Raw genomic sequence first — 262921 nt, 5'->3', positions numbered from 1 at the left:
GTTTAAAAGTGTGGTAGGATTAATTTTGGAGTCTGAGTTTCTCATATATATATATATAAAAAAAAAGCCAGGTACATTCAGTAGTGACTGCAATAAAGTGACACAACGGGTGTATCTGCATGATAAATGCTACGTTATAGTAGCATTGCTTATGACACTGTAACGTAGCATTTGGCATGCAGATACACCCGCTGTCTGTCCAGAATTATAGGTATGCCGCATATCATTGGAATCAGCAGAAGCTGCTTGTGCATTCTTTTGCCATTGATGTGCAAATAAAACACATTGGCCCTGATTCAGAGCCGGACGCACTGACCAGAGCGCTCGCTCTGAAGCAGGGCCCACCTCCATAAATATGGAGCGTCCTCCTGGACGCTCGTATAGCTGTGGGTCACCACCCACAGCATATACGAGCGTGCAGGATGATGGTCGCGATGGTCTTGACCATCGCGACCATCGCCACTGCGTGCAGAAGCCTGCGGTTGAGTTTCTCAACCGCAAGGCCAGGAGTGAGTTTGGCTCTATCAGAGCCAAAATCACTCCCACTGACATCACTAGTGATGTCAGTGGGGCCGGCTTCTGACAGTAGGCGTTCCCTTGGGAACGCCTCCGTCTGGCAGGCACGCCCCCGGCACGCCCACCAAAGGGGGCGTGCTGTCAATCAACATCGACAGCACGCCCCCTTTGATCAGACACTACGAGCGAAGGAAAGTCCTTCGCTCGTCGCATCTCGCGCATGCGCACGACGGAGCTCCCTCCATCGTGTGCATGCGCAGTGCAGACCATCGACCCACTTGCGAGCGGACAGCCGCTCGCGAGTGGGTCTGAATCAGGGCCCTTGTTACAATTAAAATGTATATAGTATAATAAAAAAAAACCATAAAAATTAAAAGGCCTGTTTAACATGCAAGGAGGCTATGTATGTGTACACATCTCTATCATTACCTTTCAATTAATGCTTTAAAATAAATAATACGTGTAGAACATAATTTCAACATTTTTATTATTGTAGACTTTAATGTCACAATGCTAAGGTTAATTAAGTAATGTGACATTTTTTATAATTTCAAAAATGTAAAAATAAAAAAAAAACTGTATAAGTGGGTTTTTCAAACGTTGGCTTAACTCACCAGCCTGCTCCATTGACCTTTCCCTGTGAGGTCTTTAAGGAGTTCTTGACCTCCTTGGTGCAGCAGCTGTGTTTTAATAAAATAAATAAAAAAATGAGATTAGACAAAAAGAAATCAATTTGAAAAAATGGCCTGTATTGAATTGGAAAGGACACAAGAAGGGCACCCGCCAAAACTGAAACAGGCGAAAAATCCTGTCAGATTGGTGTAAAACAGCCTGACACCCCCAAAAGATACACTGACATGGGGGATCACTATGAGGCGTATTCAATTTAATTCGCACCAGCGATACTTTTCCGCCTGCAAAACAGGCGAAGTAGGCGGAAAGTCCGGGAGGCGGAAAAGTATCGCGGGTGCGAATCAAATTGAATACGGGCCCAAATTGAAAAATGGGATCTACATTACTTTTAAGAAAAGACAGTGACCGGCCAGCCTAGGGGTTGCTGGCCGGTCAGTGTCTACAATATGTGGACCAGGAAAAACCTCAGGTGCAAAATCCGGCCTCCTGTTCATATGGAGTGAAGTGAACTCTCACTGCTCGTCCTCCTCCTGTCATGCGTCGCTGCCTATGCTCCTCAGCCATTTTCTCTTTTGTGTTCCTTTTAACATCATTATAGCGCTTTTTGATATTTTTAAGGTCACGCCGGTATTCACTCACTCCATCAGTGATGTTATGTCACGTCTTCTTTCGCCGCGCTGCAGACGTCTGGTGTGACTGTGCCCCAAGTAGGTTTGGAAAAACAGGTACTATTGCACGGACCAGGACACAATTTTCATCATAACTGAAGCGTATATTACGCCCAGTACGTGTTTTCCTAGGGGCTGGGGGTGCTTCAGCCTCCTCATCCTCAACACTACCCTCAGCCTCAGATTCCAGCTCCTGCACTTCCTGCTCCTCCACCTCCTCACTGCTCAACTCCTCACCAATATCAGGTTTCAGTTAACCTCCTCCTCCTCATCCACCATCTTGGCCACCATTCTTGCTTTCCTGGATGCCATGGTGCAGCACAATAACAATATAATTCTAGGCTTTCTTTATACTCTCTCTCACCACTCCTTCACAAAACTCCTCACTACCTTTCAAAGGACAAAATGGAGGATAGGGGTTTATATAGGATGTGTGAGGTAGGCATCAGGAGACTTTGGAGGGCCAATGAGTGACTTTGTTTAAACTCGACAGAACAGGAAATGAAACTTGCATTCTGGTTGGTCAAAAAAACCCGCATTCTTCCGGATCTGTATTCTCGCGAGAACACGCACGCGAAATCGCAAAATGGCGAAAAAAATTGCACCCCATTACATCGCATGCATTCTATGGGAAACACGATCAAACAAATGTGCGAGAATCTGCGAGTTTGAAATGACTAAAAACTCGAACTCTATTACATCCCGCCCTTAGAGTGCTACTCCCAGACCAGCTGATCGTAGCATCCAATCCCTGGGGATTCACCCCTACAAATTCCTTTTCCTGACTGGCCTCCATTGCCAGTACAACGTCGCTTCTGCTGAAGTTACAGCTCTGTGCTGAGCAGGGCCGTAGGGAGGGTGGTGCGGCCGGTGCCTCCGCACAGGCGGAATCCTCCAGCGGTACCGGTCACACACTTCTCTGCACCGGAGGTCTGCAGGAAGAGACCGCCGGCAGTGGTGCGTGCCGCACAGTGAATGTCGGCGCAGGATCCCGCCCTCCCTTCTCCCCTCGGAAGTAAGGGTAAGCGCTCAGGGGGGGAGGAGGGGGGCGGAGAGGGAGTGAGAGGGGCGGCAGTGCTGCACAGGGCGCACTGCCGTCTAGCTACAGCGCTGGTGCTGAGCTCCCAGGTACTCTGTATCTGAACGGTTCCAGTCCTTGTGATTCCAGTTCCAAGTCTGGTTGCAAGTCTCCATTCCATCTGTGCGTCAGTCTGGGTTATCCACTGAGACTTGTTCCTAACTCCAACCATCGGTCCCAGATGATATCTCCAACTATCGGTCCCATACGATATCTCCAACCATCGGTCCCAGATGATATCTTCAACCATCGGTCCCAGATGATATCTCCAACCATCGGTTCCAGATGATATCTCCAACCATCGGTCCCAGACGATATCTCCAACCATCGTTTCCAGCCGATATATCTCCAACGATCATTCCCAGCATATATATCTCTAACCATCATTCCCAGCCGATATATCTCCAAATATTGGTCCCAGCCGATATATCTCTAAGCATCGGTCCCAGCTGATATATATCTCCAACCATCGGTCCCAGTCAATATATCTCCAACCATCGGTCCATCGATAATTCTACCCATCGGTCCCAGCCAATACTTCCATCATCGGTTCCAAACCGATCCAGTACTGTAATTCATTATCATCGGCTTCCAGACCGACTCAGTACTGCAACTCATCAACATCGGCCCCAACCAATCAAGTTCCTTAATTCTTCAACATCGGTCTTAAACCAATCCGGCTCTCAATCTAGCATCATCGTTCCCAATCCGATTCTGCTCTTTCATTCAGTATTATCACCTTCAGTTCTCATCCCAACATACTGTGTAATAAAGACATTGCGGCCTATTCATCAACACTAAAATAACATTTTTAAGGACATTTTACTTAATTACCGTTATTTTAGTATTCATGAAGACACTTAACACAGGAGATATCACTGATATATATATATATCACTGATATCTCCTTGCTAAGTCCGCCTGCCTTAATTTCCACACTCCTCATACATTAGCACATTAGTATGGGGATATGGAAATTACGGTATTCATCAAATTCCGAAAATTATGTATTTTCGGAATTTGATGGAGTTACTATTCGCCACTGTGAGGTGGCGTATAGCGGGTGACACTTACCTGCGTCAGCGTGGGCAGGTCCTCCTCTGCACCCTCCAGCACTCCCTGGTCTCTCCTCTGGCTCCGTCTGCTGTGCTGACACTATGTTCTCCAGGCAGAACACAGTAAAGTTTAGAAAAAAAAAACATTTTTTTTTTCCTAAACTTTATTGTGTTCTGCCTGGAGAACACAGTGTCAGCACAGCAGACGGAGCCGGAGGCGGCTGCAGCGGACAGGTAAGTCGGGGACGGGGGGGAGGTGAGCGGAGGGGGGAGCGGGGGGCACACAGAATTACCGCAGCTGTAGGCAGTGCTGCATATGCGCTGGTTTTATGGATGTAACAGCGTATGTGCAGCACTGATTACAGCTGCGGTAAGGTAGGTATAGGCAGGGATAACTATGTATTTCCTGAAAAGCTGCCATCGCAAAAATGACAGCTTTTCGGAATAGGTAGTTATGGAGAGGAGGAATGATGAATCCTCCGGTAATTAGGTAAGACTCCATGCCAGTTCTATACCTAATTACCTCCAGAGAAGTTTTAGTTATGATGAATAGGCCTCTTTGTATTTCTGTCCTCGCCTTCAGGCCCAACATCCACTGCAATATCTCTGATCTCCACCTTCAGCCTCCCATGCCTGTCCCTGCCCACCCCAACCTTTCTAGCAGTACTGCAAGTCACACGGCCGCTATGGAGTGCTGCTCAAACCAGTGGCTGGCGCACAGACTAGAGTGTACTCTGGCCCCTACCACAACTCTCAGCTCCAGTAATTACCACCCCAGCTTAAAGAAGTTTTTGAAAAGGAAGGCTACTCCAGGCTTCTGCTGTGTCTGGGCTGTGAGCATCTGAGCACTAAGGTGAGACTGACATGCCGGGGGGATTGTCACAGCATCGGGCGTTTGCAGGCACCACCAGGATTGTGTGTGGGCAGGTGGTATGCAGGACATGGGCACCTCCAGGAGAGTGGGCGAGGGAGAAAGGGATGCAGGAGGTGGGCACCACAAGGAGAGGAGGAGGAGGGAGGGTTGACGATATTAAAATTGAACCTCTATAGACCCCTGCCTGTACCTTCTAAAATCCTTCCTATAAACCTCTAAGGATGACGCTAATCTGCATATGCAGTCATACAATAAATAGAGTCTCCAGACTCAGAACATGTGGTTCCGAAGCACAAAGTATTATTCAAGTAAAAGTACAGTCAGTTACACGCTATGATCTGTGTACAATTTAGCGCAAAGGAATTATACAGACCCAAGTACAGTATACATACGCAGCGCCTCTGGTCCAGATGTTAGGTATCAGCAAGAAACCCCTCGTCCGTCAGCATTCAGCATGAAGACTAAAGACCCAGTGTTTAAGCACACATATTTATACCCCCCCAGAATAGACAGGACAATAGAGAAGTTTGTTGCTGATATCATTGGTTCCCAGGGGAGAAGCATCTGTTACAGAGCATTTAACAGGCTGGTTCAAATAGACCCACCCAGCCTCTAACAACTGGGGGTCTCTTCCCTCCCAGCCCCATGCTGCATCCTAACAGTTGTTCATAAAATATACATTTTGTTGCTTGTAGTCTCTGCGGTCCATAAGTTGAGAATGCATGATGCGATCTCCACACCAATAGTACCAGAATTCTGTTGAAAGAGTACGCATCAGTATGAAACCAAACACGGCTCTCTTAGCATGTATAAAACCTTAGTTATCAAATATCTTTATTTCACAGCATTTAAACTAACTGAACCAACTTAAATCTTATACTTTAAAGCTTATTAAACCTTATGTGTGAATATGTAATGGGTAAGTATGCGTGGTTTGATATAAGGACGCTAGTTAACTTGGGGCAGATGCGTGCGCATGAAGCTAACAACCAGCGTTTTCACACAGGGTCTTATGCATTCGCTAATATGCGATTAGTTAACAGCGCAATTGTGCGTATTAATGTGTGTATGTGAAATGGTGAAAGATGCAATCGCATGATGCTAATAAACAGCATTCGCATGCAGGATATTGTGCATTCGCTACTGGGCGTCATGTTAGCAGCTCAATTGTGCGTAATGTGCGGTGTTTATGCATGAGATTCCATCAATGATGGACTTATCATATTTATATATATATATATATATACATGTACATACATACACACACACATATCATTCCTCACTCACAGTTTCAGACTGCAATGCAAATGTGTTACCTCCAGCTGTGAAGCTAGGGCCATTCTGTCTGGGTGTGGGGCTAAAACTTGTTTAGGATTCAGACACATTCAATTGTGTAGATCAATGCCTGGGTTATATTACAATTGCCACAACTATACTTATCTACATACAGGGATTCCCAATTTGTATGTAAAGCACTCACAGTTTCTGGTGCATTGTCTATTCTATTTACTTTTTCTCACAGGCTGTTCTTCTAGTTGCCCTTGGTAGATTATCAAAAACATTGCCATCTGTTCTTAGCTCGTGAGTTGTAACTTAAAGTGACGCTGGTCGCAAAATGGCGTCTTGCAGATTATTGTTTCTAAAATGGAGTCTAGCTGCCATTCGCAAGATGGCATCGCGCACGCTTCAATTTTAAACTGATCTTGTCTCAGCCAATTATCCAGCTTCGACAGTCCCACCCTTTGATAGCGAACAACATGCTATCACAATCTAATCTTAAAATTTAATTTAGGCTTACATTTATATATTATTTAGTATTATTATGGGATGGCACAAGGTGGTTCTTAATCCATCAATAATGTGTCTCTGAGTGGGGACATAAAACTACTATTATACGCACACTGCGGATCTTGGAAGATCATGTGAAATGTGTGGGGATGCACCAGTCTTATAAAAGCAGTCTTGAAGGGGAATTGAGACTTTACATTATCTGAGATGTTTTAAAAATAACATTTCAATAATACATTCTATGCATGTCTAAATATAATACATTAAATGATGGTATTTCCTAGCTCAGGGTTGTAATGCAGTTCTGTATTTACCTCGGTATTCATACTGGCCACCATCATAATTTAATTCTTTCATTTTACTCTATTTTTAAATTTTCCACACTTCAACACAATAGGAACACACCGGATGCATAGGCCAATTACTATGATGACAATCAGTATAAGGATTAAGAATTTGCCTATGCTGGCGATCACTTCCTGGACCCATTCCCCTAGACCTGAGAATCATTTCACTGGGTTCAGCCATGACACCCATCCTTCTATCTTCTCCCCTACTTCAGCCACTGAAGCATTATGGTTCTTGCGAAATTCCCACTTTAGCTGCATAATTTCATCCATCTTCCGGTCTATCACCTCCTTAGGGTCGCTGGTATCATTGGTGACATAGGTGCAACATTTTACTCCAAATTGGGTGGCTAACGGTACGCAATATCCTCCAGTAACTGCAGTTAAATAATTCAACACTAGCCTGTGTTGCACCAGTTCTTTCTTGTACGCTTGCAATTCTCTCCCTGTATACCTGAATGTGTCATCGTACATCTTGGTGATATTATCTATCAATTTAGCAAGTTCCTGAATATATCTAAAATTTAGTGTTCCCCGAGTGATCCTGGTGGGATCCAATGCGACTAAAACTTGGAAGCCGGTTGTCTCACTAATTAACTGAGTGGCTTTATGCACATCACCAGGTATCATGTTTCTCTTGCCTCTGTGTTCATATTGTGTGTGAAGATATGGTGATGGTGTGTTTTTATGTATACCAAGCATTTCAATATGTGTGAGGGTCATAACTTCTGGAAGTATTCTTCCCAAATAACATAACCATTTCAATACTAAAATTGGTCAGACACTCCCCTGATTGGCATTGCACTCCTCCTGACTCCACTCCATCAGCTCCGCCATCAGCTCACATCTCCTTTATAGGTCCCCCATCACAGACACTGAGTATCCCCAAACAGATCATCACGACAAAAACTCTGGAAAAAAAAAAAAAGAACTAGGATGACCACAGCAGACCACTCCATTGCTGGAAGCACTGATCTACACATTTCTTTAGCTCAGATATCTCACCGTCACCTTTTTAATCCTTCCAGCACAAGCTCGCAATCGACAGGTCCACGTTATCGGCCTTGTCTCCGCCTTGTATCTCCACTGGTTGGTTAACCTCCCTATAGTGAGTGGAATGGACCTACGTATCTTCCTCGGCCACCCTTTGAGGATGCTGTATCGTCAGATACGGACCTTTCCACCGAACAGTCAAAACCGGAGCTAAAAAATTTTTTGGATCATAACAAATTCTCCAGATTTGACATCATGACAGGTTGTATTAGACATGTTAGTTAATAACACTTTCAATTTTGGTTATTCTCATTCATCTTCGTGAGACCCTGCACAGTAACCTCATTATCATATTTTCACATGAGGCTGCCTGTTTGGACAGTATCTCAAAGGGGGGCAAATAAAGGAAAAGACAGTCTGGGATAATCTTAGTGTTGTTACCCATCACCTTACACATGTTCTTGGAATCGTCACCTGTAAAATAAGTCCCCCTATAATTTTTAATATTTCTAGGGATATAGTATCTGCATACAGGTTCCTGCAATTACATCTTGTTATTAATAGCTACTGCTCTAAATAATGTCTGGGCCACTGGGTTGGATAGTATTCCGAGTAGTCGACCTCAGCATGGCATGGCTGCCGTTTATCCTTAGCAATCTTGTGTCCTATAAGTGGGAGATAAAGCAAAACAGTTTAATATCATTTAAACATGACCTAAAATACAACAATAAATCGTCCACATTTTACATTAGAACAGATCCATTGATAGGTTGAAAAGATTGTAAACAGTCATATAAGGCCTGGGAGAAGATACTGGGGTTACCTATGAACCCATGGGAAACTCGTGTTCCTGTGTGGTGTTCTTCACTTTGCAGTACTTACTTATGTGTCCCCAGGCCCGCTGAGAGCCGCGGTGGGCTCGGGTAATAGGGGGCGTGACCTAATCTTGGGAGGCGTGGCCACGCCCCCTTCCCAGAAAAAAACCCAAAGGTTTGTAGCACTGCGAAGCGGCGCTGCGCGCTGGGGAGGGGGGCGCTCTGGGCCCCCTCAGCCCTGCTCAAAGCCAGGGGGGCTCGATCAGTGTGATTGCTCCCCCCACAGGCATAGGAGACTGCTGTGGCTGGTGCTCAACAGTCTCCACTGGGCTGCTTTGAGGGAGGGGGAGCGGCGCCGGACCCTAGCCCCCACCGGGCCCCTCAGGAAGCCTGGGCCCCGGTAATCTGTACCCGCTCCCCCACCCTCTCGGCGCCCCTGTGTGTCCCACTTGGTGACAGTTAAAACATAATTTTGAACGGGTTGGATGAAAGGATTGTTGTGGGAGTTGAGCAAGAGGAAAAGATGGGTGGGTATGGGTAAGGATGTGAAGGATAAGGGTATTGTGGGAGGTATGAAGTTTGTGGGTAGTATGAGGCCTGTGGTTGTGTATGATATGTGGGGTAAGGATGTGTTTGCTGTGGTGTAGGATTGGTGAGGACGTGTAATTGTTCAGGTGCAGGTGTGTCGGTTGGCTGTGATGTTATTGTCATTCCTTCCAGAGCTTGGATACTGACAGCCATTAGTTTTTCGCTCTGGGTCTCTCTCTTCTTTGTGATATTTTTATCATGTTCTATGGCAGACTCTATGAGGTTATCTATTGTGACTCCCTTCCAGCCAGGTTGTGAGGTCAGAACCCGAGTCTTTAAGTCGTCTTTCAGACCGTCCATGAGTACCATGACTATCATTCCCCTGTGGTGAGTGCTATCTTTAATATCTTCTATCCCAGTGTACTGGGTGATAGCCTGCAGAGCCCGGTCGCAATAATATTCTGCAGTTTCACTCTCCTTTTGCTTAATTGTGAAAATTTTGTTCCAGTTAACTACTACTGGAAAATATACACCCAATTGAGTTACAATGTTACCTTGTTTACTTGGACTGTTAAGGGAACATCACCATCCAATACACAATCCGTGATAAATTTTGTCACGCCGGTATTACGTGGCAGACAGGCCCTAACACCACACGCCACTCTTTATTAGTTGGCTCATGAGAACTACCCAAATTTCTCAAAAATCTTTGACATTTGGCTAGTTCCTTTTTGGGATCGGGGAAATCATTTATGATGGAATTTAGTTCTGCTCTTGTCCAGGGACAATGCATTACTACTTCCCTCGTGGGCACTACACCGTTCGCATCTGCATTTCCATTCGGAACAGTTATCGTCCGAATGGGATGCAGACCGGCAGCGATGCTACCTCTGACCTGGTTACCTAGCTGGAGGTTTAATCTGCTGCTGCTACGTATGGTATTAACAACTTCCTCTACGGGTGCAGAGTGTTTTAACACTTCCCTCGCTGTTACCGATGGAGATGGCGGCACCACCCGTGATTGTGGTGATGCTGCATCTATCATCTGTACAGCATGGGAAATGGCAGACATTACAATAGGCTCATCATCCACATCATAAACATTTTCTTTATGGTTACTTAAGAGGGGGTACAAGTTGCTTGTTTCAATTTTATGGGTATTTTTGGTAACTGTACTTGCAGCTCCATCCACATAAGGTGGGGGAGGTGAGCGTGAACTGCTGGCAATACTCTCCACAATGCTACCTTTCCGCATGTGCGCGCCATTTTGCGGCTCTCCCGTATTGCAATTTAGCGTCGCGGATGTATTTTCTGGCAATGCACTCGCGACGCTAGTTTGCGTTGCTTGCACATTTTTAAGCCACGCATCCCCTTCATGCTGCCACAATTTTAAACATTCACAATATTTGACCTTTTTCTCTCAGGAGCGCATCAAACTGATGTGATCCCGGACATTATCTAATACATCCTTATCAAAACTACCAATTCTGGGAAACGGTCTAACACTCTTCATCGTCATTTTAAACCATACATCACAATACCTTATTGCATAAGTACCGTACTTAGTATGCATAATACAATGGGCCAATCCAATCGGAGCTTTCATTAGCAGCACATCATTGTCTAACATCTCTACTGTTTGCATGGCTCCCATTCTGAGACAAAATCCTACGCTTTTCAATAAAGATTTAAACTGGTGAAAGTCAATCAAGATACTTTCACTTACCTGTGGACGATTTAAGTCGGCGGCGCCCACACACCTGGATAAGATTTGAAAAAGGCAACTTCCACACCCGGATAAGATTTAGTAAGGCAACTTCCACACCTATGGAAGTTTATATGTCGGCCACTTCCATGCACCTCTCTACAACAAAGACAACATGTACACCTGCTACTGTGTATAGAACGGTAAAGCTACTTACCGAGCGGCTAGACTAACCCTTGCACCTAGCCCTTAAGGATCATACGATACCCTTAACTGTCCAACACATACTCACTGTTACACATTTTTTCCCGCGCAGAAAAATACACGTTAACCCAGATATTGATAACAATTGAAAAATGTAAACCTCAACGGCTTTGTTTAAACACCGTGGCAGCACAACCGGAAGTACGTATACGCTATTGTGTGACCAGTCACATACAAAATAATGCGACTACCACACAACCGTATGAAACAACTTTTTAGCTGCGTATGCAAAAGTGTGTCTTTACTGTGCGCAAACTGCGACTCAGCCGCGTACTCAATACTGTGGCACCCTTTTAAATGTTAGGTTCTATCAACAAATCAAAACAAACTTTTTCCTCTCTTGTCCCTGGATTCTAGTCAGCTTCCTTTGCTCACATGAAAACGGATAGCGATTTTTCAGCACAAAGCGGTTACAGGAAAACCCTGTATGTGGCCACTCCACCCTTTGCTGAGATATTGATAGCCGTATGTGCCGTGTGAGTAGGTAAGTGACTTCACTCGATGAGCCCCCATCTGACAATATTAAAATTGAACCTCTATATACTCCTGCCTGTACCTTCTAAAATCCTTCCTATAAACCTCTAAGGATGACGCTAATTTGCATATGCAGTCATACAATAAATAGAGACTCCAGACTAAGAACATGTGGTTCCGAAGCACAAAGTATTATTCAAGTAAAAGTACAGTCAGTTACACGCTATCATCTGTGTACAATTTAGCGCAAAGGAATTATACAGACCCAAGTACAGTATACATACGCAGCGCCTCTGGTCCAGATGTTAGGTAACAGCAAGAAACCCCTCGTCCGTCAGCATTCAGCATGAAGACTAAAGACCCAGTGTTTGAGCACACATATTTATACCCCCCCAGAATAGACAGGACAATAGAGAAGTTTGTTGCTGATATCATTGGTTCCCAGGGGAGAAGCATCTGTTACAGAGCATTTAACAGGCTGGTTCAAATAGACCCACCCAGCCTCTAACAACTGGGGGTCTCTTCCCTCCCAGCCCCATGCTGCATCCTAACAGTTGTTCATATAATATACATTTTGTTGCTTGAAGTCTCTGCGGTCCATAAGTTGAGAATGCATGATGCGATCTCCACACCGATAGTACTTGAATTCTGTTGAAAGAGTATGCATCAGTACAAAACCAAACACGGCTCTCTTAGCATGTATAAAACCTTAGTTATCAAATATCTTTATTTCACAGCATTTAAACTAACTGAACCAACTTAAATCTTATACTTTAAAGCTTATTAAACCTTATGTGTGAATATGTAATGGGTAAGTATGAGCGGTTTGATATAAGGACGCTAGTTAACTTGGGGCAGATGCGTGCGCATGAAGCTAACAACCAACGTTTTCATACAGGGTCTTATGCATTCGCTAATATGCGATTAGTTAACAGCGCAATTGTGCGTATTAATGTGTGTATGTGAAATGGTGAAAGATGCAATCGCATGATGCTAATAAACAGCATTCGCATGCAGGATATTGTGCATTCGCTACTGGGCGTCATGTTAGCAGCTCAATTGTGCATAATGTGCGGTGTTTATGCATGAGATTCCATCTATGATGGACTTATCATATTTATATCTATATCTATATCTATATCTATATATATATATATATACATACACACACACACACACACACGTACATACACGTACATACATACACACACATATCATTCCTCACTCACAGTTTCAGACTGCAATGCAAATGTGTTACCTCCAGCTGTGAAGCTGGGGCCATTCTGTCTGGGTGTGGGGCTAAAACCTGTTTAGGATTCAGACACATTCAATTGTGTAGATCAATGCCTGGGTTATATTACAATTACCACGACTATACTTATCTACATACAGGGATCCCCAATTTGTATCAACTTATGCCCCTGCTTTTATCTATCTAATGTAGAGGAAGAAAGCAAGTATCTAGTTGCTGTGGTTTAAGGTAAATTATGCTTGAAATGATTCCTATAGATACAGTAGGTTTAGTACAATAGCAGATACAGAGACGGTGGCCGAGTCCCGAGTCCCGTTGCCAGCTCCTCTCTCCCCCCCACATGGCTAAGATGGTGGCCGCGGCACTGAAGCGGTTAACCTGTTTTGCTGTAGAGCACTGCAGCCGTGCTTATAATGTGTTCAGATGTATAACTACACAAAAAAAGTATAAGTTCACTTTCCTGGTGGTTTAGGGGGATCTTGAGCTCTCTGTGAGCTGCTGGTTCTCCCAGTCCTCTTACAAGGAACAGGAATGTCTTCTCCTGCATCAGAGTGGTATCAGGAGGTGCAGGGAGCGCTGGCCAGCACAGTCAGCTAATTCTTTTACTTGAGGGCCTGATTCAGAACCGAACGCTATTTGCGGACGGTCGTTCCGAAAAAGGGGCCGGATATTTAAATTAAGCGCTCGCTCATTGCGGTCTGTTGATGCCTCTATGCCTGAACAATCGAACAAAACTTGCGGTTGCTATTTGAAAAAAAACGCCCCCTGGCCGCTCGCATCATACGTCATACGCTATTTATTTGATTAATCAAGTACATCGAATGGCGTCTGAACTGCTCGCTATTCTTGTGGTAGCATTTTCCTACCGCAATCATGCGAGCAGTTCAGGCTAAAAGACAACCAAGTGACGTGGTCAATGACGCTGCTTTGTTAATTATGCACACCCATTAAACGCCCGTTTTGACCGTTTGGCACGCCTGCGTTCGGATCTCCACTCCCCGTTTTCAAGCACCTTCCCCTGTTACCACCCACAAACGCCTCATCCTGTCACTCAAATTAGCAGGCATTCGCTATATTGCGAGCACACGATTTCTGACCGCACTGACTGGTTCGTGCATGCGTACTAAAACCCATACGCATGTGCAGATGTGCGAACATCGCTCAGAACGAACGAGCGGCCGCTTACGAGCGGCTCTGAATCAGACCCTGAGCTCCAAAGAGCTCGCACTCAGTGGCCAGGAGACTGCGGCCAGGGCATCTTGTCTCTGGAGCCCAAATTCGTCCAGAGAAGGTGACAAGGTCGCCCAGCAAAATCCTGAAAGTAAGTCTTGCAGGGAACCATCCCTGGGTACTGACTTGACCGCATCTGGGGTGTGGTTACCTGTCCAGGTGGTCTCAGGCGCAGAGGAATGACCACTCCCCCATCTATTAGGAATAATGTTAAATGTGTGCATATACAGTCAGAGGAGTAGCGTGGAACCATGGCGCCCGGAGAAAGTGGATGTCATTGCGCCCCCTCCCTGTACTGAACTGTGCCAGTGGGGTATGGCCAGCCTGTGGGGGAATACTGAAATGAAGAGAGAAGCAGCAAATAGTGGCAGTACCGCACTGGGCATGGAGGTACCATAGGGGGAATGGAATGCTTTAGTGATGCAGGATCATTTACCCCCGGCCGCATGGTGGAAATCCCAAACGTCGAAAGGTAAGTATAAACTAACCTAATCTATCTCCTAACCCTAACCCTCCCTCTCAAGTGCCTAACCCTAATCCCCCCTATAAATGCCTAAACCTAACCCCCCCCTTCCCCGCCGCCTAAACCTGACCCCAACCTCCCCCCGTGAGTGCCTAACCCTAACCCCCCCTTCCCCTAACCTGACCCTAACCCTCCTGGGGGGGTGCCTGACCCTAAGTCCCCCCTCTAAGTGCCTAAACCTAACCTCCCCCCCTAACCCCTCCTTAGGGGTGCCTAACCCTAACCTCCCCCCCAAGTGCCTAACACTAATCCCCCCTCTAAGTACCTAAACCTAACCCCCCCCTTCCCCGCCGCCTAAACCTAAGTCCCAGAGGGGGTTGCCTGACCCTAACCTCCCCCCGTGAGTGCCTAACCCTAGCCCCCCCTTCCCCTAGCCTGATCCTAACCTGTGTCCCCCCCGGGAGCCCTAAACCTAAAAGCGGCTGTCCGCGTCCGGCATCCCTTCGATCGGGATGCTGGGCACCGGTCTCCCGGCGTAGGTAAAATGACAGGCGTCGAGATTTTGACGCCTGTTATTTAACCCTTGCTGGGATTAAGCAGTCGGGAAGCCAGCGTTCGGCATTGCGTCCACCGGCTTCCCGACTGTTTCCCATCTGACATTATGGGGTAGCTGCTTTGGTACTGTTTTATTTATGTATAGCACCTAGGATCTGACTGTTATCTCCTTTGAATCATTGTTATTACTCAATACAGGATATTGCATTATATATTTAACTTAAAGTGACAGAGTATATGTGCTAGAGTGAGATTATACAGGGTGCACAGGTTATTACTGCAATTACTGCCCCAAGCAGCTATTACTGGAGTGGGAACACCTATGGCAAGCTCCATTCTCAGCTATGCTCCTACTTCACAAATATACATTGCACCTACAGTATGTTAATGTGAGTTTTACTAACCATGTCATGTTCTGTGTACCACCATTATTATTACTTCAGGTCTCCGAATATTTTTTAAAATACCTTTCAAACAACATTTTGTGGTCATGCCTGGGAACACCTCCATTACTTTATATAGCAAAGCAGTGACTTGTTTTACTCATACCTTAAAAGTGACACATCTGATGGTAATTGATGTAAAATCCTAAACTTCAATTATAAGTCCATTGAAGCACAATGGATGAACGAGGAGAGAAGGAGAGAGGGGATAAAATAGGAGAGGGGATAGGAAAGGTGTCAGAGGCCAATAAGAAAGGAGAGGGGAGGTGACAGAGGCCAATAAGAAAGGAGAGGGGGAGGTGAGAGAGGCCAATAAGAAAAGAGAGGGGAGGTGACAGAGGCCAATAAGAAAGGAGAGGGGAGGCGAGAGAGGCCAATAAGAAAAGAGAGGGGAGGTGACAGAGGCCAATAAGAAAGGAGAGGGGAGGTATCAGAGGCCAATAAGAAAGGAGAGGGGAGGTGTCAGAGGCCAATAAGAAAGGAGAGGGCAGATGACAGAGGCCAATAAGAAAGGACAGGGGAGGTGAGAGAGGCCAATAAGAAAAGAGAGGGGAGGTGACAGAGACCAATAAGAAAGGAGAAGGAAAGGGCAAAGCCAATCAGAGAGGGCTAGTGACAGAAGCCAATAAGAAAAGGAGAGGAGAGGGGAGGTGACAATGGCCAATAAGAAAGGAGAGGGGAAGGGCAAAGTCTATCAGGGAGGGCCAGCGATAGAAGCCAATAAGACATACTTGCCAACAATCAGCTCCAGCCTTCCAGGAGGGAGCTGATTATCGGCTAACAGCGGGGGGCAGAGTCGGCCATTGATGGCACATTGGGGCCAGAGCCGGCCATTTACGACACTTTGGGGGTGGAGCTGGGACGGGGCTGCGTGATCGTGTCATCGTGGCCCCACCCCCTCTTCTCGATGCCATTATTTTTGGCATTGTGAAGCAGGGGGCGGGGCCACGATGACGCGATTCAGCGTTAATCTCATCACCGGCTCCCCCGCTGCGGGGGTTTCTAGTTTTTTCTGGGGGGAGGTCAGGAGGGTCGCAGGCTTCCGAGAGGTTTGCCTGCCTTTCCGGGGGGCCGGGAGCAGCACCCGAAAATCGGGAGGCTCCCGACCAAATCGGGAGGGTAGGCAAGCCTGCAATAAGTGAAGGAGAGGAGAGGGGTGGTGACAGAAGCCAATAAGAAAGGGTAGTGGATAGATCACCTTCTGTTTCTGTACCATGACGTCATTAGTTACTGTCCAATGTCATTCCCTACCATCCACATGGGCATAGAGGGGAAATATAATATTGTGGCGAGCGAAGCGAGCTAACGAGCCTGAAGTATGGAGAGCGAGGCGTGCCCCCAAGGGGACAACTGAGTTCTTTTGGTGGACTGTATGGGCAGGAAACCGCACTTCCGCCCTCACTGCACGACACTTCCAGGTACAGAAACAGAAGGGGATTCATACACAACCAATAAGAGGAGTGGACAGGGGCATAGAGCCGATCACAGGGTAGAGAGGGGAGGGAATTAAAGAGGTGAGAAGTGGATGTAATCACTCTGACAGGAAATGGGAGGTGACAGAAGATGATCACAGAGGAGGGGGGGCCGGAGAGGAGGTGACAGAAGATGATCACAGAGGAGGGAGGGCCTGAGAGGTGGTGACAGAAGATGATCACAGAGGAGGGGGGGCTGGAGGGGAGGTGACAGAGATGGTCACAGAGGAGGGAGAGCCGGAGGGGAGGTGACAGAAGATGATCACAGAGGAGGGAGGGCCGGAGAGGAGGTGACAGAAGATGATCACAGAGGAGGGAGGGCCGGAGGGGAGGTGACAGAAGATCACAGAGGAGGGAGGGCCGGAGGGGAGGTGACAGAGTATGATCACAGAGGAGGGAGGGCCGGAGGGGAGGTGACAGAGTATGATCACAGAGGAGGGAGGGCCGGAGGGGAGGTGACAGAAGATGATCACAGAGGAGGGAGGGCCGGAGGGGAGGTGACAGAAGATGATCACAGAGGAGGGAGGGCCGGAGGGGAGGAGACAGAAGATGATCACAGAGGAGGGGGGGCCGGAGGGGAGGTGACATAAGATGATCATAGAGGAGGGAGGGCCAGAGGGGAGGTGACAGAAGATGATCACAGAGGAAGGGGGGCCGGAGGAGAGGTGACAGAAGATGATCACAGAGGAGGGAGGGCCGGAGGGGAGGTGACAGAAGATGATCACAGTGGAGGGGGGGCCGGAGGGGAGGTGACAGAAGATGATCACAGAGGAGGGAGGGCCAGAGGGGAGGTGACAGAAGACGATCACAGAGGAGGGAGGGCCGGAGGGAGGTGACAGAAGATGATCACAGAGGAGGGAGGGCCGGAGGGGAGGTGACAGAAGATGATCACAGAGGAGGGAGGGCCGGAGGGGAGGAGACAGAAGATGATCACAGAGGAGGGGGGGCCGGAGGGGAGGTGACATAAGATGATCATAGAGGAGGGAGGGCCAGAGGGGAGGTGACAGAAGATGATCACAGAGGAAGGGGGGCCGGAGGAGAGGTGACAGAAGATGATCACAGAGGAGGGAGGGCCGGAGGGGAGGTGACAGAAGATGATCACAGTGGAGGGGGGGCCGGAGGGGAGGTGACAGAAGATGATCACAGAGGAGGGAGGGCCAGAGGGGAGGTGACAGAAGACGATCACAGAGGAGGGAGGGCCGGAGGGAGGTGACAGAAGATGATCACAGAGGAGGGAGGGCCAGAGGGGAGGTGACAGAAGATGATCACAGAGGAGGGAGGGCCGGAGGGGAGGTTACAGAAGATGATCACAGAGGAGGTAGGGCCAGAGGGGAGGTGACAGAAGATGATCACAGAGAAGGGAGGGCTGGAGGGGAGGTGACAGAAGATGATCACAGAGGATGGAGGGCCGGAGGGGAACCAATCTGGGCAGCTTGAGGGAGCATGAAATGTAGAAATGTATCTCAGATTTGTAACATATCCAGAAGTACACAGTAACAGGTGCTGTGGTAAGAGCCTGGTGGTGGCACAGCGTTACCCACCCACTATGCCGTGGGAGGAGTCAGTTACAGGCTGTTACTGATGGCGAGCGGGAATCCCTAGACGTGGGGAAGTAAGCCCCCTCAGGGATGAGTAACCACACTACATTCTAACAGAAATAAAAAACCTATGAACACCTGGCAGAGCGAGATCATCCGGTCACATGGGGCCATAATGAGTGGTGTGTAAATGGTGCTGCTGTCCAAGGTGCAAGGGGACGGCATGAGTGCTTGCAGGGTTCCTTGGGAGGTCCATATTCCTGCTCTAAGGAGCTTGTGTGACACCATTGAGACATATACAGTATGGGGCCCGGATACTTAGTGGCATGGGAAATCTTGGAGACATAATCATGCCCCCTCCAAAACCTGGGGGTGTGCCTTTCCCTTCTGCAGTGCTAGGTAGCTCCTGACAATCCCCCTCGCCCGTAAAAAAAGACCAGGCTAAACCACGTGCAGCGCACAGTGCCCAGGATATTCATTCATTATACTTTTGTCACATTAGCGATGTGAATGAGGGGCACATTCTGTATAAAACTGTGTGGTGGGACGCGTGGCTTAGTTGCAAAATCCATGGCGTGCCAAATGGGGCTGTTTGGTGCGATTTGAGGATAGGTGTATATGGATACACTTTTACCTCCCAACAGTCCCATCAATCGGGAAGAAAGTCCTGACCTTTGGGATGGTGGGAGAGACCTCTAGATTACGGTATTGGCAAAGTATACGGTGGTGTTGGGTGCAGTGCGCAAATGGAGGTTAGCCCACACAGCAGACAACTTAACCAGGTGTTGGTTTATTAACCAGGCAGAAACAGGTAGCATAGGACACAGGGTTAAAACAAGTATAGGCTGTAGATGATATGCCAGGTGCAGCCTGGAGTGTTTAGGGTTAGGGTTAGGCGTTAGAAGGGACAGTAAGGTTTAGGCATCTACCCTGACGGTTAGGGTTACGCACCAGGAAGGAGGGTTAGAGTTAGGCACTTACCGGAGGGTTAGGCACTAGAAGGGACGGTTAGGGTTAGGCACCAGGAGGGAGGGTTAGGGTTAGGCACTTACCCCGACGGTTAGGGTTAGGCACCAGGAGGGAGGGTTAGGCACCAGGAGGGAGGGTTAGGGTTAGGCACCAAGGGGAGGGTTAGGGTGAAGATTAGGGCTAAAAAACCCACAAAAACATGTGTTGACCTTTTGCATGTCGACCATATGAGTGTCAACCTAATGACCATGTCGACCTTCAGTACCTGTCGACCTTGTTACTAGTCGACCTTTAGTGTGTCGACCTTCAGTCCTTGTCGACCTATTGCCTGTCTATCTTCCATTGTCTACCCAAACATTGTCTATCTAGACAATATAGACCTAATGACTGGATACGGGTTGACCCTTTCAGACAGAAGAAATACCTGTGTTAATCAGCCAATTACCAGGAAGAAATGTTTGACCCGGTAATTTGCTCTTCTGTCTGAACTCAAATGCCGGGTAAAAGCTGGGTTTTTGAAATTAGTGACTTCAACAAACTCTCATTATAGTTAAAGTGAACCATGGCTCCTGAGTCCATGTACCAACAGTCCCTGCAGTGGTTGTCTCAGTGACTCATTCTCACGTTTATCTGATGAGGTGCCATTTGGTTCACTCACACTGAACTCTGAGACGCTATGTCCACATTTTGTGAACATCTGTACTTTGGTGTTTTAGGCATTTTGTGATTTTTGACAGAAGAACATAATTCTCAGCATTAGTCTCTACAGGTTTGCGCTCTTGAAACTGCAGTAGTTTGGCCAATACAGGGCCTGATTCAGCAAGGATAGCTATTGCGATTGTAACAGTGTTTACGCACATAGTGCCTGATAGAGACCCGTTCGCAAGCGGCAGCTCGCTCGTTCCTGGCCGATGTTATGCAATTGCGCATGCAGCAAAGACAGCCCAGTGGAATGAGTGACAGGAGAGGCCGTTTGTGGGTGGTAACAGGGGCAGGGCAGTAGTAATGGGGGAGTGTAGTTGCGAACGCAGGTGTGCCTGAGTGTTTCAATGCCGTTTCAGAGGCGTGCATAATTAACAGGCAGCGTCATAGTACATGTCACCTGGTTGAATTATACAGTGAAGTGCTCGCAGTGCTTGTGGTAGGGTACAGTCAACCGAAAGCGATGCAGTCAGATCCGATGGAACCCGATGTACCGATGGATGTATATACTTCCTGGAGATGACGTTCGCTAGTGGGCGGCTAAAGACATACTGGTGGGCGTCTGCATACACAAAGTGATCGCTCGCCAAGACATAGTGGGCGTGCTTATGCCTTGCCGTGCGATCGCCTGCCTTGACGTCACTTAACTGAATTTGCATACGCCGGGAGCGAGCAGCCGCATCTAGCGAGGCGATCTGAATCAGGCCCATAGTCTCACTGCGATGATATGCTAATGATTGCAATGCCATAGCTGCCTAACATAAGTAGGCCCACTTTACCTTAAACACATCCGTAATACTTAGCAAGTCTGCAAAACGGCCGACTGCGTGCGTAAACACAGTTGCGATTGCTGGTGAATCAGGCCCACAGTCTCTGTTGGTGACTTCGTAGCATTAAACTCTAAAGCTACTACCAAGAAACCGCAGGTCGGTCCTACATGCAGCTCAATCTGACAATCTGATCAAATCAAAAAAGCAAAGTAACTTTATATCGGGAACAAACCATGCTTGGTCTGGTTTTTGCATGCAGGGTAAATACTGGCTGCTTTTGCATGGAATGTAGTTCAGTGGCAAATGTAAAAATGGTGCTCCCCCTCTATGTGAGTGGCAAAAAATGGGTGTGGTCAAAAGGGGCATGGCCACTTAAAAATGGGGGTGTCAACCTGACACACATACCCCTTTCTCATCACTCTGAACATTCCTTTCCATTCCATATGCACCTTAACCCCAGTAGTGCCCCTTATACAGTCCCCCCAAATGCAGTGCCCCCAGTAGTAGCCCCCCCTATGCAGTGCCCCCAGTACTGGTCCCCGATGGAGTGTCCCCAGTAGTGGTCCACCGCAGTGGTGCCCCCAGTAGTAGTCCCCCCCATTAGTTCCCCCAGTAGAGGTCCCCCCCATTAGTGCCCCCAGTAGAGGTCCCCTAAATTACTGCCCCCAGTACAGGTCCCCTCCATTAGTGCCCCCAGTATAGGTCCCCTCCATTAGTGCCCCCAGTATAGGTTCCTTCCATTAGTGCCAGCAGTATAGGTCCCCTCCATTAGTGCCCCCAGTATAGGTCCCTTCCATTAGTGCTCCCAGTATAGGTCCCTTCCATTAGTGCCAGCAGAATAGGTCCCCTCCTTTAGTGCCCCCAGTATAGGTCCCTTCCATTAGTGCCAGCAGTATAGGTCCCTTCCATTAGTGCCCCCAGTATAGGTCCCCTCCATTAGTGCCCCCAGTATAGGTCCCTTCCATTAGTGCCAGCTGTATAGGTCCCCTCCATTAGTGCCCCCAGTATAGGTCCCTTCCATTAGTGCTCCCAGTATAGGTCCCTTCCATTAGTGCCAGCAGTATAGGTCCCCTCCATTAGTGCCCCCAGTATAGGTCCCCTCCATTAGTGCCCCCAGTATAGGTCCCTTCCATTAGTGCAAGCAGTATAGGTCCCCTCCATTAGTGCCCCCAGTATAGGTCCCTTCCATTAGTGCCCCCAGTATAGGTCCCTTCCATTAGTGCCCCCAGTATAGGTCCCTTCCATTAGTGCCCCCAGTATAGGTCCCTTCCCTTAGTGCTCCCAGTATAGGTCCCCTCCATTAGTGCCCCCAGTATAGGTCCCCTCCATTAGTGCCAGCAGTATAGGTCCCCTCCATTAGTGCCCCCAGTATAGGTCCCCTCCATTAGTGCCCCCAGTATAGGTCCCTTCCATTAGTGCCCCCAGTATAGGTCCCTTCCATTAGTGCCCCCAGTATAGGTCCCTTCCATTAGTGCCCCCAGTATAGGTCCCCTCCATTAGTTCCAGCAGTATAGGTCCCTTCCATTAGTGCCCCCAGTATAGGTCCCTTCCATTAGTGCTCCCAGTACAGGTCCCTTCCATTAGTGCCAGCAGTATAGGTCCCCTCCATTAGTGCCCCCAGTATAGGTCCCTTCCATTAGTGCTCCCAGTATAGGTCCCTTCTATTAGTGCCAGCAGTATAGGTCCCCTCCATTAGTGCCCCCAGTATAGGTCCCCTCCATTAGTGCCCCTAGTATAGGTCCCTTCCATTAGTGCCAGCAGTATAGGTCCCCTCCATTAGTGCCCCCTGTATAGGTCCCTTCCATTAGTGCCCCCAGTATAGGTCCCTTCCATTAGTGCCCCCAGTATAGGTCCCTTCCATTAGTGCCCCCAGTATAGGTCCCTTCCATTAGTGCCCCCGGTATAGGTCCCTTCCATTAGTGCCCCCGGTATAGGTCCCTTCCATTAGTGCTCCCAGTATAGGTCCCTTCCATTAGTGCCAGCAGTATAGGTCCCCTCCATTAGTGCCCCCAGTATAGGTCCCCTCCATTAGTGCCCCCAGTATAAGTCCCCTCCATTAATGCCCCCAGTATAAGTGCCCCAGTATAGGTCCCCTCCATTAATGCCCCCAGTATAAGTCCCCTCCATTAGTGCCCCCAGTATAAGTGCCCCCAGTATAGGTCCCCTCCATTAGTGCCCCCAGTATAAGTGCTCCCAGTATAAGTGCCCCAGTATAGGTCCCCTCCATTAGTGCCGCCAGTATAGTGCTTCCAGTATAAGTGCCCCCAGTATAGGTCCCCTCCATTAGTGCCCCCAGTATAAGTGCCCCCAGTATAGGTCCCCCCATTAGTGTCCCCAGTATAAGTGCCCCCAGTATAAGTGCCCCCAGTATAGGTCCCCTCCATTAGTGCCCCCAGTATAGGTTCCCTCCATTAATGCCCCCAGTATAAGTCCCCTCCATTAGTGCCCCCAGTATAAGTGCCCCCAGTATAGGTCCCCTCCATTAGTGCCCCCAGTATAAGTGCTCCCAGTATAAGTGCCCCAGTATAGGTTCCCTCCATTAATGCCCCCAGTATAAGTGCCCCCAGTATAGGTCCCCTCCATTAATGCCCCCAGTATAAGTCCCCTCCATTAATGCCCCCAGTATAAGTGCCCCCAGTATAGGTCCCCTCCATTAGTGCCCCCAGTATAAGTGCTTCCAGTATAAGTGCCCCAGTATAGGTCCCCTCCATTAGTGCCCTCAGTATAGGTCCCCTTCATTAGTGCCCCCAGTATAGTGCTTCCAGTATAAGCGCCCCCAGTATAGGTCCCCTCCATTAGTGCCCCCAGTATAAGTGCCCCCAGTATAGGTCCCCCCATTAGTGTCCCCAGTATAAGTGCCCCCAGTATAAGTGCCACCAGTATAGGTCCCCTCCATTAGTGCCCCCAGTATAAGTGCTCCCAGTATAGGTCCCCTCCATTAGTGTCCTCAGTATAAGTGCCCCCAGTATAGGTCCCCTCCATTAGTGCCCCCAGTATAAGTGCCCCCAGTATAGGTCCCCCCATTAGTGTCCCCAGTATAAGTGCCCCCAGTATAAGTGCCCCCAGTATAGGTCCCCTCCATTAGTGCCCCCAGTATAAGTGCCCCCAGTATAGGTCCCCTCCATTAGTGCCCCAGTATAGGTCCCCTCCATTAGTGCCCTCAGTATAAGTGCCCCCAGTATAGGTCCCCTCCATTAGTGCCCTCAGTATAAGTACCCCCAGTATAGGTCCCCTCCATTAGTGCCCCCAGTATAAGTGCTTCCAGTATAAGTGCCCCAGTATAGGTCCCCTCCATTAGTGCCCCCAGTATAGGTCCCCTCCATTAGTGCCCCCAGTATAGTGCTTCCAGTATAAGCGCCCCCAGTATAGGTCCCCTCCATTAGTGCCCCCAGTATAAGTGCCCCCAGTATAGGTCCCCCCATTAGTGTCCCCAGTATAAGTGCCCCCAGTATAAGTGCCCCCAGTATAGGTCCCCTCCATTAGTGCCCCCAGTATAAGTGCTCCCAGTATAGGTCCCCTCCATTAGTGTCCTCAGTATAAATGCCCCCAATATAGGTCCCCTCCATTAGTGCCCCAGTATAGGTCCCCTCCATTAGTGCCCTCAGTATAAGTACCCCCAGTATAGGTCCCCTCCATTAGTGTCCCAGTATAGGTCCCCTCCATAAGTGCCCCCAGTATAAGTGCACTCAGTATAGGTCCCCTCCATTAGTGCCCCCAGTATAAGTGCCCCCAGTATAAGTGCCCCCATTAGTGCCCCTGTATAAGTGCCCCCAGTCTAAGTTCCCCATTAGTGCCCCCAGTATAAGTGGCCCCAGTATAGAAACCCCCCCGACAAATACACACTGAAAATAAAACAATAAATAAAAGAAAAATACTTACCTGAATCCATGCTCCGGCTCCCGCCGCCGTCCGCACGTCAGTCCTCCAGGGCTAGTGCCCTCTGCATTATGGGAGAGACGTCATGACGTCTCTCCCATTACCCACTGCAGGAGCCGGCTCTTGCAGTGGGCGCTGCAGCAGCCAATGAGAGTCTATCTGACTCTCATTGGCTGCTGTTTAACACATACGTCGCCGCGGCGCTGGCGGCGATGTGTATGTTAGAATGCACAGCATGAGCCCACCTGCCACCCTCCTCCTGGCGCTATTGGGCAAGCGCTCGGGGAGGGAAGGGGCTCGGCTGTGCAGCACAGGACCGGCGCAGGGAAGCCTAGCGCCGGTCTTGTGTAAATGTGTAGCGCTGACCGCAGTCACTGTGGTCGGCACTACACTGGCTAACTAGGACGGGCCGGTACCGTGGCCGGCGGGCCCCCCCCACGCCGCCGGTCACACGGCACCCAGGGCTCGTGCCTCTCTCGCCCTGCCCTAGTTATGGCACTATGTAGTTAGAATCCCGACGGAATCCCGGTGTCGAAATCCCGATTTAGTACTAAAGATAGGCATCTAAATACCGACGTCTATCTTTAGCCCGACGACGGAATCCCGACAGACTGCTTCCCGAATGCTAAGCAGGGACAGGCTTAGCGTTAGCTGCATTTAGGTTTAGGCACCCCCGGGGGGACTTAGGGTTAGGCACCCCCTGGGGAGGGTTAGGCTAGGGGAAGGGGGAGTTAGGGTTAGGCACCCCCCCGGGAGGGTTAGGTTTAGGGTGTGGGAAATGGGGTTTAGGTTTAGGCACCCCCGGGGGGACTTAGGGTTAGGCACCACCCCGGGAGTTTTAGGGTTAGACACCCCTAAGGGAGGGTTAAGGTGGGAGAAGGGTAGGGTTATGACGTCTCCCCCATAATGCAGAGCGGCCCGGCCCGGGAAGGACAGACGGAGGAGCGGATGGTGACGGCGAGAGCGGGGATTCAGGTAAGTGTTTTTTTTTTTTTTACTACGTGTGTCTACTGGGGGGGAGGAGCCTGGCCCTACAAGGGGGAGACCACTACTGGGGGCACCACAAGGGGGGGACTACTACTACTGGAGGCACTGCAAGGGGGGGGGACTACTACTACTGGGGGCACTACAAGGGGGGGGACCACTACTGGACTGGGGGCACTACAAGAGGGAGGGACTACTACTGGGGGCACTACAAGAGGGAGACCTCTACTGCGGGTACTACAAGGGGGGATCGCTACTGGGGATTATAACTGGGGGCACTTCAATGGGGGGACTACTACTGGGGGCACTACAAGGGGGGGGGACTACTATTACAAGGGGGGGACTACTACTACTAGGGGCACTACAAGGGGAGGGGACAACTACTAGGGGCACTGCATAGGGGGATCACTACTGGGGGCACTACTGGAGGCCTGCATAAGGGGGTCCTCTCCTGGGGCACAGGGGGGCACTGCATATGGGCACCACGATGGGGCTGTTCCTAATCTTTATTTTTACTTTACATTAATCCCATATGGACCCGCCTCCTCCCTGGAACACTTGAGGGGGGCGCCGTAGCACGCATGTTCTTTGGGCACCCTGGCTACACGCTACCCCTCTGCCAGGGCCGCCTGCATGCATTTGCCCCCCAGGCTAAAAGTTGCCAGCCAGCCCCTGGTTCCCATACTTACCTGCCCAGTCGGGATTCTGCTGTTTCGAGCCTCCAGCGACGGCATTCACCTGTAGGCTATTCAGCCGCCGGGATTTCATACCCATCCCCTTTTGCATGTAGCTCACAAATGCTGGACAGCTTTATTCTAACGCTGCAATTTAGATTTGGATGTGGACACTCCCCCCTCCCAAATCTATCTCTCAGCGCATCTTCTCTGTGCACAGCAAAGCGTGTATTGCTGGAAAATGATTAGCAGTAATAACCAGTGTGTATGAATTGCAAAACAAAATACAATGATATTTATTTATTTAAATCAATCCCCTCCTCCCACACACTTTTGGAATGTGGGACAGATAAATCCATTCTTACTGCTAAAATATAGAGTATATTGTGCACAGGGATCTCCTAGGTTCCTCCCCTAACTCACCGTCACAGACTGGCCTCACCCCATCCTCCCAGTGTCGTCTGCTGCTACACGTGGCCTTCATACGTTATACTAATGGTTCCTCTTTGCTGCCAGGCCTGTGCTACCCTGATATTTACTGTCATGTCTATAAATGCTGACTGTTCAGGGTATATCATGAAGGCTACACACATTTATACCTGGATCAAGCTACACTCTGCACTTTAACGGTGTGATCCTATAACCAGCAACAACGCCCGATCTGCAGTTACGTGCACATATATTCAATCAAAACACGCAGGCGTTTGCACACACCGCATCTGAAGCCATCTTGGTACATTTGCACAAAACAGGGGCGCATAAACGCATATCATTGCAAAATATAATCTGCACTGCTGTGCCATGGTCTGTAGCTCTTAAATGACACTCTGGACCTCATTCAGAGTCGGTCGTTGCGGCCGCACGGTCGTAAAGGAAAAGGGTCCGGATATGCAAATGATGCGCTCGCAAGTTGCGTCGTTAAGATGGGATCGTTAGCTGGACGAGCGAGGGGAGGATGCGGCCATAAGACTAAAAACACGGCCACTTCTCGATCACAAAAGACGTCATCTCCGGGCATATAAGGATTAATCGAGACCATCGGAGCTGCTCGGAGAGCTTAAGGTTGACCATACCCTCTCTTAAGCACTACAATCAGGTCAGTGTACAAACCACCAATGTCACATGTGCCATGACACTACTTAGTTAATTATGCACTCCCATAAAACGCCATTCGGATAATTAGGCACGCCTGCGTTCGGATCTCCACTCCCCCGTTTTCAAGCACCTTCCCCTGTTACCACCCACAAACGCCTCATGCTGTCACTCAAACTAACGATCTGGCCAAGTTCAAGGAGAGAGAAATTTCCGATCGTAACAGCTAGTTTGCGCACGCGCATTGCGAAACTTACGCATGCGCAGTTTAGCGAACATCACTGGGTACGACCGAGCGGACGCATACGACTGACTTTGAATGAGGTCCACTGTGTGTTGTGTTAGACAAAATTTATTTTTAGTGTTTAATATGTTTACAGCCATACTACATGTATTTGATGCTTAAGAGGATAAACAAATTGTTATTTGACAACTGCAAGAAGAATTTACCCTACATGAAAATCCAGGTCGCCCCTAATGCTGATTTTATTAGTCTACACAAATGTCCAACTGCTGATTACAGATCACAAGTGGGGTCCTAAAATCTGTCTTCTGGGGTAACGTATGCAATACATTCCATCGGAAACCATCCCTCGTCTGGTCCTAGACCAAGGGCTCTGGGTAAAAAGTTGTGGTTCCAACACACTGACACTTTGGGGTCCAAAAAATGTAGGAACCATAGGTCTAGAAATTAATGTAAGGGTGAGGACTGAGCCGGAATAAGGTTTGTAGGGGGCCATGGGCAATTGACCTGATGGGGGGCATAACATTGTCAAAATGATATACTGGTAAAGTACTGGTGATGTTATTACCAGTATATCATTATTAAAAAGCATGTGTAAATACTCTCTGGCACCACAAACGTGTTGAACACTGTAGTGCCCCCCGTTCATATTATGCCACAGAGAAAAACCAGTTCACATTATACCACACTGCTCCCCACACTGGTGATGTAACTTTGTGTGGGCATGTCCGTAACTAGGGTAGTGCGAACTGTGCCATGGCACAGGGCACTGCAGGGCAGGGGGCACTGTTTGGACCATTCAGTTTTCCTGTTTATTATCATTCTCACTTGTAGCTTCCTCTTCTTTTATCCCCAGCATCTACTGGCCTCTCCTATCTCTTCCCTGGCCCTTCCCCATGAGGCCATGGCCCTCTCTCAGGTGCACTATATTATGTCCCTATTTATCCCCAGCATCTCCTGGCCTCTCCTATCTCTTCCCTGGCCCTTCCCCATGAGGCCATGGCCCTCTCTCAGGTGCACTATCTTATGTCCCTATTTATCCCCAGCATCTCCTTACCTCCCCTATCTCTTCCCTGGCCCTTCCCCATGAGGCCATGGCCCTCTCTCAGGTGCACTATGTTATGTCCCTATTTATCCTCAGCATCTCCTGGCCTCCCCTATTTCTTCCCTGGCCCTTCCCCATGAGGCCATGACCCTCTCTCAGGTGCACTATGTTATGTCCCTATTTATCCCCAGCATCTCCTGGCCTCCCCTATCTCTTCCCTGGTCCTTCCCATGAAGCCATGGCCCTCTCTCAGGTGCACTATATTATGTCCCTATTTATCCCCAGCATCTCCTGGCCTCCCCTATCTCTTGCCTGGCCCTTCCCCATGAGGCCATGGCCCTCTCTCAGGTGCACTATATTATGTCCCTATTTATCCCCAGCATCTCCTGGCCTCCCCTATCTCTTCCCTGGCCCTTCCCCATGAGGCCATGGCCCTCTCTCAGGTGCACTATATTATGTCCCTATTTATCCTCAGCATCTCCTGGCCTCTCCTATCTTCCCTGACCCTTCCCCATGAGGCCATGGCCCTCTCTCAGGTGCACTATATTATGTCCCTATTTATCCCCAGCATCTCCTGGCCTCCCCTATCTCTTCCCTGGCCCTTCCCCATGAGGCCATGGCCCTCTCTCAGGTGCACTATATTATGTCCCTATTTATCCCCAGCATCTCCTGGCCTCTCCTATCTCTTCCCTGGCCCTTCCCTATGAGGCCATGGCCCTCTCTCAGGTGCACTATATTATGTCCCTATTTATCCCCAGCATCTCCTGGCCCCTCCTATCTCTTCCATGGCCATTCCCCATGAGGCCATGGCCCTCTCTCAGGTGCACTATCTTATGTCCCTGTTTAACAAATGGGGGGAGGGGGGGGGAGTGCTAATGCTCTCTCTGGCACAGGGCACCAAAAAATCTAGTTATGGCTCTGTGTGTGGGGGTCACTGGGTGATACCTCTGGCCTCCATGTTGTTAATCCGGCACTGCTTGGTGAAGAGTAATATAACCGATGCATGGGTTAGAGCAGAAATAAGTGTTAGCTGTAGCCTTGGCTCTTCTCGAGGGCTGCTTGCAAGTCTAATTAGTTCTGGGCACTTTACCTGGCAGAACAGAAGTCGCGGCTGATAGAATCTGTCCCTATGGCATTTAAGATTGAAATATTTCAATAAAGAAGATCCAGTTATGTGACAGATCTGAATAACCTGAGATTTTACAGCTGAATTGGCATTTTTCTTTTATTCATAAAATCAGTAGATTATATATCGATGCCACAATATATTTATTTAAGAACATAGTATCCATATTTGATAATTCACATTTCATAAGGTTATAACACTGAATATTCATGATCTTCCCTTCAATGGTTTTTAAATCACATTAATCATAAGTATCTGTAATCATTGAAATATTCACATAATGAAATATAAATAATTAAAATCTCTATATAATACATGACCTGGTTGTGGTCAATCTAATGTCCAAGGCAGCCTCAATAGTTAATACATATGGGGTAGAGCACCCCCTACTGTATGTTATAAGGATTACAGTGTATATAGAAAGCGGCTTGTGATTTTGTATCGCAGTAAAGCTGGGTACACACTTAGTGATATTTTGGATGATTCGGCAACTTCTGACGGATCAGAACGACAAATCGTGCAGTGTGCACCGACTATGTTGGGCGGTAAGCGCTCCCGTGAGGTCGTCAGCCGCATCGTCTGGTCGGCCCTACATACAGCTCAACCTGACGGTGCGGCTGACTACCCCATGCAGTGAGATGCGCCGTTCAGGCACCGGATCGTCTAATGTGTACCGGCCGCATGCTATAACTGCCCATTGGCGGGGGGTTGCCCGTCGGATAACTGGGTAAATACAACATTTAGTGTGTACCCAGCTTTAGTGTATGTGTGTGTATGAGCCATGTATTTCTGTATAATAGAAAAGTGATGAGATCAGTAATCAGGATTCTAGCAGTATAACTTACAAAACATTATCACAGCATTACACGTCTTTCTCTGTCACATTTTAGGCATGTGCATCTGAATTGTGAATGGCAATCATACATGTACATTTTAGGGGCTGATTCTGGGATCAAACAAAAAAAAAAGTGACTTTATATCTGGAACAAACCATGCTGCAATGAAAAAGGGTGCAAATACATGTATTGTTTTTGCATGCAGGGTGAATACCGGCTGCTTTTGCATATAGCCCACAAATGCTGGACACCTTTATCCTAACACTGCAATTTAGATTTGGATGTGGACACTCGCCCTGCCAAAATCTCTCTCTCTCTGCACATCTTACATCTGCACCCCTCCCCCTTCCTCCTGCAGTGCAACATTACTTTTTTTGCTTTGCTCCCAACTCAGAATAAGCCTCTTAAGGGGCATATTCAATAAGCCGCGATAAGCCATTTTCGGCGAAAAAGTTTCGGCGATGACGTCATTTCGCCAGGCGAAAACTTATCCCTGTATTAAATTCCTAAGACTTTTTCACCTACGCCGAAAGTCAATGCATTGGTATAGGCGAAAAAGATTTGCCTATGAAACCAAGGTGAAAAAAAGTGCAGAATTGCGGAGGTGGGGAAACCACCCTGCACCCTTGGGACAGGTCCCCAAAGGTTACCTGTGTCAAAAAAATCCTAAAATTTTTTGAAGAACACCCAAAAAAATGGCTTTGAAAAAGGGGGCGAAAAAGTACAAAGTTGGGATACAAACTTAAAATCTAGCGAAATAAGCTTTGCAAGTATGGGTGAGGTGTTTTTTGATTGCAGGTGCTTGCTGAAGGTGGGTTTTTTAAAACTTAACTTTTGCGATTTTTAACCATGATTTTCATGTACCCCAAATTTGCTGGGAATAGTTACTTAAAAAAACAAAACAAAACTGCTAAATGCTATTCTTCACCACTTATGCAAAGATGCTAATTATCAGCTATTGAGAGCATTTAAGTATCCCAAATAACTTCAGTAGGGTTATTCGGGGGCATCTACATTGATCCCCAATGTTAATGCATCTTTTGGGGGGTGTCAGGCTGATTTCCCCAAATCTGACAATACTTTTCACCTGTTTGCGTTTTGCTGGGTCCTGTTTTTGCGTCCTTTGGAAATGAATAGGGCGAAAAGCGGGGCCGTGCACGAAAATGTTTCGCTTCCAGAACACGCAAGGTCAGTGAAAAGTACGGTAGGCGAAAACTCTCCGACTTTTCAAGTCTAATTGAATATGCCCCTAAATCTGTAAAATATTACAAATCACAGATCTCATAACAAATAACAGACACCACAATTAGATGTATATTTAATTTCCAACCCAGGGCCGGATTCAATTAGCCTTGTTATTTTATGGGATAGAAAGGGTTGTAGTCTCGGACTTTTACATCTGGAGCTACACCTACAAGCCCTCTTCCTCACACAGTAATCTGAGGCTAATGTGCGTAGATTCCGCCATAAGTACCTGGAGCTGAGGGGTTAACGCCCTACAAATTGCTATTCAAGACTCAGGAAGAGGTGAACAGAAATCCATGTTAAGTGCAGCCTGCAATTTAATAGCCCCGGGCACAGAATCGCAGCTAATCCCCACTTAAAGGATTTAAGATTTTTGATTTTATTGTATTGGTACTTGTTACATAGCCACATGAAAGCTAATTGTCTTTACATTCTTAGTAATATTCTTTATGAATAAATTTATGAAATGTCCTACAACAAATGCTCAGACAGTTTTGCGCTGATCAATTTTATTCATTACCCAAAATGACCTCCACTGGAATATACGAACAGCTATGCTATACTGCGATCGCTCATTTGCCAAGGAGCAACCTCACGTAGATTCCTTTTAAAGCTCAGGGTCTCCAATTAACTCGGGTTCTGATTGTCATAACTGACTCTTTGTGCTTGTGTCAACTTTCCACTTGTTGGTGACTCTACTTAGCAGCGATTTGGTGCCCTGCCGAAACTTCTGCTGCGTGAAATAGAACAAGATAGGGTCTAGGACACTGTTCATGCTGGCGAAAGGCCTGGTGCATTTATACACAATGGCAAAAGTCTGCAACTCCAGGCAGGGGACGCCGGTCTTGGAGCGTACAATCAAGTATATGGTTTTGGTGAGATGGAAAGGGAAGAAACTTATGGCAAAGACGATCACCACAATGATGATCATGCGGACGGCTTTGTCCTTCCTCCGACGCACCACCGCATCGGCGAGGTCATCCTTCTGGCAGAGAATCTTGGTCATGGCACAATAACAAGCTAAGATGGAAATGAAGGGGATCAAGAAGCCAGTTATAGTCAACGTTATGCCATATGGAAAATAGCTTGAAGAGAGCGCGGGGGGGCTCAGGTCATAGCAGACTGTCCGGTTTCTCTGAATCCCTGTAGAGGCGAACAGGAAGGTGGGTATACACTGGACGATGACGATGAACCAAACCACCCCACAGACGACCCAAGTAAACTTCTTGCCTCTCTTCTTGTGCCAGACGGAGAAGGGATGGCAGATGCCCATGTATCTTTGGAAGCTCATGCAGGTGAGGAACATGATGCTGCCATGCAGGTTTGTGTAGAACTGGAGTCGGACAAAGCGGCAGGTGAAGTCCCCGAATGGCCAGTAGTCATGCTGGACATAGTTATAAATGAGAAGAGGGAGGGAACACACGTAGAGAAAGTCTGCCATAGCCAGGTTCAGCGTGTAGATGGCAGTGCGGGTCAGGGCTTTCTTCGACAGCCATACTTGAAGGATGACGAATAAGTTCAGTGGAAGACCGAAGACTAACACCACAGAGTAGACCACGGGAAGGAGGATTTGCTTAAACTCCTCATGAAAAGTGCAATTTTTCCCCACCGACGTGACGTTGTCCATGCTTTAGAGGCAGGTGGGGGAGGTCACATGGTTACGTCAGGACCTGAAAGGAAAAATAAAACAAGTAGTGAAGGAGATGTCCACAAATTGTAGTTGCAAAATTATGTCCACCTAAAAGTATAATAAAGCAATTTGCAAATCATTAGTATTTTTTCTGTTGCCTTAGACCCCTTATACACTGCCATCAAAACACCACCTAATACTAGCGTACAGATATGCTAATGGCTACCATTGGCCCTAATGGCCACCATACTCTGTAGGATTTACACTTGCAGTCAGGAGCATTGGTACTTGGATGTGTTTTTTTTTTTCTTCAAATTGTAACACGAACAGCGATCCTGCTGTCCTCTATTGCAGTGAATAGTGGGCCTGATTCAGACCGGACGCTATTTGTGTCCGCTCGCTGGCTAAAAGGGGCCGGCTATTTAAATCATGTGCTCGCACTGCGTCGCGTAAAGCCGCCCACTAAGTAATACCGAGCAGCCGCACTATGCGCTCGCACCTGTATAAAGATACCCCTTTGCCACTCACAACACACGTCATCTCCGGCAGTTATATGATTAATCGGGAACATCAAGAGCCATCGGAGCTGCTTGCAGTGCTTGTGGTAGCCTTTTCCCACCACAACATTGCGAGCAGTTCTGGCTAAAATACAACCTAGTCACGTGTGTAATGACGCTACTTTGCTAATTATGCACACCCATTAAACGCCGTTCTGACGGTCGGGCATGGCTGCGTTCGCACATCCACACCCCCGTTTTCAAGCACATTCCCCTGTTACCACCTACAAACGCCACTATCTGTCACTCAAAATAGCGGCCGACGGCGGGCTACGGGCGAGCACTTTCCCATCACACTGGCTGGTTTGCGAGCACGCATTGTGACTCATACGCATGCGCAGATTGCAAAAAAATCGATGAATGCGAGCGAACGCAGCATAGCGTCCGGGTCTGAATCAGGCCCAGTGCACGGAGGGCTATAGAATGTAATCTTTCCAATCTCACTTGAGAAATTCGCCTTCAAAGAGGACTTAAATGACGGCTGAATTTCCAGCAGAAAATGGCTTTAAAATTAACACAAAATATTACAATAGTTGTGAACTTTCGGGTTAATTAAATTTATTGGCATGCAGATGCTTTCCTGTGCCTACCTTTAGTTTCTGGTTTCATTCTGTGCTTTTTAGCCAAAACTTTATGTCTCCTGTTGAGTCGTTAATTTCTATTGTCCTTGGATGCAACTGTACTCCATACCTCCCAACATGACCCTCTCCAGGAGGGACACAATGCTCTGGTCCTGGACTTCCCTGGTAATTTATGATTGGTGGAGGCTCCAGGGGTGGGGCTGCAGCACAGTCCAAAATTCAAATAGGGGAGTCGCACCAACTGCCAGTGAGTCCCAGCCAGTGATGTTTGGCAGTGTGTGAAATGACAGTTGGTGTGGCTCCCCTATTTGAATTTTGAACTGCGCTGCAGCCCCACCTCTTACCAGGGAAGTTCAGGACCAGAGCATTGTGTCCCTCCTGGAGAGGGTCATGTTGGGAGGTGTGGTACTCAGAGACCAGCGTTGCAGTGATTCCCCCAAAAAACTATATAGTCAGCTTTGGTGATTTATAAAGACAGGGCCGAAACGCACAGAGCAAACAGTAGTAAAATAAAGCATGGTGGAAAATCCCTTCCATATCTCGGCCTAGTGACTTAAGGCACTGAGTACACTCCTGTGCGGGTACATTTTCATTGGGTCCTGCAAGTTTAAAGGGCAAGGAGGGATTAGTACACTTACCAGTGATAGTTTCTGCTACTGTGGTCTCTACCTGTGCCTCCTCTGTTTGGTTTTGCAGACTGCTAAATTATATTACATGGGCAGCACAGATGGTGTAATGGTTAGCATTACTGCCTCACAGCACCGAGGTCGTGGGTTCACTACCCATGACGGCCCTAACTGTGTGGAGTTTGTATATTCTCCCTGTGCTTGCGTGGGTTTGATCCGGTTTCCTCCCACACTCCAAAAAATATACTGGTAGGCTAATTGGCTCCTGACAAAATTTACCCATAGTGTGTATGTGTGTGAGCATGTCGTAGGGAATATAGGGCCTGATTCAGAGCCACTCGTAAGCGGCCGCTCATTCGCTCTGAGCGATGTTGGCACAACTACGCATACGTATGGTTCGCAATGCGCATGCGCAAACCAGTCATTGTGGTCGGAAATAGTGCGCTCGTAACACAGCGAGGGCCTGCTAATTTGAGTGACAGAATGAGGAGTTTGTGGGTGGTAACGGGAAGGTGCTTGAAAACGGGGTAGTGGAGATCCGAACGCAGGCGTGTCAAACGGTCAAAGCGGCGTTTTATGGGTGTGCATAATTAACAAAGCAGCGTCATCGACCACGTCACTTAGTTGTCTTTTAGCCTGAACTGCTCGCAGTGATAGCGGCAAGTAAATCCTACCACAAGCACTGCGTGCAGTTTAGATGCCTTTCGATGTTCCCGATTAATCTAATAAATAGCGGAGATGACGTATGATGCGAACGGAAAAGGGGCGTCTTTAGAAAATAGCGAGCGCATTTTTCGGACGCTCGCTCAGACATAGAGGCGTCTACAGACCGCAAAGAGTGAGTGCTTAATTTAAATAGCCAGCCCCTTTTTCAGAATGAGCGTCCGCAAATAGCGTCCGGCTCTGAATCAGGCCCTTAGCGTGTAAGCTCCACTGGGGCAGGGACTGATGTGAATGGGCAAATACTCTCTGTAAAGCGCTGCGGAATGTGTGTGCGCTATATAAATAACTGGTAATAAATAAATAAATGACAGTTAATACGCTGTGACTGTACATTGTGCTTACTGGCACTATTGGAGAAAATCTGCAGGTTATCTTACACTACTATATCACATCGTGCATATATTTAGTATTATTGCATAATACATTTCTGATATTATAGACCTAATTAAGGTCCTGCTTACTCGCACAATAATACCAATCTGTGATAAATCCTGACTACCCTCGTTGAATCCTGGCGGCGCTTGGATTAAAGAGCTTTAACCCTGTAGCGCATGATACTTGTCCAAGAATGTTACCTTAAATCGTGGATTTGGACGGGCATCTATTTAAAGGAGGATTGGAGGCCAGCATGTGCCCCTAATTATTGTTCTGGGGCGTGATATCAGTACGCTAGAAGTAACCCTTTATATGTGCACCTGCTGCCGTGTCACACATATAGATGTAAGATGTGCGGAGACCGTGGTGCATCTATAATGGGCGCAGAATGTATGCGGTGCACACAAATCTCTGGGTCCCGGGGGCCCACACCGCACTGGCGCAGCGACCATTTTCCCGCAGATTTGAGCACAGACCCCCTCCTCTCTTGATACGCCCCTGTGCAGAGAGCCTAACTGAATATGCCCCTTAGGTGCAAGATTTTGGGTATTCGATTGGGTGCTGGGTTTTTATTTAATTTTTAAAGCTCACTTTTTTTTTTTTTGAGTGCCTTCAGAGCAGGTGTAATTTTTCCTAAAATCCATATGTTAAATAAAAATAATTGCCACTTGCTCTGGAATCCTTTGGAAGCCCCAATGACTAATTAAGCAATTGCAAATGTCCAATTATCTTAATTAGTCCCTAATTACTCAGATGCTGCAGCGCTGTCCTCCTCCTCCTTTTCCCTGACTGAAGTCTTCCGCCTCCGTCTGCTCCAGCAGAGGGAGTGGGACCCCTGCCAGTGTGTGTCCTGTGTGTGTGCTGTCGCTGTCTGTCATACCTCTTTCATTTTCGAAATTCCGGGTCTGACCCGGAGGATGGAACAGGGTTCCAATCCGGATCAGACCCGGAATTTCCCAGGCCCCAACCCAGGACATTTCAGAGTTGGCGCCGTTCACACCGGAGTTGCAGACCCGGCTTTTCCGGCTTTGAAGTGGACGCTTGGAGATGACGTCATCTCCAAGTGCCACTGAAGCCGGCCAGTCGGCAGGCAAACGGCACCATCCAGGTCACCCTGACCCGGATCACGCCATTTACACTGCAGGGTTTCGCAGGTTATTCCTGTGTAAAACCCTGCAAGTTATCTGGGTTGGATTCCCGGGTCACTCCAACCCTTTTACACCAAGGAGCTACCCGGGTTACCCTGCAATAACCCGGGTTTTAGCTCTGGTGTAAAAGGGGTATCAGTGTGTGAGGGGTGCTGCCGGGGTCTGTGAAGAGTGTCAGTGTGTTTATACAGTATGTCCTGTGTGTGTGTGTGAGACGCCCTGTCAGTAGTGTGTGTGTGTGTCCTGTGTGTGTGAGACCCCCTGTCAGTAGTGTGTGTGAGACCCCCTGTCAGTAGTGTGTGTGTGTGTCCTGTGTGTGTGAGACCCCCTGTCAGTAGTGTGTGTGTCCTGTGTGTGTGAGACGCCCTGTCAGTAGTGTGTGTGTGTGTCCTGTGTGTGTGAGACCCCCTGTCAGTAGTGTGTGTGAGATCCCCTGTCAGTAGTGTGTGTGTGAGACCCCCTGTCAGTAGTGTGTGTCCCCTGTGTGAGTGAGACCCCCTGTCAGTAGTCTGTGTGTCCCCCGTGTGAGTGAGACCCTCTGTCAGTAGTGTGTGTGTCCCCTGTGTGAGTGAGACCCTCTGTCAGTAGTGTGTGTGTCCCCTGTGTGAGTGAGACCCCCTGTCAATAATGTGTATGTCCCCTCTGTGAGTGAGACCCCCTGTCAATAATGTGTGTGTCCCCTGTGTGAGTGAGACCCCCTGTCAGTAGTGTGTGTGTGTCCTGTGTGAGTGAGACCCCCTGTCAGTAGTCTGTGTGACCCCTGTGTGAGTGAGACCCCCTGTCAGTAGTGTGTGTGAGACCCCCTGTCAGTAGTGTGTGTGTGTGTCCTGTGTGTGTGAGACCCCCTGTCAGTAGTGTGTGTGTCCTGTGTGTGTGAGACGCCCTGTCAGTAGTGTGTGTGTGTGTCCTGTGTGTGTGAGACCCCCTGTCAGTAGTGTGTGTGAGATCCCCTGTCAGTAGTGTGTGTGTGAGACCCCCTGTCAGTAGTGTGTGTCCCCTGTGTGAGTGAGACCCTCTGTCAGTAGTGTGTGTGTCCCCTGTGTGAGTGAGACCCTCTGTCAGTAGTGTGTGTGTCCCCTGTGTGAGTGAGACCCTCTGTCAGTAGTGTGTGTGTCCCCTGTGTGAGTGAGACCCTCTGTCAGTAGTGTGTGTGTCCCCTGTGTGAGTGAGACCCCCTGTCAATAATGTGTATGTCCCCTCTGTGAGTGAGACCCCCTGTCAATAATGTGTGTGTCCCCTGTGTGAGTGAGACCCCCTGTCAGTAGTGTGTGTGTGTCCTGTGTGAGTGAGACCCCCTGTCAGTAGTCTGTGTGACCCCTGTGTGAGTGAGACCCCCTGTCAGTAGTCTGTGTGAGACCCCCTGTCAGTAGTGTGTGTGAGTGTCCTGTGTGTGTGAGACCCCCTGTCAGTAGTGTGTGTGTCCTGTGTGTGTGAGACGCCCTGTCAGTAGTGTGTGTGTGTGTCCTGTGTGTGTGAGACCCCCTGTCAGTAGTGTGTGTGAGATCCCCTGTCAGTAGTGTGTGTGTGAGACCCCCTGTCAGTAGTGTGTGTCCCCTGTGTGAGTGAGACCCTCTGTCAGTAGTGTGTGTGTCCCCTGTGTGAGTGAGACCCCCTGTCAGTAGTGTGTGTGTCCCCTGTGTGAGTGAGACCCTCTGTCAGTAGTGTGTGTGTCCCCTGTGTGAGTGAGACCCTCTGTCAGTAGTGTGTGTGTCCCCTGTGTGAGTGAGACCCCCTGTCAATAATGTGTATGTCCCCTCTGTGAGTGAGACCCCCTGTCAATAATGTGTGTGTCCCCTGTGTGAGTGAGACCCCCTGTCAGTAGTGTGTGTGTGTCCTGTGTGAGTGAGACCCCCTGTCAGTAGTCTGTGTGACCCCTGTGTGAGTGAGACCCCCTGTCAGTAGTCTGTGTGACCCCTGTGTGAGTGAGACCCCCTGTCAGTAGTCTGTGTGTCCCCTGTGTGAGTGAGACCCCCTGTCAGTAGTGTGTGTGTCCCCTGTGTGAGTGAGACCCCCTGTCAGTAGTGTGTGTGTCCCCTGTGTGAGTGAGACCCCCTGTCAGTAGTCTGTGTGACCCCTGTGTGAGTGAGACCCCCTGTCAGTAGTGTGTGTGACCCCTGTGTGAGTGAGACCCCCTGTCAGTAGTGTGTGTGTCCCCTGTGTGAGTGAGACCCCCTGTCAGTAGTGTGTGTGTCCCCTGTGTGAGTGAGACCCCCTGTCAATAATGTGTGTGTCCCCTCTGTGAGTGAGACCCCCTGTCAATAATGTGTGTGTCCCGTGTGTGAGTGAGACCCCCTGTCAGTAGTGTGTGTGTGTCCTGTGTGAGTGAGACCCCCTGTGTGACCCCTGTGTGAGTGAGACCCCCTGTCAGTAGTCTGTGTGACCCCTGTGTGAGTGAGATCCCCTGTCAGTAGTGTGTGTGACCCCTGTGTGAGTGAGACCACCTGTCAATAATGTGTGTGTCCCCTCTGTGAGTGAGACCCCCTGTCAGTACTGTGTGTGTCCCCTGTGTGAGTGAGACCCCCTGTCAGTAGTGTGTCCCCTGTGTGAGTGAGACCCCCTGTCAGTTATGTGTGTGACCCCTGTGTGAGTGAGACCCCCTGTCAGTAGTGTGGAGACCCCCTGTGTGAGTGAGACCCCCTGTCAGTAGTGTGGAGACCCCCTGTGTGAGTGAGACCCCCTGTCAGTAGTATGTGTGTCACCTGTGTGAGTAAGACCCCCTGTCAGTTATGTGTGTGACCCCTGTGTGAGTGAGACCCCCTGTCAGTTATGTGTGTGACCCCCTGTGTGAGTGAGACCCCCTTTCAGTAGTGTGTATGTCTCCTGTGTGAGTGAGACCCCCTGTCAGTAGTGTGTGTCTGTCCTGTGTGAGTGAGACCCCCTGTCAGTTATGTGTGTGTCCCCTGTGTGAGTGAGACCCCCTGTCAGTAGTGTTTGTGTCCCCTGTGTGAGTGAGACCCCCTGTCAGTAGTGTGTGTCCCCTGTGTGAGTGAGACCCCCTGTCAGTTATGTGTGTGTGTCTCCTGTGTGAGTGAGACCCCCTGTCAGTTATGTGTGTGTGGGGCATACTGCACCCGGGAGAGGAGCGCTGGAACACTGGTGAGTGTGGCTGCATCTTCCCACGTGGGATTTTGCCCGTAAAAAAAATCTGAAACAAATTTTCTTAAATTGGATATCATGGTATCAGCAATGCGTATACCCGCGGTAATCCATATTTGGTCATGTGGTCCATGTAATCTTTTGCGAGCAAAATCTTGTGGTCAATTGGATATGCCCCATAGTCGCCATTTGAATTCAAGGTGTCACATGGAGAGGAAGGAGAGATATTCTGTACAGGAGCAAAGTTACCCATATTCGGCAATTGGCGCTGATGATTATAATTACTTATCGTCGCATATCGCAGCAATAAGAAATTAAGTATGGCTGGAATTTTCCAATATTCACATGCAGGGGCAGAGGGCTCTAATAGCAAGCCCTTTACCTCTTACAGGCTGCTGAGGCAATCGTTGTACTTCTGGGTTTGGACCCCTGCTATTATGCGTGCGCAGTCACCAAGGTGATCGCCTATGTAGGGGCAGTTATACAAAATAATAAGGCTTTGTGTTCATTTCTAATCATGGGTTTCGGAACCTGGGGGGCAACTGGGTGGCTTGCACCCCTCCAAAACATTTGAAAGGCGCGGTGTACGCGCATGACTGTGCTATATAACATTAGGCTGCACCACATGGAGGATGAGCTGCAATGTGCGGTGCAGAGCCTGTGCAGCCTAGCCTATTGCTATAAAGCACAGCCCCTCACCGTACGCGGCTGCCGCTCCAGTCCCTACGCACCCAATTAAGCGAGAGGGAGGAAGGAAAGGGGGGGTGTCAGAACAATTTTATGTTGCCCTCCAACATAAAATCGTTCTTATGCCCCTGTTTGGAAGTGATTTAAATGACTGTATTATTAATTTGCTGTGCTTGTGATTTATTTGCTGACCACTAGATGGCGCCAGCGTCACACTGTAAATTTCTCATTTCCAAACTCCGGTTTCTAAAAATTTCTAATTTCATGCTGATTATTTCACTGCAAACTGCCGGTGTATATTTTTACATGTGATATGCATATTTTATATATGTTTTACATAGTGCGGTATAAAACCTTTTTTTTATGCACCCATTTGCATTATTTAAAAAGCAAAATAAAGTTTTGCAATGGAATAAAAAGGCAAAATGAATTAATTATGCCCATAATATTCCTTTTTGTGGCAATTTTCTTTCTCTGAAGTGGAAAATGTTTTGTTTATATTTATACATTTCTAGTCGGCATTAACTACTTATTTTAGATTCCCTTCATATACTGTAGCTATAACATAAATATTATTTAGATCCTAGGGGGTAGATTTACTAAACATGAAAAGTGGTGGTGTTACCCATAGTAACCAATCATCTTTTAGCTATCATTTCTCTATTGCATTCTTGAAAATGATAGACTGTATCTGATTGGTTGCTATGGGTAACATCTCCACTTGTCTGTTTTTGAAGCTTTAGCACAGGGGTGGGAATCCTCAGGCCCGGGGGCAGTATAAGGCCCCCGGAATCATTTAGTCTGGCCCTCTGAGATTTTTTCTGTTAGCCTCATCTGGATATCAGGGTGCCTTGAATGGCAGCCAGAATCTATGCAGCAGTGCCACCTGGAGCGCCCTTAGGACACTTCAGACGGTCACAACGATGCCCGGGCATTGCTGTAATCACCGGCAAGTGTGGTCAAGGGGGCAAGGCCTGCACCAGGCCTGCGAATAACGTTATATATATTAAAATGGCCCTCGGCAGAACAAAGGTTCCCCACCCCTGCAGTTTAGCATATAACGCTAGGTGTTTATAGATCATTACAATTCTTACAAAAAACAATCTATATTTTATCTACAGGTATGAGAGGCAACACCTTGGTAAGACGGGCTCTTGCCCCTAGGGTTAATGATTAACCTGGTACACCTACTGCCAATGTTGGACCAAGAGTGCAGGGCCCCAGCTGTGAAATAAAACTACCCTGTGGCTGCGCCCTCACATAACTTTTTTTTCTGATTCCTGTCAAGTCACTTAAACGCATGGCGCTCTGTACTATATTTTGAGTCTCCTGTAAGCCGCCGTTCAGTGTAACTCCGTACAGCCCTCTTTAGTGGCGCCATGTTACTGTCATGTAGCTCTAAAGAACTGGATGGGACCGATTGAGACCTCCAGAGGCGCAACTGCCCTACAGTCTGCTACCCGGCTGTGGGTAACTGGAGGAGTTACTGGAGGAGAGGTGGAGGCCTATAGAGCTGGATCATCCCTTACAGAACTAAGCTCTGGCCTAGGACATGTTTGCTGACATTCTCGCTACCCTTTCCCGGAGGGAGCAGCCAGATCGGCATAGCAGGGGGGCGTGTGCAGACATCTTACCTGGCATATGCGGGTGGAGCGAGGGCGTGGCCACACAATTGCGGCATTTTGGCCCTGTCCCCGCTACACAATGCCGAGATTGCCGCATTGTGAAGCTGGGGGTGAGGCCAAAATGACGCAGTTCAGCGAGAATCACGTCATCGGCCTCCCCCCGCTGTGAGGGCTTGTCTTGTAACCATGAGAAGGGGGGGGGGAGAGGTCAGCCGTCGCCGGGAGGCTTGCCTGCCTATCCAGGGGGGGTCCGAGAGCAGCATCCGATTTTCGGGAGGCTCCCGGCCAAATCGGGAGGGTAGGCAAGTATGGCCTAGGACCTGGTGGGAACCAGATTGTTTAAACCCATTTTTAAGTGTGGTTTTTTTTGAGAAGCAAAAAGAGAAAGAGGCCCAAATCAGTACTTTGTCGAGGGCCCCATGGTATCTGTCTCTGGTAATGGTCTCATTATTTGATAGAGGGAGATCTCAGGAGGAATCCATCCGCCTGTCCGTCCAGCACTTGCCAGTGCCATGTAGTGCTAATTATGGCCGGTAAGCAACACAGAACTAAAGGCGCAAAAGCTGTGTTTTACGCAACAAGTACTTATTCGCCGGAAAGAGATTTCTCACAAGCTCTGTCCAGCACACAATTCTTAATGCATTTGTGCCATATATAAACATATTGCATTGTGAGAGTTGGAGAAATTTTAGGGGCACGACTACTTTTTATATGTGGATTTTGGTAAATGGGCACCCAAGCACTTCTAACCTAAAGGAAACCTTAGATGGCGTTAGTAGAGGCTTCGGTACCGTCCCAAAGCTGCATGTAGAACTGGCAAAGGACATAACCAAAAGTGGACGAGGTGGGAGCAGGCAAAAAGACAGTAGAAGAGAGAGCCCTGATCCAGGGAGCTTACAATCTAATACAATGCAGCTACTATAAATATGGACAGACCACACTGACATTGACACATTTTGTGTGCAGGTGAGAGGGACATTGGTCATAGAATACAGTAAAATTGGAGAAAAAAAACAAATACCTGATTTATTGTCTCTCTCCGTCGGCGCAGGGCTCAGCCTGTAGAGCGGGGTCCTTACCAGCTGCAATTCAGTTCCTTCCTCTCTGAAGAATAACTGAGAATGGGTGGTAAAATTAGGCTGTGTGACAGATAACACATCAAACTTCCCTCTTTTCAGATTTTCAAGTAGAATGTTGAAATAACGGATACCCTATTTATAGACACAAATCTGCAGAATTAATATATACTGTAAAATAAAGGGTAGTAAAACTCACAACATTTCATTTAGCCAAACGCCGCAGGTTCGTTACACAAAGACGCATTACAAGTGCACTAGTTGTTTAGAGATCTGCGGCAAATGCTTTGGGAGATCTCTGTATATAAATTGTTAAACAAATTGCTTACTACAGACAACCACAAACCCAGCGAGTCAGGAAAGACTGGAGCCCAACAGTCTCTACTGGGAGGTGTATATATATCCCTACTTTTATCACACATAAAGCCCAACAGAGGGACTAGCTGGAAGGAAATTTAGGATACAGACTCAGACTCTCCCTCTAAACATTTGGGTGGTATGGATTTTTGATAACTCCACGAGTAAATATGCAATTATGTTTTGCAGAAATGCGTTTAATTCTTCACCTCTTGTATAACAAAAGGCACAAATAGGGGCATATTCAATATTACCTGCAAAAATGTACTCGGGAATCGCCCCCAATTTTCTGTTACTGCGATTACAGTGTACGTGTGCTGCCAATACTGGCAGTATCCAATAGAAAAACATCGGTTGCAGGAAGTGTAAAAAAAATAGTGAGCAGCCTGTACCCTAAAAAATATATATATAAAAAACATTATCGGGTAACAGCAGGGCTATTTTTCTGGAAACAAAAAATTCAGTAACTGTGGGTAGAAAAACAATTTTATATATATATATATATATATATATATATATATATATACACACATTATCTATATTTTATATATATATATATATATATATAAATATATATATTAGAAAGAATGCACTCAAAGGGGACTTTAAAATGAAACTTATCTTATGGAAAATACATTTTAGCCCAGGACATACGCCATTGTTATTGAGAGGTTCTGGAACGGAGCTCCTGCTGAAGAATAGCACTGGTAACAGTAATAGTGGTTATAACTGTCCCAAAGAAAAAATATAAATATTGTTTTACATTAAATGGCTGATTTGAGCATTTTTTTTTTATAAAAAAAATTGCTAAAAAGCAAACTTTTTTCGTTTCTTTACAAACTAATAAAACGAAAATACAAAAAAAAAGTAGGAAAAAAAAGGTAGTTTTGGGGGTAATTTTAGGCCAATTTAAAAAAACCCAAACAGATAAAGCAATTATTTTTTCTTTATATAAATGCTTTAATTAAATTTGGGGTGCACAAATGAACAGAAAAAATATTATTTGGTGTCATTTGAGGCCATTATTGTTTTTAACAACTAAAAATGACATGTACTTTTTGGACCATTTAGACTGAAATTGAAAACTTCCAATTGCCTAATTAGTCATTAGAGGGGATGGCCAAGGGGTTCTGAAGGGGTCCCAACATTTTTAGCTTAAAATAGGGATGTTTTTATATTTTAGACCTGCTCTGAAGCTGCGAGAAAATAGTTGCTGTAATTCCTATAGAAATTACTGCAACTCATTTTCTACCTGGAAACTGAATAGGGAAAACCTTGTGGAGTTTTTCAAAATTTCATCTGCAATAAGTAGGGTTCTTCTAACTACTCCCAAAAACACAGCCTGCATCTACTTTTGCAGGTCATGCAGGAAAAGTATTATTACTGTATCTTAGTTTTTTAGGCGCCACAAGGTTTCCGCAGTACCGTACAAGCATTATACATAGTAACTGTGTAACTCATACAGTAAGTACAATACAATGCAAGCTGATGTATCTAGGAACAACACAAAGCAATAAATCAACAGACTAGGTAAGGTACAGGACACAGGGTGGGGGTAGGACAACTCACTGTGGGTGAGGTGCATCAAACCTTCTAAAGAGGGCAGCCTTAGAAGTAACCCATAGCAACTAATCCTCTTCTACCTATCATGTTATAGAATGTACTAGATAAATGATAGCTAGAAGCGCATTGGTTTCTGTCTTTAGATGGTTTCCCCTTGTAGAGCAAGAGGAGGTGAGTCACAGGGGAGGGAAGGCCGTTCTGAACTCTCACCTGTACACAACATGAGGACGAGCACACGGATGGCATTAGCCAAACTAGCTTGGTAAATCTGACCGCTTTGCAGCCCACACAAAAACCTATGGGGGCTGCGGCTGCTGACGGAAAAGGGGGGGGGGGGGGAACAGCGGTATATGTGGTGAAATTTGCTGCGGTCCCTCTGTCATACATTCCGGTGATACTTAATATTTGCGGGTATCCCCCGAAACACCAGCCCTGCAGCCCCGAGGAAAAATCCGCCACCAATCACTTCTATCTGTATTTAATGCACTTTTTAGGCCTTAACAGGTGGACAAAAAAAATCCACTAAATATAGGAGATATAAAAGATAACAATACAATTAACAAAGAGTTTCAGATTTGACATCACAGTATGCCCTATTCTTCATACAGTAATGTACGGCAACAATGGCAATGTATGGAAAATGCTTTAAGATGCATAAGAAACTGCATTAGAATAACATATTAGTTACATGCAATTTAATCTATTTCTCTAGTGCATCTGTGTAAATGACATTGCTGTCGGGTAGCACAATTGCCTGTTACAGACACTGAAATAACACGTAGGAGCAGCAGAGGGCACCATAGAGCACTTCCAGTCTAATTTCTCAGTAACTGGAAATCATTTATGGCACAGAGGAGAACTGGGGGCATATTCATCATAACTTATGTGATCAGTTACACATGCGGAAACACTAATATTCTCAGACTACAAAAACTGAAGATGGCATTGATTCCCGGAGCCCCACTCTTTCCCTACGCCGCCTTCACATTGAGTGCTCCGCGGTCGCACAGTCGGATGGACTGGCACTGGTAAGTATCACTGTTACTTCTGTAGCATTGTTACTGATTGCGGTGACAGCTGCTTTACAGAGCAACTTGAGGTGAGTAGGATATTGGGGGCCATTGATGATGCCTCGGCCCCCTGGTGTGTAGAGAATAACTCCTGGGCTCTGTACCCCTTAGACTGTCACCCCAGGCACATCAAGGTGCCTCGTAGCCGCACTTTTGGAGACGCCAACACAAAGCTGAATTTGCGCTTCATTTTTTCGGTAGAGTGGCAGGATCTATGCGGCGCGTGTGCCAATGTATAATCATCACATCGGAGTTCAATCTCTCTATTCCATGAATAAAACCTTACAGTTTCTCTCCCAACATGCCTCACAATTTAGCCTTATGTCTTGCATTAATCATAAGCGATGAAGAAAAGGGTTTTGGGGCCCACACAGGATAAAAACAGAGAAAGAACACCGTCCCTGATAGTCGTTGTTGCACAAATTGGGGGGTGGAATAATATTAGAAAAAAAACAACTAGGATTAAGGTAATAGTACACAAATTGTGAAAAAGGGTCAAGAGTTGGCGGTGCTCCCCTGAGTCAGAGAATTACAATGTTATAGAAGGAGAATAGAAGTCGCTTTGTTGGGGGCACTCTAGAAATAAATCTTAATGAATTATTGAAAAAATTAAAACTTAACATTTATTCTTATATATTATAATAGATGATGTACAATACACTACATATAACATACAGACATACAAAAACACTAGTCAGTGGGTGCTGACTAGGATATCACTCACTAAGAGTGAAAAAAAAAATTGTGCAAGTATTACCAAGGTAATTGTATGAATAGTAACTAATCAGTTACTATTAGTCATGGCGAATATTTATAAAATTGCAACAGCCCAAGTAATATTACTCACAAAAAGATTTCTTTATTTAAACATGAAATTAATTCCAAAAAATAATGAAATAAATTTCCTCCTAATACTGCACAAATGGCAACTGGACCCTGTTATCTGTTAAATAACAAAAACTGGAGATCCAAGTGTATAGGCAGAAATATGGGTTATATATTCAGAGAAACTGGGAAGTAGGATCACCAAAATATAACATAATATAACCAAGACACTGATCGGTACTCTTAAACATTATACCTATCTTGAATATACTCAGAGTTTACATAGTAGGTTTCTGTCAAATTGTACACAGATTAAGTATATCCAGCATGGGTCCCATAGGAAACACAAAGCCACAAGAGTAGAATAAGGTTGCGGTAACACTCTGGTAGAGATACTGAAAGGCTGACATATGTGTGTCACCAAATTGGTAAAATAGTATCAGATATGTGTGTCAATTCCCTAAACAACATTCCCACTGTGATTGCAAGAAAATATTTTATTTATTAGTCAGCGGGATGGTGCCCAGCCGGCCGAATCACATGACAAGGCTTGTTAACGTGATTCGGCCGGCCGGGCACCATCCCGCTGACTGCCTGAGAGACGCTCGGTGCAGTCCCTCGCCGCCTGCTCACCTGCCCTATACTGCAGGACGCCCTCCCTCCTTGCTGCACAGCCGCCCGAACTGTAACATTAGCCGGCCTGTCTCTGCACTTACGGCAATCAGCCGCTCCAGACACTGCCGTTGTGCTTATTCAGAAGCACCGACACTATACCTACGGCTACTTCAGATGGCCGGCACTGAGAGGAATCTCCATTGAACTGTCCTAGCACAGGTACATATCTGCACTTTCTTATCAGTCTGCCGACCGCGCTTGTCCGGCAATGTCAATGATATCAGTATAGATGCGGTCTGTGCACACTGACAGCAGAAGTGCTCTTTCCCTTTCTTCCCACCAGCTGCCAACTCCGTTCTCTCATCCCATGTCCTCTGTCAATGCCGGATGATTGGCTGAGACAGAATCTGTTAAAAATTAAATTTGCACGACGCCATTTTGCGAATGGCCGCAAGACGCCATTTTGCGACTGGCCGCCCAGCGCCATTTTAAAGCGAATCTCACAAATAAGTACATACGGCGATGCTATTATTTAGCGTTGTGCGATTCCCACGCAATAGAACAATGTTAGAAGTCCCCATTATATAAATGCAAACATTGACATAAAATATAATATGATCAACCCTGCAAAACACGTACCATGGTGTACTTCACAAACACGTAGACGCACAAGGCTAATTAGCGTCTTTTCTTAATACCCCTATACTTACACACTGCACACTTACATAAAAAGGTTCCCTAGCATTAAAGTGTAATATTCAAGGTTTATTCATTATCAGTAATGCTGTGAAATACATGTTATGTGATATTTAAGGTTTAGTGCATGATAAGCAGACCGTGTTTGGTGTCATTCTAAACCACTGTGTCTTTGCAAATTTCCGGTTTCATCGGTGAAGAAATCGCAACATGTGCCTGCAAATTATGAATAATAGAGAGTTAGGCATTAAAATTAGGGATGTGCAGGCTCGGTTCTACTCGGTTCCGTTCGTTTTTTTTACCAAATCTTATTGGCTATCCAAAACTCGTGACAGCTGAAACCCAATAAGATTCGGGAAAAAAAACCGAACGGAACCGAGTAGAACCGAGCCTGCAAATCCCTAATTAAAATGCATCCTGTAATGCAGCCAGTTTAGATTTGTTATGCAGCGGGAAAATGGACACAAAGAGCTGTTGGAGGCTGGACTGTGACCATACAAATTGACCTTTGAACTGTACTGTAACAGAAGAACCAGGAAGAAGAACCAATGGAATCATGCCAACCTGTTCTATTGTATTGCCTATCTCTGTAAGAGTATATATGCAGGCTCTCTGAAACTAGATCCCAGTCATCTTTCTTTGCTATTGACGGAGGTTTCACCTTTGATGCCGGGATCTGGATCCAGAGCGCATGCGTATGTAACGACTGTACCTTGTGACTGTATAATTTTGTTTGTGCTAATTGTATTTAGATCACAGCGTGTAACTATCTGCTTTTATGGTGAATAATAACTTTTTGTGCTTTGGAACCACAATCAAAGTCTGAAAGCAATTATTTCTTGTGCGACTCATAACGCTAAATAGCGACAATTGTAGAGTGTATAGATAGGTAGGAATCGATACCTCTGTGTCACACAAGACGTGGAGACAGCAGAAACGGGGGGGGGGAGACAATATCTGGGTCCCTTTACTACAGAATCTTTACAACTCTTAAGTTACCTCTTGACAGTACTCTGTATTGTTTTGCAATAATTTGTCTCTTGCAATTCCTATTGGGATTTTCTTTTTTTAAGAATTTATGCTATTAACCCGTTACAATGCAAAAAGATTTCCTTCCCTTTTTTTTAGGTGACATTGTGATAGATTTATTATTGCGACTTGGAGTGATCCCCAATTCATCATTTAGGGTTAATAGAACTCTATTATTGGGCTCTTTTAGTCTTTGCCTATTGCAAACAGTATTATGTGTTCAGTTATTTCCCTTTGGATTCAATAATAGCTGTAGCAGTTTATCCATATGTTTATGTTGAATAAATAACAAAATATTTTCTTGCAATCAAGGTGGGAATGTTGTTTAGGGAATTGACACACATATCTGATACTATTTTACCAATTTGGTGACACACATATGTCAGCCTTTCAGTAAAGCTGGCCACACATCTAACGATTATCTGTCGAACCAGCCAACTAGTTGATTAGTTGGAATGAAAATCTGGTAAGGAATGAAAGTAACTGATGATCAGCAATTTGCTCCTAAATGCCAGAAAACAGATGAAAATGGTCGTCAGACAAGTTTGTTAAATGTTTTATCTAAACAATTTGTTCAAACAACAGTTTTTGCCCATTTTCCGGCGTTTGGGAACAAATTGCTGATTGTCATTTGCTTTCATTCCTTACCAGATTTTCATTCCAACCAATGAACTAGTTGGCTGGTTGGATGTAAGTTGGTCTAGTGTGTGGCCAGCTTATCTCTACCAGAGTGTTACCGCAACCTTATTCTACTCTTGTGGCTTTGTGTTTCCTATGGGACCCATGCTGGATATACTTAATCTGTGTACAATTTGACAGAAACCTACTATGTAAACTCTGAGTATATTCAAGATAGGTATAATGTTTAAGAGTACCGATCAGTGTCTTGGTTATATTATGTTATATTTTGGTGATCCAACTTCCCAGTTTCTCTGAATATATAACCCATATTTCTGCCTATACACTTGGATCTCCACTTTTTGTTATTTAACAGATAACAGGGTCCAGTTGCCATTTGTGCAGTATTAGGAGGCAATTTATTTCATTTTTTTTTTAAATTAATTTCATGTTTAAATAAAAAAATCTTTTTGTGAGTAATATTACTTGGGCTGTTGCAATTTTATAAATATTCGCCATGACTAATAGTAACTGATTAGTTACTATTCATACAATTACCTTGGTGCAACTTGCACAAAAAAAAAAATATATATTTTTTCACTCTTAGTGTGTGATATCCTAGTCAGCACCCACTGACTAGTGTTTTTGTATGTCTGTATGTTATATGTAGTGTATTGTACATAATCTATTATAATATATAAGAATAAATGTTAAGTTTTAATTTCTTCAATAATTCATTAAGATTTATTTCTAGATTGCCCCCAACAAAGAGTCTTCTTTTCTCCTTCTATAACATTAATCATAAGCGTGCGGGATTGCCCTCATTACATGCGACACCTTTGTGTGCTTAAATCTGGTTTACATTTGGCACAAGAAATGCTGCTTTCTAAAGGGCACATGTAAGGTGTTTGATAGATTCCCGTTAAAAGGACAAGGGACCTGATTCAGACCCGCTCGCCAGCCGATTGTTTGCATTCTGCTCATGCGTATGCATCGCAATGCGTGTACGTGAACCACTGCGGGAGATCGGCAAGCGTTCGCCTGCTGCGCATAGACTGCCCAGCAGAGTGAGTGACAGGAGAGGCCGTTTGTGGGTGGTGACAGGGGCAGGCCACTAGTAACGGGGGAGTGGAGGTGCAAACGCAGGAATGCCTGAGCGTCTCAACGCTGTTTCAGAGGCATGCATAATTAACAGGCAACGTCATATAAACGTCACCTGGCTGGGTTTACACTGAAGTGCTCACAGTGCTTGCGGCAGGGAATGGTCAAGTGCTGCGAGTGCTTCCGATGGTAACCGATGTACCAATGGTTGCATATTCTTCCAGGAGATGACGTGCACAAGTGGGCATCTTAAGACAAGCTGGTGGGCATCTGCATACACAGAGCGATCGCACGCCAAGACATAGTGGGTGTGCTTAAGCCTTGCCATGCGATCTCCTGCCTTCCCAAATTTGCATATGCATCGTGCGCGCAAACGCATCTAGCGAGAAGGTCTGAATGAGCTCCAAGATCCCATCTTGGCAACTCACAGCTGGAGCAAGATGGAAATTCTATTGTGGGATAAAAATGGCCGTTGCCCACCGGACTGTGATGTTTACTCACCATGATGCTATTTCAATCCGTTTTATAAAACTTAATGCAATATTGGTCTAAACAGTCAATACGCTACTAAGGCAGAATAATCTGCATTATACAGCAGACAATGGTAAATGTGCAATAGGAATAGAAGCTGGGGACAGTATAATCTAGTCTGGACCATATTTGCCGACTGTCGGGCTTCTTCAGTGGGGGGGGGGTGTGTGCAGCTGCAAAAGGGGCAGGGCCCGGCAAGAGACTCATCAATGGGGGCGGAGCATGGACGTGACAGCCCCACCCCCTCTTCACAATGCCGAGATTAATGTCCTTGCCTTCGGGCCCATCATCCACTGCAGTTCCTCTACCTCCTCACATCAATACATGTCCTGGCTCAAGGCACCCAGATTCATTCACGCCTCCCAAGTCTCCTCTTCAGCCTCCCACACCTGTTCTGACCAAACTCAACCCTCAGGTGTAACAGAACCATTGAAACCATCTCCAGACATTAATATGAATATTTAAAAGTGACTAATTCTAAAGTCGCACCGTTCTACCTGTTACTGAAGATACACAATAATAAGACTGAGCCCCCCAGAAGACCCATAGTATCTGGGATTGGGGAACTGTCTGAACAGGTCAGCACCTTTTCAACACTCACCTCTTATGCCCAAGACACCTCTAATGTGTTAAGAAAAATGAACGATATTAAATTCAATGAAGGCTACTAACTTGCAGTCATCAACGTGGAAACTCTATACACCAGCATCCAACATGATCAATGCATCAGAGCCATTAAATACTTTTAAGATGGAGGGCACATCAGAATTCCCTGATTTTATCTGGACACTTCTTGAATTTATTCTATACAAAAGTGATTTAACATTCAACAATTAATTCTTCTTGCAGATAAGGGGGGCTGCCATGGGCACCTCATGTGTGCCCACTGTTGCTAATTTATTCCTTGGCTGGTGGGAGTGAGAACATGTTTTTTTGTGAGAACCTGGATGCATATACTACACCTGTCCTAGCATGGATTTGATATATCGATGATATATTGGTCATATGGAATGGCACAGTGAAGAAATTCCATGAATTCTTGAATATGTTATAAGCCGACGCACTGAACCTCAGATTTACATATGAAATATGAAATCAGTAACAAGACTATTACCTTTATAGGTATTTATTTGCATTGATACAACATGGACATTGACATCGGACCTATATTTCAAAGACAACGGCTATTCAAAAAGTTTGCTGCATCATGGCAGCTTCCACTTCCCACCTACAATAAACAATATACCTAAAGGTGAAAATTTTGAGGAAAAGAAGAAATTGCTTAAATGAGTTCACATTCCAAATTAGAAGCAAAGAACGGGCTAATAGGTTGGGTAAGAGGTTACAGCAACAGATCTATTAAAAGAGCCCAATACTCTATATCCATAATACCTAGAGACTTTCTTATCTTCTGGAACAGCCAAAACACCAAAGAACAGGAAAAGATTCACTTCATTGGCAATTTCTGTAATGATTGGCAAACTCCCCTATCTATCTTACAAAAACACTGGCCCTGCTTGATTCAGATCTTAAACAACATTTGGAGTCTAGTGTATCCATTAGTTGGCACAGACCACCACTATGAATGGATCCTTTCCATGCGGTCACTGCAAGGCATGTACTAACAAAGGCCCTGATTCAGACCCACTCGCAAGCGGCTGTCCACTCGCAAGTGGGTCGATGTTGTGCACTGCGCATGCGCACGATGGCGGGAGCTCCGTCGTGCGCATGCGCCAGACGCGACGAGCGAAGGAAAGTCCTTCGCTCGTTGTGTCTGATCAAAGGGGGCGTGCTGTCGATGTTGATTGACAGCACGCCTCCTTTGGTGGGCGTGCTGGGGGCGTGCCTCCCTGACGGGGGCATTCCCAAGGGAACGCCTCCCGTCAGAAGCCGGCCCACTAACATCACTAGTGATGTCAGTGGGAGTGATTTTGGCTCTGATAGAGCCAAAATCACTCCGGGCCTTGCGGTTGAAAACCTCAACCGCAGGCTCCGGCTCGCAGTTTCGATGGTCGCGATGGTCACGACCATCGCGGCCATCAAACTGCACGCTCGTATAGGCTGTGGGTGGTGACCCACAGCTATACGAGCGTCCAGGGGGACGCTCCATAGTTATGGAGGACGGCCCTCATTCAGAGCGTGCACTCTGCTCAGAACGTACGGCTCTGAATGAGGGCCTAAGTTAAGTGAGAGATACAATTACAGACCGTTTTGGCAATAAACATGCGATTCAACAGTTCATCAATTGCAAAAAAACAGCAGTAATTTAATGCTCAGAATGTTCCTGCACCAAGGGGTATGTGGGTTTAACTTCACGCCCTTTAAAACAATGCATACTGGAGCATATTGGGAAAATGAGACCGGCTTCCTCAGGTTTACAGAAAATGAAGCTCACATAATTTTCATCTTTTTTGTTAGTTGTGGCTTTATTTTTCCTGTGGTAATTATCTTGGTGACATCTTACACCCTTTCATCACCTTAACACTATTGATCAACTATGTTATCTACTATTTTATTTATTTTATTATATTATCATTTTTTACTTTATTGTATAATATATTGTTCCTTCTGCTTCTGGTTGACCTTAAAATTAACCTTTTTACTATTATCTTCATTATATATCTAACAATTCACACATCTCTGCGCAGTTTCATAATCACAAGATTACTTACCATATGCATACCAATTATTGTTTTAGTACATGCACTCGCTTTATTGACACATTTCACCTTTTTTATTGCTTTACGCACTAATTCTATATGTTATTATTTTTTATTTGCATTATTTACTGTTTATTTTTATATTTTTATTTATTATTTTCACATAGTAGTTGTGCATTCCTCTTCCTTTTGATATGTCAAATCTATCATGATAACTATATACAGACATTTTATTTGAATTTCTCATGTTATTTTTTTTTTAACTTTGATGAGACTTAACACCCTACAGTAACTGTATACATTTATCTGGTATCAGGTGATATGTGAGGTTATATGCTACATTATTCATAACATTGGTCATAAGCTGCAGTCTTATTAAATGATGCCTCTTTTTACATTGTCTGTTATAGATATCTATTTGCAGAACTAGGCAAGATTTATGTTTGTGTCACCTGACTATTGCAGTTTTAATTATTTACCTGCCATACTATATACCACTTACTTTTTGATTGACCGACTGAGATGCCAATCAAGCAAATTAGATGATTATGTCCCCCCTGTTTACTCCTCTAATTAAGCCCCGATGCTCAAAGCTCACATGGCTTTGTTTTGCTATGGTATTCTATATCATCCAATCAGTTTCACCCGATTGGTCATGTTGTGTGTCAATCATATGAAACAAGTTCACATTGCCACTATTATACCAGGCATCACTGTAGTAAATGTAGTAATTGTAGTAATTATAGTAGGTTGTAGCTTTGTGCTCACAGTTGATACTAGATTCAAGCCATCGCTGGTCACATGGTTGTGTCATCAGAGGTCCTTCAGCATACTTCACTTTAGACCTAACCTTATGCTCACAGAGGACCCCCAGCACCACTTACCTCTCACACTCTGGGAATTACTTCATACAGGTATCTTCCTTTGCTTCACTAATCTGTACTCTCACCAGTGGCTTCCCATTGATATTACCCTACACTGCTACATGCACCATGGTGTATTCCTAGCGAGAACCCTGACAGCAGATTCCGTACTAACTTTACTTCTACTGTGCCTGTGGTGTTAAATCTGTCATCCCCCCTTCAATGCTTGCTGGCAAACGGTGGACAGCAGATTACAACCTACCTAACAGCACAGGTTCTATTTTTCTAATACTGTACTTCTTTTACCTGTGTAGATTATACTGTATGTGATCTGCTTGCACATGTACAATGCCTTTATGTTATTATGAAATGTTCCATATGGTTTTTCATTTTATGACTACCATCACCTTGCAGTCTTTTGCACAGAGATCAAATACTTATGAGGTCTGTAAATACTGCCTTTATAACATTGTGACATGTTATATATGAAATATAGGGTTCCCCAGACTGCAACAATATATATGAGGTTAAGTGGTGCTATATAATACATCTATTTTCTTTCTTTTATGCCACTATTTTCACATATTTTGCCTCACAGTTGATCATCTTTCTCTTTTCAGGTGATTACACAAATCTCTCCACTTTACATTTACATGTGCACCTTTTATTGAATTGGTTTTGAGACTTTTTACTTCACATTATTCATCCCTCCCTCCCTCTTTATATATACTAGCTGATCTACACGATTTTACCCAGGTAGACCTTAGATATTTACTGTTTCCATTTCCATCTCATCACTCCAGTAACACATTAATCCTTCACTTCTATAGTAATGCATCCCCTCCCTCACTGCTAAAGTAAGACATCACCCTCCCTCACCTGTGTACTAACACAGTCTACTCCCCCACCTCCGTAGAAACATTTGGTACCCCCAAATTTGTGCCCAAATAAGGGTCCCCCAATATTGTTTTTTTTTTATGTACATACAGATAATAGTGCCCATACACTGTAATTGCCAGGGCTGATGAACTTTAGCTGACCCCACTGTCCCTGGCTGCTTCTGAGCATGTGCAGCCCAGGGAGAAGATCTGTCAGCCAGCCTGAAAACTTAGGGAGCCTGCTAAAAAGGCCCCCATTGATTGGTCCCCCCAGGTTGCAGGGCAGAGGGACCTGTGGGTGGACTGCTACTGGGTCCCTGGTCCAATAATTATTGCTGGACCGTGCCAGGGAGGAGGGTCAGAAAAGGCACCTAAGTGATAAATATGGCTCCCCAGAGCCCTGGAGGGGCGGAGCCTGGCAGCTGCTGTTGTGGTGGAGAATGTTTGTGGCACAGTGCGGGTTGAGGCTGGACCTGCCAACCCCCTAGGAAAGTGCCACCGGTATGGAGTGCAGCAGAGGGCTGGAGAATCTGAACACCCCGCTCAGGACACCACTGCTGGAGGGGAGATGACCTGTGTTATTCCCCCTTCAGTGCATCAGGAGCCGGGTCATATAGACCACTGTCACTTACCTGCTGGAGCTGTCGGAGAGGGTCACGTTGCCGCTGACTAAGGAGCGCTGCTGCCACTGGGGTGGATCGCTGCTGAGGAGGAGAGGACCGGAGTGTGGAGGACTGCCCTGCTGAGCCTGAAGAGGACCTGGAGAGAAGTCCAGTCAGGACCTAATGGGTTGGCTGTAGGACCCCTTATGCTGCGGGCTGCCCGGAGAAGTGCCCAAAGATCCAGAGGACCGGCGCCGAGGCGCAGACTACGGGGCCGTGGAGATGTTGCCCGCAGCGTGACTTGGACACAGCCACTACAGGCAGGGACCCTGCAGGGGACGGTGTCACCTCAGAGGACCCCGGAGAGGACCGCTGGCCAGCGGGGGCATCAAGGAGTACAGCCCCTGCTGATGGGTGACATGGAGGACCCCTCTGCAAGCCCCAGGAGAGGACACTGCTTCTGGAACCATTGAGGAGACTGCCGCCATAGGAGGAAGGAATATTGCTGTTAAGAAGATCCCAGCTAGGAGAGGCTGCCTTTCTGCTACTGCCGGACAGCAGAGGACCCCCTCCTTGCCCTGGTAACATACTCTGTACCTGGATCTCACTGCTTTGCCAGACATAGCGCAGCCTGGCGCGGTGCACAGCATCCTGGGCTTGCGGTTGGCAAACCCAGGAATCGTATTGGGCGGAAGAGCCCCTGCCTGTGGTGAGACCTGCAACTACTCCTCATCCCTGCCACATAGAAATTATCTGATGTTTGGCCTGTTCCCCTCTTACCTTACCCCTGGGTGTTGTTTATTTAGCAGAGCCCCCCCCCCATATTAGGGTTAGTGCTGCCTCCGAGCAGCTGTGGGAAGAGGTTCCCAGGTAGTCAGGCTGTCCAATCCCTTTATTAGTATAGTATTTACTGTGAGCTATCTTAGGGGCAAGTAGCAGTGACAGATTCTGTTTAAGCTGTTCATTTGTGTGTTATGTTAGGTGCGCTACTATTTAGGGGGGAAGGGATAGGACATCCCCTCCCTCTGTCTAGATGTGTTACTTGGTGTGTGAATAATTTTTCTTGTGAACTACCAGCTCATGCTGGGAGGGGACATGACTTGGTTAATTGCGTCAGTCCATGTCTGATGCAATTGTAATGACTGTAAATGCTGTTTTTCATGCCATGAAATGTATATGTATTCGCTGGTAGTGGTGTAAATGTCTTTAATGCACTGCTTGGTTGCCGGTATCTACTGCAGGGACAGTTTATGCTAATGTAATGTATATCCATTCTGGCCGGTTCCTCATTTGAATGTTGCATTTTGCAAAGCACTGGGTATTTCTACTGTTAAATACTTTAAATGTTGGATCTGTAATGCAATGTACAGTATATGAAAGTAATTCTTCTTTAACCCTGTGTAACCCTGGCAGCGTGTGGCATATGCATATGTGTTTTACTCTATTCTTCTCAGCAAGGGCCAAGTGTTAGCAAAGACTGTATTTAAGTGCTGCAAATCTGCTGATGAACTACTGCTCCAAGCATAGTTTATGGGTTCCCGCGATTCCTCGCTTCTTTAGTAACGAAAAGATTTGTGACAATTGTGTTTCTTTTGTTGATATCTACTTGCCAGCTGGGGTCACCGGTAGAGGACAGGGATGTGTTAAGTAATTACCTTGGTATTGAAATCTGTAAGATTTTATTCTATTGTTTTTTTAAAAACTCCACACTAACTGTTGTTTAACCATTTGCAATTATAATAATTGCATTGTACCTTCCTTCCTGATTGGTCACTGAGTCTGCAAAAGGGGGTGTTACTGAGGCTTGCCTCTCTGTCACGGTGTGTCCCATTTTAGCTACGGCGAGATTGGCCACAGAATCATACCGAACACACGTGAACCTAGGGCTAGTGGTGCATTACTATACTAACTTCCAGAGCATCACAAACACATTTCCCTCCCTCGTCTGTGAAGAAATACAATCCCTCCCTCACACCTGTAATAACACATTACCCTCATTCATACCTGTAGTAACTTATTCCCCTCACTTACTTCTGGAGTAACACATTATCCTCACCCCTGTAGTAACACATTCCCCTCCCTCACCCGTGTTGTAACACATTTGACATTCCCCTCCCTCCCCTGTGTAGTCCCATACCTGTGTAGTAACACATTCCCTCATTCACCTCTATAGTAACACATTCCCCTATCACTGCTGTTGTAACACATTTTCCTCTCTCACCTCTGTAGTAACACATTCCCTACCCTCTCTATTCAAATAGGGGAGCCACACCAACTGCCAGTGATGTTTGGCAGCACTTGGGGTGACAGTTGGTGTTTGAATTCTGAACTGTGCTGCAGCCATGATGAGTCAGTCAGACAGGACTTTGCATAGAGGGAGGAAACATTTTAGCCCTATTCACCTTCTTAGGAGTCGAATTTTGAAAAATCCTTTCTAAGTGGGCACCTACATCATGGAAGTAATATACTTCCCGATTTTCATGTTTCTAAGTCCAGCGGTACAGCTTGTGTTCCTGTGATTTATACCAATGCAGTGCTAGCTGTTTTTAATTAATTTCTATTAAAGGTTAATTTTTAGTTACTGGTATATGAATGAAGAGTTTTTAGAAGTTGAGATATTTCCCATAGCAACCAATCAGATTCTAGCTATTACCTTCTATAAGGTGCTAGATATATGATAAGTACAAGCTGATTGGTTGCTATGGGCAACAACTCAACTTCTAAAAACCTGCACTTTAGTAAATATACCCCGTGGCCTCTATTTATTCCTGCTGTAAGTGCCATATATTCCACCTCAGTGGTGGACAGGGATACAGTGGGCTGCTTTCTACTTGTCCAGCAGATGCCTGTGCCTGCTGACACAAATAGATATCTAGTGTACTGTAGGAATGACTCATCCTCATCTGAAACCCAGTTGGCATCACAGAAAAATTTGGAACAATTCTAGTTTTAAGGAAGATGAACCTTTCAGATTTATGAATATCCTTTTAACTGCTGTCCAATGTCACTTCCCTGGTTTAATAGAAAATTGTCTCGAGTTGCTAAACTGGCATACATTAAACTTCCAATAGCGCTTTGATAGGGTACATCTCTCATGTCCTCTACCTCGGCTTCACTTGAGGGAGACATGGCTTTGGTTAGTTTAGTGCTCATCAATGGGAGTACTCATTGGCTTTGCATCTGACATTCCATACTTCTCATATATTGCTTCAATGTTTGTATGCTGATCAATATTGATTGTTCCCATTTCTAAGCCTATCAGTTACACCATTTTGTTCTGGCGTGTATGCAATTGTTAGTTGATGATCAATTCCATACTTCTTTAAAAAGGTTGTTGTGCTCCTATTTTAGTATTCTCCACCATTGTCAGATCTCAAGACTTTTATCTTCTGACCAGTTTGAGATTCTACTGATCTCTTGCATTCTGCAATTTTATTTATTACTTCACTCTTTGCTTTGTTGAAGTAAACGTGTCATTCTTCTGAAGTCATCGATGAACATTACAAAGTATCTGTATCTATTTATTTAACCTCCATCAGGCCACACACGTCTGTATGCACTTCAGCTGTGGTTGCTGACTTTATAAAGGGACAATGGCTTACTTACCCACTATACAACTTTCGTATGTCAGTCTGTCTGTGTTACTCACGGTTATTCTTGTCACCATTTCATGGAGTTTCTGGATGTTATGATAATCCAGGTGGCCGAGCTGCTTGTGCCACAGTCTTTGACTCAAAGACCGTCACCGCACTTCTGTGTCTAGGACGTATAGATGCTGGGACTGGGTTGCTATCGCTATTACAGTCTTTCTCTTAGTTTGTACTATGCACTTGCTCCCTGCGATCTTGACCTTAAATCCTTTCTGTTCTAGGACACTTATGACAATAAGGTGTGTCCCCATATCTGATAGGAAAAAAACACATACATTTGCCCCCACACAGAACCCATTCATGTTATGTCACACAGAACCCATTCATGTTATGTCACACAGAGCCTATTCAGGCTATGTCACACAGAAGTAACCCTTATACACATTATGCCATGCAGTAGTAATGTCCCTAGTACATTATGCCACACAGTAATGCCCCTTACACTACACAGTAATGCCCCTTACACATTATACCACACGGTAATGCCCTTTACAGATTATGCCCCCCCCCCAAACAACTCACCTCCTTTTGTCCCTCCAGCTACCTCTCGCATCCCCCTTTGTTCCATCAGCAGCCAGTAGGTGTGGATTTGGTGCCTGGCCACCAGCTAATTACAGTTGGAGCATCGGCAGGCAGTGGCAGAAATGGACAGACAGCGCCGGCACAATTGGAATCTGACAACGGTCGCGAGCCAATCGGAGCTTGCGGAACGGCAGCCAATCGGGAGCTGCCACTGCTGATTGGCTGCCGATCCAAGAGCCTTGATTGCTTCATGACCAGCGTCGCTCTCTCTCCATGTCTGCCTCCCCCTTAGTGCCTAATCCCCTGCCCAGTGGTGCCTAAACCTAACCCCCCCTGTCCGTAGCCTAACCCTAACCTCCCCTGTAGCCTAACCCTAACCCCACTCTCCCCCCATGGCATCTAATCCTAACACCCCCCCCCTCCCCTGCAGCTAACACCTAACCGGCCCGCTATACTTATGATTGGCATACCGGCTGTCGGGATTCTGGCTTAGGCCACCACTGCCGGGAATTCGAGAGCCGGCATCCCGGCTGTAGGTATCCCAACTACATCCCATAAGCAGATATAACAATATCCATGACGGTGTAATGTATGTACTGCTGAGTACTGTAGTATGTACAGTTATTACTTTATCAGGACTAACAGTTCATTTTAAATACAATTCCAAGTCTCTGGAGACACATTTCTAAGGCTCGTCTGTCTCGTCTTAGTCCAAATAAATATAAAATGCTACAAAACAGAATTAAATATCATAATTTATTCCTGGATGAAGCCGCAAAACTTATGCAATGCCAGTCTCTACACCAGTGCTTCCCAAACTGTGCGCCGTGCACCCTGGGGTGCCTCGGGACACTTGCAGGGGTGCCTCAGGTTGGTGGTCCAGCACTCAATCATATCAATTTAATGTAAATATGTGGACAAACAGAAGAACAAACCTGTCCACCACCACATAACTGAACCTAAGGATGACAGGTCAGCACAATTTACGTCACTTTACTACATATTTTTTTCTGAATTTCTCAATAACAAACTCAAACTTAGGGGTGCCGTGAAAACAATGCTGATACTCTAGGGTGCCGTGATTTTAAAAAGTTTTGGAACCACTGCTCTACACAGATATGAATAGACAAAATGACTACAGATTGAGATCTACAGAGCATTGCACTGTCCCAACCACTTTTTGGCTGATCGATGCAGCAGAGCGTCTCACTTTTCCATACCTGGTATATCCTCTGGATTTATATAACTTCTTACTTACTGCAGTCAAACGTACAGTACATAAATCAGTTCTTACTTGGGAATGAACTAAGGAATTACCCAATGTATCTGGTAAAATCCATATTTCTTTCTTATGGCCCAAAATACATTTTCTCCACCACTAGGAAAATTATAAACAAAGGACGGAAGCGAAACAATATAAAATCAATATTTGCAGCACAACATAATTGTAAGAAGAATATACTGTAAATGTACTGTAGAATGTTCTCTCATAAAAATAACAGAAGTACAGTACCTGCAGGTTCCGTCACAGAAGTCAGGGCTGCACTGTCCAGACCCAAAGCTCTGCTCTGTAGGCTAATAATGAATTTGGAGAGTTGGAGAGGTGCCATAAATACAGAAATAATGTAAGTATTCTGCCTCAGATACCATCCCTGTGTCAGCTCAGTCTGCACCGGATCACTGGGAAGAGACAACCTTATTACCGCAGTGATGGGTCTAGATAAAATGAGGGGGGAGAGAATCAGAGGTTGCTAATATCAGGACTGAGCACAGAGCGAATGCAGATGGAGATAATGCATTCTATTCTATTACCATCAGGATCAATGATTAATGTGTCACAACATAGCTCTATGCTCGAATGAGGATTTATCACAGCAATTATAATAACTCATGCTAACAAAATATATTTTATCAATACAAATATTTGCAGACTACTACTACTACCAACCAACCAACAACTACCAACAAAAACTACCAACCACCAACAACTACCAACCAACCAACAACTACCAACCACAACAACTACCAACCACCAACTACCAACCACAACAACTACCACCACCACCAACTACCAACCACCAAGAACTACCAACCACAACTACCATCACCACCAACTACCAAGCACCACCAAATACCAACCAACAACTACCAACCACCACCAACTACCAAACAACAACTACCAACCAACAACTACCAACAATAACAACTACCACCACCAACTACCAACCACCACCAACCACAACAACTACCACCACCAACTACCAACCACCAACTACCAACCACAACAACTACCACCAACAACAACTACCAACCACCACCACCAACTACCAACCACCAAGAACTACCAACCACAACTACCATCACCACCAACTACCAAGCACCACCAAATACCAACCAACAACTACCAACCACCACCAACTACCAAACAACAACAACTACCAACCAACAACTACCAACAATAACAACTACCACCACCAACTACCAACCACCACCAACCACAACAACTACCACCACCAACTACCAACCACCAACAACAACTACCAACCACAACAACTACCACCAACAACAACTACCAACCGCCATGTTTCTTCTAATGCTTTGAAGTAACCATACTACAAGAGGTGATTGGCAGGTGTCGCATACAATATAATGATACGTTTGGATCTGGTCACCTATACCATATATTGTGAGGATAAAACATGCTTGCCTACTCCCTCGCAATGGCAGGGAGGCTACCGAAAATCAGGGGGCGCTCCAGGCCGCCCAGAAGAGTGGGCAAGTCTCCTGGCCGGCTGCCACCACCATGCATCCCCCTGCACCCCCAGATGGCGTCTACTTTTCCCCAACAGCTGCTCACTTATACAAGTGAGCAGTTCGAGGGGAGCCGATGACGTGATTTGCGCTGAATCGAGTCATCGTGGCCACACCCACCTGCTGCACAATGCCAGTAGTCTCAAAATTGCATAGCGGGGGCAGGGCTGTGATGACGCGAACGCACAGTCACGCCTCATTCATCATGCCTCCTGCCCTAAACTATCACTTCCGAAAAACTGCTGTTTCTACGAAGCAGTTTTTCGTAAGTGAGAAACTTTTCACTGCCTGACTTTAAGCAGCTTGAGGACAGGCTGCGGACTTCACAACCCCCCCTTCAGGCGGGTGTACAATCCACCCTCCGCGAGTGTCCGAGCCCCCCACTCGTGGGAGTATGCTCCGGCCCCCCTCCCCCCCAGCAGGTGTGCGAGTCTCCCCTGCCTCCATGAGGGTGTGCGAGCCTCCCGTCTGACTTTAAGCAGCTTGAGGACAGGCTGCGGACTTCACAACCCCCCCCCCCCACGGGTGTCTGAACCCCCTCCTTCATGCCGCCGTATCTCCTTGGCCCGGCTCATCTGTCTGAATAGATCCCTGTGCTGTGTGGTTGCCTTGTAAATCTTCACAGTCTGCCGTGTAAACATCAGCCTGTGAAGGTTATAGGGGGCTGAACGCCATCTCAGAGTGGTGTCCAATAACACAATCAAGTTCCGAAAAAAATGCTTTTTCGGAACTTGATGAATAACTTTTACACTTATTTTCTACAAAAGTATGTGAAAATGTTAATTTTCACATGCATTTGTGAAAAATAACTGATGATTAATAGGCCCCCATATGTTTTTCTTTCAGAAATCTGTAATTGTGTTTGTGAATGTGTCACCAGCACCACATGTGATCAGGAATTTCACACATTATTTACCGCCCTTACAGTAAAGATCCCCTCCCTATGCTATTTTGATGGTGAAACCTTCCCTCTTCCATTTGCAACTCATGACCCCTACTGTCCTCGGTATGAGCCTTTGCATTTATCTCCGTTTATACATCCCAGGATTGCATTCGCCTTTACAGCCACCGCCTGACACTGTGTGCTAGTCCTCAGCCTTCTGTGCAAGCAGTGCAGTTATATCCAGCCAGCGCCTAGCCTTATATTTACCTACATTAGATGTACTCTGCTATTCCACATATGCTCTCTGCTAGTCTTATGGTGTTGACCCAGTGATCCAAGTAACGTGTTTCCCCACTGGATAAGGAAAGAGCTATATTCCTAAATTATCTGACCAGTAGGGATATTTCCAACCATCGCAACAATCTTAGAGACCCACAATCTCCCTTCACCAGCCCTGTTTGCCATTTAGCCTAAATCTTTCTGCAACAAGTTACTCTGCAGTTCTGCGTGAATACCCTTGCGTAGCTCAGGCTGGGTACTGGCGTTTGCAATTTATTTTAGACATGTGAAAATATAAATAAAAACACTTATGAACTTCATTGCTTTTATGTAACTGCATTTGGAAATACAGTTTTTCTCATTTGCATAAAGATGCGCATCTGACGCTTGAAAACGGAAGTGTTATAAAGAACGCGCTGCAGGGAAACACAAGCATCAGTGTGCAAATATATAGGTTTTTTAACTTCACACCTAGTTACAGACATAAAATACAGAAGATAAATGCAAGTATGTACATAGCCTTAACGTCTTCAGCAAGTACAGACTTTCCAGGATATCTACAAGGTTATTAATCTATAACTACCGACTCCTCTGGTACATGACTAAAAACTCACTCCGCCCTGCATAAATTAAATTTATATCTACCCTTTGTCATCTAACCTTTACCCAGTTCCCTCTCCAGGTACCTGCATTTACCCCTACGCCTACTAAGCTCATCTTATGCGACTTACATCACATCCACTGCGCTACCGAGATCCGGTTACAAATTTACCTCCTTAGACAAAGCCGGCCTTTCACGAGTTCATGCTGACATTTATTATTGTCATAGTCCCTCCAAATAAATCAGACTCCCAGGCCTAGACTCTCCTGGATCTGGTATCAATCCCTTTCTGTAAGGATTGGCACCAGATCTGCTCTCTGCTGTGGTGTTGACCTGGTGATCCGACTAACATGTTTCCCCACTGGATGAAGGAGAGCGCTGTATTCCTAAATCATCTGTCCAAAGTAGGGATATTTCCAACCATCGCAACAATCTGGGAGACCCATAATCTCCCCTCACCAGCTTTTCATCTTTCCTCTTCATTTCCTGCAAGCTTCTGCTTGAATATCCGCCCGGCCATTAGCTCCTTTTGTACCATTGTATGGGCCATCATCCATCTAAGTATCCTCTCTTTACCATTTAATGCTAATTTCCAATGCAAACAAAAAAAGATAACATACTGGGAGAATGGCATTAATGGATGCAAACATTTGGATCGGACTTATGAATCCCGGAGGTGCACAATCTTTCATTCATAAACATATAATAGTGAATGTATGCAAACTCCATTTATATATTATATACAGTATAGTGCAGGTACTGAGTTCAAGTCAGCATAACAAATTTTAGTCCCTGCCCCTGTACAGCTTACAGTCTATAGTCCCTATCACAGGACACACGTACACACTAGAGGTCATTTTTGTCAGCAGACAATTAACCTACCATTATATATTTGGAGTGTGGGAGGAAATCGGAGCACCCAGGTAAAACCAATGCAAGCACAGGGGAAATATACAAACTCCACACAGATCGGCCATGACTGTGAATTGAACTCATGACCAGTGTTGTCAGGCAGTAATGCTAACCACTACGCCAGATGTGCTGCCCAGTTGTGTGTGTATATATATATTATATACTGTATATATCTACACTGTATATAAGTGACAAAGTGTGTGTCTGTCTGTTTGTCCTTTATGCACGGCCAGAGTTTTGGACCTAGCTCCACCAAATTTGGCATGGTGGTGTAGTTTGACCAGAATTAGGTATTTGCTTAGGTTTGCAGTTCACACGCTGTCACACAATCCCATAAAACCGGGACACTCTTTAATTACACAGGTTCTGGGGCTGAGGGGCTGGCTTCATACACACACTGTCAAACAATCCCATAAAACCGGGACACTCTTTAATTACACAGGTTCTGGGGCTGAGGGCCTGGCTTCATACACACACTGGGCTTGATTCAGAGATGGACGCAAGGGCGATTTTTACTCAGATCGTGCGATTGTTTGCTAATGCGCATGTGGTCACTGTACTTTGGCAAAACATACAGCCTGCAAGATATACCTAATCTCAATCTCTCCCGCTGGCAAACATGTGGCTTAAGATCCTTAGACGACCTTCTAGAGTCTAGAAGACGGTACGGTTTTGCTTCCTTTTTCCCTTCTTCGGTAGCGATAATCTCTTCCACATTCTGAATTGCTTCATTATTTTCAAAATCAACATTGGCTCAATAGTTTACCACGTCCCTGGGAACCTCCTTGTCCCCTCGCCTCTATAGTCACGGCTCGTATGCACTCAATTGGCACTAAAAGCGACATCTCCTTTTGGTACAAAATTCTTTTAGATCTACTGCCTAATACCAAATCAACTGCCCAGAAACGCTGGGAGGCTGATCTTGGCCTCTCGCTTTCTGATGGTCAATGGGGTAAGATATATTCTTCATCTTATTGTACGTCTGGATGTTTAAACCACTCTGAAATGCATGTAAAATTGTTAAATAGATTATACTGTTCTAAATACTGCTGGCGGCAATGTGGTGAGGTGGGCCATGTATTTTAAATTTCTGGTCCTGTGCCCTCCTCCAGGCTTTTTGGGTACAGGTTTTTCAATTGAATAATAATAAGGTGTTGAACCTATCTTTGACCCCATCTCCAGCTCTAGCCTAGTTACACATATTTCCTGCGGCGGTTCAATCTCATCACCGCTATGTTCTTTGTCATATCTGTTTAGCAGCGCGTGCCGCTTTACCCCAATTTTAGAAACAGCCCCTGCCCCCCTCGGTCTTAAAAGTTTTTCATAAAGTACATTTTAATTTTACTATCGTCTCCATTTGTGAATTGGGTGCCATGGCATGAATACGTGACGGAGGGTTAGGGTGCACAGTCCACTTAATGTTACTTGATGTCATTTTTATTTTATTGATCTCTAATTTACTATTGTAAGATTTGTTTTTTTTACATATGTTTAGTTTATACATTGTATGTATTATGTTCTATCCCTTTTTTTTCTCCCCCTCCTTTTTTCATTTCTGTATCCCTTCAATAAAAACTATTGATGTTAAAAAAAAAAAATATCTCTCTTGCTGTTGTCCAGGAACTTTGGGATAGTTTGCCAAGAAGGGCGTCTGCAGTAATCACTGCACGTGGTGGACCGACAAAGTAGTGACGTCAATAAAATCTCGTATGGTTTCGTATGTCTACATAGTTATGTGTCTATAGTCACACACACACTAAAGTATATATATATATATATATATACACATATATATATATATATATATATATATATTGTGGTAGAAGCACTGGAGAAGTCTGGGATGGCATATATGTGTGTCCCAGATTCCTATCATATGTGTTTTAAAAACCAAAGTCTGTTATGCCAAACAAACCAGAAGTGTCAGCTTAATAATGGGTCCTAGGGGTCTGGATGTGAGAAGAGAAGGGAGGGATCCATCCACAGGCCATTCCAGGTGTTTTGCCTTTCAGTCTGAGAGCAGGCTGATTAGTAGTTGCACCTGCAAGTGGTTCATATAGCTGTGTTAAGGTTTTGGATCAGTGGCTTACACATCCTGGGGAGAACAGACACTGAGGTTTGTTCAGAGACACTGTGATATTTGAAAGTGCTGTGTTTGTGTTTGTGGTAAGGCAGTAGGCCCTGCCACTTGTATAGAGGGAATACCCTGTCTAGTTGGTGCCCATACTGGCTAGGACTTATTTTTAAGTTTTGTTTATTTTGTTGTTTATGTTGCACAATAAAACTGGTTCCGACCAGCTTGCACGAAAAACCCTGGACTGGTGTGCTGTTTCCTGGCTGCTGTGTGTAAGGTGGTGTCCATCTACCCCAGGAGAGGGACCCCCTACCCTGACTATATCACACTATATATATATCTCAGGAAAGTTGGGGTGGGACTGAGTAGTATAATATATGGATCTTGCAGCTGTTACTCCCTGATCCGTGAAGAAGAGATGGTAATGTCTGAGACTATACAGTGGTATCTGGACATAATTTGAATTGAAATACGAAACACGTAAATGAACATATCATACAGAGACAGCAGGAGAAAATACAATTATAGTAATCAGGACCGGAATCCTATTACAGCTGCTTGGGAAGAACGTCTGCTTTCCTTCCATCTACTTCCAGAGCTGTATTGTGTCTAATGCATTAAATGGGGAAACGTCTGCTTATTTTCTAGATTTATGCAGAGTTATCGGTACAGCCTGCCCAGACGGTCCTTGATGTCTGTGTTTTAGTATCCTGATAGAACGTGGCCGGCGTTGTACAGAGAAAACAGAGAAACTGCTGTAACAAGAACCATTAGAGGTTCCACATGTTTCCTTTAGGATTTGTCTACAAGTAAAACAATTCTAGGAATCTGTTACCACTAATACCAGAAGCTACAGGAGACTGGAATCTTATCATCTCCAGGTGCAGATATCATTACGTGATGCAGGCTGTACCGTGAAGACATGGACAATGAATTCCTTTTCTGAAAGCAGGGAAGACCCTGCAAATTTCTCCTGTTTATCTGAAACTTTACATAAATCTCAATAGCTGCTTTGCAAGGAGCGCATCTCATCCCCCCAATCTCCTCCCTTAATATGGTGCAAACTTTTACACCCTGATCACGCTGATATCTTGACTCCTAAATCAAATGACTTTGCTATGCTAACAGGTGCAGTTGTGCAAACGTAGGCGCCGGACGCCACACAAGAGCGGTGACATATTGGGCCGGCATGCTTATAAAGCAGCAGAGTGGTTCACACATGATAGCCTGGACCTAGCCAGTCATGCGGTTCATCGGGGTCTGTTAGCCATCTTATAAATCCACCAACCTGTATTCTGGGCAGAGAAAATCTGTTACCTAGTAGACCAGCAAAAAGTCACCTTAACTCTGATTTACACTCAATACGATGGAAGAAACATAGAGTTGATGTGTTCTCCTAAGCAATGTCAGCGCAACTAAAGAATGAACCAGACATCACACTGGATATATTTATGGGGGATGTAGTTGTCACCCCGGCGCTCCTAATACCAGTGCCAGAATCCCGACTGCTGACATCCCAAGGGTAAGTATTGGGGTTAAGGGGAGGGTTAGGGTTTAGGCACTAGGGGAGGGCTAGGCTGCAGAGGGGGAAGGGTCAGGATTAGGCTGCGTGGGGGGGGATGGTGTTAGTGTTGGGGAACTTAACTTGGGGTATCAGGATTCCAATTGTCGGATGCCGTTGTCGGTATTGTGAGTGCCGCAATCCCGACTGCCGCCATCATTTGCCCAATCCATTTAGGGTACTCTACAGCCGGTTGTCCCTGGATTGGAGATAAGTGTCCCTTGGCAGAGAGAGAGAGAGGGAGAGGGAGAGGGAGAGAGACACACAGGATAAGAGAAGGGAAGAGAGAGAAATGAGGGAAGGGGGAAAGAGAGATGTTAGGGGGGCAAGGGATAGAAACCCCCCCAGGATACAGGCACAACCAGTACGGGTATCAATACAGATCAAGTTATTTATATGTGTTGCGTGTTTGCGATCCAGCGAAAGACGGGTACAGAATACTAGCACTGTGGGTATATTATATACAGTAGTTTTGTAATGTACAAGATTTCATAAGTATGTGGGGTCCAATGATTCGTACTTGCTCTTTAGAACAGCCACTAAACTGATCATTCTAGTTGATTCAAGTGAGGAGTATTTTATAAGAAATTACAAAATTGCGCAGGTTTTGTGAACAATTAAAAATAGAAAAAAAAGAATCTCCCATGAGGCTTTCAGGGCATGATACAGAGTTTTGCACTATTGCATTCTCAACTGCGTTAACGTTCACCATGTATATGCAAAAATACTGTAATGCCTGCTAACAGGCTCCCCGCTTGACATGGTATGCGAACGGACTGAGGAAGCGTTACTGCAACCACTTCCCCTGTCTGCGCTGTGTGCAGACCCTCCAGGGGAGAAGAACCCACCATCGGACTCCGGGTCAACTGCTGCTCTGAAAACAGCCTCTGAGACTGAGGTTCTGCTATTGGGGACACAGCCGTGAGTGCAGACACACCCCAGGGGCTCCCGTAACATGCCCATGGGCTGGTTCCGAGTTTGCAAACACTGTTAGCAACCTCGGCTCCACCCAGGAACGCCCATACCATGGATCGCAGTGGTCTGTGCAGGATCTTGATATCACTGAGACATTGCGAATGCTCTCACAAACTTTAGCTGGCATGTACGCAATGGGACTATCCTTGAGAAGACTGCGTGAACATCGGCTTAGAGTACAACTCGGAGGGCCTCATTATCAATGAGTGATATTCTTGCTATCACTCATTACTAATCTTAAATGGTGTGCCAACCAATCAGCTCCTAACTGTCATGTGTTTGAAAAATGACAGGAGCTGATTGGTTGGAGCACCATTTAAGATTAGTAATGATAACATGAATATCAATCTTTGATAAATCTAGCCCTCAGCCCATCTCAGCCTAAACTAAATAGTAAATTATATCAGTTTGTGGTTATTGATGAGGGAAATTGGGGAATAGTCTAACATTAGGTTCACTAAAGATTCATCATACAGCATTATGGGGTCTATTCGTGTAGCAATGAGAAGTCCTTTATCAGTGACTAGCTGAAGTGCCCGGCGCTGCCCGGGTTTAAATCTTCAAGATTTTAATTATTATTATGTGATGTTGTCCAAATCCATCCAGTGGAAGGCCCGTGATAGGCTCCATGGGTCAAAGTTCTGCCTGGCACACTCTGCCGTGAGGTCCGACGGAGACCTCAACCACTCCATTAGGCATCCCAGACCAATTGCCAGCCCTCTGTGAAGTTTTCATTCAAATCCATGCAGTGGAAGGTCCAAAGCAGCCCCCCCCCGGTCAAAGTTCTGCCCAGCATATATATCAATGGGAGGTCCGACCGGGATCTCAACCCCCCTTAAAAGCTGGCCAGGATCCAACTGGACCACCTTGCGTTGGTTTCAACCCAATTAGTGCAGGGGTGTCCGAATGCATAACCGTGCAGACAAACAAACATCACACTACTGTGTATACATAGTTATACCAATTAGTTTTATATATAAGATAACTTGGCTATTCACTGCATTCTCCTATTCATAGAAGGGGTCACCATGGAGAAATTTGAGATTCTCCAGCGGTGAAGTATGGGGAGAGCGATTCATAGAAGTGCAGAAAGCTCAGCTTTTCGTTTCGATTCACAAAAAATATTCTCCATCTCAGGATGGTGTAAGGAGCCTCCTGAAGGGAGATAAGCAGAGAAGACAGCTGTCTCCCTGCCATCTCCCTGTTCTGCCCACCCCCCTTCTGCTACACCCGCTAATCAGGAGGAGCCCGGGCTATTCAGCTTGCCCACAGATCTCTAAGTCAGCTCAGCTGGGGAGAGATGGGATGTTCCCCGCCCCGCATCAGAGACCAGGCCAGTGAATGACTGACCTCCCCACATTGCTGCCTCCTCCTGACGCCATCTAGCCGACATAGCACATGGTGCTGCATGGAGGCTGGGAAAGGCGTCGGTCCGCCCTCCTCCATGCTGCGAACGGGCATTGGGGACAGTTCTCCTCACTGCGTGGCCAGCAGCAGTAGATGGTTCGGAGCACGGTCTACTGCTGCTGGCCACGGAGCACGGTCTACTGCTGCTGGCCACGGAGCACCATCTACTGCTGTTGGCCACGGAGCACCATCTACTGCTGCTGGCCACGGAGCACCATCTACTACCGTTGTGCTGCTCCTGTGCAGGCTGCTGATGGACGCTGGAGTACAGGGGCACAGTCTTCAGCCACCAGCCAGAAGATCAGCAGTTTGCATCTCTTCTGTTTTCCTCCCCAGGTGTTATGATTGCCAGTGACCACCCCTAGTAAGCCAACTAGAACTTCAGGCTGCGAGGTCTTCCGCCAATAACTGCCCATTGTTTCCTTAGAGATAATAAACTCACCGGTACTTAGGCGGCCGCCTGGACTTACTGCTCGGAGTAGTAGCAGCTTACAGGAGTGTTAACTGGAATCCTGAGGTGGGAAGAAGGAGTTTATGCAGTAGGTGAGATGCGGCAAGTGTGCCGATGAAGCGGCAAACGTGAACATGGTGTAGCAATAGCCGTTAGTAGATAGGTAGTATGATATGGCTTTGAGAGCCGATGGTGCGACAAATGCACCGATGATGCGGCAAACGTGCCGATGGTGCAGCTTGTGTGTGAATGGTGTGGCAGTAGTCATTAGTAGATAGTCTGATGATATGTTTATGGTTTTGAGATCTGACAAAGCAGCAAATGTGCTGATGATGTGGCAAATGTGCCGATGGTGCGGCAATAGCCATTACTAGATAGACCGTTAGTATATTGTGGCTTTGAGAGCCGATGGTGCGGCAAATGTGCCGATGATGTGGCTTGTGTGCCAATGGTGCGGCAATAGCCGTTAGTAGATAGACAGGTAGTATGTTGTGGCTTTGAGAGCTGATGATGCGGCTTGTGTGCCAAAGGTGCGGCAAGAGCCGATGGTGGAGAAGTAAATAGTTGGTGCTGCGGCTTGGAGAGCCGATGGCAGCACAGCAGTGTAGGTGCGGCTTAGAAGCCGTAGAGGAAGCTGGAAAGCTGATAACAGCGCGGAAGCTGTTGGTGCGGCAAATATGCCGAAGTTGCGCCAAAAGCCGATGATAGCAAAGTTAGTAGTTGGTGCTGCGGCTTGGAGAGCAGATGGCAGCATGGCGGTGTACCACGAGGAGGACCAGAATGCTGATCATGCAGCCAAGCAGATGGGAGTCACAGATACGCTATAGTCAGCGCGGCGGCAAAAGTCCAATGAGTACAAATAGGAGGCAGCATCAATCACGCTGCACTGTGGACGACATGTCACTTCCTGAGACGTGCCGATCGCCTAGTGACAGGAAAAACTGGAGTAACCTTCCTGAAACTACTTGAAGGATACTAGTCGCGACCACGACTTGTGACACCAGGATCATGGAGGCCTGCATTTCGGACTGCTTTGCCGAACAGCTAAGTATTTGTGAGTACCACCTTAGAACTACTATATACTGCATCGATATGATGCAATATATAGGGGCATATTCAATTAAGCTGCAGGATTTCACCCGCGGCTAATTGTAAGGCTAAAGTCCCGCGATGCGCAGTTTAGCTATTCAATTAAATAGCTATTTCCCAGCGTCATTAGACCGGGACTCTTGCACGAGAACACACTGATTCCGCGAGAACTGCGGAATCAGTGTGCAATAACCTCTCGCGCGAGGCTGAATAGGGCGGCCTCACGCTGATTTTACCTCGCACCTAAATGAGGTGCGAGGTAAAGTCAAACAGCGGGGACTCGCGCGCGGGGTCTCAGGGACACCCGCGCGTGGAATCCCTGCTAATTGAATACCATCCAGCGTGACAATTAATTGAATATGCCCCATAGTGTTAATTACCGGTAATCCCTTCATCTTTTACATGAATATACCCCTATATTTGATCATTCCTGCAAATATAAAGGAGACTGGCACAGAGAAGAGATGAAGTTAATCCTTATTAATTCAGGTAAGTATCATTCACCTGCTCTAGAAAAATAATTTGGAGAACGTGTGGAGATGAGCCTCATCACTGGAGAAAGAGGTCTATAGATCTGCAGAAGAAAACAGGCTAAAAGTATTTTTGATAATAGAACAAGGAGCCTGCTCTTCCGCCTGTCCCCACTAAAGCCGCACATCCACAAGGAGATATTAATGGACGAACGAACGATAACGACATCGTTATCATTCAGTCGTCCATTAATCATGCATGAATCGGGCACTAAAATGTAGGAAACGACCAGCGATGCTCGCTCCTGCTGGTCGTTTCCGACATCAATCATCGTCTGAACGTGCCGGTCAGTCTGCCGATAACGACAGATTGACCATGTTCAGGGAAGAGGGAGGGTGTCTGCACTGAGCGACATATCGTTCAGTGTAGGTACTGCACAGTTTAATGAACGACTTAACGATAACGATATTGTTATCGTTCAGTCCTTCATTGGTCGCCTAGTAGATGTTCCCCTTTAGACCCTGCAGCCTAGACTACCATATAGTAACTTTTAAACCACACAGTTTAATCAGCTAACATAGAAAAATGAAAACAACAAGCATCAATATTAAAATGTGGAAAGTTAAGTGGGGCAGACGAAACAGCACAATTAATTTAGGAACAACTTACGCTTTTTGCATGGAATGCACTCTAAGAAGATGCCAAAAAACAAATGATTTAAAACATACGAATTACTACTGCGGATCAAAGCTCTTACTGTAATGTAATCAACCCCAAATCCATCTGCAGACCTATTTTTATTAGGCAACGACCAACTGCTCAGAATTCATGGTCAGCCCAACTAGGAATTATTAGATAGAACATTACTGATATTAAAACTTTTTTTTTTATTTATTCATTTTCCTAAACCCATAAATCCTGATTAAATGGTCAATTAATGCGTGTATGGCATATATTTCATTTCCTTTTAGATGTAATTCCTTAATTTAATCATTCTCATTTTAAAATAAGATTAAATCGGTGGAACATGGTTTAGCTGCTAAAAGTAACATTAATTTGCACAAAGATACTAAGGATTTGGGTTATCTGGATCCAAGTTTAACCAGGGACAGTATCTGCGTTAGGTTTCGCCCTCCAGCTGGTTTAAAGTAACAGATTGACTAAAAATGGAAGTTGAAATTCACAGATCAAGAGGAGACATTGGTGCCAATTCAACTTTTGACCGATGGCCATGATTTAATGCGCGCCCAAGACGCATTTATGGTAACCCTGAAATCTTGTATTTTAAAACACACTGTGATAGGGCTGCAAACAAAAATATGCAATTTTTAGGTGACTTAACATCGATGTGGTGTGCCCTTGTGGGTGTTCTTATGGCATTGCAATGGCACAATGTCAGCATCATCATCAATTTGCCAGTACTAAGACCTTCATTGAGTACTATAGAAGTTTAGCCAATAAGAATACCGGAAAGTCCAGTGGAAAAGCAACCTGTAGCCAATCACAGCATTCGAACATTCACCTAGGGTAACCCTACAGCCAATCAGAACCGTGGAATGTTCACAGGTCTAGACCAATCTGAAGCTAAATAGAACGTTAGAACATTCACAGACAAATCTGCAGCCAATCAGCTGCCTGTTCACAGGCATAGACCAATATATAGCCAATCAGGCCAATTAGAATATTCCCGAACAAAACTGCAGCCAATAAGAACCTTGGAATGTTTACAGGGCTAGACCAACCTTCAGCCAATCACTGCATCACAACACAAAAATTAAACTGAATTGCCATAGAAACAGTTAAGAGTTTATTTATGGCGTACATATAGGCGGGCAGCCAGGGAAATATCATTTATCTACTGTTGTGTGTTTATCTTTAAAAATATCACTGTCACAAGCTCCGGCTCCCTGTCCCAGTTCTCTGAAAATAAAAGAAGTTTACAATGAATGTCCTTGTGGGTAGAATGGAAGGGAACGGTCTAATAGATGGAAGTAATTGCAGGTGCTATTTTTGTAGAAACTAAGTTCCCCTCCATCTGTGGGTGAATATATACAAATGGGGGAGACATATGTGCAACACTTCCTTCCGTACACAGACTGCTCATCGAGCAAGATTAGAAGCTAAAAAGTACAGGAAGAAGTGATGATATCCCAAGGGTCACCGGGGTTAGGTGTCCAGTCACTTCGCTGTGTAATGTTCCGTAGTAATAAGACATTCTGCCATGGACAAGGCCCTTGCTTAGAATAACACAATTAGGTCACTTTTAGCAGAAAAGATTCAACAAATGTTAAAAGTAAAAAAACAGCACCTTCCGTCTACACGTGGTGGTGGCAACCAGCGGTGAAACGGCCGCCACTGTCTCCATTGTCGAAGCTGGATAGTTGGTTGAGACTTAAATTGTAAAATCAAAATCTGCACGACGCCATTTTGCGAATGGCTACACAGCGCTATTTTGGGTTCCCCACACAGTATCAGTAATATACGGCGCTGTTGTTATTTAGCGTCGTGCTCTTCCCACGCAATAGAACACTGTTAAAAGTCCTGACAAAAACAATACGTACATTTATTACTACACATAATATGAACAACCCCGCAAAGCACGTACCACGGTGTACTTCACAAACATGTAGACGCACAACGCATGCTAGCGTCGTTTCTTAATATCCCCACACTTACATATTGCATACTTACACAGAAAGGTTCCCTAGCATTAAGGTTAATATTAGAGGTTTTATTCATTATCAACTCTATTGTGAAATACATATATTTGGTATCTAAGGTTTAGTACATGATAAGCAGACCGTGTTTGGTGCCATTCTAAACCACTGTTTGTTTGCAGATTTCCGGTTCCATCAGCAAGGAGATCGCAACATGCATCTGCAAGTTATGGATCATAGAGAGATAGGCATTGAAATGGACTCTGTAATGTAATATTTATTAGCCAGTTTAGACTTGTTTTTCGGCGGGAAGATACACACAAAGAGCCGTTGGAGGGCTCAACTACTACAGTACAAACTGACCTATGGGCTGTCTCGTAATGGAAGATCCACGAGCAAGAACCAATGGGATTATGCCAACTTGTTCTATTGTATTGCCATTCTCTGTAAGGGTATATATGCAAGCGCTCTATATCTGGTAGTTAGTCATCATTTTCTTTCTGTTGGCAGAGGTTTCACATTTGATACTGGGAAATCTGGATCCAGAGCGCATGCGTATGTATCGACTGTACCTTGTATATGTATAATCTTTTGCGCTAATTTGTATTTAGATCAAGGCGTGTAACTGAATGCTTTTTATATAATAATAAGTTTTTGTGCTTTGGAACTACACTCAAAGTCTGGAAACCAATTATTTCTTGTGCGACTTGCAACGCTAAATAGCGACTTTAGGGTATAAAGATTAATAGGAATTCATACCATCCCAAGCAGGGACCCTATGTACAACTCCTTGGCAAACCCCTCCCCACATAGAAACATGGAGCAGACCAGGAAGACAGGTCCTGCTCATTTGGGGGTTCCATGCAGGGGTGTATCTATAACATAAGCAAGGTGTGTAGTGCACATGGGCCCCTGAGTCGAGGAGGGCTTACACACCGTACACCCTGCAACCATATAAGTATAATCACCGCTCCGTCGGCCCCGGCGATGGCTGCAGAGCTATAGAAACCATTGGAAAATAGCCACCGCAGCCTTTTTCCAGTTATACGCACATGCGCAGTAGAGATGTCCCGGAAATGTGGCAGTAGGCTCTTGCACAATTTCAGAGTTTACTGCACCGCCGGAGAAGAGGGGGCCCGATTGGAGCCTGTACACGGACCCCCTCCTCTCTTAAACCGCCTCTGGTCCCATGGCAGCTGCATCTATTGTAGTTTCACCCTTGGTCCCAAGGTTCCCAACCCTATTCTTCTGGTGGAGGCTCTTTCTCTAATTTTGCTATGGGGAACGCCAATACCTTGCACCACCCCTGAAGTGAGATTATTAGCCTATTAATACACTAGGGATGCAGTCAGGAAGCAGACGGTCGAAATGCCGACTGCAGGCTACCCGACTGTGCAATCCCGACAGGGGACTAATGATAGGCGTCGAAATCCCGCCGCCTATCATTATCTCTAGGCCGGAAGCCTAGGGATAAGCCGGGCTACGGGCGAGGACAGCCGTGTGGGGGTGTTAGGTTAGGGGCTCCCAGGGGGACAGGGTTAGGCACTCCCGGGAGGGTTAGGCTAGAAGAAGGGGGGTTAGGCATCCTGGGGGGAGAGGTTAGGGTTCGGCACCCCCTGGGAGGGTTAGGTTTAGGCTGCGGGGAAGGGGGGGTTAGGTTTAGGCACTTGGTGGGGGAGGTTAGGGTTAGGCACCCCTAAGGGAGGGTTAGGGGGGGTGGAGGGAGAGGGTTAGTAATAGTGAAAAAACTTACCTGTCGGGATCTTCTGTTGCCGTCTGGCGGTGTTTCATACCGATCCCATACACTAATTACCAGTGCCTCAGATACACTGGTTATAAAGTGACCCCTAATGAGTGATAGGCAGCATTCTCAATGACTATTGGTTCCCCCGAAAATATCCAGGACAACCATATTTACTAGTCAAACAGGTAATTTAATAAGCGTTTTTAGCAAGACTAATTACATTCGGATCCTGCAGTGGGGTTTGAGGAGTTTTCATTATTTATCAAATATACTGTATAAATGAACTTTCATACCGCGCAGGGCGCCCCATAATACACATATTACAGATATTATATATTCAGCGCAGAGGACCGGGATACAAAAGCACATTGTGGTGTCTACCTGGCGCACATACTACTGCTTTCTCTGGGCGTAAAGCTGGCACACACAGTATCAGGGGCGTCTTAAGAGAGGAGGGGGCCCATGTGCAGAGCCCCCTCCTGTCTCCCCGGCGGCCGAAGGATGCAGCGGGCTGGCCACCGCAGAAGCAGTAGACTCTGGGCACTAGAGTGTGCCCGGAGTCTACTGCGCATGCGCAGAACGCCGGAAAAATGCCCGCGGCGACTATTTTCCGGTGTTCTGTGCAGCGCTGACACCCAGCGCGGGACCACGGACAAGTGAGTTTTAAATTATATGGGTGCAGGGTGTGCAGGCCGGGGGCCCATGTGCGCCGCACCCATTATAGATACGCCCCTGCACAGTATGCTACCCTTCCAGAGCACGACACATCTTGACAGGTCTTCAGCTTTGCAAAATGCATCTATTTGGTCATATTTATGCCTGTTTTTAAAAAAAAAAAAATATTACATTTGGTGTGAAATATAGTAACGTCTGGCACCCAAAAGAAAAAAAGTCACCTATCCTTGTTCTAGAGCATTGGCGCCAGATACTGTGACGCAGCACGCCGACAGCCGACGCTCTATGCAGGATTTCCCCTTTAAAAATGTCCTATTCTCTATAGAGTGTCAGTGGCTAAAAAATCTCTATGTGGTAATATGCCTGTCTAATGAGTAATTGGCTACAATAATAAACCAAGGCCTGATTCAGCACGGATCGCAATTGCAACCACGTGCGTAGATCGGCCGATGGTTGCGTACTGCTCATGCGTATACACCACATTGCGAGTGCGCCGTCAGCATTTGGGGGTGGTGACGGGGGAGTGGTTGGAGAAATGCTGGCGTGCCTGTACGTTTGAACGTCGTTGCATGTAATTGTGCGTGACGGGCCGATGAACTTCGATTACCGATGTGTACGCAGGACTGCGAGGTGTTACAGATGTGAGAAAGTAACAGGGGGCGTCTCTGTGCTGGCTGAGCGGTGGCAGACATTAGCATATGTCACAGATGCATTGCGTGTGATTACGGATCTGCGATCACAATTGCGATCCTGGCCCCCATGTCATTAAAAAAAACAACACATTTTCTTAAAAATTAAGAAAGAATAAATAGTAAATATTAAAAAAACATGTTTTTCATCTTATGAAATAAACTGTAAACATCAGTCAGACAACATTACGAGGTTTTATTTAGGATACTATTAAGACCTTAATAAAAGTCTGTATTTTCTGGTCTGAATAACAATCTTAATGGAAGTTTTGGCTGTCTTGTGCTGGAGATTGTGGAACCGATGTCTGTCACCTTTATTGGCCCATGCCGAGATTTCTTAGCTGTATTATATGAGTAGCCATCCAAATTATTCTCCGGAGTCACTACTGGAACCTGCAATGTATCTCGTTACAACAGATGGGTTGTGTCAGACGGCGTTTTTCCGTGACTTAGGTCTGATTCAGAGATACTGTAGACGAATTGAGGATATTTACACAATTGAATGATTATCGTAATCTGTGCCAGCATCGGAGTCGCACTGCGCATATGACCGTTGTCGCTCGCAGTGAGCATTTATTCGCAAAGTGATTGACAGGCAGGAACTGTTTTTGGGAAGCAATGGGGGGAGGCTCAAATGCAGGCGTGACACCGCCTGTTTTTGCGGAATGTTTCAGCCTGTGACTACGATCCCGTACGCAGTAAAAATGGCTTCGACGTCTCAGTTCCCGCGCCCATTCTCCTGGGTGACCATATTGATTCTCAACGCTGATTATCAACTGTTTTGCGGCCAATGAATTTGCGAAGCCGCCGGCGAGAGTCTCGGTACAAATCCGGGTGGCTGCGGCATTTGCGTATTGTCGCAGCTGTGGTGGCGTTAGCGTCGATCTCTGATCAGCAGGTGAATCAATCTGGTATTTACAGGTCTCTTCATTAACCTTAGGGCCTGATTCAGAGCTGCTCGCAAGCGGCTCGATGTTCGTGATCTGCACATGTGCTGCGTCCGGCGTTCGCATGCGCGAGTGCCGCCGAGCGACTGAAGTTAAGTCGCTACAGGGCTCGCTACAAGACGGGCGGCTGTCGTTGGTGAGTGACAGCTCGCCCCGTTTTGTAGACAGGTAGAGGGGATGGTTGGCCAAACGCAGGCGTTCCTAAGCGTTTGAGGGAGGACCTACTAACATCACAACTGATGTCAGTAGTGTCAGCTTATGGCAGCTGAGACCCTACCACAGGGTCTCGTCGCAAGGCCGATGGTTGCGATTATCGCGATGAGCTTGTTGAAACTGGATTATTGGCTGAGACAAGATCAGTTTAAAATTGAAGCGTGCACGACGCCATCTTGCGAATGGCAGCTAGACTCCATTTTAGAAACAAGAATCTACAAGACGCCATTTTGCGACAAGCGCCATTTTAAGTTACAACTCACAAGCTAAGTACAGATGGCAATGTTTTTGATAATCTACCAAGGGCAACTGGAAGAACAGCTTCCTGAGTAAAAGTAAATAGAATAGACAATGAGTGTTTTTACATACAAATTGGGAATCCCTGTATGCAGACAAGTATAGTTGTGGCAATTGTAATATAATCCAGGCATTGATCTACACAATTGGATTTGTCTGAATCCTAAACAGGTTTTAGCCCCACACCCAGACAGGATGGCCCCAGCTTCACAGCTTGGGGTAATACATTTGCATTCACACAAGAGTCTGGGAGAACAAAAGAGCTTTTCCTTTGAACACAGGAAAGGTGGGGGCTGCTGAGACAGGGGGCATGTGGAACTATAATGCTCAGCAATCCACACTGCTAGGTGTTAAGTGCACCATTTCTCATACACACATTAATACGCACGCATCTGCCCCAAGTTAACTAGCGTCTTTATATCAAACCCTGCAGACTCACACATTACATATCTACATAAAAGGTTTAATAAGCTTTAAGGTATAAGATTTAAGTTTGTTCAGTTAGTATAAATGCTGTGAAATAAAGATATTTGATAACTAAGGTTTTATACATGCTAAGTAAGCCGTGTTTGGTTTTGTACTGATGCGTACTCTTTCAACAGAATTCCGGTACTATCGGTGTGGGGATCGCATCATGCATTCTCAACTTATAGACTGCAGAGACTACAAGCAACAAAATGTATATTTTATGAACAACTGTTAGGATGACTGTTAGGGGGTGGGAGGGCAGAGACCCCCAGTTGTTGGAGGCTGGGTTGAGTCTATTTGAACCAGCCTGTTAAACGCTCTGTAACAGATGGTTCCCCCATGGGAACCAATGGCATAAGCAAGAAACTTCTCTATTGTCCTGTCTATTCTGGGGGGTATAAATATGTGTGCTCAAACACTGGGTCTTTAGTCTTCTTGCTGAATGCTGACAGATGAGGGGTTTCTTGCTGATACCTAACATCTGGTCCGGAAGCGCTGCGTATGTATACTGTACTTGGGTCTGTATAATTCCTTTCCGCTAAATTGTACACAGATCATAGCGTGTAACTGACTGTACTTTTACTTGAATAATACTTTGTGCTTCGGAACCACATGTTCTGAGTCTGGAGTCTCTATTTATTGTATGACTGCGTACGCAAATTAGCGTCATCCTTAGAGGTTTATAGGAAGGATTTTAGAAGGTACAGGCAGGGGTATATAGAGGTTCAATTTTAATATCGTCAGGCTCCTGGCCGCTTGCGCAAGCTGTGGGTGGTCTCCCACAGCTTTGCAAGCGGCCAGAGAAAAAAAAAAAAAACACGCCCACAGGCCTCGCGAGCGGCCAGCGGCTGCGAGCGGGTCTGAATCAGGGCCTTAGACCACATAAGAGAGCTAATCAGGCACTTTATACATAATCTTATTGGCAAAGCGCAACTAAATATGCTGGCGCCATACAAAATAAATGTTAAAATAAAAAGAACTTTCATTTAGTGTCTGTTTTACATTACAAGACATTTGCTCCGCTAGTATCTACAGATTGACAGGGATGTAAAACATCAAATAAGCATTTGTGCAGATTACATTTTATTTTCTAAACATTAGTAAAAATGTTTACGCAAACTGCAGGGAGCATCGTTGTGGGTAAAACGCTAGCCTGCCTGCTGAATCTCTTGATTCCATGCAATTTGCTAATAATAATAATGAAAATAATCTCCGAAAGCCCGGGCTCGGTGGAAATGAATTGCATGATATGTGGAATGAGTGCCAGGATATGCACAGTAGTGTTCTATGCTGGAAATCAAAACACTGCTCTGCTGAAAGGATGGGATAAGGAGTAGCAGTGGTATCACCCAGAGACTGGCCTTGTGTCCGCAATGCCACTACCCCTGGTGGATGACATTTTGGGGGCGTGATCGCGTGTCACAGCCCTGTTCTCGTCACGCTAGGGGCTTGCCCATCCAATGCTTGCGTCATCCATAACGGCTGCTCTGCTGTGTTGGTATCACTCGGTGTGGTCCACACCCCCCCAGCGATGCCACTGAGGGGTAGGCAGTACAGGCAGTTGACATTGGTGCCGCAAAGCTCTGGGGAGCTAGAGGAGCACTAAATAAAAGCACTAGCAACATTCAGCAAAGAATGCCCCATCCAACCAGACCAAGACCCCATGCAGCCCTAGGCAACTTTTTGGTTTGGCTCCCATTAACCCTCTATCAAAAAAAACATCAAAAACTGTCAGGATAATCTGGGCCACGCAGTGCCCGCTGGTCCCTGGCACGATCCTAGGCTTCCTAATGTGTGATCTGGATGTGCATCCACCCAGTAGTGACAATCAGAGGGAGCAACATATTGCACCCGTCAGCCATGCACTATAAATGGGTGTAATCCTGCTGAAATAGGTGGAAAAGGAAGAAACAACCCTATTTGCGCCAGGCGACTGTAACTTTACAGGGAAATAGCCATTACGGACTCTTAAAGGTTAATGTAATTTAAGAAGTCCAGTGTGCATATTATATATTGATTAATGCATATTTTTATTATAATCCTGCATTGACTTTATGTATTAATTTAATTATTATTATTATTTATAATAATTATAATAATAATAATAATCAGGGCCGGCGCTTCCACTAGGCAGCTGCCTAAGGGCACCGGGACCTGATGGGCAGCCAGCTGAGGCTGCCTTTGAGAGGGGACACAGTCTTGCCTCTCTCCTGGAAGCCACTCATGCCGGCTGAGACATGGGAAAACCTGCCTTCCCGGTGGGCACCTCTCTACACCCGCTTCCACCCCCCCATGACTACACAACATACTGGGCAAAGAGCAGAGAAGAGAGGGTGGAACATCAGTGTGTGGAGCAAATAGCAGAGCGCTGGCGCTTCACACTCTCCACCCCAGGCGTGACATCACCCATCATCGCGCTCTACCTGTCCTGTGACTGTCCTGTGCGCACCTCCAGCCCTGTGCACCGCCCGCCATCTGCTGTTCCCAGGTGATGAGCGGGTGTGCGGGGTGGAGCGCTGCCCCGGAGCCTGTCTTGCTGCCGGCAGTGGCCGGGGCTGAGCCCAGCAGGTGTAACGACGTGTTGCTGTGGCTGCCGCTGGGGAGAGGGCAGCAGCAGCACCATGTGGTCAGCTTCCCTGGAGAAGTGCAGATGTTGTGGTGGTGGTGGGTTCCTGGCTGGGCACTGGCTGGCTTCAGCCTGGGTTACTGGCCGGCATCATCCCGGGTAACAGGCTGGCTCTGACCTGGCAGGTCTACGTGGGCTGTGAATCGAATTCTGCTGGCCTCTGCGATCGTCCTGCCAGTGCATTGGTCATCATCCTGTAAATGTGTGCCATGGCACAGAGCACCGCAGGGCAGGGGGCGCTGTTTGGGTCTGTAAATTTTTTGTTTATTATAAGAAATACATTGGTTTATTGCTTCTAACCCTTAACAACCTTGTATAGCTTACTTAACTTAAACTAATAAATAACGACACAGACAACAAGAGCTTGGCTAAAAGGTCACAGCTTTTATTTATAATTAATTAACCTAACCAGGGTGGCAAAGAGACGCTGCAGGCTCAGTTCTAGCTTTTACTTTGCTCAAAATACTCGGGGAACGACTGACACGTCCCCCCTCAAGACGCACTAACGCTGCGAGGGTCCCACTTCCCTCCTGGGCCAATCCGAGACGCTTCCATACAAAAAGCGCCCGGGTCCCCCCTTGCGGAGCAGGACAAATTCGCCAGGTTCATGGAGGGCAAGTGCCCCCACAACGTATCTTACGCCACATAAAGCCACTGAGCTGCAGCGTACTCCCGCCATGCTGCGCCTCCCCTGAATTGGGAAGAAAAAGTTAGTATGACACAACATAAACAGTAACGGGTGGGATGGTGGGTTTCAAAGATCCAGGAACCAAGAGGCTGTCCATGCTCACACAAGCCAATATATACTGATCATCTGACCACTCCCTCAAGCAATATCATTGGCTCACCCAAACAGCTGACCAGACAGCCTTATAATCTGCCCAGCAACAAGGCTGTCATCAACAGCCATACAGCAAAAAACATAGTATTCTTAGTTATACTCACGCTTATCCCACCTTTGTATACTATTCTCACTTGTAGCTTCCTCTTCTTTTATCCCCGGCATCTCCTGGCCTCTCCTATCTCTTCCCTGGCCCTTCCCCATAAGGCCATTCCCCTTTTTTAGGTGCATTATGTCCCTTTGAAAATGGTGGGGTAGCATGAATTTATGCCAAGGCGGCAGTATACCCACCGGCTGCGGTACCAGCAAATGTTGCATTTAGTTGGAGGGAGGGGGGGGGGCAATGTGTTGTTGTCTGTGTACTGAGCTCGTGATAGAACATTCGACTGGTCACTATGAATAAATGTGTCCTGCTGAATACTTACAGTAATAAATAGAAGTAGAGTAATTGGTAAATTGCAGTAAAACACATTTGGCGATATATATTGTTGGGTAGTATCAGCCCCTTTACAGCAGACAATGAGTCACCGTATATATCCCAGAGTAATTATAGACGGTGCAATGTCCAAGCCGCTGGAACATTTGGTCTCAATCACTACATGAGCGGAGGACACGGAGCAGCTGAAACCAATGTGTCACTTCCAGAAATAAAATAAACAGAGTATCAGACACCAGGCTTCAGGCTTAGCGTTGTCTTTGGTTCAGGAGCTTTATAAGCTGCTGCTGCTGTTCTTTGTACAGATTGGCAGGAAGCTCGGCGAGTAATTATCAGTTACTTATATAATGCAGCATATTCCCTTGTGCTTTACAATTGGAAACAAACAGTAATAAAACATGACTGGGTAATAGCAGACAGACATAGAGGCAGGGGTGTTTCTAGAGAGGAGGGGGCCCGTGCGCAGTCTCCGACATGGGCCCCCTTCTCTCCGTCCAAAGGCCGGCTGCGCACTGAGTGCCGCACTTATGGACTCTGGGCACTAGAGTGTGCCCAGAGTCTATAGCGCATGCGCAGGTCACCGGGGAAATGGCCGCGGCGGCCATTTTCCAGCCGTTTTTACAGGACCAGGGTGTACGGTGCGGGCCCCTCTGGACCCAGGGGCCGTTGAGCCCCGCACACCCTGTACCCATTATAAATATGCCCCTGCATAGAGGTATAAGGGCCCTGCTCGCAGCCTTACACTCTAAAGGGAAATTGGAGTGTGATACACAAAGATAGATGTTACCTATCGCCAGAGCCGTGACTAGACTTTTTGGTGCCCTGTGTCAGAAAGAGCATTGGTGCCCCCCTCATTTTTCAAAGGGACATAATGCACCCAAAAAAGGGCCATGGCTTCATGGGGAAGGGCCAGGGAAGAGATAGGAGAGGCCAGGAGATGCTGGGGCCAGGGAAGACATAGGAGAGGCCAGGAGATGCTGGGGATGAAATAAGAGGAAGCTACAAGTGAGAATGATAATAAACAGAAATTTGACAGACCCAAACAGCGCCCCCTGCCCTGTGGTGCCCTGTGCCATGGCACCGGCCGCACTACCCTAGCTACGGCCCTGCCTATCGCATAATGGTCTAGCCAGTTTGCAGAGGTGGGCTGTATAACTCAGTCACACACTGTCACAATCCTGGCTAGTTTTTACCTTTTGTGACTTACCTCTGCCAGCTGCTCCATGGATCTGTGTTTGTAATTCTCCTGGGACATCTGCTCTGGCTGAATCATGCTGGCTGTTACATCTCTGTGTGTGCAGAACTCTCATCTCTCCACACTGATTAAACACCTGGACCCTTCTCTGTCTGTGAGCATTGCTAGTCTTAATTGGAATCACAGGTGTGGTCCTGATTCACTGAGCTGCAGAGATGAATACTCCTTTTGCATGCTGTGTCTTGCTCCACTCTGAATGCCACTACCAGACCACCTGTCTGCATCCACCAATCGCTGCCAGACTCTTGGTATATAGATCCTCCTCTAATAGCACTCAGTGCTTGAACATCGTGTTACGTTCCGTGGTGTACTGCTTGTGCTATAGCTGTACCTCTGTGTGCCAGTATGTCCCAGGCTCCTGCTGGTTCCTAGACCAGTGCTATCCGTAAGCCTGCTGCGTTCAGCTATCCACGCTACCAGACTCTCACCTACGGCTCCCAGGCCGCTCCACGTAGCTTCCACGCTGCCAGCTTCTCCACACGGCTCCTAGGCCGCACCAAGTAGCTTCCACGCTACCATCTCTCACCCACGGTTCCCAGGCCGCACCAAGTAGCTTTCACGCTACCATCTCTCACCCACGGCTCCCAGGCCGCACCAAGTAGCTTCCACGCTACCAGAGTCTACCCACGGCTATCCAGCCACTCCACGTAGCCACTCAGCTACCAGCGTCTACCTACGGCTATCCAGCCGCTCCACGTAGCCACTCAGCTACCAGCGTCTACCCACGGCTATCCAGCCACTCCATGTAGCCACTCAGCTACCAGCATCTACCCACGGCTATCCAGCCGCTCCACGTAGCCACTCAGCTACCAGCGTCTACCCACAGCTATCCAGCCGCTCCACGTAGCCACTCAGCTACCAGCGTCTACCCACGGCTATCCAGCCGCTCCATGTAGCCACCCAGCTACCAGCGTCTACCCACGGCTATCCAGCCGCTCCACGTAGCCACTCAGCTACCAGCATCTGCCCGCGGCTATCCAGCCGCTCCACGTAGCCACCCAGCTACCAGTGTCTACTCACGGCTATCCAGCCGCTCCACGTAGCCACCCAGCTACCAACGTCTACCCACGGCTATCCAGCCGCTCCACGTAGCTACCTAGCTACCGGCATCTACCCACGGCTATCCAGCTGCTCCACGTAGCCCCCCAGCTACCAGCGTCTACCCACGGCTAATCGGCCGCTCCACGTAGCCATCCAGATACCAGTCTTCCTGCCGGTCCCAGTCCGGTTCCTCCAAGTCCACTCACCTCACGGCTCATTAGCTGCACCAAGTAGTTCCGTGCTACCATCCATCTGCAAGCTCATCTACTGGTATCCCGACCAGCTCAGTCAGCCTACCTGCCGGTCCCAGTCCGGTCCCTCCAAGTTCCTTCTGGTCTCATTCCAACGTCTCCAGTTTCCAGTTCCAGTCACTCATCACCAAAGGCAGTTCTCACTGCTACCCACTTCTTATAATAAAGAGCTATTCATGTTAACCATGGTTCCAGTCCAGCCGGCCTCCAGTGATTCCAGCTCATCACCTGATACAGGTAACCCGCTAGCACCAACTGTGACAGTATGTTCAAGCCTAACGATGGTAGCGGATCAAGCACTTAATCCTGGATCAAGTGCTTTCCGTAACCTAATCACTCATTTGGATTCACAGGAGACGGTACAGCATCAAGTACTACAGCTTCTGCAAATTCTGACTAACCGGCTAGATGATACCCAAATCTTACCTGAACCCCTAACTACTTTCCATCAACTGCTGGAACAGCTACAGGCTCTGCTCAGTAAAATCTTTCAGATCCTTCCTGAATTTCTTAGAGCTACCTCTGTCTCAACTAAAAACTCTGTCTGGGAATCTCTAAGAACCAAAGATTCTTCCATGCCAAGTAAAGTGAGACATCAAAGTTACCCATGCTCCAAGCTCTCTGTGGCTGAACGCCAGCGGCGTAAAGATTTACATCTCTGTCGCTATTGTGGAGCTTCTGACCACTTTATCAAAGACTGTTCCCTTTGCAATTCCAGCAGTGGTTCTAGGTGTCAACGTCTCAGTGCCCGTTCTGGTCCTGTCCCAGATTCTGCCTGTTCCGGTCCCAGCCCGGTTTCTGCCTGTTCCGGTCCCGTCCCGGATTCTGCCTGTTCCGGTCCTGTCCCGGATTCTGCCTGTTCCGGTCCCGTCTCGGATTCTGCCTGTTCCGGTCCTAGCCCGGATTCTGCCTCTTCCAGTCCCAGCCCGGATTCTGCCTGTTCCGGTCCCAGCCCGGATTCTGCCTGTTCCGGTCCCAGCCCGGATTCTGCCTGTTCCGGTCCCATCCCGGATTCTGCCTGTTCTGGCCCCGTCCCGGATTCTGCCTGTTCCGGTCCTGTCCCGGATTCTGCCTGTTCCGGTCCTAGCCCGGATTCTGCCTGTTCCGGTCCCAGCCTGGATTTTGCCCGTTCCGGTCCCAACCCGGATTCTGCCTGCTCTGGTAGGGGACTTCAGTTGGCTACCCCAGGAGGGTCCTCAAGTCTCGTAACCCAAGAAGGGGTTTTGAGTCACTCACCCCAGGAGGAAGTCTCTGTCCTCGCATCCCAAAAGGGGGGTTCATGTTCCATACCCCAAAAGGAAAAGTCGAGTCAGCTTCCCCAGAAGGGGATTTTGGGTCCCATACTCCAACAAGGAGTGTCAAGTTCTGTACTCCAGGAGGGGACCTTAAGTCTCTCACCCCAGGAGAGGGTTACAAGTCTCACACCCCAAGAGGGGGGCCCAAGTTTCGTACCCCAAGAGGGGGTCCCAAGTCTCACAAAACAAGAGGGGGTCCCAAGTCTCGCACCCCAAGAGGGGGTCCCAAGTCTCGCACCCCAAGAGGGGGTCCCAAGTCTCGCACCCCAGGAGGGGGTTTCAAGTCTCGCACCCCAAGAGGAGGTCCCAAGTCTCATGCCCCAAGAGGGGGTCTCAAGTCTCGCACCCCAAGAGGGGTTCCCAAGTCTCGCACCTCAAGAGGGGGTCCCAAGTCTCACACCCCAAGAGGAGGTCCCAAGTCTCATGCCCCAAGAGGGGGTTTCAAGTCCCGTCCTCCAGGAGCAGATTTCAAGTTCCACACTCTTGGTGGAAATTTACACTGTCCTGTCTATGAAAGAACATCTATTAAGTTCGGCTGAATCATCTAATCATCATGTTAAAGAATTTCTAAGTGGTTCCTTCTCAGTTCCTGAAAAGAATGCGGTAGCTCAGGATGATATAGTGTCCATGACCTTTGATGATGATCTGTCCCAGTACACCGTATTGCTTAAGCATTATGATGCCCTAATGAGAACCAATCCTACCTGTGGTATTACTCCCACCAACATCGTCAAGTTTCTTTTTATGCACTTTAGAGGTAAAGCCTTGGAGTGGGCTAACCCACTCATTGAGTCCAAGGATCCAATTCTACAAGACGTAATTGCCTTCAGTACAGCCCTTCTTAAAGAATTCGCTCCTATATCTCCATCTCCAGATACCCGTTCTGATAAATATTCTAGAGTTATTTCAGCACCTTCAGATATTAAACTCGCATACCCCGCTGTTCTCCCTTCTCAAAATCATATGGTACAGGATCAATCAGTCCGAAAGAAGAAGACTCAAAGAACTTTTAGAGACCAACAACATGATACCATGAGAGTTGGTTGGGTTTCCCTCTGCCCATCTCCGGAGTCCTCTAGGTTTCCAAGTCATGTTAACTCCTCTTATCTTCCTTTGGACATGGATTCTGATTCTGAATTCGATCCTGTGCATGACAATACTCCTTTCCTCGACAACCATTTGGTATCAGACCATGTTCTTCCTAGTCATACGTTCTCCCAAGAATTACCTGTAAAAACTACTTTACTGAAAAAGGAAAATTCTTCAGCTACTCTCCTTAACACTATGCAAATTCCTCTAGGAACAGAGAGATGCTTGAAGGGATTAACCTTTGTGATCGTGGGATATTTTGAGTCCATAGAAAAGGAGGAAGCCAAGTTGTTAATTGAGAGTTACGGAGGTAAAGTTTCCGAGAAGATATGCAGTAAAATCGATTATCTCGTTATGGGTCGTTTCGGTGGAAAAACCAAGCGAGAGAAAGCAAAGAGTCTTGGGGTCAAGGTTATTAAGGAAGATGGCTTGTTTAAGTTGATTGACATTATGCTCTCCAAGGAAAGATTTTTTGAGCAAATTACCTCAGGAAACAATTTTCCAAGCACCTTCTAGAGTTCTCAAAGTTTCAAGTTCTTGAAGATATCGGACAGGCTCAGCCAAGTTTTTTAGAAATTTTCCAAGTTGTCCTGGTGTTTCGAGTCTTTTGGAAGCTTTCTTGTATTTCTGAAGGAAGTTTTGCCTGGGTGTTCGGAGTCCACCCTTGAAGAGGGGGGTACTGTCACAATCCTGGCTAGTTTTTACCTTTTGTGACTTACCTCTGCCAGCTGCTCCATGGATCTGTGTTTGTAATTCTCTTGGGACATCTGCTCTGGCTGAATCATGCTGGCTGTTACATCTCTGTGTGTGCAGAACTCTCATCTCTCCACACTGATTAAACACCTGGACCCTGCTCTGTCTGTGAGCATTGCTAGTCTTAATTGGAATCACAGGTGTGGTCCTGATTCTCTGAGCTGCAGAGATGAATACTACTTTTGCATGCTGTGTCTTGCTCCACTCTGAATGCCACTACCAGACCACCTGTCTGCATCCACCAATCGCTGCCAGACTCTTGGTATATAGATCCTCCTCTAATAGCACTCAGTGCTTGAACATCGTGTTACGTTCCGTGGTGTACTGATTGTGCTATAGCTGTACCTCTGTGTGCCAGTATGTCCCAGGCTCCTGCTGGTTCCTAGACCAGTGCTATCCGTAAGCCTGCTGCGTTCAGCTATCCACGCTACCAGACTCTCACCTACGGCTCCCAGGCCGCTCCACGTAGCTTCCACGCTGCCAGCTTCTCCACACGGCTCCTAGGCTGCACCAAGTAGCTTCCATGCTACCATCCCTCACCCACGGTTCCCAGGCCGCACCAAGTAGCTTTCACGCTACCATCTCTCACCCACGGCTCCCAGGCCGCACCAAGTAGCTTCCACGCTACCAGAGTCTACCCACGGCTATCCAGCCGCTCCACGTAGCCACTCAGCTACCAGCGTCTACCTACGGCTATCCAGCTGCTCCACATAGCCACTCAGCTACCAGCGTCTACCCATGGCTATCCAGCCACTCCACGTAGCCACTCAGCTACCAGCGTCTACCCACGGCTATCCAGCCGCTCCACGTAGCCACCCAGCTACCAACGTCTACCCTCAGCTATCCAGCCGCTCCACGTAGCTACCCAGCTACCAGCGTCTACCCACGGCTATCCAGCCGCTCCATGTAGCCACTCAGCTACCAGCATCTACCCACGGCTATCCAGCCGCTCCACGTAGCCACTCAGCTACCAGCGTCTACCCACGGCTATCCAGCCGCTCCACGTAGCCACTCAGCTACCAGCGTCTACCCACGGCTATCCAGCCGCTCCATGTAGCCACCCAGCTACCAGCGTCTACCCACGGCTATCCAGCCGCTCCACGTAGCCACTCAGCTACCAGCGTCTGCCCACGGCTATCCAGCCGCTCCACGTAGCCACCCAGCTACCAGTGTCTACTCACGGCTATCCAGCCGCTCCACGTAGCCACCCAGCTACCAACGTCTACCCACGGCTATCCAGCCGCTCCACGTAGCTACCTAGCTACCGGCATCTACCCACGGCTATCCAGCCGCTCCACGTAGCCCCCCAGCTACCAGCGTCTACCCACGGCTAATCGGCCGCTCCACGTAGCCATCCAGATACCAGTCTTCCTGCCGGTCCCAGTCCGGTTCCTCCAAGTCCACTCACCTCACGGCTCATTAGCTGCACCAAGTAGTTCCGTGCTACCATCCATCTGCAAGCTCATCTACTGGTATCCCGACCAGCTCAGTCAGCCTACCTGCCGGTCCCAGTCCGGTCCCTCCAAGTTCCTTCTGGTCTCATTCCAACGTCTCCAGTTTCCAGTTCCAGTCACTCATCACCAAAGGCAGTTCTCACTGCTACCCACTTCTTATAATAAAGAGCTATTCATGTTAACCATGGTTCCAGTCCAGCCGGCCTCCAGTGATTCCAGCTCATCACCTGATACAGGTAACCCGCTAGCACCAACTGTGACACACAGAGGATGTGAAAGTGAAGTACGAGAAATTATTGAGGTTATGTGTGTGCTGTATAGAGGGGATGTAATTGGGTAGGATAGCTTATGGAGGTTATGTGTGTGCTGTATAGTGGGGATGTAATTGGGTAGGATAGCTTATGGAGGATATGTGTGGGCTGTATAGAGGGGATGTAATTGGGTAGGATAGCTTATGGAGGATATGTGTGTGCTGTATAGAGGGGATGTAATAGGGTAGGATAGCTTATGGAGGTTATGTGTGTGTTGTAGAGGGGATGTAATTGGGTAGGATAGCTTATGGAGGTTATGTGTGTGCTGTATAATGGGGATGTAGTTGGGTAGGATAGCTTATGGAGGATATGTGTGGGCTGTATAAAGGGGATGTAATTGGGTAGGATAGCTTATGGAGGATATGTGTGTGCTGTATAGTGGGGATGTAATTGGGTAGGATAGCTTATGGAGGCTATATGTGGGCTGTATATAGGGATGTAATTGGGTAGGATAGCTTATGGAGGATATGTGTGTGCTGTATAGAGGGGATGTAATTGGGTAGGATAGCTTATGGAGGTTATGTGTGTGCTGTATAGTGGGGATGTAATTGGGTAGGATAGCTTATGGAAGTTATGTGTATGCTGTATAGAGGGGATGCAATTGGGTAGGATAGCTTATGGAAGTTATGTGTGGGTTGTATAGAGGGGATGTAATTGGGTAGGATAGCTTATGGAGAATATGTGTGGGCTGTATATAGGGGATGTAATTGGGTAGGATAGCTTATGGAGGTTATGTGTGTACTGTATAGAGGGGATGTAATTGGGTAGGATCGTTTATGGAGGATATGTATGTGCTGTATAGAGGGGATGTAACTGGGTAGGATAGCTTATGGAGGATATGTGTGTGCTGTATAAAGGGGATGTATTTGGGTAGGATAGCTTATGGAGGATATGTGTGTGCTGTATAGTGGGGATGTAATTGGGTAGGATAGCTTATGGAAGTTATGTGTGGGCTGTATAGAGGGGATGTAATTGGGTAGGATAGCTTATGGAGAATATGTGTGGGCTGTATATAGGGGATGCAATTGGGTAGGATAGCTTATGGAGGATATGTGTGTGCTGTATAGAGGGGATGTAATTGGGTAGGATAGCTTATGGAGGATATGTGTGTGCTGTATAGTGGGGATGTAATTGGGTAGGATAGCTTATGGAGGTTATGTGTGGGCTGTATATAGGGATGTAATTGGGTGGGATAGCTTATGGAGGATATGTGTGTGCTGTATAGAGGGGATGTAATTGGGTAGGATAGCTTATGGAGGATATGTGTGTGCTGTATAGTGGGGATGTAATTGGGTAGGATAGCTTATGGAAGTTATGTGTATGCTGTATAGAGGGGATGCATTTGGGTGGGATAGCTTATGGAGGATATGTGTGTGCTGTATAGAGGGGATGTAATTGGGTAGGATAGCTTATGGAGGATATGTGTGTGCTGTATAGTGGGGATGTAATTGGGTAGGATAGCTTATGGAGGTTGTGTGTGCTGTATAGAGGAGATGTAATTGGGTAGAATAGCTTATGGAGGATATGTGTGTGTGCTGCATAGAGGGGATGTAATTGGGTAGGATAGCTTATGGAGGATATGTGTGTGCTGTACAGTGGGGATGTAATTGGGTAGGATAGCTTATGGAGGATATGTGTGTGCTGTATAGAGGGGATGTAATTGGGTAGAATAGCTTATGGAGGATATGTGTGTGTGCTGCATAGAGGGGATGTAATTGGGTAGGATAGCTTATGGAGGATATGTGTGTGCTGTACAGTGGGGATGTAATTGGGTAGGATAGCTTATGGAGGTTATGTGTGTACTGTATAGAGGGGATGTAATTGGGTAGGATAGTTTATGGAGGATATTCGTGTGCTGTATAGAGGGGATGTAACTGGGTAGGATAGCTTATGGAGGATATGTGTGTGCTGTATAGATGGGAAGTAATTGGGTAGGATAGCTTATGGAGGATATGTGTGTGCTGTATAAAGGGGATGTAATTGGGTAGGATAGCTTATGGAGGATATGTGTGGGCTGTATATAGGGATGTAATTGGGTGGGATAGCTTATGGAGGATATTTGTGTGCTGTATAGAGGGGATGTAATTGGGTAGGATAGCTTATGGAGGATATGTGTGGGCTGTATAGAGGGGATGTAATTGGGTAGGATAGCTTATGGAGGATATGTGTGGGCTGTATATAGGGATGTAATTGGGTGGGATAGCTTATGGAGGTTATGTGTGTGCTGTATAGTGGGGATGTAATTGGGTAGGATAGCTTATGGAGGTTATGTGTGTGCTGTATAGAGAGAATGTAATTGGTTTGGATAGCTTATGGAGGTTATGTGTGGACTGTATAGTAGGGGTGTAATTGGGTAGGATAGCTGATGGAGGTTATGTGTGGACTGTATATTGGAGATGTAGTGGGTAGGATAGCCTATGGCGGTTATGTGGATGGTTCTGGGATTGATAGATGGTCTGAAGAGATGAGTTTTCAGGGAACGCTTGAAGGTTTGGAGACTAGAGCAAAGTCTTATTGTGCGTGGGAGAGCATTCCAGAGTGGGTGCAGCCCGAATACAGTCCTGTAACCATGAATGGTAACATGTCTTGCGGGAGGAAGAGAGATGGAGATCTTTTGCTGAACGGAGAGGTTGGGTTGGGAAATATTGTGAGATAAGTGAAGAGATGTATGTTGGTGTCCTTTAGTTAATGGCATTATGTGTAAGTAAAAGTATGTTATATTTAATACGGTAAAAGACAGGCAACCAATAGACTGACGATGAATGTTTAGGGGGGAGATTATTAATCAGGCAGCCACATTACCTGATTGCCTAGGAAAGCACAATAGAAAGGGCGCCGTACAGGAAAATCTTTAGGTGCTCTTCCTTACTACTTGGTATTTACCAGTCACAGATGTTTTTCATAAAGTCAGAGGGGATATAAAGCAATATCCCATGGGAAAAAAAAATTATTCTAGAAAAGTATCATCAATTAGGCGGCAACATGTCACTCACAAACCACTTTCTGGCCTCTCATCTGGACGTCTTCCCTGACACCTGCGATTCTGTGAGTGACGATCGCGGTGAGCGACTCCACCAGGACAGTCAGCTGACTACTGTTGGACAGTGACAAGAGATGCCCCAGACGAGGAGTACAAGTGACAAGCAAAGAGAAAGCGCTCTCATGCAGAGGCCACTATGTCCTGTAGAGGGTACTTTCCATTGTTGTAGTATGTTGTTTAGGTTTTGTGTTCTTATTCGCCAGTGACTGCATTGAAACAACTGTAATTTATGTTGTAGCAAGAAAATATCAAGTTTATTTTAAAATTAATTTTTTTTTCTACGATTATATTACTGAAGTACATATAGCGCAAATAGTGTAGCTCACGAATTAGCGCTAATAAAACAAATTGTGAAGTCATACAGTATTTGTTTTTCTTGACCTCAAATTAGTAAATTGTGACTATTTTTAGAAAGGAAACGAATTAAAAAGTTGGGTTTATTTCTTGTACAGTGTAATAGATCTGCTCGTGGTATTAGCCAATAGCTGCCCACACAGGGTAAACGAGGTCCCAGTCCTGATGGGACAGAGGAGTTCTCTGCGATCAGAAATGAGTAACAGATGTTTGACACTGATTTACGCTTCTGTAGCTGCCGAACGCAGAGTTTCCTTCCTGTTGTGCTAAAGTGCTGCAATGTGTTCACACGTGGGAAACAGAAGACAATTGAGAACTTCAGACAGAAGCGTAAGCATTATGCAATAGAGATGCATCCCTAAACACGTTTCTGCACAATATCAAACAATGGCCCTCATTCAGAGCCACTCGCTAGCGGCAGTACGCTCGTTCCGAGCGATGTTCGCACATCTGCGCATGCGTACGGTTTTTAGTACGCATGCGCGAACCAGTCAGTGCGGCCGAAAATCATTTGTACGCAATATAGCGAGTGCCTGCTATTTTGAGTGACAGAATGAGGCGTATGTGGGTGGTAACAGGGGAAGGTGCTTGAAAACGGGGAGTGGAGATCCGATCGCAGGCGTGCTTAAAGGTCAAAACGGGCGTTTTAAGGGAGTGCATAATTAATACAGCAGCGTCATTGACCACGTCACCTGGTTTTTTTTAACTCAGAACTGCTCGCAAAATAGCGGTTGAAAAAACCAACCACAAGAATAGCGAGCAGTTCATACGCTGTACGATGTACTCGATTAATCTAATAAATAGCGGACATGACGTATGGTGCGAGCGGCCAGGGGGCGTTTTTATCAAATAAACGAGCGTATGTTTTGCACGCTCGTTCAGACTTAGAGGTGTGAACAGACTGCAATGTGCGAACGGATCATTTGCATAGCCACCCCTTGTTTTTGAACGAACTAACGCAAATAGCGTACGGCTCTGAATGAGGGCCAATGTCCAGTTTATAAAGTGCCCACTCAGAGCATTCTTCTGTAAGAGTCACAGGTCGTATGCACAGTACCTCAAGGTCAAGTGTAGTATAGTAAACTAGATTCTTATTATTAGCAGTAAGGCGTCTATTTACCATTGTTCTCCAAATGTTATTTTATATAAATATATGTGATACCCACTTAAGGTGAGGATACTGGTGGTGTGGTATGGGTGCAAGCTGGAGTTACGTCTCTGATGGAAGGACCTTCTGACATAGGCTTATTTATAATGGGTGCAGGGTGTGCGGTGCCATGGCGCCATGCAGTGAAAGGAAAGAGACTTTGCTCTCTTCTGCGCATTTGCCATCTTCCTGAATATAACTATAAGAAGATGGCGCCACAGAGGAGGCAGGACCCGCTTGCTGGAACAAGGGAAGTATAATATGGATGCCCCAGGGGTCTGTGTGAACAAGGTAATATGTGGGGTTTGGGGGTGGGGTGTGGCTCAGAGGAGGGGGCCTTGCAGACAGATAAAGTGGAGAGATAAAGTACCAACCAATCAGCTCCTAACTGCCATTGTACAGGCCGTGTTCGAAAAGTGACCGGTCAAAGCTAATTGGGTGGTACTTTACCTCTCTCTCCAAGATTTGATAAATCTCCCCCAAAGTACCGACCAATCAGCTCCTAACTCTCATTATTCAAACTCATGGACATATAAATGGTTTTATGTTACCAATGTAGGTAAGAACAGCTCATCCATGCTTGGAAGCACAGGTCTCATCTACTCTCTCCCTCTCAGCTGCGCATCTCTATCTGCGTCACGCTGCTCAATGGCGTCACCCAGCAGCTCCAACTGTCACGCTGCTGACTGCTCTTTTTTTTTTTTTTTTTAATCAACTTTGTTTAAAATGGCATTGGCCTGGGATGTAGTCTGGAAGGCGACGGTCTAAATGCCGACCGCTGGCTTCCAGACTACTTAATCCCAGCGAGGGTTGAATGACAGGCGTCTAAAGGTAGAGGCCTGTCACTTTACCGACGCCGGGAGATCGGCGCCTGGCATCCCGAACGAAGTGATGCCGGGTGCCGCAGTGGACATCTGCGCGGGGGGGGGAGGGTTAGGTTTATATATATAAATAAATAATGGCATCGATCATCAATGTCACGCATGCCTGATGCTCCCCGATGACCATTGATATCAATCATTAGGGCTTAAAATAAGTACTGTTTCTCTATCGATGATTGATTTCCATCTGTCAATACGTTTTTTAATTTTGTCTGTCGTTGACGATAATTGAGGTTATGGAACACAGAGCTAAACATAAAAAAAGCTTGTTAACCAATCGAAATCGTCCATCGGCTATCTCTATACAAACGATTTTGATCATCGGTGTTTTAACAATGTTCAATGGTGGACTATCGATGTTCAGTAGTGCGATTTTAGGCAATAGCGGCAGATGTATTAAGCTCTGGAAAGTGACAAAGTGGAGAGTGATAAATGACCAGCCACTCATCTCCTAACTGTCATGTTACAGGCTTAGGGGCCTATTCATTAAACATAAAAATTCTCTGGAGATAATTAGCTTTAGAACTCGCATGGAGTTCTAGCTAATTATAGGTGGAATTCATCATTCCACCTCTCCATAAGTATCTATTCCGAAAAGCTGTCATTTTTGCGATGACATCTTTGCGGGAAATAGATACTTTTCCCTGCCTACACTACCTTATCACGTCTGGAAACAGTGCTGCGCATGCGCTGTTACATCTGTAAAACCAGCACATGCGTAGCACTGCCTACAGATGCGTTAAGTTTCGTACCCCCACCCGACCCCCACCCCACCCCCCACCCCCCTCAGCTCACCTTCCCCCCCCGACTTACCTGTCCGCGCAGCAGCCTCCGGCTCCGTCCTGCTGGTCTGACATGTGGTTTCCCAGCAGACCACATGACAGATTAGAAAAAAAAAACCTTTTTTTTTTTTGTCTAAACTTTCTTGTGCTCTGCTGGGGAGCACACATGTCCGACCAGCCTCCGGACAGAGCAGAGCGCCGGAGGGACTCGTCGGGGGACCTGCACACGTGGATACAGGCTTTTCACCTGCTATTCGCCACCTCACAGTGGCGAATAGTAACTGCATCAAATTCCGAAAATTAATAATTTTCGGAATTTGATGAATACCACAATTTCCACATCCCCATACTAATGTACTAATGTACTAATGTACTAATGTATGGGGAGTGTGGAAATTAACGCAGGGGAACTTAGCAAGGAGATATCTGTGATATCTCCTGTAAAAAGTGGCTACATGAATACCAAAATAACGTTATTTAAGGAAAATGTCCTTAAAAACGTTATTTTAGTGTTGATGAATAGGCCCTTGTGTTTGAAAAATGACAGGAGCTGATTGGTTGGTCATTTATCACTTTCCAGGGCTTAATACATCTGCCCCATAATCATATACAGTATATCTCAACATTATGAATGGTCTATATTTTGAACTTAGTTTTCTAATATCTATTCGGTATGTCGACTGTCAAGCTTTTTTGTCCATATCAATATTTGAAACAGTCTAAGGGGCCTATTCATTAAACGTAAAACTTCTCTGGAGATAATTAGCTTTAGAACTCTCATGGAGTTCTAGCTAATTACAGGTGGAATTCATCATTCCACCTCTCCATAAGTATCTATTCCGAAAAGCTGTCATTTTTGTTATGACAGCTTTTCGGGAAATAGATACTTTTCCCTGCCTACACTACCTTATCGCATCTGGAAACAGTGCTGTTACATCTGTAAAACCAGCGCATGCGTAGCACTGCCTACAGATGCGTTAAGTTTCGTACCCCCCCGATCCCCCCCTCACCCCTCACCCCCCTCCACTCACCCCCCCCCCCGACTTACCTGTCCGCGCAGCAGCCTCCGGCTCCGTCCTGCTTCTCTGTCATGTGATTTCCCAGCAGACCACATGACAAGATTAGAAAAAAAAAAAACTTTTTTTTTTTTGTCTAAACTTTCTTGTGCTCTGCTGGGGAACACACATGTCTGACCAGCCTCCGGAGCCTGAGGACGGAGCAGAGCGCCGGAGGAACTCGTCGGTGCCCTGCACGCGCGGATACAGGTAAGTTTCACCTGCTATTCGCCACCTCACAGTGGCGAATAGTAACTGCATCAAATTCCGAAAATTGATAATTTTCGGAATTTGATGAATACCATAATTTCCACATCCCCATACTAATGTACTAATGTATGGGGAGTGTGGAAATGAACACAGGGGAACTTAGCAAGGAGATATCTGTGATATCTCCTGTGCTAAGTGGCTACATGAATACCAAAATAACGTTATTTAAGGAAAATGTCCTTAAAAACGTTATTTTAGTGTTGGTGAATAGGCCCCATAATATTGATTGTCTGACTTTTGACCATGCCTAAGTTAGTCCCTGTTGACATTTTGATTGTCTATGTTTTGACAATGTTTTGGTGTCAATGTTTTGACTGTCGATATTATGCATCCAACCCGCCCAATGGAGTGAGGTTTGTCAGTCAGTTATTTTGTCTGGATAACTAAACTCACCCTGCACAGAATTGTTGGATGCACCACAAAATAAATCTCCCCGTGCTGCAAATGTAAGTGATGAAGAAAATCAAACCTCTGCTATTACAAAAATATATTGTGTGCAATAAGATCCGTATGATCTCCTACATCTTAGCTACAGCATAGATTTTACATTACAAAATATCAAGATCTAAATGATTTTTGTGCTACCAAATAAATATGCTGGGATTTACAGTAGTGTCACAATCAGCTTTGTGTATTACCAAATTACGAGTAAGGACCAGTAAGGGCCATTGTAATGGCCCAGTAAGGACCATTGTAATGGAACGAGTACACACACATTAATCATGAGCAGTCTGTGAAATAACTGTGTAATGTATAAAGAAATCACAGTCTTCCTGCTAGTCAGGGAACTTATTGATGTCATTTGTCTCAGGTACATACAATCCAATCATTTTGTTTCTGCTCAGACAGAGTAACCTCCCAATACGAGTATTAATGGGAATTCCTTGGCCTCCCAGTATCTGCACCTGTCGGCACTGTGTAATGACTATATACACCGTCCACAATGACGGGAGTACAGGGAACTGCTAAAACTAATATTGATTACAGCAGAAGACAAAGAAAATATCAATATTAAACAGTAACACAAAACACGTGTGAGTACTCAGCTGGGCACACTTACGCCGGTCCCATAACATGACACGCCAAAGTGACAATGACTTCATAAATTGTTACCCATAAAAATGACTTAATTGATGCTGATCTGCATATTATTGGAGCATAGTTACCACCTTATCCTCTGCATTATCTCCCATCATTTATCCCTGACCTGACGCGGTAACCAGCCCTTGCTGTCTGTTAGGAGGGGGTTAATGGAAGACAAATCTTTAACCCCAATGCAGTCACTTGAATTGACCTTTCAACAGAGCAGTCGACATCCAAAATACAACAGGCCGCGAAGGCTCCGTTTGCAGATGGCCATTGGGTTACGGGAACATGTACAGCTGGTGTCTGCCACATACCCAACTACATGTTTTACCAGCAAAAGAATAAATACAAATCAGATCATGATTTATTTAATGCTAATGGGTAAGTTGTCGTAGGGTCAGAGATTATCTTTCTGGACAAAAACACTTAGAGGTTTATGTATCTAGCAGTGAAAAGTGTGGAGAAGTTGTCCATAGCAACCAATCAGCTCCTACCTATTATTTTATAGACCGGGGAACGGGATGTACAAAATGGAAAATGCAGTAAAACCCCGTATTTCGGGGTTTTACCGCAATTTTGATTATGCACTAATGTGTGGCCGCCGGCTCTCCGATGCGGAGGGTAATGCCAGCTTTTGGGCTTATACCACATCGCGCTGGTATGAGGGATCCCTCCCAGCATTACCCACGGCCGCTGCGTCACTCTGCGCATGCGCAGATGAACTCCCAGGTCATAAACCCGGAAGTCTAGGGCGCAGCGCTGATCGCAAAGGACAGATCTTATCGGAAGAGCCGTCCTTTGCGGTACTGATGGCATATGCTAGTGTATATGCGATTAGTACGAATGCGATGTTTGGCGGTAAGGGGCAGCGTTAGTGCATCCCGCCCCGGATTTGATAAATGCTACTTCAAAGCTGATTGGTTGCTATGGGCAACATCTCCATTGGTCCACTTCTCCACGCTTTCCAATGCTTGATACATAAACCCCTTACAGAGCCTACAGGAATAATAAATCACTTTGTCATGTTGACAGAGAACAAAATCTTTGGAGCCTGATCACATAAACGGTTGTTTATTTCTATACAACTTACATAGTTTACTTAATAAACCTCATTTGCTAAAACAGATTAATGGTCAGAGTAAACAGGGATTTCATTAAAGAGAAGTGTTTATCATCATAAGGGTGCGGAGTACTTGTCTACTCTCCCGGGAATCTCTGTATTGTGTTCGCGATGACGCAAAAGCACAATCATGCCTCCCGCTGCGCCCCCAAACATGCATCAAGCCCGCTGCCATGCCCCCCCTCCCCTGCTGATTGTCAGCAACTATGGGGTGGGGACCACATTCTCTTTCCCCGTGGAAAGAAACATGGCCCTGCTCATGCTAAATTATTTGGTAACACACTGTAACTGGTCTATTTATGATAAGCATTAAGCAGTCACGATGGTACCAGAACCACAGCATTCTGGGAACTACACGATAGAACAGTTACAGTATTACCACTGATGCTACAGAATAAAGCCATTCACATTCCAACAATAACGTAAACTACAAGGGGTGAGGCCTCTGCAGAACCCTGAGGTGAAGGGGAACTATCAGAGCCGTAACTAGACTTTTTGGTGCACTGTGCCAGAGAGGGCATTGGCGTCCACCTCCCCTAATTTTCATCTAAGGACATAACACACGCACTCGAAAAAGGGCCATGGCTTCATGGGGAAGGGCCAGGGAAGAGATAGGGGAGGCCAGGAGATACTGGGGATAAATAGGGACATAATATAGTGCACCTGAGAGAGGGCCATGGCCTCATGGGGAAGGGCCAGGGAAGAGATAGGGGAGGCCAGGAGATGCTGGGGATAAATAGGGACATAATATAGTGCACCTGAGAGAGGGCCATGGCTTCATGGGGAAGGGCCAGGGAAGAGATAGGGGAGGCCAGGAGATGCTGGGGATAAATAGGGACATAATATAGTGCACCTGAGAGAGGGCCATGGCCTCTTTGGGAAGGGCCAGGGAAGAGATAGGGGAGGCCAGGAGATGCTGGGGTTAAATAGGGACATAATATAGTGCACCTGAGAGAGGGCCATGGCCTCATGGGGAAGGGCCAGGGAAGAGAGAGGGGAGGCCAGGAGATGCTGGGGATAAATACGGACATAATATAGAGCACCTGAGAGAGGGCCATGGTCTCATGGGGAAGGGCCAGGGAAGAGATAGGGGAGGCCAGGAGATGCTGGGGATAAATAGGGACATAATATAGAGCACCTGAGAGAGGGCCATGGCCTCATGGGGAAGGGCCAGGGAAGAGATAGGGGAGGCCAGGAGATGCTGGGAATAAATAGGGACATAATATAGTTCCCTGGCCTCATGGGGAAGGGCCAGGGAAGAGATAGGAGAGGCCAGGAGATGCTGGGGATAAATCGGAACATAATATAGTGCACCTGAGAGAGGGCCATGGCCTCATGGGAAAGGGCCAGGGAAGAGATAGGGGAGGCCAGGAGATGCTGGGGATAAAATAGGGACATAATATAGTGCACCTGAGAGAGGGCCATGGCCCATACATGCCTACTCTCCCGGGAATCGCGGGAGGCTCCCGATTTTTCGGGTAACCCCCCGCGATCCCGGAAGAGTAGGCATATCTCCCGCTTCCTAGTGAAGTGGGCAGGATGGGGAGATTTTACCTGAAATTATCGGGTCTGTCGGGAAGGGGCGGGGCTAAATTAGGCAAATCGTGACATTTAGCCCCGCCCCCTCCTCACGGACCCGTGAATCACGGGGGTTTCTGTAAAGGGGGCGGGCCTAATGCCGTCTATTGTCTGGCCCCGCCCCCCGAAGAGGATAGCAGCAGGTCCCCTCCTGCTGCTCCCGGAAAGCTGCCCAGCAAAGTAGGTAAATATGCCATGGCCTCATGGGGAAGGGCCAGGGAAGAGATAGGGGAGGCCAGGAGATGCTGGGGATAAATAGGGACATAATATAGTGCACCTGAGAGAGGGCCATGGCCTCATGGGGAATGGCCAGGGAAGAGATAGGGGAGGTCAGGAGATGCCGAGGATAACAGAAGAGGAAGCTACAAGTGAGAATGATAATAAACAGAAAAGTGACAGTCCCAGACAGTGCCCCCTGCCCTGCGGTGCCCTGTACCATGGTACTGGCCGCACTATCCTAGTTATGGCCCTGGGAACTATCACCCCCTCTTTGTGACCCCCCCTTGCTTCCTCTGTCACCACGCATACTCAGAAGAGGCAGGGTGGGGTGGAGGATGTCAGGAGTCTACAGCAAGATAGCCGGGTCCATACCCAAATCTTTCTAGGAGGCCTGGGGAAAGTCCCTTCAATTCTCCTGATTGAGCACAGATGAAAAAAAAAAAAATGGTTCTGAAACCGGGAACTCACAGGGAGCGGGATGCACTATTGCAGTTTTTGCAGTCAAACCTCAGAAACTGACATATTCAGAGGTTTGCCCGCTCCCCACATGTGTGATACATTCCGGGGCTTGGAATGCGGTGGTTAATACCACAAATACAATACTTTCTATCCTTTGTGATTTTTTCATGCAAACTGGCGTTATTTATACCGGTATGCATGGGAAGATTGGCGGGATGCATCACATGCAAAATGCGATGTGTCATGCGCCCCACCCAGAGTCTGATGAGGGAAGACCATTTATATAAGTTATGTCGGGCGAAAGAGGACAGCGTCATATACAATAGATTATAGCGCCACCATGAGGGCAAATTACTGTGATAAATAATAGACTGCGCAGTGGGCACCGCTATGTAATGCATTTTGAAGTAAGCATCAAGCAGACATAACAAAGCAGTGTTTCTATTGGATAAACAAGTCAACATATAACCATAGAACACAGAGAGAAGAACCTGTTGAACCAGGCAAATTTTGTATCTGTACATTTGAGCCCTGGGGGAAGATTCATCAAACCTTCAACAGAGGAAGAAATTACATAGTAAATAGAAGGCGCTTGCCTGTCAGACAATTATATTTATAAAACGTTGACATATTTTCACACGGCCAGTGAGACATAAATCACAAATATAACAATAAATCAATAAAATAAAAATATATGACTATTCAATACAACACTATACTGCAATTGCTAAAAAAACAACGTCCAATACTGCAAATAATCTGAACTACGACTACTTTTGTAGCACAATAAATATTGTTATTAAGCGGCATTCTATTCATGCAAAGCACTTGCAGCTGTCCCGCCTGGGAACAATTATTGTTAGAAGTTTTGTAGAACCAGAAATAAAAGTATTTCTGTAGTCATCCACTTGTGTATTTCCATTCAAATAGCAACTGCCCGGGTTAGTAAAGGGTTAATAAGCAGAAGGTTTCTACTGCAAGAAATAGTATTCCTCTAGTAATCCTGTATGAGTTTGCAATTAGCCAAATACCTTGGCAGAATGTTTCTATTAAAGTCAGCAGCGCTTTGCTCCGCCTCACTCCACACAAGCTGTTAGGAATGCTATATACCAGGAACTGCATTATAGGAGTCTCTTACCTCCCGACTGCTGGTGTCTCCTATAATGCAGTCATGCAATACTGCTCCAATTGTGGACAAGACAGATGCCATGGAGAATGGGATTATAACTCCAAAAGAAGATTCTCACCAGGTGGCAGTGTTACTACGCGTTTCTCCTCCTCGGCGGCTTCCTCAGAAGTTTAAAACCTTCTGCAGATGACAAGTGAAGGTTGCCCATAGCAATCAGATTCCAGCTATCATGTACCTAGTGCATTGCTATGAGACACTTGTCCTATGAGACACTTGTGAAATATCCCAGTAGTCCTTAAATCACCTGCTGTACCATTGTTGTACAGTAGGTGGCAGTGCTTATGAATGGCCCCTCAGGGTATAAATAACCTGCCTTGTCCTAAACAGAGCTAAAAGAAGATGGACGCCTCCCTCTGTGGAATTTTTTGCTTTTGTCCAAAAATATTTCAAGGTTCCGGATCTACAGATATAACGGCCTTTGATGTTGTCTCACATCTAAAAGATAGCTTGGTAGATTGTGTACACAGTACACACCCTGGTAAACAAAGTAATCATCTGGAATTAACCAACACAGCAGTGATCCCGACTCACAAGAAGGGATTTGTGGAGAGGTTGGAAATATCCCTCGGACACAAACTTCTGCCAGGGCTGTTATGTGTCCAGCACACAGCAGCGTGCGGCTGAGTCCTGCAGTGATTACAGTGCACACAACATGGGTATCACCTGTGGTTTGGCCTTTTCATTAAACAGTTATACCACATATTGGTTTTGAATTCACATCCTCCCACTGATAATATCGTTATTAATAGGTTTGATGCATTCTGGAGAAAATATAAACCTATATCTAATCTATACCTATCTACCTGTGAGCTGAAGGTTTCAGTGGCCATTTTCCATGTGAGTTTGAAGATATAGCAGTCTGAGCTCTTTGAGTAGCTGATACATTTAAACCATTGAACCATCTGACAGTAGAAAAGTAAATAAAAATGTTTCCAAATCCTCATATTGTTGTAACTGAGCTGGGTCTATAAACTGAACTTAGCGCCCGTCTTCCTTACATGTCTATGAGGTCATTCCATGGCAATCGTTACGCTCCAAAGGGTTTAAATGAAAAAGGTATATCAATGATTTATCTACTGAATCTATGTATCCACTGTACTGTATCTTTCTATTGTATGTAACTACTGTATCTATTTATCCACTGTATCTCACTACTGTATCTATCCATCTATCTACTGTATCTATCTACCTAATAGAGAACAGAACCGCAGCGTTCTGCCACAATAATTGTGCTAACATGCTGAAACAAGACTATGACCAAATGGAGTAAAATAGAAAATAGGAAATACACAAACATAAACATTTACTAAAAATATATAAATATATAAACATTGCCACAATAGGTAAATAAAAGAGAAACAATTCTAGACACTAATGCTGCCCATCCACTAGGCGATTAAACCTAGTGATTGAGCGATAACGACTGTTGTTATCACTCAATCGCTTGATAATCGACCGCAAATCGTGCAGTTTAAAGTCTAATACGACCAGCGATGTGCGTGCACGCTGGTCGTATTGGACATCTATCATCGGGCAAACATGCTGGTCAACCTGACGATAACGTCAGGTTCAGCATGGTGCCAGATGATTGATAAGCCTGCACTGAATGACTGCTCGTTCAGTGCAGGCTCATCACAGATATAGAAACGACTGCACGCTTACAATGCCGTAATCGTGCTGTTGTTTCTATATCATGTAATGGATGGGCAGCATAAGGGGTATATTTACTAAAGTGCGGGTTTTTAGATCTGGAGATGTTGCCCATAGCTATTATCTTCTATAAGGTGCTAGATAAATGTTAAGTAGACTCTTATTGGTTGCTATGGGCAACATCTCCAACTCCAAAAACCCAAAGGTTAGTAAATAAATTCCATGGTATCCACAAAAAGGATTATAACCAAGTAATTTATGAATATTGCAACATAGTGTAACATAATAGATTATTGGAGTTCTTGTCCAGTGTTTGCTGTAGAAGGGATACATGTCAGTCCCACTGAGATATACATTCAAATGGGATCATTAGTATCATTTCCCTGCATTGGGTATAAGGCACAATGATCCTCATTCAGAGGTGGTCGCAAGAAGCAAGCGCTCATTCTGAATGAGGGCAGCCGCTTGAATTTTAAGTGCGGCCTACTGGTCGCTAGCTAAGCTGTGGGTTACCACCCACAGCTTAGCAACCGACCAGGGTGATGGTCACGATGGTCAAGACCATCGCGACCATCGGGGCTTGCGACGAGACCTTAGGGTCTCGGCATCCGCAAGCCCCAGGAAGCTTCCTGCTCTGATTGAGCGGGAAGCTCCCCACTGACATCACTGCTGATGTCAGTGCGGCCGCCCACAAAACGGCACCCGCCTCCGTTTGTGAAACCACCCCCCCGTCCCGCCTACAAAACTGGTTGAGCTGTCGATCACCATCGACAGCCGCCCCTTTTGTAGAGAGCTCCGGAGCGAGAGATTTTCTCTCTCGCTCCGGGGCTTGCGCACGCGCAGTGCGGCCGCTGCGCGTGCTCAGGGCCATAACATCGACCCGGTTGCAAGCGCTCAGCGCTTGCGACTGGGTCTGAATGAGACCCAATGATTCATGTGGCTACAGGCAATTTTTGTAATGTATCAGTGTGTTTTCATCAACAAATAGATATTACTAATTGCTTTGGGGCTCATTTACATTTGGATGTAAGTCAGTATTATGACACGCCTCTCAGATGTAGCAGTACACGCCCATCACATGAATGACACGCCTCTCAGATGTAGCAGTACACGCCCATCACATGTATGACACACCTCTCAGATGTAGCTGTACACGCCCTCTTTACCGCCGTGCTCATAGGTGTCGCTTTCACAATCTCCCTGTAATGCTTTTTCAAAAGTAGGCAATTATGAAGTGCATTCATCTTGTCCGGCTTATTTTCATGGAATGCTGGAGGCAATAGGGAGGCGCTTCCTTCACACACATGCGCTATGATAGAGTAACTACCTAAACCAGCATTTCCAACAAAATTTAAGCACTTATTGTGCTGGTTATTTGTTGCACAAATGCTAATATTATGCTATGTAATAAATATTGGTTAAAAAAGTGTGGAACAGTGGTGAGTTGTGACCCCCGTCATGCAGCCATTTTGTGGTCTAAACCAATATTCACCAGAATGCTGCCAATAGATTTACTAGCATATGTGACATCACAAAGGTGCTCAGTGATGTCACTAGATCCTAAACATCCGATAGGCTACCTTCTCATGAATATTGATTTGGCCACATATTGGCTGCCTCCACCTATTCCCTTTATTTATGATGTTTGGTAACCCCCGCCGGCATCTCTTCCCCCAACCCCGCATATACATTAGTGGGGTCCCGTCCCCAGACTCTTCACGATTCAGGGTCCCGGGGAGACTGAGGAGCTCAGAGTACGTTAGCACATTTTCAGGTGTAGATGTTTTAACTTTACATAGGAAAGGGAGCCCAAATCTTTATCTGGCACTGGGTCCCATAGAGCATTAGGGGTCTATTTACTAAGCAGTGTTAGGAGACAGAGTGAAAAGTGATAAGGTGCCAGCCAATCAGCTCCTAACTGTCATCTCACAGGCTGTGTTTGAAAAATGACAGTTGAGAGCTGATTGGCTGGTACCTTATCACTTTTCACTTTGTCTCCTAACACTGCTTAGTAACTAGACCCCATAATCGGGCTCTGTTTGAGACCTCTGCCGACCTTCTTTGGTTGCTGTTCGGTTCTAAGTCTGTCAGGACTTTCTGTATAAAGAATTATGGTCATGAGATCACTTTTTCAGCACTAGTACGGTTCCTAAACGTACATTGGTAGAAAGTTTCTGGAGAGTTTATGGAGCCGATGTGGTTTCAGACATCAGAACATTATGAATTCTGCTGATTCAGACACAACCTTCATCTAAGTGATCCGTAAGGAGCCAAATCTCATGTATAGCATTTTGGAGACAATAAAAAAAATACCCTAATAGCTAAACAAGTTGTACTGCTGAATAAATTATATACATAACATAACAAAATATATCGATCTGGGGGGGAACTTTTTTTTTGGAGCGGAGACCTTCTCTACTAAAAGCTTTAGATGTAATAATATAAATAAAGTTAATGCTCAGGTAGAAATGGCTTCTGGTAATCTGATGCACTTCTAGGTATCAAATGAATGTCCATTTACATCGAGAGAGGGCTGTATAACTTACTGCTGTTAATGTTAATCACCTGACGCCATGGGACGCTCCCCTCTCTTCTAAGCGCTGTCAGGACACTGTAAGAAATCAACGGTCAGCATTTAACAGCGCTCACACCCTGTCGAATTAAAGTTCCCATAGACAATGCGACTCCCCAATTTGGACATGAATGACTATAATCGGTCACAAATCATCCTAAAATTACCTACAACGATCTTGTTCGGATTTATACAATATTAAAACAGGGACAGTCAGAAGAAATGCATTCAGGCCACGACTGCAATTTGCCCCTGTGCTTCATGTCCTTGCTACTACGCTGTTCGGGACCCAGCCGCTATAAACGAGAGATGTGCGCAGACCTCTGTGTTTTGGTTCTAATTAATTGCCGCGTTTTCGTTTTGGTCTGTCAAAACTCAAAACCACCCTCAATTGTTTTGGTTTTCTTTAAATTGACAAAAACAGCTAAAATCAGCTAATACCCCTTTCAGACATATGACCCGGGAAATTTCCTGCTCAGACCCGGGAATTTCTCCTGTGCAAAATCCCGGGTATTTACTCGAGACCCCCCTTTCACACTACAGCGTCTACCCGGGAAATTCCCTGGTCGATTGAAGGGCCGGCTACCCGGGAACATGTTCCCGGGTAGGTACCTTTCAGACATATGCGGCAACCCGGGAATTTGGCTGAGGCAGGCCAAATTCCTGGGATTCTCGGTGTGTCTGAAAGGGGTATAACTTGGACCGGTTTTGTTCCTATAGTATTATTAACATATATATTCTTCATTTCCAGCCAATTTTTTTGACCGCCTCATACATACTTGCCTACTCTCCAGGGACCTGCGGGGGGCTCACGATTTTTTCAGGGTAGCCCCCCATGCCAGAAGAGAAGGCACTTTTCCCACATTCTACCCTCTTACTAGTGAAGTGAGCAGAATGGGGAGAATTTTCTCAGGGATCGGCGGATCTATGAGTAGGGGACGGAGCCTAAGAGCCTAATGATGCGATTCTATGAGAATTGTGTCATTTGGCCCCGCCCCTAGTCAAATATGCGGGATTATCTGCATGTTAATATGAAGGGGCGGGGCTTAATGACACAGCTAATCTGGCCCCACCCCACATTGTCGCCCACCTGCAACTGAATGTCGGTAAGAATGCATCATGGCACCTGAATTCGCGAGGGAGGGACTTAAATGCAATCCAAGACACGCAAGATGCAGTTTTTAGATCTGAGTTCCGGACTTGGCGAGAATACCCGAGTCAGCACTCTGTTCTACTCGGCCCCCAAAGTGATTCGAGCCGGGACTCGGTTCGACTCAGAAGCCCAAACTTCGGATGTGTTTGACCACACATTGATGTGTTGCGTAACTGGGCGGAAAATCCAGCTGCTTAGAGCACCGTTCTGTTGTCCACATCACATTACAAGGGACACATTCTACAAGCTACAGAATCTGAATATGGGGCATATTTATCATAGATTGTTGTGTGCCTCCCACTAATATAGATTCTTCATCACTGCTATTAGCAGCAACAAGGAATCTTTCATCACTGGAATGTAGCAACCGAGTCGCTGGGACTGTTGCTTCGATAAGAGTCCATCCCAGAGAACAGAGATACCAAAACATCAGAGATATCAGAAATTTTTTTGGCTCAAAATACACCTTAAACCACAATGAATTACCAGTAACTGTTGGCTGCAGTTTAAGGATGAGCATCATTAATGGTGAGCTGAGGAGGATGAATATTGTCGAAGCCGGATGATTGGCTGAGGCAAAATTTTACAATCGGAATCTGCAAGACGCCATTTTACGACTTATCTCCCAGCGCCATTTTAAGTTACAACTCACAAGCTAAGTACAGATGGCAATGTTTTTGGTAATCCTTTTAGAAGCCATGACAAGCCCATTCTGGGGACAACCTTGCATAGTAACTAGAAAAACAGCTTCCTGAGAAAAGTAATTAGAAAAAACAATACACCAGGAATTGTGGGTGTTTTTGCATGTAAATGGAGAGACCCCACATGTGGACAGGTGTAGCTGTGGCAATTGTAATATGGCCCAGACACTTGAATTTGAGTGAATGAACAATGGTAAGAAATCTGCTTGAAAAGAACTGACACAGGTATCCTAAACTTTTAAACTCACTGTCAGACAGGATGGCACCAGCAATCGGCTGGGGGTCTCCACCCTGTTTGAGAGTGAAGCTCACTGCCCATAACACATTGCATTGCAGTTTTAAGAAAAATATGTTAGTTAGGGATAATATATATGTGTATATATATATATATATATATATATATATATATATATATATATACATATATTAAATCCATCATAAATAGACACATGCATAAACACCACACATTACGCACAGTTGCGCTGTTAACATAACGCACATTAGCGAATGCATGATATCCTACATGTGAACGCTGTTTATTAGCTTCATGCGCACGCATCTGCCACAAGTTAACTAGCGTCTTTTCCCAAACCCATAATACTTACACACTGCACACTCACGTAAAAGGTTCCATAGCTTCAAAGTGTAATATTCAGGGTTTATTCATTTATTACTATTGTTGTGAAATAAAAGATTATTTGGTATCTAAGGTTTAGTACATGATAAGCAAACAGTGTTTGGTGTTGTACCGATCGACTCTTTCTCAACAACTTTCCGGTATCATCAGTGAGAAGATCGCAACCTGCATTCTAAACTTATGAACAGTAGGGAGTTAAAACACTAAAATATACTTTGTAAAATTAAGAGCTTAGATTTGCATGCAGGGGGAATAAGGAGACAATAGGCTGTCGGAGGCTGGTCTGTGTCCATTTGAATCAACCTGTTAAATATCCTGTAACAGATGCACCCGCACTAGGAACCAATGAAACCATGCCAAACTTTTCTATTGTATTGCTTATCCCTGTAAGGGTATAAATGTGCTTACAGACTCCAATCTGGAGTCTTCTTGCTGATGCTGTTGATGGAGGTTTCTTATGGATGTCGGTAACTGGTCCCAGTGCGCGTGCGTATGTATAACTGTACCTTGGGTCTGTATAATTTCTTTGCGCTAAATTGTCTTTAGATCACAGCGTGTAACCTACTGTTTTTATGTTGAATAATATACTTTGTGCTTTGGAAACACATTTTCAAGATCTGAAGGCTTTTATTTTACTGTATGACTGCGTACGCAAATAGCGTCAATTTTAGAAGGTATAGGCAGGACTTAGAAGGTATAGGAAGGATTGTACTAAGGTCAGATTACGTTATAACAATATCTACTACCAGGCGATAAACTGAAAATGGATAGGTACATATATAAACTGTATAAAGATAGTGCAACTGTCTCCCATGTCACCCAATGGTCACGATTTTCGAAAAGGTTCGGAGTTTCGGTAAAAAGCCAACATTTCTAGTCGGATCAAGGTGGGATCTGGATGGATCAGGGGTGGGGCCTCTTTTGTCCCGATTTGGCATTTTCAGAGATAGGCACCATGTCATTTGTACATTTAATAAATTCATTATACAATTGTACCAGATCCTAGAGATCTGTTTTAGATTACTATTGTAAAAATACTTTTTGGTTTCTCTCCTGAATGGTTCTGCACTGCCCCCACCAGCCATTACTTTGTATGTACTCTCCCCATGGTCATCCGATATTAGAATCCATGTGGGTGCAGAGAGGAAGGAACCTATTACTCTGGCTTCCTTTGGAATTGTCCATGATAACAGACAAGGGACACTGGCTTAAATCACATTCACATTCAATGCAGGAGATACCAGACGCATACCCAGCAGGTCAGTGCTGTGTTCTTTAGCTTCCATGGGATGTGGGAGCAGAAGACCCACAAGAGTGCCCCTGTTAACACTATGATACGAGACACAGCGCTTCACCTGAGCTTGTGACACCGCTAATTGGACCCTGGAGTACTAGCAACATGTGGCGTGGTCCAATGAGTCATGGTTTCAGTTATTTCGGGCTGATGGTAGGGTTCGGGCATGGCAGAGACTCCATTAGACCAACTTGTCAACAAGGCACCGTGCAGGCTGGTGGTGGTTCCATAATGGTGTGGGGTGTGTTCACATGGCCTGAGATGGGTCCACTGGTCCTCCTGAACACATCATTGATCGATAACTGCTATGTTGCATTGCTTGATGACCATTTACAGCCCTTCATGGACTTCATGTACCCACACAACAATGGAATATTCCAGATGGATAATCCACCATGACATTGGTTCCAAGTTGTCCAAACTTGGTTTGAGGAGCATTCTGGGAAGTTCAGATGAATGGTGTGGCCACCACCTTTGCTCGGATAGAACCCATTCGAATATTTATAATGTGTTGGAAAGGTCCATTCGCACTCAAGATCTTGCACCTACAAATCAGAGAGCTGTGAGAAGCTATCCAGACATCTCTGCAGAGGTCTTCTGTCCACTTATGGAATCTATGCCACTTCGAGTTGCTCCACTGCGCCGTGCTAGAGGTGGTTCTACACAATTCAAGGCATCACATGACTTTTGGCATTTCAGTGTAGATCTTTCAAAGGAAAAAATAAGTTATGTCACATACTAAACAATCATAGGCTTCTCTATAATGGATGCAAGGCATACTTGCCGACATTCAGCTCCCACCTTCCGGGAGGGGGCTGAATGTCAGCTTACGGCGGGGGGCGTGGCCGCACTATAACGCCGTTGCGGGGGCGTGGCCAGTGCGGGCCAGGGGTGTGGCCGGGAGATCGCCGCTCCGCCCCCTCATCACAATGCCAGAGTAAACAGCATTGTAAAATGGGGGGCGGGGCCACGATGACGCAATTCAGCGCGAATCGCGTCACCGGGCCTCCCCGCTGCGGGGGTTTCCCTAGTAACTCTGCAGGGGGGTAGGGAGGGATGGCGGCTTGCGGGAGGCTTGCCTGCCTTCCCGGGGGGCCGGGAGCGGCACCCGAAAATCGGGAGGCTCCCGGCCAAATCGGGAGGGTAGGCAAGCCTGGTGCAAGTTGTGCGGTGCATACGGGCCCCTGGGTCCAGGGGGGCCCACACTGCACTCCCTGCACCCATAGTTAATATTATACTTACCTCTCCGCAGATTCTGATGTGCTGCTCTGCAGTGACAGACTGGTGGTGCGGAGCAGCAAAAACGAATTGGGAAAATGGTGGCGGCCATTTTCCCAGTTATCTGCGCCCGAAACAGCTTGAAATTTGTCTGGCCACGCCCATCTACACAGGCCCCGCCCCCTGCTAAGCCGACCTCGCTGTTCCCTCCCGGAGGAAGCAGCCAGGATGTAGGCAAGTATGGGATAGGGATAGTAGCCGGCTGGTGGGTAGATGACTGCCCTTCACCGCTAGCAAAATATATTCTCTGCAGCCCTTTGTGGGGGCAAATCTCTGATATCTTTTTTTTAATCTCATTATTTTTCAAAAGGTAGATAACAAGCAAATAAGAAAATAAAAATAACATACAGCCATAGAAAGGAAAAACAATTAAAGAGATCAAACTACCTTGTTTGGGGGGGGACCGAGCAGCAGAGTTGATAAAATAAAAAAAATAAAAAAATAAATAGAACAGTTTCAAAAGTACAAAATGAGGGTCAAACCAGACCTGGAAGGGTCCTATTAAGGTAAGAGTACCAAGGGGCCCACACTTCATGAAATGTGGAAATTGTGGGCCTGATTCAGAGCCACTCGTTCGCACAAAGCGATGTTTGCCCAACTGCGCATGCGTACGGATCGTAATACGCATGCGCGAACCAGTCAGTGCGGCCGAAAATCGTTTGTTCGCTAAATAGCGAATGCCTGCTAATATGAGTGACAGAATGAGGCGTATGTGGGTGGTAACAGGGGAAGGTGCTTGAAAACGGGGAGTGGAGATCAGAACGCAGGCGTGCTGAAAGGTCAAAACGGGCGTTTTATGGGTGTGCATAATTAATACAGCAGCGTCATTGACCGCGTCACTGGGTTATTTTATAGCCAGAACTGCTCGCAAAATTGTGGTAGCAAAAACCAACCACAAGAATAGCGAGCAGTTCATACCCTGGGCGATGTACTCGATTAATCTAATAAATAGCGGACATGACGTAGGATGCGAGCGGCCAGGGGGCATATTTTTCCAAAAAACGACCGCAAGTTTTGTTCGCTCGTTCAGACATAGAGGCGTGAACAGACCGCAAAGAGCGAACGGTTCATTTGAATAGCCACTCCTATTTTCTGAACGAGCGAGCGCAAATAGCGTCCGGCTCTGAATCAGGCTCTGTGTCATGGATGAGAGCAGTGATATATCCATGGAAGCAGTGTACCAGATTCTATTGAGCAATGCAGGACTGGGGGGTGAATGCGTTTTTTTCCAGTTAGTAGCAATCAAGATTTTAGCAGCGTTAAATACAGGACCGCATTGTCTGATATAGGGTATAGAAGTGTCGGGAAATGGTGTACATAGCAAAACGTGTGATGGATCCTTAATGGGTGTAGAGCTACTACCTAACAGTGACATGACTTCATCCCAGTACGTTGAAATCAGCGGACAGTCCCACCATATGTGGAAGTAGGAGTCTTTGGGGTCTATATACTAAGCAGTGTTAGGAGACAGAGTGAAAAGTGATAAGACAGTGATAAGGTACCAGCCAATCAGCTCCCAACTGTCATCTCACAAACTGTGTTTGAAAAATGACAGTTGGGAGCTGATTGGCTGGCACCTTATTACTTTCTTATCACTTTTCACTCTGTCTCCTAACACTGCTTAGTAAATAGACCCCTTTATGTCACTGGATGGATTTTGGTACAGTTGTCACTATTGTATAGAGCATGTGTGGAGGAAGGTTTAGCTGTGGAACACATTAATGTTTGACAAAAAGGAGCCGGGCAGTGACTAGTTTAGTGACGCAAGTCCATGAAAAATCAGACGTCCGAGGGCTTTCTTGGCTTACTCTGCCTAAACCATCAAAAGATAGACCCCAAAGTCCATCGCTGTGATTTATTTACTAAGCAGTGTTAGGAGACAGAGTGAAAGGTGACAAGGTGCCAGCCAATCAGCTCCCAACTGTCATCTCACAGGTTGTGTTTGAAAAATGACAGTTGGGAGCTGATTGGCTGGCACCTTATCACTTTCTTATCACTTTTCACTCTGTCTCCTAACACTGCTTAGTGAATGGACCCCTTTATTTTATATTATGTAGAGACTTATACGTATTATCCGCTTTCTCCAGAAAACTTAAGGTACAGATATGTCCTCTTACATCTTTGCTGCGTACGCGGCAAATCGTGACGCATGGCGCGAGGCGTGCACCCGCGAGCGGATAAACGCACTGCATTCGCACCCGCGACTCCATAGGATTGCATGGTGTGATCGCAGTGTGCACCCTGGCGTACGCTGCTACGGGTAATCGCATGGCGCGATGCGTGTAAACGTTTGTAGCGCGATCGGCAAGGATGTAAGAGGACACTGTTTACTGATATAACATTTCAGTTTCTCCCTTTTGTTTTTACCGTTCTTAGGGCCTGATTCAGAACGGATCGCGATTGCAACAGCACACGCAGATCGGCCGATGGATTTGCACTGCTCATGCGTATGCACTGCAGTGTGCCGCGATCGCACTGCGATTACAGACGCACATAGGAATCCATCGCAGAGTAAGTGACAGGCCGTGAGTGTTTGGGGGTGGTGACAGGGGGGTGGTAGGAGAAACGCAGACGTGTCTGTCCGTTTGAACGTCATTGCATGGGCGTGCATAAATTAGCCACTGTGATACCATACGCAGCCTGAGGCCTCATAGCGTGCGCTGAAGTTAGCAATACCTGAGCGAGGTCTGACCTGCACTAACTGTGCGTATGGGTCCGATGTTACTCAATGTTACCGATTTGTTAGCTATGTTGCCCAAGTATACGGATAGGAGTAAGGGGAAGTGGCCGTCCTTTTGGTAGGCTGCGATTGCAATGAGAATGCAGACATTTACATATCCCCGCTAATATTAGCAACTGCGCTGCGTGCGCATAAGCAGAATAACGATCCGTAGTGAATCAGGCCCTCTGGCCCTGATTCAGAGCCGGACGCTCTGACAGAGCGCTCGCTCTGAATCAGGTGCCGGCCTTCTAGTTTTTTAGAGTGGCCTCCTGGCCGCTCACATAGCTGTGGGTGACCACGCACAGCTATAGCGAGCGGCCAGGAAGATGGTCGCGATGGTCAAGACCATCGCGACCATCGGGCTTGCGACGAGACCCTTGTGGTAGGGTCTCGCTGCCGCAAGCCCAAGAGAGATTTTGGCTCTCACAGAGCCGACATCTCTCCCACTGACATCACTCGTGATGTCAGTGGGGCCGGCCCCAAATGGAGGCGTTCACATGGGAATGCCTCCGTTTGGGCAGCCAGTCCCTCGGCCCGCCCACCAAAGGGGGCGTGCTGTTACTCAACATCGACAGCACGCCGCCTTTGGTACGAGACCCGGTGTGCCCGTCGCTATCCGGGTCTCACGCATGCGCACGACGGAGCCGGCTCCATCAACCATCGACCCGCTTGTGAGCGCATAGCGCTCGCGAGCGGGTCTGAATCAGGCCCACTGTACGCAGCTACTGTGAGAGAATATGCAAATATCACAGCCGTAGGGCTATGTATTGAGACACCCGCCTGTGGCTTTGCAAATCCAGGCACCTGCGTACAAAGACAGCATCGGTCACAGATCCTTTATAATCAGACTTCTGAGTAGCCCTATTATAACACAAAATGGCCGCGTCTGCCGAGATGCTAGAGTCATGTTATCTGCGAACTGGATCACACGAAAAAAAGGTCGCGATACGCCTGCATCTTTGCCGCCAGTTCCCCGTTACCTCTCCCCAACGGTGCCCGCCTGTCAGTCACCCTGCATGAAAATAGTTGCGGCGAGCGACTACGGTAAAGGACTTTAAAGGCATGAGCAGTGCGACTAAGACGCATGCTCAGATTTACGATTATCGCTCAGCTGCGCAAACATCTGAATAGCGTACCTCTCTGAATCAGGCACATAGTGGTCTACAGATAGTACTGCAGGCATAACAAGGTTAGAGCTCCCTGCCCTAAAGAGCTTACAATCTAACAGATTGGGAAAATAGGAATGAAACTGGAAAACCTGAGAAAAGCAAATAACAGAAATATCACATGGCAACATTAACGGAAATGACTGATGCCCCCGTCTTGTTCGCAGAGCTTGCTATAATGAGATCGGTGAATACATCAATGACATTGAATATGAGTGACTGCGAAATCTGGAGAGCGTCCTGTAATAACTTATACTGGGAACACTCTGAGGAGTTCATGCAACCTTTAAAAAAAGACAAACATACAAGAAAACAATGCACAGTGCTGAGTAACAATGGCAGGCAGTGTATTATAAACACCATTTATGTCACACACAATGAGAAGTATTTTGCTGGCACTGTACAGAGCGCTACGTGTTGCATTAAAGGTAGCACCAGATCTGTAGAGGGAGAAAACATAAAATTGCATAAAAAGTGTACATTTCGTTAGTCAACAGATTCTGAAGAAATTGCAAGCTCTTGGGTTACAAAACTCATAATCAGTCTAGCTACCGTACCATCCTGAAGATGGGACCTTTGTGCTGCATAAGCTTGCCAGATCTGTTAATTTAGGGTCTCATTTATCAATGATCACATACTCATTGCGATCTGGGCGCCATATTAGCATTGCAATATGCAATCATACCGGTCAAATGTATCAAAGAGCGCCCACAGGGACAGGGGCTCCGAAAGGAGTCCATCCCTGCAATGTGCTTGGAGTGAAGTGACCGCATCGGCAGTCTCCTCACTTCTGTGCTGGGACTCCAGCGCATGTGCGGTCTACAGATCACGCATGCATGGCAGGCCCTCTCTTGGTAATTCTTGTGATGTGTAATCCATAGGCTACAGCAGAACAATGCCATTCCAGGGCTTCGTAAATCTGACATCATCGCATCTCCAATAGAAACCTATGGAGGCTACTGTTGGAAATGAAGGGAATGCAGCAGATATTGCGGGCTGGTGTGCCTTGACAATTTCCTTACCAACAGCTTTGCATCTCTTCAGATCTGTGTCCACTGGGAAGAAAGACACGACGTATGACTTAAACCTAGGATCCAGCACGGTCGCCAAAATTTATTGATCCGATTGTAAGATCCTGACAACCCTTGGACCCTGGCGAAGCAAATAAAGACTTGATCTACAAGTCCGACATGCTTAGCAGAATTAATTCATTTCAGCCCCTCCTTCAGTTTCTCAAGCTGCTTTTCCAACAGTCTAATTACGGGAATTACCGTACTCAAGCTGGCAGTGTCTGAAATCACCTCACAGGTGACTACTTCGAAGGGTTTCAGCACTTTGCACAACACGGAAAGTATTTTCCACTGAGCTCGAGTAAGGTACATTCCCTTTCCTCTTCCTATGTCATAGTTCGTTGTGTAGCTTTGGATGGCTGTTTGCTATTCCTCCATCTGCTGAAGCATATAAAGGGTGGAGTTCCACCTTGTAACTACTTTTTGCTTCAGCTGGTGACAGGGAAAATTCAACATTTTTTGCAGGTGCTGCAATCTTCTACATCCATCTTCTGAATGGTGAAAATGTCCAGAAATGTTGCGCGCGAAAGAAAGCATCTCCTGCATGGCCCTGTCTTTTTTAAAAAAAAATACAGGTTGAGTCTCCCATATCCGTATATTCCATAAACCGAAATATTCCGAAAACCGTAGTTTTCGGGCAGCAGTGTCACGTGACCTGACGTCATGACGTCATCGGGGGCTTGATCAGGTGACTCTGGGCACGATAGGTGACAGGAACTCTGCCTGCACTTTACCACCACGCTGGACCCACTCAACACTGCTTGCAGCACCCACCTGACCCCTCAACCCACCAGACCAGGCACCAGCAGCCACCCTCTGGTCCACTGTGCCCAGTGGACACCCCCGCGGCACCCGCCAGACAGGCTACAGCAGCCACCCTCTGCTTCAGAAAGCACAGCAGGACCGCTCCCACCTGCAGCACTCGCCGGGTCCCCAACAGGCCACTGTCTGTTTCTCTGGTGCTAGACCTCCCGCGGCAAGCACCGCACCGCACACCCCGCCCAGCATCCGCCGGACAGGCACTAGCAGCACCCACCGGACCCCTCAACCCACCAGACCAGGAACCCTCAGCTCCACTGTGCCCAGCGGACACCCCGGCGGCACCCGCCAGACAGGCTCCAGCGGCCACCCTCTGCTTCAGAGAGCCCAGCAGGACCGCTCCCACCCGCAGCACTCGCCGGGTCCCCGATAGGCCACCGTCTGTTTCTCTGGTGCTAGACCTCCCGCGGCAAGCACCGCACCGCACACCCCACCCAGCATCCGCCGCACAGGCACTAGCTTGCAGGATCGCGGCACTCGCTGGCTCACCCACAGTCCACCTTCCGCGTCAAGCACTGCACCCGCCGGACAGGCACGAGCATCCACCATCTGCCCCCAGGAGCACAGCAGCACACACCAGACCCATCCCCTATTCGCGGTACCAGCAGGCCACAGTCTGTTCCACTGAGCCAAGAGGCACCCGCCGTCTCCCTACCTCACAACACCTGCTGAACCAGGAACCAGTGACTACATTCAGCTCTATTGAGCCTAGATTAAGGTATATTAATCTTTCTATTTCTTGTGCATGTTGTAACCTCTGGCACTGTATACCTCCCTCTACAGTCACCATTAGGCATTGTGTACCCCCTCTGTACCTCCCTCTACAGTCACCATTAGGCATTGTGTACCCCCTCTGTACCTCCCTCTATAGTCACCATTAGGCATTGTGTACCCCCTCTGTACCTCCCTCTACAGTCACCATTAGGCATTGTGTACCCCCTGTGTACCTCCCTCTACAGTCACCATTAGGCATTGTGTACCCCCTCTATACCTCCCTCTACAGTCACTATTAGGCATTGTGTACCCCCTCTGTACCTCCCTCTACAGTCACTATTAGGCATTGTGTACCCCCTCTGTACCTCCCTCTACAGTCACCATTAGGCATTGTGTACCCCCTCTGTACCTCCCTCTACAGTCACCATTAGGCATTGTGTACCCCCTGTGTATCTCCCTCTACAGTCACCATTAGGCATTGTGTACCCCCTCTGTACCTCCCTCTACAGTCACTATTAGGCATTGTGTACCCCCTCTGTACCTCCCTCTACAGTCACTATTAGGCATTGTGTACCCCCTCTGTACCTCCCTCTACAGTCACCATTAGGCATTGTGTACCCCCTCTGTACCGCCCTCTACAGTCACCATTAGGTAGGGTGTACCCCCTCTGTTGGCACAGGGCATGATGTAGCCCTTCCTATAGCTTGTATTGCGCATGGCATACCCCTCCCTGCAGCTGGCAATGAGCATTGTCCACCCATCTGTGGCATCCATTAGTGACTGTGACTCCATGTATTTAAAGCTGCGTACCCACAAGCTATATCGTTCCAAATTGGATTGACAAATTGGGCATTTTGTGCAGTGTGTATGCCCGATTTGCGTGCTCCTGCAGTCACATGCATTATCGTGTGATTGGCCGTGCTGCATGGCCATCACACGATATTGCATGCCACGCCTTGCATATTCATGAAGGACGGAACAAGTGATTGTTCTGTCGATTAATCACTGTAGTGTGTCCCAACAATCATGCGATGTCCAGGGTGCAGGCAAATCGCCCTGGACATCGACACGATTGCTGACTTTTATTTTTTGGTGAAACTAAAAATCTGTTCACAGAAGTTTTGCTTTATAGAAATCCATAAAACCGTGGTATAACTGCACTGTTGCTGCTTTAAGTGATTGTGGACAGGACTGGTTTAAGATTTGTGGGATGGACCCTATCAATTGTCTGTAAGATATGTTGGCAGTGTTATTAAAAATAATTAACACAGAGTGTTTTTTTGCTGCATCTGCGATGCGAATACGAAGCAAAATTTAAAGAAAAAGGTAGTACGCAAATATTTGTCTTTCAACAGAGCTCTCTTTTTTTCATTTCTTCCAGCCTTGGCTGCTGTTGCGGCTTTATGTGACATCCTACCTGCTGTTTCTTTGAGGTTGGACCTACTGCTATCTGTACTCCTGCTCCAGCGTTTCCTTCCTTTGCTGACCTGTGGGACGCCATCACCCTTTTGTGTGGTTGCAAGCCCTGGTGGGTAAGTTTTGCTTTTGGCTCAGCACAAAAGAGGCAACTTTTATTCTACAGCAGGGGTGCTCAACATGTGGCCCTCCAGCTGATTTGGAACTACACAACATGTGTAATGTGCAAGCCCACAAAAGCTGGAGGACCACATGTTGTGCACTCCTACTCTACATTGCACTGTACTTTGTATTTACTCTGGTTGTTTACTAAAGTCGATCTGTCTCGTTGACTGTCTTTACAGGTACTTATTAACCAGGAGAAAGTGCTCTGTGGTGTAAATACACTGTATAGTGGTGAAAAATGTCAAAAAGTCCTGCAGACAGTCAGAAACAAAAAAGGAAGCATTGCTGTTTAACTATATCAGATAAAATCAAGCTGCTGCAGAAACTAGACAGCGGTGTAAGTGTGAAACGTCTTACAGAAGAGTTTGGTGTTGGCGTGACCACCATATATGACCTGAAGAAACAGAAGGTTCAACTGTTGAAGTTCTTTACTGAAAGTGATCAACAGAAGTTGATAACTAATAGAAAAACACTGCATAATGCTAAAAGTGTGGATCTAGATCGTGTACTGAAAGAGTGGATCCGTCAGCATCGCAGTGAACACGTGCCACTTACTGGTATGTTGATCATGAAACAAGCAAAGATTTTTCACAATGAACTGAATATTGAAGGGAACTGTGAATATACAATAGGCTGGTTGCAGAAATTTAAGAAAAGACACGGCATTAAATATTTCAAGATTTGTGGTGATAAAGCATCTGCCGATCACGAAGCAGCGGAGAAATTTATTTTTGAGTTTGCCAAGGTCATTGCAGATGAAAATCTAATGCCAGAACAAGTCTATAATGCTGACAAAACAGCATTGTTTTGGCGTTATTGCCCCAGAAAGACACTGACTACAGCTGATGACAAAGCTCCTACAGGAATTAAAGATTCCAAGGACAGAATAACTGTACTGGGATGTGCTAATGCAGCAGGCACATATAAGTGTAAACTTGTTGCGATAGGCAAAAGCCTGCGTCCTCGCTGTTTTAAAGGAGTGAACTTCTTACCAGTCCATTATTATGCTAACAGAAAGGCATGGGTCACCAGGGAAATCTTTTCCGATTGGTTTCACAAACATTTTGTACCAGAGGCTCGTGCTCACTGCAGGGAAGCTGTACTGGATGATGACTGCAAGATTGTGTTACTCCTTGACAACTGTTCTGCTCATCCTTCAGCTGAACTTCTCATCAAAAATAATGTTTATGCCATGTACTTCCCCCCAAATGTGACTTCATTAATTCAGCCATGTGACCAGGGTATCCTCAGATCACTGAAGAGTAAATATAAAAACACTTTCTTGAACAGCATGCTAGCAGCAGTGAACAGCGGTGTGGGTGTGCAAGGCTTTCAAAAGGAGTTTAGCACAAAGGATGCCATATATGCTGTTGCCAGTGCTTGGAACACAGTAACTAAAGAGACAATTGAGCATGTCTGGCACAACCTGTGGCCTGCGACTATGTTCAGCAGTGATGATGATGATGATGAAGGTGACTTTGAAGGATTCCATATTTCAAATGAGCAAGCAATGATGTCTGACCTCCTTCCATATGCAAGAAATATGCCTTCAGAATCCATCCGTAAGCTGGAAGAAACGGATTTCGCTGAAGTTTTTGACATCGATAATGAGGCTCCAGTTATTCATTCATTGACTGATGGTGAAATAGCTGAAATGGTTCTGAACGAAGGTGATCTTGATAGTGACGATGAAGATGACGTTGTTGTTGTTCAATCTGCGGAAAAAGTGTCTATAGACGACATGGTCAAAATGTGTGATGGACTTATTGAAGGTCTAGAGCAGCGTGCATTCATAACAGAACACGAAGTCATGTCAGTGTATAAAATCAAAGAGCGACTTGTAAGACAAAAACCGTTGTTAATGAGGCAGATGACTTTGCAGGAAACATTTAGAAAAGCCATCCAGCAGAATTCCTCCTCATCTCTATAGGACCCACTTCCTGATTCTTCAAGTGCTTCTGATGTTTTTTTCGTATGTTGAGATGTAAACCCTTCTGTTATTTGTTGTTTAACAGCTGGTACTGTACAGTATTCTGATGCTGCTTAGTAATACTGAGCACATTATGTTTTCACTGTTCTACTGTACCTGTATTAATGTGAAATGTTTTATGGTTAACTACAGTGCACTGTTTACTGTTAAGTACTTATGTGTGAATAAGTGTAAGAAATGTGTTCATACCGTATGTGCAAGAAGATTATTGCTTATTGGTAGCATTCAAATTCAGTACCTGATATAGTAACAAACTTTGTTATATGTTTTGAAACCTTGGCCCTGATTCAGACCCACTCGCGAGCGGCTGTCCGCTCGCAAGTGGGTCGATGTTCTGCACTGAGCATGCGCACGACGGAGGGAGCTCCGTCGTGCGCATGCGCCAGACGGGACGAGCGAAGGAAAGTCCTTCGCTCGTTGTGTCTGATCAAAGGGGGCGTGCTGTCGATGTTGATTGACAGCATGTCCCCTTTGGTGGGCGTGCTGGGGGCGTGCCTCCCTGACGGGGGCGTTCCCACGGGAACGCCTCCCGTCAGAAGCCGGCCCACTGACATCACTAGTGATGTCAGTGGGAGTGATTTTGGCTCTGATAGAGCCAAAATCACTCCGGAGCTTGCGGTTGAAAACCTCAACCGCAGGCTTCGGCTCGCAGTTTCGATGGTCGCGATGGTCACGACCATCGCGGCCATCAAAATGCACGCTCGTATAGGCTGTGGGTGGTGACCCACAGCTATACGAGCGTCCAGGAGGACGCTCCATTTTTATGGAGGGCGGCCCTCATTCAGAGCGTGCGCTCTGCTCAGAGCGTACGGCTCTGAATGAGGGCCCTTGTCTCATGCACAAAATAAAAGATTTTTTTGTACATTTTATGTGTTTAAGGTGTATTGCAACATAAATGCATTTGGGTTTTCACTCCTGGGTCCCATCAATGAAATACCTCATTGAAATATAAAATTATTCCGAATTACGGAATAATCCGATATCCAAAATGCCTCTGGTCCCGAGCATTTTGGATATCGGAGACTCAACCTGTATTGCACCACCAAGTTTAGTTGGTATGAGTAAAACATGGGAGGTGCTGGAATGCTGTCACAATTTTGGTGGCATTGTCAGAAATCACAAATCCCGAAGGAGAGTCCAAGTGGAGTAAGCCATTTTGCAATAACTTCCCTGAGTTTTTCTAAGAGGTTGTGAGCAGTATGCCTCTTAGTGAAACCGTTGATACACAGAGTAGCCTGCCTTTGAATGAGCTGCTGTTTCTTAGATGCAGCTGTTGGTGCCACTGAAAGCAATACAACCACCCAGTGGGCTGCTACAGTCATGTAATTTTGCATTTGTCCTGTTCCACTTGTCCACATATCTGTGGTCAAGTGGACAGTGGGTACAATGGCATTTTGGAAGACACAAATTAAGTTTTTTTTTAACGTCCCTGTTCAGGCTGAGAATTGCTTTTCTAGTGAAGTGGAACCTACAGTAGATGGGATTTGGTAGCAGGGACACAGGACCTCAATTAACTGTCTAAAACCCACTGCAGTAATGGCGGATATCGGACACACATCTAATACCAACATAGATGTCATGGCGTCAGTGACCCGCTAAGCAACTGGGTTACTGCTGTCATTCTTGCTCCCCCTTACAAAGGATTTTTTAACAGTCAATTGTTTTTTTGAACTACTTCTAGTCTTCCTGGTCCCCTTCTGGGATGAAGATCCACTCCCAGCAGCAGCAGGCATAGCGCTCAAGGATTCTTCTGAGGAATCCGGGATAGGGGAGAACTGGGTTAACCTTATCAAATTGGATGCAGGACTAGTTCCGATCATGATTAAGGATTTTGTTGATGAAGGTGTTGGTGGTGAAAATGCCATTTGTTTGGATCTAGCAAAGAGAAGGAAGCTAGCAGATGCTCGACTGCTTGTTGTTACTTTTTTAGCCAAAGTCTCTGAATTTTGCAAACGTTGGATGGATGCGCTGTAGATGACATAACAGGGAAGAGGTTCCTAAATGGTTAAGGTCCCTATCTCTACTTACTTTGGCATGACAATGTGTACAGATGGCTTGACAATTGTCATCCGGATTTGGGCAGAAATTATTCCAAACATAACAAGTAGATTTTTTTGTTTTATGCCCAGGCATGACAATGGGCTTTTCCTCATCATGGGCAACAACTGTTTCTACTGGGGCCTGATTTACACAAACAACATCCTCATCATCAGCATCCTCATCATCAACATCCTTGGCGTCAGCTACACAAATATCCTCCTCATCCTGGTGCACTTCCACAGAAGCATCCTCAATTTCTATGTCAGCATGTTGACTTGTGCTGCTCATCCCCACATTTGCAGAGGAAGCACAAATGGTGGAAGGAGGCTCGTCTTCGAGTACAGTTTTGGAAAGGTCAGATTCACACATGGCACCCGCCGACACACTTAGGCCCTCATTCAGAGGCGGTCGCTCTGACTGAGGGTGGCCGTTTCACTTTTGAAATGCGGCCTCCTGGTCGCTAGCTAAGCTGTGGGTTACCACCCATAGATTTAGCGACCGACCAGGGTGATGGCCGCGATGGTCAAGACCATCGCGACCATCGGGGCTTGTGACAAGACCCTAAGGTTGGGTCTCAGCAACCGTAAGCCCCAGGGAGCTTCCTGCTCTAATGGAGCAGGAAGCTCCCCACTGACATCACTGCTGATATCAGTGCTGCTGCCCACAAAATGGCAGGCGTGCCGCCTACAAAACGGGGCGAGCTGTCGATCAACATCCTTTTATAGTGATTTTCTCTCTCGCTCCGGGGCTTGTGCACGCGCAGTGCAGCCGCTGCGCGTGCGCAGGGCCTAAACATCGACCCGGTTGTGAGCGCTCGGCGCTTGCGACCGGATCTGAATGAGGTCCTTAGACTCTACTCTGGGATTTGTGACATTTTGAAGCACACAGTTGGTTCCTGTGCCTTTAACGGTTTTGTTTTTTTTGAAACGTCTACAGGGAGAAGGACTTACATAATCACAAGGGGCAGAACCAGTCATAAATTAGGCTTTCCTTGCCACTTTGTATGCTGAAAGGCATATTGCCGATGTTATGTCTTTCTGCAGATAACTTTCCCTTTGATGTTTCTTTCTTTACCAATTTAAAAGATTGGTTCTTTGATATTAGATGTCCTGACTTAAGCCCTGTATGCCCTTGGGCATCGGCTTTAGTAGATGACGTAGACGGACTAGTATTGTCATGACTGATGGCACTGGCAGCAGCTCCAGCAATAGTATGTGGCTCCTGCTCTCCGCTGATCATTCTCCATATCAACAAACACACGTGGGGTACAGCACACATGTCAATTTGTATCAATTTGAACTATTATACTGCGGTATCAATGACCTACAGTGTCACAATATTGTTTATGAATATATTACACTGCGGTATTACTGACCAACAGTGTCACAATACTTGCATGAATAATAATTCACTGCGGTGTTACTGACCGACAGCGTCACTCACAATACTTTACAAATTATACACTGCAGTATGATGAACCTACAGCGTCACTCACAATATGGCCAGCAGCGTCAGAGTGTGGGGTACAGCAAAAAAAAAAAAAACACACAACTTTTTTTTTAAACTTATTATTTATTTTTTTTTCAAACTTTGTTACGTTTTTTTTTTACAGCCCATGGATGGACAGCACAAGAGATGGACAGCACAACCATGGACAGCACACCCCTAGATTAGCAAATTAAGAATAACACAACCCCCTGGACAGAGGCCCTGATTCAGAGCCATACGGTCTGACAGAGCGCTCGCTTTGAATCAGGGCATCTTTTTATTTTTTTTGGAGCGGCCTCCTGGCTGCTCGCATTGCTGTGGGTTGCAAGCCCCAGAGAGCTTTCGGCTCAAACAGAGCCGAAAGCTCTCCCACTGACATCAGTTGTGATGTCAGTGGGGCCGCCCCCAGATGGTAGATGTTCTCATGGGAACGCCTCCGTCTGGGCAGCCACCCCCCGGCCCGCCCACCAAAGGGGGCGTGCTGTCACTCAACATCGACAGCATGCCCCCTTTGGTGCGAGAGCTGGATCGACGGATTGCCCGTCGCTATCCGGGTCTCACGCATGTGCACGATGGAGCCAGCTCCGTCGTGCGCATGCGCTCTGGGCCACCATCGACCCGGTTGCAAGCGCTCAGCGCTTGTGACCGGGTCTGAATCAGGCCCAGAGCACAGCACACCCTGCCTGAATTGTACAACATAGCCCAGCACAGCACACCCCTGTATTGGACAACACAGCACACCCTTGTATTGGACAACACAGCCCAGCACTGCACATCCCTGTATTGGACAACACAGCCCAGCACTGCACACCCCTGTATTGGACAACACAGCCCAGCACAGCACACCCCTCTATTGGACAACAGCTCAGCACAGTCCAGCACTGCACACCCCTGTATTGGACAACACAGCCCCCCTTGGACGAAGCACAACCCTGACAGCCCGGGACTCAGCAAGCAAATGGGGCCAATCACCGCAGGGTGGGACTTAAATACAAATCCAAAACTCACGAGAATCCGACAGTGGGATGATGACGTTTTGCCTCGTTTTGGGATCCGAGTTAGGCTGGAAAGCCCAAACCGGACTCGGATCCCGGCCCGGGTTTGCGAAGTTTGGGTGGGTCCGGTTCTCTGAGAAGAACGACAGTAAGGAGCTGATTGGTTGGAGCACCATTTATCATATGCAACGAGTTTTAAAACTCATTGCATATGATAAAACACATTGGTAAATGGGCCCCTGAGATACAGGAAAAGTGGGAGAGCGCTTACAATATAGCATCTCAATCACACACACAGTCTGCAAGAATTTAACATTCTTACCTTTAGTATATTTACTGTATACAGTATACAGAACTCTAGAGTAAAGCGTCTTGAACAACACGCAATCCCCATGCGAGTCATTCTGTGCGGTGGGGGCCTCATGTGTTAGGTTTATAGGAAATAGTGCATTCTACCAACTGCGCTCCACATGTCTGTCATTCAAGTGTTTCCCAATCTCTGAAGGAGAACAATACCGTCCAGTCATTCCAGGATTTATGGCGCTATGTGCGCCGTCACAAGCACAAAGCCCTGACACAAGAATTTTGTTACCATGGTTTTATTAATCCCAATTGTACTTCACGTCACATGGATTGAAATACGGCCATTTTCAAAGGAATGTTATGTTACCTCATAAAACTGTACAGTTTAATGGATGCTGAGGGAGTGACAGAAAGACCATTACCGAGCGAAATAAGTGACATCACACAAAGGAGCCTATTCATCATCACTTAATTTCTACAAAAGCAGGGGAAAATTAACATTTTCACCTGCAATTGTAGAAATAAAGTTATGGGGCCATTCATCAAGGAGATCTCACAGACTCCTTTCTCTCCCAGAATGGCCCCCTGTCCCCATACTCTAGTATGGGGACAGAATTCAACATACTCCAAAAATACAAATATTTTTGGAGCTTGAGTGCAGGAGCATTCGCCATCTTCAGATAGCGAGTGCTCCCGTTCCGGGCTCGCAACCCGCTCCTTCGGAAGGAGTCCCGGGTTGTGAAGAGAGATCCCTCCACCACGCATGCGCTCTAATGTCACTGCTACGAAAGGAGCAGTGAAAAGATTCACCACTTTGGGGAGATGGCTGATTTTCGGATCAGCTGTCTCCGTACGCACGCATCGAGTTAGAATGTTAATTACCGGGATCTGAACGGACCCCGATAATTAACTTTCATGAATAGACCCCAAAGTGACATTTCCAACTGTGAAGTATATGTGAGTGATAGATCATTTACATACACCTAGGGGAAATTCTGCCATGATGTGAGGGAATCAGTATGATTTACCGCAGGACCTGTGCCCGGCGGTTGGAATCCCGACAGCAGGAGACCGGCAGAGGAAGAAATCCCGATCGTCGAAGGTAAGTATATCCTAAACTAATTCTAACCCCCTAACCCTCCTTTAGGGTGCCTAACCCTAACCTTCCCCCCTAGTGGCTAACCCTAATCCCCCCTCTAAGTGCCTAAACCTATCCCCCCCTTCCCCGCCGCCTAAAACTAAGTCCCCAGGGGAGTGCCTAACCCTAACCCCCCCTTCCCTGCCGCTTAAACCTAAGTCCCCCGGGGGGGGTGCCTAACCCTCCCTCCCCATAGCCTAACGCTAACCTCCCAGGGTGATGCCTAACCCTAAGTCCCCCTGGGAACCCTAAACCTAATCCTCCCCCCTGCCCCCGTGGCTGTCCGCAGAGGCCCTCGGCATCACTTCGATCGTGATGCCGGGCGCCAGTATGCCGGCGTCGGTAAAATGACAGGCGTCTATATTTAGACGCCAGTCATTTAACCCTAGCCGGGATATGACAGTCGGGAAGCCGGCTGTCGGGATTAAGTCCGCCGACTACATACCGATGTGAGGTTGGCATTTGGCCCCAGGTGGCTAAAATGCAGTGGGTGCAGTGGCGGAACTGCCGGAGACAAAGGAGTCAGTTGCCGCCAGGCGCCAGCCCTGAAGGGGGCAACTCCTCCATTGTCACCGGTTCCGTGTCCTGCTGTACCTGCAGTGCTGTGCCTGCCTGTGCTGAAACAGACGAGCCGCCGAGCTTAGCCCCGATCAGCGGCGCTCCTCCTCCCTGTCTGGACTGCTCTGGTGGCGGAAGTCACATAACATGCGACCCTGACCCTCCCTGACGCTGAGCCTGCCTTATTGAGGAGCCGGGAGGAAGACAGTGCTGCCGGCACGGGTGTGTAAGGGCTGCGCGGCAGCTGTCAATGTGGGGACACTGGAGAGTGGACTGAAGTCAGCATGGCCAGCGGCTGTCACTGGGGAGCGGTCGGGAGTCAGGAGAGGCTGAGCAGTGGCTACTGTGGCTGAAAAACATAGTAAGTGCAGCCCTATGGGGTGGGGGGAGTGGTAGGTGCTGAAGAAAGTTATATATTTAAAGAGCATTTTTATTTCACGCTTCGTGGGGAATATGAATGATTAGGGAGAGCTGTGTGTGTGGGGGGGTATGTGCGAGTGTGTGTGGGGGGGTCTGTGTGAGATGGGGGATGTGTGTGTATGGGGGGGTCTATGTGAGCCGGGGAGCTGAGTGAGGGGGTAGAAAGCTGTTTGGGGAGATCTGAGTCAGCTGTGTGTGTGTGTGGGGGGGGGAGATCTGAGTGAACGGAGAAAGCTGTGTGATGGATATATAAACTGAATGTATTTATATATAAATGAATATGGAGCCCCAAAGTGGCATATTTATTGATTATTGGGTCCTTGTCCCGATAATAATAAATCTTTATTGCCGCTATTCGCACATGCGCGAATATATATTGATAGATATATATGTACCTTATTTATTTTCCCTTTTCTTGGGGGAAGGGGGGTGGGGCGCACAACTCTAACTTGCCTCCGGGCGACTGGGATGAACTTACGCCACTGAGTGGGTGGGGAACAGGAAGGGGGACAATGCGTGAAGTGCTGGTCCTGAGTGAATATTGCCTCCGCTTTGTGCAGGGGATGGGTATAGTAAGTAACACAGACTGTTACGCAACTGTGGGGCTAATTCATAGTTGGGAGCAGAGGCGGATTTTACCTAGGGACTGCAGGTATCAATAGACCCCTTTGTATCACTCTAAGGGGCAGATGTAGGAAGCTCTGGAAAGTGATAAAGTGCAGAGTGATAAACGACCAACCAGCTGTCATGTTACAGGCTGTGTTTGAAAAATGACAGGTGGGAGCGGATTGGTTGGTCATTTATCACTCTGCACTTTGTCACTTTCCACAGCTTCATACATCTGCCCCTAAGGAGGAGATTTATCAAAGCTTGGAGAGAGATACCAATCAGTCAGCTCCTGTCATTTTTTAAACAGCCTCGTTAGGAGCTTATTGGTTGGTACTTTTTCCATGGCAGAAATGAGGATTTTAGTCACTCAGAACAAGGCAGTAATATGACCCCCCTCCCCCATTTGCAACAGTCCTTTCCACCCCCTTCCCGTTCTTCTTCTTTTTCAGCGCACATGACATCATCTTCCTCAGCCAGCCTCCATCGCCTTCCTCAGCTAGCCCCAGCACAGACGGGGATGACTTGCAGCGACATGACCTCTGACGTCACGCTGCCACGTCGCCGATTGGCTGTGCCACGACTGAGCCTGCAAGAGCCCAGTACAGTATGCATTGCATGCAGTGGGAGCAAGGAGCAAAAGGAGGAGGGGTGCTGCTTTCTCCAAACTGTGGCACTGCGCTTTGATAAATCTCCCCCTAATTAGGGGTGTGCACCGGCCACTTTTCGTGTTTTGGTTTTGGATCTGGATCTTTCTTCGTGTTTTGGATCTGGATTGGTTTTGCCAACCACCCTTCCGTGTTTTGGGTTCTGGGTTTTGTGTTTTGGATCTGTATTTTTTTGAAAAAAAGCATAAAAATAGCTAAAATCACAGAATTTGTGGGTTTTTCTGCTCCTATGCTATTATTAACCTCAATAACCTTAATTTCCACTCATTTCCAGTCTATTCTGAACACCTCACACCTCACAATAGTGTTTTTATGTCCAAAAGGTTGCACCGAGGTAGCTGGATGACTATACTAAGCGACACGAGTGGGCGGCACAAACACGTGACCCATCTAGGAGTGACACTGCAGTGGCAGACAGGATGGCAGTTTGAAAAACAAGGCCCCAAACTGTACATAATGCAAAGAAAAAAAAGAGGTGCAAGATGGAATTGTCCTTGGGCCCTCCCACCCACCCTTATGTTGTATAAACAGGACATGCACACTTTAGCAAACCAATCATTTCAGCGCCAGGGTCTGCCACACGACTGTGGCTGACATGATTGGTTCGTTTGGGCCCCCACAAAACCAGCTGGCAATTAATCTGTCCCTGCACAAACTGGCTCTACGGAGGCAAGAATTCGTCCTCATCCTCCTCATCCACCGATTCCTCACCCTGTTCAGTGTTGTGTATATCCTCATCCTCACAGAGTATTAATTCGTCCCCGCTGGAATCCACCACCACAGGTCCCTCTGTACGTTCTGGAGGCTGGTCTCCCTGGAAGAGTTGATAATTCATTTTTATGAACATTATCTTCTCCACATTTTGTGGAAGCAACCTAATACACCTTTCGCTGACAAGGTTCCCGGCTGCACTAAACACTCTTTCGGAGTACACACTGGAGGGGGGCAACTCAGGTAAAATAGAGCCAGTTTGTACAGGGGCCTCCAAATTGCCTCTTTTTCCTGCCAGTACAGGTACGGACTGTCTGACATGCCTACTTGGATGCTGTCACCGATGTAATCCTCCACCATTCTGTCAATGGTGACAGTATCATATGCAGTGACAGTAGACATGTCAGAAATTGTTGCCAGGTCCTTCAGTCCGGACCAGATGTCCAAAGTTGGTCCTAGCTGCCCTACATCACCGCCAGCGGGTTGCTTAGGATACCTAAGTTGTTTCCTGGCAGCCCCAGTTGCGGGAGAAAATGAAGAATGAGCTGTTGACGTGTCACGTTCCGCTTCAGCTGGCAGTGTTTTCACCAGGTCTTTGCACCTCTGCAGGCTTTGCACCTCTGCAGGCCAGAAAGAGAGACACCACATAGGCTTTAAACCTAGGATTGAGCACAGTGACCAAAATGAAGCCGTCTGATTTCAACAGATTGACCACCCTGGAATCCTAGCAAAGCAAATGAAGGGCTTCATCCAGTCCCACATGCCGAGCGGAATCGCTCCATCTTAGCTCCTCCTTCACTTTCTCCAGCTGCTTCTGCAAAAGCCTGATGAGGGGAATGACCTGACTCAAGCTGGCAGTGTCTGAACTGACTTCACATGTGGCAAGTTTGAAGGGCTGGAGAACCTTGCACAACACGGAAATCATTCTCCTCTGCGCTTGAGTCAGGTGCATACCCCTCCTTTGCCTATGTCATAGGTGGATGTATAGGCTTGAATGGCCTTTTGCTGCTCCTCCATCCTCTGAAGCATATAGAGGGTTGAGTTCCACCGTGTCACAACCTCTAGCTTCAGGTGACGGCGGGGCAGGTTCAAGAGTGTCTGCTGGCGCTCCAGTCTTCGGCACGCAGTCGCTGAATGGCGAAAGTGGCCAGAAATTTTTCGGGCCACCCAAAGCGTCTCCTGCACGCCCCTGTTGCTTTTCAGAAAATTCTGCACCACCAAATTTATTGTGTGAGCAAAACATGGGACGTGCTGGAATTTGCCCAGATGTAATGCCCACATAATATTGGTGGCATTGTTAGATATCAGAGTCTAAGTGGGGTAAGCCACTGGGCGATGATTTCCCTCAGTTTCTCTAAGAGGTTGTCAGTGTTGTGCCTATTACTGAAACGAGTGATACACAGCGTAGCCTGCCTTGGAACGAGCTGGCATTTCTGAGCTGCTACCCAGTGGGGTGTCACAGTCATATAGTCCTTAGTCTGCCCTGTTTCACTTGCCAACATGTCCGCGGTTAAGTGGACATTGGGTACAACCGCATTTTTTAGAACACTGAGGACACTTTTTCTGATGTCTCTGTACAGTCTCGGTATCGCCTACCTAGTGAAGTGGAATCTAGACGGGATTTGGTACCGACACACTACCGCCATCAATTGTCTAAATCCCACTGCACTAATGGCAGATACCGGACGCACGTCTAACACCAACATAGCAGTCAAGGCCTCAGTTATCCATTTTGCTTCAAGATGACTGCTGTCGTACTTCATCCTCCTCGCTAAGGACTGTTGGAGGGTCAATTGTTTAGTAAAAGTAGTGGTGTTCTACTTCCTCTCTGGGATGATGAACGACTCCCAGCAGCAACAGCAGCAGCAGTAGGCGTAGCAATGCAGGATCCTCCGGAGGAATCCCGGATAGGAGAGTCAGTCATGCCAGTGACATGGCCTGCAGGACTACTTCTGATCCTGACTAAAGAGGAAATTGACGAGGAGTGAGTTGACGGTGTGGTTTGCAGGCGCTTGGATACAACAGGACAACGGGATTTAGGTGTCCCTGGACTGCTTATGGTCTTAGCCAAAGTTTCTGACAAACTTGACAGTAACTTTTTATGAACGCGCTGCAGGTGACGTATAAGGGAGGATGTTCCTAGGTGGTTAACATCCCTACCCCTACTTATCTCACCTTTACATATGGTACATATGGCAAGACAGTTGTCCGGATTTGGATAGAAATATTGCCAGACCAAAGAGGTGGAATGTTTGGTCTTCTGCCCAGGCATGACCGTGATGGGCTTTTTCAACTATCTCCCCCGGAGCCTGATTTAAACAAACCACATCACCATCAGAATCCTCCTCGCCAACTTCCTCCTCAGGGCCAGTTACACCAATATCCTCATCATGTTGTACTTCAACAGTGACATCTTCAATTTGCATATCAGCAAGTGGACTGTGGGTGCTCCTTTCAACACTTGCAGGGGGCGTGCAAGTGATGGAAAGAGCCACCTCTTACCGTCCAGTGCTGGGAAGGTCAGGCATCACAACCGCCACCACACTTGGACTCTCCTTGGGGATTTGTGATATCTTCTTAGAACGCACAGTTCTTCGCTGTGCTTTTGCCAGCTTAACTCGTTTGATTTTTGTAGCGGGAGGAGGGCTTCCATCGTCATGTGAAGCTGAACCACTAGTCATGAACATAGGGAAAGACCTTAGCCGTTCCTTGCTACTCCGTGTCGTAAATGGCATATTGGCAAGTTTACGTTTAACCTCATATGATTTAAATGTTTTTTTTAAGGTAATTTTCCTGAACTTTGTCATTTGGGATTTTATATGCCCTCTACTATGACATCGGGCATCGACCTTGGCAGACGACGTTGATGGCATTTTATCATCTATGTCATGACTAGTGGCAGCAGCTTCAGCACTAGGAGGAAGTGGTTCTTGATCTTTCCCTATTTTATTTTTAGGGGACAAAGTGTGGTCCTCCATTTAAATTATATTGATTGATATATACTGTACGTGCGGCTAAGGCGCATACAAACACAGAAAAGAAGAATTAACATTTTTTTTGGAGTGCACTTTTTGGGTTACTTTAATGGTCAAGTCAGCCGGCCCTTGAGTTATGACACAGGCGCATGCTTGGCGCTGGTCCTTTGTTGATGGACGTGCGGCTACAGCGCACACAATTCACAAAACAGAAAAGAATAATTTTAAATGTTTTTGGAGTGCACTTTGGGAGTTACAGCACCTTTTAACAGTCAAGCCAGCCGGCCCTTGATTTATGACACAGGCACTCGCTTGGCGCTGCTCCTTTGTTGATGGACGTGCGGCTACAGCGCACACAATTCACAAAACAGAAAAGAATAATTTTAAATGTTTTTGGAGTGCACTTTGGGGGTTACAGCACCTTTTAACAGTCAAGCCAGCCGGCCCTTGATTTATGACACAGGCACTCGCTTGGCGCTGCTCCTTTGTTGATGGACGTGCGGCTACAGCGCACACAATTCACAACACAGAAAAGAATAATTGTAATTTTTTTTGAGTGCACTTTGGGGGTTACAGCACCTTTTAATGGTCAAGCCAACCGGCCCTTGATTTATGACACAGGCACTCGCTTGGCTCTGCTCCTTTGTTGATGGGCGTGCGGCTACAGCGCACTCAATTCACAACACAGAAAAGAATAATTTTTTTTTTTGGAGTGCACTTTGGGGGTTACAGCACCCTTTAACAGACTTATGGAACACAGGCGCATGCTTGGCGCTGCTCCTTTGTTGATGGACGTGCGGCTACAGCGCACACAATTCACAAACACAGAAAATATTTTTTTATTTTGTTTGGAGTGCACTTTGGGGGTTACAGCACCCTTTAATGGTCAAGCCAGCCGGCCCTTGATTTATGACACAGGCGCGCGCTTGGCGCTACTTTGTTGATGCACGTGTGGCTACTGCGCACACAATTCACAAACACAGAAACATTTATATTTTTATTTTTTTTGTAGTGCACTTTGGGGGAGCACCCCTGATGCATAGACCACCCCCTGGACAACACTACAGCACCCCTTTAGGACTACAGCCTTTATGGGACACTGCACAACACAGTCCAGGCAGCCCCTATAGACTTTGGAGTGGACACAGCCCCATGGACAACTGACTGCACTACACAGCCCAGCCAGCCCCTATGGATAACAGCAGCACAAAACAGCCCAGCCAGCCCCTATGGACAACAGCAGCACAACACAGCTCAGCCAGCCCCTATAGACAACAGCAGCACAAAACAGCCCAGTCAGCCCCTATGGACTGAGTGGACACAGCCCCTATGGGCAACAGCAGAACAACACAGCCCAGCCAGTCCTAGCTCCCACCCTCCCTCTTCACTGTCCACAGCCGGAGTGAGAAATGGCGCCGACGCGGGGACCTTTTATAGATCCAAAACCTGCAAGACCCGGAAGGCGGGATGATGACGTTTTGCCTCGATTTCAGTTCCGAGTCTGGCGGGAAAACCCGAGCCGGACTCGGCTCCCGGCTCGGATGGGGGGGGTTCGGATTTCAGAAATCCGAACCCGCTCATCTCTACCCCTAATTGCAAATTGCAATATAAGAAGAAGTCATCCCTCAGCTATGCGAGTCCCGTTATGCTGCCCGCATGCGGGTTGCAGGGTGTTAATTTCAGCGCTTCTCTGCCAGGCACCTGCGGCTGTATGAGGTAGCGCTGTGTGAAGAACGGCTTGCTTAGGGGTTCCAGGCTCTGAGATTCACCGTCGCTTGTTGGTAGGTGTGTGGGGTGAACAATTAGAGACCTACACATTTTACCCTATTCAGGGCTCGCTCAGGGTCATGGGGGCTGCTTGTCATATTGATCAAGCTTTGGAACTAATAGTTTTCTGAAGATAGCGATAGTCACTGTAGCCTATGGGCTACTTTCCACAAGAGTTACTAGGAGAGGGATCCGCTCGTGCATGTGTGGTCAGCAGACCACGCGTGTGCAGCAGTGCGCACGGGTCCCAAGGAGGTAGTTAAGGAGACGCTAATGCAATACCTTCACCTTTCGGAGCCCAAATCCCTGCAGGTGCATTTTAGTACAATCAGGCGATCATTAGTTTCTTGCTGCCTCGAATGTCAGTGATAAGTAATTATAATTATCAGGGTGGGGACTGATAATTAATAAGTATGCCCCTTAGTCTTCTATGTGCAACAGAGGTGTGTTATCAACATAGTGACAGTCCCCACGATCTCCCTGCAATCTGGCTGGGCCAATATCATACATGCCTACCCTCCCGGTTTTCGCGGGAGGCTCACGATTTTTCGGATAACCCCCCGCAACCCCGGAAGGGTAGGCACTTCTCCCGCAATCTGCCCTCGTGAAGTGGGGAGAATATTAGCAGGCAATGAGGGCGGGCCTAATGACGCGATTATGTGAGAATCGCGCCATTTAGCTCCGCCCCCTATGTTAATTATGCGTAATCACATTGAATTCTCCTGAAGGGACGGGGCTTAACCTCGATTCGCCCGGCCCCGCCCGTAACTCCGCCTACCTGCTTCACCTCCCCGGCTTTCTCCTGGGGAGGAAGATTCAATAGTAGACAAGTATGGCCAATATGCAATAGGTTACAGTACACCTATTCTTGTGTATCAATCCATATTTCCCTATAGAATTTAAGCTTGCAAGCAGGGTCCTCCATCACAAATCGGGTACATAGACCCTCCCTCCACACGCTGGCGATTTACAAGCTGGCATGTGCCGGCTGGCCAGTCACCTCAGGATTCCCCTGTTGCTGCGGTCAGGCTCGGTATGGACGCCACCATCTTGCCTGAGGTCAGCTGAGACTGTTACAGCCATTCACAGAATCTCTACACTGCACATGACTTCAATGTCCAATCCTGTGTTAGAGTTCCCTATTTAAATGGCTCTCTGCCACCTGCTCATTGCCAGTACAACTAGTCTTCCAGGCACTCCTGGTCTCCTGTGTCAGCAGCGGTTCTCTGCTCCTGATCTGGGTGTATCTGTTCAATTCCTTCTCCGTTGTTACCCAGAGTGCTCCTCTTTTCTGCTATGGATTCTCCATTCTGCAACAAGGAATCACCTGTTGTAATCAGTGCTCATCCTATACACCAGTGTGCTGTCTGCCACCTGCAGTATTACCTGAGCTTCCAGCTACAGTCTGCTATTTCATAGCCTCCTGCATGCAGGCTCCAGCACCATCTGCTATATCTGTGTACAGAGCTGCTACCATTGACTGTCACCAATTCTACAGCTGCTACAGCAGACGCACATATCCCTAGGGTGTTACAGACTGATGGACGCAATGGCGATTGCTTGACATCGCCCATGTGTGTAAGCCGCACTGTGTTCTGCAGGCACAGAGAACCCATTCGCAAAATGAGTGAGAGATAGTCAGCGTTTGGGAGAGGTAACAGGGGATGGTCAGAAAAACGCAGGCGTGTCTTACCGTTTATCCGGGAATGCATGAATTAGCCACTGCGATCTCCTACGCAGCATGAGAGCTCTACGCGTGTCAGGAGAGCCGCTGTGCTTGAGACAGGTCAGACCTTCCTGTAAGACCTACATTGCTGGTCGATGTTACTTATATTTATGCTGGTATGCGACTTCGTACGCAGATGAGAAGGCAGCGGTGGGCTTCCTTGTGCTCGGCAAGCTTTGGAACTATTAGCATATTTCACCGCTGCGTTCCGTGCAAAATCGCAGCTATAATTTCATCAGCGTCCATCTCTCATTCAGGCCCCCAGTACAGAGTACAATACAGCCCTCGTACCTCTATGTCTGACTGTTTATTACCAAGTCTTGTTCTATTACTGTCTGTTCTCAATTGTAAAGGGCTACGTAATATGCTGCCGTAATATAAGCAACCGATAATAAATAAAATTAATAAAATTAAATAATCCAGTATTTAAAAAAAATAAAAGCTTTAACAGGGGTATTCAATATTGGTGCGATAACATCGTTTTTGCGTTAATATCGCACTTTTGAATTCATTATCGCAGGTTTGACTTTTACACCGTATTCAATTTGAAAGACTTATTGCAGTTTTGAAAAGTCTTTGATAAAAAACGGGGATAACTTTTCATCATTGAATAGGTGTCGAAAAAAAGTGCAGAATTGGGGTTTAGGGGTGCAGGCTTAAAAAAAATAGCCTGCACCCCTGGGAATGACATTTAAAAAAGAACTGTGTCAAAAATAATAAAAAAAAAAATAGTGACACCCCAAAAAATTTATTTAAAAATTGGGGTGAAAAAAAAATGGGAAAAAATTGTTTAAGAATAGGGAAATAGGTTCAGAGCTATTCTGCAAGTATGCGGCAGGTGTTTTGAAGAATAGAATTATAGCGGCAGGTGCACAAATGCAGAATTTTTTAAAACTTACTTTAGGTACATCAAAATATGCTAGTACCCATTGTCATGTACCCCAAATTTGATGGGACCACTTAAAAAAATGAAAAACATAACCTAAGTGCTTTTCTGCATCGCTTCTTCAATGTCGGGAAAAAAACACCTGCTGCGGCTATTTAAATCCCCGACTTTCAATCAAAGGCTAAAACGGGGGTACCCATAGTGATCCCCCACGTTTTTACAACTTTAGGGGTGTCTTACAATTTTTTTCAGGAAAAATTTGTAACTTTACACAAATCCAACTTCGGAGTTTCCCGTTTTCGTTAATTTTATATTGAATACGGGCATAAGCGGGAGCGCGCCCGATACTTTAACGCAGGTAAAAACTCCGATATGAAACGTTAACTTCGACAGTGAAGTTAACTTTCATATTGAATACCCCTGTAAGTCTCTTAAATGTGACAGACTGGAACAGCAGGAACAATCAACTTTAATTGCAATTAATGAGGCTGCATTCTCATACTGTAGACTGCTGTAGTTTTGGTTTTTGCAATCATTATGCTAATTTTAGCTGCGTTCTTTCACAAAACAAATTCCTGGCGATAATATACTGTAAAAGCCCAAGTTTATCAAACAGGCGAACCAGAAACGTGAACATCAATCAGCCGGCCCCACCAACTGTTATTGTTTCTTGTTTATCAAGGGCGAACCTCGTTCTGCAGTGTGATTTATTGTGTGTTTGTATTTTTAATATTTATTGAAGGCTACATTTAATTTGTGTTCACGATGGCCGCAGTCTAGCACCCTAATGCACGGATTAGCCACGTTAAGTTGCTTCCACAGTTAGAGCACAGCGGTGGAGCATTGCTGTTAGCAGCTTAAGCTGGGTACACGCTAGACAACCCGCCAATCCGACACCTGATGGTCAGATGGAACAATATACAGTATATCGGGCGGGCGGTACACACAGCACGATCCAGTGTCCAACCAGCACCATTCACATTCCTGCCATTAGCAACTGGGTCGCTCCATCTGCTGTGCATGCAGATAGGTCGGTCCAATTCGCCATATTGTCCGAGAAATCGTCTAGTGTGTACCCAGCTTTATCCTCTTAGCGGAGGTGGCCAGAATGTGGACCAGTGTACAGATTACCCATCCTACCACCTCACGTTGGTGTCCTTTACATGGTGCTACGGCAGGTTACATTTCAAATGGTTACCCAACACCGTGTAAAGGACACCAACGTGAGGTGGTAGGTTGGGATCAGCAATGGAAGTCATATATACTGGTGCCTGATACACTGGTTGCTGCTCACTGGGGAAACTCCAGCTACAACTGTATAAAGCCAATTCCTTCTATAAAACACCTCTGCAGAGGTTGCTCATTAGGCTATTATACTCAGCTCTGGATCTTACACATTTGTCCATTTAATCCATCATCATACATGCCGACAATCTGGCTGCCTCTTCTGGGAGGAGTCAGCCAGCTCGGCACAGCGGTGGGGGTAAAGGGGGGTGTGACGCAATTCAGCGCGAATAACATCATCAGCTCCCCCGAAGCAGCCACTTCAACAAGATGGGAGCGGACGCCGGCAAGGGGTGTGCGTGCGGGTTGCGCGGGCCGGGAGACTTGCCCGCTCTTTCGGGGGGTCGGGAGCGACACCCTAATTTATGGAGGCTCCCGACCATTTTGGGAGGATAGGCAAGTATGTACATCATGCGGTGCATAGCATCACTTATTTGTGGTGGGGAAATTAGATTGTAAGCTCTTCTGGGGCAAGGACTGATCTCCCATTACAGCGGAATAGTGACACTTGGCTGCTGTCCTGGGCAGTTTACACTATACTGTACCTACTGGGTTATATTTTTAAAAGATTTTTGTTACTGCCATCATTACTACTAGACTTAGATTTACCCGCTTATCCATGAGCTGCGTGTTCTGGATATCACAATAGACTCTGCCATACACAGATAAAGACTGTTAGGGGAACACAGAGGCCGGGACTGACAGATAGAGACTGACAGAAACAGATGAACATACTGCAGCTAGTAACAGACTCAGGGAACGTACAGTAATGGAAACCTTCACATCGTTCCATATATATATTATTACACTTTCCCAAAGCAAATAAAATAAAAATATCAAATATTTTTGTAAAAGCAGAAGAATAAGGGCTCTATTTACTACAATCCGCAGTGGTAATGCAGATTGTAGTGTGATATTACCGACTATTCGCATTGTGAATTCAGACAATATTACAGGGATTTACTACAAATCCCTTGCAGGGACAGAGCTTGCGAAAAAGCTCTGTCCCGGCGAATCCCCTCCGGAGCCTTATCACGGTATTTTCGCAAAAAATACTGTGATAAGTGCTCCGCGCATGCGCTGACCGGCCGCCGCTGCTACCGCCCCTGTCGCCAAGCCCTGCCTTATCGCTAGGCCCCGCCCCCCACAATCGCGGATCCCCCGGACCCACCCCTTCCCGTGACACCCCCCTCCCTTAATTACACTTACCTGCAGTTATCGGGCCTCCGGTGATGTCCTCTGTCGCTCCGGTCAGCTGACATCCCATACTGCACTGGGACCCTGTCAGGTGACGACCAGGCCCCAGTGAAGCATGGGAGACCAGCTGACCGGAGGGAGGACATCACCGGAGCCCCAAACTCCGGTCCCTGGACTCGGGTAAGTTTTTTTTTTTTTTTACAGTGAATCAGCGTGTGGTCTGTTTAGACCACACAGCTGACCACTTAGACTGGCTCCGGGTTCTGCTCTGCACGTTAGAGCGGAACAGGAGTCCAGTAACCGGGGAAGACCCTGGATAACGTCACCTCCAGGTGGCGGTATTATCAAAGGGCTTCCCCCAGTATTTTTTCACATGTTATTTTTAGTAACTTTGGCCAGATCACATTTCCCATTACAATTATGGGAAATGCGATCTGATTACTAAAAATAAGTGATAATTAGTGCTTGGAGTAGAATTTTATGAATTCTATTCCAATTGCCCTGTAGTAACTTTAGGTGATACTAAAATAATGTGAAAAGGGTGTGAAAAAAACCATTTTCACATTATTTTAGTAAAAATAATGTTAATAAATAGAGCCCTATGTCTTAATTTTTGTCTAACGAAACCGGTTTTCGTTATATTGGCATGTAGGATCTGATTCAAACTTGAGCGCAAACACGATGGTTTTCGTACGAGTCCGATGTTTAATGATCGGCGCACGCGCAGGATCTGTACTTCACATGTCAGTCCCTGATAGTGATGGCTGTCCCTCCTAAGCCGCAGTATGTCCATTTTGAGGTGGGGAGGGGTGATGCCGCGATTGGCGGCGGCTGGAAAACTGCTACACAAAATGTAGCAAATTAACTGCGACCGACAATCGCCTGGATGCCACAAAGCCCTTAGGAAAAACGCTGATCCGCCAACGACTGCTGCCAAATCCACTGTGTGACTGAATAACTTAAAGCTAAGAAAATATCATTTGATGTCTATTTAAATTTTTTAGTAAATGCTGTTTGATGTAATTCTGGTACATAGCAGCGATCAAGTAGAATCTTCGTTAAATACGGGAATCATAATAAAATGACTCAATACTTTATTAATTTGTTAGATTTGTTAGATTTGCCATTTGGCCCGATATTGCAATGCTTGTGATCCCACAGCTACGACAATGCCAGATAACGTCTCCAAATCAATAGGATCACTATTGGACATGTGTCTCAGTACAGCTGGATGTGATCCCAATTGTAAAGCACTTCAAAGTATTCTGGCGCTATATAAAGGAACGTTAAAAATAATAATAACAATATGTCTTTTCACACCTATGATTTTACCAGTTACCCAAATGAATGGAAGGCATTCGATGGTTTAACCATCGATGATTACCATCGATGATGATTTAGCAAGTGGCCATCTATGGTGACTAACTATGCAGTGGATGACCATCAATGGTTTCACCAACCAATGGTCATCCTTGTTCTTTAACTGACTAGCCCATGAGCCAATCAGAACCTGGAGATGGAGCTTCGCGTGTGCTGGGGGCGGAGCTATGCTCTGTGTCCCGGCTACTTGCAAAAACAAACAAAAAAAATAAACAATAGGTTATGCTTTACCATCGATGGAGGGAAACCATCTGTTTCCCCCTCATCGATGGTAAAAAAACATCCAACTTTGTCCTTAAACCATCAATGATTATGAATCATCGATGGTCGATGGCCAACCCTACCCAAATGGCTGAAAGAGACAATATGAAAGAGACTATGTGGAGGTCAGACCCGCTCGCTAAGATACATACTCTCGCTGCTGCCGATGGTATGCATTTTGCGCATGCGCATACCTTAGCGAAAGTTCACAATGCATTTGCTCGCTGCGCATAGACAGCCCAGCACAGTGAGTGACAGGGGAAGCCGTCTGTAGGTGGTAACAGGGGCTGGCCAATACAAACGGGGGAGTGGAGGCGCAAACCCAGGCGTGCCTGAGCATCTCAATGCCGTGTTAGAGGTGTACATAATTAAAACACAGCATTATAGTACATGTCACCTGGCTTGTTTTTACACTGAAGTGCTCGTAGTGCTTGCGGAAAGGTATGGTCAACCTCAAGTACTGCGATCGCATCCGATGTTACCCGATGTACCGATGGTTGCTTACACTTCCTGGACATGAAGTGCACAAGTGGGCATCTTAAAACAGGCTGGTGGGTGTCTGCATACACTATGTGATCGCTCTCTAAGAAATACAGGGTGTGCTAATTTGCATACACATCTAGCGAGCGCCTCTGAATCAGGCCCTATAATCCTATTGCAGGACTCACGGGACAGGTTACATTTCTATAAAAAAAAAAAAGCAATATTGCGTTAAGTATATTTGTTACTGAGAATACCCACATTTATTTCTTCCTGCCTGACATAAAAATGAATTAGTAACCCCAAAATGCCAGGGGAAGCAGTCTAACCTTAATCCAGAAAGCGATGAACTAGTGCGTCCCACCCTCTCCAGCTCGTGTGTGGTATATTTTGTCGATATTCAACATGTCGACATGATCGTAATGACAATATGCTTGGCATGCTGATATTGAACACACCAACATTCATCATGACTTCCACAGTATAAATCTAACCTTTTCCCTACTGCCTAATCCTAAACCTCCCCTCCCACAGCCTAACCTCCCACTAGGGCTTAATAGTAACCCCCCTAGTGCCTAACCCTAACCTCCCATCCTAACCTAACCCTAGTGCCTAACACTGACCCCCTAGTTTCTAACCCTAACCTCCTCTCCCACAGCTAACTCTAACCCTCCCCCTAGTGCCTAACCTTTCCCTAGTGCTTAACCACAACATCCCCTAGTGCCTAACCACAACATCCCCCTAGTGCCTAACCACAACATCCCCTAGTGCCTAACCACAACATCCCCTAGTGCCTAACCACAACATCCCCCTAGTGCCTAACCACAACATCCCCTAGTGCCTAACCACAACATCCCCCTAATGCCTAACCACAACATCCCCCTAGTGCCTAACCACAACATCCCCTAGTGCCTAACCACAACATCCCCCTAGTGCCTAACCACAACATCCCCTAGTGCCTAACCACAACATCCCCCTAGTGCCTAACCACAACATCCCCCTAGTGCCTAACCACAACATCCCTCTAGTGCCTAACCACAACATCCCCTAGTGCCTAACCACAACATCCCCCTAGTGCCTAACCACAACATCCCCTAGTGCATAACCACAACATCCCCCTAGTGCCTAACCACAACATCCCCCTAGTGCCTAACCACAACATCCCCCTAGTGCCTAACCACAACATCCCCTAGTGTCTAACCACAACATCCCCCTAGTGCCTAACCACAACATCCCCCTAGTGCCTAACCACAACATCCCCTAGTGCCTAACCACAACATCCCCCTAATGCCTAACCACAACATCCCCCTAATGCCTAACCACAACATCCCCCTAGTGCCTAACCACAACATCCCCCTAGTGCCTAACCACAAAATCCCCCTTGTGCCTAACCCTAACATTCCCTCCCCTCCCGCAGTATAACCCTAACATTTTCTCTAGTGCCTAAGCCTAAACCTCCCCTCCCACAGCCTAACCCCCCTAGTTCCTAACTTCCCCCTAGTGCCTCACTCCAACCTCCCCCAGGTGCCTTATCCTAATATCCCCTCCCACAGCCTAACCCTCCCCCTATTGCCTGACCCTAACCCTAACCTCCCCTAGTGTGTAACCCTAACCCTGCCCCTAGTGCCTAACCATCTCTCCTGTAGCCTAACCCTAACCTCCCCCTAGTGCCTAACCCCAACATCCCCTCCTGCAGCCTAACATGTTCGATGTCGACATTGCAACAAATCAAAATGGTTAACATTGTGGTGTCGATATTATGACTGCATCCTCTCCAGCAAAGTCATTGCCGGTCCCTGTACTAATATATGATCAAGTGATGCACAGGAGGGAAGAGAGGGCGGGGTCACTGTTAGTCTATAATGCTTTGGCTCAGAGCTATGCTCTGTCCCCTGGCAGAAGTTAGGCTACAATAGGTATAGAAGGAAGCATATGGCTGTGAATCTCTCAGTACTTATCACTGCTGCATGATGGCTGTGTATCTCTCAGTACTTATCACTCACTGCTGCATGATGGCTGTGTATTTCTCAGTGGTTATTACTCACTGCTGCATGATGGCTGTGTATCTCTCAGTACTTATCACTCACTGCTGCATGATGGCTGTGTATCTCTCAGTGCTTATTACTCACTGCTGCATGATGGCTGTGTATCTCTCAGTACTTATCACTCACTGCTGCATGATGGCTGTGTATCTCTCAGTGCTTATCACACACTGCTACATGATGGCTTTGTATTTCTCAGTGCTTATCACTCACTGCTGCATGATGGCTGTGTATCTCTCAGTGCTTATTACTCACTGCTGCATGATGGCTGTGTATCTCTCAGTGCTTATCACTCACTGCTGCATGATGGCTGTGTATTTCTCAGTGCTTATCACTCACTGCTGCATGATGGCTGTGTATCTCTCAGTGCTTATTACTCACTGCTGCATGATGGCTGTGTATCTCTCAGTGCTTATCACTCACTGCTGCATGATGGCTGTGTATTTCTCAGTGCTTATCACTCACTGCTGCATGATGGCTGTTTATTTCTCAGTGCTTATCACTCACTGCTGCATGATGGCTGTGTATCTCTCAGTACTTATCACTCACTGCTGCATGATGGCTGTGTATCTCTCAGTGCTTATCACTCACTGCTGCATGATGGCTGTGTATCTCAGTGCTTATCACTCACTGCTGCATGATGGCTGTGTATCGCTCAGTGCTTATTACTCACTGCTGCATGATGGCTGTGTATCTCTCAGTACTTATCACTCACTGCTGCATGATGGCTGTGTATCTCAGTGCTTATTACTCACTGCTGCATGATGGCTGTGTATCTCTCAGTACTTATCACTCACTGCTACATGATGGCTGTGTATTTCAGTGTTTATCACTCACTGCTGCATGATGGCTGTGTATCTCTCAGTACTTATCACTCACTGCTGCATGATGGCTGTGTATCTCTCAGTGCTTATCACTCACTGCTGCATGATGGCTGTGTATCTCAGTGCTTATCACTCACTGCTGCATGATGGCTGTGTATCTCTCAGTGCTTATTACTCACTGCTGCATGATGGCTGTGTATCTCTCAGTACTTATCACTCACTGCTGCATGATGGCTGTGTATCTCTCAGTACTTATCACTCACTGCTGCATGATGGCTGTGTATCTCTCAGTGCTTATCACTCACTGTTGCATGATGGCTGTGTATCTCTCAGTGCTTATCACTCACTGCTGCATGATGGCTGTGTATCTCTCAGTGCTTATCACTCACTGCTGCATGATGGCTGTGTATCTCGCAGTGCTTATTATTCACTGCTCCATGATGGTTTTGTATTTCTCAGTGCTTATCACTCACTGCTTCATGATGGCTGTGTATCTCTCAGTGCTTACCACTCACTGCTGCATGATGGCTGTGTATCTCTCAGTGCTTATTACTCATTGCTCCATGATGGCTGTGTATCTCTCAGTGCTTATCACTCACTGCTGCATGATGGCTGTGTATCTCGCAGTGCTTATTACTCACTGCTCCATGATGGCTGTGTATCTCGCAGTGCTTATTACTCACTGCTGCATGATGGCTGTGTATCTCTCAGTGCTTATCACACACTGCTGCATGATGGCTGTGTATTTCTCAGTGCTTATTACTCACTGCTGCATGATGGCTGTGTATCTCGCAGTGCTTATTACTCACTGCTTCATGATGGCTGTGTATCTCTCAGTGCTTATCACACACTGCTGCATGATGGCTGTGTATCTGTCAGTGCTTATTACTCACTGCTGCATGATGGCTGTGTATCTTGCAGTGCTTATTACTCACTGCTTCATGATGGCTGTGTATCTCTCAGTGCTTATCACACACTGCTGCATGATGGCTGTGTATCTCTCAGTGCTTATCACTCTCTGCTTCATGATGGCTGTCTATCTCTAAGTGCTTATTACTCACAGCTGTATGATGGCTGTGTATCTCTCAGTACTTATTACCCATTGCTGCATGATGGCTGTGTATCTCTCAGTGCTTATTACTCATTGCTCCATGATGGCTGTGTATCTTTCAGTGCTTATCACTCACTGCTGCATGATGGCTGTGTATTTTTCAGTGCTTATCACTCACTGATACATGATGGCTGTGTATCTTTCAGTGCTTATCACTCACTGCTGCATGATGGCTGTGTATCTCTCAGTGCTTATCGCTCACTGCTGCATGATGGCTGTGTATCTCTCAGTGCTTATCACTCACTGCTACATGATGGCTGTGTATCTCTAAGTGCTTATTACTCACAGCTTCTGATGGCTGTGTATCTCTCAGTACTCATCAATCACTGCTGCATGATGGCTGTGTATCTCTCAGTGCTTATTACTCACTGCTGCATGATGGCTGTGTATTTCTCAGTGCTTATCACTCACTGCTGCATGATGGCTGTGTATCTCTCAGTACTTATCACTGCTGCATGATGGCTGTGTATCTCTCAGTACATATCACTCACTGCTGCATGATGGCTGTGTATTTCTCAGTGCTTATTACTCACTGCTGCATGATGGCTGTGTATCTCTCAGTACTTATCACTCACTGCTGCATGATGGCTGTGTATCTCTCAGTGCTTATTACTCACTGCTGCATGATGGCTGTGTATCTCTCAGTACTTATCACTCACTGCTGCATGATGGCTGTGTATCTCTCAGTGCTTATTACTCACTGCTGCATGATGGCTGTGTATCTCTCAGTGCTTATCACACACTGCTACATGATGGCTTTGTATTTCTCAGTGCTTATCACTCACTGCTGCATGATGGCTGTGTATCTCTCAGTGCTTATTACTCACTGCTGCATGATGGCTGTGTATCTCTCAGTGCTTATCACTCACTGCTGCATGATGGCTGTGTATTTCTCAGTGCTTATCACTCACTGCTGCATGATGGCTGTGTATCTCTCAGTGCTTATTACTCACTGCTGCATGATGGCTGTGTATCTCTCAGTGCTTATCACTCACTGCTGCATGATGGCTGTGTATTTCTCAGTGCTTATGACTCACAGCTGCATGATGGCTGTGTATTTCTCAGTGCTTATCACTCACTGCTGCATGAAGGCTGTGTATCTCTCAGTACTTATCACTCACTGCTGCATGATGGCTGTGTATCTCTCAGTGCTTATCACTCACTGCTGCATGATGGCTGTGTATCTCAGTGCTTATCACTCACTGCTGCATGATGGCTGTGTATCGCTCAGTGCTTATCACTCACTGCTGCATGATGGCTGTGTATCTCTCAGTACTTATCACTCACTGCTGCATGATGGCTGTGTATCTCAGTGCTTATTACTCACTGCTGAATGATGGCTGTGTATCTCTCAGTACTTATCACTCACTGCTGCATGATGGCTGTGTATCTCAGTGTTTATTACTCACTGCTGCATGATGGCTGTGTATCTCTCAGTACTTATCACTCACTGCTGCATGATGGCTGTGTATCTCTCAGTGCTTATCACTCACTGCTGCATGATGGCTGTGTATCTCAGTGCTTATCACTCACTGCTGCATGATGGCTGTGTATCTCTCAGTGCTTATTACTCACTGCTGCATGATGGCTGTGTATCTCTCAGTACTTATCACTCACTGCTGCATGATGGCTGTGTATCTCTCAGTACTTATCACTCACTGCTGCATGATGGCTGTGTATCTCTCAGTGCCTATCACTCACTGTTGCATGATCGCTGTGTATCTCTCAGTGCTTATCACTCACTGCTGCATGATGGCTGTGTATCTCTCAGTGCTTATCACTCACTGCTGCATGATGGCTGTGTATCTCGCAGAGCTTATTATTCACTGCTCCATGATGGTTGTGTATTTCTCAGTGCTTATCACTCACTGCTTCATGATGGCTGTGTATCTCTCAGTGCTTACCACACACTGCTGCATGATGGCTGTGTATCTCTCAGTGCTTATTACTCATTGCTCCATGATGGCTGTGTATCTCTCAGTGCTTATCACTCACTGCTGCATGATGGCTGTGTATCTCGCAGTGCTTATTACTCACTGCTCCATGATGGCTGTGTATCTCGCAGTGCTTATTACTCACTGCTCCATGATGGCTGTGTATCTCTCAGTGCTTATCACACACTGCTGCATGATGGCTGTGTATTTCTCAGTGCTTATTACTCACTGCTGCATGATGGCTGTGTATCTCGCAGTGCTTATTACTCACTGCTTCATGATGGCTGTGTATCTCTCAGTGCTTATCTCACACTGCTGCATGATGGCTGTGTATCTCTCAGTGCTTATTACTCACTGCTGCATTATGGCTGTGTATCTCGCAGTGCTTATTACTCACTGCTTCATGATGGCTGTGTATCTCTCAGTGCTTATCACTCACTGCTGCATGATGTCTGTGTATCTCTCAGTGCTTATCACTCACTGCTCCATGATGGCTGTGTATCTCTCAGTGCTTATCACTCACTGCTGCATGATGGCTGTGTATCTCTAAGTGCTTATTACTCACAGCTGCATGATGGCTGTGTATCTCTCAGTACTCATCACTCACTGCTGCATGATGGCTGTGTATCTCTCAGTGCTTATTACTCACTGCCCCATGATGGCTGTGTATCTCTAAGTGCTTATTACTCACAGATGCATGATGGCTGTGTATCTCTCAGTGCTTATCACTCACAGCTGCACGATGGCTGTGTATCTCTCAGTGCTTATTACTCACTACTCCATGATGGCTGTGTATCTCCAAATGCTTATTACTCACAGCTGCATGATGTCTGTGTATCTCTCAGTGCTTATCACTCACTGCTACATGATGGCTGTGTATCTCTCAGTGCTTATTACTCACAGCTGCATGATGGCTGTGTATCTCCAAGTGCTTATAACTCACTGCTGCGTGACGGCTGTGTATCTCTCAGTGCTTATCACACACTGCTGCATGATGGCTGTGTATCTCTCAGTGCTTATCACTCACTGCTGCATGATGGCTGTGTATCTCTCAGTGCTTATTACTCACTGCTGCATGATGGCTGTGTATCTCTCAGTGCTTATTACTCACTGCTCCATGATGGCTGTGTATATCTATGTGCTTATTACTCACAGCTGCATGATGGCTGTGTATCTCTCAGTGCTTATCACTCACTGCTACATGATGGCTGTGTATCTCTCAGTGCTTATCACTCACTGCTACATGATGGCTGTGTATCTCTAAGTGCTTATTACTCACTGCTGCATGATGGCTGTGTATCTCTCAGTGCTTATCACTCTCTGCTTCATGATGGCTGTCTATCTCTAAGTGCTTATTACTCACAGCTGTATGATGGCTGTGTATCTCTCAGTACTTATTACCCATTGCTGCATGATGGCTGTGTATCTCTCAGTGCTTATTACTCATTGCTCCATGATGGCTGTGTATCTTTCAGTGCTTATCACTCACTGCTGCATGATGGCTGTGTATTTTTCAGTGCTTATCACTCACTGATACATGATGGCTGTGTATCTTTCAGTGCTTATCACTCACTGCTGCATGATGGCTGTGTATCTCTCAGTGCTTATCGCTCACTGCTGCATGATGGCTGTGTATCTCTCAGTGCTTATCACTCACTGCTACATGATGGCTGTGTATCTCTAAGTGCTTATTACTCACAGCTTCTGATGGCTGTGTATCTCTCAGTACTCATCAATCACTGCTGCATGATGGCTGTGTATCTCTCAGTGCTTATTACTCACTGCTGCATGATGGCTGTGTATTTCTCAGTGCTTATCACTCACTGCTGCATGATGGCTGTGTATCTCTCAGTACTTATCACTGCTGCATGATGGCTGTGTATCTCTCAGTACATATCACTCACTGCTGCATGATGGCTGTGTATTTCTCAGTGCTTATTACTCACTGCTGCATGATGGCTGTGTATCTCTCAGTACTTATCACTCACTGCTGCATGATGGCTGTGTATCTCTCAGTGCTTATTACTCACTGCTGCATGATGGCTGTGTATCTCTCAGTACTTATCACTCACTGCTGCATGATGGCTGTGTATCTCTCAGTGCTTATTACTCACTGCTGCATGATGGCTGTGTATCTCTCAGTGCTTATCACACACTGCTACATGATGGCTTTGTATTTCTCAGTGCTTATCACTCACTGCTGCATGATGGCTGTGTATCTCTCAGTGCTTATTACTCACTGCTGCATGATGGCTGTGTATCTCTCAGTGCTTATCACTCACTGCTGCATGATGGCTGTGTATTTCTCAGTGCTTATCACTCACTGCTGCATGATGGCTGTGTATCTCTCAGTGCTTATTACTCACTGCTGCATGATGGCTGTGTATCTCTCAGTGCTTATCACTCACTGCTGCATGATGGCTGTGTATTTCTCAGTGCTTATGACTCACAGCTGCATGATGGCTGTGTATTTCTCAGTGCTTATCACTCACTGCTGCATGAAGGCTGTGTATCTCTCAGTACTTATCACTCACTGCTGCATGATGGCTGTGTATCTCTCAGTGCTTATCACTCACTGCTGCATGATGGCTGTGTATCTCAGTGCTTATCACTCACTGCTGCATGATGGCTGTGTATCGCTCAGTGCTTATCACTCACTGCTGCATGATGGCTGTGTATCTCTCAGTACTTATCACTCACTGCTGCATGATGGCTGTGTATCTCAGTGCTTATTACTCACTGCTGAATGATGGCTGTGTATCTCTCAGTACTTATCACTCACTGCTGCATGATGGCTGTGTATCTCAGTGTTTATTACTCACTGCTGCATGATGGCTGTGTATCTCTCAGTACTTATCACTCACTGCTGCATGATGGCTGTGTATCTCTCAGTGCTTATCACTCACTGCTGCATGATGGCTGTGTATCTCAGTGCTTATCACTCACTGCTGCATGATGGCTGTGTATCTCTCAGTGCTTATTACTCACTGCTGCATGATGGCTGTGTATCTCTCAGTACTTATCACTCACTGCTGCATGATGGCTGTGTATCTCTCAGTACTTATCACTCACTGCTGCATGATGGCTGTGTATCTCTCAGTGCCTATCACTCACTGTTGCATGATCGCTGTGTATCTCTCAGTGCTTATCACTCACTGCTGCATGATGGCTGTGTATCTCTCAGTGCTTATCACTCACTGCTGCATGATGGCTGTGTATCTCGCAGAGCTTATTATTCACTGCTCCATGATGGTTGTGTATTTCTCAGTGCTTATCACTCACTGCTTCATGATGGCTGTGTATCTCTCAGTGCTTACCACACACTGCTGCATGATGGCTGTGTATCTCTCAGTGCTTATTACTCATTGCTCCATGATGGCTGTGTATCTCTCAGTGCTTATCACTCACTGCTGCATGATGGCTGTGTATCTCGCAGTGCTTATTACTCACTGCTCCATGATGGCTGTGTATCTCGCAGTGCTTATTACTCACTGCTCCATGATGGCTGTGTATCTCTCAGTGCTTATCACACACTGCTGCATGATGGCTGTGTATTTCTCAGTGCTTATTACTCACTGCTGCATGATGGCTGTGTATCTCGCAGTGCTTATTACTCACTGCTTCATGATGGCTGTGTATCTCTCAGTGCTTATCTCACACTGCTGCATGATGGCTGTGTATCTCTCAGTGCTTATTACTCACTGCTGCATTATGGCTGTGTATCTCGCAGTGCTTATTACTCACTGCTTCATGATGGCTGTGTATCTCTCAGTGCTTATCACTCACTGCTGCATGATGTCTGTGTATCTCTCAGTGCTTATCACTCACTGCTCCATGATGGCTGTGTATCTCTCAGTGCTTATCACTCACTGCTGCATGATGGCTGTGTATCTCTAAGTGCTTATTACTCACAGCTGCATGATGGCTGTGTATCTCTCAGTACTCATCACTCACTGCTGCATGATGGCTGTGTATCTCTCAGTGCTTATTACTCACTGCCCCATGATGGCTGTGTATCTCTAAGTGCTTATTACTCACAGATGCATGATGGCTGTGTATCTCTCAGTGCTTATCACTCACAGCTGCACGATGGCTGTGTATCTCTCAGTGCTTATTACTCACTACTCCATGATGGCTGTGTATCTCCAAATGCTTATTACTCACAGCTGCATGATGTCTGTGTATCTCTCAGTGCTTATCACTCACTGCTACATGATGGCTGTGTATCTCTCAGTGCTTATTACTCACAGCTGCATGATGGCTGTGTATCTCCAAGTGCTTATAACTCACTGCTGCGTGACGGCTGTGTATCTCTCAGTGCTTATCACACACTGCTGCATGATGGCTGTGTATCTCTCAGTGCTTATCACTCACTGCTGCATGATGGCTGTGTATCTCTCAGTGCTTATTACTCACTGCTGCATGATGGCTGTGTATCTCTCAGTGCTTATTACTCACTGCTCCATGATGGCTGTGTATATCTATGTGCTTATTACTCACAGCTGCATGATGGCTGTGTATCTCTCAGTGCTTATCACTCACTGCTACATGATGGCTGTGTATCTCTAAGTGCTTATTACTCACAGCTGTATGATGGCTGTGTATCTCTCAGTGCTTATCACTCACTGCTGCATGATGGCTGTGTATCTCTCAGTGCTTGTTACTCACAGATGCATGATGGCTGTGTATCTCTCAGTGCTTAGTACTCACAGATGCATGATGGCTGTGTATCTCTCAGTGCTTATTACTCACAGATGCATGATGGCTGTGTATCTCTCAGTGCTTATTACTCACTACTCCATGATGGCTGTGTATCTCCAAGTGCTTATCACTCACTGCTGCATGATGTCTGTGTATCTCTCTGTGCTTATCACTCACTGCTAGATGATGGCTGTGTAACTCTCAGTGCTTATCACTCACTGCTACATGATGGCTGTGTAACTCTCAGTGCTTATCACTCACTGCTGCATGATGGCTGTGTAACTCTCAGTGCTTATCACTCACTGCTGCATGATGGCTGTGTATCTCTCAGTGCTTATCACTCACTGCTACATGATGGCTGTGTATCTCACAGTACTTATCACTCACTGCTGCATGATGGCTGTGTATCTCAGTGTTTATCACTCACTGCTCCATGATGGCTGTGTATCTCTCAGTGCTTATCACTCACTGCTGCATGATGGCTGTGTATCTTTCAGTGCTTATCACTCACTTCTACATGATGGTTGTGTAACTCTCAGTGCTTATCACTCACTGCCGCATGATGGCTGTGTATCTCTCAGTGCTTATCACTCACTGCTGTATGATGGCTGTGTATCTCTCAGTACTTATCACTCACTGCTCTTTGTGATGACAACATAAACAAGTATCCCGTATTATTGCATGTTGCCCTAGTAGTGCAGGGACGGTTTGACTAACCACGTTACACAACATCTGGCACACAGTATAGAGACAAGCCTTTGGTTCTCAGGGCAAGTAAACACGCTCACGTCATGCGACATAGTAAAGTCCTTTGTGAGATGTCATTCATCAGTCTTTGCCCACCGCTGACACATTCACTATTTAAAGTTCACGCTCTTTTGCTTTTCCTGAATAGGAATTTTTTCTCGCTCACCACATTCCTGGCATCCAGCCGCTTTCAGGAAAACCTCAAAAATAGAATTCAACAAACAGATAAGAGGCCGCCGTGCAGAATAAAACACTTTCTGCACAAATCACAGCGTCAATCACGTACAGGAAGTTCGAAGCTGCTAGAAGGCATTCAAGCAGTTCCTATCCCACCCCCTTCCCCTAAAATAATAGTCAGAAGTGCATCCCCAACTTTCTCAGTAGCTCTGGTCTTGTCTGTCAGGCCTCCCAGGGCACTGGCTCACTGACAGCGATTGTTCTTGTCTGTCCTTCTGTTGTATATCGGAGATATCTAACGGTTTAAATTTATTGTACTATTTGCATACTTTCCTACTTTTAAAGTCTCCTTGCCGGAAGGAGCCCGATGAAGAGACGCAGCTTACTGCTGTAGAGGGTGAGGCCGGACTCCCACATCATTAGGTTCCTGATTAGCCCCACCCTCTCCCTACGCTGATTTCCTAGGAAGTTGGGAGGATTTGGGAGATACGGCCACCCTTCTGGGGGTGCCGGGGACTACCCGAAAAATTTGGAGTCTACCACACCTTCAGGTATAGTAGGCAACCCACTCCTTCCCTGTGGGCACTGGCGTCACAAGGGGGGTACAGGCCGCACCTGGCTGTCACCAGCCGAGGGGTGACACCAAAGTGGTGGCTCCCCCTCAGTGACAAGAGCCTGGTGCTGCATTAAGTTCAGCACTCAGCTCCTAGCACAGTGAGGTGGCCGGCACTTCACACAGGTTGTCCCCGGGGGGCAGCCTGCACCTCTGGCACCCCAAGTGTGACAAAAGACGGGGGTAGGGGCCGCGAGGACCCACCCCCACACGCGAGGACACACCCCCTATTACTAGCTACCCGCACCAGGTGAAAAGAGAGGTAGGGACGCCACTGCCTGTGGGAAGTAGTTCCAGGTTGCGAGGAGGGGATCCAACCCTCCGTCTCTGTCCGGCTCCTTCCGCCAGACGTCGGAGCTCTTGTGCACATGCGTGACCTGTAGGTCACACATGCGCACTTGTCTCACTGTTCCGATGGTAGTTAAGCCGCTCGTGGAGACAGCTGATTTGCGGATCAGCTGTCTCTGTGCTGGAGCAACGATGAATTGCTCCAGCGCTCGCGGCGAGTTAGTATGTTAATTATCGGGCTCCGTTCGGACCCCGATAATGAACATAATGAATAGACCCCATAAACTCCTGAAAATAATATCCATAAGTAAAGCCGAAGACTTATTGCTTTTATATAACGCTTGCAGAGGACACCCAGGATTAACAAAAATGTCCCGTCCCCTCATTTTGATCTATTAAAGGCACATTGACCTTTCCTCTTGGTGAACTCACATAAGCCCCAACACTTGCAAATTTTGCGATATGGTTTATTGTTCTGCCAGCCAAATTGGGGAGCTTTGCAGCTGGAGTGCGGGTTTGGTAAGTGGGGACAATTTATGTCCAAAAGTGGTTTCCCTGAAAGCTACAACTAGTATTTGCCTAACAACAGTTCTCATTTCCTGTAACAAAGTTCCCTAGTAAACCTGTCACTGTCACGCTCAGTGAAGTTACTGATATATTTTTATTTTTTTAGAAATCCTGATATAAGTTGAAAATAATTGTATATCTTTGTTAAAATTATTTCTTAGTTAAATGACCACAAAATCTCAATCTGGAAATCTTCAGATATGAACCACGAAGGTAGAAAGTGATGTAATATCTCCCCAAAATCCACTGCAGACAGATGACACCCCCTTACATCTTTAGGATAGTGTACTGATGCTATAGCACCGTACGCTACTCTGACAACACTGGCTTCGCCTCTGTTTATGAATATATCAAACCTCACACAGTGCGGTTGTGCAGAGCAAGTCTGCCAAGCTATCAGTCACTCTCTGTCTGTTCTAGTAGAGAAGCTATACCATCTGATATCACAGCCAGCTGCACAGGAGTGTCAGAAAGTATAGCGAACACATTTATATTATTCAGCTCAGTAATATATTTATATATTATACATATACAGACACTTTATAATGTCAAATATTGGCTTCAATTACACTTTAATGAACAGACAACAAAAATCCGATAAGAGCAGATAACGTAGTTACAATGTAACCTCTTTCTGTTGAACGTGATGTTGCCCACAGTAATCTGGATACATGTGAACTCTAAAAAAAATTTCTCTGATTTCTACATTATTCTTTTACATTCAAATACAATACGGTAAATAACATCATCGTATTACATGCTACGCCTCATCCAGTTCCTTCTCTATAAGGACTGTTCACCTGATCCTGAGGAGGAGGCGATGCTGATGGAGTCACAGTGAGCATTTGCGGTAGGTAATGAGGTGGTGGTGAGTAAATCACCAGAATGATGCAACTGTTTCGGGTGGGGGGGGGGGTCGTAGGCAGTGATTGCGTCCTTGTATGCAGCGGTACTGGCCCCGGCGTCTTAGTTCCGATGGACATAGGGTTGCTCAGACCTTGGATGATGCAGCCTCTTTGGATGCAAACGGCGGATTTGAGACGCAGGCGGTGGGCGGCACACAGCCAGCAGATCATGAGTAATATTATAACACAGACGCAGCCAGCAGATCGCTGGGTAATATTATAGCACAGGCACAGCCAGCAGATCACTGGGTAATATTATAGCACAGATGCAGCCAGCAGATCGCTGGGTAATATTATAGCACAGCTACAGCCAGCAGATCGCTGGGTAATATTGTAGCACAGACACAGCCAACAGATCGCTGAGTAATATTATAGCACAGACACAGCCAGCAGATCGCTGGGTAATATTATAGCACAGCTACAGCCAGCAGATCGCTGGGTAATATTATAGCACAGGCACAGCCAGCAGATCGCTGGGTAATATTATAGCACAGACACAGCCAGCAGATCGCTGTGTAATATTATAGCACAGACACAGCCAGCAGATCGCTGGGTAATATTATAGCAAAGACACAGCCAGCAAATCGCTGGGTAATATAATAGCACAGCTACAGCCAGCAGATCGCTGAGTAATATTATAGCACAGATGCAGCCAGCAGATTGCTGGGTAATATTATAGCACAGACACAGCCAGCAGATCGCTGGGTAATATTATAGCACAAACGCAGAAAGCAGATCGCTGAGTAATATTATAGCACAGATGCAGCCAGCAGATCGCTGAGTAATATTATAGCACAGGCACAGCCAGCAGATCGCTGGGTAATATTATAGCAAAGACGTAGCCAGCAGATCGCTGGGTAATATTATAGCACAAACGCAGAAAGCAGATCGCTGGGTAATATTATAGCACAGGCACAGCCAGCAGATCGCTGGGTAATATTATAGGACAGGCACAGCCAGCAGATCACTAGGTAATATAGGCACAGAACGTTACATTCACAGATGTTCCAACCTTCACTCTTGCTCCTCATTAAACACAAGTTATTTGATGAATGGGACCTTTGTCTGCTTCCACCTTGTATTTTGCACAGATTGGGGTGTATTCAGCAATGATTTTTTAAAATAAACTATAATTTCCATATTTTTTAAATAAATCCAATATACAGCAATGGGTTAATGGAAAAGATAACGCGATTATCTTCTCTATTAATTCCCATATCTCAGAGTACCGCACTGTAGGGATCAGCCATTGATCTCTACAGTGCTTTAACGCTTTTTGCTATTCAGCAAAGCAAAAAGCGCTAAATTACTCGATAAATCATTACTTTATAGAACGCCATCTCAGAATTAAGAAAATACATTAAATTACCCGAAAACTGCAGGGACAGAGGGAAATGTTCCCATAAGTCCCTGCAGCATCTTGTAACTCCGCCCAGTCTCCGTCCCTGGTTTGCGGTGACCGCCGTCAGGTAAGTCACTCTAGAGCATGTCAACCCTCCCTAAATTGATTGACATGTGTACACAGGCTTTATATTAGCCTGTATTCGTTTATATTTATGTGCTATTATATTTAAAATGTATATATAAATGTTAAATATAAAATCACATCAAAATACATGTATACAGACTAAAATAAAGCCTGTGTACACATGTCAATCAATTTAGGACAGGCTGTATTTGAACTTACCCCTCTGCGGTCACCTCAAAGCATGGACGGAGACTGTTCCCCAGCGCATGACTGACACAGAAGGTTTTGTATTGTTTTGGGAAACCGATAACAACGCCTTCTGTAACATCGCAGGGGCAGCGCGTTACCACAACCGCTCTCCCTGCAGAAAATATTGCTGAATAGCTTCCTTAAATGTCAATAATTGAAAAAAAAATTGTGACGATGTTGTCCGATAATATTCTGGGCAACATCGTCACTATTGCCGAGTAGACGCCATTGTCATGTATCTGATAACACCGCAGCATCCGGCCTTTCAGTATAGTTCTAGGCAGTCAGATACTTTTCCTTGCTGAGCTGAAGTTACCATTACACCTGCCAGGGTCATTTGCTTAATAACCGTAGAAGGATGCTCAGAATATACTGTATACAATCTAAAATGTTATAGTAACCTATTCACTGCCACAGCACTTTCTTGTTAGAAGTATGCAGGAAGCTTTTATTTTATAAGTCCCAGAAATTACATCCAAGGCCCGTATTCAATTTGAGGCGAAAAGTCCAGACTTTTCGCCTCCTTCGCCTGTTTTCCAAGCGGAAAAGTATTGCGTGCGTGCCCGCTATTCCCCGTATTCAATTTCAAAGTCGGCGAAATTGGGAACCTGCGAAACTTGGATTGGTGACAAAAAAAAAAGGGAATTTTCGGGAAATCATCCTAGGACCCCCCTAAAGATGTCCAGACATGGGGGATCACTATGGGCACCCCTGTTGGGTTTTTAAATAGCCGCAGCAGGTGCATAAACGCGGCTTTAAAGAAGGTGATGCAGAAGAGCATTTAGAAGTTTTTTTGGGGAAAAATAACTATGCCCATCAAATTTGGGGTACTTGAAAATGGGGCAAGCATATTGTTAAGTCCTTGAAATGATTATTAAAAATTCTGCAAAAAATGCACCTGCCGCTACTCCACAATGAAGAAAACACCTGCCGCATATAAGGGAAACCCTCAGGACTCCATTCCGCTAATTTAGAATTGTGTTCCCTATTTTTTTTTTTAAACCTCAAAATTTGAATTCATTTTTTGGGTTGTGCCTATTTTTTTTTTTTTAACACAATTATTTTTATGGACCATTCCCAGGGGTGCAGGCTATTTTTTTTTAAGCCTGCACCCCTAAACCCCAATTCTGTACTTTTTTATCGCCTGCTAAATTATCCCCGTTTTTTTACATTGACTTTTCACACAGGCGAAAAGTCAATTAAATTAAATACGGGGATATTGGAAATAGGCAAAAATTACGTCATCGCCCCATATTGAATATTGCCCCAAGACTGGTCCGTTTTATGCCGATTTGTGGCCAATTGCTCAGACTGTGTGTATATACAGTGTTGGATAACTAGAGAGATAATAGAGACAAGCGCAATAAATCACTACAGAAGCAGTAATGAGCAGTAATGAGTTAGCAGCAACACCCAGAGCTATGTAATAACGGGACTATCAGAGTCATTTTATAATATAATTAAATATAATTAAATTGGAAGTTTTATTATATTGGACTATATTGATCGCAGACCCATCCTCTACTCACAGAGGAGACAGATATTTTGTGAGCGGATCCAATATTTATGAGCTGTAGCCTATCAATTCACTGTGTCACAGGTTCAATGCAAAGCAATAGGTACCTGCCCAGGACATGGCAGCGACCACCGTGTGCAGGTGACATATACAGTATGCTTTAAATAAATTCCCATATTGTACTCAGCACTTATGATCCATAAATAATCATTAATAAAAACCACAATGAAGTATAACTCTAATCAGTAAGAGCAGCGACGCACAGCAAGCATAGTTTTATAAATATGTATTATTTCATGAAATTAAATTTATTATAATTGTCCATTATTTATTACATCCATTATCAAAAGGGTAGGCATCCTGTGGCACTCCAGCTGCTGTGGAACTACACATCCCAGCATGCACTGACACAGTGTGCTAATAGTCTGTTTCTGCATTATTTACATTACTGGTTTTATTTCCAAAACAAAACTCTTAGCACCAGTGAGTTACAGGCGCGTACACACTGTGCGATCAGGAAAGACAGTACCATTACGACATCGTAATCGTACTGTCATTACTGATCCCCTGCGGTGCCTACACTGAACGATCAGTCACTCAGCGCAGGCACCCTCCATCATTCCTGAACATGGGCGATCTGTCGCGCATCGCTGGTCGTTTCCTACATTTTAGTGCACGTTTTTGTGCACGATTACTGAGCGATTGCACGATTACGATGTCGTAATCGTGCAATCGCTCAGTATTATCGCCCAGTGTGTACGCACCTTTAATTGGCAAACAAAGCCAGCCCAAGTTTTCCCAGATGGAAGGTACGGAATAAACTCCACTCACCTTTACATCCGAGCTCAGGGATCCCAGTGTATCCAGTTACTTTACAAAGTCTGTTTCCCATTCAGCAGCATTCTGCGCTGTCGAGTCTGAGTCTTGTTGTTATCCAAGCGGCTTCCAAAACAGCCAAGGTCATGTCATGTAATGCAATCTGATCACTATAAAAGTTAGCGGTATGTGAATCACAACCCAGAGACACCGTCTATCCTCCTAATTTTATCCTGCAAATGGCAACACATTTCCTGCTGGAGAAACACATGGACACCCCCTGGCAGCAGCTTCCCCTGTCAGCACTGAGCAGATCTGATGCCTCCCGGCTATACAAGCCTCTGTACTGAAGTTTTACCATTCCTCCCCTTTCTCACACAGGAGCTGTGAACAGCTGAGCACAACACAGTACTTGTAGGAGTGGACTAGTCAGGGCAGGGTGTGATGTGCAGCAATGACCCTGGACGGAACGATTGCCATCCTAGGGGCAGGTAGGGGGTCATGGGCAGCCGTCTGTGCCCCTCCTATTGTTTGGCATTAGCATTTCACTTGTCGCATGTTAAATGTTCCCCCACCCCCCAGAACACTTCATGCGGCTTCTCTTCATCTGACCCAGGGGCATATGTTTTACAATCTTTAATGTAGAGGTAATAAATATTTTTCACCCAGTTTCGCAACGTGAAAATTTATATTTTCACTCAATTTTTTTTTTTACATTATGTATTTATTGAAGGACTAAAACATAATACAAATATCAAATATCAAATCTGTCACAAACAATTCCAATCGGTAAACGAAAACACATTTGCTAAAAATAATACAAAATACGGTCACATTTTATAACAAAACATATATATTCTTAAGTAATTACAGCAGAATGAAAAGAAAAAGGAAGGGGGGTAATGAGTAAGGGTGAAGAGAACAGGGAAGCCTCACAACCAGATAGCAAAAAACTATACATCCGACCGTCTACTTCTAGTGAACTGCGGGATATCTTCCAGAGTCTATTTGTTATCATCCCTAATCACGACAGAGCGTCTTATAATGTAACCATGGGCACCAGATCGCAGTGACATTTTGGCCCCTATCTTTATAGGGTAAAATTAGATCGTCCATAGACATGTAATGATTAAGACATGTATACCATTTAGACATGGAGGGGGCCGACATGGTCCTCCAGTGGACAGGGATTACGGCTTTGGAAGCACTCAATATATGACGTAATAAAGACTTTTTGAAATGAGCATAAGGTTTACGAATGAGATTCAGGAGCCAGAAACTAGGGCAGGAAGGCAAATCCTCTTGGAGAATAAGACTCGCCGTTTCAATTACTTTGTCCCAAAAAGGTCTGAGAGAGGAGCATTCCCACCAAATATGTAAAGGGGTACTCCTGGATACATTCTAGAGAGCTGGCTAGGACAGCGGTACCACCGTCTGAGGACTTTGTAATGTGTCTCCATTACTAACATATTTGATGAGGCGGAGAAGGTATTTCTGAAAACTTCTGGCCAATCATCTTCTCCTACTAAAGCCCGTAGATCTGATTCCGAATCAGCAATAAATTTTGGTCTAACAGAGAAAAGGCATTCAATCACCATTGTATAAATAGAGGACAGAGGACGTGAAGGAGACTCTTGAGATACACACATATTTTCAAATGGAGTATTCCCCCAACTATATGCGTTCGGGGGGGGCCAGGCTAGAGAGAAAATGCTTTAATTGAAGGTATTTCCAAATCTCAATATTAGGCAAACCCCATTTAAGTTGAATGGAGGGAAAAGTCATTATCTCCGAATTCTCAAACAAATGGTTAACCTTACGGATCCCCTGAGAACGATTTTCACTCAAATTTACTAAACATCCTCTTGCTGATAACAGCCAGGCCTGGCAAAGAGCTGGAGTCAGCGTGATAGTGTAACGCTATGACACTTTTTCCTGTTACGGGTCTCCGGCAGCCAATGGTGTTATCCTACTGATCCTCCAAGCATCAGAATGCTTTGCGTTCCGGAGCTTGGTAAATCTGACAGCTAATAATAACCTATGGGGGCTGTGGCTGCTGTCGGAATTGGAGGGACCTCCGATAATTGCTGCGTTCCCTCAAGGGGCGGATTGGCCGTTACCTACAGCGGGAAGATTCCCGGTGGGCCAATTGGGTTGTGGAGCCGCTTGTCACATGTGGCCCCGCCCCATATAATACGTCACCTGCCCAAAGCTTAATAGTCTCCTTCTTGACAGGCAGCCCGCCGGCTGCCTGTCACAACTAGCAGTGCCGAGGCCCGGGCCGCTGATAGTGTAAGAAGTGGAGAGGCCCCAGGACTGGCAGGAAAGGTAAGTTAAGCAGCAGCAGCAGCACAGGTTCGGTACATCGCCCCGCCCTCCTCCCCTCCTCGTGCATTGTGCAAACATAAAGCCAGCAGGTGTAGCAAGACGGGGGGAGGCTGCTCAAGTGCCCCTGTGTGTCCCCCCCCCCTCTCTCTGAAGGGCCCCCCAGTCTTTGATCGCAGCTACAGCAGCTGCGATCTGAAATTAATTGAGAAGAATGGTGGAGGCGGAGTCAGAGTAGGGGGCGGAGCTACACAGACTGCCTTTTGTCAGGGTTGCTGCTATTTCCAAGTTGGAGAAAGGACCTCTGTGACGTAGACACCACGTGACCGCTGCAGGAGGCTGGACCGCTCCTGCGTTACCATCCACTAGGGCATAGAGGGGGAATATATATTTGTGGCGAGCGCAGCGAGCCACCGTGCCCGAAGCGTGGCGAGCGTAGCGAGCCCGCGAGGGGACACTTTTGGTCCCCCGTTACCATCCCCGCCCCTCCCCCTTTCAGCCCGAGTCACGTGGGTGTGACGTCACAGGGCCATCAGCCCTGTATTGTCTAGACCTAACCCTTTTGTCAGGGCCAGGAGCAGCATGGATGGGAGCACTGAGAGGAGGAGGAGGAGGAGGAGGAGCGCAGAGTGTAAGGTAAGTGGGACACTATAGTATTGTCTAAGTGTATTTGTGACATGTGTGTGACAGACAGTATGTATGTGTATGTGTGTGATTGCATATGTGTGTGACTGTGTGTCTGTATATATGTATGTATGAGTATATGTGTGTGACAGTATGTATGTGTATAATATGTGTGTGACAGTATGTATGTGTACAATATGTGTGTGACAGTATGTATGTGTGACTGCATATGTGGGTGACAGTATGTGTATGTGTGACTGCATATGTGGGTGACAGTATGTATGTGTACAATATGTGTAACAGTATGTATGTGTACAATATGTGTGTGACAGTATGTATGTGTACAATATGTGTGTGACAGTATGTATGTGTACAATATGTGTGTGACAGTATGTATGTGTACAATATGTGTAACAGTATGTATGTGTACAATATGTGTGTGACAGTATGTATGTGTACAATATGTGTAACAGTATGTATGTGTACAATATGTGTGTGACAGTATGTATGTGTACAATATGTGTAACAGTATGTATATGTACAATATGTGTGTGACAGTATGTATATGTACAATATGTGTGTGACAGTATGTATGTGTACAATATGTGTGTGACAGTATGTATATGTACAATATGTGTGTAACAGTATGTATGTGTACAATATGTGTGACAGTATGTATGTGTACAATATGTGTGTGACAGTATGTATGTGTACAATATGTGTGACAGTATGTATGTGTACAATATGTGTGTAACAGTATGTATGTGTACAATATGTGTGACAGTATGTATGTGTACAATATGTGTGTGACAGTATGTATGTGTACAATATGTGTGACAGTATGTATGTGTACAATATGTGTGTGACAGTATGTATGTGTACAATATGTGTAACAGTATGTATATGTACAATATGTGTGTGACAGTATGTATGTGTACAATATGTGTGTGACAGTATGTATGTGTACAATATGTGTGTGACAGTATGTATGTGTACAATATGTGTGTGAAAGTATGTATGTGTGACTGCATATGAGTGTGACAGTATGTGTATGTGGGTGACAGTATGTATGTGGGTGACTATATAGATGTGTATAAGTGTGACTATGTGTCTGTATATACAGTCAGGTCCATAAATATTGGGACATTGACAGAATTTTCAGATTTTGGCCTCTATTCACCACCACAATGGCTTTGAAATGAAACAAACAAGATGTGCTTTACCTGCAGACTTTCAGATTTAATTTGAGGGTAATTACATCCAAATCGGGTGAACGGTGTAGGAATTACAACGGTTTCTATATGTGCCTCCCACTTTTTAAGGGGCCAAAAGTAATGGGACTATCAACTCAAAAGCTATTTCATGGACAGGTGTGGGCTATTCCCTCGTTATTTCATTATCAATTAAGCAGGTAAAAGGTCTGGAGTTGATTCTAGGTGTGACATTTGCATTTGGAATCAGTTGCTGTCAACTCTCAATATGAGATCCAAAGAGCTGTCGCTATCAGTGAAGCAAGCCATCATTAGGCTGAAAAATCAAAACAAACCCATCAGAGAGATAGCAAAAACATTAGGTGTGGCCAAATCAACCTGTTTGGAACATTCTTAAAAAGAAAGAACGCACCGGAGAGCTCAGCAAAACCAAAAGACCCGGAAGACCACGTAAAACAACTGTGGTGGATGACAAAATTCACAACAGTTGGCCAAATCAAGAACACTCTCCAGGAGGTAGATGTATATGTGTCAAAGTCAACAATCAAGAGAAGACTTCACAAGAGTGAATATAGAGGGTTCACCACAAGATGCAAACCATTGGTGAGCCACAAAAACAAGAAGACCAGATTAGAGTTTGCCAAACGACATCTAAAAAAGCCATTACAGTTCTGGAACAACATCCTATGGACAGATGAGACAAAGATCAACTTGTACCAGAGAGATGGGAAGAGAAGAGTATGGAGAAGGAAAGGAACTGCTCATGATCCAAAACATACCACCTCTTCATTGAAGCATGGTGGTGGTAGTGTCATGGGTGGGCATGTATGGCTGCCAATGGAACTGGTTCCCTTGTATTTATTGATGATGTGACTGCTGACAAAAACAGCAGAATGAATTCTGAAGTGTTTCGGGCAATATTATATGCTCATACTCAGTCAAATGCTTCAGAACTCATGGGACGGCGCTTCACAGTGCAGATGGACAATGACCCGAAGCATACTGCAAAAGCAACCAAATAGTTTTTTAAGGCTAAAAAGTGGAATTTTATGCAATGGCCAAGTCAATCCCCTGACCTGAATCCGATTGAGCATGCATTTCACTTGATGAAGACAAAACTGAAGGGAAAATGCCCCAAGAACAAGCAGGAACTAAAGACATTTGCAGTAGAGGCCTGGCAGAGCATCACCAGGGATGAAACCCAGCGTCTGGTGATGTCTATGCATTCCAGACTTCAGGCTGTAATTGCCTGCAAAGAATTTGCAACAAAGTATTAAAAAGTGAAAGTTAGATTTAGGATTGTTTAGTTTGTCCCATTACTTTTGGCCCCTTAAAAAGTGGGAGGCACATATAGAAACCGTTGTAATTCCTACACCGTTCACCTGATTTGGATGTAATTACCCTCAAATTAAATCTGAAAGTCTGCAGGTAAAGCACATCTTGTGTGTTTCATTTCAAAGCCATTGGTGGTGGTGAATAGAGGCCAAAATATGAAAATTCTGTCAATGTCCCAATATTTATGGACCTGACTGTATGTATGAGTATTTGTGTGACAGTATCTATGTGTATGACAGTATGTATGTGTGTGACCATATGTATGTTTATGTGTGTGACAGTATCTATGTTTATGTGTGTGACAGTATCTATGTTTATGTGTATGACAGTATGTATGTGTGTGACCATATGTATGTTTATGTGTGTGATAGTATGTGTGTGTGACAGTATCTGTGTGACAGTATCTATGTTTATGTGTGTGACAGTATGTATGTCTATGTGTGTGACAGTATGTATGTTTATGTGTGTGACAGTATCTGTGTTTATGTGTATGACAGTATGTATGTTTATGTGTGTGACAGTATCTATGTTTATGTGTGTGACATTATGTATGATTATGTGTGTGACAGTATCTATGTGTGTGACAGTATGTATGTTTATGTGTGTGACAGTATGTATGTGTATGTGTGTGACAGTATGTATGAGTATGTGTGTGACAGTATGTATGTTTATGTGTGTGACAGTATCTATGTGTGTGACAGTATGTATGTTTATGTGTGTGACAGTATGTATGTTTATGTGTGTGACAGTATCTATGTTTATGTGTGTGACAGTATCTATGTGTGTGACAGTATGTATGTTTATGTGTGTGACAGTATCTATGTGTGTGACAGTATGTATGTTTATGTGTGTGACAGTATCTATGTGTGTGACAGTATCTATGTGTGTGACAGTATGTATGTTTATGTGTGTGACAGTATGTATGTTTATGTGTGTGACTGCATATGTGTGTGACAGTATGTATGTTTATGTGTGTAACTGCATATGTGTGTGACAGTATGTATGTTTATGTGTGTAACTGCATATGTGTGTGACAGTATGTATGTTTGTGTGTGTGACAGTATCTATGTTTATGTGTGTGACAGTATGTTTGTTTATGTGTGTGACAGTGGGCGTAATTCAGAGCCGAACGCTCTGACCAGAGTGCTCGCTCTGAATCAGGGCCCTCCTCCCTAAAAATGGAGCGGCCTCTTGGACACTCGCATAGCTGTGGGTTACCACCCACAGCTTATGCGGGCGTCCATGATGATGGTCGTGATGGTCAAGACCATCGCCACCATCGGGCTTGCGACGAGACCCTGGACCCAGACGGTAGGCGTTCCCATGGGAACGCCTCCGTCTGGCAGCCACGCCCCATCTCGCCCACCAAAGGGGGCGTGCTGTCAGTCACCATCGAGCTCCCTCCGTCGTGCGCATGCGCATTCGGGCACCATCGACCCGCTTGCAAGCGTCCTTCGCTCGCGAGCGGGTCTGAATCAGGCCCAGTATCTATGTGTGTGACAGTATGTATGTTTATGTGTGTGACAGTATCTATGTGTGTGACAGTATCTATGTGTGTGACAGTATGTATGTTTATGTGTGTGACAGTATCTATGTGTGTGACAGTATGTATGTTTATGTGTGTGACAGTATCTATGTGTGTGACAGTATGTATGTTTATGTGTGTGACAGTATGTATGTTTATGTGTGTGACAGTATCTATGTGTGTGACAGTATCTATGTGTGTGACAGTATGTATGTTTGTGTGTGTGACAGTATCTATGTGTGTGACAGTATGTATGCTTGTGTGTGTGACAGTATGTATGTTTGTGTGTGTGACAGTATGTATGTTTATGTGTGTGACTGCATATGTGTGTGACAGTATGTATGTTTATGTGTGTGACTGCATATGTGTGTGACAGTATGTATGTTTGTGTGTGCCTGCATATAGGGGGCATATCCATCAGCTCATGTAGCGGTGGGCATGCCCCCAGCATAACAAAAATGGGCAGGAATTTCACATAAGGCCACACCCCTTGCCATGTGGCCACACCTACTTTTTCGGGCACGCGCCTTCGGCACGCGCACATGAGGCCACTTTCAAAATATTTTCCAGGGCCACTTTAAATTCCCAATCCGCCCCATGTTCCCTCCCTGGTACATTTGGAGGATTTTTAATATTTGCAGAAATCTCCCGAAAATTGGCGTTTTTGGGAATATCCTATAAATATTATCTGATAAATAGGTCCCTAAAGCTGGCCATACACCTTTAGATTGTCTGTCCAACTAGAAAATCTGGTAATGGATATTATGGGAGCAACTGACAATCGACCATTTACTCTCAAATGTCTGAAAACGAACAAAAATGATTGTTCAGACAAGTTGGTTAAATCAAACGTTTATGTCCATTGTCCGGTGTTTATTGTCATTTGCTCCCATACATTACCCGATTCTCATTCCCGGATGATAATAATAACAAGGGTGGCAACAATGCAAATGACGTAGGTAAATGGTGTGTTGATATAAAGGGGGAATAATGAGAGCTTACATTGGGTCTGATTCAGATGCAGACTGAGCCATTGTTCGCCATTGCGCATGTGTGTAAGTCGTACTGCACGAGTGCAGCAATTAAACTGCGATTACGCTCACCCAGAGGATTCACGCGATTGGCAGGCAGTCAGCGTTTGGGGGAGGTAACGGGGGGTGGTTAGAGAAACGCAGGTGTGATGGACCATTTATACACCATTTTCTGGGCGTCCATAAATTGGCCACTGCGCCCTTGCTCACAGCAGGAGAGCTCTCTGCATGTCAGGAGACCCCCTCTGTATGCGGCGGGATACGTTTAGGAAGCCGGCGGCCGCAATCCCGACTGCCGGCTTCCCGAATCTTCTATCCCGCCTAGGGTTAAATGACAGGTGTCTAAAATCTAGACGCCTGTCATTTTCCCGACGCCGGGAGCAGACAGCCGCGGGGTGGGGAGGGTTAGGTTTAGGGCACCCGGGGGGGGGATTTAGGGTTAGGCTAGGGGGAGGGAGGGTTAGGGGTAGGCACCCCCGGGGATAACTTAGGGTTAGGCACTCCCCGGGGGACTTAGGCTTAGGCAGCGGGGAAGGGGGGGTTAGGGTTAGGCACTTAGAGGGTGGAGGTTAGGGATAGGCACTTGGGGGGGTTAGGGTTAGGCACCCCAAAGGAGGGTTAGGGTTAGGGGGGTTGGTTAGGTTAGTGAGTAGTGTACTTACCTTAGGGACGATCGGGATTTCCAGCGCTGTCGGGCTTCCGCTGCCGGGCTCTGCTCTTTTGTCAGGCTGCCGCAGCCGGGAATCGCACTGCCGGTCATGCGGCAGCTGGCTTTTCATACCGAATGCGCCTGCTGCAGCTTAGCCTTACTCTGATGGCTGCCTGATCTGTGTTCCATGTTCCGGTGTTGTGTGTGTGAGCAGCGGATGTGAGATGCTCAGTGGGCGGCTCTAAGCATTGGACGTTGAGTGATTTATTAGCATATTAGCGCAATTGCGAATCCGTGAGAGATCGCAGCTGTGATGGCATTTGCATCCTCACCTGAATCAGCCCCAGTGTCCAGAGCTGATCACCTCATTCATCTGAGGAATTCCAGCTATCTGCCCTGTTTCCCATTCTCAGGCGTAACACGCTTGTCTCCTATCACCCCAGCCCTGGAATGCAGGGGTGTGCCGGTACTGGGACTGCTCTCTCACACTTCAGGTGCATGTGTGTGTGTGCGTGTAGGTGGGCAGTACAATAAAAGGAACTCCCACAGAACGTTTATTTTCCTGCTGCAGGAGCCCAGGTTATTGGCTTCAGCCGTGTTGCCGGCTCCAGCACTGGGGAAAGTAATACATCAGTGTGTGTGAGGAAATGTCTAGCTGTGTGAGGGGTTAGTAGAGACTGTCTCAGGTGTTGCCTGAAGCAGCACGCTGTGCAATACACTCTGGAATGCATCGTGGAATAGTATGTCCTCAACTCCAATGTAGGTTAATGCCCCACACTTCTGCTGTACATACTGCAGCCTATGGCTCCTTATCCAGTGCTGTGCTCAGCAGAAGAGAAAGGATCTGAGACAAAGTAATTAGCAAAGCAGTAACAGGTCTAGGGATGGCCATTGTCCATCGATGATTCATAATCATCGATGGTTTATGGTCGATGCCAAATGCTTTTACCATCGATGGAGGAGAACCAGATGGTTTCCCTCCATCGATGGTAAAGCATAACTGAATGGGTTTTTTTCATGTTTTTTCTGCAAGGTGCCGGGACACAGAGCTCAGCTCCGTCCCCGACACCCGTGAAGCCCCGCCCCCAGGTTCTGATTGGCCCACGGGCCAGTCAAAGAGCAGGGATGACCATTGGTTGGTGAAACCATTGATGGTCATCCACTGCATGGTTGGTCACCATCAATGGGCGCTTACTAAATCGCTATTGATAGTAAGACCACCGATGGCCATCCCTAAACAAGTCTGCACTAGTGACCTTAGTGCACAGACACTGATATGTATTTTGGGGGTTTGGCGTTAGTCCATTGAGTGCTGATGTAATGATTCTCAAAGAGATATAATGTATCATTCAACAGACCCCTTAGGCAGGGATGGAACCCATAGACGGGTCTATTAGCTAAACTGGGGTAGGGATGGCCACTTTGTCCTCCTAGGTCCCTCTAACCTCTGGTCCCCATAGTGACTGCTCTCTTTGCACCCCCTCTAGTTCCACCTCAGCCCTTAGGCACAATGAATGAAAACAGGTTTGATGATATGAGGAACAATATGATGACATGGAGAGTCATGATGAGGGAATTATGATGTAATATTGAGGGATTGATGATACAGGAGAACAACATGAAGATGTGGAGAGTCATGATGAGGGAATTATGATGTAATATTGAGGGATTGATGATACAGGAGAACAGCATGATGATGTGGAGAGTCATGATGAGGGAATTATGATGTAATATTGAGGGATTGATGATACAGGAGAACAGCATGATGATGTGGAGAGCCATGATGAGGGAATTACGATGTAATATTGGGGGATTGATGATACAGGGGAGGAACATGATGAGGTGGAGAGACATGATCAGGGAATTATGATGTAATATTGGGGGATTGATGATACAGGGGAACAACATGATGATGTGGAGAGACATGATGAGGGGAATATGATGGATTAATAATGTAATATTGGGGGACTGATTATATGTGCAAACAACATGATGACACGGAGAGTCATGATGACGGAAAATTATGATGAAATATTGGGGTATTAATGATATAGGGGAACAACATGATGACATGGAGAGTCATGATGAGGGAATTATAATGTAATATTGGGGGATCGATGATATGAGGGAACAACATGATGATATGGAGAATCATGATGAGGAAATTATGATGTAATATTGGGGAATTGATGATATGGGGGAACAAAATGATGACATGGAGAGTCATGATGAGAGGGGTGGTATAATATTGGGGGATAGATGATATAAGACAAACCACGTTGATATAAAGTGACATGATTGTGGGATGATGATAGTGGAGGTGATGTAATTTTGAGGGATTGATGATATGTGGGACAAATATGATGATAAGGAGATATATGATGAGAGAGTTATGATAGAGGTATGATGTGGTGATATACCTCCTCCTAGCCTTCAGAGAAAAAGCCTTGGAGTGGACCAATCCATTGATTGAGTCTATGGAACCTATGACCTTCTGTAAGGCAGTGCAGATAAATTTGGTCCAAAGTCTACCCAGAAAGGATCATCCAAGTTGTCAGTCCATCTGACTTTTGAGCCCCAGGTGAGGCATCTGACTTTCCAACCACAGGAGGGATCCCAAAAGCCCCAACTAGAGCCAATATCCTAGAAAGGGTCTCTAGTGACACAACCCCAGGTGGGGTTTATAGTGCCATGCAAATGTGTATGGAAGGTATTGTTGTTCCATTTGAGCATTTTGTATTTGCACTGTGTTTAATTGACTGGCAGTGTCTTTCTGGGTGCGGAACATTTATGTCGACGTTAACCGCTTTGACATTTATTATGTTGACACATATAATGTCAACATTGCTGAAATATTGACAATGTGCTTTTCATCTAACGGTAACCCAACCCCAAACCTGAGGGCAGAGCCGTAACTAGGGTAATGCGACTTGTGCCATGACACAGGGCACTGCAGGGCAGGGGGCGCTGGTTGGGCCTGTCAATTTTCCTGTCTATTATCTTTCTCACTTGTAGATTCCTCTTCTTTTATTCCCAGCATCTCCTGGCCTCCCCTATCTCCTCCCTGGCCCTTCCCCATGAGGCCATGGCCCTCTCTCAGGTGCACTATATTATGTCCCTATTTATCCCCAGCATCTCCTGGCCTCCCCTATCTCTTCTCTGGCCCTTCCCCATGAGGCCATGGCCCTCTCTCAGGTGAACTATATTATGTCCCTATTTATCCCCAGCATCTCCTGGCCTCCCCTATCTCCTCCCTGGCCCTTCCCCATGAGGCCATGGCCCTCTCTCAGGTGCGCTATATTATGTCCCTATTTATCCCCAGCATCTCTTGGCCTCCCTTATCTCCTCCCTGGCCCTTCCCCATGAGGCCATGGCTCTTTTTCAGCTGCACTATCTTATGTCCCTATTTAAAAATGGGGAAGGGGAGGCCCAATGCTCTCTCTGGCACAGGGCACCAAAAAGTCTAGTTACAGCTCTGCCTGTGGGTAATCCTACCCTAACCCTAACTATAGCGGTAACCATAACAGTAACCATAAATATATTACTACCAGTAACCCTAATGGTAACCCTAACCCTAATGGTAACCCTAGCGCTAATCATAACAGTAACCCTAACTGTAGCTTTAACACTAACCCTAATTGCAACACGGTGACCCTAATGGAAATGTCGACATTTTGCAGGTTTCGACATTTTATTGCCAACTTTCTGACTGAGTGACTTTTTTTAGGTTGCCTTCAAAATTAATGTAATGTCCAAATACAGATATTTTAATGGCAGTTTTGTGATAAGTACATGGTTTCTAAAATCCTAATTATAGAGCTAAAGCACTGTTGGAATTAGTGACAAATGGAGGTGGAGTACAGGAGAGGGAATCGCTACTTTATGACCTCTTCTAAAGGCACACATCCACTAGAAGACAGGCAAACGACTGCACGATTACGACATCTGCTGGGTTATACGGTTGCACTTGTCATGCAGCAGCCAAGTAGTAGTACACAAGTCCAGGGCCTTGGTACAAGTAACCTCAGCATAAAAATAAACAAATCATGAAAGTAAATCCTGGCCTGTTTCTGATACCCCTTTTACACCAGAGTTAAAACCCAGGTTATTGCAGGGTTAATCCGGGTAGCTCCTTGGTGTAAATCGGGATAGGGTTGGATTTCCAGGTCGAGTGACTTGATAACTTGCAGGGTTTAACACGGGAATAACCCATGGAACCCTGCAGTCTAAACGGCGTGATCCGGGTCACGATGACCTGGAGCGTGCCGCATCCCGACTGGCCGGCTTCAGTGGACTCACATAAATGCTGTCATGCATGAACACACAGACATCTATGCAATGCTGCTGGATCATGCAACTCCAACCTGGGACTTCAGCAATGCTCCATAGCAAACAACTGGAGGCTTATATGCTAAATAAGGATTTAAGCTGAAGATATAAGGTGTTGTGGCTGGGAAGTGGAGATTGAGGTGACAGATACTTGCTGTAAGGCGGTCTCGCCCACCTTCCTCTGGCTCAGGGACTCTGCAGGAGGCACATTCGCCCAAAAAGTGTGTGTGACCTATTCCCCACAACATGATGCTGTTTTGGAGGTGTGGCCTGGCCGCATGTCACGCCTCCCGTTTTACCTCATGCTGGGGGCCCCCAGCCTTCTCCCTGCACTATGAAGCTGTGTGTTACAGGGGGGTGATCGCCCTAAGCGCCCCCCAGTGAACATGTCCTGGTATGTGATTCTACTCCCTGGCCATGGGTGGCACCGATAGGATCGCCCCCCTCCCTCGGCTGGCGCCCCTGGCGAGTGCCATCCTGTCCAAGGGGTAGATACACCCCTAGTAGCCACTTCTTGGTGAGATGGATGAGGTCATACTTTTCAGAGCGAGAGGTTTATCCATTTGGTATCCCCAGCGATGAACTCGAACAGACATTGTGACACCTAAACGAGTTAGAATTTCAGTTTTTAGTTTAACTTAATTCTTGACATCAGTGAGGTTTCAGTTAAAATACGTCTTTTTAGGGCTACACTGATAAGATGGGTGCTACAAGGCCTGCCCAGTAGTTTTTTGGGTCAACTTTCCCTCTCAGCTGTTCTTTCAAAAGTTGTTAAATAGACTGCGATATCATCACTCCGTCATCTTTGTCAGAACATGACTGGCCTGTACTGTACTGAAGCTAGTTGGGACATCCATGGAAGCATTTCCAGGCAGGGCTGCTAGATGCTGCACCACCTCTTGAAGGCCTTGCAGTCTTGGTGCTGTTGCCCCCGGATCTCCTCAACATCCAATTGCTGTTGAGTCCGACCCTCCTCAATGGCCAATTGCTGCACCCTGATGGCTTTCTGCTGAGCCTTGATAGCTTCCCGCTGCACTGAATTAGACTGCAACAAGGCCTTAACTATGTCCTCCATATTATCTCTTGGTGCAGATGAGAAGCAGAAGCTGGCAGCCCTAAGCATCTGCTGATGACACCACCAAGAAGTTCACAGTATAACAGTTTAAAAAACAAACAAAAACAGGTTGTCTGTGACTTTAATTTTAAAGTAAAAATATATTTTTCTGGCTGCAATTAAAGTGCAATGCTTGCATTCTCCATCATGTGTGGCAATATCAGGGTTAGGATTCCATCTCCTGGGTAAAACAGTTGCACTTGTCATGCAGCAGCCAAGTAGTAGTACACCAGTCCAGGGCCTTGGTACAAGTAACCTCAGCATAAAAATAAACAAATCATGAAAGTAAATCCTGGCCTGTTTCTGATACCCCTTTTACACCAGAGCTAAAACCCACGTTATTGCAGGGTTAACCCGGGTAGCTTCTTGGTGTAAAAGGGGACAGGGTTGGATTTCCGGGTCGAGTGACTTGATAACTTGCAGGGTTTAACACGGGAATAACCCGTGAAACCCTGCAGTCCACGGCGCAATCCGGGTCACGATGACCTGGAGTGTGCCGCATCCTGACTGGCCGGCTTCAGTGGTGCTTGGAGATGACGTAATCTCCAAGTGTCCACTTCCATGCCGGAAGAGCCGGGTCACTGTAGACCCGGCTCCGGTGTGAACGGCGCCGACTCGGGAATTTCCTGGGTCGGCCCCCGGCTAAATTCCGGGTCTGATCCGCTTTGCAACCCTGTTCCAACCTCCGGGTCAGACCCGGAATTTAGGTATAAAAGCAGTATCAGAGTGAAAGGACCTACTGTCCCTCTCACAAATCAGAAGTCTTTAGCACTGAACTTACATTCAGTAATCACAGTGTTTCTCAACAGTCCTCTGACCTGTTCACCAGGAAGTTAGAGACTGATTACATAGAGTGACACACCCTTTATCAGCCTCACACAGGTGGTCTGACAATCAAGGTTGCTGCTAATCAGCTTCTGTCTACCAGACAGAAGCTAAAATCCTGGGGCATATATATCTCCCCTTGACAGCCTTTCCAGTGTTTTTTTTTTTATACAGTCGGCTGCTAGTGTGGACTCTATTAACAACTGGAGATAATGTAACACAGCTTGGGTCAGGGGAAATTTAAATGAATACTATTGTAATAAATGTAGGCATGTGCACTGTATCAGTTTTGCTGCAAGACCCGGTTTTATGTTGTGCAAATTTACACGCAACTTTAAATCAGGCCCACAATGCACTATTCCAGGGCCGACATGAGAAACTCCATGCCCCAGTAGTAAGTGGGGGTATGTCCAAGCACTCGAGGGTCATGCCATGCTGTGATGATTGGCCCCCTCTGTAGATGTTGCTCAACATCTAGCGGGTGTGTGGTTGTATCTCTTTTGTAGGTTCGGGCCCCCAGAACAGGCCGGGGCCCTTATACTTAGCACTCCTGCCCCCTGGAGTATTGGTAGGAATGACAGCAAAACCATGATTGGTTTATAACAAGGATGAGATACTTCACTCAATGGTAATCGCTATACAAATCTACAGTATGTACGAGATGAAGGACGATGACTATCTAGAGAAATATCAGAGTATTCCGACACGTGATAAAATAAGTCTGTTAGGCATGTGATAATCCAAAGGCAGAAGTGGTCACAACACTTCCTCCCGAGCTTTCACTGAGCAGCACAAACATTGTCTGAGTTCCCCATAGGATGAAACATCTGGACTCCACTTAATGACTATTGCTGACCACTTACTCTTTAGTTATCAGACATTAGAGAGGAACTATGGCACTTTCTTTTCTATTTAATGTGAGCTCCGCCAGGCGGTGAACCTTTTCTAGAAAATGTTTTTCTGCCAACTGTCCAGGCTTTTTCAGCAGATAGGAGCGTTGACTGTTGGGGAAGTAGACATGCTAGCCTCCCAGATGGGTCTGCTTGGGTGGTTTGGGGTATGGGGTTGGGATGGTTGAGAATTGGCCTCTTTTGACCCATCTGGAAATCCTGGCAAGTATAGAAATGTAGCAGGCGCATAGGAGGGACGGTGATGGGTATCCACACTAATCTGCTAGGGAGGGGCACTGCGCATATTTGCTTCTGCAATGTTGGTCGCAGTGCCCCAAAGCTGAAGCATGATTGACTTGCTGCCGGCATTTGGGGGCAGCGACAGGAAGCGTTCAAGAAAATGGGGTCACGTCGGCCCCGTTTGCAGTATTTTGGCACGGCCGCTGCATTCAAAGGTGCATGCGCGATTTGCAAGCGATTGCACGATAACAACGACGTTATCGTGCAATCGCCTGCATATATCGCCTAGTGGATACCCCCCTTTACACACCCTCATGTATGAAATTCCTATTTCCCTATAGATTGTAAGCTTGCAAGCAGGGCCCTCTCACCTTTCTATCTGTTTGTTTTACCCAGTATCGTTTTACTATTGTGTACCCATTTGTTAAGCGCAATGGAAAATGCTGGCGCTAAATGCAACAATGTGTCTGTGCTTCTCATCAAGGGCTCTATTCATCATCACTTAGGGGCCTATTCATCATCACTTAGGGGCCTATTCATCATCAATTTCTACAAAAGTACAGTAGGTGAAATACTAAGAAAATACTTATTCACATGCTGTGTTTATTCACTGCAGAGAGGAGCTGGGGCATATCCATCTGCTCCCGAATCGGGGAGGACATGCCCCCAGCATGATGAAAACAAGGGGAGTAGCTTGTGGGCGCAGCATTTCACACACGGCCACACCCCTTGCTGCAGGTTTTTTCCAGGGCCAATTTGAATTCCTAATCCGCCCCTGGTGGTAGCCACACACGGAAACCAGTGAAGTGTTTAACCCAGTAAGCTCAAAAATGCAGAAGCTACAGCTAAGTGCACACAGTACATGGATGCGTTGGCACTGTTTGCACAGCATGTAGCATGTAATAAGGGACATGGAGGTGTTGGCACTGGATGAGCAGTGCATAGCATGTAATAAGGTACACAGAGGTGTTAGCACTGTTTGTACAGCATGTAGCATGTAATAAGGTACATGGAGGTGTTGGTGCTGTATGACAGTGTGTAGCATGTAATAAGGTACATGGAGGTATTGGTGCTGTATGACAGTGTGTAGCATGTAATAAAGGACATGGAGGTGTTGGCACTGGATGAGCAGTGTGTAGCATGTAATAAGGTAGACGGAGGTGTTGGCATTGTTTGTACAGCATGTAGCATGTAATAAGGTACACGGAGGTGTTGGAACTGTATGAGCAGTGTGTAGCATGTAATAAGGTACACGGAGGTGTTGGTACTGTAAGAGCAGTGAATAGCATGTAATAAGGTACAGGGAGGTGTTGGTACTGTATGAGCAGTGCATAGCATGTAATAAGGTACACTGAGGTATTGGTACTGTATGAGCAGTACGTATCATGTAATAAGGTACATGGAGGTTTTGGTACTATATGAACAGTGTGTAGCATGTAATAAGGTACACAGAGGTGTTGGTACTGGATGAGCAGTGAGTAACATGTAATAAGGTACACGGAGGTGTTGGTACTGGATGAGCAGTGTGTAGCATGTAATAAGGGACATGGAGGTGTTGGCACTGGATGAGCAGTGTGTAGCATGTAATAAGGTAGACGGAGGTGTTGGCATTGTTTGTACAGCATGTAGCATGTAATAAGGTACACGGAGGTGTTGGTGCTCTATGACAGTGTGTAGCATGTAATAAGGGACACGGAGGTGTTGGTACTGGATGAGCAGTGTGTAGCATGTAATAAGAGACATGGAGGTGTTGGCACTGGATGAGCAGTGTGTAGCATGTAATAAGGTAGACGGAGGTGTTGGCATTGTTTGTACAGCATGTAGCATGTAATAAGGTACACGGAGGTGTTGGTGCTCTATGACAGTGTGTAGCATGTAATAAGGGACACGGAGGTGTTGGTACTGGATGAGTAGTGCATAGCATGTAATAAGGTACACGGAGGTATTGGAACTGTATGAGCAGTGTGTAGCATGTAATAAGGTACATGGAGGTGTTGGTACTGGATGAGCAGTGCGTAGCATGTAATAAGGTACTCGGAGGTGTTGGTACTGTATGAGCAGTGCATAGCATGTAATAAGGTACACGGAGGTGTTGGTACTGTATGAGCAGTGCATAGCATGTAATAAGGTACACGGAGGTATTGGTACTGTATGAGCAGTGTGTAGCATGTAATAAGGGACATGGAGGTGTTGGCACTGGATGAGCAGTGTGTAGCATGTAATAAGGTAGACGGAGGTGTTGGCATTGTTTGTACAGCATGTAGCATGTAATAAGGTACACGGAGGTGTTGGTGCTGTATGACAGTGTGTAGCATGTAATAAGGGACACAGAGGTGTTGGTACTGGATGAGCAGTGCGTAGCATGTAATAAGGTACACGGAGGTGTTGGTACTAGATGAGCAGTGCGTAGCATGTAATAAGATACACGGAGATGTTGGTACTGGATGAGCAGTGCATAGCATGTAATAAGGTACATGGAGGTGTTGGTACTGGATAAGCAGTGTGTAGTATGTAATAAGGTACACGGAGGTGTTGGTACTGTATGAGCAGTGTGTAGCATGTAATAAGGTACATGGAGGTGTTGGTACTGTATGAGCAGTGCGTAGAATGTAATAAGGTACATGGATGTGTTGGTAGTGGATGAGCAGTGCGTAGGATGTAATAAGGTACATGGAGGTATTGGTACTGTATGAGCAGTGCTTAGGATGTAATAAGGTACACGGGGGTGTTGGTACTGTATGAGCAGTGCGTAGCATGTAATAATGTACACGGAGGTATTGGTACTGGATGAGCAGTGTGTAGCATGCAATAAGGTGCATGGAGGTGTTGTTACTGTATGAGCAGTGCGTAGCATGTAATAAGGTACATGGAGGTGTTGGTTCTGGTTGAGCAGCGCGTAGCATGTAATAAGGTACATGGAGGTGTTGGTACTGGATGAGCAGTGCGTAATAAGTAATAAGGTACACGGAGGTGTTGGTACTGGATGAGCAGTGCGTAGCATGTAATAAGGTACATGGAGGTGTTGGTACTGGATGAGCAGTGCGTAATAAGTAATAAGGTACACAGAGGTGTTGGTACTGGATGAGCAGTGCGTAGCATGTAATAAGGTACATGGAGGTGTTGGTACTGTATGAGCAGTGCGTAGAATGTAATAAGGTACATGGAGGTGTTGGTACTGTATGAGAAGTGCTTAGGATGTAATAAGGTACATGGGGGTGTTGGTACTGTATGAGCAGTGCGTAGCATGTAATAATGTACACGGAGGTATTGGTACTGGATGAGCAGTGTGTAGCATTAATAAGGTGCATGGAGGTGTTGTTACTGTATGAGCAGTGCGTAGCATGTAATAAGGTACATGGAGGTGTTGGTACTGGTTGAGCAGCGCGTAGCATGTAATAAGGTACATGGAGGTGTTGGTACTGGATGAGCAGTGCGTAATAAGTAATAAGGTACACGGAGATGTCGGTACTGGATGAGCAGTGCGTAGCATGTAATAAGGTACACGGAGGTGTTGGTTCTGGATGAGCAGTGCGTAGCATGTAATAAGGTACATGGAGGTGTTGGTACTGGATGAGCAGTGCATAGCATGTAATAAGGAACATGGATGTGTTGGTACTGGATGAGCAGTGGTAGTATGTTATAAGGTAGACGGAGGTGTTGGTACTGTATGAGCAGTGCGTAGCATGTAATAAGGTACATGGAGGTGTTGGTACTGTATGAGCTGTGCGTAGAATGTAATAAGGTACATGGAGGTGTTGGTAGTGGATGAGCAGTGTGTAGCATGTAATAAGGTACATGGAGGTGTTGGTACTGTATGAGCAGTGCATAGCATGTAATAAGGTACATGGAGGTGTTGGTAGTGGATGAGCAGTGCGTAGCATGTAATAAGGTATATGGAGGTGTTGGTAGTGGATGAGCAGTGTGTAGCATGTAATAAGGTACAATGAGGTGTTGGTACTGTATGAGCAGTGCGTAGGATCTAATAAGGTACACGGGGGTGTTGGTACTGTATGAGCAGTGCGTAGCATGTAATAAGGTACATGGAGGTGTTGGTTCTGGATGAGCAGTGCGTAGCATGTAATAAGGTACATGGAGGTGTTGGTACTGGATGAGCAGTGCATAGCATGTAACAAGGAACATGGATGTGTTGGTACTGGATGAGCAGTGGTAGTATGTTATAAGGTAGATGGAGGTGTTGGTACTGTATGAGCAGTGCGTAGCATGTAATAAGGTACATGGAGGTGTTGGTACTGTATGAGCAGTGCGTAGAATGTAATAAGGTACATGGAGGTGTTGGTAGTGGATGAGCAGTGTGTAGCATGTAATAAGGTACATGGAGGTGTTGGTACTGTATGAGCAGTGCATAGCATGTAATAAGGTACATGGAGGTGTTGGTAGTGGATGAGCAGTGCGTAGCATGTAATAAGGTATATGGAGGTGTTGGTAGTGGATGAGCAGTGTGTAGCATGTAATAAGGTACAATGAGGTGTTGGTACTGTATGAGCAGTGCGTAGGATCTAATAAGGTACACGGGGGTGTTGATACTGTATGAGCAGTGCGTAGCATGTAATAAGGTACATGGAGGTGTTGGTACTGTATGAGCAATGCTTAGGATGTAATAAGGTACATGGCGGTGTTGGTACTGTATGAGCAGTGCGTAGCATGTAATAATGTACACGGAGTATTGGTACTGGATGAGCAGTGTGTGTAGCATTTAATAAGGTGAATGGAGGTGTTGTTACTGTATGAGCAGTGTGTAGCATGTAATAAGGTACACGGACAGTGGCAAATGCAGGGTTTCTAGAGAGGGGTTTCCAAATGCTCGATTTTAGAGTAAGTGTGGCCTGTCCATGAAGAGGGTATAATTAGCAGTTAACCAGCTTTAATATGCGTCATACAAAGTGTATTGTGTGTCATAATTCCAGAAGATACAGGACCAGAAATCACAGTAAGTCATTAGGTGCGGCACTAGGTCTATCCTGCCTGAGCTGAATGTTTTTATTTTAGATGTGGGCACCATTCCAAGAACATGCAGCACTTGTAAAACTCTATTATATTACTATTTCTATTGTGATAATGGTGTGGGCTGGGGAGGGGGGTTTCCAGGCAGACGGAAACCCCCCCTGCATTTGCCTATGACGAAGGTGTTGGTACTGGATGAGCAGTGCGTAGCATGTAATAAGGTACATGGAGGTGTTGGTACTGTATGAGCAGTGCGTAGCATGTAATAATGTACACGGAGGTATTGGTACTGGATGAGCAGTGTGTAGCATGCAATAAGGTGCATGGAGGTGTTGTTACTGTATAAGCAGTGCGTAGCATGTAATAAGGTACATGGAGGTGTTGGTTCTGGTTGAGCAGCGCGTAGCATGTAATAAGGTACATGGAGGTGTTGGTACTGGATGAGCAGTGCGTAATAAGTAATAAGGTACACGGAGGTGTTGGTACTGGATGAGCAGTGCGTAGCATGTAATAAGGTACATGGAGGTGTTGGTACTGGATGAGCAGTGCGTAATAAGTAATAAGGTACACAGAGGTGTTGGTACTGGATGAGCAGTGCGTAGCATGTAATAAGGTACATGGAGGTGTTGGTACTGTATGAGCAGTGCGTAGAATGTAATAAGGTACATGGAGGTGTTGGTACTGTATGAGAAGTGCTTAGGATGTAATAAGGTACATGGGGGTGTTGGTACTGTATGAGCAGTGCGTAGCATGTAATAATGTACATGGAGGTATTGGTACTGGATGAGCAGTGTGTAGCATTAATAAGGTGCATGGAGGTGTTGTTACTGTATGAGCAGTGCGTAGCATGTAATAAGGTACATGGAGGTGTTGGTACTGGTTGAGCAGCGCGTAGCATGTAATAAGGTACATGGAGGTGTTGGTACTGGATGAGCAGTGCGTAATAAGTAATAAGGTACACGGAGGCGTTGGTACTGGATGAGCAGTGCGTAGCATGTAATAAGGTACATGGAGGTGTTGGTACTGGATGAGCAGTGCGTAATAAGTAATAAGGTACACGGAGATGTCGGTACTGGATGAGCAGTGCGTAGCATGTAATAAGGTACACGGAGGTGTTGGTTCTGGATGAGCAGTGCGTAGCATGTAATAAGGTACATGGAGGTGTTGGTACTGGATGAGCAGTGCATAGCATGTAATAAGGAACATGGATGTGTTGGTACTGGATGAGCAGTGGTAGTATGTTATAAGGTAGACGGAGGTGTTGGTACTGTATGAGCAGTGCATAGCATGTAATAAGGTACATGGAGGTGTTGGTACTGTATGAGCTGTGCGTAGAATGTAATAAGGTACATGGAGGTGTTGGTAGTGGATGAGCAGTGTGTAGCATGTAATAAGGTACATGGAGGTGTTGGTACTGTATGAGCAGTGCATAGCATGTAATAAGGTACATGGAGGTGTTGGTAGTGGATGAGCAGTGCGTAGCATGTAATAAGGTATATGGAGGTGTTGGTAGTGGATGAGCAGTGTGTAGCATGTAATAAGGTACAATGAGGTGTTGGTACTGTATGAGCAGTGCGTAGGATCTAATAAGGTACACGGGGGTGTTGGTACTGTATGAGCAGTGCGTAGCATGTAATAAGGTACATGGAGGTGTTGGTTCTGGATGAGCAGTGCGTAGCATGTAATAAGGTACATGGAGGTGTTGGTACTGGATGAGCAGTGCATAGCATGTAATAAGGAACATGGATGTGTTGGTACTGGATGAGCAGTGGTAGTATGTTATAAGGTAGACGGAGGTGTTGGTACTGTATGAGCAGTGCGTAGCATGTAATAAGGTACATGGAGGTGTTGGTACTGTATGAGCAGTGCGTAGAATGTAATAAGGTACATGGAGGTGTTGGTAGTGGATGAGCAGTGTGTAGCATGTAATAAGGTACATGGAGGTGTTGGTACTGTATGAGCAGTGCATAGCATGTAATAAGGTACATGGAGGTGTTGGTAGTGGATGAGCAGTGCTTAGCATGTAATAAGGTATATGGAGGTGTTGGTAGTGGATGAGCAGTGTGTAGCATGTAATAAGGTACAATGAGGTGTTGGTACTGTATGAGCAGTGCGTAGGATCTAATAAGGTACACGGGGGTGTTGATACTGTATGAGCAGTGCGTAGCATGTAATAAGGTACATGGAGGTGTTGGTACTGTATGAGCAGTGCTTAGGATGTAATAAGGTACATGGGGGTGTTGGTACTGTATGAGCAGTGCGTAGCATGTAATAATGTACACGGAGTATTGGTACTGGATGAGCAGTGTGTGTAGCATTTAATAAGGTGCATGGAGGTGTTGTTACTGTATGAGCAGTGTGTAGCATGTAATAAGGTACACGGACAGTGGCAAATGCAGGGTTTCTAGAGAGGGGTTTCCAAATGCTCGATTTTAGAGTAAGTGTGGCCTGTCCATGAAGAGGGTATAATTAGCAGTTAACCAGCTTTAATATGCGTCATACAAAGTGTATTGTGTGTCATAATTCCAGAAGATACAGGACCAGAAATCACAGTAAGTCATTAGGTGCGGCACTAGGTCCATCCTGCCTGAGCTGAATGTTTTTATTTTAGATGTGGGCACCATTCCAAGAACATGCAGCACTTGTAAAACTCTATTATATTACTATTTCTATTGTGATAATGGTGTGGGCTGGGGAGGGGGGTTTCCAGGCAGACGGAAACCCCCCCTGCATTTGCCTATGACGAAGGTGTTGGTACTGGATGAGCAGTGCGTAGCATGTAATAAGGTACATGGAGGTGTTGGTACTGGATGAGCAGTGCGTAGCATGTAATAGAGTACACGGAGGTGTTGGTACTGGATGAGCAGTGCGTAGCATGTAATAGAGTACACGGAGATGTTAGTACATGTTTAGCGATGCGTAGCATGTAATAGAGTACACGGAGGTGTTGGTACATGTTTAGCATTGCGTAGCATGTAATAGAGTACACGGAGGTGTTGGTACATGTTTAGCGTTGCGTAGCATGTAATAGAGTACACGGAGGTGTTGGTACATGTTTAGCGTTGCGTAGCATGTAATAGAGTACACGGAGGTGTTGGTACATGTTTAGCGATGCGTAGCATGTAATAGAGTACACGGAGGTGTTAGTGCATGTTTAGCAGTACGTAGCATGTAATAGAGTACACGGAGGTGTTAGTGCATGTTTAGCAGTGCGTAGCATGCAATAGAGTACACGGAGGTGTTGGTACATGTTTAGCAGTGCGTAGCATGTAATAGAGTACACGGAGGTGTTAGTGCATGTTTAGCAGTGCGTAGCATGTAATAGAGTACAAGGAGGTGTTATTGCATGTTTAGCAGTGCGTAGCATGTAATAGAGTACACGGAGGTGTTGGTACATGTTTAGCAGTGCGTAGCATGTAATAGAGTACACGGAGGTGTTAGTACATGTTTAGCTGTGCGTAGCATGTAACAGAGTACACGGAGGTGTTAGTACATGTTTAGCGATGCGTAGCATGTAATAGAGTACACGGAGGTGTTAGTGCATGTTTAGCAGTGCGCAGCATGTAACAGAGTACACGGAGGTGTTAGTACATGTTTAGCGATGCGTAGCATGTAATAGAGTACACGGAGGTGTTAGTACATGTTTAGCAGTGCGTAGCATGTAACAGAGTACACGGAGGTGTTAGTACATGTTTAGCGATGCGTAGCATGTAATAGAGTACACGAAGGTGTTAGTGCATGTTTAGCAGTGCGTAGCATGTAATAGAGTACACGGAGGTGTTGGTACATGTTTAGCAGTACGTAGCATGTAATAGAGTACACGGAGGTGTTAGTACATGTTTAGCAGTGCGTAGCATGTAACAGAGTACACGGAGGTGTTAGTGCATGTTTAGCAGTGCGTAGCATGTAATAGAGTACAAGGAGGTGTTATTGCATGTTTAGCAGTGCGTAGCATGTAATAGAGTACACGGAGGTGTTGGTACATGTTTAGCAGTGCGTAGCATGTAATAGAGTACACGGAGGTGTTAGTACATGTTTAGCTGTGCGTAGCATGTAACAGAGTACACGGAGGTGTTAGTACATGTTTAGCGATGCGTAGCATGTAATAGAGTACACGGAGGTGTTAGTGCATGTTTAGCAGTGCGCAGCATGTAACAGAGTACACGGAGGTGTTAGTACATGTTTAGCGATGCGTAGCATGTAATAGAGTACACGGAGGTGTTAGTACATGTTTAGCAGTGCGTAGCATGTAACAGAGTACACGGAGGTGTTAGTACATGTTTAGCGATGCGTAGCATGTAATAGAGTACACGAAGGTGTTAGTGCATGTTTAGCAGTGCGTAGCATGTAATAGAGTACACGGAGGTGTTGGTACATGTTTAGCAGTACGTAGCATGTAATAGAGTACACGGAGGTGTTAGTACATGTTTAGCAGTGCGTAGCATGTAACAGAGTACACGGAGGTGTTAGTGCATGTTTAGCGATGCGTAGCATGTAATAGAGTACACGGAGGTGTTAGTACATGTTTAGCGATGCGTAGCATGTAATAGAGTACACGGAGGTGTTAGTACATGTTTAGCAGTGCGTAGCATGTAACAGAGTACACGGAGGTGTTAGTACATGTTAAGCGATGCGTAGCATGTAGTAGAGTACACGGAGGTGTTAGTGCATGTTTAGCAGTGCATAGCATGTAATAGAGTACACGGAGGTGTTAGTGCATGTTTAGCAGTGCGTAGCATGTAATAGAGTACACGGAGGTGTTGGTACATGTTTAGCGTTGCGTAGCATGTAATAGAGTACACGGAGGTGTTAGTACATGTTTAGCTGTGCGTGTCATGTAATAGAGTACACGGAGGTGTTATTGCATGTTTAGCAGTGCGTAGCATGTAATAGAGTACACGGAGGTGTTATTGCATGTTTAGCAGTGCGTAGCATGTAATAGAGTACACGGAGGTGTTGGTACATGTTTAGCAGTGCGTAGCATGTAATAGGGTACACGGAGGTGTTAGTACATGTTTAGCAGTGCGTAGCATGTAACAGAGTACACTGAGGTGTTAGTGCATGTTTAGCGATGCGTAGCATGTAATAGAGTACACGGAGGTGTTAGTGCATGTTTAGCAGTGCGTAGCATGTAATAGAGTACACGGAGGTGTTAGTGCATGTTTAGCGTTGCTTAGAATGTAATAGAGTACACGGACGTGTTAGTGCATGTTTAGCAGTGCGTAGCACGTAATAGAGTACACGGAGGTGTTAGTGCATGTTTAGCGTTGCTTAGAATGTAATAGAGTACACGGACGTGTTAGTGCATGTTTAGCAGTGCGTAGCATGTAATAGAGTACACAGAGGTGTTGGTGCATGTTTAGCGGGGCTGGGACAAGCAGCTACACCAGGTAAGGAAACCTCCGCGAAGGGGGAGGGGGTGTAGGCTGCTTGTGTGTGCGCACTGCGCAATATCAGTGGGGGGGGGGTGCAGGCTGTCTGCAAAATCACACAACAGAGGTTTTAGTGAAAATATTATAATGGGGGGGGGCGCATTTTGAATGCTCGCACTGGGAGCCAAATGGGCCAGAAACTGCCCTGGCGGTGCGTAGCATGTAATAGAGTACACAGAGGTGTTGGTGCATGTTTTGCAGTGCGTAGCATGTAATAGAGTACACGGAGGTGTTAGTACATGTTTAGCAGTGCGTAGCATGTAACAGAGTACACGGAGGTGTTAGTACATGTTTAGCGATGCGTAGCATGTAATAGAGTACACGGAGGTGTTAGTGCATGTTTAGCAGTGCGTAGCATGTAATAGAGTACACGGAGGAGTTAGTGCATGTTTAGCAGTGCGTATCATGTAATAGAGTACACGGAGGTGTTAGTACATGTTTAGCGTTGCGTAGCATGTAATAGAGTACACGGAGGTGTTAGTACATGTTTAGCAGTGCGTGTCATGTAATAGAGTACACGGAGCTGTTATTGTATGTTTAGCAGTGCGTAGCATGTAATAGAGTACACGGAGGTGTTGGTACATGTTTAGCAGTGCGTAGCATGTAATAGGGTACACGGAGGTGTTAGTACATGTTTAGCAGTGCGTAGCATGTAACAGAGTACACGGAGGTGTTAGTGCATGTTTAGCAGTGCGTAGCATGTAACAGAGTACACGGAGGTGTTACTACATGTTTAGCGATGCGTAGCATGTAATAGAGTACACGGAGGTGTTAATGCATGTTTAGCAGTGCGTAGCATGTAATAGAGTACACGGAGGTGTTTGTGCATGTTTAGCAGTGCGTAGCATGTAATAGAGTATACGGAGGTGTTAGTACATGTTTAGCAGTGCGTGTCATATAATAGAGTACACGGAGGTGTTATTGCATGTTTAGCAGTGCGTAGCATGTAATAGAGTACACGGAGGTGTTGGTACATGTTTAGCAGTGCGTAGCATGTAATAGGGTACACGGAGGTGTTAGTACATGTTTAGCAGTGCGTAGCATGTAACAGAGTACACGGAGGTGTTAGTGCATGTTTAGCGATGCATAGCATGTAATAGAGTACACGGAGGTGTTAGTGCATGTTTAGCGTTGCGTAGCATGTAATAGAGTACACGGAGGTGTTAGTGCATGTTTAGCGTTGCTTTGAATGTAATAGAGTACACGGAGGTGTTAGTGCATGTTTAGCAGTGCGTAGCATGTAATAGAGTACACGGAGGTGTTAGTGCATGTTTAGTGTTGCTTAGAATGTAATAGAGTACACGGACGTGTTAGTGCATGTTTAGCAGTGCGTAGCATGTAATAGAGTACACGGAGGTGTTAGTGCATGTTGAGCGGTGCGTAGCATGTAATAGAGTCCACAGAGGTGTTGGTGCATGTTTTGCAGTGCGTAGCATGTAATAGAGTACACAGAGGTGTTAGTGCATGTTTAGCAGTGCGTAGCATGTAATAGAGTACACGGAGGTGTTGGTGCATGTTTAGCGTTGCGTAGAATGTAATAGAGTACACGGAGGTGTTGGTACATGTTTAGCGTTGCGTAGAATGTAATAGAGTACACGGAGGTGTTAGTGCATGTTTAGCAGTGCGTAGCATGTAATAGAGTACACGGAGGTGTTAGTACGTGTTTAGCAGTGCGTAGCATGTAAGAGAGTACACGGAGGTGTTGGTACTTGTTTAGCGTTGCGTAGCATGTAATAGAGTACACGGAAGTGTTAGTGCATGTTTAGCGTTGCGTAGAATGTAATAGTGTACACGGAGGTGTTAGTGCATGTTTAGCGTTGCGTAGAATGTAATAGAGTACACGGAGGTGTTAGTGCATGTTTAGCAGTGCATAGCATGTAATAGAGTACACGGAGGTGTTAGTGCATGTTTAGCGTTGCGTAGCATGTAATAGAGTACACGGAGGTGTTATTACTTGTTTAGCGTTGCGTAGCATGTAATAGAGTACACGGAAGTGTTAGTGCATGTTTAGCGTTGCGTAGAATGTAATAGAGTACACGGAGGTGTTAGTGCATGTTTAGCAGTGCGTAGCATGTAATAGAGTACACGGAGGTGTTGGTACTTGTTTAGCGTTGCGTAGCTTGTAATAGAGTACACGAAGGTGTTGGTACTTGTTTAGCGTTGCGTAGAATGTAATAGAGTACACAGAGGTGTTAGTACATGTTTAGCAGTGCGTAGAATGTAATAGAGTACACGGAGGTTTTAGTACATGTTTAGCAGTGCGTAGAATGTAATAGAGTACACGGAGGTGTTAGTACATGTTTAGCGTTGCGTAGAATGTAATAGAGTACACGGAGGTGTTGGTACATGTTTAGCGTTGCGTAGAATGTAATAGACTACACTGAGGTGTTAGTGCATGTTTAGCGTTGCGTAGAATGTAATAGAGAACACGGAGGTGTTAGTGCATGTTTAGCAGTGCGTAGCATGTAATAGAGTACACGGAGGTGTTGGTACTGGATGAGCAGTGCGTAGCATGTAATACAGTACACGGAGGTGTTAGTACATGTTTAGCAGTGCGTAGCATGTAATACAGTACACGGAAGTGTTAGTACATGTTTAGCAGTGCTTAGCATGTAATAAGGAACACAACAATGAGATTACCGCACTCATTTTGAGATCATACAAGCAGCACAAATAATATTTCTTTTCTTTTTTATCTTTTAGGCCATACTCTGACTTCCCTTTGGCAGTGACGCTGACAATCTCTGTGACAGTCACTTCTATGTTTATCATTTTTCTGTTGCGCTAATCTGCTTCTAGATCAGCAGCTCACGGTCTGCGCTATCTGTGGGATCCAATCCAGCCACAAACTATTCACCAAAGTGACCATAAAGCTGAGTCGTGACCTTGCTGTACTGTGGTAGATAAACTGAAGTAAAGACACATTTGATAATGTAATTTTCTACAACTTACAGTATATTACACATATTACTGTTCCTAATACTATTAAGTACTTATAAAAATCATACTTGCCGAAAATCGATCTGCCCTTTCTTTGACCAAGAAGCCGCTGACTGCTACTCTTCCATGTCCACGGTACGTGCTCAGTATAAACGTTGAATAAATGATATCATGTTTTCACGCACCCCATACCTCTTAGCGCCCAAGGCAACCGCTTAGTTTCGCCTAGCAGAAGTGCCAACCCTGCCTATCTCTCCCCCTTCCCCCCCGCAATATCTCACAACCTGCCTTTAAGCAGAATTGCGGAGCCTGAGATAAAGTAACTTTATGTAGCTCTGGCCAGGGGAAGAGACACAACATGAGTATAATAGCTTTAGGGGTCAATAAAACCTGAAACAAAGTATATAAAACTCTGCTGGTAAAAGAATCAGCCAGTGTTAAAAAAAACTGTATTTATTACATAACAAAAATAACCCTTATTTATAACAAGTAACATTAATCACAAATATACAGCGATTGAAACAATGTAACAATATAGGTTTGTATGTCAAATTCATCAATTCACCAACAGTTATGCATCATAGTTAAATGTTCTCATAAAAAGGAATCCTTGATAAAATGTATATCTCTTAGGTATTTACAGTATATCAAAAGTTCCTGTTTGATGTGCAGTCAAGCTGAAAAAGTTCACGACAGTGGACGAAACGCGTTTCTGCTCACCACCCAATACTTACTGTATCCACTCACTGTCTATGTGCAGGCCAGACCAACGACAGATCTATAACTAAAAATTAAACGCCGCGCTGCAGATAGACCAGTGCACTGTGCGGTCCTAAAGCCTGGCCCGAACAATCTTACAGCATAACATACTGTCCAGACCGTTTACACAATTACTTGTCAACATTGGAGACAAATTAGTCACCATCCTGCAAAAATCAGGGCTGTTGGGTGTTTGAAAATAAAAAAATTAAATGGGATAAGAAAATTGGTCTTTTCAACAAACGTGGGGGTCTGGTCGCAAATGACTGATGTTTTCTTTTGTCCGCATGGGCCACAATGGTGTTGCGGCTCCTGCTGCCGTGTGGTGTTAGCCGCAGCTTGATTGACAAGCTGCAGGCATATGGGGGGAGATGGGGAGCAGCTTTGAAAATGGAGACGTGTCGGCAGCGTTTTGGGGGCATCCCAAAGCCAGAGATTGAGGACCTCATTCAGAGTCGGTCGTTGCGGCCGCACGGTCGTGGGGGAAAGGGGCCGGATATGCAAATTAAGCGATCACAAGTTGCGGTCCTAAGATGAGATCGTTAGCTGAACGACTGAGGGTAAGAAGCGGTTGTATGACTAAATAACGCCCCCTTCTCGTACACCACACACGTCATCTCCTGGGATATAAGGATTAATCGCGAGCATCGGGAACCATCGGAGCTGGTCGTAGAGCTTAAGGTTGACCATACCCTCTCTTAAGCTCTACGATCAGGTCAGTGTACAAACCACCCATGTCACATGTGCCATGACGCTACTTAGTTAATTATTCACTACCATAAAACGCCGTTCGCATAATTAGGCACGCCTGCGTTCGGATCTCCACTCCCCCGTTTTCAAGCACCTTCCCCTGTTACCACCCACAAACGCCTCAATCTGTCACTCAAACTACCGACCTGGCTGTGTTCAAGGAGAGAGAAATTTCTGATCGTAGCCGCTAGTTTGCGTACGCGCATTGTGAACTTTACGCACGCGCAGTTTAGAGAATATCGGTGGCGTACGACCGTGCGGCCGCAACGACCGACTCTGAATGAGGTCCTGTGTCTTCCAATGCAGACTGTGTCTTCCTATGTAGATTTGCTGGCCTCGGCAGTTTAGTTGCAGTGGAAATTCCATGCAGCATTCACTGGACATGTTGCGTCTGTGGATGCAGGCAGCGAATCTGGGAAGCCGGCAGTGGGCCTATTTTTACAAAAGGTGACTTCTACGGCGTTAGCATAACTTCTCAGATCCGCTGCGACTGAGGATGTAGCGCTGATCCCTCTTGCGTCCACATATGGGCAGCACAGACGGTGTAATGGTTAGCATTACTGCCTCACAGCGCTGAGGTCATGGGTTTGATTCCCACCATGGCCCTACCTGTGCAGGAGTTTGTATATTCTCCCTGTGCTTGCGTGGGTGTCCTCCGGGTACTCCGGTTTCCTCCCACACTCCAAAAATATACTGGTAGGTTAATTAGCTCCCAACACAAATTAACCCTACTGTGTATATGTGCGCATGTGATAGGGAACATAGGCCCTCATTCAGAGCCACTCGCAAACAGCAGTATGCTCGTTGCGTTCCGATGTTGACTAATCGCGCATGCGTCGGTGTAACACTGCGCATGTGCGTACGGCAGATTGCGAGTTTTTCGGGTCTCGTTCGTCAAATAGCGTACAGGAAGTGACCTGTCAAATGTGATTGACAGAACAGGGCGTTTTTGGGTGTTGACGGGGGTGGAGATGGAAAAACGCAGTCGTGGCGAGGCGTTTTTGGGGCTTTCATACATTAGCAGATGCGAGCGTAAAATGTGTTCGGACCGACTCATACGTCACTGGATGATCCTCTTTCCCTTCAAAATGCTCGCACAGCTTAGGGTCTGGATTACTCGACCACATTGGCGATGGCCTTCTCCTCCGTCCCGGGACTCCACGATGTTGTTGCGATTAATCGCGGGTGGTCTGAAAAGCAATTAGTGTTGGATTGAAAACCAGCTTGGTATGTGTTTTGAAATCAGTTTTTTGGGATAGCACAAAACCGTACGCAGGTGGAAATCAGAGCTGCTAATGTCAGGATGACACAATCAATTTGCGTACATTTGTGGGGGTTTATTTTGGCCTCAATTTGGTGGTTAGGGCCTATTGTAACAATAATGTCATCATGTTTTAATTTTCCGACCTTTTTATTTTTTCCTGTTGATTTTGCCTCGTTATATGAATTTTTAAACGTTCCTTAAAGAGGCCTTTTTTTTTTACATTTTTTTTTTTATTTTTTTTTTAAAGTTTTTGCCTTTTGGGCCAGGATTAAATGTAACCCATTTGTACAATAATGTCACAATACAATGTCAGTTTTTTGGCGTCAATTTATTGGTCAAACCAAAACTAAATTAATTAAAAATTTGGGGACATCTTTTTTTGGCAAAGATCAGTCCCAAAATCAAACAAATTGGCCCAACATAGACATAAACGTACAACAAAAAAATAAAAACATTTCACAAGAAAGGAGAGGGAAGTTTTGACCAGAAAGGAATATGAGCCAAGCACAGAAGGAGTGTGGGAAAAGTCGCCATTGCTGTCACCGTTTTTTCACCCGTTTGGATGGGGGAGGGAGGGCGCCAGACCGGGTCCGGGATGTCATCGGGCTGGCCTGTCCAGAGGCAGATGTTGTGGCCTCTGGACTAGGCCCAGGGCTAGGCACATTTGGAGGATTGGCTGATGTTGTGCCAGAGGTGGAGGATCCTGATGTTCCGGCAGAAAGGGAGGTCGGCTCCACCATGTGCTGGCGAACGAGCTGCTCCAGGGCATTGGCGATGCGGATGTCAGCCCTGGTATTTTCCGCCAGGGCCTGACCAATGGTCACGTTGGCCGCAGCATTTTGCTCCAGGGCCTCAGCCACCCGTAGCAGAGTTCTGTGAGGAGGGACACTGCCTGCGAGGGGGATTGTCCTGGACTGGCTTCTGCAGGGTCCTCAGCCGGATGTACTGGTTCCTCCCCTGCCGAGCCAGCAGAAATTCGGCGGCCAAGGCTCCCCTCTGGAGCAGACTCATCCGCCTGTGTCTCTGTTAGGAAAAATGAGAAAAGACTCACATTAGAATCTACATATTGGCCCACTAACATTTCAGAGTTGGTGACATCAAAAGATTTACCTGGGACAACATGAGGAGCCGCAAAGTCTGGCATGTCCGTATCCATGTTGGACACGCCAAACACCTCCACAGGCTGCACACACCCCTGTGCCAGCTCTTCTAAATCCGTCAACTCCAATGACACAGGGGTGGGACCCCCACCTGTCCCCCTTGCATGCCTAGCCCTATCCGTGAGTTTTTGCTTTAGTCGATATTTGAAGTCGGCCCATCTGTGGGAAAAAATGGAAGCCATTATCCTTTTGTTTAAAATGGTGTTTGTTTTTACTTACCGCCGTCTGACATCCCGGGCTAGACGGACATAATCACCCACCCTATTGACAGTAACGGCTACCTCTTCCCACATTCTCCACTTCTGGCTTAGACTCATATTCCTGTCTGCCTGTGGCAGGATGTCCACACACTTCTGAATCAAAACCTCCATCTCCTTTCTTGTGAAATGTGGCTGCCTTTTTTTTTTGCAGCTTTGGCCGGAATACTGGGCCCAGCAGCCTCTTCCATGTCATCCTCCTCATCTATTTGTGTAAATATTCAGATTTCTCTAATTCACAACTTGCCCAATCGTATGTTTCAAATTAATCATTGATACAAAATGCATGAAAGACTTACCGCCTGACTCTTGGGCATTGTTTCCCTGGTCTGTCGCCATGTCTGAGGTCCAAACAAGAAATACACCAGAATTTAAATGTGTTTTCGTGACGTATTTAACTATTTATACATGCGTCCTTATTTTGCGGCCGCATCATTGATTGTGCGTTCCTATGATCCCTCCTTAATTTGTGCGGGAAACCAAACACTATTTATGGCTTGGTGTGTCTCGAGTCTAGGTGGCGTTTTTGGATTGTTGGAGGTTACCTTGGTTGGAGTTTCTTGTTTGCGGATAAAGGAGTTGGCGTTTGGAGTTTATTTTGTTTGATAGATTTGCGTTTTTATTTTCCGTTCTCTTTTTTGGTATATTTTTTTTTTACCTCGTTTCTTGATTTGGTAAGTTTTGTGAAGTCTAACTTTGGTTCAATTGGTGTCTCATTGTGTTTCTTATTGTTTTTAATTTTTGGATCCATAATTTCATATCTTTTAGCTTTTTATTAATTTCGGACCCAAAGACCTTTTGATTTGGAATCTTATATATTTGCTCTTGGTAAGTCCATTTTTTATGCGAACTAATTAGCGCATTTTTCTCTGTTTGTATAGTGACTTGTATTTGCGAACTAATTAGCGCATTTTTACTACTTACTATTGTGACTTGTATTTGCGACCTAATTTGCGCATTTTTCTCAGTTTGTTTATTAACTTGTATTTGCGAACTAATTAGCGCATTTTTACTACTTACTATTGTGACTTGTATTTGCGACCTAATTAGCGCATTTCTCTCAGTTTGTTTATTAACTTGTATTTGCGAACTAATTAGCGCATTTTTAAATGCTTATTAATCCTGTAAAATTTTTTGTGGTTGCCCTTTCGTTTTTTTGGCTTACATTTCAACCCATTTTGATGTACTGTGTGCAATGTCGTTTTGCTCTTTGGCCAAATGTGTGTTTCGCATATTTTAAGTTTTGTCTAGCACAAAATTTAGAAACATAAATGCACAGAGTAAAATTTGTCAACTTATTTTTGGGATTAATTTCAGTTTGGACGTATCATGACAATACCCCGGCATGTAAGCAGCAATGGATGGCATCATCAAGCTAAGTTGTTCTTAATTTTCTTTTGGGGTGGGTCCAAAGCCTTACATTCCAATCTTGCCATTTCAGGTTGATCTTGGGCGGATTGTTCTGGCCATGCTCCCGGAAGCCGACCAACCTCAATCTCGTCCCAGGCGTAGGCATCGTAGGCGTGCAAGGCCCCAGATATTTCGAACACGTGTCACCCTTTTTGGAATGCCCGATGATTAGGTTTTAAGACGCTACCGTCTTCCTCCCAAAATCATCATAGACACTCTCTCATTAATAGAGAGTGATCTTGAGCGGCAAATTGACAGTCCAACAGCAATACCACCACTTACGCAAATTATGGCGGTGTTACATTTCTGTGCCTCAGGATCGTTTCAAACAACGGTGGGAATAGTGGCGGGCATCTCACAATCCTCCTTTTCCCGGATCCTGAGGGCAGTGATGGAGGCACTTTTCTAGCACCTCCATCATTTTATTCAAATGCCTTTGGATATGGGTGCCCTTAGTGTGGCCAAGGCCAATTTTTACTAAATAGCTGGCTTCCCACACATCATAGGGGTTGTGGATGGTACTCACATACCACTTCAGCCTCCAGCACGGCTGGAGGCCATATTTCGAAACAGGAAACACTATCACTCCCTGAATGTAATGGTGGTATGTGATGCCTCCCTCCAGATCCTGTCCCTGAATGCTAAATTACCAGGAAGTGCACATGACTCCTTCGTCATCCGGCAATCAGGGATATGGCACAAATTAACCAACCTACAAGCTGGTGATGCGTGGCTTCTGGGTAAGTGGAGACCTTTAGTACATAACAATGTTAAGCTTGATACACAGTGATCCTGATGTTGTCTATTCTTTTTCACAGGAGACAGTGGATACCCTTGCATGCCCTGGCTGCTCACTCCTTATTTGGCTCCCACACCAGGTCCACAAAGTGAGTTTAATACCGCACTTACAGCCACCAGGCAAGTGGTGGAGCGCTGTATCGGCCTTTTAAAAGGCCGATTCAGATGCCTCCACCGCTCTGGTGGCGAGCTCATGTATTTGCCGGATATGGTTTAGAAAATTGTGGTCCTGTGTGGGATCTTTCACAACATCGCCATAAGGAGTGGTGTTCCAATGCAGCCAGAGGATGCCTTACCTGAGGATGGCCCCCCCGAGGTTGATCGGAGGTCAGTATGTGGGGGGGCCATACGCGATGATGTGGTGGCCCGATATTTTAGGTAATTATTGACCAAACAACAGTGTGTATACCCAATGTGTTATGGTTTTTTAGCGTTCATCTTTTTTTATATTAATTCTTGCACCATCTTCTGTTTGTTTGCATAATCTTTGGCACTCCCACGATGACTACTTCCTGCTACCCTTCAAAAACTTTTATGTGGAAACTTCAGGAATATATTCTGACACCAATATTGCAACGCCATATTTTTGAAATCATGTGGGCATGGACCTTCGTCAACCAGTTCTTGATTTGTTGTGTGTTTGTTTCGTGTTTTTGGTATGTGGTGTATTTCTGATTATCACTGTGTGTTTTGTTTGTGAGTGACCACTTTGTATTTTGATTTCTGTTGTGAATAAATATTTGGAGAGTGTAATTTGTTTCCTTTTTGGGCACGTTAGAAGCAAGTGTAACCAAACTCCCAAACGTTAATTTTACCTAAGGGGTAACCCAGTAATGAAGCAAGTGGAGCTAAAATGTAATATGTTTTCGGGGTACAAACCAACACAACAAGGAATCCTGTACAATCAGTTGCCTTCGTAAGATTGTCCTAAGCAGTTTGGCCACCAAATAGGAACCTGTAAAATGGTGTAAACTATCATGTTGGCCACCCCAAAAAAGGAAAATGACATTGGTACTGGGAGGTGTTTCTTGTGCCTGTTTGCATTCAAAATACAACACACAATCTGTAGTGAGATTCTGTGGCAATCCTTGCTTGAACAGTCTACTTATGTCAGTGTAAAGAATCTTGGATTTACTCCAAACGCATGAGACAGAGCTTGATTTAAAACTGATTTATTATGAAACAATTCGAAAATAAAATAAAAAAAAAAACTAATTCCTAAGGAGGACCAACAGATGGTCAAGGCCCTGCATAAGCCCGGTGACCTGCTCCCGCATACGGCCCACACAATTCAAAATGTCTTCCCGACGCCTCTGTTCCTCTGTGGGTGACAAAAGTTTGGGGAATAATAAATCGATAATGAAGCAACATTCTCAAAAAACACAAAACAAGCAAAACAAAACTTACAAGCTTGTGGGCCAAAAAAACATTACACGGATAAAACCCAGCACCCCAAAATGTCGTAGGCCAAAAATACAAGGGCCCGTAAAAAAAGGCACACAGGTGTGATATGTGTATGGTGACATCAGCAGGAACAGGTAAAGACAACCCCCAAAAATACCCTAAGGCGACAGAAAGGCAAAAAAAATGGGGACGACACATGATTACATACAAACAGTTTGTGGTGTCCAAAATAAAATTTAAAAACATACCGTTCTCAAAAACGACAGAGCCAGAAGCCACTCCCTGGACCACCTCGGAGGTGGCTACATTCCCCAAACCTAGGGGCAAGGTGTTTGAGGAATCCTGGGAGGGGGTATTTGGAGGAGGGACGGATGGAGAAGAGGGGGAATTGGGCTGGAGGGGAAGTAGGCCTGAAATTTCGGCCACAGGGTCTGGGGAGGAGGGGGTAATAGACGAATTGGGGGTTGGAGAGAGGGGCCGGGACCAGCGTCTTGTCTGGCGATGCCGCCGTAGTGTTTGCTGTGCCCCTAAAAAATTAAAAAAATATTGTGGTTAGTTTCAACTGGAATCCTAAAAAAAAAATAAAAAAAATAAAAAAAAATGACTCAATAGGACAGACATGAAAACATGCACATGCAGATATGACTACAATGACTCAATAGGACAGACATGAAAACATGCACATGCAGATATGACTACAATGACTCAATAGGACAGACATGAAAACATGCACATGCAGATATGACTACAATGACTCAATAGGACAGTCATGAAAACATGCACCTGCAGATATGACTACAATGACTCAATAGGACAGACATGAAAACATGCACATGCAGATATGACTACAATGACTCAATAGGACAGACATGAAAACATGCACATGCAGATATGACTACAATGACTCAATAGAACAGACATGAAAACATGCACATGCAGATATGACTACAATGACTCAATAGGACAGACATGAAAACATGCACATGCAGATATGACTACAATGACTCAATAGGACAGACATGAAAACATGCACATGCAGATATGACTACAATGACTCAATAGGACAGACATGAAAACATGCACATGCAGATATGACTACAATGACTCAATAGGACAGACATGAAAACATGCACATGCAGATATGACTACAATGACTCAATAGGACAGTCATGAAAACATGCACATGCAGATATGACTACAATGACTCAATAGGACAGACATGAAAACATGCACATGCAGATATGACTACAATGACTCAATAGGACAGACATGAAAACATGCACACGCAGTTAGGGCCCACAAGATAAACTTGAAAACCACAGTCCAGAACACTTACTTTCCGCAATCTGCATGCGAAAGCATGCCAGCAAGCGGGGCGTCCGCCGGTGCAGGTCCGACCACCTGCGCTCCAGCTGGCCAATATGTCGGCGTGAGCCGAAGGAGCGCAGGCGTCGACGTACCTCCGCATATGCGGAACGCTTGCGCCTATTGGAGATGGGTGGAGGCTGACTGGTGATTCGCCTGTCCATCACCTCCGTCAGCACCAGCAGTTCGCGCCTGGTGAATGCGGCGGATCTCATGATGGCAATGGTATTTTTTTGGCAAAATAATTTTAATAAAGCACCCCAAAAAAATTTGATTGGCTAATGTATTTGGGAAATTAACAGGACAAATTCTATTGGTTAGTGTATGAGTCATGTGTTCGACAGGGCCACAAATCTCTTGAGAGTTATGATAGGCTTGATGCAGTGACATGCTTAAGGAAATTTAAATAAAGAAATGAACCACAGAAAAATTGTGGGGAGACAAACAAATAGAACAATTGTTTAATTGGGGCTAACATGTCTTTTGAAGAATAAAAGCGAAGATTTCAGCCGTACGTATTCTGCGAGCAAATACAAACATGGACAAGATTAAAGTTTATTGCATTGTGTTGAAAAAAAACAAACAATTAAGCTAATTGATACATTGATTGCCATGATACGATTGAGGGAGGTAGGCAGAAAAAACGAGCAGGTAATCGGAATCTGACAGTCCCACTTCCGATTTGTACTTGTGCGTGCGTTCCCTTCAAGCCATTTCGGGGATGTACGCTCGCTATTTGGCACGCTCGTTAGTTAGAGGAGGGGTCGCCTGAGTTTGGGGCGGATTTTATGCTGCGTACGAAAATACGAGCGAGTGCTTGAATTTAAATATTTTTTTACGTACGCCGAACGTGCGTACACCCACTTGCGAGTGGGTCTGAATCAGGGCCATAGACTGTAAGCTCCTCTGGGGCAGGGACTGATGTGAATGGACAAATATTCTCTGTAAAGTGCTGCGGAATATGTGTGTGCTATATAAATAACTGGTAATAATATGAATGAAGCCCATAGCCTTGATAGAAGGAGGTAATAAATACTGTTCATAATATAATACATAAGTGATGTAACTATTATCCTTACAAAGTGCTGATGTATTACGCAACGCTGTACATTGAGGGGGTTCCATGACAGAAATAATTTATATACAGTGACATTAATCTGAAGGTCTGAGTCAGGCCCAAATAAAAGGGGTACAGTATGCACTGCCGGTCATATTGAAGCAATTTTTTTGCTTCTGTGCATGCGTCTAAGTCGCACCGTGCATGTGTCCGAATTGTGTTCGTAAAGAGTCGCAATATATTTTCAATTTCAGGCGCACGCAGGGAATAGTGTATTGAAAATATATTGGACGTTCCTGGGCAGTGACAGGGGGGTGTCTTAGCGCATGCACGGAGATGGCCCGCCTTATGGGCGTGTTATGGGACTGGTCCATGGGTGTCGGTGATAGTGGTTGCGCACACAGACGCTCAACAGCTCACACAGGAGGCCATACTGGGACAGAGAAACTGCACCTGCCATTTTCAATGGTGCGAACCGATGCTGGCATCTAAGGATGCTCCAATTGGTATTACAGCTTGCACGGACGCCCTTGCACATATGGACAGCCAGAAGTACACCAGGGAAGGACTCTGTATCAGCATTTGCATAAATTCGCAGGTAGGGCGACTGCAGATAGCTGCAGCTGCGTCCACTTCGGAATCAAGCCCTATAAGAAATGTAGGGAACACGTGATACATAAGTGTAATGTCTGCCACCAGCCTTCTAACAAACCCATAGAAGTTGTGTCTGGCCTTTACATACAGCAATCCCCCTTTCCCATAAAGGGATGTGCGCTCACCGATAGACAGTTGCCTCCAGGTCCTATGTGAGTGCAGTATAGGTTTATATAGATATTGTTGTATACAAGGATACATTGAAAACCAAAAACCCTGAGCAATACAATATTTTGTATAACAAAGTATACTAAACGTGACAACAACAAAGAAACAGCGAGACAAACAATGGTCAGGTAGCAATATGAAATCGGTGCATCTGGCTTTCTTAGTTGTGAGCAAACAAACCAAGGCCATTTGGGGAATCCGGTAACAGGCAGGGGGTCCATTCAGAGATGGTCGCAAATCCCAGCAATCGTGACCATCGCTTCCATCTCTAACTCAGGTCAAGAGTTCAGTTCAGGTGGCAGAAGGGTATAGGAAAGGTATAGGAATTTTTGATAAGGTACCCAGCAGGGTATGAAATGCGTTGGAGAGAGCTGAAGACATCACCTACTATTCTTCGCTAAAAGAAAGAGCCGCAGTCTGTGCATCAGCTGCCGCTGCATAACAGAGGGATAGATAGGGACACTTAGTACCTACAATCTTTTGGCCCCACTGTATGGCTTGCTTGCCGCATACGCCGCTGTAAGAGACCGAAGGACTCTCCTCACAATAAGCCACAAAGGAGCTATAAACATCAAAGTGTTGCAATTTCTCTCTACACATGTAAAGAGACACAAACAATATTGAAAGGAAAGTGTTGCTAACGTTTGTATTTTTAGTGATATTCATTTTGATATGAAGTGCTTAATTTTTATCTTTTCACATGTACACATAAAACCACTAATATAACACAACATCCTTACTACACTATCACTCCTAAACCTTTTATTTATTTACACATATCTGATACATTTCTATTAGTCTTTTAGCGCTCGTATACCTTTTCTCAGTTATATATGTATGCATACATAAATATATATATATATTATTTTTTTTTGTATATCTCAATATCTATTTCGCAGAAAAATACAACTATATATTAAGCACTAATCAGGCAGCTTATCTTGACTGATGAAGTTGCAGTATACATGTAAATCCAGTAGATGGTGCACCAAGACAAAGTATCATGTTACTTGTAACCTTTTAGTGCTTCTGTAGGTTAAGTGGCTTTCTCACAAGTTAGGTAGCCCCAAGTATCTTTTTGTGTTAATACCTGAAAGAAAAACTGCAAATATTGTTTACAAAGACATTTGTGATCAATGTCTGCAATATAAAATATACAGTTCTGCTGAGCAATAACAGACATCCATGCCAGCGAAGCTGCGGGCAAAGGCTAGATTAAAATGCATTTGTTCAATTACATCAACACACTATACAGATTGCAGCTACATTCACATACTGTATTGCAGGTGTATATAATGTGTAATATATTATCACACAATTAGGGCCTTATGTCGATGTTTGCGCAGTTGTCTGATGTTTCTTGTACTGCGCATGCATATCTATGGGGGATGCAGAATTAATCTGAATGCAGAGAGGTCATTTCAGTGGTTTTTCCTGGGAGTTAACATGGGGTTAACATGGGGGTCTTCAGACGCTGGTGTGTCATGGAAAAAATGCTGCAAAGAATACTTTCCAAAACTGAAGTGTTAATAGTTTATTTTCATAAATTAACAAAATGCAAATTGCACTCACAAAACACTAGGTCAGTTAAGTTTTTTAGACCTAGTGTTTGCGTTTTTTGAAGTCCTGTGAGTGCCGCCATTCATACTTGTCTGTTTTTGGTGAGGGCACTAAGGCAAGTAACAACAACTTTTATTTAACGATTTTGAGTGCCGGTTGAGTGGATCTATATATGTAGAAGTCTGATACCCTAGACGAAACGTGTTGGAGGCTCCTATATTCCACCCTCTCATGAACTTACCTTTATTTACTATCAGATAAGCCATTTTTATCATGTTATATTTCATCCTTTTTTAGATCATTTTTTCGTCTTTTTAATAATCTCTTATTCTATTTACTATTGGTGTTTACATATGTGTGGCCCTGTATGTTTGAGGCAAAGTTTGTCTTATATAAATTGTTTTTATATATATTTATCTATTTACTTATGCACTTATTTATCGACTTTAGTTTGATTTAAAAGACTATATTGATTTTATTGGTCTGCACTATTGATTGCATGAATTTCACTACATGAACACATATATCTATGTATTAATGAATATATTAAGGTTGTGACATTACCACATTTTTTGGCACATTGCATTTTACACTGAAATATGTTTACAATATTGTATTAAGCACTAAGGGCGCTCTATTTCAGTTTCAATATCTTCATCTTTCATATATGTAACAGATCACCACTGTTATAAAATTACTGATTGGGCTGACACCCACATTATTGGGGAGTGCTTATTAAAGAAGAAAACATATACAAAACATATGAATTCCAAGGTCCAATTAAAATAAGGCATCTTAAATCATTTGGCGCTGTTATAGGTTAACAGACACGAGTCCTTTGCACATTTAATATAATTTTCCAGCAATTAGTTGCCTGTGTGATCATGATTTAAATACAGGGATATTTTTCCCTTTGTTTGTACAGGCTCAGTGCTGTAATCCTTGATAAATGGACAATAAGTGATCATTCATGTTTAAAGATGTGGTATTTCTAAATGCTCTACAAAGGTTAATAGATTTAACATATACGTTTGGGTATTTGTACATCCACAATTATCTCCCAGCAATCAGTTATCTGTGTGACCATGATTTAATTGCAGGAGAATACATACATACATATATATATATATTATATATATATATATGTATATATATATTATTATTATTATCCTTTATTTATATGGCGCCACAAGGGTTCCGCAGCGCCTTACATAGTACAGAAACATAGTACATAAACAGTTGAACAGAACAAGAAAACAGTGTCATACAGTTTAAGACACTACAAGACAAGTACATGGTATATAAACACTGCTGCAACAGAAGCAGGATGGCAAAAGTCACGGGTTAGGTGCTTTTGAGTATAGAGCAGATAGTATAAGTAAAGAAAGGATAAGCACAAGAGGATAGAGGGCCCTGCTCGTGAGAGCTTACATTCTAAAGGGGATGGGCAGACAGACAGGGGTGACACAGATGGGGTAGACAGTGAGCGTGGGACAGAGGGTTAGGATGACAGATGGCTGGATTCCTATTTTACAGTATGTGTGGAAGTCATTTGAATTAAGATTTACGCCACTGACATTCTACTTTAAGAGGCAGCTTTGTAGGTGTTTGTGGAGAGCCATGGCTGTTATATCAGTTTACGTGAAGTCTGACGGGTGGCAGAAGCCACTTCATGTGGGGCTATTTAGAGAGTGTGGTTAACGTGTGAACCAGCAGTCTCAGGTAAATGTCGAAATTGGTGAAAGCAGTTATTGTAAAGAGATGTTCAGATGTAAAATAATAAGTTGTGATCGAGTGTGAATTCTATAAGTCACATTTATTGATTTGGAGGGTGATGGGAGACATGTGAGGTTTGCAGGATATATATTCCATAGTAAATCCGCTGTATGTGTGAGTGGCCTGGATTTGGTGATATGTCACCAGATAATAAAAGCAGAAGGATGGAGAAGCAGATATAGTTGTAGGTGTGTAAAAGTTTTTTATAGTGACACAATGAGGCTGTAATTGTCAATTTTTGATGAAAAGAAAGCTCATTAGTTTTTAGAGGAGGTGAGTGACTCAATAGGGGGGCAGTGTGCCTAGAGAGGGGAGATGCAGGGAGAGTTAGGGATGTTATATCCTTAGAGAAAATACAAAGGAGAGAGTTGATAAAAAGAAATGTGTAGTACATGGTGAGTTTTAGGTTTGTTATTTTTAAACAAATTTTAAAGCAATCAGTTTCTTAATCTGAAATTACCTTAGATGTTGGTCAATGTTTGTTCAACTGTTTGAATAACTGTTATGTAATCACACTTTGTGTCTTTAACACTTGCTGTTTTTAACCCCATCTGCAAACAGCCCCAGCTGCCCCTAGACTGAATATAAAGGAGTGGTATCCTTGATTAAGACAGGCTACAACTGACTCAATTGCTCTGCTGATCAAAGGAGATAACTTGCTCTGAGTTGGAGCAAAAGCCAGGCCAGATATATACCATAAACTATGCTTCACTGAACAATATAGACTATACATGTAAAAACAATTCTATGCAAGAGATGAAATATCACATACATTTAAAAACTGCACATGATTGCATGAAGGTCTACGCATATATATATATATATATTTTTTTTTTTTTTGTTTGTTTGTTTGTTTGTATTGCCAATGGACTATAAGTGATCATTCATGTTTAAAGATGTGGTATCTCTGCAAAGGTTAATAGATTTAACATATATGTCTGAGTTTTGTGTGCATCCAAAATCATCTCCTAGCAATCAGTTGTCTGTGTGACCATCATTTAATTGCAGGAGGCAAAATACATATATATTTGTTTGTCTGTTTGTACTTTATATGTTAATCAGATTTGACCTTCTCCTGCCTGTGTCTGCTGACAATTGAGTTTCTCATGGGAGATCAACATTGTCTCACCAATATTTTCGCCCCATTAATCCTGTCATATAATTTTGATTTCCTCATACAGGATTTAAGTTATAAACAATTATATATCTTTGTTTATTTTTATTGTATTTTCAGTGCCTTGGTGCACAACATTTTTTAATGAGTAAATAATAAAAATTGATGTTTTATTAATATGCAATCATATCATACATATTTTTTTGTATTAGTATTATTCTCAAGAGTGCCCCACAATATAGTCTACTTTACCTGCCTGTGCAGGAAATCTTTTCTATACAATTGAACTCTGACTATTGGGGGCACCACCAACATGTGTGATGGTGCATACACACGATCAGATTTTTTCTTCAGATATGGACGATAACGATTTAAAAATCGTTCAGTCGTTCAAATCGTTCAAATCGTTCAAAACTTTGGTCAAATCGTCCAAATCGTTCAAATCGTTTAATCGTTCAGTCGTTCATCTGACAAATCTGACAAGTCTGACAAATCTGACCGTGTGTACGCTCCATTATAGAGAAGCTGTTTCTCTTAGTTATTGTTGGGTTTTTTTACAGATATTTAATTACCATTTATACTCTTGTGCAGAATCCTTTTTCCAGTCCCTTTTACCCATTTGTTAAAGTGAGTGGACAGATATTTTAAGAACCTTCTCTTTTTCCTAATAATAATAATAAGAAATAAATAAAAAATAATTGATAGAACCCCCCATAATGTAATTTGAGTCATCTGTAAACTCACTATCGGAATTAGAGTCCATATCCAAAGTGAACATTGGATTCTTTTTTCTGGAAACACCAGAGTCTGAAAATGGGTACACGCTGATAGATATATTGGCCGATCATTTGATCGACCAATATTTCTGGTGCACGTCGGCCAGTGTGTACCAGCGATATGTCTGTGAACGACGTCATTCACAGACATATCGCGTTGTCTGTGCTGCACAGCCGCTGGACAGATACAGAGCCGTAACTAGACTTTTTGGTGCCCTGTGCCAGAAAGAGCATTGGCGCCCCTCTAATTTTTCAAAGGGACATAAAGCACCCAAAAAAGGGCGATGGCTTCATGGGGAAGGGCCAGGGAAGAGATAGGAGAGGCCAGGAGATGCTGGGGATGAAATAAGAGGAAGCTACAAGCAAGAATGATAATAAACAGAACTTTGACAAGCTCAAACAGCGCCCCCTGCCCTGTGGTGCCCTGTGCGATGGCACCGGCCGCACCACCCTAGCTACGGCCCTGGACAGATATATCTGCAGACATATCAGTCCATCGGCAGGTGTGTATGGGCGGTCTGCAGACCGCCCGTACACACACAGCGGCAGTCGCGTGGAGGGGGGCGGACCTGCTCCCCGGCCAGTGGGACACTCGCTGCCTGAAAGATGAATTCAGTGTATATGTTCGATCATCATCTACAGATATATCTGCAGATCACTCGATCTGCAGATATATCTGCTAGGTGTGTATCCACCTTCAGTCAGATGGTGCATCCATATGACTGGAATACCCAAAGGAGTCGGAGGATGAACTGAAGGAAACATAACACATACTGTACTTAAGTCAGTAGGTTGTGACCCTTTGAACTGTTTTAAGAAAGCTTCCATTCTTTCGAGCCTGAGAATTTCTGATGCTGTCCAACAGAGCTTGACTTTGTTCAGGAAGCGATGGATTGGAAAACTGAATGTTGGAAGAATATTCAAAGGCCTGAGTAGATGATGAATCCAGAAGAGACATATTTTCAGAGGAACGCCCATAAGAAGGAGACAAGGAAGTGTATGCAACTCTTAAGTCCATGAACTGAGACCTTTGTATAGACTTTGGAATGTTTTGTCTCTTGATAGCTTGTAGGTTGTTAATATACTGATCAAGAAAAGCCTGATCTTGCTTAGGCAACGATGCCCTGGAGGACTGAGCAGTAGGCGGATCTTTAGCAGATTGGAAAGGATACTCAGATGGCCCCAAACAGACTGATTCTGATGTGAATTCTCTTTGTACAGTTTTAATGAAAGCGGAGAGATCATTTAGAAGCGGATCTTTGGATTTGATGAGTGGATTAGCCCATTCCAAGGCTTTACCTCTAAAGGATAGAAGCAAATGTTTAATGGCATTGATGGGAGTAATACACATTAAAGTTCCTGACTCAATATCAGTGAGGTATTGGCGTATCAAAGCACGGAAGTAATATCTCCGTCAAAATAGACACATGCTGAAGCATTAGATGAGTTCTGGGAGGTGGAAGCTTGTGAAGCATCTACTGGAACTGGAGTAGAGACAGCTTGAGAAACTTCTGGCTGGAAAGAGGATGTCATCTCCTGATCTGACTGTCTGAGATCCCCGACTGGGACTGATAGGACACTTGGAGTCTTCTCCTGAATGCTAGGATTGGCCTGAGACATTTGCATCTCCTTCTGAAGTTATGGACTCAGAACTCTTTGTTAAGACAACAGAATCGGATTCCATATTTGGGATGGCAGATTGAAATTTTTCCTTGGGGGAAAATCTTTCCTTAACTTCTTTACAGAAAGCTTGAAGGTTGTTAAGTACTGGATCCTTAGTCTTAGTGAGTTGATTTTTCCACTCCAAGACTGTTCCTCTGAAAGCTGAGACTAAGTATTTTACTGCCAATGTATAAGTCATAGGAATCAGGGATGCTGTCTGAAAATATGTATGACATTGACGCATCAGGGCACAGAATTGAGTAAAATTCCCTTCGAAGAAGAAAGAAGATTGGATATTGACCAAAGACGGAGTTGAATTGAGTCCAGAGAAACTTGAACCAGCTCGATATGGAGGAGGCAGAACTGAATTGGAATCAGATTTTCTTGAACCGGTAGGAACTGTGGCTATGGCAAGTTCACCTCCCACTATGCCTTGACAAAGAATACACAGTTCGAAACGCATTGGGGGCTGAGGAGGATTTACCTGTTGAAGACCATAAGATCCATAATTCCTATTCATTGGAGGTACTTTCACTTTCCTCTCTGACGGACATTTACATTGAGCAGTTTTGAAGATCTGTACCACTGTTGGCAGGGACCTTTTGGGCTATTGTGGATCCCTTGATATATTGTTAGTCTTTCATGTGGTAATACAGATATTTTTATTTATTATGGATGTTATGGATCACCGATTATGGCTTACTGGATAAACAAATCATTAAGATAACCCGAGGTGACAGATCAACAGGCTTACGATGCAAGCAGGGTACGCCTACCATCACTGAATAGCCACAAAATAAGTCAAAGAAACCTGTATGTGTTTTCGCTATTGCTGTCTCTGAGTAGTTTATATGGTGTTGGTTAAACACACTGAAGCACTTTCCGATGTGCACAAAGACACCTTTATGTGCTCGACCACATACATCTCTCCATGTGAGTATGGTACATTTTCCCCGTACACACCTAGAAGTGTGATTCACCTTGTCTGGAGGTTATGTTTGTAAAACGTCTGTGTACATAATATAAGAGAATACTACACATTGTTGCCTTTCTCCCATTTCAAATGCACATTTTCACGAGGCCGATAATACCCAAACAATGGTGGAAATCCAGACCAGACCCCCATCATGAAACGCCATCCTAAAGAAGATTCCCCACGTAACCACTGATTTAGTTATTAATGTTTTAGACTTATGGTTCTGCGCCTTTGATCTTCACTTATCTATGTATTATTTTATTCAGGTTTTTTCCCTGTTTGGGCAGCATTAGTGTGGATTGGGCCGCTGTTGTGACTTTTACAGGAGATGTACTCCTGTAAAATCTATTTAGATACAAGGGGGTCTCTGACCAGAATAAGGGTCAAGATGGGGGTACTAGACCACTCTGCCGTGGGCCTCTCCGCTGCTGTCAGGGGCTTGTCTATCATGTCACTGGTGCATTTCTCCAGTTGATCTCGATGTCCTAACTTGAATCGTCCACCACTCTCACACTCACACTCATTGCCTTTAGCCACTATCGCGTCTTTTCCTGCAGCGATTATCCATCTTAACATGGCCACCGGTGTCAGAGCGACTGCGGCCACCTCCCCTGTCACCACCCAGAAATGCCTACTGCAATTGCCTCTCTCTGTGTCCAAATTCATTCTGAGGCCCCCGGAGGTAACCATCAGGATCCATGCACAATGTGACATTGACACTACATGCACCACTGAAGCAGTCTGGTGATTGGCAGTTCTGGGTCTTGGTGACCACATGAGACGTGACTTCCCATTTAGGATGGGATGCATGACAAACACTGCAAAGGATGGCTTTCTCAGTAAGAGTGGCCCTTTGCAATGAAGGGACTTCCGGGTCTATGACCGAGAAGCCCCTCTGGCATCCTTCTGTGCATGCATTCAGTTTTTATTTGGTCTACTGTACACACATATATTTAAACATAGTCAAACACAGGGCAATCTAACACCTTAGACCAACTGGACATTTGTCTCAGATGTAGCCTGTGTTAATTAACCACAGTATATCTTACTAGTCACTTTAAGGAGAGCTGTGCATTCTAGTCACAAAGTATTCAAGTCACAAAGTATCCAAACTGAACAATTAAAAAAACAGTTGAACAAACATTGGCCAATATCTGAGAGCAGGTACTTTCTAAAACATATATTTGTTTATGTACTATTCTAAATGTTTGACCTTTACTCAAAATTCACCATGTACTAAATATTGCTTTTTATTATTTCACGCCATGATATCTTCTCGAAGGTTATTACATCCTTCACTCCCCCTGCAGCTCACCCCTCTGTACACATTGCCACCTCAATAATTGATTCCCTTCTTATGTACACACATGAGTTTTTTACTTATCTATATACATTGACAATAACACCCTCAAACCTGTCGCCATGAAAATCTTTCCTATACCTCCCACAACTATATTTATATCTCTCTCCTTCTACTTCTATCAGCTGGTGACATATCACCAAATCCAGGCCCCACCCACATGTCCCACTCACAATGGAATATAAATCCAGCTAACCTCATAAACATCACATGTCTCCCTTCACCCTCCAAGTCACTAAAATGTGCCTTATGGAATGCACACTCTCTCTTCAACAAACTAACATCCATCCATGACCCAGGCAGTTTGGGTCACGCTTGCCACTGATATGGAACCAGTCAGGGATATTATTTGCTGGGTGGGGTGGCCTACTAAGTTGTAAACCTCAATGCTTCCAGTAGATACAAGCAGAGAGAAGTAGTGCAATGCTTTATATAGGCATTTATATCAGGCAGCTGATGAGCCATCAGGAGCTGGACAGTCGAGCCATGCCAGGATGTGACCAGGAAGTCTATGAGATGTAATAGGATGGCTTAGCTCCAGCGGTCAACTTGTCAGGGCCATAATTGGAGCCACCTTGACCATACCGCTCTAGGGATTTTTGAATCAGAGAGTCAGTCACCCAATGTTATGCCTTCTGAATGACCCTATAATGTGATAAAGGCACTTCACACAAATTGTATTATTGAGCTGTAGAAATATTAGAAAACAAATGAAATGGACATCAAAAGCCCAAGCTGTCACCTGACAGGTGATTTCCTGATTTATGGTAACGGGACGTGAAGTCCTGCAAGCTGTAACCAGGATCACCAGGAAGCAGAGCACATTGTAGGTCACGTCAAGGAAAGGAAAATGGATGTTTAGGGAAACACTTTCTCTTTGTAGTTATAAATTGCTCAACTTATTTAGAATGAAAGCAAACAGAGGAGGCAAGGTGTTATGCTGGGGGCAAAAGGACAGACTGATATAAGTACAAAAAAAATTACTGTATATATAACTGGCACAAACACACGTCAGTTTAAAAGAGTACAGCACATCTATGAAACATTGCCACACAGCAGTGGCAGACAGGATGGCAGTTTAATAAATTATACAACCCTATAAAAAGAATGTTTTTATTAATCAAGAACTAGATCAAACAGAGGCCCAAGGGCAGTATAAGTAAATAGAGGTGGGGTATGTAGTGGAAGGCAGGTAAAGCATTGATTGATTAAGAAAATTACTTTTGAAATGTGGCCTTGCGAGAGCTGCATTGCAGCACTAAGAAGAGAAAAGGCCATAAAAGAATACAATGTTAAAATCCAAGGATTCCTCACAAGGGCTGTGAGAGAAGCTAGCCATACTACCCCCCTCCCCTCCCCCCTCTTTCCTAATTGGGTAACACACCCCTGCAGTACATTTATGAGGTGCACCAGAGAGTCTGAGTATGAGAGGAACTAGCATAGAGGCCTGAGGACAGAACAGCGAGTGAAGGTGGAGTATGTAGTGGGAGGCAGGTAAAAAAAATGAACAATTCATTCAGTAATAAAAATTTAAATTGAGACATGGCCTTGCGAGATAGAATGTAAGGACAGTGCATATGAATCTAACCGGACCTGAGAGATACACTGTGTTTAATCATATAAAATTTATTAATAACACCTGTATTAGGTACGATAAAAAATAGACCATTAATTATTGCAAACTCTGCCGTGATCTGGGCATGAAACTGTAAACATGTACATATAAGAATGACTTCTAGCAGAACACCATGTGATATACGTATTAAAATATTGGACAATATATCCAAATACAAAAATCGTAATGATCTAAACATAAAACTGTAAGACATGCATGTAGAGAAGACTTAAAATGGAGCACCAGCTGTATGCTCCAATCTCATATTGGTGTAACTTAAATATCCATTCATCTGAAAGCACCAGTTTTGGGTATATTAAATCCTCCTAGAGGATAAGTTTGTGTCCGTATTAGCTCAAATAACAATTATCTTATGAAGATCTGTGGCAACAATGTTTATAAATTGTATCCAATAGCTGCAGCACGTTAAAGCATGAGAGTCTTATGTGTAAAAATTGCAGACCAAAGTCAATAAAACCCTTGTTTGTGGGAGGGGGGGAGAGATGAGATGAGAATTAATTCTGTTAACCCTTCCGTTGCCCACCTAGGATAATAGGGCTGAGAAATAAGTGGGTAAGCTGCTCACCTACTCCCTCTCTCCATCACCTGTTGAATGAATAGATGAAACCGTATAAGTCAGAGAAGCTGCAGCCGTCAGTAGGTGAATAGGGTTAGATGTAGAATCCCGTGTCCGTGCCTGGTGTGAGGCCGTGTGCTTGCTGGAAGGCAGCTGGTGCAGTACCTAGTGATGTACGGCTCCAGCCGCAATCAATCGCTGGGTCTCAACGGAGACACTTAAGGTAAGTAACACCCTTAGGGTGTCCCTGGAGTAAAGCTTGCAATCCTGACCTATCTCTGGAGAGATTTCGGCAGAGCTTTGCCACTTTGGAGACCAGTTCAAGCCAAGTCTCAGATTTTTGCTGTAGCCACATGGAGCTCCGGCGTTACTTTCCTAAAGTGCCTCCGTTGAGCCCCTGGTGCACTGAGTTGACTCCTCCTCATCACCAGTGAATCTCTGGGGAAAGCTCAGTTTTTTCCTGGCAGCAGCAGTTGCAGAATAAACTGAAGAAGTAGACATTGGGCCTGATTCAGAGATGGACGCTAATGCGATCACAGCTGTGTTTTCGTATGCAACGTAGTTGCAAAAATATGCTAATGTGTTCAAAGGTTACCCAAGCATAGAGACTCCCACTGCTGCCTTCTTACCTGCATGTGACGTCGCATACATGCGTAAATATTGGTACCATCAACGCATATCGGTGGCCATCTTGCCCTTGTGGAAGGTCTGACCTGCCGCAGCCTTGGAATCTCCTGACATGCAGAGCTGCTGAGATCACATGAGCTAATTTATGCATGCCCATTAAATGTCGTTCAAAAGGACAGACACACCTGCGTTTTTCAGATTACCTCCAAAGCTGGCAATATGTAACTCACTTTGCAATGGATTCCTATATGCATGCGTAATTGCAGTGCGATCACAGCACATGCGCAATGTGGCTTATATGCATGCACAATGGCAAAAAATCATTCAATTTGATATGCCACTTGAGCTGACAACTTGCTCACAAGGAGCTCTTTGCATCTCTTAAGATCAGTTGGACTTAAACCTAGGGTAAAATATGGTTGCCAAAATGTAGTGATTAAATTTCAGGATGTTGACAACACTTTGATCCTGGTGAAGTAAATAAAGAACTTGATCGACAAGTCCAATATACTTTGCAGTATAGCTTCGTTTAATCTCCTCCTTCAGTTTCTTGAGCTGCTTTTCCATTAGACTAATTAAGGGAATCACCTGACTCAAGCTGGCAGTGTCTGAACTCACTTCAATAGTTACTACTTCAAAAGGTACATCCCCCCTCCTCACCCTATGTTATGGCTTGCTGTGTAGGTTTGGAAGCATTTAAATGATGGAATTCCTCCTTGTTACTACCTCTTGCTTCAGTTGGTGGCATGGCAAATTGAACTGTTCTTGCAGGTGCTGCAATCCTCTACATGCAGCTGCTGAATGCCGAAAAGGTCTCAAAATATTCGAGCCACAGACATCATCTCTGGCAAGCACCTGTCATTTTTAAAAACAATTCTGTACCACCAAGTTGACTGCATATACAAAACATGGGATGTGTTCAAATTCACCCAGTTATAATTAGGGATGTACGCCGACCCCTGTGTTTTGTTTTTGGTTTTGGATCTGTATCTCCTTTGTGTTTTGGATCTGGATCTGGTTTTGCAAAACCACCCTTGCGTGTTTTGGTTTTGGATCTGGATCTTTTTTCAAAAAATTATAAAAAAAGGTTAAACCACATAATTTGGGCCTGTTTTTGTTCCTGCAGTATTATTAACCTTAATAACATTTATTCCGAGTCATTTGCAGTCAATTTTAACCACCTCACAGCTCACAATATTGATTTTTTCATCTAGGTTAGGCCTAGGGCCAAAATGTTGCATCCAGCTAGCTGGCTGACTAAACTAAGCGACAGCAGTGGGTACCACTAACATGTGGCCATTTTTAAAAAAAATGAAAGGGGCATACAGGAGATGCTGAGTGTGGCCATTACAATTTCTGGACATTCATAAACTAGGTTGCTGTCTGATAATAAGTGCGGCTAATGCACATGCACACACAGAAAAAAAATACAGTTTTTATTTTTTTTTTTTTTTTGGTCCAGAACTTGGGGCCTGGAGCACCCCTGACCAAGGCAGCAGTGATTGACGACACAGGCAGCACACTACCAGCCCAGATGGACACAGCAGACAGCACCAGCTCAGATGGACACAGCAGACAGCACCAACCCAGAAGGACACAGCAGACAGCACCAGCCTAGATGGACACAGCAGACAGCACCAACACAGATAGACACAGCAGACAGCACCAGCCCAGATGGACACAGCAGACAGCACCAGCCCAGACGGACACAGCAGACAGCACCAGCCCAGACGGACACAGCAGACAGCACCAGCCCAGATGGACACAGCAGACTGCACCAGCCAAGACGGACACGGCAGACAGCACCAGCCCAGATGGACACGGCAGACAGCACCAGCCCCGATGGACACGGCAGACAGCACCAGCCCAGATGGACATGACAGACAGCACCAGCCCAGATGGACACAGCAGAGTGCACCAGCCCAGATGGACACAGCAGAGTGCACCAGCCCATATGGACACAGTAGACACCACCAGCCCATATGGACACAGCAGGCAGCACCAGCCCATATGGACACAGCAGACACCACCAGCCCAGATGGACACAGCAGACAGCACCAACCAAGACGGACACAGCATACAGCACCAGCCGAGATGGACACAGCAGACACCACCAGCCCAGATGGACCCAGCAGACAGCACCAGCCCTACACTACCCACCCTCCCTGTTCACTCTCCACAGCCGGAGTGAAATGGCGCCGGCGTGGGCTCCTCCTTATAAAGCAGAGACGGGGCGGCGGGGGAACCGAACGCACGTTCGGTTCTCGTCCCGGATCTCTAAGTTTGGATGGGTTCGGATCTCGATTAACGGTCTTAAACCAAATGCATTAATGGCAGATATTGGATGCAGATCTAATACTAGCATAGCCGTCACGGCTTCAGTGATTTGCTGTGCAACTGGATGGTAGCTTTCATACTTGCTTCCTCATGCAAAGGATTGTTTCACAGTGATAGATAGATAGCATTGGCGCCCCCCTCCCCATGGCCTCATGGGGAAGGGCCAGGGAAGAGATAGGAGACGCCAGGAGCTGCTGGGGATAAAAGAATAGAAAGCTACAAGTGAGAATGACAATAAACAGGAAAATTGACAGGCCCAAACAGTGCCCCCTGCCCTGCGGTGCCCTGTGCCATTGTACTGGTCGCACCACCCTAGTTACGGCCCAGCCTCTGATATCCTCTGTGAGGACATGAGATGTGTGTTACAAATGTATTTGCTGCATCTCAGTCCTTGCAACGTTTAGTTAACTTTTTAGCCCTGTGTGTTCCCCCATCCGTCTGCTAAGTGTATGTGTGATCATTCACATGACTTATACTTTTTCAGTAGCAGGGGTATATTATGTACTGTAATAATGGAAGTAATTGTAATTTTTAATACTGGATAAGCCTTGATGTTAGCCTGGTCCATATGTCTGTGTTATTCATAACTACTAGAGCAAGGTGACACCTCCCAGAACAAAAGACCCTCTAAGTTAATTCCCACCTCCCCAGGGGATGCTCAGGATTTACTCCTCCTTCCATTTGCCTGTGTTGTGCCTCACTTGAATCTGGTAGACGGAATGGAACCAACCCAGCAGGTGTTCATCAGGGAAGTAATATCTGGGGGAGGTAGGAGAAAGTGACAGCATAAGGGACCCGCACCAATCAGGAAACGGTGCAATTAAGCTGGGAGGTCACAATATCGTGGGAAATTGGAAGATTTCAAAACAGGTCACCGAAGGCAGCTGCTTATGTTAGTCGCTGACTTTGGCTAAGAGGCCTCGCTCTGCCAAGGTGCTAGTGGAACGCATCACCAGTTCTGTGGATTTATACTTTGGAAATTCTGCAAGGACCTATATGCTATTCATTGCTGTGTGTTCTGTGATTAGCTTCTACTGTATGGGATCCTGGAAACGATTGAGTGGACTTATGCGCTATTCACTGCAGGTATGATCAGTGATAGTTTCTACTGTGGGGACTGAGGGTCTCTAGCTCTTTCGTGGAATTGTTCTGGGACGTTATACTCTACTGGGACTGCCTCTGTCCGGACTGCTACCTGTTTATTGCCTGTTCACTGTATTTACCGCTTGTCCATACATATTATCTATTTCTGTGTGCTGTGGAAAAATAAACCATCACGTTGGTTTCATCTGCTCGGTGTCTGGGTGATTGAGAGAACCCCGTATCCTCACATTTTGCGGCAGCGACAGTGGGATCATTCAGACATCAATCAAGGAGCAGTGAAAGCGTGAAGTCACTCGCAATAGAGAAGAGAGGATCAGGCCATATGTAAGGAATTTGCAGTAAAGTGGTCCCAGCAACTGATTGGTTGTCAGTCCTGTAAAAGGTAAAATGGTGCTAAGGAAAGAAAGTCAGTGCCTCAAGTCTCCCAGGGCAGTGAAGCTCGTGGATGGAGGTACGTTGGCATGTCGGCAGGCTAGGAAGCCGGATATTTTATTTATTATAAGGATGTAGTACATATGGGCGTACTGGAATAAAGCTCGGAGGATGATTAGCAGGTGGAGAGTATCCAGCTTAACAGACAAATTGTGTTATCTGGGAGATGCTGTCATGCACTGCAGAAGTGAAGCAGTCACATGGAAGATGCTGGATGAACCAGAGTTTGAAGAATTCACAGAGGAAGTGAAGGCTACAATGGCCCAAATGATACAAGGAAGCCACTGTACAAAGACAGAAGGGCAGGTCCAGGATAAGTTGTCCTTCTGGACAGACCCAGAGGAAAGATCCGAAATAGGACTACTGCAACCCGGCCAGACAACCGAGGGGGTTGCCCCAATATTATCTGTTACCAATGGAGCGGAGTCATTGTCAGGGGGGCCCCTAAGCCCTCTGGAAGAAATGAACATGGAGGAGTTGATTGCAGAATGCCAGCTGCGGGGCATCCCTGGCCAATTCGGCACGCGCAGGGAAATCCTTCAGTGTATACACCAGGACCAGGGGGACTCCACCAAAGCGTTCACTGATTATTGGACATTTATCCTCCGTCACAGCCCACGGATGAGTGTGGGGGAACAGCTGGAGTGTCTGGAGTCATGCTTTATTGTGGCAGAGGAAGAGGCCTCAGATCGTGGTCTCCTGGATACCCCAGGCTGGCGGGACCAGCGTTGCAGAGTGGATGCGGAAAGGCACTGCCTGCAACAGCTTCTCCCACTCCCAAAGGACACAGCTGCCCAGTGTACTATAGTGGGAGAGGCTAGCATCCAAGTGAAGGAAGCTGTGTCCATAATATAGGCACCCCAGGAGGAGTTGCATTACACCTTCCCTTTTGCTGAGGTGGAAGATGGAGACCTATTAACCAGCTGCCAGGGGATCTATGAGGATGGTGTCCGAGAGGAGATCACCAAGGTTGGGGGAGTACCATGTCACTTCCCGACCACAAGCATACCAGTCGCAGATGGCATCATGGTCCAGGCTGTTCAGCATACTCAGCTGGGAGAAGACCATCATGATGAACTGGCAATGGCAGACTCTTTTATTTCATCGGGGGAGGCTGAGGAGAAAATGCCCTGTATATATCCTGCTATCCTAACTCCCCCTGAAGGATATGAAGGATTGTACCCGATCCCCTATTTGGAAATTGAGGAATTTCAGGCAAAATTTTGGTACGTACCCTGTGATTTAAACAGAACATGGGTAGCAAAGACTGTTAACCTAACATCAGATCATAAATCAGAAGAGGATTTGTTATCACCCTGTAAAAAAACTCGGACAGTGGTGTGGACTGTAACTATGTGCCAGGGGATTTGCCTGCCCTTAGTAAGATTCCAGCAAGTACAGACCAGGTGGATATCAGGAGACAGCGCTTGCAACCCCTTCTCCCACCCCAGGGAGAAGGCACTGCACAACCCGGCCCCCTGCATCTCACATAACACGAGACATTCACGGAGATAAGTTTGGAGTGTTCAGCGGTTAAAACCCTGTGTGGTACCCCATCAGTTATCCAGGCAACTGTTCTAGTAGAGGGAGTTACCAAGGAGGAGGACAGCCCAGAAGAAGTTCCAGGTGAGACACTGGCTTTTGAGGGCGGAGGGCCGGGAAAGGACCAACCTGTCCTGGTGGCTCCCCTGCAGCCACTAACTGCATTGTTCCAGATAGCAGGTTCATCCTGGGCCCTGAGCCGTGAGGAGCCCACATGTTGCACTGAAAGTTGTCAGCCCCCCAGTTGGTGTTTGGGGGAGGAAGGAATGGACACACCATGTAAAGAGCCCCAATATTTGCCTGCCCCTGGGCAGCCGTTACTTGTACAAGGTGGAGAGGGGGAAGGTACCCACTGCCCCTGTGTTTCAGAAGTGAGGGCATTAGGACACCTGATTGGTATGCTCTGGGGAAAGGGGTGGGTTAATGTGAAGGGGGAACACCTAACGTCTGACTTGGGGGAATTGCTAAATCCTCTGGTGGTAAAAGGGGACATGTTATATTGTAATTTTGTACATGCGGATTGTCTAACTAGACTACTTCTTACATCCTGGGTCTTATGTTACATTACTCTGTGGGACACTGGTGGCACACTCACCCACAATATGCTTTACCCTGCACCCCACCTCGCCCAGTCAGTAATGTTTCCTGATACCCCCTGGGAACAAGGCCTAAAAAGTGGGAGAGGAATGTGAGGACATGAGATGTGTGTTACAAATGTATTTGCTGCATCTCAGTCCTTGCAACGTTTAATTAACTTTTTAGCCCTGTGTGTTCCCCCATCCGTCTGCTAAGTGTATGTGTGATCATTCACATGACATACTTTTGCAGTAGCAGGGGTATATTATGTACTGTAATAATGTAAGTCATAAGGATAAGCCTTGATGTTAGCCTGGTCCATATGTGTGTGTTATTCATAACCACTAGAGCAAGGTGACACCTTCCAGAACAAAAGACCTTCTAAGTTAATTCCCACCTCCCCGGGGGATGCTCAGGATTTACTCCTCCTTCCATTTGCCTGCTTTGTGCCTCACTTGAATCTCTCAGACTGGATGGAACCAACCCAGCAGGTGTTCATCAGGGAAGTAATATCTGGGGGAGGTAGGAGAAAGTGACAGCATAAGGGACCCGCACCAATCAGGAAACGGTGCAATTAAGCTGGGAGGTCACAATATCGTGGGAAATTGGAAGATTTCAAAACAGGTCACCGAAGGCAGCTGCTGATGTTAGTCGCTGACTTTGGCTAAGAGGCCTCGCTCTGCCAAGGTGCTAGTGGAACGCATCACCAGTTCTGTGGATTTATACTTTGGAACTTCTGCAAGGACCTATACGCTATTCATTGCTGTGTGTTCTGTGATTAGCTTCTACTGTATGGGATCCTGGAAACGATTGAGTGGACTTATGCGCTATTCACTGCAAGTGTGATCAGTGATAGTTTCTACTGTGGGGACTGAGACTCTCTAGCTATTTCGTGGAATTGTTCTGGGACGTTATACTCTACTGGGACTGCCTCTGCCTAGACTGCTACCTGTTTATTGCCTGTTCACTGTATTTATCGCTTGTCCTGACATATTATCTGTTGCTGTGTGCTGTGGAAAAATAAACCATCACGTTGGTTTCATCTGCTCGGTGTCTGGGTGATTGAGAGAACCCCGTATCCTCACATCCTCCAACCTGCATTTTTGGCCAACGAGTAACAAAGCGGCCTGTTCCCTCTTTTCACTTTATGCTCAATCCAAACAATGATATGAATGACCATGGTGCTTATATGTCATTATTTGGGTCAATAAAAAAAAATTACCTTTTGATCTTTTTTCACAAGAAACATATCTGAGAGGCAACTGAGTACTACTCCCTGGTAAGAGTTACTTAGCCATCCAGTAAGGACCATCTAGGTACACTGGGCAGTTGCAGAGGGCCTCAACATTCTAGGGGCCTTTGAGCAAGGGTGGGCCGGGCAGGGGCATCTATATGGAGTGCGCGGCTGCTCGCTCCATGTGGTATGCAGTCGGGAAGCCGGCAGACCTAATCCCGACAGCTGGCTTCCCGACTGTCATATCCCGGCAAGGGTCTATAGACAGGAGTCGATATGCCGATACCTGTCATTAGACATACGCCGGGAGCCCGACGCCTGGCATCCTGATCGAATAGCTGCTGATAGGTTTAGGGTTCCTGGGGCGGACTTAGGGTTAGGCATCCCCCCGGGAGGTTAGGTTTAGGCTAGACAAAAGGTGGGTTAGGGTTAGGCACCCCTGGGGGTAGGTTAGGGTTAGGAACCCCCCGGGGGACTTAGGTTTAGGCAGCAGGGAAGGGGGGGTTAGGTTTAGGCACTTAGAGGGGGTTTAGGGTTAGGTACTGGGGGGTGAGGTTAGGGTTAGGCACCCCTAAGGGAGGGTTAGGGGAGGGAATTGGGTTAGCTAATACTTACCTGAGGACGATCAGGATTTCCACTGCCGCCCGGATGCTGGTGTCAGGATTCCAACCGACGGAATACCGGTTCACTCCATGCATAGGGCAGCCAGCTCCTTGGCTGCTCTGATTGTGAATTACACACTGCCAGACAGCATTCTCTACCTGCCTCTCAGCCTGCAGCCACAGAGCCGGATTAAGGGGGAAGGGGGCACAGAAGGCACATCCCCATGTGCCCCCCACACTTTAATCACGGTTGCAGTGCAGAGCAGGAATTGCACTGCGAGCTGGAGATGAGAAGAGGTGAAGTCCGTACTCCTCGCTTTACATCATGTTTTTTTTTATGTTTAAACTTTGCTATTGTTAAATGTACCAATAAATCTAAAGATTTAATTTCTTATCCATTTACATTTTTTATTCCTGTATATGTGTGGGTAGGGGCCCCAGTACATTGCTTTGCCCAGGGCCTGCAATGCTGTTAAAAGGGCCCTGAGTCCAGTCTCCGTCTGATTTGGGGGAAAAAAACAAAGAAAACGCTAGTATCTGACCTGTGTACCTGGACAAACCATGCTGCAAGGAGGGCAAATACATGTCTTATATATGCCTGCGTGGTAAATACTGGCTGCTGTTGCATGTAGCCCACAGATGCAGCTTTATTCTTACAGTGCAATTTAGATCTGAGCTAGAACACATCCCTCCCATATCTAAATCTGCACATCTTATGTCTGGCCCACCTGCAGCGTAGCATGGTGTTACCCAGTTACAAAGTTACCGGTTCTCTTTGCTTTGCTCCCATCTAGGAATCACCGGCTGTTAATCAAGATTGGTTTGCAACCAGCATTTGTAGCGCAGCAAACACCATTGTTTTAAGTTTATAGTAAAAAATTAATTTGGGCGTAAACAATTTTATAGTTTTATATTCATTTAAGTTTGGCGTGTCACAAGATAAGACAATATTATATGCTCAGCACAGCTTATGTTGAAGTGGAGAAATTATCTTTGGATACCATTATTCGTGACATTGGGCGGGATGTACTGTACTATGCAATACATCCCGCCAATTACTGAGTACATACCGGCGTTAATTACACCGTTATGTACTTAAAAATGCGATTGATATTGAAAAGGACAGCTCTCCCGATTAGACAGCTCCTTTGTCTCATTATTTACTCATGCTACGGGGGAGATTTAATAAATCTTGGAGAGAGATAAAATTGGAGGTAAACAGCACCAACCAATCAGCTCCTAACTGTCATTTTTCAAACACAGCCTGTAAAGTGACAGTTAGGAGCTGATGGGTTGGTGCTATTTATCTCCAATTTTATCTCTCTCCAAGCTTTATTAAATCTCCCCCAAAGAGGGGTATTCAATATGAAACGTTAACTTCACTGTCGAAGTTAACGTTTCATATCAGAGTTTTTACCTGCGTTAAAGTATCGGCGTGCTCCCGCTTATCCCCGTATTCAATATAAAATTAATGAAAACGGGAACCTCGGAAGTAGGATTTGCGTAAAGTTACGAATTTTTCCTTAAAAAAATTGTAAGACCCCCCTAAAGTTGTAAAAACATGGGGGATCACTATGGGTACCCCCGTTTTAGCCTTTAAATGAAAGTCGGGGATTTAAATAGCCGCAGCAGGTGTTTTTTTCCGACATTGAAGAAGTGTTGCAGAAGAGCACTTAGGTTATTTTTTTCATTTTTTTAAGTGGTCCCATCAAATTTGGGGTACATGAAAATGGGTACTAGCATATATTTAAGTCCCTAAAGTAAGTTTTTAAAAATTCTGCATTTGTGCACCTGCCGCTATAAATCTATTCTAGAAAACACCTGCCGCATACTTGCAGAATAGCCCTGAACCTATTTCCCTATTGTTTAACAATTTTTTCCCATTTTTTTTTTTCACCCCAATTTTTAAATTAATTTTTTGGGGTGTCCCTATTTTTTTTAAAACTTTTTTTGACTCAGTTCTTTTTTAAATGTCATTCCCAGGGGTGCAGGCTATTTTTTTAAGCCTGCACCCCTAAACCCCAATTCTGCACTTTTTTTCGACACCTAGTGAAAAGTTATCCCCGTTTTTTATCAAAGACTTTTCAAAACTGCGATAAGTCTTTGAAATTGAATACGGTGTAAAAGTAAAACCTGCGATAATGATGTCATACCTCCGATATTAACGCAAAAACGATGTTATCGCTCCCATATTGAGTACCCCTCTTAGTGCTTATTCTGATTTATGCTATATTTAATTTAGTGATATATTTTGATTACACTGTTATCTCATTATATTATTTGGTGGCTAACTTGGATGCTATGCTAAAAGTTTTACTAGACCCTTTACAATCTGTATGTTTCTGTGGGGGGAATTCAGTTAGACGCAGGCTATACCGCGCGGCTTCAGTTCATGGGTAAAGTGTTCATAGCCATTTAGAGTAGCACATTTATGTATCTTGTTTCCCGGGGTTTCTAGCTGGTTAATTAGAAATTGCGTCACTGGCGTGGCGTAATGTGCAAGCGTTATATTGATACATTGCCAGCCTGCTATATTTATATGGTACCAGGCATGATGGCGCCTAAACCCTGTGACATTGTAAAGAATTGTACTTGCCGCCATTCAAGGTCCATCTCTTTCACCTTTCTTACTTATATTTAGAATTAGCCTATGCGTCCACATAGCCGCCTCCTTGTCACCGCCCAGGAACGCCCAAAGACATTCCTGAGACCGTGCGCCTGAATCACAACGGTGCGCAGAGACCCTGGACGCATGCGCAGCGATACTCAGACGCATTGTGCAGAAGGAAAAAAAAATCACTCAACGGTTCTGACATTGGCCAGCGCCATCATTATGTATAGAAGAAGGAGGCCGATAATGATGAGAATTCTGTTATTGTGGAAAACATTAGGGGGAAAATAATCATTTAATTTTATTAAGATAGCAATGTTATTTATTAATTATAATAAAGGGGCAATATTAATTGTTAATTTTAAAAAAAAATATATATTTATGACAGGGGCACCATTTTATCGTTATGGAAATTATGCCCACATCATAAAAAAAAATATTCGGTTCTTAATAAAATTGAAACAAAAATTTCCACAGTCATATTGCCCCATACGAGATTCAGTACATCATGTTTGCCCTCATTATGGGCCTGGCTCTGAGGTGCGCTATATTGCAGCCATGACTGCGTCTTTAGGCTAAAGAGACGCCCAGCGGGTTGCGGCACTAATCTCCAACTGAAATCAGTGCAAATTCGGGAGAAGACGCAGTCGCTGACCGCGACGTGCCCGCGTCTGGCTAACCACCCCTGTTGCCAATGCAAAAATGCGGGTTTGACCACATTTCTTATATGCACTCTGGGACTTGGTTGTGGTGGGTAACACAATATTCCTGATGGCGTTACCAATAGAAGCCTATGCACAGAAGGACGCCGGAGGGGCTTCTGGGTCATAGACCTGGAAATCCCTCCATTGCAAATGGCCACTCTTACCAACAGAGTGGTCCTTTGCGGAGATTGTCATGCATACTAGCGTTACCAGCACCTGCATGCATGTAATGATTGGCTTCATGCATCTCGCCCTTCATTCCTAATCACTGTGGCACAGAAGTCGGGCACCCAGGGGGGATTACACCTGCTGTACAGGAAGTACGCTCGGTCTCAACCATAATGTGCCCCAAAAGAATCTGTGTATAGTTTTTGAAGTTTGTAATCCAAGTAACGCCAGTGGCGCCGGTTGTATCAAAGAGGTAGAAGCTGCGAAACGCAGGATAGAAGTGCTGAGGACATTGGCAGATTATCCAGCTTTTTCTAACTGCTAAGAGCAAAGGTAAACACAGGAGCAGCGCACTTGGCTTCTGCTGGGTAATTAAATAATTAGACGGTAATTCCTGTTGAATAAAAGAATGTTGCGCATCACTCAAAGGCTATTAGCGATTTTGTAGGAACTTTTCCTTTTATAAACATTTTTTATTTCTGTTTTTATCATACAGGCGTACATCTATAAAGGGACATCTAGGGGCAGATGTAAGAGACTGTGACTTGCAGGCATCGGTGAGTTTCCAGCAAGAGAGCCAGATGCTTTAAAGGGGCAATCGTTTAAAAGGCAAAATCAGGTGGTTAAAAATGATGTATATGGGGAATAAAACTCTAACCATAATTAAAATCACACCCACCTACAATATATATTTTGTACAGCACATAGCACTTTTTAGCACTGTTTGCACAATTGTAGATTAATTAATCTGTGCGGATTTATTGATTTCGATTTTGTTGATATCTGTTTGGCCCTTCTTTTTTATACATGTGAATAAATTGTTTTAAAGCTATCTCTGGAAGCTAAAACTAATTATTTTATGTACTTTATTTCACTATATACTTTTTGATTAATATCGCATGTATATATATACAGGTTGAGTCTCCCATATCCAAATATTCCGAAATACGGAATATTTTCAGCATGACTGAGATAATGAAACCTTTGATTTTTGATGGTTTAATGTACATAAACTTTGTCTAAGGAACAAATTATTAAAAAGATTGTATAAAATAACCTTCAGGCTGTGTGTATAAGGTGTATATGAAACATAAATGAATTTCATGTATGTACACAAACTTTTTTTGATGCACAAAATTATAAAAAATATTGTCTAAAATGACCTGCAGGTTGTGTGTATAAGGTGTTTATAACACATAAATGCATTCTGTGTGTATATTTGGGTCCCATTTCCAAGATATTTCATTATAATATGCAATTATTCCAAAATACGGAATATTCCGATATCCAAAATACCCCTGGTCCCAAGCATTTTGGATATGGGAGACTCAACCTGTATATATATTGCACTTTTTTGCACTTTATTTCACTAAACGAGTTGATATAGATTATCTATGGTTTGTTTTTTCAACATGCCAGTCGCTTGGATGGATTATATGTAAATATAATTTGACCTGTGGGCAATTAACCCAATGTCCTACTTCAGTTAGTCTAGCTGACACCTGATATTTAAAAGGAGTGCAGTTGCCACACACATTTATAACAGTCTTGTTGTATAGAGTGGACCTCTACTGGGTTGGCGCCTTTACCATATATTTATTTTAAATATATATATATATATATATATAAACAAAACAAAAGAATGCGGGGGCGCCACATCGTGCATTAACAAGATACAATTTATTGGCAAGTAAAAACAAGCAGAGCGCGCGTACCACAGAGTTTGACAGCAGCAGAGTAATGGAAAGGTGCTCCTGGCTGGCGTCCTGAACGTCTCCAGGACCTCTTCACCAGAGCACTAACCACAGAAAGACAGATCACCAGGACACGCCACTATGCATTTCGTCACTAGGACTTAATCAGGAGGCTGCTGGTGATCTGTAGAGGGCAGATAAATAGGACTCATGAACCAATAAAAAATATGCAGCGCAGCATTATCTCATTACATTAAATTACTTCATGAAATTCTTCATTTATACATGTAAGCACATATAAAAACATATGCATGCATATAAAAATGCATATACAAATACAAATACAATAATACAATGTTTCCATTACATAATTCATACAATATCATATTAACATAATATTAGGAATAGTAATAAAAATAAAAAGGACATATTATGCGAGACACTTTTAGAAAATTAGATGGTATGAATAATGCACTGAGTATAAAAAAGAACATAGAACCATCTATACCAGGGATTTCTTCTTACGTAGTTAGTCTATCTAGAACATAGCAACATGAATTGGTACAATAAAAATTGATACCATAAAAATTGGTACAATAAAAAACGTAACATAATACATTGATACAATTTACAACTGGGTGTAAAAAAAGAACATAGAATCATCTCTTCCAGGGATTTCTTCTCACGTAGTTAGTCTATCTAGAACATAGCAACATGAATTGGTACAATAAAAAATGGTACCATAAAATTGGTACAATAAAAAAACGTAACATAATACATTGATACAATTTACATTACAACATAGACAAAACATATGGTGGCAAAAAAACATCTTTAAATTTTAAGGAGGCTGAGCAGAGAACTATTAACCTTGGACAGAAAGTATATTAACTCTTTGAGGGGTATTCAGTATGAAACGTAAACTTCGCTGTCGAAGTTTACGTTGCATATCGGAGATTTTCCTGGGATAAAGTATCGGGCGCGCGCCCGCTTTATTCCCGTATTCAATATAAAACCTACGAAAACAGGAGCCTGCGAAGTGGGATTTGCGATAAAAAACGAAATTTACCTGACAAAAATTGTAGGACCCCCCTAAGCTGTAAAAACATGGGGGATCACTATGGGTACCCCTGTTTTAGCCTGCAAATGAAAGTTGGGGATGTAAATAGCTGCGGCAGGTGCTTTTTTCCCGACATTGAAGAAGTGATGCAGAAAAGCACTTAGGTTATTTTTTTCGTTTTTTTAAGTGGTCCCATCAAAATTTGGGGTACATGAAAATGGGTACTAGTATATTTTTATGTCCCTAAAGTAATTTTTTTAAAATTCTGCAACTGTGCTCCTGCCGCTATTAATCTATTCTAGAATACACCTGCCACATACTTGCAGAATAGCCCTGAACCTATTTCCCTAGTTTTAAACAATTTTTTCCCATTTTTTTTTTCTTCACCCCAATTTTTAAATTAATTTTTTGGGGTGTCCCTATTTTTTTTTATTTAACTTTTTTTGACAGTTCATTTTAAAATATCATTCGCAGGGGTGCAGGCTATTTTTTTTAAGCCTGCACCCCTAAACCCCAATTCTGCACGTTTTTTCGACACCTATTCAGTGGTGAAAAGTTATCCCGGTTTTTTTCGAACCTGCGAAAAGTCTTTGAAATTGAACACGGTGTAAAACCAAAACCTGCGATAATGACGTCATAGGTGCGAAAACATCGCAAAAAATTAGTTTTCGCTCCATATTGAATACCCCTATTTGACTCTTTAAATATTGAAATAACAGGAATATTAGCTTTTTAGCTTTTTAAAAATGGAGTAATTTCAAACCCCTCAGTATTTAATGTAATAATCCAAAGAGTCTCCCGTTTAGCCAGCATGTTTTCTCTATCTCCTCCTTTTTTATCCACTTTAACACGTTCAATGCCCAGAAATCTCAAATTCGCTGGATTACTATCTTGGCAATGTCTGAAGTGTCAAAAACCACAAAGGTGGTATTACAATTGATTAACCCCTTAATTTTAAGTAATTTTTCCTGAATACTTTTAAAGGTTTTCTTCCCCTTTAAACCATGTGGACAAACTTTACAGTTTCCACATGTAAAAAAACCCTCTATTGGATTAAAAAAAATATTTCTTATTAGAATCCTCTATACTTGGCAATAGACTTGGAGATAAACATGATTTGAAATTTCTAGCCCTTTTAAAAAGTATCTCTGGTCTATCTGGTATATGGGTGGACAGGATCAGGTACATTTTAATAATATGCCAGTGTGGTGTGAGTTGCTATACTGAGTGATAAAAGCACAGTTAGAAAAACCACTATCACCTGTTTCATTTTCCTTCTTTTTCTGATTCTGATAAGATAATATCTGTTCTCTGTTTAACTCTCTTGCTTTTTCAATTGCAGCATCAATAAGGGAAAATGGATAGCCTTTTTCTATAAACCCATCTTTATACACTATGGATTGTTCATTGAATTTTCTAAAGTACTACAATTGCGTCGCAATCTAATTGTTAAGGCTCAGAGCAAACAGTGGGGGGGAAAAAGTCTTGCACAGCCTTGAGGGCGGGAGTATCTTGGCTGGATGCGGCCGTATAGTGGTGGTATAGTGGTGCGGCCTTTGGGCCGGTAGCAGCCACTGGATTGGTTGAGGTCTGTGGGCCAATGAGTGGTGATGCGGCCTTGGGCTGGTCGCAGCCCCTGGGCTGGTTGAGGCCTGATGGCCAATAAGTTGTGCTGCGGCCTTTGGGCCAGTAGCAGCCCCGGGACTGATGAAGCCTGTAGGCAAATTAGTTGAGGTGCGGCCTTTGAGCCGGTAGCAGCCTCTGGGCTGGTTAAGACCCGGGGGCCAGTAAGCTGTGGTGTGGCCTTTGGGCCAGTAGCAGCCTCTGGGCTGGTTGAGGCCTGAGAGCCAATAAGCTGTGGTGTGGCCTTTGGGCCGGTAGCAGCCTTTGGGTTGGATGCTGCCTTGAGGGCAGAATGGCTTGGCAAGAGGACGCTGAGGTGCGCACAGAGTCGCCGGGATGACACCAGCTGAAGGATGCAGAGTTGCGTACACTGGATGCTGAGGTGTGCTTAATGCCGCCCAGATGACACCAGCGGTATATACAAGGTTGCGTACTCTCATGTACGTCCTGTGTCGCTGGGTTGACACAAGACGCTGGGTTGCGCACTTGCAATGCCAAGTGCTGGCTGTGCCGCCTGGATGACACAAACGACAGCTGGAGCAGACCATGCCGCCTGGATGACACAAACGGCAGGAACAGGGAAGCAGGCTAGGTGCTGGGAACTCGACTGTGAAACAGGAGACCAAAACGACAACCGGAAACACATGAATGCTATCACCAGCAAGGAGTGAAGGGCTGGCTGGAATATAACAGAAACAGGACAGGAGAATCAGTCAGTGTGCACCTGATAGTGCACACAGACAGGCAGTAATTAGTGCAGAGGCTCAGCAGCAATCAAGACTGGAACTGCAACAATGCTGCTAACCACCGATCCTAACAGGAGGAAGGAGGAGACTTCAGCGAACGCTTTTCCGGCGTTCACCCAGCACAGCATTGGCAGCGTGGCGGCTTGTGACACTAATTAATTGAAAGAAGGGCAAATTCTTTTTCCACTTCTTATGATGGCAACTGGTTGAATCTAAGTAGCCGTTACTGTCTACTTTTTTGAAAAAGGTGTAGGTTTCTAAATCTTTATAGATATCATTGCACTGTTCTGCACTCAATACCAGGTCTAAGAATTCAATTTTATTCTCATGGAAATTGGACATAAATTGAAGATTGAATTCGTTGTCATTCAAATACTCTACAAACATTTTGAATTCTAGTTCAGTCCCCTGCCAGACCACCAAAATGTTGTCTATATAGCGTTTAAACAACACAATATTCAAAGAAAACAGATTATTTTTCAAAACATATTCCTTTTCCCAAGCCCCCATATAAAGGTTAGACACACTTGGTGCGCAAATCGTACCCATTGCGCTACCACAGGTCTGAAGGTAAAAGACATCTAAAAAAGTAAAATAATTATGCTTGAAAACAAAATCCAAACAATCACATAAAAACTCAGCCCTGACTGAACTTATACCCGGGTCAGCTTTTAATATTGTTTCAATGATCTCTGCATCAATTGTGCCCCAATGATACCCTTCTTCCCATTTAAACGAACTTAATAGTTGTAAAACGTGTGGAGTCTCTAATATATGTTTTTAACAAAGGTAAATAAGGCTTCAAAAAAATATCCACATATTTAGAGACTCTTGCAGTCAAAGAGTCTATACCTGCTACAATCGGGCGGCCAGGCGGTGCTTCCCAATTTTTGTGTATCTTCGGTAAATGGTATATACTGTAGTTGCTATACGTGGATGATCATTATACAAATATTGATATTCTCCCCAGTGGCGTAACTTCATCCCAGGTGCCCGGAGGCAAAATAAATGTTGGTGCCCCCCCCAATTAAAATGTACCTCCCCCCCAGCACCTATGCCAGCCCCAGCTACCGCCGCCCCCCCATGCAGTTCCTTTTATACAATACCCCCAGTAGTGGTCCCCCTATGTAGGGCCCGCCTATGTAAAAGTGCCCCCCAGTAATGGTCCCCCTATGCAGTGCCTCCAGTAGTGGTCCCCCTAAGCAGTACCTCCAGTAGTGAGCCCCCGGTAGCTGTCCCCAGTAGTGAGCCCCCGGTAGTTGCCCCCAGTAGTTGCCCCCTGTAGTGAGCCCCCAGTAGTTGCCCCCTGTAGTGAGCCCCCTGTAGTTGCACCCAGTAGTGAGCCCCCTGTATTTGCCCCCAGTAGTGAGCCCCCTGTAGTTGCCCAAGTAGTGAGCCCCCTATAGTTGCCCCAGTAGTGAGGCCCCTGTAGTTGCCCCCTGTAGTTACCCCCAGTAGTGAGCCCCCTGTAGTTGCCCCCAGTAGTGAGCCCACTGTAGTTGCTCCCAATAGTGAGCCCCCCCCGCGCGTGCACACGCACAAAAAAAAAACCACTTACCGTTATCCCTGCTCCAGTGCTGCTGCCATCCATCCCTGGCGCCCGCTCCTCGGCACTATGGGAGTGACGTCATGACGTCACTCCCATAGTGCACTGCGAGACCCGGAAGACGGAGCTCACTCCTGAGCCCCGTCCCCGGCGTCCGCTCCTCGGCACTATGGGAGTGACGTCATGACGTCACTCCCGTAGTGCACTGCGGGACCTGGAAGATGGAGGGAGCTCCGTCCTCCGGCTGCCGCCGGGGGTTTGAATAGGAGCCGGGCGCCTGCTGGTAACACACTCAGCGGGCACCTCCTGCACCTTCCGTAGTTACACCAATGGAGGTGGAACGCCGATCAGCGGCGCTCCTTCTCCATGCAGCTCCCGGGGACAATGGAGCCAGGTGCCCCCTTCAGGGCTGACGCACGGCGGCAAATGACTCCATTGTCTACGGGAGTTCCGCCACTGATTCTCTCTCATTTAATTATTCTAAGCATTTTCCCTTTGTCTAATAATTCCTTAAGTTGTTTTAGGTAATCCTTCGTTGGGTCATTTTTAATTTAACATAAAATACTCCATCTAATAATAATCTATACATTTAATTTTCATAATCTGTACGATTAAGCAAAACAATGCCCCCCTTCCCCCTTATAAGCTTTTTTAACACCAGATTTTTATTATCTGTCAGCTTTTTTAAAGAATTTATGTCTCCCAGAGTAAAATTTTTATCAATCACTGGAATTCCCTCCTTCATTTTTTCAAAGTCTTTTTTTTACTAATTGGGTAAATAAGTCTATGAGGGGTATTCGATATGAAACGTAAACCTCGCTGTCGAAGTTTTTTGCCGCACATCGGAGCTTTTGCCGGCGAAAAACTATCGCGCGCGACCCCGCTTACACCCGTATTCAATATGAAAGCTACGAAAACGGGAGCCGGCAAAGTAGGATCAGCGAAAAAAATTTAATTTACCTGGAATAAAATGTAGGACCCCCATAAAGCTGTAAAAACATGGGGGATCACTATGGGTACCCCCGTTTTAGCCTGCAAATGAAAGTCGGGGTTTTAAATAGCGGTTGCAGGTGTTTTTTTCCCGACATTGAAGAAGTGATGCAGAAGAGCACTTAGGTTATTTTTTTTTTCATTTTTTTAAGTGGTCCCATCAAATTTGGGGTACATGAAAATGGGTACTAGCATATTTTTATGTCCCTAAAGTAATTTTTTTAAAATTCTGCAACTATGCACCTGTCGCTAATATTCTATTCTAAAAAACACCTGCCGCATACTTGCAGAATAGCCCTGAACCTATTTCCCTATTGTTAAACACTTTTTTCCTTTTTTTTTTTCCACCCCAATTTTTAAATTAATTTTTTGGGGTGTCCCTATTTTTTTTTAAAACTTTTTTTGACACAGTTATTTTTAAAATGTCATTCCCAGGGGTGCAGGCTATTTTTTTGAAGGCTGCACCCCTAAACCCCAATTCTGCACTTTTTTTCGCCACCTATTCAGTGGTGAAAAGTTATCCCGGTTTTTTTTAAAAGACATTTCGAACCTGCGAAAGTCTTTGAAATTGAATACGGTGTAAAACCAAAACCAGCGAAAATGACGTCATCGGTGCGAAATTATCGCAAAAACTGACTTTTCGCTCCAAATTGAAAACCCCTATGTATGAGAACCTCTTGACTCCACTGGGTAAAAAACAATAGTTTTTTAAACCTGATTGAGATTCATTATTTATTTGTTCATAATTCTTTATGGGGGCAAGGGATTTATTTTGTGTAATGAAATGATGTTTTGAAAGTGATTTTTCTTGTATACAAACTAAGATCTATTAAAAGGTTACATTTGTTAAGTGTCGCAGTTGGGGCAAAAGATAAGCCTTTTTGCAAAAGGCTTTTATCTGATGTAGTTAGGGAGACTTGTGACAAATAAAAAATCCCTTTTACAGTATATCTCCATTACTTATATCCTCTGATTCTGAAACATGGCCCTTTATTTGTAGGGAGCCCTAAGGGTGACAGGTAGGCACTATTTACTTAGTTAATATTTTTTTCTGGATTCATTTTTGCAGCTTTTCTCATTAAAAGAAAAAAATCTTTTGGCCTAGGGGTGTCGTGAAAAAAATGTTGACACTCTAGGGTGCCGGGATTCAAGAACGTTTGGGAACCACTGGTGTAGGGGATGTACACGCCCACATGGCACTGGCCACACCCACACATTGCTGGTCACACCCACACAGCACTTGTCACACCCACACAGCACTGGTCACATCCACACAACACTGGTCCCACCCACACAGCACTGGTCACACCCACACAGCACTGGTCACACCCACACAGCACTGGTCCCACCCACACAGCGCTGGTCACACCCACACAGCGCTGGTCACACCCACACACTGGTCACACTCACACAGCACTGTTCACACCCACACACTGGTCACACCCACACAGCGCTGGTCACACCCACACACTGGTTACACCCACACAGCGCTGGTCACACACACACAGCTCTGGTCACAGCCACACACTGGTCACACCCACACAGCGCTGGTCACAGCTGCTTCTCAGTATAAGCCCTTTAAAAATTTCAGCTCCAGATCTATGTAGCCCTTAATCCGGCGCTTCTTGGGCTTTTAGCCAGAGTTGCAGGCTATTCAGAATCTAATGCACCAACGATGTGGCTGGTGCAAATGCAGATATTCTAAAGCTGGATACACTACACATTATACGATATGTTTACTTGGCGATGGCATGATAGGATGGAATGATATATCGCACCGGCCATGCACACTTCATGACCCTATGTATGACTGCGCGATATATCATTCCATGCTGCAGTATGCATCGTTAATTGCATCACAGCAGATGGGACGATGCGATGAGCAACCGATGTGCACGTGCGATCGGGCGTAAACAACACTATACGATCTACATGATATATCAGTCCAATCTGCGATGGAACGATATATCGTAAGACGGATCGCATAGTGGGCCTGATTCAGACCCAGATGCTATCCGCAGTGCGCTCGCTATTGCCGATGGTTGCTAATCTGCGCATGCATCGCAGTGCACGTGCGCAACTACACAGTGCGTTCGCAGATCCCTCACTTGCACAGCAAAGCCAGCCCAGCAGAGTGAGTGACCGGAGTGGCCGTTTGTTGGTGGTAACAGGGGCAGTCCATTAAAAACGGGGGAGTGGAGGTGCGAACGCAGGCGTGCCCGAGTGTTTCAACAACGTTTTAGAGGCGTGCATAATTAACAGGCAGCGTCATAGTACACGTCACCAGCCATTTTTTTCCTCTGTTTTCCTCGCAATGCTTGCGGTAGAAAAAAGCTACCACAAGCACTGCGTTCCCATTTGATAGTGGTTGATGTACCAATGTTTTCACAAACTTCCAGCAGATGACGTGGGGCAGTGGGCGTCTATGCATTCGCTAAGGGGAGTCTGCATACACAAAGCGAACGCTCGTACAGGTAAGATGGGCGTGCTTATGCCTTGGCGTGCGATCGCACCCCGCCGCGTCACTTTCACATGTTTGCATACGCATCGAGCGAGCGCACACTCATAGCGACCGCGTCTGAATCAGGCCCAGTGTGTACCCAGCTTTAAGGACATCTGCTCTGACAAGCAGAGGACTGTGGGCCTGATTCAGAGCCGGACGCTCTGACCAGAGCGCTCGAATTAGGGCCCTCCTACCTAAACTTGGAGCGGCCTTTTGGACGCTCGCATAGCTGTGGGTTACCACCCACAGCTTATGCGAGTGTCCATGATGATGGTCGCGATGGTCTTGACCATCGCGACCCGGGCTTGTGACGAGACCCTGCGGTAGGGTCTCGCTGCCGCAAGCCTTGGAGTGATTTTGGCTCTATCAGAATCACTCCCACTGACATCACTAGTGATGTCAGTGGGGTCGGACCCAGACGGTACGCTTCCGTCTGGCAGCCACGCCCCTGGCACGCCCACCAAAGGGGGCGTGCTGTCACTCACCATCGACAGCACGCCTCCTTTGGTGCGAGACCCTGAGCGACGGCTACCCCGTCGCTTCCCGGGTCTCGCGCATGCGCATTTGGGTACCATCGACAAGCTTGCGAGCGTCCTGCGCTCGCGAGCGGGTCTGAATGAGACCCAGGGGGCGGTACAGTCGCATACAGTAGATGTTTCCGACTGAGAATACAGACCAATGATTTCTCACCGCTGGAAGTGGCCATATTTGCATAGGGCGGGATGTACTAAGCATCGCATCATGGGTGCGATATATCCCGCCACTAGATGTGGGACCTAGAGATGTGACTAAAATTGCAAGGACAGTTCTTTCTATAAGAGCTGTTCTTTCTGATAGAAGGACTACTGGGTTTATGACCTAGGAGCACTTCGGCGCATGCGCTGCATGAATATATGGAAATGCAGCCAAAACTCTCTGTGTACAGAGATCTCCTGATAAGCGCGTATGGGCCAGCAGATCTTCTCTCCTGGTGCACTTTTTGTCTATTATGAGCTGTATTATGAGAACTACTCCCCGATAAACTCCACTTTTGTTCCACTCTGAAACTCAAGTAAGCACAAGTGACGTGCGGTGAGGTCAATGGCTGGGGAGGCACACATGGAGATGGGTCTGAGTGCTCGGAGCCTGTCTCGTCCCCTACTCACTGTAACTCTCCCCTCACTACACTAAGCTGCAATGTCCCTTGATTCTCCTACCTGCATCAGTGTATCTTCTCTTGCTGCTGCTGACTGAGCTCCATCTCTAAACAATGTAGTGCACTTCCTGGTCACATGACACATCCTCTATTAGCTCTCTTTCTGTGCAGCTTACTGCCAGTGGTGTGGCTCTGCCACCAGCTCTGCAAGCCGTGACTATACAGAAGCGAGGCTGAGCTGTTGCTTCCTCATCTCTTCTCTCCCTGCTTTCCCAGGGAGCGCCACAAAGCTGGTGAGTGTTAACTATAAAAATGATTACAATAAACAAAAAAGATGTTTATAAGTTATAAATATCTTTTTTTGTATTATTCTAATCATTTTTATATCAAATCTCAGGAGTATGACAGGGGAGGCTCTGCTTCCCCGGCCTACCTTAACTGCACGTCCCGGGTAGGCGCTATGCTGTATATTAATATATTGTGCCTATTTCTTCTCAAACATATTGCATAAGCAGACTTACTGCACTGTACTAAAACCCACATTGAGATATGGAGATATGGAGCTTGATATTTTAAATCCATCAGTATCATAGTTGAGATGCGGCCTTTGGGCCGGTAGCAGCCTTTGGGCTGGATGAGGCCTGTGGACCTATTAGATGAGATGCGGTCTTTAGGCCGGTAGCAGCCGCTGGGCTGAGTTGCTGCCTTGAGGGCAGGAAGACTTTGGCAGGATGCAGCCTTGGACCGAGACACAGTCACTGAGTAAAGCTGCAGCATCCAGGCTGAAGGACTTGGCTAGGAGATTCCAGTGTTGCCGGGATGATACAAGCGGTCATATACCAGATTGCGTACTCTGGACGCCCAGGTGCGCTTAATGCTGCCGGAATAACACAAGCGGTTAGTACACAGAATGGCGTACTCAGGATGCTAGGTTGCGCACTCTGGACTCTGAATGCGGCCTGTGTCGCCTGGATGACACAAACGGCAGGTAGAGCAGATGCAGACCGTGCCGCCTAGATGACACAAACTGCAGCAACAATGGAGCTGGCTGGACACTGGAACTCGACTGTGAACAGGAGACCAACAGAAACCGGAAACACATGGATTGCTATCACCGGCATGGAGTGAAGGGCTGGCTGGAATTTAACAGAAACAGGGCTCAACCAGAGCAAGTCTCCCTAATGAGAGACTATTGAGCATCTGGGCTGTGCACAGACAGGAGAATCAATTAGTGCGCACCTGATACTGCACACAGACAGGCAGTAATTAGTGTGGTGCCTCAGCAGCAACCAAGACTGGAACTGCCAACAATATGCTGCTACCACAGATCCTAACAGGAGGAAGGAGTAGACTTCAGCGAACGCGTTCACCCCGCACAGCATTGGCAGTGCGGCGGCTTGTGACACTGAGTTACTAATTAAGTCACCTGTGGTCAAGCATGGATATCCTTAAAACCTGGACTGTTAGGGTGCTTTGAGGACCGTGTGTCAGGTTGCGGCCTAGGATCTGCCGTTACTCACCGCAGCGCCGGCTTCCCCTGATCCCTCGGGTGGTCAGACGCCAGGTGCGGCGGCGTGTGACGCGCTGAGTATTATACTTAGAGCCATGTGGACATCCATGTGCTGCGCTTTGCCTTGGTTGCCGTCATGGACGCAGCCATGACTTTTCACATCACCTGACTACCCTAGACCCAATTGTAGCATGGTGTTGGTCAGCTGACGCTGTCCACCAATAACCTGCTACCTTATGGTATAAAACCAGTCTCCGGATGAAGGAAGTTGCCTGTTCAATGTTGTCGCTACCCTGTGTATTGCTGATACCCCATTCCAGGTTCCCTATGCAACCTCCTCAAGAATCAAATGCCAAATCATTGTGCAACAGTGCGTCCTAACATCTTGCCTGTGTGCGTTGTACTACCACCTGCTGACGCAACTGTGCATCTTACACCACTCCTCCAGTGTAAGCTGTTAGTGCCATACCGTGGACTAACAGTGCCTCTAGCACTTATCCCTTACCCATACGAGTACTAGTTCTAAGTACTTCTTGCAGAAGTATACCCTCAGGACCACCGGGTATTTGTCTCTATTCCCACAGTATCAGACACCTGTCCAAAGGGCGTGACCTGCCAGCTGGGTGCAGCCTAAACCCATATCCCGCTTGGAGGGGTCACTGGTGAACACCTCCCAGTTGGTTAGACTCCGCGCCTTCGTACAGGTCTTGTCAACGTTAGATACTCGTGGATGAGGAGGTCATATATCCAGGCCCCTCTTATCCAGGGACCTCAGCTTCCATCCCCTCAGTAGGGGATTCCTCCACACCGAACGTGACACCGCGTTTCGGAACCTCTGACTTAACCCTCCATGTCCTATTGTTAAAAACTTTTGGTTGACTGCTTTTGGCCTTTATTGCCATTGTCCAGTAACATGTACTGATATGATGAAATCCTTCACATGGTCAAGATTTATGATATTGTACCAAGGCTTGTGGTGTGCACCATTCGTGGTAGTGCTTATTTCTGTAATGAGCAGTGGTGGTTGGAGATGCTGGTAGCCCCTGCTGTTGGATCAGGATAGGCTTATGGGCACTACAGGTTGATGTTCGGGAAACAGTTGACTCAGGTGGGATACAGCTCCCTGGATTCTCAAACAGTGACTCTCTTTCTTTACCTGGTTTTGATGATTTACAGGCTGGCATATCTCCACTAGCCAGTCATTTCAGGATTCCCCTGTTTCTGCTGTCCAGGGCTGCAGGGGTGCCACCATCTTGCCTGAGGTGGCACCCATGCTTTCTTCTCACATGCCTCCAGTGTCCAATCCTGGTGAAGAATACCCTATATAAAACCATTCCCAGCCATGTGTGCTTTGCCAGTTTAAATAGTCTTCTTGGAGTTCAACTAGTCTTCTTGGCTCCTGTATCTACAAACCTTTGCAGTTTCCATTCTGCAAAAATCTGCAGCTCCAACCTGCAATCTGCAAAGCACCCTGAGATCCAATCTGTGTACCAGAGTTATACTACTTTCAGCCTGCAACCAGCTATCTATTGAAAACCTAAATCAGTTCTTCCCTGCTAGAGCCTATCAAGGTAATGGATATGTAATACCAGTAGTCAGGATGCCGCCTGTCAAAATACCGACAGCGGCATCCTGATGGTTGATAACCCGACAGGAGTCAGGTAAGTATACTAACCCTCCCCCCTTCTCTCCCTAACCCTCCCTTCTTGTAGCCTAACCCTAACCCTCCCCACCCCCGAACCCTCCCCATTAGTGTCTAAACCTGTCTCCCCCCTTTGTGCCTAAACCTAACCCTTCCCCCTTAGTGTCTAACCCTAACCCTCTCCCAGTGGTGCTTAACCCTAACTCCCCCACCCCTAGGCGAACCTAATACTCCCCCCCCCTGCGGCTAACAACTAAGACGCCCCCGACTTACCACGTTCGGGCTGGCATCTAGCTGTATTCCAGCGTTGGGATTAAGATAGGCATCAAAATACTGATACCTATCTTAAGTCCCATGTCGGGCTTCCACCGTCGGAATTCAGACCGGCGGCATGCTGTCCACCGGTCTGCTAACTACACTGCCTATCAAGTGTTCATCAACATCCCCTGCAGTTCTCACTGCTCAACTACTTAATACAACCAGTTTTCTCTGCAAGTGCTCCCTTACACCACCTGCAGCTCACACTACTCAACTACTAAATACACCCTGGTCAACTCAGCAAGTGCTCTCTAGCACCACCTGTAGCTCAATTCCCCAATAGAAGTTTTTTTTCACGGCTACAACTCATCTGTTACCAGTGCCTTGCCGGTCCCAGCCTGGTTACCAGTTGCCTTGCCAGTCCCAGCCCGGTTACCAGTTGCCTTGCCGGTCCCAGCCTGGTTACCAGTTGCCTTGCCAGTTCAGTCTGGTTACCAGTTGCCTTTCCGGTCCCAGCCTGGTTACCAGTTGCCTTACTGGTCCCAGCCCAGTTACCTTGCTGGTCTTAGCATGGTTATCAGTTGCCTTGCTGGTTCTAGCCCAGATACCAGTTGCCTTGCCGGTCCCAGCATGGTTACCAGTTGCCTTGCCGGTCCCAGCCCAGTTACCAGTTGCCTTGCCGGTCCCAGCCCGGATACCTATTGCTATACCGGTCCCAGCCCAGTTACCTATTGCTATACCGGTCTTAGCCCGGTTATCTATTGCTACACCAGTTCCAGCCCCGTTACCATACGCTAAACCAGCCCGGTTACTTTATATTAGTTATCTCCTAGGACTTACACCTAGCTATTTCCTGCCTTGTGCCTGCTCTTCTCCTTAGTCCTTACTCCATGTGAAGGAACTTAATCAAGTTACCTAGTTTTATTCACATAGCCTCCAAACCAGCTCTCACTGACAGAACTCGGTCACTGGCTCTTACACAGGGTGGGATGTATCTGGCCAATGATCACATGCAGAGCGGAGCTTAGTAACCCTGTATGCATGTGCAGTAAATTTAGGCAAAGGACAGCTCTTCCGATAAGAGCTGTCCTTTCCGGTGTGGGATCTTCCAGGTTTATGAAGTGGAAGCCTTCTGCGCATGCTCGGCCGTGGGCCAGTTCATGAGCGAGCTGTGGGGGACCCTGCTGTGGTCCATCCTTCATACATTTGGGGGATCCTTAATATCCCCCCAATAATGGTGTGTTCCAGGGCTGCCGATATTTTGTCTGCCCCTTCCGGGAGGGAGCAGCCAGATCGGCATAGCAGGGGGGGCGTGGCCAGCACAAGGGGGCGTGGGTGGCCAGATTACCGGTATTTGTGGGCGGGGGGCATGGCCTACGCAATTGCATCATTTTGGCCCCGCCCCCACTACACAATGACAAGATTACCGGCATTGTGAAGCAGGGGGCAGCGCCAAACTGACGCGATTCAGAATTATTCGCCTCACCGGTCCCCCCTTCTGCAGGGTGTTTTCTTGCTAACGTGGGGGGAGTTCGGAGGGGGTCGGCGGCCGCTGGGAGGCTTGCCTACCTTTCCGGGGGGCCGGTAGCGGCACCCGATTTTCGGAAGACTCCCGGCCGAATCGGGAGGGTAGGCAAGTATGGTGTTTTCAGGGGATGCGCCACAAATATTATTTGATAAATATGCTCCTTAGAGACTGTTCCTCTTAAAGTCTCTCTGACTGACTCAACTCTAAATGTCTCTCTGCCTGTCACAGCATAGTGACTTGATAGGCAGCATTTCATGAATGTTATTTCAGTCAGCAAAATATCGGTTTCCAATTGCTTTCCTTCACTTTAAGCACCGATTGTGCAATTAAACAACATTATGGGTACTATGGGACAGCTGAGACTTCTCTCCTGCTGATAGTTCCGGTCACAGGCAGGATTTAATAAAGAAATCCTAGTTACATCCAAGCAAAACATCACACTAGGAGCCAACATGATCTTACTACGCTCATGTCTCGCCCTCAGGGGAGATGATGTTACAGCCAGATGACGTTAAAGCCGCTGTTGGCACCGAGAGCTTGAGGGGATAAAGATGTTGAATTGTCAGTCAGGATGAGCTCTAGTGTCCGAGCAGCAGCCATGTTATATCAAGTTTTGGATATTTAACAAACCAATATTTACCTCAGGTGCGATCCTGTCCCGCTGATCAGCAAAACACTTTAAAAACAGCAATTTTAGGTTAACAAATGAAAAAATATTCTATAATAGACAGGTGAGTGATTTTGTGTACGGTGCAAGAGGATGTAGTCATAATGTCGACAACACAAAGTCAACAATTATGATGTCAACATCGGACATGTCGGCATCTGCATAATATTGACATGTTCACAATGCCAACATGTGAAATGTCATGGTTAAGGTTAGGTTATGGGAGAGGAGGGTTAGGATTAGGCACTAGGGGAGGTTAGGGTTAGGCTTCAGGAGGGGAGGATAGAGTTAGGCTACAGGAGGGGAGGTTAGGGTTAGGCTACAGGAGGGGAGGTTAGGGTTAGGCTACAGGAGGGGTGGTTAGGGTTAGGCACTGGGGGAGGGTTAGGCTTAGGCTACGGGAGGGGAGGTTAGGGTTAGGCTACAGGAGGGGAGGTTAGGGTTACGCTACGGGAGGGGAGGTTAGGGTTAGGCATTAGTGGGGGTTAGGGTTAGGCTACATGAGGGAAGGTTAGGGTTAGGCACTGGGGGAGGGTTAGGGTTAGGCTACGGGAGGGGAGGTTAGGGTTAGGCATTAGGGGAGGTTAAGCACTGGGGGGAGGGTTAGAGTTAGGCTATGGGAGGGGAGGTTAGTGTTAGGCTACTGGAGGAAAGGTTAGGGTTAGGCTACGGGAGGGGAGGTTAGGGTTAGGCACTAGGGGAGGCTATGGGAGGGGAGGTTAGGCACTAGGGGAGGGTTAGGCTACTGGAGGGGAAATTAGGGTTAGGCTTTAGGAGGGGAGGTTAGGCTACAGGAAGGGGGTTAGGCACTAGGGAAGGCTATGGGAGGGGAGGTTAAGGTTAGGCTACAGGAGGGGAGATTAGGGTTAGGCTACAGGAGGGGAGGTTAGGGTCAGGCACTAGGACAGTATTAGGGCTAGGCTATGGGAGTGGAGGTTAGGGTTAGGCTATGGGAGGGGAGGCTAGGGTTAGGCATTAGGGGAGGTTAGGGTTAGGCTACAGGAGGGGAGGTTAGGCACTGGAGGAAAGGTTAGGGTTAGGCTTCCGGAGAGGAGGTTAGGGTTAGGCACTAGGGGAGGCTATGGGAGGAGAGGTTAGAGTTAGGCACTAGGGGAGGGTTAGGGTTAGGCTACTGGAGGGGAAATTAGGGTTAGGCTTTAGGAGGGGAGGTTAGGCTACAGGAAGGGGGTTAGGAACTAGGGAAGGCTACGGGAGGGGAGGTTAGGGTTAGGCTACAGGAGGGGAGATTAGGGTTAGGCTACGGGAGGGGAGGTTAGGGTCAGGCACTAGTACAGGATTAGGGCTAGGCTACAGGAGGGGTGGTTAGTGTTTGGCTACGAGAGGGGAAGTTGGGGTTAAGCTGTGGGAGGGGAAGTTAGGGTTAGGCACTAGGGGGAGGTTGGGGTTCAACTATGGGAGGAGAGGTTAGGCAGGCTACGTTAGGGGAGGTTAGGGTTAGGCATTAGGGAAGGGTTAGGCTACGGGAGGGGAGGTTAGGGTTAGGCACTAGGGGGAGGTTAGGGTTCAGTTATGGGAGGGCAGGTTAGGGTTAGGCACTAGGGAAGGATTAGGTTATGGCAGGGGAGGTTTGGGTTAGGTACTAGGGAAGGGTTAGGGTTAGGCTATGGAAGGGGAGAGTTAGGGTTAAGCTACAGAAGGGGAGAGTTAGGCTATTGAGGGGAGGTTAGGGTTAGGCTATGGGAGGGGAGGTTAAGGTTAGGCACTAGAGAAGGGTTTGGGTTATGCTACAGGAAGGGAGGGTAAGGGTTAGGCACTAGGGGGAGGGCTGGGGTTAGGCTATGGGACGGTACGTTTTGGCACTAGAGAAGGGTTAAGGTTTGGCTATGGGAGGGGAGGTTAGGGTTAGGGGAGGGCTAGGATCAGACGGACGTAATCAGGATGTCACAGCTGGACCCAGAAGACACCACTGGAGCCGCCATTCCAGGTAAGTCACCACTAGACATTTTGTCAACATTCTAATCATGTCGACATTTCATCAGTGTCAACATGATGAGTGTCAACATGTTCAAAGTTGACATGCAAAGCATGAATCTTGACATGTTGAATGTCTACAAAATATGCCACACCTGGTGTGAGGGCAATCTCCGTTAGTCATTAATCTGACCAGTGATGAGATTCTGGAGAGGTCCGTTCAATTTGATGCTACTTACCGATGAGAGAAGGGCAGGACGCCAGGCAAAGACAATGACCTGAAGTGCAGGTCACTGATAGAGAATCCAGAGATAGGCAGGTACTGTAGTCAGGGCAGGCAGCAGACAGAAACATCAGGCCACAGTCTGGGTTCGGGGCTGGCAGCAGACAGTAGAATAAATATCTCAAGATCCAATTCAGGGCAGGAAGCAGACAGAGTTATATCTGGGAAACAAGCAGAAGTATGGAAGCCAGAAGGTAACTAAATTGAAGAACAGACCATGTCAGTAATAGGAATCAGGAAATAGAATATCAGCAGGTTCAGCACCATCCAAGCAGACAGGCATTATCAGCACTGTGTGTGCTGACTCCAGATCGGCATTATCACCAGCACTGTGTGCTGACATCCTGCTTAAATACCCACAGCCTGCAAGAGATTGGCTGTGTCCAGGAAGTGGGCGGATAGTAGGCACATTCATGATGGTCATGTATAATTATGCAAGAGACTAAATAAACAGGAGATGCAGTGTCTCAACTGTCAGGGCCATTGGTCTTCAGTCCAGAAGGTCCTTGGATCAATTTCTGTGGGGCCCATCAGTGATTTTTATTACAGAATAGTGACACTATGTTTCATAGACATTCCATACCTCCAGTTCAAGGACATTAAAATCTAGGCTCTACATATGCATGTAAGAAATTAAACCCCAAGTCTGTGAGTGGCTGCCCCTGGTCAGGCAAGGTATACAATTTTGTGTGAGGTTGTTGGTAGGTGAAGCTTAGGAGAAGTCAGCCTGTGGGTGTGGTTTAGGGGTGGGTTTTCAGGTCCATTTTGTGATTAGGAGTGCAGAGGCCATTTTGGTAACAACTTTTGGTCTTGAGGAGCTCTCCCCTCCAGTACACAGGTTAGGCTGATTCTATCCTACTGGGTCCAGGTGGGCATTTTGTCATTGGTGTGGGAGGTGGACACCTTACGTGTAGTGATGGGTCGGCAGATGACCTCTCATGGAATGTATGCAAACGATAATATTGCTTAGTGGGGCCATTCTTTCTTCGCCATTTAATGGACTCTTTGAAAAGATCTGATGAGATGACTTCCAGGTTTATGGCCCGGGAGTCCTTCTGAGCATGTGCGGCAGTCGTTCATCGCATGTGCGAGCTGCGGGGGACCCTGGGACCTTGGATCCCTCATGGGGAGTATTGTGAAAGGAAGCCCATAGGCTTCTATTAGGAAATGCCAGCTATTGATGGCTTTGCCTATCGGGTAGAAGCTCTGGAAAGTTTCACTTTCTGAAGTTTTGTACATATGGGAAATGCAATCAAACCTCTGAAAACTGCAGTTTTTGGAGGTTTGACCACTTTTCAGAGTTAATACATCCTGCCCCAGTCACTAGTGATAGCTATTACCCAGTTTCTCTAATGGTAACAGAAGACCTCAAATTAGTCACAGAAATTGTGGCTGGTTTTGTCTCTGGATACCAAGCTTTTGACAATGTGCAAAAAATTATTAATTTAGTGACATACATTCAAAACTTAGACTGTAATGTTCTCTGAAAAAAGGATCATAGAATAGGGTAGACTGGAAATACATATTTGGCCTTTCAGCAAACTCTCCTGACCATTGTAACCGACCTGTTCCATGCTATTAAGACACTATGCTCAGGGTGATCTCCCTTCTCATTTCTGCCCATTGTGAACATTGCTCCAAGGAATCTGCTTTATGGTTGCTTCCAGTGGTGGCTCCTACCATAATCTGTGAGGGGTGCTACCTGTGCTGAGGTTTGGTCCGAAGTCCAGACTGTTGTAGCGTCTGGCCATGCACACAAACATCGGATTCTAGGGACTGCATCAGCTGCAGCCCCCAGAAGTCAGGTAAGGTTGATGATAGGCAGGGAGTGGCTTCCTATTGGGAGTGCATTTTCTGCTAATCGCAGCCTGGACTGCCAGTCCCAGGGGTAAGAAAACTTTCCCTGGGACTGCCACCTCTGGCGTTTGCTTAGCTGGTGGTGCTTCCAATTGGAAGTCAATACCAGAGGAAACACCCAGTGCACAGTGTCACTGGTTAACTTCACTGTGGGTGGTGGCTTTTACTGGGGGGGTGGCTGCTGTCCTGCAGCCCTTAGGTAAAATCCACCACTGGTTGCTTCTGATTACATGGAGCAGATACAGATGTCGCCAATTGGGCCTTGTCACGTGCCGCTCCTCTGAATCAGCTTACCTTGCTCATGTGGCATCCTGGCTTGTTCTGTGGTCCTCTGCGCATGCCATGTCTCTGGGATCACCCTGTGTATGTCACGCCCTGCTTTGCCACTGGTTCAGGTTAGGCTGTGATCTAGGCCCAGCTCAATATGTGACCATTCCTACACCTATCTGCTATATGCAATTCTCCACATAATAACTGCACCCTATCCGCTCCCAAGACAGCCTATTTAAATCCCTTCCAGGTCAACAGCACATCGCCAGATCAACAAGTCATATTCCTGACCTGGTTCCTGTGATTTAGTACCTGGGTGTCAGCTCTGCTGTTACCTTGGGGTTGGGTATGAAATTCCAGCTGTTGGGATGCTGCTGTTCAGAATACCGACAGCGGCATCCCGACACCCAGAATCCCGACACCCATAGGAAGTGACCCTAACCCTCCCTCTCCAGTGCCTAAACCTAAGGGGGGCTTCCTAGTGCCTAAACCTAACCTCCCCCTCCCCACAGGAAAAGAAAACTGAAATCTAGTTGGTGCAAAAACAACAACTAGCTCCTTGCGCTAATAAAGCAGGTGTGTAAATAAAACAATTCAAGCTGCTAGGCCAAATAAACCAGTACCACCTGGTCTCAATAAAGTCACCCACAAAAAACTACAAATTAGGACTGTGCTATAAAATATAATCTCATATATATCGCTTGTTTGAAATGAATCAATGATCAAGGCTCCTCTAAACATAAAAAACAAAATTTATTCACAACCTACAATAGATAGAAGTAAAACGTAGACATAATAAATAATAAAACAAAAAACACGTATCTAAAAACACACAGTAATTGTATAAAATAACACTGGTAGCAATTACATTTAAATCACTCATGACATGCACATAATCATTCCACATAAAGCTTAGTGCATCAGCAAATGTCCTGATGGAAAAGAGGGTGATATCTCTCCTTTAGTTGGTATATATCTGTCTGTATACGCTCTTATCCATCTGCATAATATCGGTTAAAGTAAGTCTATTATGCACTGTGAATGCCTTTAGTAGCTAAAGTATGTTCTCACCACATACGTTCAAATTGTAGAAGTAGCGGAGCATTACCGTCTGCCTGTGTTCAAAAGCCGTCCTGGGAGAGCACGGTGTGGTTAATGAAAAGCCGTCCTGGGAGAGCATGGTGTGTGGTGAATGAAAAACCGTCCTGGGAGAGCATGGTGTGTGGTGAATGAAAAGCCGTCCTGGGAGAGCACGGTGTGTGGTGAATGAAAAGCCGTCCTGGGAGAGCACGGTGTGGTGAATGAAAAGCCGTCCTGAGAGAGCACGGTGTGGTGAATGAAAAGCCGTCCTGGGAGAGCACGGTGTGTGGTGAATGAAAAGCCGTCCTGGGAGAGCACGGTGTGGTGAATGAAAAGCCATCCTGGGAGAGCACGGTGTGTGGTGAATGAAAAGCCGTCCTGGGAGAGCACGGTGTGTGGTGAATGAAAAGCCGTCCTGAGAGAGCACGGTGTGGTGAATGAAAAGCCGTCCTGAGAGAGCACGGTGTGGTGAATGAAAAGCCGTCCTGGGAGAGCACGGTGTGGTGAATGAAAAGCCGTCCTGGGAGAGCACGGTGTGGTGAATGAAAAGCCGTCCTGGGAGAGCACGGTGTGGTGAATGAAAAGCCGTTCTGGGAGAGCACGGTGTGTGGTGAATGAAAAGCCGTCCTGGGAGAGCACGGTGTGTGGTGAATGAAAAGCCGTCCTGGGAGAGCACGGTGTGTGGTGAATGAAAAGCCGTCCTGGGAGAGCACGGTGTGTGGTGAATGAAAAGCCGTCCTGGGAGAGCACGGTGTGGTGAATGAAAAGCCGTCCTAGGAGAGCACGGTGTGGTGAATGAAAAGCCGTCCTGGGAGAGCACGGTGTGTGGTGAATGAAAAGCCGTTCTGGGAGAGCACGGTGTGTGGTGAATGAAAAGCCGTCCTGGGAGAGCACGGTGTGTGGTGAATGAAAGCCGTCCTGGGAGAGCACGGTGTGTGGTGAATGAAAGCCGTCCTGGGAGACCACGGTGTGTGGTGAATGAAAGCCGTCCTGGGAGACCACGGTGTGTGGTGAATGAAAGCCGTCCTGGGAGACCACGGTGTGTGGTGAATGAAAAGCCGTCCTGGGAGAGCACGGTGTGTGGTGAATGAAAAGCCGACCTGGGAGAGCACGGTGTGTGGTGAATGAAAAGCCGTCCTGGGAGAGCACGGTGTGGTGAATGAAAAGCCGTCCTGGGAGAGCACGGTGTGGTGAATGAAAAGCCGCCCTGGGAGAGCACGGTGTGTGGTGAATGAAAAGCCGCCCTGGGAGAGCACGGTGTGTGGTGAGTGAAAAGCCGTCCTGGGAGAGCACGGTGTGTGGTGAATGAAAGCCGTCCTGGGAGACCACGGTGTGGTGAATGAAAAGCAGCCGCTCTCACACCGGATGTTTCCCTTTGTGTACAGGAGACTCCTGGTAGGTTAATGCAGAGGTACTCAAGCTCGGTCCTCAGGACCCCACACAGTTCACGTTTTGCATGTCACCCAGCAGGTGCATTCATTACTCACTGACACATTTTGAAAGATCCACAGGTGGAGCTAATTATTTCACTTGTGATGCTGTGAGGAGACCTGGAAAACATGCACTGTTTGGGGTCCTGAGGACAGAGTTTGAGAAACTGGGCTAATGCAATCTTTTTCCAACCGCACTGGATAGTAGTGCAAGTGGGTGAACAGGTAAGTACACAGGTAGGTACACAAATCATAGTAGATTTTAAAACCCCATGAATGTCGACATGTTTTGCTCCTCCAGGGAGCTTTTTCAAGACAGCACCCTAAACCTAACACCCCCTCCCTGGTGCCTAAACCTAACCTCCCCCCCTAATGCCTAACACTAACCCCACTACCTAACACTAACATCCCCCTACACCCCGATACTTACCTTTGGGATGCCGACGATCGGGATACTGGTGCCGGGATCCCGATCTGTCAGGATTTTGGCACCGGTATTTAAACTAGGGATGTGCAGGCTCGGATAGGTTCGAGTTTGCACGTGGAGTTCGGATTTTTCCCTCCAAAAAAACGGAACTCAGAACGAGGCAAAACGTCATCTTACATGGACGAACATCATCATTCCTGGTCTTTTGTCCAGGAATGATGATGTTCGTCCATGTAAGATGACGTTTTGCCTCGTTCTGAGTTCCGTTTTTTTGGAGGGAAAAATCCGAACTCCACGTGCAAACTCGAACCTATCCGAGCCTGCACATCCCTAATTTAAACCATCGGGAATTCGCACTCCGGGATGCCGACTACATCCCGTTACCTTCATTTCTCCAATCTGCAATTAATCCTATTTATGCCTGTGTTCCTGCTAGCTTGGACTACACTACACAGATCTGCACTAGTATCTGCATTATAGAGCTTCAGTGAGTCTAGTCTACTAATTGTGTCCACCTCAGGAGCCAGCTAATCATCAGCCTGCTATTAGTCTGCAGAAGACTCCCAGCCTGCTTAACCCTGCTTCATCTCTGACCCGCTCTGCAGCACTACTGCTCCTAGCAATACCAGTCCCAGCCTGGTTAATCCTGATTTCAGCGTTAATCTATTTTACAGCACTGCAGCTTTCAGCAATACTTGTCTTATCCTTCCAGCTCCATCTTCATCTGTCTGACACTGCTTCAGTGTAATCTGCTTTCGCCCCGTAATTCTTGTTTCAGTGATCCTGTGCGCTCAGCTCTCATATACCATTGTGCCTCATCTGCATACTATTTAGAGAAAGCCGGTTATTTTGTCTGCGTGTATTCCATTCATCAGACCGGAACTCTCTGCACCAATCCACCTGCGGACAGTGGTACCTGAGCACAGTGTACATTTCATCTTCCTGCAAACTACCATCGCCTGCTAAGAGTGCAAGTTCCATGTACGATCTGCTTCCATGCTATTACACCTGGCTTCAGCAGTGTCCCCTACTTGGCATGCAGACTCCAGTTCTCACCTCCGCCTGCAGAGGGCACATGCTATATTGTATAATCTGCATCCACCAGTGCCATCAGTTTCATTCACTTTTCTGAGTTCTAGGTACCACGGATATACTGCCACCATTAGGCAATACCGTACGCTTTTCCTATATTTGATTTGCTCTCTTTCCATTGTGCCTATCGGTCCCAGTCTGGTCCAGCGTGCATTAGCCGGTCTCAGCCCGGCATCCATTGCGACTATGGTCCCAGTCCAGTCCAGTATGCGTTAGCCAGTCCCAGCCCGGCATCCATTGAGACTACGGTCCCAGTACAATCTAGTGTGCATTAGCCGGTCCCAGCCCAGCATCCGTTGAGCCTACCAGTCCCAGTCCGGTCCAGTATGCGTTAGCTGGGTCCCAGCCCGGCATCCATTGAGACAACGGTCCCAGTCCAGTCCAGTGTTCATTAGCTGGTCCCAGCCTGGCACCCTTTGAGCCTACCGGTCCCAGTCTGGTCCAGTGAGCTTAGCCGGTCCCAACCCGGCATCCATTGCTCTTACCAGTCCTGCTCTGGTCCAGTGTACGCCAGCCAGTTCCACTTCGGCATTCATTGTTCTACCTGTTTCTGACCAGCATTATGTGTGCTGTCAAGATCCAGTCCAGCATCTATTTTCTACCAAACACCAGTTCTCACAATTCTCCAGCATTGTCACTAAGTACATGCCAGCACACCTCATGAGTAGGACCTACATCCGTCCACCTAGTTTCCTGCACAGTAGTTCTACATCTGAGTCTGTTCCAATAGTCAGTCCGGGAACACAAGAAACCCAGAACCTGACAGACCTCTCTTTAGAGTCCTCTTACTGTATTACTGTCATGTTGTGACAGCTTCCTGGTAAATCCTTGCTGCCAAATGGAAGAATAATCTTACTAAGACCAAATGCTCTGATAAGGAAATCTAATTGCATCTATGTTTTGAAGTTTATTAGATGCTAACCTGATAGGATAGTGTATGACTTTGAGCAGGGACAGATCCCCTGTACAGAACACCTTGCCTTGAGGGACACGCGAGGTTAGGCCTGCTCCTCACTAGAAGCTCTATTTGTAACCCTGGTAAAGGGTTAAAGTGAGTAGGGTATTGATTAAAATAAATATATATATATTGTTAAAAAGGGATTATCTACACAGTCATATGCAATTAATTTATGTATGTGTTCTGTGGTAAAATGCTAATGAATTCATGCCATATGTGAAATATATATATTTGGTACTTTTTTCTCTGTGGATAGGATGTGCCCCAGTGTGTGGGGTGGGATGCACCTGGACTGGAGAAGAAGGGGCGGAGTAATATGGCTGAGAGTGATTTGGTTCCTGTCAGAAAAAGAGGGCCCGTTTAGAGAGTGTTAGATAAGAGCTGTGATCCATCCCATCAGTGCCTGCCCCCCTGTGTCCCAGGCAGCAGGTGAGCTGTGATATGCTGCTGGGCACAGGGTGGCACAGCCAGAGAAGGAGCTGTGCAGGCCGGTGGGCAGGATTACTCACCCTGCTCTTTGAGATGGCAGCTGGTGCTGCTGGTGCAGGGCAAAGTGCTCTGTGGTGGCCATTGTCCGTGAGCATGGAGACTGTGTGGGAGGAGCAGAGGCATGCCCAGAGACAAAGCAGCAGTAGTGGTGAGGCAGTGAGGCCTTGCAAAGTCCTGCTGTACAGCATAGTGGAGGCTGACGTCGTGCACTCACAGGCAGCAGTCAGATGTTTCTAAAGAGCTGGACTTCCCTCCTTCATATATAGCTGCTGGAAGAGCATCTCATGCATATGGGCAGCGGCAGTAGCACTGAGCCCATAGTGAGTAGAGTAGTTATACTACACTCACTTGGAAGCTCTCTAGTCTCACAGATATCATACATAGTTATAGGAAATAATAGATGCAGAAGTGATACATAAGAGACAAGAAAGGCATCTCATCAGAGTACAAGTGACTCTGGAGCAGCTGGAGCATAAAACCTATGTTGATATTAAAATGAACCTCTATATACCCCTGCCTGTACCTTCTAAAATCCTTCCTATAAACCTCTAAGGATGACGCTAATTTGCGTACGCAGTCATACAATAAATAGAGACTCCAGACTCAGAACATGTGGTTCCGAAGCACAAAGTATTATTCAAGTAAAAGTACAGTCAGTTACACGCTATGATCTGTGTACAATAAGCGCAAATAAATCATACAGTCATATGCATGATTAAACTTCAAAATACAATGAGAGACACAGAGAGAGAGATAGAGAGACACAGAGAAAGAGAGACACAGAGAGAGAGAGAGAGACACAGAGAGAGAGAGAGACAGAGAGAGACAGAGAGATACACAGACAGAGAGACAGAGAGAGAGAGAGGGAGAGAGAGAGAGAAACACAGAGAGAGACAGAGACAGAGAGAGAGAGACAGAGACACACACAGAGAGAGAGAGAGAGAGAAAGAGAGACACAGAGAGAGAGAGAGACACAGAGAGAGAGAGATAGAGACACAGAGAGAGAGAGAGAGACACAGAGAGAGACACAATTTAGGCGCAAAAGGAAATTATACAGACCCCAAGTACAGTATACATACGCAGGCGCTTCCGGACCCGGAGATAGGCATCAGCAAGAGACCCCTAGTCATACAGCGTTCAGCATGAAGACTGAGAACCAGCGTTCATGCACTCATATTTATACCCCCCCAGAATAAACAGGACAATAGGGAAGTTTGTTGCTGATGTCATTGGTTCCCAAGGGAGAAGCATCTGTTACAGCACATTTAACAGGCTGGTTCAAATAGACTCTCCCTGCCTCTAACAGCTGGGGGTCTTCCTCTTCACGCCCCCTGCAGCATCCTAAACAGTTGTTCCTAAAATATACATTTTGTTGCTTGTAGGCTCTGCGATCCATAACTTGAGTTTGCATGATGCGATCTCCTCACCGATAACATCGGAATACTGTAAAAAGAACACGCATCAGTACAACTCCAAACACGACTTGTTTAGCATGTATAATACCTTAGTTATCAAATATCTTTATTTCTCAGCATTTAACTAACTGAACCAACTTAAATCATAGACTTTAGAGCTTATTGAACCTTATGTGTGAATATGTAATGTGTGGGTATTCGGGGTTTGATATAAGGACGCTAGTTATTAATGGGTGAGATTTAAGTGCATAATTTCTCATACACGAAGGGAACATCCAGCAGTGTGGATTGCTGAGGGTTGTAGTTCCACATGCCCTCTGTCAGCAGGCCCCCACCTGTCCTGTGTTCAAAGGAAAAAAACCTCTTTTGTTCTCCTAGACTCTTGTGTGAACTGTGAATCAAGCTGTGAAGTTGGGGCCATCCTGTCTGTGTGTGGGGCTAAAACCTGTTTAGGAGTCAGACAAATCCAATTGTGTAGATCAATGCCTGGATTATATTACAATTGCCACAACTATACTTTATCTGCATCCAGGGATTCCCAATTTGTATGTAAAAATACCAATTGTCTATTCTTATTTACTTTTACTCAGAAAGCTTGTTTTTCCAGTTGCCCTTGGTAGATTAACAAAAACATTGCCATCTGTTCTTAGCTCCTGAGTTGTAACTTGAATTGACGCTGGTCACAAAATGGCGTCTTGCGATCTCATTTCCAAAATGGAGTATTGTGGCCATTCGCAAGATGGCGTCGCTGCGATTAAATTTTAAACTGAACTTGTCTCAGCCAATTATTCAGCTTCGACAGTCCACCCTTTGATAGCAAACAACATGCTATCACAATCTGCTATTAGAATTTAATTTAGGCTTACATTTACATATTATTTTGGTGTTATTATGGGATGGCACAAGGTGGTTCTTAGTCCATCAATAATGTGTCTCTGGGTGGGGACATAAAACTACTATTATACGCACACCGCGGATCTTGGAAGATCATGTGAAAGGTGTGGGGATGCACCAGTCTTATAAAAGCAGTCTTGAAGGGGAATTTAGACTTTACATTATTTGGGGTGTTTTTTAAAAAAAAAATAACATTTCAATAATACATTTTTTTTATGCATGGCTAAATATAATACATCAAACGATTGTATTTCCTAGTTCAGGGTTGTAATGCAGTTCTGTATCTACCTCGGTATACATAGTGTCATTTCTGACCACCATCATAGTTTCATTCTTTCATTTCACTCTGTTTTTACATTTTCCACACTTCAACACAATAGGAACACACCGGACGCATCATATTTCTTTTGCCTCTGTGTTCATATTGTGTGTGAAGATAGGGTGACGGTGTGTTTTTATGTATACCCAGCATTTCAACATGTGTGAGGGTCATAACTTCTGGAAGTATTTTTCCCAAATAACATAACAATTACAATACTAAAATTGGTCAGACACTCCCCTGATTGGCATTCCACTCCATCAGCTCCGCCATCAGCTCACATCTCCTTTATCGGTCCCCCATCACAGACACTGAGTATCCCCAAACAGATCATCATGACAAAAACTCTGGAAAAAAAAAGAACTAGGATGACCACAGCAGACCACTCCATTGCTGGAAGCACTGATCTACACATTTCTTTAGCTCAGATATCTCACCGTCACCTTTTTAATCCTTCCGGCACAAGCTCGCAATCGACAGGTCCATGTTATCGGCCTTGTCTCTGCCTTGCATCTTCACCGGTTGGTTAACCTCCCTATAGTGAGTGGAATAAACCCACGTATCTTCCCCGGCCACCCTTTGAGGATGTTGTATCGTCAGATACGGACCTTTCCACCGATCAGTCAAACAACCTGAGCTAAAAAAATTTGAATCATAACAAATTCTTCCAGATTTAACATCATGACAGGTTGCATTAGACATGTTAGTTAATAACACTTTCAATTTCGGTTATTCTCATTCATCTTCGTGAGACCCTGCACAGTAACCTCATTATCATATTTTCACATGAGGCTGCCTGTTTGGACAGTATCTCAAAGGGGGGCAAATAAAGGAAAAGGCAATCTGGGATAATCTCAGTGTTGTTACCCATCATCTTACATATGTTCTTGGAAACGTCACCTGTAAAATAAGTCCCCCCATCATTTTTTTAATAATTCTAGGGATATAGGTTCCTGCAATTAAATCTTGTTATTAATAGCTACTGCTCTAAATAATGCCTGGGACACTGGGTTGAATAGTATTCAGAGTAGTCGACCTCAGCATGGCTGCCGTTTATCCTTAGCAACCTTGCGTCCTATGAGTGGGAGATAAAGCACAACAGTTTAATATCATTTAAACATGACCTAAAATACAACAATAAATCGTCCACATTTTACATTAGAACAGATACATTGGCAGGTTGAAAAGATTGTAAACAGTCATATAAGGCCTGGGAGAAGATACTGGGGTTACCTATGAACCCATGGGAAACTCGTGTTCCTGTGTGGTGTTCTTCACTTTGCAGTTCTTACTTACGTGTCCCACTTGGTGACAGTTAAAACATATTTTTGAACGGGTTGGATGAAAAGATTGTTGTGGGATTTGAGCAAGAGGGAAAGGTGGTGGGTATGGGTAAGGATAGGGAGGGTAAGGATATTGTGGGGGATATGAGTATGGGACCTGTGGTTGTGTATGATATGTGGGGTAAGGATGTGTTTGCTGTGGTGTGGGATTGGTGAGGACGTGTAATTGTTCAGGTGCAGGTGTGTGTGTGGGTGCAGGTGTGTCGGTTGGCTGTGATGTTATTGTCATTCCTTCCAGAGCTTGGATACTGACAGCCATTAGTTTTTCGCTCTGGGTGTTTCTCTTCTTTGTGATATTTTTATCATGTTCTATGGCAGACTGTATGAGGTTATCTATTGTAAGTCCCCTCCAGCCAGGCTGTAAGGTCTGAGCCCGAGTCTTTAAGTCATCTCTCAGACCTTCCATGAGTACCGTGACTATCATTCTCCTGTGGTGAGTGCTATCTTTAATATCTTCTATCCCAGTGTACTGGGTGATAGCCTGCAGAGCCCGATCGCAATAATCCTCTGCAGATTCACTCTCCTTTTGCTTGATTGTGAAAATTTTGTTCCAGTTAACTACTACTGGAAAATATATACCCAATTGAGTTACAATGCGGGAAATGTTACCTTGGTTTACTTGGTCTGTTAAGGGAACGTCACCATCCAATACACAATCCGTGATAAATTTTGTCACGTCGGTATTGCGTGGCAGACAGGCCCTTAACACCACACGCCAATCTTTATTAGTGAGCTCATGTGAACTACCCAAATTTCTCAAAAATCTTTGACATTTGGCTAATTCCTTTTTGGGATCGGGGAAATCATTTATGATGGAATTTAGTTCTGCTCTTGTCCAAAGACAATCCATTACTACTTCCCTCGTGGGCACTACACCGTTCGCGTCTGCATTTACATTTGGAACAGTTATTGTCCGAATGGGATGCAGACCGGCAGCATTGCTACCTCTGACCTGGTTACCTGGCTGGGGGTTTAATCTGCTGCTGCTACGTATGGTATTAACAACTTCCTCTACTGGTGCAGAGTGTGTTAACACTTCCCTTGCTGTTACCGATGGAGATGGCGGCACCACCCGTGATTGTGGTGATGCAGCATCTATCATCTGCACAGCATGGGAAATGGCAGACATTACAATAGGCTCATCATCCACATCATAAACATTTTCTTTATGGTTACTTAAGAGAGGGTACAAGTTGCTTGTTACATTTTTATGGGTATTTTTGGTAACTGTACTTGCACCTCCATCCACATAAGGTGGGGGAGGTGAGCGTGAACTGCTGGCAATACTCTCCACGGCGCTACCTTGCCGCATGTGCGCGCCATTTTGCGGCTCGCCCATATTGCAATTCAGCATCGCGGATGTATTTTCTGGCAATGTGCTCACGACGCTAGTTTGCGTCGTTTGCACATTGTTAAGCCACGCATCCCCTTCATGCTGCCACAGTTTTAAACATTCAAAATATTTAACCTTTTTCTCTCGGGAGCGCATCAAACTGATGTGATCCCGGACATTGTCTAACACATTTTTATCAAAACTACCAATTCTGGGAAACGGTCTAACACTCTTCCTCATCATATTAAACCATAAATCACAATACCTTATTGCATAAGTACTGTACTTGGTATGCATGATACGACGGCCGATCCAATCGGCGCCTCCATTAGCAGCACATCATTGTCTAACATCATTACTATTTGCGTGGCTCCCATTCTGAGACAAAATCCTACGCTTTTCAATAAAGATTTAAACTGGTGAAAGACAATCAAGATACTTTCACTTACCTGTGGACGATATTAACAGGATGCGCCCACACACCTGGATAAGATTTGAAAAAGGCAACTTCCACACCCGGATAAGATTTAGTAAGGCAACTTCCACACCTATAGGAGTTTATATGTCAGCCGCTCCTATGCACCTCTCTACAACAAAGACAACATGTACACCTGCTACTGTGTATAGAACGCTAAAGCTGCTTACCAACCGGCTAGGCTAACCCTTGCACCTAGCCCTTAAGGATCATACGATACCCTTAACTTTGTTCAACAAATATTCACTGTTACACACTTTTTCCTGCGCAGAAAAATACACGTTAACCCAGATATTGGTAATAGAAGAAAAAAAAAATATAAACCTCAATGGCTTTGTTCAAACACATGGCAGCACAACCGGAAGTACGTATACGCTATTGTGCGACCAGCCGCATACACAATAATGCGACTACCGCACAACCGTATAATGACTTTTTTAACTGCGGTCGCAAAAATGCGTCTCAGCCGCGTACTCAATACTGCGGCACCCCTCTAAGCGTTAGGTTCTATCAACAAAGGAAAACAAACTTTTTCCTTTCTTGTCCCTGGATTCTAGTCAGCTTCCTTTGCTCACACGAAAATGGATAGCGATTTTTCAGCACAAAGCGGCTGCAGGAAAACCCTGCATGTGGCCACTCCACCCTTTGCTGAGACATCGATAGCCGTATGTGCCGTGTGAGTAGGTAAGTGACTTCACTGGATGAGCCC

At 45.8% G+C, this 262921-nt stretch overlaps 1 protein-coding gene across 2 annotated transcripts; it reads right to left on the bottom strand.

Moving 5' to 3' along the window:
• Nucleotides 1–30273: 30273 nt before the first annotated feature.
• P2RY6 (pyrimidinergic receptor P2Y6) lies at nucleotides 30274–166225 on the bottom strand. Of its 2 annotated transcripts, none has more exons than XM_088479571.1 (3): nucleotides 165898–166225; nucleotides 44324–44417; nucleotides 30274–33924 (listed from the first exon to the last, which is right to left on the bottom strand). In XM_088479571.1, exon 3 carries the CDS (start codon nucleotides 33879–33881, stop codon nucleotides 32901–32903), a length of 981 nt encoding a protein of 326 aa, XP_088335697.1. In that variant the 5' UTR covers nucleotides 33882–33924; nucleotides 44324–44417; nucleotides 165898–166225; the 3' UTR covers nucleotides 30274–32900. The 2 variants fall into 2 exon arrangements, with proteins under 2 accessions (XP_088335697.1, XP_088335696.1); XM_088479570.1 differs by lacking the exon at nucleotides 165898–166225 and adding an exon at nucleotides 88273–88428.
• Nucleotides 166226–262921: the final 96696 nt, after the last annotated feature.

This window comes from Taudactylus pleione, unplaced genomic scaffold, assembly GCF_031769625.1.
Source record: "Taudactylus pleione unplaced genomic scaffold, aTauple2 ptg000241l, whole genome shotgun sequence".
NCBI classification, from domain to species: Eukaryota; Metazoa; Chordata; class Amphibia; order Anura; family Myobatrachidae; genus Taudactylus; species Taudactylus pleione.
The sequence above is the reverse complement of the archived record's forward strand: the minus strand, read 5'-3'. Positions and strand labels throughout refer to the sequence as shown.

Bases quoted from the DNA above. Each gene is read 5' to 3' on its own strand.
- P2RY6 (XM_088479571.1), bottom strand. From the start codon at position 33,881: ATGGACAACGTCACGTCGGTGGGGAAAAATTGCACTTTTCATGAGGAG.